Genomic DNA, 249,108 nt, shown 5'->3' on the forward strand with positions numbered 1-249,108 from the left:
ATCAGCAATTTATAATGGGGCTGTGGGACTATGGCAGACAATCTGACACTAACTGACACTGACTAATTGCCAATGACATCACCACTGACATTAATATGGTGATCAGTGATAATACTATACACTATCACTGTACTAATGACACTGGGAAGGGGTTAACATCTAGGGTGATTGGGGTTAAATGTGTGCCTAACTATGTATAATGTGTGTAAAGTATGCTGCTTTTACTAAGAGACCTATCAATTTCTCATCAAACTGACAGATCGCTTCCTGTGTACAGAGCTCTGTGTCAAATGTCAACATAGAGCTCTGGGCTGTGATCGCACATAGCCAATCAGCAGGTGCTGGCTGTGAATCTTTGGCTGGGACCTGCTGACAGACACCCGCTGTGTACAATCACAGCGGGTGCGGGTGGGTAAGGGGCATGCATATCCGAAATCCGGAAGTAGGCAGCGAAGTACCCGTCTGTCACTTTGCCTACTGTTGGCATTACAATGCAGGCGGATGGTTATAAAGTGGATATACTAATATACAGGATGCTAGACGGTGCTGAAGGGGATATACTCTATATACTCAATATAATAATATCTGGAGAATAAATTTTTCAACTTTTTATAACAATTGTAGTGTCTGAGTACCTCAAAAGTCTGTTATCCTTGTTTTTTTCCTATGTGATATTAATATGCAACTATGGTTAGATAAAAATACAAACTTGAGTATTACATATGTCAAGTGAAAGTCTACTTTTGTGTCCACTTTTTGTAATCATATACACAAAAAATATTTGACAACACATTCTAGGCCTGTAATAGGAAATGAATACTGTCTGAGACAACATTTTCCTTTTGTGGATTTTGGACATCATTGTATGTAACAAAACACACTTTGATCCAAAACTGGATCCTTCCCCATGCAGTGCCTTTACTTACAATACAGTCTTAGCTGCTGTGAGAGAGATTGAAATACTCTTTGCAGGTGCTACAGCTGACAAAAAAACCACATAAAGTGGCTTAGTAGTTCGCACTTCTGCCTTCAAAAACGATGTTTGGAAGTTCTTACTGTACTTATGTAGGTTTCCTCCACATTCCAAACACATACTTGAAGGTTAATTGTCCCCTGTCTACATGAACCCTAGTATATACAATATACCGGGAGTCAGCATCCAGTAGATTGTGATCTACTCGTAGATCTTGGCCAGGTGACTGTTAAATCTTGGTCTGGGCTTGCTGACCTGCCATCCCAGAGCATCAAACAGAGTGCACTGCTTGTAAAGTTGGAGCTGTAGTAGGACCCATTTAAGTGAAAGAGGCCGCTTTGTAATTGCCCTGCAACCTTGTGCAGTACAGCAAACAAGGGGTTAAATAGGCAGAGGTGTGTTGCCTTCTCATCACCTGCTTTAACCCCTTGCACCCCACAAAAGAATGCAGTTGCAGGGCACTTGCAGAGTGGCCCATTTACGTGAATGGGTCTCGGTTGACAGGAGGTAGCACCCACCAAAAGCAACAGCGGGTGTAATTCCTGCTGCGGCATGTGTGCACCTTTGGTTGCTCCCTCAGCAGCTAAAGGGAGTAGGGACTGGGGGCAGTAAAACTGATTCAACTGTAGGATTTTACCACCCCTCTTTACACGTGAACAAGCCCAATATGTTGCCTCCTCATCACCTGATTTAAACCCATGATTGTCGTGCAATGCATATGATTGTGACATGATAGTATGGCAGTTAGAGGTTTAAATCAGGAAGCAACATTGTGCCCAGTGATCTTTGGTTGTTCAGGTAGATCTACACCTCTTTAAGGTTGCCTGCCCCTGCAGTATACGTATGCATGTGACCAGGGGCGGACTGACAACTCATGGGGCCCCCGGGCAATAGGGGATCATGGGGCCCCTGTGTCCTTGCCCAAACTCAAAAAAGCCTATGAAAAAGGTACCAGGGGCATCTCATGGGGCCCCTTACTGGGCCCCGGGCCCTTGGGCAGTGCCCGAGTTTCCAAATGGTCAGTCCGCCCCTGCATGTGACATTGGACCTTAGATTGTAAGCTCTTGGAATGCAGGGATGATGTGAATGTACAATAGGTAAAAGTGCTGCATACATTGTTGACACTATATAAATTTCAGTAACAAATAATACCTGTAACAAATACAGTACATACATCCTAACTGAAATAAAAAAAATTGTAGGTACTAAAGAAAACGAATATTAATACCTGTAACAAACAAAATACATGCATCCTAACTGAAATATAGAACATTGTAGGTACTAAAGAAAATGTGCAAATTAAAGCAGCAATAAACCCAAAAGCAAACATTTATTACATTGCAGCTTACCAATTCTTAGATGTGGTGGCTACATTAATTTTCTTTAGGCTTTCCTTCCTTAGTTTTCACCTGCTGATCTGGCCAGTAAGTCTGTTGTGTTTCAAAGAGCAAGCTCTCCTACAAATATACTGGTTAAAAGGGTTGACATTTACCACTGGCTGGGATGCTTACAAAGATCAGAGTTTATTTATTGATGTAAAACCTTTATTCCAAAAGGAAATCTCTGTTGATGTAATTGCAGTGTGAGGGAGAGTTCGGCTTCAATCTGTTAGTGTATCAAAATCTGCTAGTACATCTAAAACTCCCCAGCCCCAGACTGACAATGCTGCTGTCTGCTGTGCCCCTTGTGCTCATTCTTACAATCAAGAGGTGTGTTACTGGCTAGATCACTGTGTGAAAACAGAGGGAAAAAGCCTAAAAAGAAAAGACACCTAATGCAGCCACCACATCTAATGATTGGTAAGCTGCACTACATTACATTTTTGGCTTTAATACCTCTTTAAGAGGTGCAAATACATTTGGAGATAAAGTGACACTAAACGATAGACTTATTCTCCAAAAAACAATCCATACACATCCAATACTTAAAGAAGTATAGCCAAAGCTATTTTGGCTATACTTTTGTCGGTCACAGGAGTGCAGTTAATTCGGCACTCCTGTGACCTTTTATCAGTTGACAGCCTGGACCGGCACCTGGCTCAGCCTTGCAGTGATCCGCTGAGAGCCGGAGCCAGCTCCTCCTGCCCCCTCCACAGCCCAGTGCTCCAGCAAGTGCTGGAGGGGCAGAGCAGAGTACTGGAAATTCACAGTCACGGCTCTCTGCTCAGAGCAGAGGGGGAGAACTGAGGGATCAGTGGTGTTGTTTGGTCATTCAGTTATCAGTGCTGAGCCAGCGGGGGACAGATGCAGCATCATCAATTATGGAGAATGAATGTAGCCAACCTAGAACAGGAAGTCTGAGAATAGTCGGAAAAAGCTTGCATTTGAGGGATGAAACAAGGGAAGAGAGAGAGGAGGTACAGTTGCAAGAAAAAGTATGTGAACCCCTTGGGATTATGTGGAGTTTTGCATGAATTGGGCATAAAATGTGCTCTGAACATCATCTAAGTCACAACAATAGAACACAGTCTGCTGAACATAATACTACACAAACATTAGATGTTGCCATGGTTTAATTGCACATAACATGTAAACATTCACAGTGCAGGGAGGAAATGTGTATGTGTATGTGAACCTTTGGACTTAACTGGTTGACCCTCCTTTGGCAGCAATAACCTCAACCAAACATTTCCTGTAGTTGCAGATCAGACCTGCACAACGATCTGGAGTAATTTTGGACCACTCCTCTTCACAAAACTGTTTCAGTGTAGCAATATTCTTGGGATGTCTGGTGTGAATCGCTCTCTTAAGGTCATGCCACAGCATTTCAATCGGTTTGAGGTCAGGACTCTGACTGGGCCACTCCAGAAGGCGTATTCTGTGCTGTTGCAGCCATTGTTTTGTTGAATTACTTGTATGCATTGGGTCATTGTCCTGTTGCATCACCCATCCTCTGCGGAGCTTCAGTTGGCGGACAGATGGTCGTACGTTTTCCTGCAAAATGTCTTGATAAACTCTGGAATTCATTTTCCCATCAATGACAACAATCCGTCCAGGCCCTGAGGCAGCAAAGCAGCCCCAAACCATGATGCTCCCTCCACCATGTTTTACAGTGGGGATGAGGTTTTGATGTTGGTGTGCTGTGCCTTTTTTTCTCCACACATAGTGTTGTGTGTTCTTCCCAAACAACTCAATCTTGGTTTCATCTGTCCACAGTATATTTTGCCAGTAGTGCTGTGGAACATCCAGGTGCTCTTTTGCAAACTTCAAACGTGCTGCAATATTCTTTTTGGACAGCAATGGCTTCCTCCGTGGTGTTCTCCCATGTACTCCATTCTTGTTTAATGTTTTCCTTATTGTAGATGTGTCAACAAAAATGATAGCATGTGCCAGAGATTTCTGTAGGTCTTTAGCTGACACTCTGGGATTCTTCTTTACCTCATGCAGCATTCTGCGCTGTGCTCTTGCAGTCATTTGTACAGGATGACCACGCCTAGGGAGAGTAGCAACAGTGCTAAACATTTTCCATTTGTAGACAGTCTGTCTTACCATGGACACATGAACATCAAGGCTTTTGGAGATACTTTTGTAACCCTTTCCAGCTTCATGCAAGTCAACAATTCTTGATCATAGGTCTTCTGAGAGCTCTTTTCTGCGAGGCATGGTTCACATCAGACAGTGCTTCTTGAAACCAGTAAACCCAAAACAGGTGTGTGTTTTTTTAGGGCAGGACAGCTGTCAGCAACACATCCAATATCATCACACTGATTGGAGTCAAGGTTGGCTCACTCCTGGCTCCAATTAGCTCTGGGAGAAGTCATTAAGCTAGGGCCTCACATACTTTTTCCTCCCTGCACTGTGAATGTTTACATGTTATATGCAATTAAACCATGGCAACATCTAATGTTTGTGTAGTATTATGTTCAGCAGACTGTGTTCTTCTATTGTTGTGACTTAGATGACGTTCAGAGCACATTTTATGCCCAATTCATGCAAAACTCCACGTAATCCCAAGGGGTTCACATACATTTTCTTGCAACTGTATATAAAGAGGCTGTAAAGGCAAAAGTTTTTTTTACCTTAATGCATTCTTTGCATTAAGGTAAAAAACCTTCTGTGATCAACCCCCCTAAATACTTACCTGAGCCCGATCTCTATCCAGCGCTGTGCCCAAGAGCAGCAGCTCTCTCTTCACTAAATATGGAGGCAGCAGAGAGCCATTGGCTCTTGCTGCTGTCAATCACAGCTTGTGAGGAGGAAGCAGAGGCAGAGCTATAGACGCACACATCCCAGCTCAGAATTGAGCCATCATGAATGTCCTCATAGTAAGTGGCTTGCTATGGGTGAAGAGATGGATGCTGCTCAACCGACCCCAGATGTCCAATATTGAGGAATAGCCTCAGCCGTCGTTCTGACCACGCCCTCTGACACATTTCACCCCACCCACCGGGGCTTGGTCATGACTTGCTATGGGGTCACTCAGAATGGAGAAGGAGCCAGGGACCTCAGAATAGGAGGTATGGGGCCATTCTGTGCAAAACCATTAATCAGAGCAAGTTAAAAAAAATTAAAGCTTTAGAATCACATTAGACATTTTGTATTTAATTTATAAAAAAAAAATTAGTTTTGCGTCACACTAAGAATACATACTTGAATAGAATAGAATTTTTAAACCAGTCTAGTGTCACTTTAAAGAACCCATTGTGTTTTCGGGGTCTAATTTGTATACCCTACATATCAGCTCTCTCTCAGGGGAATGTTTCTCCCACATGGAGGGAAACAGAAATATGAAAGGTCTGCTACCCTGATTGACAAGCTCTGCATTGCAGGCTGTTTTCTGCTATGTAGTTTACTTGCAGTGTCTTCCAAAGCTTTATTTGTTTATTTTTCATGCTAAAAGAATGCAAAGTCTGAACCTGCATTGAACAGGCCTACATATACATGATTCTAAATTGTTTATTTTAATGTTCGTTTTGTAACTTGAAAGTTTCATCTTGGTTAGCATTGCCAAAATGGTTCCAGATATCCAGACTACGTACGCATACACATTTCACTTTTTTTATTTTCATTCAATTGAATGAGCATTTTAAAATTTGTCAGGCACAAAGCCCAGAAATTCTTCATTGGCCAAGACTGGGAAAGTAAAATGAAAAAATGTGGGGTGTGGAAAACAAGCTGGGTCGAAAACAGGGCAGTTGGATTTATCAAAGGTTTTTTTTTAGTATTTACATCTAAACTGTTCACATAACTTGTACAACCTTTTCTGGGAATAAAGCTCTTAAAATTTATAGGGTCTCCATTCCTCATACAGGCAGTTACAAATTGAATATCTTAAAAATGTAGTAGCTTTGTATTTCAAATTTTACAACCTATGTGTGACAATCCTTTTCCTCATCAAGTCACAACTGATCAGAGGTATACCAGAAAATAAGCTCTGCTCATTATTCTATGTAGGTTTTGCAGCCGTTAAAATGTAAATTTCTTTAGAATATGATGAAGGCAGTTGCAACTTTTTATGTTACACAATATTTGTGCTACTGTTTATCAAATCTACTGTATATTTCCATTTTTAAAAAATCACTCAAATAATAGCAGTGCACATAAACAACAATACCCAACTTTTTGGTAAAATATGAAAAATGAGGTTGCGTTGAATAAATAGACACTCAAATATGTCAAGCATTAAAATTGACTCACCTGTGAAATAGTGAAAAACAACCGTAGTCCAAATTATCTATCGGCAATGCTTTCAAAGAACGAATCAAAGATCAATAGAGTGCAAAAAGTCCCAAAGTTGACAATATTGAACCGTGAAACAATCCAAATGATAAGTGCTCTCCAAGTCAGTGACACCAGTACTCACACACTCCTTACCAGATAGAGAGATCTCAATAAACAGATCAATTACACTTTGCTGTGACACTGCCACAATATCCCCGATGGCAATTCAGGTATGATATGGCTCCAGACAGATGGAAAGACTGAAACTCATAGAGATCCAATGTGCCTCGTGGTGACCCAGCCACAATATCTACAACAGCTACTCAGGCCTGCTATGGCTCCATTTATATGGGTCATATGCAAGCATATGGATTCACCAACTCTTTGGTGGACCCTCCCTGTGTTGCTGATATCTTATTTTGAAAGCTAAAGTGTATCAAAACCTCAAAGCAAAAATATAAATAAAAAAACCCTCAAAATATCTTATATACTGTATTGCAGCATACCAGTCAATAGATGTGATGGCTGCATTCACTTTCTTTTTTCAGGCTGTCCCCCTGTATTATCATCTGGCAATTCTGCCATGGTTGTCACATTGGCTGGACTTCAAACATGCCTGCCTATGTTTATCTCCATTACATAGGAGTTGATGGAATAAGCAGTTTATGGAAAAAAAAACTCCCAGTTCATGTCACAGAGAGTGACAAGGACACTGCATTTCTGGCAAGATTAGCAGGTATTTCTGTACTTCCTGAAAATGTTATTATCCTTGAAAATGAAAATGAATGCATCCACCACATTTAAGGACTGCTAATCTGCAATATATTACATTTTTTTAATTTAGTCATCCTTTAAGCACTGACATTGTAGTATCTAACCTACCCTGCCTCTACATTTACAGCAGAACTAAAGGCAAAACTGTTTTTCCATTTTGAAAAGAGTATGTGTATGACCTCTGTAAGGTTTATGTTTGCCATCTGTGTCCCACTGTGGATATTTCCCTTCACTTCCTGTCCTATAGCCATAAAAATAAGTGAGGAAGTGAGAGAAAATTCCTCTAAATTGATGGAATCCCTGGTATTCACCAGAACTAGTGTTTCCGTTGGAAGCTACCCCCACCTGTTCAGTTGTGCTTCTGCATTGTCATGCTGTCACATGTGTCCATGGTAGAGACTATAATCAGCTGTGCTGACACACATTGTGCATGTGTGATCCACCACTGGTACTATCAAGACGTCACTCCAGAGCAATGATGTGCAGCTGAAACTGGAGGCAGTGGTGTATTTTATTTTATTTTTATTTATTTCAGGTACTTATATAGCACCACCCATTTTTTCACAGTGCTTTATATGTATATTGTACAATCACATCAGTCCCTAACCCTCAAGGGGTGTACAATCTGAGGTCCCTAACTCACATTCATACACATACTAGGGCCAAAAATCAGTGTATTAGATCGCTGGAATTTTTTCTCACCCTCATAAGATTTGAACTACATAAAATAATGAATAATGAACCACGCTCTAATATTACTGTGCCGATATTATATATTTAAAAAATACCACTAATTAATATATACTGTGACAATATCAACTGCATTACAAGAATTAATCAAATTATATTACCCCAGTGTTTGGTAAAAAATAAAAATAAAAGATGTGTGATTAAATCCAATAGTGATAATTTTACAATATAAATATCTCATTAAAAATAAATAAATTCATAAAGTTCACTGTGCAAATGTTTAAAACAAAAAATTATAAAGATCTCATTAGAAATAAATAAATTCAAAAAGTCCAATGTGCAAATAGTGCAAAGCAGAAAATAAATTATATATATATATATATATATATATATATATATATATATATATATATATATATAAATAAAATAAATAAATAAAAAAAATGTAAAAAATATATATAAATTTATAAAGTTCCACAGCAAAAATGTGCAAAAAGGAAAATGTGCAAAAAAGTTTTTGAAGTTCAGCAGGGAGAAGATGCTGGTAATATACTCTCCTTTCAAGCTGCTTATGGTGGTGTGGATGGAAACTTACGGATTGTCTTCTGAGCCTATACAGGCATAAGGATTTCTCCCTCCTAGAGCCTCTCCTCACTCCAATGTTCAATGTATCCTCATATGACCATAGGAGAAAAGAATAAAAGATGGTGCCTTATCCAAGGTATATATAAACACTCTGTGCTCCCATATTGCACTCACATTGTTTCAACAATAAGCACGCATGTATTGAAATTTAAGCCGCAGAGTGCGGTAATGATGAGCCTCGCAGGAGTGTTGACACACTCCGTCAGTACTCGCTGTAATGATGATCCGATACGTGGTGACGTCACTGCCCCTCCCCATCCAATTAACCTACCAGCATGTCTTTGGAGTGTGGGAGGAAACTGGAGTACCCAGAGGAAACCCATGCAGGCACAGGGAGAGCATGCAAACTCCAGGCAGGAGGTGCTGTGGCTGGGATTCAAACCAACGACCCTAGTACTGCCAAGTGGAAGTGCTAACCATTTAGCCACTGTGGTGTACTTTGTTTTTGTGCTGCCCCAGGCAACACTAAAATCGGGCATCCCCTACCCCACAAAATCTAAAAAAGTAGAGCGAGAGAAGAGAGAGAGACGTTCTTCCAGCACTCACCACTGGAGACATAGTCATAAAAGCCCAGTGTTGTCCATGTGTGGGAACGACAGTAGGCCTCTACCTACACCCTCCAGCAGCCCACAGCTTCTCTCCGATCCCATGGCAGAGCTCAGTCAGTGCCTCATCTTGTCCCCATCCTCTGTCACCTGCCACATGTGTCCCTTCTTCCAGGGGGCAATGCTGCCCCCCTGAAAATGCTGACAAACGCTTTGCTTGCCTCACGGTAAATAGGCCCCTGGCTGGAGGGGAAAAATGTAAACATTAAGTGGAGGAACCCTAGTTGAGAAACCCTAGCATAGAGAGTTAGTATAGCTCAAAGGGTTTTAAGATCCTTACCAGGTGGTATCACTGCCCTCACTTATTGCATTCAAGTTTTCTTACTTTTTCCTGCGGGCTGGTACTGCCTATCTCACCCAGGTATGATGTCCCAATTCTGGTGGGATTGTCCACTGCTGTTGCACTTTTGGGGCATGGTCTTTAACACCTACTCTTGTGTGACCTCCATCACAGTCCCTGGATCCCCATAGATAGTCCTTCTTTACTGAGGATAAGGATCCAGGAATCATAGAAAGAAGGGCCCAGGGGCGGACTGACAACTCATGGGGCCCCGGGCAATAGGGGATCATGGGCCCGTGTCCTTGCCCAAACTCAAAAAAGCCTATGAAAAAGGTATCAGGGGCATCTAATGGGGCCCCCTATTGACCCTGGGCCCTCGGGCAGTGCCCGAGTTTCCAAATGGGTAGTCCGTGTCAGGGCAGGAGCCGAGGAACGGACAGGCAGGCCTAACAATGTAACGCACTGGCTGACGACAACCACCACCCACAGACCGAAGTCCCTCAGGGCGCGGAGTCTAAGTCCCAGGCTGCCCTTCACCAGGGCCCCTGATGGTGGGGATGAACTTGACGCAGCCAGGAACCAGGTCGCGGCCCCCGAGACACCTCAGCTGTGGTAATGGCCGCCGCCAATGGCGTGTAGCTGGTGGAAGAGACAAAAGAGTAGTCAGACAGGCCGGGGTCAACAACAACAGGACAAAACAGTACAGGACAGCAGACGAGAATCACAGGTCACGAGCCAGGTTCAGCAACAGAGGGTCAGATCAAAGGAGAATACAAAGAATAGTCAAGTCACAAGCCGAATCAGATACCAGGAGAGTCACGAGAGTCAGAACAGAGTAATAGTAACACAAAGACACAAGACACAAGTGCAAAGAGCATGTGCGGGCCACAGGCTTAAATGTCATCAGCCACGCCCCTCTGGGGGATGGACCACAGAGACCTGAAGGCATAAAAGGATTCCCACCATGCTCAGCAGAATCCAAGATGGACGCCAACACATGGAGTAACATAACCTCAGGGAAAAGGTAAGACCTTGACAGTCCGCCCCTGGAAGGGCCCCTATACTTTTCCCTCCAAACAGCAAGAGCTGTGATTCCCAGGCACTGAAAAACAATGGCCCTCTCAATTGTGACAGAATGGGTTGATGAGTTAAACCTATCAATGCACATAGAACAAGCGGCTCAATTATACACATTTATCACTGATTTTCAACCACTTGGATTCCATATGTTCTCTTTTTGTGACAGTCCCCAATTTTTGCACATAGCTGTCTTGATGATACTTGCAATGATTACCTTATGGATATTCATAAATATGTTTTGTGTTTTCCCAAGCCCAGAAAACAACTTTTCATTTGTTCCTCACCTCCACTCCCTCCTCCCCCACTTTCTTCCTACTTGTCTTTTTCCTTTTCACCTTTTTTCCTCTCACTTTAAAAATGTCAAGATCATGTTCTGACACGATCAGAATCTGTCCCCTCAAAACACCCAACAGCTTGGTATTACTATTAAATTACTGTGGTGCAACTAGTTTTGTATCTGTATATATATACGGTACTAATGTATGGAAGTAGCTTTGTGTCAGACATTGCATTTTTTACTGTCTTTTATATGTTCTGTATGTGCTTTCTACTGAAACTTTCATTTTAAAAACTCTAATGATTAAAAAAATGAAAAGGTGAATATTGTATTTTATTTATAAGAAAACGCAACTGTTTATCTACAAAGTTGGAAATTTGATAAAGCATGCACCAATACTGTTTTATTCATCTTTACATGCTGAGAACAGCCTCATTCATGCTATGGCCAGCCTACATGTGCAAATCGCCAGAACAGCATTTTGCCCACTCCTATGTTGGTCGCCATACCACAAGAACTTGCGGTAACTATGTGATTGCTTATTAAAGCTTTGGACCCATAACTGGAGATCATTGGTGCACTGGTGACGTCCTTCCCATACCACAAGAACCTGTCACAACCTTTATATCTGATTCAGGTGAGGCTCATAAGTGGAATGCATCATGAAGGACCTGTTCTATTTTGCGCAGAGAAAAAGGAATACATTTTTAAAGTTCAACAACATTTTAATATAGGTTATTTATGTACAGTAATGTGTACATTCATCAGCTCAAATTTTCTGCTGTTCAGTAAGTTATGCATTTATTTAAAAATAATTAAAGCCTCTTTCGCACCTTCACAGCCCACAATGTTTGTTCCCTGCAGCACACTCCCTAACAGAGCATCTACAGTATGTTCAAGCTTTCATTTTTGCTCTCCACTGTTAAAAGCTATGAGTTTCTCTGTCCTGGGTGCAATGTGGGTGCCACATGCTCCCTGTCATGGAGCCGCCATGTGATTTTCATTGCAGAATGCTCCCCTGATCTGAACTCTCTAAGCCCAACTCTGCAATGCAACGGGTGACTCTCAAAGCACCGAAGCCTGGGCGGAATTCCAACACAACTCCATATCTTCCCCTACATTTAAAAGGCCAAACATGGAATGTTCATGAAGAGTGAACTATTTCTTCATCCCTTACAGTTACAAGTATATTCTTTTACAGAATCAAAGTATCATTTGCTGGATTGTTCAGAGAATAAAATGGCCAAACAGTCATGGAGTCTTGCTGCCATCTGCTGGGAAGAAGAAGAAATTAAAAGTGTGAGGTCTACCTTGAAAAAAGTAAATATATTGAGCTCCTCTGTTTTCATGAAAATTAGCCACAGTAATCCCATCTTTATTTTACATGAACATTTGCTTAGTCCACAAGAGGACCTTCTTGTCAGCAATGCAAACAAGCATGAGTCATATTGTAGACAAAGAATCTGCTCATTGGCTGCAATATTCTGTTTGTAATATTATCTACTTATATTCTAGGACTATCGCCCTAACAAAGAGCTTATTTTGTTGCTACGCCACTGCTAGATTTTAGACTAAGGGCCACTTCAGACTTTTCTACTGCATTGCATTATCACTTGAGCATTTATATTCAATTTATATCAATATGCTTTGTGTTAGAATCAACATATACAGTGAGGAACAGAAGTATTTGAACACCCTGCGATTTTGCAAGTTCTCCCACTTAGAAATCATGGAGGGGTCTGAAATTCACATTGTAGGTGCATTCCCACTCTGAGAGACAGAATTTAAAAAAAAATTCAGGAAATCACATTGTATGATTTTTAAAGAATTTATTTGTCTTGCACTGCTGAACATAAGTATTTGAACACCTAAGAAACAGCAAGAATTCTGGCTCTCAAAGACCTGTTACTGTGCCTTTAAAAAGTCCACCTCTACTCCACTCATTAATCTAACTTAGTAGTACCTATCTGAGCTTTTTAAAGACACCTGTCCACCCCACAGTCAGTCAGACTCCAACTACTACCATGGGCAAGACCAAAGAGCTGTTAAAAGACACCAGAGACAAAATTGTGGACCTCCACAAGGCTGGAAAGGGCTTGTTGGCTGAGACAGCAAGCTGGAGCTGTTGGCTACCACTGCTGTCAATCACAGCCAGTCAGCCAATAAGGAGAGAGTAGGTGGGGTCAAAGCCACGGCTCCATCTGTGAATGGACACACGGAGCAGCGGGTGCCCCCATAGCAAGCTGGTTGTTATGGGGCACCTGACGGATAGGAGGAGCCAGGAGAGCCGAGAAGAGGAGGATCTGGGCTGCTCTGTGCAAAACCACAGCACAGAGCAGGTAAGTATAGACATATTTGTCATTTTACAAAAAAGGAAAAAAAAATAAACCTTTAGTATCGCTTTAAAATGAATAGGGCTTCACTTTATTCAAGTCTCCTAGTAGAGGACACATTTTAAAGTCACAGAGTCGCATATAATACATTTTCAAGTGTTGTTTCTTTTCAGTTTAAACTCTTGCTGCCCAGCCACAGAGCCCTTTTAATTGGGCCTTAAAGCGATTCTAAAGGATTCTATTTTTTGTAAAAAAACAAACATGTCTATACTTACCTACTGTGTGCAGTAGTTTTGCATAGAGAGCCTGCAGGCTCTCCTGGTCCCTCCTGTCTGTCAGGAGTCCCACAGTAAGCAGCTAATTGGCCCCGCCCCCTCTCTCCTCATTGGCTGACTGGCTGTGATTGACAGCAGCAGGAGCCCATGGCTCCCGCTTGCTGTCGTAGCCAATAAGGAGGCAGAAACCCAGGACAGCCAAGGCTGTCATTTACATCGCTGAATCGCTATGAGGTTTATGTAAGTATTGAGGGGGCTGGGGGAGCTGCTGCACACAGAAGATTTTTTAACTTCATGCATAGAATGCATGAAGGTAAAAGAAAAACCTTCAGCCTTTACAACCACATTAACTGCCTTATCAGGTGATCACTGTGACAGGCTCTGACAGTAGTCACATGATTGGGAGCCGATCCTGCCAGCTCCTGATCATTACGAGACACTGGGTGCTGTCACTGTACTAAGAGCTCCCAGTTTGAGCACTCTCAGCCCAGAAACCTCAGTCATCCATGGACACATTTGTGCAGTGTGTGGGCATTATAGCCCACCTCTTTGCCACTGCATTACGTGAACCCCAAGCATTCAGTAACTTGTATAGTTACCAAAAAGAGCTGCCATCACAGGTTCTCAGAATAAAGGTTCTACAGAATAAAGCTGTATAAATATTCTGGTTCAGTATACTGTATGCAGATATTTGGTAATCTATTAAACTTAACCTGTTAAAGTTCCACTTTTGAAATCAGATTTGGGAAAAGTCAACTCTATGTTTGTGTTATGGGTTCCCATTCACACAGCATACATAAAAGTACAAAAAAATGCCACTAGAATAGTGTAGAGTATTATAGGCAAAATCATTGTGTATGACTCATGGTAGTTGAGTCATGTGATTGAGGTTGGGTTGTTTCAGGTCAGCTGGATGACTCAACAGGTTGTGGCTCTATTGCCTCCTCCTGACTCTGAAGGACCATAGAACCTTCTGGAAGTCGGTAAGAAGAAAGGGGTGCCTAATCTGCATTTTCATGGGGTCCAGATAATCCAAGGTTTGGAGTCCCTGGTAGAGTGGTGGACTAGCCTATAAATATGGGAGAGTCAGGCTGACGGAGGAGTTGGGTGGAAGATGGAATGCTAAGCATACTGTATGTGTCTAGGAAGGGTTCCCTAGGTCTGGGGGGGGGGGGGGGGTGGCCTCTAGGCTGGCTCAGAAAGAAGATACATTCTGCAGACAGGTGTGGATGGGATCAAGGCCTGGAGCAGTAGGCAGCAAAGAAGACAGTGTGAGTACAGCAGCGCACTTTGAGATCTACAAGGGGAAAGACTGCCACACGTGGCAAGCTCTCTAAGGACAGCAATGGGCTCAATCCTTTATCCTTGTCCTCGGAGATCTTCCAAGAAGCCAGGAGGGCTGGTAGTGCTTGCAGGCTGTGCAGTTGGGAGCAGCTCTGTAGTGGGAGAGAAGACATCTCTGCATATAGCTATAGTAAAGTGATTTTTGAGGGGCTGCTAGATCCTCGCCCATAAAGGGCAGCTGCTACTGATCTGCAAGGACTGACGGCTTTAGGAAAAGAACAGTCCAGGATCTGCTTTTGTACCTAGGAAGGAATTGTCCTCCTTTCATTGTTTCAAGCCAAACTGGGCGTCCCATAATCCCTATTTCCCTATCCAAGTTGAATTCCCCAAATAAAACAACAGAACAAAGTTCATGGACTGGTCACTGTCTTTGGATGCAAGTCTGTGTGAAAAATATCTATTTCCTGGCTGTGCAGAGGGAAGTTTAGGGATACCCACAACACAGCAGCCCTCACAAAGGTAGCGCTACATTAGCTTGCAGGTGTTTTGTTGGAGAAGATTTATACATTGGATTGCAATCTATTCTATTTAGATACAAAAATTATCTAAAATATGATTTGATCACCTAGAACTAACAACTATGTTTGTATTTACAACATAATTTTTTTTCATTATACTAGTATAAATTGTGTTGTATTTGAGTATTTATATCTATAGAGTTGAAAGGTGTTCAGTTAGAGATTCTGTATATAGCATATATGCAGGTAAAAACCTTATAAACACTGCCATCTACTGGTTGATGTAGTTGTTGCACAAAATACATGAACAATGTATTCCAACACTCTCACTAAATAACTACTCCGAAGGAGCTGCTTGGTAATTTTGGATCCTCTGTACTGTGCCTTGACTCCAAGAGCAACCTCAGCTCCTCTGACACACCTGGTTGAATAAAATCACTGCGAGCACAAGTAAAAACACAAGTGTAAAATACCTTTTGCCTGACTGTGGGGTATTGCCAATAAATAAATACACACCAGTTTACACGCTTAATCTATTGATACGGATTAGCATAAATGGCAGTTCAAACAGAATTGGACAGACAGCAGGCAAGTTAGTGCACAGTCTGAAAACTATACTCCAACTCCAACTAAAAACACAAGGTGAAAGCTATACCCATATATATATATATATATATATATATATATATATATAAAAAATTCACTAACCAGAATTAATACATAAATTACCGAGTACGCAACAAACAATACAACAGAACTTTAAATGCATTTGGAATGATAGCAATATTATATTGGTTTTGATTGCACTCAAATGAATGGACAAGGGTATGGTACCACTGTAACTAGCAAATGGGCTAGGGCTTTGGGGCAGCCATGGCTAGGGGCAGTCTTTAATCTTGACTACAATCTAAATCGTTAGAGCTCATTGATGCTTGTTAAGCCAGGCAGTACTTTAGCTATGGGGTAACTGGTAGGTAGTCCCTAATGGCTCAGTTCCTAGCTACGGCATAATGGATAATGGCCAACAGGCCCTATCACGAGACCCAGAGATACAACAGCAGTAGTCTCTAAGATTGGATATCTGATCACTCTGGGTTGCCGGTGGCAACTCTGGCATGTAGCTTTGACCCTCAACACTTGGAGTCATACTCTGTAGTCTCTGAATGTCCCTCACACAGCTGTCGACATCACTAACACAAGTTATTACTCTCTCTAAGTGGTCTTCCTCAGTTCCTGTCCCCTTGTAAGGAAAATCCCCTTTGCCCTGGGAAGAAGTTCAGTTTCAATCACCTCTGTAACCATGTATTTAAAAGGTGCTCATGCGGTACTGGACGTGCAATGCTTTAACAAGCAAAAGATAAATGAGATTATTGCACAGTCCTAAATGTGTGTAATATACCACAATACATGTATACCAAAAATCAAACAGACCATGCATCAATATTAAGCAAATAATCATGTGCATATGTTTCAAACATTTAACATACAGCATAAATTGCCTTTAATAAAGTCCCAAATGGTGAAACAAGTGCAAGTGCTCAACTTAATTGGAGTGCTTAATTTCTTCAGTCAGATCAAAGTGCTCCACTGTGTCAACAAGGTGCCCCACATTGACTAAAACTCACCCTTAGCCAATGACCATCTATTTCTAGAGTGGTAGTGGTAGTAGTGGTCTCTAACAGCATAGACAACCACAGCCAATCCATGCCCATTTCTTCTTCCTCACTGTCCTCTTCATCTATTCTTGGTGGCAAGGATTACTGGACCTGATTACTGGACGTGATCTTTTATGGGTAATTTCAGTAGGCTGAGGAACTGGTTGCTGAGTCACACAAACTACTTCTGATAGGGTTATTAAGTGAGTTTGGTGCCAGGTCTTTAGTGGGCCCTGCTTCCTTCTGGGTGGATATGGTATACTAGTAGCCCTGGCAGCTGCTTACAAAAGATATAAAGCTGTGACTTCCATAACTTCTCTACCAGAATTTTGGTAACCATATATGATTGTCTTTGGTTGGGAATGCCTGGGCATACAGCATGAAGTGGTTGTTTACCACCAGGACATTTCTCTGTCCACTCGAGTCAGGTTCCATACACAGAAAGTCACTGCACACCAATTCCATTTTTCCCTGACTTTGAAGATGGCCCATTTGGGAAGCTCTGCTGGGTAAAGTCTTCCTCTGTATGCACCATATGCGAGAGTGGCAGTATCCTTCGACTTAAGTCCGCATGCAAGGCCAATGGTAGTGGCCTCTCACTAATTTGAACATTCTTTCAGGCCCATAATTGTCATGTATGGTAGTCAGCACAGCCTCGCTATGCTTTCTCTGCAAAATAACTGCCACTTATCTTTAGGATTATCTGAGGGGCCCCTTCAGTAGACCACCCGATTGTGTACCTGCAACCGATCCCATTCTTTGTGTACTAGGCATGCTTCTTTTGAAGAGTCTGTCAGCAGTAGGTCTGGGCATTGACCTTCCAGGGCCTTAAATATTAAACTGCAGAGGAAATCCTCCATATGGTCCTTTCTTAAGTCTTTGTTTGAAAACTTAAGTAAGCCTTCTTTCCTGAAGATCATAGTAGTATTTGGGAACACCTGCCACTGAGACTCCAATGGCTTCAGCCCCTGTTACACCACTGGCTCGATATTCAGCCTCCTGGCATAGGGCTTGTGTTCCTTCACACTCTTCACAGCAAGCCCCTGAGTTATAGGGTCTCCTTGACAGGGCATCAGCATTCTTGTTCCCAACCCCTGGGCAGTACTTTAAGCTGAAACGGAACCCTGAGTGCAGCCAACCACCTATGCGCAGTGGCATCCAGCTTGGCTGTGGTGAGGATATATGTAGGGGCTTTCTGTTCTTGAAATAGGAGCTGGCACACTAATCGCAACATGGGGTGTATACTTTTGGTCGGGGTGTCATATTTCAAAACAAGAGGAGTGAGTAGCCTCCTGATGAGTTCAGTGTTGGTCTGTACTATCATGGAACTCTTGTTGGCTCCTGATGGACAAGGGCATACAACAGCTAGTGTATCAAAGGTCTCTGACTGTCCAGCCACAGAGGGGTCAAAGGTCAATTTGATAAGTAGCCATTATATGTATATAATCAGTGTCTCTATTTACTTTCTGACAGCTCTAATTTACTCTCTCCTAACCAGCCCCTGTGGTACAACCCTATATTACCTCATTTTTACACATTATAAGATAGTCTGATGTGGGTAAGATGTGGTCTTACTTATCTACAACAATTATCTCACCAGGGTATGTTTGAAACCTTTCTGATCCTGTGCCAGAAACGAAACTGGAGATCCCTGCTCACTGGCACTTTAGATAATTACAATTGAGACATGCTGCGGAGACACAGTTCAGACTCCGAGAGGTGCGTCTTTCAAATTCTAAACTTGTAAAGACTCTACTCCACTTGACTAATACAGGTTTTATTTATACATATTATCTTCTAATGAGTAAACCTTCCCCTCATTTATCTAAACTACAAACTCGCTGGCTAGTAGATAATCCTGACATGTTTGACGAAACTTGGCAGGAACTGTTTAAATCATACCTTTCCACAGTGATCTCTGCCAGGGAGAAGCATATGCAATTGTGCTTTTTACATAGACTGTATTATACCCCTCAATGTTTACTTTATATATGTAAGAGGGACTCGCCTCTATGCCATAAATTCATTAAAGAAAATGGTGACTTTCTGCATATGGTGTGGTATTGTGATAGAGTTAGGCCCTTTTGGTAGAGTACTACAGGCTTTATAGCTGACACCTTGATTTCCCAGATATATGCCACCCTAAACGGTGTTTATTGGGTGTGTTTGAGGACCTAGACATCTCTGACATGTCCAAACAGTTCTTGAGGCTCATGTTAGGAAATTAATAGCTCTCCACTGGCTTTCCTCTGAACGTTTGCATATAAGCTTGTGGAAAAATTAATTACCCAAACCTCATCTCTGTACAAGCTGACATATGAGGCTAGAGGGAAGTTTGTGTATATAAACAGAACACTGCAGACTCTCTCCTTTTCTTCATAACCAATTCTACACCATAGTTCCATAACTTGTATATTGTCATGACGGCTGTATTTAATATTTGACCAACAACGCTGTGCTCATGGGCCAGGGGCGCACCCGCTGGCCCAGAAGTGCTGTAATTCCGTACAGCGCTAATCACTCACCAGATCCAGGCCAATGATGTTTGATGTGGACCTGCTGATCAGTTGTACTGAATCAGAGGTCTTTCTGTGCCTGTGTTACACAGACACCGGAAATGATGCAATCTTTTCTCCCTGAAGCACAATCCGTTCCAGAGAGAGAAGAAAGCAGATCTACATGAGTCAAAGCACCACACTGATATAATAAAAGCATAGCTAGGTCACATTTAACCCCCTGATTGCCCCCCAGTTAACCCTTACACTGCCGTCACCATTTTTTACTGATCACTGTATCAGTGTTACAGTCAATTTCAGATAGTGTTAGTGTGAGTTAGCATCCCTCCCAGACAGCATCAAATTGCTCGCCACTACATTACCATCACATTTAACCCTTTGATTGCCAGAAACACGCTCACATACACAATAACCCTCCATTGCTAGTATAGTGTCTGAACAGATCAATATCTTTGATCAGATCAGAACTATACCAGTATTCAGAATAGCATAGTGTCCCCAAAAACGCAGCATTAGCAGGATCAGCCCCAACACCTTTCAGCACCTGCATTTAGCCCCTCCCCTCCCCAGTAAGTGCAGTGTCAGTAGATCATTGTCACTTGATACATTGCACATAAAACTGCAGGGTTAGCAAGATCAGGCACTAGTTAACTATACATTTAGTGGCCAAAATGTCCAACGAAAGATACTCTTGTACTCTTGTACTCCCCCTTCCCCCCCTCCCCCAGCAAGTGCAGTGTCAGTAGATCACTGTCACTTGATACATTACACACAAAACTGCAGTGTTCGCAGAATCAGGCCTGATCTCTGTTAGCACTTGCTGGTAAATTTTTTTGTAGAGGTTCAAGCAGTCCCTGACAGCCAGGTGCTCCTTTTCCCGTAAGTTGCACTAGGTATCTATAAATTTAGTGGCCAAAATGTCAATGGAAAGGTACTCTAGTGAAGAGGCCTACAGGATTCTGAGCATGTCAGATGAGAGCGAGGCAAAAGCCTCACTGACAGAATCTGCCTCAGAATGTGAACCTGTAGAAAGCAGCAGCACCCTGACAGATAGCTCAGACAATGGTGTAGAGATCCCTGCTAAGATCAGGCGTACCCGACCCCATTCCCAGGTTGCTGAGGTGGTACAATTGCATGATGATTCTCATATGCAGCAGAGTGCCAGTACTAGTGCAGCCAGCATTTCCGCCAGCTGACCATAGAGCTGATTGGAGACTGGAATTGCTCCAATCATCTCTATAGTATAAGAAACCGGAAGCTACAAGCATTTCATCCTTTTGGTTTTGCCAAATATAAACAGCACCATTTTTAAATTGGGAAAGCATCTGATCATACTGATCTTGGTGTGATCAGATGATTTAAGGACAGAGGAGATATCTAGAGTCTAATAGACCCCTAATTTCTCAGAAAAGAATACCTGTCACTGCCTATTGCTTTCACAGGGGCTATTTACATTCCCTGTGATAACAATAAAAATGATAAAATATTACTAAAAAAAAGAAAAAAATGAAAGGGACAGTATAAAAAAATAAAAATTAAAGCACCCTTGTGCCCTCACGCTCATGCGCAATGGCATACGCAAGCGTCGGTATGTAAACTGCTGTTGCACCATGCAAGTGAGGTACCGCCACAAATGTCAGATCGAGGACAGTAATTTTAGGACTAGGCCTGTGTAAATCTAAAGTGGTAGCCTGTAAAAGCATATCATATTTGGCATCTATTTACTTGGTATAACATCATCACAATTGGTCAATATATTGTGTTTTTGTGCATTACAATTCAAAAAATGTGTATTTTTGAAAAAAAAATGCGTTTGAAAAATCGCTGTGCAAGTATTGCGTGACATAAAAAATTGCAACACCCACCATTTTATTCTGTAGGGCCTCCGCTTTAAAAAAATATATATAATTTTTAGTGGTTCAAAGTAATTTTCTAGCAAGAATACAGATTTTTTTTCATTGGTCTTCAAGTGGTTAGAAGAGTGAGTGATATATGGCATAAGCTTCTAATGCTGGGCATAAAATGCCAGGATAACAACCCCCTCCCCCCACAAATTACCCTTTTTTGGAAAGTAGACACCCAAAACTATTTTCTGAGAGACATGCTGAGAACAGAAGAATTCATTTTTTTTACCACAAGTTTTTGGAAAATGACAATGAAAAATTTTTTTTTTACACAAAGTTGTCATTTAAATGATATATTGCTCACACATTTCATACATTCTGCTACTTCTCCCGAGTATGGGGGTACTACATGTGAGATACTTTTTGACAGTCTAGCCAAGTACAGGTCCCCAAAATCCAATAAGCACCTTCAGGCTTTTAAAGGACTTTATTTCCTCATTACACTTCCTGACTACCTATCACAGTTTTGGAGGCCCTGAAATGCCAGAATAGCACAATCACCCCCCAATTGACCCCTTTTTGGAAAGTAGACACTTTACATACCGTAAAGAAGCTAAGAAGCATGGTGAGTATTTTGAAAATCTCGTTTGTTGCCACAAGTTTTTGGAAAATGAAGAAAGAAAACGAAAACATATTTTTTCCTTTCTTTTTTATATATTTAAACCCTTGTGACAAAAAATGAGGTCTGCAAAATACTCACCATGCCTCTTATTAAATTCCTTGGGGTGTCAACTTTCCAAAAAAAGGGGTCATTTGAGGTTGTGTTATCCTGGCATTTCAGGACCTCCGAAACTGTGATAGGTAGTAAGTAAGTGAAATGAGGAAATTACACACCTTTAGGCTTTCAAGGAGTCATTGGATTTCGAGCTCCTGTATGCCGTTAGGCTCCCTAAATGTTTTGCACAACCGGTATCCCCATACTACAGAGAAGTAGCAGAACTACACCCAAGTAATAGAAGGAAAGCATATATACACTGCTCAAAAATATTAAAGGAACACTTTTTAATCAGAGTATAGCATCAAGTCAATTAAACTCCTGGGATATTGATCTGGTCACTTAAGTAGCAGAGTTGGTTGTTAATCAGTTTCAGCTGCTTTGGTGTAATGAAATTAATAACAGGTGAACTAGATGGGCAACAATGAGATGACCCCCAAAACGGGAATGGTTTTACAGGTGGAGACCACTGACATTTTTTCCTCTGGGAAATGCAGTCCAATTCTAAGAAATATAGTGTCCTGATGCTTCTGACTCCCTTCCCAGTGTGCTTTGTGTCTCTAAATGTTCAGGAATGAAAGGTTAGCTTCTCTATCTCCATCTGGTGGCCAGAATGAGAAATTGCATAACTAATACTCTTACATTATAGTCTATGGATGTCCTGCATGGCTCAATGACAGCATGCATGTTATACCTGCTTTAACCCCTTCTTGCCTGCCCTGGCATTCCTTTAAAAAGTTCTGAATGCCTGGGGGGGGGGGGGGGGGGGCGGGAAGGATTGGTGAACATATGACCACATGATTGGCTGTCACAGTGGTCACGACTGGTCAGCTCGGTCTCTGTGCTGAGATTGTGCAGTAATTACAGAAACATTGCATATGTGCAGGGTGTAGGCGTTAAAGCCATATGTGTTATGGGTTAAATAAAACTGCGGTTGAACAATATCTTTCAGTACTTGAAGCATTTTTAAAAAGACATAACATGGACCCCCCTGCCTTCTGGAGAGTTCTAGATTGTAGTGGGCTGGGTGAGTCAAATAGGCAGCCTGAATATTTATGTGGTTCCAGCCAATCCCTGGGGGAGTGTGCCTAGTAGGTGGCTAGGAGAGTGCATAAATAGACTGAGACCTAGCGCAGATTGGTTCTTATCAAGGAGAAGACGTTCCCGCCTGAAGGGCTGCTGCCTTTCTGGGCAGTTCAGCTGTGCTTTTTCATTTGCTCATTGAGGTCCTAGCTGTGTTAAGGCTGGGAGGCCTATTCTACTGAACTTTGATGGAGCTGACAGAGCTTTATCTGAGGATTTGGTCTGGAGACCTCATGGGATACATGTCTGACTGATTATGGAAGGAGGCATCCAAATATCCAAGGACATTTGTGAGTACAGTAGGGTGTGTGAGATCCCAGTGACTGTGTGCTGCCACTACCTCTCTTGCATCAATATCAGCCTCTGCTTAACCTCCCTAGCGGTCTGATTATGTCAATATTTCTGTGCTCAAAGCAGTACATTTTTTTGCATGGAAATATGTCGGTTTTTTATTGTAGGCCTGTAATTTTTAGGAATAACTCACTGAAATCTGTCCGAACAAGAGTCTAGTAAACATCCCGGGTAGGATAAAATTTGAAACACAAAATCATAAATTATAATATAATAAATAATCATAAAAAATAATATAATAATAATAAATTTAATTCAATAATATAATCAAACCAAAAACACTGAAACTTGAAATAGAGCGCCAAGTTCACACAGCACTGATCTTAGTCGCAAAATCGTTTTCAGTGTCTGATGACGAATTTCCCCACGAATCATTATCACTCAATTCTGCAAGTAGTTCTGATTTACTATTGCTGTTCTTTAGCTGGTCTAAAACCGCTTTTGACCTAAAGGGACGCTTTTTGGACACCATGGACATTTCTCAGTTTCCGGGCAGAAAGAACAGTAAAAATGCAGGCAGGGCACAGGACAAAGCACTAGGGACAAATAGTATGTGAAATGGTTTGATACAGTAATGTTTTACTATGTGATTTTAGTGTGTTGAGTGAATGTCACTTTTAAAATTTTTAAATTTCCCGCCGGTTCCGCCCCCGTACGTCCCGACGCTCGCAGGGACCAGAACCCTGAAGACAGATGCCGGCATCGGCCGGAGGAGATGGCCAGGGATGCTGCAGGAGGGACATCGCGGGAGCGAAGGACAAGGTAAGTGAAACATGGATCCCGGAGCAACGCTGCAGGGTAATCCTGAGTGTAGCTCGGGCTTACCGCTTTTGGTACTGTGCTAGGAAGTTTTGAGAAAGACAAACGTGTCATCAAGTTACTACTTTAGATTACTGGCATATCTCACTGTTACCCTGCACCCCATCCACATTCAAGGTATAATAAAGCATCAAAAAAATTACACCCCTAGACCATTCATTGAGCTGCATATACAGTAGTTTGGGAAGGAAGCGGGACTACTCAGCGGGTCCTTTAGTGGATGAGCACTACATTCATTTAGTTTTTATGTAACGCTGACTGGTGTTACACAACCTAGTCAAAGTGTTTAACCGCTTGCCGACCACATCACCGGTTCTTCCAGGAAGGGGCATGCGCCAGCTGCCCTGACTGTGCTGTGATTAGACAAGCTGATTAATGGGTCCCAGCCAATAATACATGGTCGGGACCCGCTGATTGGTAAAACAGAGGACAGAGCCCTGTGTATGCAAACAACACAGAGCTCTGTCTTGACAACGGGGGTGAGCAGTTTTTTTTCCCCTGCAAAGCAGAAAGTAAAAACTGGCTTTTTCCTTAGTAGAAGAAACACATAGTAAACAGCCAAATCACTATTAGGCACATAGTTAACCCCTTGACTGCCCATAGATGTTAACCTCTTCCCAGTCATTTTCCTTAGAACAGTGTCAGTGTATATTATTGGCATTGATCACTGTATTAGTGTCACTGGTTCCTACAAAGTGTCAGTGTCAGCTTGACTACCGTACTACCACAGTCCCACTATAAGTTAGTGATTGTCACCATTACTAGTATAAAAATAAATAAATAAATAAAAATTCCAATATATATACCATAGTTTGTAGATGCTATAACTTTTGCGCAAACCAATCAATATACACTTATTGGGATTTTTTTTACCCAAAATATATAGCAGAATACATTTTGGCCTAAATGTATGCAGACATTTGATATTTTTTCATTTGTTATTGGATATGTTTTATAACAATGTAAAAAATATAGTTTTTTTAAAAATGTTCAGTCTTTTTTTCATTTCATAATAAAAAATAAAAAACCCAAAGAAAGCTCTATTTGTTTAAAAAAATTATATAAATTTAATTGGAGTATAGTGTTGCATGATTGTGCAATGATCAGTTAAAGTAACGCAGTTTCAAATAGCAACAAATGGCCTGGTCAGGAAGGGGGTAAAATCTTCTGGATGGCAAGTTTTCAAAGACTGTACATGTACTCACTACATAATTCTGGGGGTTTTTATAGTAAAACAAATACGCTCTAATCTTGATTTTCTTTTTTTTAAATGAAAAGCTAGCTGGCATGGGTCCTGTTGACAAAGTGGCCTTGTAATAGCATATAAAGACTGTGCATTCACTACAATGTTTTGGGAGCTACAGTAAGCTTGAGTCATGGCCAGCACCAGCATAAGGCAATTTAGGCAGCTGCCTTTGGGCACCGGGGTGGGGGGTGGTAAAATCCAAATCCCCAGCCACTTGTTGTCCTGTCCTATTTGGATTTTAATACCTGTCTTCCATTCTCCCCAGCAGGCAAACTAAAACGTCCAAGCTGCGCCTGGTAGCAGAGAGGGCGCAGCTTGGAAGTTTTAGTTTGCCTGCTGTTTACTAGGCTGCTGTCAGGAGACAATGGAGAGTGCAGTAGGTAGGCGGGGTGGTGTGCAAGTCCTGCTGTCAGAGCCGACTCACAAGTATACAGAGGAAGGCAGAGTGGTGGGCAGATCCCAGGTGTGTGCAGGGAGGGGTTGGGGCCGGCTGTCAGGCAGGTTCCGGTCAGGAATGGTGGTGTGCGCCTGGCTGTGCAAGGTCAGTCAGCCGAGGGGGTGCTGGTGGAGGGCCCCGGGAGGAGAAGGAGGAAGAGGAGGAGGCCAGGGTGGAGGAAACACCTGCTCTTTGTTGCAGCTGCCACTGGAGATCTAGGTGGAGATATTCTCCTGCCTGCCCATGACACAGCTACCCCTCCTGGCACCAGATCCTCTCCACTGACACCATCTGGAGGAGCCACTGCAAGACTGGTGAGATCTGGGAGGTCACTGCCCCCCTCCTGTGACACTGTCCCCTCCCTGTGACACTGCCCCCCTCTTGTCCCGCTGCCCCTCTCCTGTGACAAGCCCCCCTCCTATCCCGCTGCCTCCCTTCTGTCCCACTGCCCCCCTCCTGTCACGCTTCTCCTTCCTAACACATTGCTTCCCTCTTGTCACGCGGCCCCCCTCTTGTCTCACTCTCCCCTCCTGTCCCACTGCCCCCCTCTCGTCTCACTTTCATCTCCTGTGCCTCTGCCCCCTCTCCTGTCCCACTGCCCCCCTCTTGTCCCACCTCCCCCCTCCAATGACACTGCCCCCTCCCTGTGCCACTGCCCCACTCCTGTCCCACTTCCCCCCCTCCTGTCCCACTGACCCCCTCTTGTCACACTCTCCCCTCCTGTCCCATTGCCCCCTTCCTATCCCGTTGCCCCCCTTCTGTCCCACTGCCACCCTCTTGTCACACGGTCCCCTTCTGTCCCACTGCCCCCATCCTGTGACACTGCCTCCCTCATATCACTCTGCCCCTCACTTGTCTTACTGCCCCCCTCCTTTACCACTGCCCCTCTTGTCACTCTCACCCCTCCTGTCTAACTGCCCCCCCCCCACCTTGTGACACTCTCCTCCTGTCTCACTGCCCCACTCCTGTCCCACTGCCCCCATCCTGTCCCACTGGCCCCATCCTGTCCAACTGGCCCCCTCATCTCACTTCCCCTCCTGTGCCACTGCCCCCTCTCCTGTCCCACTGCCCCCATCTTGTCACACTTTCCCTTCCTGTCCCACTTCCCCCCTCTTGTCCTACTGCTCCCCTCTTGCCCCCCCCCCCCCAGTGACACTGTCCCCTCCCTGTGCCACTGCCCCCCTCCTGTCCCATTTTCACCTCTCCTGTAACACTGCCTCCCTCTTGTCACACTCTCCCCTCCTGTCCCACTGACCCCCTCGTCACATTCTCCCCTCCTGTCCCATTGCGCCCTTCCTTTCCCGATGCCCCCCTCCTGTCACACTGCCCCCTCCTCTCACACTGCCACCCTCTTGTCATGCACTCCCCTTCTGTCCCACTGCCCCCATCGTGTCACACTCCCCCCCCGTCCTGCCCCACTGCCCCCATCGTGTCACACTCCGCCCCCTCCTGCCCCACTGCTCCCCTCTTGTCCCACTCCCCCATCCTGTGACACTGCCTCCCTCATGTCCCACTGCCCCTCACTTGTCTTACTGCCCCCCCTCCTGTCCCACTGCCCCTCAGTTGTCTTACTGCCCCCCCTCCTGTCCCACTGCCCCTCACTTGTCTTACTGCCCCCCCTCCTGTCCCACTGCCCCTCCTCTTGTCACTCCCACCCCTCATGTCCAACTGCCCCTCCCCCCACCTTGTGACACTCTCTCCTCCTGTCCCACTGCCACCCTCCTGTGACACTGTCTTCCTCTTCTCTACCCTCTTATCTCACTGCCCCCCTCCTGTCCCACTGCCCCTTTCCTTTCCCGCTGTCCCCCTCCTGTCATGTTGCCCCCTCCTGCCACACTGCCACTCTGTCACACTGTCCCCCTCTTGTTCCACTTCCCCCTCTTGTCACACACTCCCCTCCTTTCTCACTGCCCCCTTCTCACTGCCCCCATCCTGTCCCACTGTCTTCCTCTTCTCACACTCTACCCTCCTGTCACACTTGCCCCCTCCTGTCACACTTGCCCCCCTCCTGTCACACTTGCCCCCCTTCTTTTCTCCTGTGTAGACAAAAATCCTTGCACCAACCCTTGCTCTAATATTGATTTACAGTTGCAAAATAAAATATGTGAACCCCTTGGGATTATGTGGAGTTTTGCATGAATTGGGCATAAAATGTGCTCTGAACATCATCTAAGTCACAAAAAAAGAACACAGTCTGCGGAACATAATACTACACAAACATTAGCTCTTGCCATGGTTTAATTGCACATAACATGTAAACATTCACAGTGCAGGGAGGAAAACGTATGTGAACCTTTGGTCTTAATAACTGGTTGACCCTCCTTTGGCAGCAATAACCTCAACCAAACGTTTCCTGTAGTTGCAGATCAGACCTGCACAACGATCTGGAGTAATTTTGGACTACTCCTCTTCACAAAACTGTTTCAGTGTAGCAATATTCTTGGGATGTCTGGTGTGAATCGCTATCTTAAGCTCACGCCACAGCATTTCAATAGGGTTGAGGTCAGGACTCTGACTGGGCCACTCCAGAAGGCGTATTCTGTGCTGTTGAAGCCATTGTTTTGTTGAATACTTTTTCTTGCAACTGTATTTTTTTTTTATTAAAAGCTGGCTGACATGGGACCTGTTGACAAAGAGGCCAAGTCAAATTTAAAATCTGTACACGTACTCACTATGATATTTGGGGGTCTTTTTCAACTATGTAAATAAATACACTCCGTTGCCGATTTCTTCATGAAAAAAGTGGATGCTGTGGGTCCCGTTCAAAATGCTGCCTAGTACAAATGTTTAAATACTATGCTGGTAGTCACAATGGGATAGATTTACTAAAGGCAAATAGACTGTGCACTCTGCAAGTGCACATGCACTCATTTTAGCCAGACCTTAGTAAATGTGGTGAAGCTCTGCTGATTTCCATCATCCAATCATGTGCAAGAAAAAATGCAATTTTTTTATTTTCAATGTACCTGACTGTGTATTCGTTACAAAGTAAAGATTCAGCACATTTACTAAGCTCTGAAAAAAATGAGTGCATCTGCACTTCCAAAGTGCACAGTCTTTTGCTTTTAGTAAATCCACCCCAATGTTTTGGTTTTCATTTTTTTGTACTGACTGTGCATGGAGTCAGTACAATATTTTGGACTTTTTCATGTGAAAAAAAACTCATTTTGATTTGATTGTGAAACTATGAGCTACAAAAGCACCTCACATAGTGGACTGGACAGGGTTTCTAGCTTTTTTCAGTCAAATAGTACATTCATTCTGATTTTTTTTAATAGAACCTGCTTGGCAGTGAGCTGGGAAAGAGCTGGAAGGAAGGTGTGAGGAGAAAGCTGAGCAGAATGCCGGGGGACTGGACCAGGCCACAAAGTGAGAGAGCAGAGAAAAAGGAAGGAATAGCCAACCACTGACAGAATTTGGAGAACTACACTGTCGGCTGGTGACCCGGAGTGCTACAGCAGCTAGTGAACTACGCAGGAGGAATTGCAGGACCGCTGAGGGCCCCCCATCTACAGCGGGACCACCAGTGACTGGGATAACACCACAGATTGGGTGAGAGAGTCCCAATCTCCAGCCAATTAAGTTGTCACTGACTTTTTACTGAATCAGCCATTCTCTAGTTACTGCCATTGTTCACAAGTAATACAAGTTGAGGCCTAGTTCATCCAGCCTATTAGCAAACACATCTCTAACATAATCCACTCATTAGGGCCTACTGCAGTAGGCACTCTCTGCAGGCCAAGCCACACCACTGTTCCCACTGCAATTGGGACACTTGTCAATGTTGCCATTTGCTACTGCAGCTAAAGCAAGCCATAGACGTTTTTTTTTAAAAGTCGTAAATCGGTTGTTCAGACAACCGACGTTGCCACTAATTAAAAAAAAAAGTTGGCGGGTTTTAGTCCTGTCTACGGCCGTCAATTAATATAATAGCGGTGTCCCTGCATAGAGACCCGCTATTATAATTGACAGAAGAAATAGATTATGCAGAAGAAGAAGAAGAAGAGAAACAACATTGTATCTATTTGTACTTGAATAGAAACATCTGTATCCGAAATGCATACAAATAGATACAATGTTGCAACTTTTCTCTTCTCCATCTTCTTCTGCAAAATCTATTTCATCTTCTCCTCTTTTCTTCTATTCTTCTTCTTGATATTCTATTTCTTCTTCTCCGTCAAAATCTATTTCTTCTATTTCTTCTTTTCTTTATAGTCAATTTATTGTCAAATCAGCCAGAAGAACAGCCGATTTGACCATAAATTACCACGAAAATCGGCCGATCTAACAAATCGTCCCAGGATTTTCCACCTTGGACGATTTTCAAAATCTCTTAAAATTAAGAAAAACGGCCATTTTTCCCCACTAACGGTACAAATAAAATGATAAAAAAAAAATCGGCCGATAATTCGGCAAGGAAATCTATGACACACACAGTGACACAGTGCAGCTCAGTCTTCCCCCCTCCCCCCCTTCTCTGCTCAGAATTTGATTGACAGCAGCAGGAGCCAATGGCTGAGCTTCTTGTAAGAGGAGAGAGAAAAGAAGCACTGCTGCAGATAGGCACAGCGCTGGATTGAGATCGGGCTCAGGTAAGTATTTAGAGAGGGGGGAGCTGATGTGGAAAGGTTTTTTATCCTAATGCAGAGCATACAAAAAACCTTTTACCTTTACAACCACTTTAATCACATACACATCTGGCAGCCTCTGTTTGCAGTATAGTCAGCCAATAGGGATATTAAAGTGTTATAAAACCCATAACAGTAAAATCAGTCTGTATACGCAGTAAAACATGCTTGCTATACTCACCGTGGAACCTAAGGGGTTAATCCTCTGCATTGTGTAAAAAGGCTGTTTGATCCTGAGTTATCTGATCCTCCCCTTCTTTCAGGGTCCCCCTCTTATCTCCTGATAAGACATATCATATGGAGACACTCTGCACATGCTCAGTTTGGTGTGTATTGCAAGAGAAGTTGTTTTTTTTCTTGGGAGAGAGCCTGTGATCAGCACAGGGCCAATCAGAGTGAGGTCAGAGGTTCTGCATCCTCCTAGAGCAAAATGAGAACTCCTCCTACAAGCTTTAACTAGTGCTCAGCTGGACACTGATTGAAGTCACAGGACTGCTATATGCTGCTGATGGTATTTAACTGTTTGTATTTACTAAAATAATTGCACTTCCATGTTGTGCGTACTGTGGGAGACCAGGTATAGTGAATGCAGGGTCATGGGTTTAGTAACAATTGAAGACCCATTCAAACCACTACACTGTAGTAATGTACTTTACATGGGTTTGTACTTTGTGCTACCATTCCTTGGAAACTTAAAACACCTCCACAATGCACATGTAGTGCATTGTGCAGTGTGCTGTGAAAAATGCAGCCTGCAATATTTTTTGGTGTGAATGGACTCTAATGCCGACCATAGACGGGTCGAAAATCGGCTGATTAGTGGGTTAATTGGTTGGTCGTTTTTTGGGGGTTTTTGCACATTTTTTTTATTGGGCATGTTGGAAAATTTGCGGCCGATTTTGACGATCGTCCGATTTTCCCGGCATGATCCGTGGCCTCAAAGAAGAAAAAAAGATAAAAGAAAAAGAAGAAGAAGAATTCCAGTCCCCTTTATATTTTATATGAATAAGTCTTGCGGTTGCAACAAATGTATCCATTTGTATCCAAATAAAAACATCTGTATCCAAATAATGTATTACAATGTTTTTATTTGGATACAAATGGATACATTTGTTGCAACCACAAGGCTTTTTCATATAAAATATAATAGCGGACCGGAATTCTTCTTCTTCTTGCTGTCACATTGTATGGTGTGCTCCCCTGTCTCTGCAAGGAACAGAAGTTATGGGGTCAATGCCGGCCATAGACGGCTTAATGCCGGCTGTAGACAGGACGAAAATCGACTGATTTTTTTTAACATTGGTGGTAACATCAGCCGATCGAACGACTGATTTTTTGGGGGTTTTTTTGTTTTCTTTTTTAAATCGGTCGATTTTCGATCCGTCTATGGACTGCATAAGAGGTAGCTTGAAAGTGTACACAAAACACAAAAACAAAAGCTGCAGGATGTTAAAACCAACACAAGATGGCACTGTCCTGCAAATTCAGTGACACATTCTGCAGAGCAGCCCCATGGATCTTGTATGCTGAATCGCAGGACTTTGCCTGGGAGCAATGTATCAGAGGATTACATTTCCCAGAAGTGCTGACATGTGGGCGGGGGCAGATATATACAGAAGCCCAGGAGACAGGGCAGGAAGTGAGAGAGCTGGAGAGAGGAAGCAGAGAGAGAGTTGTGCTGACTTCCGGAGATCCGGACCAGGCTGCAGAGTCAGAGAGAGGAGAGGGAAGGAGGAGCCGCTGACCTCTGACCTTGCCACCATGTTTAGCGAGACAGTCTGCCAGCAGGGTAACACAGAACACAGTGACTAGACAGAACGCTGCAGGTGAGGCCATAGAACCTGTTGGGGCCCCCATCTGCTGAGAGAGAGAGAGAGAGACACAGCCAAGACCTGCTGGAAGCCACTAATCGGGTGAGAGAGTCCCATACACCAGTTAAGCAAGAGAACACTGACATTCTCCTCATACCTGATATTTTACCTGCACACAGTTGTGGACATTACATTCAGTTAACACGTGTGGCGGCCTAGTTTCCATAGCCACTACTGCTGAACACATTTGCAGCACAGTCAAATCATCAGAGCTGATCGCAGTGCCTTAATGCTGAGTTCACATGACCGCAGTCCCGCCTGGTCTAAGGCATTAGTGAGCACATATACAAATAAGTCCCCCCACGTAAAGGACAATTTGGGTCCGCCACACTTCTGTGTGGTGCAGGAGATACATAAAACTTGGCTCAGACAGGCGATCCAATATAAAAACTCTGCTCAGAGGTGCAGGGGATCCAGTATAACACACTGCTCAGATGTACAGGGTATCCAGTATAACACACCGCTCAGAGGTAGAGGGGATCCAGTATAACACACCACTCAGAGGTACAGGGGATCCAGTATAACACATCACTCAGAGGTACAGGGGATCCAGTGTAACACACCGCTCAGAAGTACAGGGGATCCAGTGTAACACACCGCTCAGAGGTACAGGGGATCCAGTGTAACACACCGCTCAGAGGTACAGGGGATCCAGTGTAACACACCGCTCAGAGGTACAGGGGATCCAGTGTAACACACCGCTCAGAGGTACAGGGGATCCAGTGTAACACACCGCTCAGAGGTACAGGGGATCCAGTGTAACACACCGCTCAGAGGTACAGGGGATCCAGTGTAACACACCGCTCAGAGGTACAGGGGATCCAGTGTAACACACCGCTCAGAGGTACAGGGGATCCAGTGTAACACACCGCTCAGTGGTACAGGGGATCCAGTGTAACACACCGCTCAGAGGTACAGGGGATCCAGTGTAACACACCGCTCAGAGGTACAGGGGATCCAGTGTAACACACCGCTCAGAGGTACAGGGGATCCAGTGTAACACACCGCTCAGAGGTAAAGGGGATCCAGTGTAACACACCGCTCAGAGGTACAGGGGATCCAGTGTAACCCACCGCTCAGAGGTACAGGGGATCCAGTGTAACCCACCGCTCAGAGGTACAGGGGATCCAGTGTAACCCACCGCTCAGAGGTACAGGGGATCCAGTGTAACACACCGCTCAGAGTTACAGGGGATCCAGTGTAAAACACCGCTCAGAGGTACAGGGGATACAATATAGCACACCGCTCAGAGGTACAGGGGGTCCAGTGTAACACACTGCTCAGAGGTACAGGGGATCCAGTGTAACACACTGCTCAGAGGTACAGGGGATCCAGTGTAACACACTGCTCAGAGGTACAGGGGATCCAGTGTAACACACTGCTCAGAGGTACAGGGGATCCAGTGTAAAACACTGCTCAGAGGTACAGGGGATCCAGTGTAAAACACTGCTCAGAGGTACAGGGGATCCAGTGTAAAACACTGCTCAGAGGTACAGGGGATCCAGTGTAAAACACTGCTCAGAGGTACAGGGGATCCAGTGTAAAAACACTGCTCAGAGGTACAGGGGATCCAGTGTAAAAACACTGCTCAGAGGTACAGGGGATCCAGTGTAAAACACTGCTCAGAGGTACAAGGGATCCAGTGTAACACACTGCTCAGAGGTACAGGGGATCCAGTGTAACACACTGCTCAGAGGTACAGGGGATCCAGTGTAACACACTGCTCAAAGGTACAGGGGATCCAGTGTAACACACTGCTCAGATGTACTGGGGATCCAGTGTAACACACTGCTCAGACGTACTGGGGATCCAGTGTAACACACTGCTCAGATGTACAGGGCAGGAGTGGACTGAAAACTCATGGGGCCCCCGGGCAATAGGGGATCATGGGAACCCTGTGTCCTTGAGTGTCCAACACTCTAAAAAGCCTATAAAAAAGGTACCAGGGGCATTTCATGGGGCCCCCTACTGACCCCGGGCCCTCGGGCAGTGCCCGAGTGCTCGAATGGTCAGTCCGCCCCTGGTACAGGGGATCCAGTACTAAACACTGCTCAGATGTACAGGTGATCCAGTATAAAACACTGCTCAGATGTACAGGGGATCCAGTACAAAACACTGCTCAGATGTACAGGAGAACCAGTGTAAAACATTGCTCAGATGTACAGGGATCCAGTGTAACACACTGCTTAGATGTACAGGGGATCCATTGTAAAACACTGCTCAGAGGTACAGGGATCCAGTATAAAACACCGCTCAGAGATACAGGGGATCCAGTGTAAAACACGGCTCAGATGTACAGGGGATCCGGTATAAAACACTGCTCAGACGTACAGGGGATCCGGTATAAAACACTGCTCAGAGGTACAGGGGATCCGGTATAACACACTGCTCAGAGGTACAGGGGATCCAGTATAAAGCACTGCTCAGATGTATAGGGGACCCAGTGTAACACTGCTCAGATGTACAGGGGACCCAGTGTAACACACTGCTCAGATGTACAGGGGACCCAGTGTAACACTGCTCAGATGTACAGGGGACCCAGTGTAACACACTGCTCAGACGTACAGGGGACCCAGTGTAACACACTGCTCAGACGTACAGGGGACCCAGTATAAAACACTGCTCAGACGTACAGGGGACCCAGTATAACACACTGCTCAGACGTACAGGGGACCCAGTATAAAACACTGCTCAGACGTACAGGGGACCCAGTGTAACACACTGCTCAGACGTACAGGGGACCCAGTGTAAAACACTGCTCAGACGTACAGGGGACCCAGTGTAACACACTGCTCAGACGTACAGGGGACCCAGTATAAAACACTGCTCAGATGTACAGGGGACCCAGTGTAAAACACTGCTCAGATGTACTGGGGACCCAGTGTAACACACTGCTCAGATGTACAGGGGACCCAGTGTAACACACTGCTCAGATGTACAGGGGACCCAGTGTAACACTGCTCAGATGTACAGGGGACCCAGTGTAACACTGCTCAGACGTACAGGGGACCCAGTGTAACACTGCTCAGACGTACAGGGGACCCAGTGTAACACACTGCTCAGACGTACAGGGGACCCAGTGTAACACACTGCTCAGACGTACAGGGGACCCAGTGTAAAACACTGCTCAGATGTACAGGGGACCCAGTGTAACACTGCTCAGATGTACAGGGGACCCAGTGTAACACTGCTCAGATGTACAGGGGACCCAGTGTAACACTGCTCAGACGTACAGGGGACCCAGTGTAAAACACTGCTCAGATGTACAGGGGACCCAGTGTAACACACTGCTCAGACGTACAGGGGACCCAGTGTAACACACTGCTCAGACGTACAGGGGACCCAGTATAAAACACTGCTCAGATGTACAGGGGACCCAGTGTAAAACACTGCTCAGATGTACAGGGGACCCAGTGTAACACACTGCTCAGATGTACAGGGGACCCAGTGTAACACACTGCTCAGATGTACAGGGGACCCAGTGTAACACACTGCTCAGACGTACAGGGGACCCAGTGTAACACACTGCTCAGACGTACAGGGGACCCAGTGTAACACTGCTCAGATGTACAGGGGACCCAGTGTAACACTGCTCAGACGTACAGGGGACCCAGTGTAACACACTGCTCAGACGTACAGGGGACCCAGTATAAAACACTGCTCAGACGTACAGGGGACCCAGTATAACACACTGCCCAGACGTACAGGGGACCCAGTGTAACACACTGCTCAGACGTACAGGGGACCCAGTATAAAACACTGCTCAGACGTACAGGGGACCCAGTATAAAACACTGCTCAGACGTACAGGGGACCCAGTATAACACACTGCTCAGACGTACAGGGGACCCAGTATAAAACACTGCTCAGACGTACAGGGGACCCAGTGTAACACACTGCTCAGACGTACAGGGGACCTAGTGTAACACACTGCTCAGATGTACAGGGGACCCAGTGTAAAACACTGCTCAGATGTACAGGGGACCCAGTGTAACACACTGCTCAGATGTACAGGGGACCCAGTGTAACACTGCTCAGATGTACAGGGGACCCAGTGTAACACTGCTCAGACGTACAGGGGACCCAGTGTAACACACTGCTCAGACGTACAGGGGACCCAGTATAAAACACTGCTCAGACGTACAGGGGACCCAGTGTAACACACTGCTCAGACGTACAGGGGACCCAGTGTAAAACACTGCTCAGATGTACAGGGGACCCAGTGTAACACTGCTCAGATGTACAGGGGACCCAGTGTAACACACTGCTCAGACGTACAGGGGACCCAGTGTAAAACACTGCTCAGATGTACAGGGGACCCAGTGTAACACACTGCTCAGACGTACAGGGGACCCAGTGTAACACACTGCTCAGACGTACAGGGGACCCAGTATAAAACACTGCTCAGATGTACAGGGGACCCAGTGTAAAACACTGCTCAGATGTACAGGGGACCCAGTGTAACACACTGCTCAGATGTACAGGGGACCCAGTGTAACACACTGCTCAGACGTACAGGGGACCCAGTGTAACACTGCTCAGACGTACAGGGGACCCAGTATAAAACACTGCTCAGACGTACAGGGGACCCAGTATAACACACTGCTCAGACGTACAGGGGACCCAGTGTAACACTGCTCAGACGTACAGGGGACCCAGTGTAAAACACTGCTCAGACGTACAGGGGACCCAGTGTAACACACTGCTCAGACGTACAGGGGACCCAGTGTAAAACACTGCTCAGATGTACAGGGGACCCAGTGTAACACACTGCTCAGACGTACAGGGGACCCAGTATAAAACACTGCTCAGATGTACAGGGGACCCAGTGTAAAACACTGCTCAGATGTACAGGGGACCCAGTGTAACACACTGCTCAGATGTACAGGGGACCCAGTGTAACACTGCTCAGATGTACAGGGGACCCAGTGTAACACTGCTCAGACGTACAGGGGACCCAGTGTAACACTGCTCAGACGTACAGGGGACCCAGTGTAACACACTGCTCAGACGTACAGGGGACCCAGTATAAAACACTGCTCAGACGTACAGGGGACCCAGTATAACACACTGCTCAGACGTACAGGGGACCCAGTGTAACACACTGCTCAGACGTACAGGGGACCCAGTGTAACACACTGCTCAGACGTACAGGGGACCCAGTGTAACACACTGCTCAGACGTACAGGGGACCCAGTATAACACACTGCTCAGACGTACAGGGGACCCAGTATAAAACACTGCTCAGACGTACAGGGGACCCAGTATAACACACTGCTCAGACGTACAGGGGACCCAGTATAACACACTGCTCAGATGTACAGGAGATCCAGTGTTTGGTGTAATATTGTTATGCTGTGTGGTTCCAGCAGCACTTCTCTCCTTGACTTGTCCCTGTCACACAGCCCCTCCCTTCCCTGGCTCTCCTCCTTCCCAATTGTATATTGAGCCCACCCCCTCCCCCTTAACCCCACCTTGCTGGCCCCTACCCTGGTCTCTCCCCCCCCCCCCCCAAATCTCCCTTCTTGCAGTTCTGTGCGGAGGGTTTTATGTTCCCTGACATTTGTCTGTGCTTTTCTCGGCACTCCTCTCATCCTCACTCTCCTCCCTTCTTGCTTCCTTCACAGCTGCGGGCCCTATTCTGAGTAAGGTGAGAGACCCCCCTTTAAGATGATTAACTTATCTGGCGCATGAAATAGTCTGCGTTGGAAGCTGCGTGCTTGCTGGATACGATACACCTAAGAGGCGGTGAGGAGAGGGATGGGCTGTACAAGATTTTGGGTGTACTGCAGCAACAGCACAGGGATGTGATCTTGACTGTATTATTATGCTGGGATAGGAATTGGAGAATTGTCAGTTTTACCTACGTGACTATGAGTTGTAGTTTGTGATCATATCTTTTATATATTTTATATATATACAGGTATTCATATCTTTGATTGCCATAATGCATTGTATAATGCAAGCAGTCATAAAGCCTAATAAATCAAAGTAAGAATTGAACAGATTAGTAATTGTCGCAGAAAGCTTCCGCGGTGCTGGAAAAGTCCTGTAGTTATAAAAATCAAATAATTGCTAAACACAGAACAGACAACAGGCAGGTCAGGGAAATCATTTCGGAATTCATAGATTTTGATAAACGCTCAACTCTAGACAGACCTGTCATTAAAAGTGATGATGAGGTTTATATACTCCTTTTAGCTGTACTCATGTGCAACTAACATCATTTCTTTCTGATTCAGACGATGCGCAGATTCAGAATACACATGCGGTCTATCTCCTCCGTAGAAGACAAATAATCAGCAAACAGTTGTAAAGATCATTTCCAGCTCTGTGTATGGTAATGAGGAGGCTGTTCGGAAATGCTCAATACTAATCTGCTGTCAAGCCCTTTAACTTCTTGCCCCCCTTCCTGACCAGGCGATTTTTTGCGATACGACGATGCATTACTTTAGCTGACAATTGCGCAGTCATGCAACACTACAACCAAATGCAGTTTATGTACTTTTTTTTACCACAAATGGAGCTTTCTTTCGGTGGTATTTGATCGCCTGTGCTTTTTTTTCTTTTTTGCGCTATAAACAAAAAAAGGCCGACAATTTTGAGAAAACAATATTTTTGACTTTTTGCTATTAAACATGTCCAGTAAAAAATACATTTCACCATAAATTTAGGCCAAAATGTATTTTCCTACATGTCTTTGCTAAAAAGAAATCCCAATACGTGTAAATAAATTGGTTTATGTGAACGTTATAGCGTCTACAAATGGCGGGATATATACACTGGAATTTTTATTTAAAATTTTCTTTATACTATTAAAGGCGGCGATCAGCGACTTATAGCGGGACTGTGGCGGACATTCTGACACTGGGTAGGAATTGACTGTCACTGACATCCCCAGTGACACTAATACAGTGATCAGTGCTAATAAAAATCACTGACACTGTACTAATGACACTGGGCAGGAAGGGGTTAACATCTGAGGCGATCAGATTGCTGTTTTACTGTGTGCAGTGTGTGTGCTTTACACTGTAAGCACACTACTTTGTATGGCTCTGCTATGCAGAGCCATACAAAGCAGTTAGAGGAGCTGACAGTGGAGAGATCTGTATTGTTTACATACAGATCTCTCCCCCATCAGTGATGTTCGGCATTCGCCGGGTGCCGGCAGGGAATCACCGGAGAGGACCAGGTGATCGACAGCTGAGGCCACCAATGGCGGCACGGGTAGGTCACGCAGTGCGCGCGTGCCCCCTACCCGAATATGCGAACTCACGTATATATGCGTAATTTTGCGCAGCCCTGCGGCAGTATTTCTGCTATAGTGCAGCAGGAAAGCGGTTAATAGCTTGTTCACACAGGCAATAGCCCTTGCTGCCCCTCTCACAAGTAATCTGCAGTGGGTCACTTTTCGGAGAACAGTTCATGTAGCTAGGATGAGACTGGTTGCCTCCTTACCACCTGTTTGAACCCTAAAAAGCCTGCACCAGCTGTAAGAACCTGCATTGAACGGGGTTGTAGTGCAGCCCCACTCGCTTGAATGTGTTGCGTTTGGCTGCGGTAGTGCCCATCAGGCACCATAGGGGGTATAATTTGTGCCTCAGCCATGAAGCAAAGTAGCAGAGCTGCGGATTTGTGTACAACCCTGTGCCAGTGCCTTTGCAGCTTAAAGTGGTAGTGAACTCATTTTCATTTTTACCTACAGGTAAGCTTAAGGCTCCATTCACACTTGGGCGTTTTTCAGGTCAATGCTTGACACTCAGAAACAATCAACAAGCAAAATCCAATTAATTTCTATGGACCTTGTTAATATATTATTATTATTATTATACAGGACTTCTATAGCGCCGACAGTTTGCTCAGCGCTTTACATTATGGAGGGAGACAGTACAGTAACAATACAGTTCAATACAAAAGGGATTAGAGGGCCCTGCTCCTTGGAGCTTACAATCTAGGAGGGAGGGGATAGTGGTACAAGAGGTAATTAGCTGTGGGGGATGGAGTGGTTGGGGGAGTGGGGGATTCCAGTAGTTAGCCGGGGTCAGGGTAGGCTTCCCTGAAGAGATGAGTTTTCAGAGTGCGCCTAAAAGTGAGCAGAGTAGGCGATAGCCTGATAGGTTGGGGTAGGGAGTTCCAGAGGATGGGTGAAGCCCGTGAGAAATCCTGGAGACAAGCATGGGAGGAATAGACAAGGGAGCTAGAGAGTAGGAGGTCTTGCGAGGAGCGGAGAGTATGGTTTGGGTGGTCTTTAGAGACAAGATCGGTGATGTAATTTGGGGCAGAGTTATAAATGGCTTTATACGTTATTGTTAATGTTTTGAATTTTATCCGTTGGGCAATGGGAAGCCAGTGAGGGATTGGCAGAGAGGGGTGGCAGATACAGAGTGGTTAGTAAGGTGAATGAGTCTGGCAGCAGCATTCATGATGGACTGGAGTGGGGATAGCCTGTGAGGTAGGCCAGTGAGGAGGGAGTTACAGTAGTCAAGGCATGATATAATAAGGGAGTGAATGAGTTGCTTAGGGATTTCCGGGGTTAGGAATGGTCGTATCTTGGAGATGTTGCGGAGGTGAAGTCTACATGAGTTTGTCAGTGATTGGATTTGGGGGTGAAAGGACAGATTGGAGTCTAGGATGACACCTAGTACCCTGGCGTGAGGGGTGGGACTGATGATAATGTTGTTGATCTTGATGGAGAAGTCAGTGGAGGTGGCACGGGAAGAGGGGAATACTAGGAGCTCAGTTTTGGAAAGGTTGAGTTTGAGGAAGTGGAGTGACATCCAGTCTGATATGTCACTCAGTAGGCTGGTGATGCGATTGGAGACTGAAGGGGTGAGGTGAGGGGTAGAGAGATAGATTTGTGTGTCGTCGGCATAGAGATGGTAGTTGAAGCCATGGAAGTTTATCAAGTGACCAAGGGAGGAGGTGTAGATGGAGAAGAGGAAGGGTCCAAGGACAGAACCTTGAGGGACCCCTACAGAGAGAGGGAGTGAAGAGGAGGAGGCAGCGTTATAGGTAACACTGAAGGAGCGCTGCGATAGGTAGGAGGAGAACCAGGAGAGAGCAGAGTCTCGGAGGCCAAGAGAGTGTAGTTTTTTGAGGAGGAGGGGATGGTCAACAATGGCAAAAGCCGCAGAGAGGTCAAGTAGTAGGAGTATAGTATAGTGGCCATTGGTTTTGGCAGTTAGTAGGTCATTGGTGAGTTTGAGTAGGGCAGTTTCGGTGGAGTGTAGGGGGCGGAAGCCAGACTGTAAAGAAGGTTGTCGTTGGTGAGATGGGAGCTCAGGCGATTGTATACTAAGCGTTCTAGGAGTTTGATATCTAGGAGCATCATATGAGCATTTGTTGCTTACAGCAAAACACCTGTCGCTCAAAAAAAGTACTTGTGCTACATTTCAAGCAGATCTGAGCTTTTTGTCCCCATAAACTTGAATGGAAAATGCCTAAAGAGTGGGAATGAGCATTTTTTCAAGTGTTTTTTTCAGGCGTTTTCAGCTCAAACAGCAGCTATTTCTATTGGCTACAGCAAAACCACCAAAAATAAAAAAACGCCTGAAAAAACACATATTTGCCAATCTCCTCAAGAAAACACTCAGACACCTGAAAAAAACCGCTTGAAAAAACACATATTATTTGCTCAAAACAACACTCAAAGAACCCTGAAAAAAAAAATCTTGAAAAAAACGTGTGAAAAACGCACAGTGTGAATGGAGTCTCAATGAGAACTTACCTGCAGATTCATTAAATATCTCCTAAACCTGCACCATTTAGGAGATATTTGCTTGTTTGGCAGGCGGTGGCATCAGCGCATGCGCACTGAAGAAATGGCAGGGTTGACATCATTGCGGCCCAGCCATTCAAGCGACTACAGCCTCTGAACCCAGAAGGAAAACCAGCTGAAGATCTGCTGCGGTGACAGCGTGCCACTGCATACTAGCACATTATGCCTGTACCTTGCAGAGAGTTTTTTTTTTTTTAAGTTCAAAGTTTACTACCGCTTTAAAGGGGCAGTAAAACCTCAGCTCAGACATCTTTTATTTATTGTCCCCATGAGAACGAGCCCTTAAATGTTACTAAACCCACAACAGTAAAATCAGTCTATGTGCAGTATATGCAGTAAAGCATGCTTGTTATACTCACTATGGAACCTAAGGGGTTAATCTTCCGCATTGTGTAAAAAAGGCTGTTTGATCCTGTCTTCTCTGATCCTCCCCTTCTTCTACTGTCCCCAATCCATCTGCTGTAGGACAGAGCTCTAAGAGTCACTCTGCACATGCTCGGTTTAGTGTTCGTGTTAGAGAGGTTTATTTTTTTTATTTGGGAGGGTACATGTGATCAGCACAGGGTTAATCAGCACTGTCCAGACAGAGGATCAGGGGTTATGCACCCTCATAGGACAGTCAGAGCAGAATAAAAACTCCTCCTACAAGATTACCCAGTGCTCTGCTGGACACTGATAGAAGTCACAAGACTACTACTATATACTGCTGATGAGAAAAGGTATTTAGCAGTTTATATTTACTACAATAATTGCATTTCTATGTTCTGTGTACTGTGGGAGACCAGATATAGTGAATGCAGGGTCCTGGGTTTAGTAACACTTTAAACCCAATAATTGTAAATTTTGCTTAAATCAGTTAAGCCAGCCATAAATGGATCAAAATTCGGCCGGGCTAGCAGGCAACAGCTGAACTTCAATCCATCTATGGGCAGGCTCGTTGTACTAAAATCGATCAACTTCAGTACAACCAGCCTGTCAATTTTTTTCATGCAATCACTGCTGGAGGCTATAGCTGTCAGCAGTGATCATTGTATTCTGCTAGGTAAAAAAATGCTCCCCATGCTCCCTGCTAGCAGAACACAATAGTGCTGTGGGAGGGATTCCCCTATCAACAGGAACAATTTACAATAGGGATGCTGATTTTGGTGGCAATTAAGAGGATTTCACTTAGTTTGGAAGATTTCCTCTTGCTTCCTTTTGTATCTTCAGGGCGAAGGAGTGAAGAGAAATCTCACCAGCAGGAAACTGGCATAAAAAAGGGGGATAGGGTTTCACCCTCTCCTACTCAAAAAATAAAGTTAAGATAAAATGAAATAAAGTAAAAAAAAAATTTGTCTATGGATAGACTTTGGGCTGAACTTATAAAAATTAGCATAGTTGTTTGTCCATCAAAACTGTAAATACATGTCAGAAATCAATTGTCTCCAGGCTCTCTTTTCTGCAGATCAAATGTGTGAATATGGGAAAATACCACATTATGGCCACTAGGTAGAGCTGATGAGCATACTTATTTCATATGATAGTCAGTGCTTTCTGGGCATTAATGCAGTATATTCAGGCAGTCGCACATTCAATCTGCAGAGAAAAATATAGCCTAAGAACATGCAGTTTTGTCCCATTCGCACATAAGGAATTTACACGCTGCTTCAATGAAACAAACAGCTATGCAAATGTATTTTTTATAGCTACATCCCTTTAAGTCTATGTTACAGAATGGTTACTTTTGTATGGGTTGGCAGGGCAGCACATCAATAGTGTAATCATGCAACAATGTATGGAGAATTTATTGTGAGGGTTTTCAGGTTTTTCACTGCATTGTGTTAACCATATAGATGCTGGATTAAATGTATAGCTTGTAGTATTCAAAGGACAACCCAGTTGGATACACTGGTCCCGTCTGCCTATGTAGTAATAGAACTCTCTTGATTGTTGGTTTGTGGTTTCTGATGCCTTAGCAGCCACATTACAATACATCTATAGATTCTGTGCCGTTGGTAGTACATCATTGACAGCACTGAAAATTAGTCACATCAAATTTTTGGAATGCATTGAAAATATCTGGAACTTACACATTTACTGTCATTGTTTGATTTTCTGTCATGTTACATGCTGATTGGTGCATAAAAACTGTATTAGTGTAAAAGGGGCCTCAGAGTAACAAATTTACATTTCGTTTTTCATAAATTCTGTTTTCACTAAAGAGACCCTGTCTCATGCCTATTGAGTCCCCAGTCACACTGGATGCAAATTGACATGTGATTTGTATGCCATGCTGTCGAAAACGTGCGCCCCAGAGACTGACGCAGTCTGCCATTTTGTTAAGAGTAGCCATGTTATTCCCTCATTCTCCTTCCCCCTCCCTTCCTGAAAGGCACAGTGACAGAAATGTGTGTGTACTGTTTATGGGTCACTGGCCAGCCAAGGCATCCCTAGGTAGGTGCCGAGCTGTCTGTGAAAGCTGTATCCTTTCTCACCTAGGAAGAGATAGGACTAGCTTTCCCAAGAGAGCTGGAGTCTCCCTGGCCAAAGTACCTGTGTAATTTCACGCCTAATGAAGGGATAGCAGAGCCTTCCCAGGAGTTGAAACGGACTCTGAGCTAATAAACCTAGCTCAGCATAGGTGACAGAATTAGATGAACACTTCTCAAATCAATTTTTCTCCTATGTCTAATATCTTGCAATATGAGAGACTTACATAAAAACCGGACACCTCGTCAGATGGCCAATCAGCAGCAAACAGTTTGATGGGTCACTCACTTATCTCGGACCATCAGGGAAGCCGAAACATAGAACTCGTGAACCGTGCAATATATATTTTCATAATTCATATCTAAATAATCCTCAGACTTGTCTGCATAATAATATACCCGCATGTGGACTCTCGCTTGTGCAGATGGAAAGTTATGGACCAGAATATGAATTATGAAAGATGTGGGCTCCAGTTTAGGGTTCCGCCTGACGATCCCTCCCTAAACAGGAGATTGGTCTTTTACTTCAGAACCACCCCCTGCTGGGAAACTTTAAAGCAGGCTGTCAAGCCTAAGAGTAGTAAGTTTGAAGACATCTCCCATTATTTAACATACCACCTGGGGAGACCTGTGCCTTTCGCTCTGAAACGTGATCTGCTTACATCCAAGGCTTAATGGCAAGTAACTTAACCTTTTAACTTCTCCCTGTTATCTCTTTGCTGTGCTCTGTATATATATATATATATATATATATATATATATATATATATATATATATATCAGTTACATCTTCTCTGTAAATATTTTTATTGCACCTGTTTGACCCTTTTAGTAATAAATCTCTCTTTCTGAAAGTGTTGAACTGTTTCTATTGCTCTTAATTGCAATTTACGAATCCCTGCCTTTAAAGAGACGCTACTGTTTGTTTTAACCCTCTGATAACAGGCCTGTATTATGACCAGGTTATGCAGTCGATTATATCAACCATTTTAGTGGTATAGCTGAACGTCGAGTTTCCTCTCTCTGAATAAAAAGGAGGTGGTGGCAGTGTGAATGGTTAATTGCCTAATTAACCTGACCCAGTAACAATCGATCCAGGCTGCTGGCACATCGATCTGTATCCATTAGCTGGAAAATCGTTGTGCAAGGTGCAGCTGGGTGTGGCATTGTTACGCACGTCACATTGTGGTTTTATGTCGGCTAGCCCTTCGGTCAAGAGTTTTGGTGAGAAGGTCTGGGATCTGACACTGTGATTGTGACATAATAGACGTCATGATCGTGGGATCGTCACATGTGGTGGCGGCGATCTTGGGCTCCGTGACACATGCAACTTGCAAATCGCATGCCAAGTCGCACCACATTGTCCGCAATTACAGTGGTCATATCGGTGCGGTTCCAAATTGGTCGGAGCCACACCGATTTATAAAGTAGTGCATGCAATACTTTTGGAGTGATTTGCATCGACATCTGTGTCAGGTGTCTTGCAAATCAAACCTGAAATTTCATCCGATTTTGAAATCGTGCAATTTCACTATAAGTTGCACAGTTTCAAAGTCGGGTTTGGTGTGACCGGGGTGTAAAGGCAATATTTTGGAGTCCCTTAAGAGCCCACCTCTCCAACCCACTAATACTCACTTCTCCCCCCCGCTGTTTCATTTCTTTATTGACACCAGAAGTCCAACCCCATGTAAGCTCCATGTTTGATTGTGTCAGAGTTTACCCAGGGTCAGGGGCGGACTGACAACTCATGGGGCCCCCGAGCAATAGGGGATCATGGGGCCCCTGTGTCCTCGCCCACACTCAAACCACACCCAAAAAAGCCTATGAAAGGTACCAGGGGCATCTCATGGGGCCTACAAAAAAAGAGAGGTTGTGAAAAGAAATTCACAAAGAAAGCGGCTACATTATGAACAGAATGTGATACTCAGAAAAATTTCCAATATGCTTTATTACACATACAAATTTGACATATGGGCAATCGCCCTGGTTTACCACCACCTCAGTATGAGACAATACACACAGACCTAAAACCATGTAAAAAGACACCAGTACCGGTCTAAATACCTGTGCAAAAAGGACAATGACTACAAGAATCTAAAGTCCCTGTGGCACTGGCGCATAGGTGAACACTTCCCAAAGGAGGTGTATACAAAAAATTATACCATAGGTATACCATAACACGTGTTATAATATGTAGACTATGCTACTACCAGAGTGGTTATATCCCAAACAGGGAGTTTCAAAAAATTATACCATAGATATTAATATCACATGTATGCAGTACGGCAAGCACAGTATGCGTCAAAGAGAAGGCATGCCTCAAGGCCTATATGAAACAAAACATAAATGTCATGTAAATAATGCGGTACATTCCTATGCCGGCACAAGTGGTTGGGGCCCATTCATCTGTGATTATTACCAGCTGTTTCCTAGGGCTCTTGAAAAAATATGCCCCATTTTTACCAGGATGGAAGGGTAGATGCATAAAGCAGTGCACTGCTTGAAATGGTTTCTTCACCACTACATGTGGACTACATACCACTTTCTGTGAGAAAAACAAGACACATCCCAATAGATCTTCTGCCTGTTGAAATACATGTGGTATATCTTGTTTCCTATACAAAGCACCATGATGTCCCCATCCTGTAGTGAAACAGACAATATATGGAAAGTCACTGAAAGAGCTTACACTCTATAAAGGATATATAGGTCATATATGTCACATAGGACCATATATCTAGTGTCCCGCAACAGTCCACTCACCACCTGTGCAATGGATAATAGGAGAAGAAAGAATATCCTTCATAGGTACTGCCATACAAGGCCAAGTAGGCCAGGGAGCCACCGCTGACATCCGCCGATATACCGCGGGCTCCAGCCTTTTCTCGGCGCCTGTGCTGCCTAAGCTTGCCTCATGGCATGTGAAAAATGGCATCTCATGGGGCCCCCTACTGACCTCGGGCCCTCGGACAGTGCCTGAGTTCCCAAATGGTCAGTCCGCCCCTGCCCAGGGTTAACCTCTTATTCCTACTCCTCAGGCCTGAGGAGTTCACTCCCAGTGATTGCCCACTCAGGCCCAAGCACTGCATTCTAGGGAGTAGTCACGTTAAAATATAAAAACTCATGACATATTTGGGTAGCTGTAGGACTCGTTTACACTAGTGTTGTCCTCTGAAAAGCAATCTGTGGTGGGTCACTTTTCAGAGCAGGTCTAACAGGTGGCTAGCAGGTACATTGCTTCCTCACTGCCTGTTTGGTCCCTTAAACACTTCCTGTCTGGCCCATGTACATAAACGGCCGGAGGGGAGCAGCGCAGGGGCGGGTTGCCGTTCATAAATGGCACCCGAATTTACAGGCTGTGCACGCTCCCTGGGAGTGCGCGGCACCGCGATCCGGTGCCCGCTGTGTCCAGAGGAACACCGATCTCTGTATGGGACCTCTGTGTGAGGTCCTGATCATGTGATCACTGATTGGCCAATCAGTGATCACATGAATAGTAGTAAGCAAGATGTCACGTCTGACATCATTGCTTACTAGTAGTGAAATCTGTGAATGATCACAGAGGTCACATGGTGACTGCCTTGTGCCATGTGACAAGCTGTGACCAATCACAGCTCTCATAGTATTTCTTAATGGCTGCAAGAATGCAGCCAGAAAGAAGGAGAAATTATTGCTTTTATGGGTGTAAAAGCAATCTGTATAAAAAAAACAAACAAAACTTCATCACCCCCCACAAGTAGTATAGTGTCACTATGGTGACACTGTACTGCTAGGGTGACAGTATGCTAAAAAAAAAAAAAAAAATACATAATAATATAAATAAATTAAATAAAAGTGTAAAAAATTTAGAAAAATTATAATTTTTGGTTATAAACTAATTTTGGTTATTTTTTTTTTTTTACTAAAAATATAAATGAATACATTTTGGCCAAGATTTATGAAGAAAGATTATTATTTATTTGCAAAATGTTATCACAAAAACACTTTTTTTCAAAAGTTTTGGATTTTTTCATTTATATACCAAAAAAAATTAAAAATCCCAGTGGTGAATAACTACCACCAAAATAAAGTTTTATCTGTCTCAAAAAATGCTAAAAAATTCATATGGGTACAGTGTTGCATGACCGCGCAATTGTCATTCAATGTGTGATAGCACTGAAAGCTGAAAATTGGCCTGGACAGGAAGGGGGTGAAAGCGTCCGGACTTGAAGTGGTTAAGGTCCACACCACAACTGCACGCATCGCTGCTGCTGCATTTGTACACCCTTGTCCAGGTGTCTTTGCAACCTAAAGTGTTACTAAACCCACAACAGTAAAATCAGTCTGTATATGCAGTAAAGCATGCTTGTTATACTCACTGTCTAACCTAAGGTGTTAATCCTCTACACTGTGTAAAAATGCTGTTTGATCCTGACTTCTCTGATCCTCCCCTTCTTCCAGTGTCCCCCTCTTTTCTCCTGATGACATCTGTAGAGTCACTCTGCACATGCCCAGTTTTGTGTGTATTGTTAGAGAGGTTTATTTTTTTCTTGGGAGAGTGCATGTGATCACAGGGCCAATCAGCACTGTCCAGACAGAGTGTCAGGGGTTCTGCATCCTCCTAGAGCACGGGTCTCCAAACTTTCTAAACAAAGGGCCAGTTTACGGTCACTTTAGGGGGGCCAGACTGTAGCCAGCAAGATTAGAAATTGTTCTATAGTCAGTTGGAGTAAACAGTGCCCAATCTTTGATATTAGGAGGAAGAATAGTGTCCCATTTTGGTGTCAGTGGGAGGAACAGTGTCTTGTATCAGTGGGAGGAAGGATGTCCCAAGGGCTAGATAAAGGCAAGCAAAGGGCTACATCTGGCCCTTGAACCACGGTTTGGAGACCACTGTCTTAGAGCAAAATGAAAACTCCACCTACAAGCTTTAACCAGTGCTCTGCTGGACACTGATAGAAGTCACAAGACTGCTATATACTGCTGATGAGAAAAGGTATTTAGCAGTTTATATTTACTAAAATAATTGCACTTTAAGGAGGGTGATAAAAATGCATTTTTGGCTATGAAATTGATCATTTTTTAATTTATCAATCAGCTTGGCTTGTAGAGAAGCAGCACCCAAATCTTCTATATTTGAATCATCTCAGTTTTGGTTGGGGGGTGTTTTTTTGGTACTTTTAGCAGTAGCACATGTTTTCATAATCAAGTAGGCCTGCTTTGGTCTGGGGGGGGGGGGGGTAGAAATTGGCCAGCAGCTCACTGACCATGTTCTGTGATTGTACACCCCATTAACACTCATCATACCATAAGAAAATATAGTACCTAAATAATGAAGTAACACACAACAGGGATTGTGGAAAGATTTAGTCTGAGGCCCCTTTATTGGGTTTAAATCAATTTTAATTATGAAACAACCTTTGTCCTTTAGTACCAAACAGAACCGTTGTTACCCATTAACAGACCAACGTGTTTAATTACTAGCACTCAAGCAGCAATATCTTACACCAAACAACAGTTTACCAACCACCAACAAAGTGGGTGACATTGCCCCATAAAGATGGACCTTCGATACAAAAGAGAACCATTGTTAACCAATAACAGACCAACATGCTTAGCCACCAAAACTCAAGCAGCAATATGTTACTCCAACCAAATAACAGCGTACCAACCACTGTCTACCCACAAAGTGGGTGACATTGCTCCATAAAGATCGACCTTCGATACAAACGAGAACCATTGTTAACCAATAACAGACCAACATGCTTAGCCACCAAAACTCAAGCAGCAATATGTTACTCCAACCAAATAACAGCGTACCAACCACTGTCTACCCACAAAGTGGGTGACATTGCCCCATAAAGATGGACCTTCGATACAAAAGAGAACCATTGTTAACCAACAGACCAACATGCTTAGCCACCAAAACTCAAGCAGCAATATCTTACACCAACCAAATAACTGCATACCAACCACCATCTACCCACAAAGTGGGTGACATTACCCCACAAAAAGGTGGAGCGCGGCGAGGGAAAATAACAAAGGAGAGGGTGGGTGAGGGAGCAGGTCAAAAGATCCAAAAAGAAGGCTGAGGAGAATCCAGAGGTGAGTCCAACTGACAGACCTGAGGTAAATGCGTAACCGCCAAGTGACAGGAAAGGATATACAAGTGAATGGTTATACTCATTGGCTGGATGTTTCCCGCCCTAAGATTTGTCACCAATCCAGTGCTTAGCAGCTGAGGTAAATCTTCCTCAGGCAGCTTTTCATCTGTAACACAAAACAGAACCAGCAAAGCAGCCACAGAGAGACTTGTACTTAACCACTTGGCAACCGCGCTATAGCCGAATGATTACTACAGTGAGACTGTCCAGTCCTGGGAGGGCGTCATATGACGTCTTCCCAGAACGTGCCGTCCTGCATGCCCCCGGGGCGCGCACCTGGCGATCTCCATGATCGCTATATCCTACGAACACAGCTGATAACGTGATGTGGTAAAAGGCCAATCACAGCGGCCTTTACCCACGTGATCAGCTGTGTCCAATGACACAGCAGATCACCGGTAAATGCAGTTGCCAGTTATCGGCTGCACTTTCCTCACGCTGTCACAGTGCGAGGAAAGTACTGTCGATAACCGGCAATTGTCGGGACGGATCGGCACCGATCATCAGGGCATAGATGATCAGTGCCCAGAAGTGCCACCCACCTGTGCCCAGCAGTGCCACCCAACTCCTGTGACCATCAGTGTAATCATCATATCCCGCCATTAAAGCGGAGTTCCAATGAAAATAAAAAAAAAAAAAGTCAGCAGCTACAAAAACTGTAGATGCTGACTTATAAAAAATGCACACTTACTTGTCCCTCGATCCCACAGTATTCCCCCCCCCCCAGCCAATTTCACAGTGGGTACCTGTCAATTTCAATACCCCCCCACTCCCCAAAGGTGCCAATCCTTAACGGGGAGCGGGGGACCAGTCCTTAAAGCGGAACTTCCCCTTTTGGGTGGAGCTCCTCTTTAAGATTAAAATTTATTTAAAAACAAATGGGTGATAGGTGTGACAATCGCATGGGGCCCCTTCTCTATTTTTTTTGTCTTTCACAGCCCTGGCATTCTTCTTGATGCAAAACTGCTGCTGTTGGCCAATTTTATCACCACTGTATCATCTAAGGGCCTCTGTATTTGGACCTGTCCTGCCACTGGTTAATTTTATCACCACTATATCATCTAAGGGCCTCTGCATTTGGACCTGTCCTGCCACTGGTTAATTTTATCACCACTATATCATCTAAGGGCCTCTGCATTTGGACCTGTCCTGCCACTGGTTAATTTTATCACCACTATATCATCTAAGGGCCTCTGCATTTGGACCTGTCCTGCCACTGGTTAATTTTATCACCACTATATTATCTAAAGGTCTCTGAATTTGGACCTGTCCTGCCTCTGGGCAATTTTATCACCACTATATCTTCTAAGGGCCTCTGCATTTGGACCTGTCCGGCCAATTTTAACACCACTGTATCATCTAAGGGCCTCTGCATTTGGACCTGTTCTGCCACTGGCCAATTTTTTACATATCTGCATCTGAAAGTTTGATGGAAATTGGCAAGCAGCAGGAGGGTTTTAAGAAGAGAGAACAGACCCCAATTCAGGAACAGGAAAAAGTAAATTGTTTCCCTGTAAGAATCAATAGTAACAACCATCAGATTATACCGTTTTTGTAAACATTGGCAAGTGTCAGGATAATTTGGCATCACGTAGGACAGGCCTAACCAGTTTGTACCTAACTTTTATTTCTGAAATTGGGATAGGGGTATATGGTGAACATGATGATGCCAAGAACAGATGGCCATGAATGCTGCACTTTGTGTACCAAACATTAATTTAAAAATTGCTGTTTTCTATCTATATATATATATATATATATATACACACACACACACATATATACATACACTAGTAATGGCGGCGATCAGCGACTTATAGCGGGACTGTGGCGGGAATTCTGACACTGGGTTGGAACTGACTAACTGCCACTGACATCCTCAATGACACTAATACAGTGATCAGTGCTAATAAAAAGGTTAACTGCGTGCTGTTTTACTGTGTGGCCTGTGTGTGTTTTACTGCATAAGCATGCTACCTATGCAGAGCAATACAAAGCAGCATGCTGGTGCTGACTGGTGAGAGATCTCTACTGTTTACATACAGACCTCTCCCCTGTCAGTGCTCCTCAGCGGGTGCCGGCGGGGAATCTCCAGCTGGGACCCGGTGAACGACAGCTGTAGCCCCCTATGGTGGCGCATGCTCGCCCCCCCCCATGCGGAAATACAAAATCACATATATATATATGTAATTTTGCACAGCCCTGCTGCCCTGTAGCAGTAGTTCTGCTATAGGGTGGTTGGGAAGTGGTTAATAAAGATTTTCCCCTTTAAAAGCCAGCAGGCAACATTTCATGCAGCTTCTGACTTTCAATGCCAGCTATCACAGGCAGCAGTCACCACTGAGGATAGGGAGCCAATCAGAGTGGTTCTGAAGCATGTGATCACAATGTCAGCTATGATATAGTAATCACATGCAGGCTGGGGGCTTAAAGAATAAAAATGAAAAAAACCTTTATCCTGCAGATGAAGCCTATTTTATAATGGTAGTATGCACCTTATATGTCATCCACTCTGGATGACAAACAATCTTCTTTGACCGCTTGCCTGCCACCCTATAGCAGAAATACTGCTACAGGGCGGCAGGGCTGCACAAAATCACGTGTGTGTATATATATATATATATATATATATATATGAGACATTTTCATTTCCGGGTAGCTGCCATTGGCGGATAGGGATGTCAATCACTGGGTCCTCCACAGATGTAAACAACACAGGTCTCTGTCCTGTCATCGTGGACATGCTGTGTTGTATCTCTCTGCACAGCAGAGAGGTACTAAGCAGCATGTCTCCAAAGTAAAACACAGCACACAGTAAAACACACACAGCACACAGTTAACCCTTTGATTGCCCCATATGTTAACCCCTTCCTGCCCAGTGTCACAAGTGCAGTGTCAGTGCTTTTTATTAGCACTGATCACTGTATTAGTGTCACTGGGGATGTCAGTGGCAGTTAGTTCCCACCCAGTGTCAGAATGCCCGCCGCGGTCCCACTATAAGTCGCTGATTGCCGCCATTACTAGTATAAAATAAAATTCCAGTATATATACACCGCCATTTGTAGACGCTATAACGTTTACATAAACCAATTAATTTACATGTATTGGGATTTTTTTTTTAGCAAAGACATGTAGCAGAATACATTTTGGCCCAAATTTATGCCGAAATTTGATTTTTAACATTTTTTTATTGGATATGTTTTATAGCAAAAAGTCACAAATATTGTTATTTTTTCAAAATTGTCGGTCTTTTTTTCGCAAAAAATTTAAACGCAGAGATGTTCAAATAGCACCAAAAGAAAGCTCTATTTGTGGAAAAAAAAAGACATACGTTTTTATGTATGTACAGTGTTGCATGACCACGCAATTCTCAGTTAAAGTAACTCAGTGCTGTATCGTAAAAAATGGTCTAATCAGGAAGGGGGGTAAATCCTCAGGAGGGCAAGTGGTAAACTTTGTAAACAAAGGGCTGGTTTACTATCCTTTTGGCCTCTGGCAGGCCAGACTGTGGCCAGCATGAGTAGAAAATGACCTGGCATGATTGGGAGTAAACAATGCCCCATCATCGATTTCAACCAGAGAAATAGTGCCCCATTGTTGGTTTTAGTAGGAGGAATAGTGCCCCATGGTTGGTATCAATGGGAGGAATACTGCCTCATTGACGGTGTCAGTGGGAGGAATAGTTCCCCATCAGTGGTGTCATTGGGAGGAATGGTGCCTCATCATTGGTGTCAGTGGGAGGAATAATGCGCCATCAGTGGTGTCATTGGAAGGAATGGTGCCTCATCATTGGTGTCAGTGGGAGGAATAGTGCCCCATCAGTGGTGTCATTGGGAGGAATGGTGCCTCATCATTGGTGTCAGTGGAATGAATAGTGCCCCATGTTCTGTCTCCAATCTAAGCATTGATAGTGTGATCTCTGTAACTTACAGTTGTGATGAGATAGCGATAACTTCAACCTCAGTTGGATACCACAGTCAGTGACTCAATCGATAAGACATTTTGAAGATCTTGTGAAGTTTATTCCATAAACTAAGAGAATCTTACAACAATGAACATTTGATAGGTCAAAAGATCATAATGTTATCTACTTTATGACATGAGGCTAGAGCTGCAATGCATTCCTGGGAAACAGGGAGGGCTATCTTTACAGCATTAACTAAACCAAAGGAAAGAGAGGAGCAGAAACAAAATATAGAAACACTTAAAAGGCATATGACAGTCATGTGAAACATGACACCCCACCAGTGGTGTCATTGGGAGGAATGGTGCCTCATCATTGGTGTCAGTTGGAGGAATAGTGTCCCAAGGACTGGATAGAGGCAAACAAAAGGCCGCATCTTGCAGTTTGGAGACCCCTGCTCTGTAGTAATATGGGGAGGCCAGTGTAAATAGTAGCTTGGCTGAAAAACTGGTATTACTTTTGCGGTAGACCTCCGTTTGCTGTTCAGAGAGATCTGAAAATGTATTTTGGGTGTGAACCCAAATCTAAAACAGCAGACTGGAAAGGGAAACCAGTATTAGAGACATACTATATATAAATATATTGCATCATAAAGAAACATATAAGCCTCACACAGCATTGCAACATGTTTCCTTTGTACAATCCCAACAGTAAAATGTGATAATGTGAACAAAATGACTAATAAGAAATACTGACTGTATGATAGCACTGCAAGTGAAGATAAAGATTTGATGCAGACAGCCTAGAATGAATGCTTTATACATTGCTGTTGTATCACTTACTGCAATGCGATGGCTTTTTGGCTAACAAAGGAGGGTGTGAGTTCCCATCATATAATTGAAAGATCCAAGATCATACAGACTACTGAGTTTTGGCATTGTGCTTTGAATGGCTTATTCTTATGCATGTGAGATTTGTATCCATTGTTCACATGACCTTGAGAACAAAAACGTCTGTTTGAAGTTGCTCATCCTGATGATGGTGGTGTGTGGATTGTTTAATCTTTGGAATAAGGACAATTATTTAGATCCATACACCACCCACAATAAGTACATTCACTTATTTTACGGAACTCCAGTCTCAGTGAATCCCAACTTCTTTTTGACTTTGATTCAGAAACCTAAATCATTAAAGCAGAACCGTGGCCAGACTATAAACGTTCAGAGTTTACATGATCTAAAAAGAGGCGTAAAAAAACCTTCAAAACAAGTGACCATTGTAGCTGCAGCTACTGTGGAGTAATTAATCCATAAAGGGGTTGTCAAACCAGTAAAGTGGCTAGCCTTTGGTGACACACAGATATGGAATAAATCCTCCAACATAGGGTGTATCTGTTTATCTGCAGTTCTCTCTTTCACATTCCCCTAAAGAACACATTTTGCAGAGCATTTCTGAGCTTTGGGAAGCAGGGGGTGGGGATCTGATGTCACATACTGTACAGCATGGAGTTGAGTGTAATCTGAGACCTGAGTGGACACATTCCCTCTTCACAGTCTAATAGGGAAACATGGCTGTCAGCCACCTGCTGTGTGCTGCTTGGTGAAGAGGAGGCATCTCCCCAGATTGTTTGGTGCTGGCATAGACTGTCAGAAGTGATTAATGCAAATAGCAGAGGAATAACACAGCTGACAGAAATCACTAGATGCTTTAGGTTAGGGCATGTACACACTATAGAGGGACATGCTTTGTTCATTTTAATGACAAAGGTTTACAACACTTTAACCCTTTCTAAAAGGCCCTGCATGTCTCCTCTAGGCTCCACTCAATGTATTGAAGTGCAGACTGCATTGGTGTGATCAGATGATTTATTTGCAGAGGAGATATCTAGAATCTAACAGACCCCAGATTTCTCAGAAACAAATACCTGTCACTGCCTGTTGCTATGACAGGGGATATTTACATTCCCTGTGATAACAATAAAAGTGATTAAAATAAAGAAAAACAATTAAAGGAACAGTGTAAAAAAAAAAAAAAAATAAAAATAAAATGAAGGCACCCTCAAATCCCCCCCCCATGGAGTATTTATTTATTATTTATTTCAGGTACTTATATAGCGCTATCAATTTATGCAGCGCTTTACATATATATTGTACATTCACATCAGTCCCTAACCCTCAAGGGGTGTACAATCTAAGGTCCCTAACTCACATTCATATACAAGGGCCATTTTAGACAGGATCCAATTAACCTACCAGCATGTCTTTGGAGTGTGAGAGGAAATGGGAGTACCCAGAGGAAACCCACGCAGGCACAGGGAGAACATGCAAACTCCAGGCAGGAGGAGCCGTGGCTGGGATTCAAACCAATGACCCTAATACTGCCAGGCGGAAGTGCTAACCATTTAGCCACTGTGGAGTACGCAAGAGTTAGCCCCGTGTCGGCGTTGCACCATGCATGTGAGGTAGCGCCAGGAACATCAGATCGAGGGCTGTAATTCTATCTCTAGAATGCCTGTGTGAATCTAAAGTGGTAGCCTGTAAGGGCTTTTAATGTGTTGTTTATGGATATTAAAAAATAAAAAAATGTATAATGGTTTGGGGGTTCAAAGTAATGTTCTAGAAAAAAATAGTTTTTTTTCATGTGAACAAAAATTGCTAGAAAATGCTTGGTCTTCCAGTGGTTAGAAGAGTGGGTGATATGTGGCATAGGCTTCTAATGCTGGGCATAAAATGCTAGGATAACAACCCCCTCCCCCCACAAATTACCCCTTTTTGGAAAGTAGACACCCCAAACTATTTGCTGAGAGGCATGTTGCGTCAATAGAAGAATTTATTTTTTACCACACGTTTTTCAAAAATGAAAAAAAGAAATAAATACATTTTTACACAAAGTTGTTACTTAAATGATATATTGCTCACACATGCAATGGGTATATGTGGAATTGCTCCCCAAAATACATTCTGCTACTTCTGAGTATGAGGATACCACATGTGAGAAACATTTTGGCAGCCTAGCTGCATACAGGACCCCAAAATCCAATAAGCACCTCCAGGTTTTTAAAGGGCTTTATTTCCTCATTACACTTCCTAACTGCCTAATACAGTTAATGCCAGAAATGACAGAATAGTACAACCCCCCAAATGACCCCTTTTTGTAAAGTAGACACCCCAAAGTATTTGCTAATAGGCATGGTGAATATTTTGCAGATCTTGTTTGTTGTCGCAAGTTTTTGGAAAATGAAGAAAGAAAACTAATACAAATTCTTTTTTTCCCAAAACCTTGTGACAAAAAATTAGACCTGCAAAATGCCACTTATTAAATTCCTTGGGGTGTCTGCTTTTCAAAAAGATCATTTGGGGGGTGTTATCTTGGCATTTCAGGGCCTCTGAAACTGACAGCTAGCGAGAATGAAAATGAAATGGGGAAATAACGCACCTTCAGTCTTTCAAAGTGGTCATTGGAGTTCGGGTGCCTGTATGCGACTAGGCTCTCAAAGTCTCACACACATAGTATCCCCATACTCGAGAGAAGTAGCAGAATATATTTTGGGATGTAATTTCACATTTACCCATGGCTTATGTGATCATGCAATATATCATTTAAGTGACAACTTTGTGTAAAAATAAATAAAATACATTTTTTTTAAATTTTTCAAAAACTTGTGGTAAAATAAAGTATCCCATTGAGGCCTCTCAGCAAATAGTTTGTGGTGTTTACTTTCCAATAAGGGGTCATTTGGGGGTTTTGGTGCGATCCTGGAATTTCAAAACCTCTGAAACTGTGATAAGTAGTGAGGAAGTTTAATGAGGAAGTTACGCACCTTCAGGCTTTCAAAGGGGTCATTGGATTTCTGGCTCCTGTATGTGGCTAGGCTCCCAAACAGTCTCACACATGTGGTGTCCCCACACTTGGGAGAAATAGCAGAATATATTTTGAAGTGTAATATATACAATACACCCATGGCATGTGTGAGCAATATACAATTTAAATGACAACTTTATGTGAAATAAAAAAAAATTAGTCATTTTCCAAAAAGGTGTGGGAAAAAAAAAATATTCCATTAACTCAACATGCCTCTAAGCCAACAGTTTAGGGTGTCTGCTTTCTGAAAAGGGGTAATTTGAGGGTGTTTGTACTGCCCTGGCATTGTAGCACCTCATGTGATAGGCAGTCAGAAAGTAAAAGCTGCGTAAATTCCAGTATCTATACCATAGTTTATAGATGCTATAACTTTCACACAAACCAATTACTACACTTTTATTGGGATCTTTTTTTACCAAAGACATGTAGCATAATATATTTTGGCCTAAATTTATGATGAAATTTGAGTTTATTGGATATTTTTTATAAGGGAAAAATGTATTTTTCATCTTTTTTAGTTTATATTACAAATAAATGAAAAACCCAGTGGTGATCAAATACCTATTCTATTTGTGTGAAAAAGGACACAAATTTCATTTAGATACAGCGTTGCATGACCGCGCAATTTGCAAAAAATAGCCTGGCCAGGAAGGGGTATATCTTCCAGAGGGCAATTGGTTAAGCTGTAAACGGCATTATTAACTTCAGCTACTTTCTACTCAGTTTGACTGACACTGTTTCTCAAGTTATATGTGTTAAGGCCCAGTTTGTCCTCTACTAGTTATTACACTTCCAGCATATCCAATTACAAGATCCTACCACATTGTTCCACAGGTCAAGCTGTATTATTGCTTCCATCACAGTTGGCCCCGTTTGACAAAGAGCTCCATTGCTGCAGTTTGCCACTGTGATCCAAAGAGGAACGAATCACTACAGGAGCGTGTTTTGTCCATTCTTTAACCACTCCATGTCCGGACACTTTCACCCCTTTCCTGTCCAGGCTAATTTTCAGCTATCAGCGCTGTCGCACTTTGAATGACAATTGGGCGGTCATGCAACACTGTACCCATATGAATTTTTAGCATTTTTTTTGAGACAGATAAAACTTTATTGTGGTGGTATATATTCACCACTGGTATTTTTATTTTTTTCTATATAAATGAAAGTACAAAAATTTTAAAAAGTTTTTATTATAAAATTTTGCAAATAAATAATCTTTCTTCATGAATCTTGGCCAAACGTTATTCAGTTATCCTTTTAGTAAAAAAAAAAAAAAAAACCCAAATTAGTTTCTAACCAAAAATTATAATTTTTTTTTTACTTTTTTTAAAGTACTGTCACCCTAGCAGTACAGTGTCACCATAGTGACACTGTACTACTTGTGGGGGGTGATGAAGATTTTAAATTTTTTTTACACTGATTGCTTTTACACCCATAAAGGCTGTAAAAGCAATAATTTCTCCTATTCTCTGGCTGCATTCTTGCAGCCATTGAGAAATACTGTGTGAGCTGTGATTGGTCACAGCTTGTCACATGGTACAAGGCTGTTGTGCATAGCCTTGTACCATGTGATCTTTGTGACCATTCACAGATTTCACACATAGTAAGCAATGATGTCAGTAAGTGACATCTTGCTTACTACTATTCATGTGATCACTGATTGGCCAATCAGTGATCACATGATCGGGACCTCACACAGAGGTCCCGTACAGTGATCGGTGTTCCGCTGTGTCTGGAGCTCCCAGGGAGCACGCGCAGTCCAAAATGGCGGGCGCCGTTTATGAACGGCAACCTGCTCCTGCACTGCCGTTTTATATACAGTGAGGAACAGAAGTATTTGAACACCCTGCGATTTTGCAAGTTCTCCGACTTAGAAATCATGGAGGGGTCTGAAATTCACATTGTAGGTGCATTCCCTCTCTGAGAGACAGAATTAAAAAAAAAAAAGTTCAGGAAATCACATTGTATGATTTTTAAAGAATTTATTTGTCTTGCACTGCTGAACATAAGTATTTGAACACCTAAGAAACAGCAAGAATTCTGGCTCTCAAAGACCTGTTACTGTGCCTTTAAAAAGTCCATCTCTACTCCACTCATTAATCTAACTTTGTAGCACCTGTCTGAGCTCTTTAAAGACACCTGTCCACCCCACAGTCAGTCAGACGCCAACTACTACCATGGGCAAGACCAAAGAGCTGTCAAAAGACAGAGACAAAATTGTGGACCTCCACAAGGCTGGAAAGGGCTACGGGGCAATTGCCAAGCAGCTTGGTGAAAATAGATCAACTGTTGGAGCAATTGTTAGAAAATGGAAGAGGCTAAAGACGACTGTCAGTCTCCTGTGGACTGGGGCTCCATGCAAGATTCACCTCGTGGGGTATCACTGATAAGAAAGGTAAGGAATCAGCCCAGAACTACAAGGAAAGAGCTGGTAAATGACATGAAGAGAGCTGGGACCACAGTTTCAAAGGTCATTGTTGGTAGAACACTACGCCGTCATGGTTTCAATTCATGCATTCACGGAAGGTTCCCCTGCTCAAGTCATCACATGTCCAGGCCCGCAGATACCATACATTTACTTCCTTGAATTCTGTGATACATATTTACTATGTCTTGGGGGCTGCCATAAACATAATGTGCAGATGATAACAAGAAAAAGCAGTAAAATAGATTCCCTATCCCCCCCAAGCAGCAAAATACCACCCCAGCAGCAACAACCGATCACCCAGCAGCCAACATCAATGTAGTCTCCAGCAGCCAGCAACAATAGACCGCTCCCTCAACAGTAGATCTCTTCCAGCAACAATAGATCCCCATCAGCAAGAATATACCTTCCCAGCAACAATAGACCATCACGGAAAAATAGACCCCCTCCAAGGACAATAGATCCCCCAGCAGCCAGCATCAATAGACCTTCCAGCAAATCTCAGCACTCCTTGCCATTAATTATATTCAGTGCTGGAGGTCCCGGAAGTGAGTTCCCTCGCTTTCCCACTGAAAAAAGTCTTCATTACCTTCATACCCGCTTAGATATTTAAAGTGAGCACATACTTAATTTATTAACCAACATCCACTGCATCTACTCCTTCAATAAATCAATCCCATTGAGGGGTTGTTCACACAAGCGTTTTTGTATATTGAAGCATAAGTTTGTAGCCCATTCTTCTTGAATGGGTCATCAGCACACCTCAGCCAAATAAAAAAATAGATCCTGCACTTTTTTTTTATTGCAGCACAATACATAGAGCATATGCATCAGTGCGTTGTAATGCTCTATAACACATGCCATGACGCACATTATGATGTAAATGAGTGCTCAGTGTTTTGCAGAGCAAATCCCCTGGCAGTGTCATGTGCCTTTATAACATATTACCATACAGAGACTGTGCAGTGATGCCTTCTCACAGGCTGCATCATCTACAATAAAAAGCAGACCATTAGAATCAAGTAACTTGATTTTAGAAGATGATTTTATGGTACATTCATAATTTATTTTTATATGTGAAGTTTTATATTTCATGTATCGAGGCTTTATTTACTAATCTATGTTTTTATTCTAATGCCCTGACTTCTACTCAAATTTGTATATTTTTTTACTCTGATTTTTTTGCTTTGATTTTTTTTTGTGACATTTGTGTATAATATTAATTTTTTTAATTGATAATTTTTCGAGTGCAGGCACTTTAAATTGAAGGCCCCTTTCACACGAAGGGTCTATTCAGGTCCGTCTGTCAGTTTTTCAGGTGGACTTGATCAGATGATCGATGTATCCCTATGGACCAGCAGGTGTAAACAGGTTTGTTTCCCTTTATTCCCATCTACGTCTGATGCAGTCTGCTAAAAAAAATGAAAACAGGTTTGTCCCAGGGGCGGACTGACAACTCATGGGGTCCCCGGACAATAGGGGATCATGGAGCCCCTGTGTCATTGCCCACACTCAAAACACACCCAAAAAAGCTTATAAAAAAGGTACCAGGGGCATTTCATGGGGCCCCCTACTGACCCCGGGCCCTCGGGCAGCACCTGAGTGCTCGAATGCTCAGTCCGCCCCTGGTCTGTCCTCTTCCATTTAGGCAGACCTGAGGACAGTCGGGTGTAAACAGACAGTGGAGTCCTTTTGCCAAGAGAGAAGAGCAGGCTCTGTCTGTGCCCGCTCCGCATAAACAGAGCGGACACAGACCTGTCATCTGTACGCTCTGCTCTGATCAGCAGGAGGTTAGCAGACAGATCCCCTGCTGATCAAAGCGACCCATGTATTCTGAACAAGCAGTAAAACACTTTAAAACAAGCCTTCATTTACCTCTGTACCTGCTGGAATTGTAGATATTTTCTTCAAATGTCACAACAAAGGTCCTGAAGTCATAGCTCCTTCCTCTTTCTATGCTGCAGAGCAGAATATTGGCAGCCTTCCAGCTTGCAACATTGTATTTCACATGGTGACATGGGTGTCAAAGTCAATACATCAATGGAGTAACATAAGGAAATCTGTGACTTTTGTGGTAGGTAGTGTGGCTGTGGAATGCACTAACCAGATAGCGCATTGGAGTAAAATGACCTACTCCTGGTCACTGGATAGGGAACTCTGCCGGAGTGTTGGTAGTCTCTGCCACAGTCACCAGAAACATCTGTATCGATAAACGTTCATCCGATATGTTGTGGAATCCTTTCTGACAGCAACCTCCAGGGGGTGCAGTGCACGCTCATAAGACAGGAGTCACCTTGAAGGCTCAAAAATAAACCCAAAAAGAGAGGCCTCCGATAGTGTAGTAACTTTTATTAAGGGGTGTAAAAACAAATGAAGCACTTACATGATATATTCACAATTCCAGGTAGGTACAAGAATGGCCGCCCGTATCAAGGTGTGGACTATGTGGACAGTGGTAATAAGTCAAATAGCATCTCCCTAACGCGTTTTGTGGCAATGGCAAGTGGCAGTGGCAAGGGCAATGGCCCTTTGACAACGTGCCATTGCCACGAAACGCGTTAGAGAGATGCTATTTGACTTATTACCACTGTCCACATGGTCCACACCTTGATACGGGCGGCCATTCTTGTACCTACCTGGAATTGTGAATATATCATGTAAGTGCTTCATTTGTTTTTACACCCCTTAATAAAAGTTACTACACTATCGGAGGCCTCTCTTTTTGGGTTTATTTCCGAGCCTTCAAGGTGACTCCTGTCTTATGAGCGTGCACTGCACCCCTTGGAGGTTGCTGTCAGAAAGGATTCCACAACATATCGGATGAACGTTTATCGATACAGATGTTTCTGGTGACTGTGGCAGAGACTACCAACACTCCGGCAGAGTTCCCTATCCAGTGACCAGGAGTAGGTCATTTTACTCCAATGCGCTATCAAATGCGCTATCTGGTTAGTGCATTCCACAGCCACACTACCTACCACAAAAGTCACAGATTTCCTTATGTTACTCCATTGATGTATTGACTTTGACACCCATGTCACCATGTACACCTTAGTTTGATTAAGAGTGTGTTTCAGTATGGGTTGTAAATACTAGTACTTATATGCTAGCTGCGTTTATCTCTATTGAGTTTGTCATATTGCATTACGAGGTAATCTCAATATTCTAGCGCTGCATGCTTTTTCTCTTTGTGACTGTTATCTTATGAGGCGTTTTGAGGTTTGCCTTTCATGCGAGCTGCTTTATATTCTGTTCTAATATCATCCAGCGCTCGTTTTACCCCCTTTTGTTTATTTATTGTATTTCACATAGCAATGAAGTTTGTAGGCTTCGTGCACACTAGCATTTTTTATAAACTCAAAAAATGCTAGAAAAAACTCTGGATGAAAAACACTAATAGCGTTTTTGTACTGGCTTGTAGTAGTATTTTAGCAGTGTTTAGTAGCATTAGTGTTTTATTAGTATTTTTATAGTACATGAAGAAGAAAAATGCTCAAAAAAACTGTAAGGAACTCTTTAGTAGAGTTTAGGAGTGTTTCTGCTGGGAAAAGGCTCCTACAAACTCTACAAAATTTTTTTTTTCTGCTTCTAGAAGCTGAAGCTTGAAAAACGCTTAAAATTGTGTGAGTGACACATAAGATAGCACTATTAGCTTCTAGGAGCAGAAAACAAAATGCGCAAAATAGCTTTTAGCAGCTTAAAAAAACGCTAGTGTGCATGGAGCTATACACTGAATCCAAATCTTTCAACATCATTTTCAGTTTAACACACTTGTTGGAAAGAATTTAAAATAATGCTTTGCTTAGTGGTTAGCTCACTGAAAAAAATGACTTCATTGAAATTAAACTAATGGTTTACCTGTACAGCTGTATGTTTATATGCAATATTTGTTTACAAACATTTAATACCCGCTTCCTGACCACCCTATAGCAGACATACTGCTAAAGGGTGGCACAGGTGCGCAAAATCACGTGTATATATACGTGATTTTGCTTTCCTGGGTAGGGGGCACGCACGAGGTGCGCATGTGCCCTACCCGGACCGCCACCGCACAGCCATCCAAAGCAGTGTGATTACAGTGAAGCACTAACACACGGCCCCATAGTAAAACGCACACGGTTAACCCTTTTATCGCCGCTAATGTTAACCTCTTCCTGCCCAGTGCCATTAAGACAGTGTCAGTGACACCAAGTCAGTTCCTCCCCAGTGTCAGAATGCCCGCTGCAGTCCCACAGTCCCGCTATAAGTCGCTGATCGCCGCCATTACTAGTAAAAATATATATATAAAAAAAAAAGCCCAGTATATATACCACCATTTGTAAACGCTATAACCTGTACGTAAACCAATTAATTTACACATATTGGGATTTTTTTTTAGCCAAGACAAGTAGCAGAATACATTTTTGCACTAAATTTATTTTGGCATTTGATTTTTTAAATTTTTAATGTTTAATTGCAAAAAGTCAAAAATATTGTTTTTTTCTCAAAATTGTCAGTTTATTTTTTTTAATAGCGCAAAAAATAAAAACCGCAGAAGTGATCATACACCACCAAAAGAAAGCTCTATTTGTGGGAAAAAAAGGACGTAAATTTAATTTGGGTGCAGTGTTGCATGATAGCGCAATTGTCAGTTAAACTAATGGAAAAAATGGCCTGGCCAGAAAAGGGGGTAAATCCTTTGGAGGGCCAGTGGATACATGACAAAGGGTTTACAGAGCACAATGAGTTAGGTAAAGCAGCGGGAAAAAAACAGCTTGATTTACATCTTCAATTGTCTGATAGAATGTTCACACTCTGCCAGATAATATAAAATGCTGCCGTGATGACTTATTTGAGTTAAGCCTGGTACACAGGCAGTTTTTTCTTTCGTTCAACCCAGTTGGCTGACTGATAAAGAAAAATGAGGAGCTCGCTGTACTAACTATGTGATGTTAGTAGAGCGATCTCCCTACTGAGCTAGAACACACCGCTTAGCACTTGCAACCATTGGCTGTGAGCATTGATCAAATGCTGATCAGCTGCTGTTTTTCCAGCATGCCCGTTCAACAGAAGCCGGATGTTCTTCTGGGCCCTGTCGGACAGGCTGCTGAACACACAGGCCGGATATTGGCTGGTTTCTGTTGAACCAGCTGATATCCAGCCCGTGTACCAGGCTTTATTTTAACAATGGACTTCTTTCAGTACACCTGAAATGTAATCATGCTAATTATGTAAATAGGAGCACCACCTCCTGTTTGGATAAATGTTTTCTTAGTTTTGGATTGGGAAATGGTAAGAATCCCTGTTTTTGTAGTTTTTACGGTTATCTGCGGATTTGAGGATTTCCTCCTTGCTTTCTGTCCTGCTGACAATGTTTTACCAAAAAGGAAGTAAGGGGAACTCAACAGTACCAAAAATAGAAACCATTTCTTTAACAGTAGTGCAAGACTAGAACCCCACCCAGATTTTTATTAGTGTGTGCCTGTTGCAGATATTGACTCATTTTTTGTCTAGTAAGACTATTGTCACCAGGTAAGGTAGCATGGGTAAATCTATCTAACAAAGCTCCAAATAGCAGTAAAAGCCAGACAAAGGTTCTAATTCTTCCCTTTCTATTCAATACTAATAAAAGGATTTGGGCTTTACAGAAACGTTAAAAGATATGTTCACCTTCATTAACATGTTACACCTGTATTTAGGGTGTACTATGTTACTAAAGAGTACCTGTCCACACCTCCAATTCCCCCCCACCACTGTGATAGTGAGCGGGGGACCTTCTCCTTGCATCTGCTGTCACAATATAACCACCTCCCACCTGGCCTCTAGACAAATGATGGCTGGGCTAGCGCGCTGTCATCCTGTGTGGACGTCATATGATGTCTTCCAAGGATCGCGCCTTGAGCACGCCCCAATGGCAATCTGTCACTCGCTGTGTCCACCAGATACAGCGAATGACAGATCAGTGAACTGGGTTGCTGCCAATACCATGTGATCACTGTGACCAATCAAAGCAGATCACATGGCAACTGTACACACTGCATGGCTTCCATTCAAACCATTCTTTAGGTCCTATTGTGTTGATCTCTGTGATTGGTCACAGTAATCAAACGGTACAGACAGGACCAATTACAATAGTACACACTGAATGAATAGATTTCATTCATTAAAAAAATGGTTGCTTATAATAGTGATTATCACTGTTATAAGCAATCATAATGTAGCACCCTCCTAATTGCTAGATGAAGTAAATTTAGTTTGGCTCCACTGTAGGAAGAGGAGCAGGGGTTAATTTGTATTTTGACTGTGCAGTGCGCCAAGGTCTGTGGCTCTGCTACCTCACCCTGTTTTCTGGAACTCTGTGGATGGTTCTAGAATCCAGTGGGTGGAGGAGCAGACATTGCACCCTGAATATTTATGGTATTCTCACCATGAGGGGGCAAGGCTCAGAAGGTAGTGGAACAACCAGTAAATTCTGAGGACCCTGAGAATCAGGGAAGAAGAATCTAGGGTTCGGTTGCCTGGGAGGACCCCAATGCTGGGAAGAGAGTGAGCGAGAGGGAGAGAGCAGAAGGCAGAGGCTTCACACACTTTATCAGTCTTAGCTGAAGACATCCTGAAATCAAGTCTGTATAGCAGTGTGTCGATAGAGCAACCTCTTGGATTCCAAGAACCACTTAACCTTTTCACTGTCAGGCCCTGTGCTCCACTTTTAAACTCAGGTGGCCAGGCCATTTTTGCAATTTTTCCATTGCTTTTATTTTTCCCTTACAGCTTTCAGAGTTTAAAAAAGACTCCCAAACCATGCATTTTCTAAAATCATAGGACCAGTAGAATAGAAGGAAGGTGATACTGTTTTTTTTAGTCCCTGGGATATCTGCGCAAATGTTTATCAAAACAATATTTTTGCTAAAAGTACACTCAAACCCTTATTAATGGATACATAAATAGCAAAATTGTCAAAATTCCTGCTAAATTCCAACTAAATATAAAAGTTAAAACTGTATTGAGTTAATAAGTAACAAATATTTGTACATTTTAAATTGCACTTTTTTGCAAAATGGTGAAAACTGAAAGTAAAAACAATTTACTCTAAAACTTTGGAGGTTACCATTTTTCACTTGCAGCCTTCATAATTTGTATAAGGCAACCCCCCCAAACCATACATTTTCTGAAAGCACATGCCCTGTAGAATTAGAAAATGTGCTACTGATTTTTAAGCCCTGCAATAGTTCATCAAATCGCTATTTCCAGTAGAAATACACTCAAATATTATTAGTGCACACAGACACAACATAACTTTCAAAATTCCTGCTAAATTACTACTAAGGCTCGTTCAGAAGGAGCAAACTAAAATGTATGCCTCTGTAGGGCTGTGTTTACCCACACGGGGATATATAGGTGTTCCATGCATCCCTGTGCAGGCGGTCCCATTCATGACAATTGAGATGCAACATATGCACAGGCACAGCTGCTGCTCCCAGTCTAACATCCGTGTGATTGTGGATGCATGACCCCGATCACAGACAGTGTGAGCTCAGGGACATGCACCTAGACCCACATGGATGCCAAATTGGGTGCAACAGCTGTATTTGTGCAGTTGCTACAACCCAAATGACATCAATGAGACTGCATGCACAGGGATGCATGGAACACCCGTGCATCCCTGTGCAAGTAAACATGGCCTTGCAGTGGCGTATGCTGTAGTATGCCCTGTATGAGAAAGGCCTAACCATATTTTGTTTTTTTATTATAATTTATTTATTTTTACAATTTTACTTTTTAAATATTAACATTATTGTTATTTTTTTTTTTTTTGGCGGGGATGGGGGTATGGAAGTGGATGAGTTATCAGGGCTCTAAACAGACCCTTGATGTCTCTTTTGTGAGAGAGAGAAAAGGGACTAAAGTCAGTCCCTTTCTCTGCAGCATGAGCTGCACTGTGCATGAAGAAATCTGTATAGAGGCTCCCACTCATTCAAAAAATTGCAGTATAGTAAACACTCATCCGTGGCACGGCTCTCTCAATGGCTGCTGTCCATTGAGAGTACAGTGCCCATGCACCGGTGACATCACTGGCGCTTCTACAGTAAATATCTCCTAAACAGTGCACGTTTAGGAGATATTTACAGTACCTACAGGTAAGCCTTATTCAAGGCTTACCTGTAGGTAAAAGTTGCCAAAGTGGGTTTGCTTCCACTTTAATTGGACATTTTTTTACCTGCAAAAATATATGCATTTAATATTTTTTTTAGGTGAACTTGGCTTTTAATTATTTCTGATTTGCTCAGTAACTGACCTAGGGCAGCCTATAAAAGTCTAAAACTACACAGCGCCTGGCTCCTGTTCATACTATAAAAGTCTATGTAGCTGGCTAGAATTTGAGCAGTACTGCACTGAGTCAGCCAGGGAAAAGTATACAGGTGCATCGTAATAAATTAGAATCATCAAAAAGTTAATTTATTTACTACTCGATCCCCTCATGTTTTGCATTGTATTGGTATTGTTCTGCCACATGTTCTGTCCCCCTTTGTAATGTACAGCGCTGAGCGAACTATCGGCGCTTTATAAATACTGTATAATAATAATAATAATAATACTACTGCATGCCACACCGCATTAATGCAGTAATTCATGCACAAGGAGCCCCGACCAAGTATTGAGTGCATACTATACTGTACATGGACATACTTTTCAGTAAGCCAACATTTCTATATTAAAAATCCTTTTTTTTTTAATTGGTCTTATGTAATATTCTAATTTTCTGAGTTACTAAATTTTGAGTTTTCACTAGCTGTAAGCCATAATCATCAAAATTAAAAGAGAGAAATGCTTGAAATATATCATTCTGTGTGTAATGAATCTATATAATATATGAGTTTCACTTTTTTAATTGAATTACTGACATTTTTGATGATATTCTAATTTATTGAGTTGCACCTGTAGTCAGAACAGGTGGATTGTGTAGGTTTTGCGGTTGTTAACATGATCTGAAATCTTCTGTATTTTTTACTGGACATGTTGGGGTAGGTAGGTAGAGATATGGGGGTATTTTCAAAAATATATTTTTTATTACAGTATCAGTTTAAAGTGTTGAAAGTTTTTTACATATTGCATTCTCTGCATTAAGGTAAAAAACACCCAACCAACTACTCCCCTAACCCTAAGCACTTACTTGACACCTATCCAGTGCTGTCCTGTCTGCAGCCCCGCTCTCCTCTCTTCCTTGTCTCACAGGAGACACTGAGGGCAGCAGGAGCTCCTGCTGTTGTCAGCTGAGGAGAGAGCAGGGGCATGGCTTATCAGTGCTGTGTGTGTCTGTGGATGCACACAACCCGGGTTCAGGAGCGCACCTGCACAAGTGTGCTCTTAGCAGCTGGCTTGCTAATGGGCACTCAGAAGGAGCAAGCAGGAGACTGCCAAAGAGGAGTTAATGGACCAATCTGTGCAATATCATTGCACAGAGCAGGTAAGTATAACATCTGTTTTTTATTTTAGGAAAAAAAAATATAGCCTTTAGTATTACTTTAACAATTGGCCTCAGTCTGTTTCAGGTTCCCTATGACATTAGGTTTTACATTCATTAGTTAGCGGTGCTGCAGCAAAATATTGTTTTTGGTGATTGGTTCATTCCTTAGAGACATAACTGCAGTAATAGTTTTTTGATTGGGCCTCAGGAGGATAGGAACATTAAAACATGACATTTTATCTGGTGCAAAAACAGCATATTTCTCTTCTTTCTAATTAATTTAACTTAGAGATGTTATAGTTTCATTAAATCAGCAGAAAAATAAACAATGGGTTTCTGTCCTTGTACTTACTGTTGAATATATTTGTTCTTTGTACTTATCAGAAATTTAATAGCTCAGTGGATCTCTGAAGGCTTTTAATTATTCAAATCATTGTATACCTAGTAATGGTTCATCAAATTTTGCTGGACATGTTCTGTAATGTTAGACTTTTCACCACTTATCCAACTTAGAGCCTAACGCAGGGCAAAAAAGTTTCCCCATGCAGTGGAGCCATGCCTGTACTACAAGGGTCAATTGGTTTTGTCTAGGGCTGGGGTCTCCAAATTTTCTAAACAAAGGGCCAGTTTACTGTCCTTCAGTTTTTAGAGGGGTCAACTGGGGCCAATTGGGAGTAGAAAAGGTCCCAACGCCATTGGGAAAAAAATACCCCATCTTTGATGTCGGTGGAAGGAATAGTGCCCCATTGTTGGTGTCATTGGGAGGAATTGTGCCCCACCATTGGTTTCATTGGGCCCCGTAGTTGGTGTAATTGGGAGAAATTGTGCCCCTTCATTGGTGTCAGCATGGGGACTTTTGCCCCATTGTTGGTATCAGTGGATGAAATAGTACCCCAGGGGCTTGATAAAAGCAAGCAAAGGGCAGCATCTGGCCCCAGGGCTGCAGTTTGGAGACCACTGTTCTAGGGGCAGGAGAAAGGAGATATGCTTACCTGATCCTCCTATCATCTCCACAGGAAACCAGTCCCTGCGGTTTCTGCCCTCTGTGGTCTAGAGCAGTCCACTGTTATTTACATCACCAAGCCCATAGACCTGCTCTGGATGTGAGAACATCTGAAACAGCCCACCACTGGATCGTGGGGGAGTGTTATTTGCTGCTTGATTGGAGGATCAGGTGAATATAACATTTCTAGTCGCCCCTGGGCAAAACAAGCAGTTAACCCTTGCAGTGCAGTCACAGCCCCATTGCAGGAGAACTGAATGTCTTCTCTCTTGAGAAGAGCAGATTAAGGGGGGATATGATCAACATGTATAAATACATCAGTGGTTCATATAGTGAACTCTGTGTAGAGTTATTCACCCTGAGGTCATCACACAGGACAAGGGGGCACTCTTTACGTCTGAAGGAAAAGAGATTTCATCTCCAAATACGGAAAGATTTCTTCACAATAAGAGCTGTGAAAATGTGGAATAGACTCCCTCATGAGTTGGTTCTGGCCAGCTCAGTGGATTGCTTTAAAAAATACTGGATTCTTTCCTAGATACACAGAATATAGCTGGATACTAACATTTATAGGTAAAGTTGATCCAGGGAATATCTGATTGCCTTTCAGGGGAAGAAATTTGTTCCCCTGCAGGAGCAAATTGGATCATGCTTTGCTGTTTTTTTTTTTTGCCTTCCTCTGGATCAACTGTGGGTATAGAATTATAACTTTTTTTTGGTTGAACTGGATGGACTTCGGTCTTTTTTCAGCCAGACTAACTATGTAACTATCCTGTGTGCATGAGGCCTAAAACCGCCCATAGATGGATGGGACCTCACCCAGTTAGTAACTACCAGCCGAGACTTGATCCATCTATGGGCACACTGGTTGTATTGAAGTCAATCCATCAATCAACTTCAGTACAACCAGCCTGTCAGATTTTTTGCATGCGATCACTGCCGGTGGCATTATAGCAGCTGGCAGTGATCATTGTGTTCTTCCGGCAGGGAATGCTCCTCATCAGCAGAACACAATAGTGCTGTGGAAGGGATTCCCTCATCAACATTGACTGTGTTGACGGGGGAAATCAAACGATTTTCTTTCCTTCCACACGTAGTGGATAGAAAGAAAATTGTATAATCTATGGCCTGCTTAAATGTCCGTAAAACCACTGTTATGATTTTTGTAACTTTGTTCTTGTTCTTACTAAAAAACTGGAGTTTCCTCTCCACAGCCACCCATCTGCATCAGACTTGCCCTCAAAGATTTGGATCTGATTGATGTCAGTGGAGAAAGAATTCCAGTACGTAGTAAGGACACGTTAAGGTGTGTGATATCCTTTGGCCCAGGGAATAAGTATTCCCACCCAACAGAGGGGATGCTACCCTAAATTCACACATGAAGGTGACATTTGTTCACAAGGCACAACAATGTAAGGGTGAGGGTATTTACGTTAGTTCCAGAAATGATTGGATCCAGAGGTATTGTACATTCTTCATGTACCTATTATATTCTCCAGACCAGGTGCAGGTTTAATATTTCAGGATAGGATTTGCTCATACCAACACATAAACAGTGGATAATCTATGCAACATTTTGGTTTTTCGCTACAAATTTGGTATGTCTAGATTTTTATAGATATTGGCTATATGCGGGGTATACTATTTGTGAGTGAATTTATACCTGGAATGCAGTAGCTGATGGTAGCATAACACACATTGCTATACAAATTGTTAGGTGGATGAATAAATGCAGTCTAGAAGATGGCTGAAACACATCAAACACACTCCCCTGAATAACTTGCATATATCAGTAGTTAAAGAGAAAAGTTGGCAACCCTTCTGAGATCTGGCTTTGATGTGCAAACACAAGTGCAAACTCTAAGGTTCCCAGAGGACATCCCAAAATAGAACTGAGAGTTTGCTTAATGCATTGTGTATATACAAAGAGAGTCTTATCTCATCCAACTTTATAGAATGCATTAAACGATTATCAAGAAATAATAGCTGAGTAATGGTGGACAGATTAGTAATAGGTGTGTAATAAAGCATACCCTACCTGTCAATACCTGAGTGTTTATTTATTCCGTGAGGTCACCAGATTCCTGTAAAACGCATGTACCGTAAGTTTGTTTCTTTTTTAATTCTAGCCTCTTGTGGTTAATAAGCTACCGTATCTTTGCAATCTGTATCTTTGTCATTGGGACCAGCTAAGGGTGGCCATACATGGATCAAAATTCAGATGGTTCAACAGGGACTGAATTACTACATGTATGGTGTCACAAGTTAGCCTGCAGCCTCTTGTTTGTTTGTCTTCCCTCCTTGCTGTTCTTTCACATGTGTGTTTCTCTGTGCTCACCTATGGGCGTCGTCTGCTATTCTCTGGGTTTTATGTGCTTCCCTTTCATCACTTCCTGGCCCGCCTCCTAGCTGACCTGTCTATTTAAGACATGCTCAGTCTGTCTCACTTTGCCTGAACAAGGTTTGTTGTCTGAGCTCCCCTGTGGTCCTCTGAGAATCCGTTCTAGTATATCTGTATACTGACCCCGGCTTGTCCCTGACATTCCTCCTATATTGTCTATCCGTGTACCGACCTCGGCTTTGTTCCTGACATTGCCTGTCTTCCGCCTGTCCTGATCTCGGCTAGCCTACTGGATCTCCTGAGTCTACTCCCATCGTACTCTGCTCCTGCTAGTAGTCTCTTCTACCTCAGCTGGGTGTACCTGGGGGCCGCGACCTGGTCCCAGCCTGCTGCAAGTCCATCCCCACCATCAGGGGCTCAGACTCCGCGCCCTGGGGAACCCCAAGCTGTGGATTAAGTGCTCACTACCACAGGTGCTAACATATGGACAGGCTGGCTGTACACAAGTCAATCTATTGACACTGATGTGGTGCGAAATTTGCACTGGTTTCTGTGCGATTTCCGCACTGCATCATAATCACATCCCGTTCACATGAACCATTGTGGGTGTGTATTTTAAGATAACGAAACCCCCAAATCAGTTTGCTAAACACAGTGCGATGTGCAGAATCGGATTTCATGGGTGTTCACACCGATTGTAGTGCGGACCAAAAAAAGGGTCCTGTACCTTTTTGTTGTGTATGTGGTGCGATTTGAGCCGTATAGAATTTGCATGTGATTTGCACAGGAATGTGGTGTGGTTCTTGTGCGAATCACATGTGGTATGTTGCATCGCATCAGTGTGAACCTAGGATAATGCAGGCCATAGATGGGGAGAAAACCGGCTGATTTTTCTTTAAAAAAATGACAAATCGGTTTTTCAATCGGCCAATCGTTACCAGGAACGGTAAAAAAAATCGGCCAATTTTCATCCCGTCTACAGCCGGCAAAAAGTGTCTCTGCAGAGAGCTCCGCTATTTCTTTGACATTTATAGCGGCTGCAACATTGTATCTATTTGTATCCATTTCGGATACAGATGTTTTTATTCGGAAACAAATAGATACATTGTTGCAGCCGCTATAAATGTCAGAGAACTGTCAAAGAAATAGCGGAGCTCTCTGCAGGGACACTTTTTGCCAGACTGGAATTCTTCTTCTTCATCCTCTTCATCCTCTTCTTCTTCTTCATCTTCTTCTTCTTCATCCTTGTCTTCTTCTGCATCTTCTTCTTCTTCCTCTTCATCTTCTTCTTCATCCTCTTCTTCTTCATCCTCTTCTCCTTCCTCTTCTTCCTCTTCTTCTTTTTGTCTTCCTCTTGCAGGTCACTGCTCATGCGCAGATTTTTTATCTGTAAAAAGATCGTCCGATTTGCCCATCATTGCCGCCAAAATCGGCCGATCGGCAAAATCGGTTGATCTTTTTCAAATTTTACCGATAAAAAAAATCTGCCAAAATACCGAAAACCGGCCGACCTATTAACCCACTAACGATCCGAAAATCGGCCGATTTTATTTTCGGCCGAAAAATCGGCCAATTTTCTACCCATCTATGGCCTGCATTAGTCTGTGTGAAAGTTATAGAGTCTACAAGCTTTGGCACCAATCATTGAAAATTGATCACACCTGATCACACCTTAAGCACTGAGGGTCTTTTTCTTTTCTTGAAGCCCTAACATGCTAGGAAAGTACAAATAGCCCCCAAATGACCCCTTTTTAAAACTTTACAGTCCAAGGTATTTAGTAAAAGACGTGAGTTTTTTGAAGTTGTAATTTTTTCCCACAATTCTCTGGAAAATTACAAATTTTTTTTTTTTTCACGCATAATTGTCATACTTGCAATTGCACTCCAAAACACATTCTGCTACTCCTCCTGAGTATTGTAATGCCACATGTGTGAGACATTTCTACAACCTGGCCACATACAGAGACCCAACATCCAATTAGCACCTTCACACGTTCCAGGAGCATAAAAGGGGCATAATTTACACATCTAATTTCCTGACTACCTATCACAGTTTTGAAGGCCCTGGAGCACCAGGACAGCAGAAACACTCACAAAATGACCCCATTTTGGAAAGTAAACATCCCAAGGTATATTTAATCAGGCATAATGAGTCTTGTGAACCTGTTTTGTTTTTTTTTTCCAAAAGTTTTTAGAAAATGTGAAAAGAAAAATGAAAACTTTTTTTTTCACACAAAGTTGTCAATTTATAAGATATTTCTAACACACAGCATGTACATACCAAGAATGATGCCCCAAAATACATTCTGCTACTCCTTTTGAGTATGCTGATACCACATGTGTGAGACTTTTCCACAGCCTGGCCACATGCAGAGACCTAACATCCAAGTAGCATCTTCACGCATTCTAGGAGCATAAAAGGGGCATAAATTAAATATCTCATTTCCTGACTACCTATCACAGTTTTGAAGGCCCCGGGCACCAGGGCAATGGAAACACCCACAAAATGACCACATTTTGGAATGAAAACACTCCAAGGTATATTCTATGAGGCAGAATGAGTCTTTTGAAGATGTCATTTTTTTCCACAAGTTTTTGAAAAATATGGAAAGAATTTTTTCACACAAAGTTGTCAATTTATAGGATATTTCTTCTATACTCAAAAATACATTTTGCTACTCCTCTTGAACATGACAATACCAAATCTGAGACTTTTTCACAGCTTAGCTGAAGAAAGGATAAACAAAAGATTACATGTGCTTTTAGTAGAGCAGTTGTCTGCAGAGGAAAGCATTAGGCCAGGAAGCAGGCAACAGCCACAAGAATCTCCCAGGCAGCAGGCAGGAATATGATGGATAAACAAGCCAGGGTCAGAACAGGCAGCAGGCTGACATCCAGGCAGCAGGCAGAAACATTGTCCATAAAACATTGTCCATAATGGTGGAATGTCTTGGGTCAGTAAAGAGAGCAAGAAACATTGTCCATAAAACATTGTCCATAATGGTGGAATGTCTTGGGTCAGTAAAGAGAGCAAGAGGAGATATGGTCAGCACAGCCAAAGTATTGGTCCAGGCAACAAGCAGGAACATGGTCCATAAAAAGTCCTGGGTCAGTACAGGCAGCAGGCAGAAATATGGTCAGCACAGCCAAAGTATTGGTCCAGGCAGCAGGCAGGAACATGGTCCAAAAAAGTCTTGGGTCAGTACAGGCAGCAGGCAGAGATATGATCAGCACAGCCAAAGTATTGGTCCAGACAGCAGGCAGGAACATCAGGCTTAGGGCCTTGGTCAGGTAGGACTGGGGCATAGGGGTAGAGGCTTTGTCCCACCCAATCTCTTTGAAGCCTCTGGACAAACAGACCCTGTTGCGAGAATTGCAAACCCCGGAGAAAACCATAATTTGGTTTTCTCTCCTCTGAACCCTTTCACATATGTGAGACCCCTGTGTTATCTTGAATCCCACTGCTACAGTAGCAGGGCAAAAGATCAATCCAAGCGGCAGGCAAAAAACATTGTTGATTTAACAGGCTGAGGTCAGTTCAGGAAGAAGGCATAAACGTGGTTGATAATCCAGACAGCAGGCAGAAGCATAGTCGATAAACAGGCCAGGGTCAGTTCAGCTGGAAAGCAGAAATGTGGTGTAGAAACAATCCAGACGGCAGGCAGAGTCATTGTCTTTAAACAGGCCAGGGTCAGTTAAAATGGTAGGCAGAGGTATGGTCAATCAAGGCAGCAGGCAAAAGATCAGCACAGATAATAAAAATGGGGAAATTGCTGGCTGTTAAAAATATGGGGAACTAATATTTTACTAACGTGTGAAAATGTCGGAAGCAGCCTCCGATGCATAGGCCTGGTTGGAAGTGACATTGGGGACAATGAACACTGGTGTCTCTCCTAACTCTCCCTCTGCTGCATACCCTACATTTTTTTTTGGCATCTTCTTCCTGTTTCTAATGGTGGAATGTTCTCAGGGAAATGGCTTTAATGAAGTCTGCTGACACAATGGGAGCAAATGCTTTGTGGTAGAGATCCTTGCTGATAGATTAGGGCAGTGATTACATCTTCTATAAATTTGAGGAAGGTGGTAGGTCTTTCCATTGTCTTTTGATAGGTGATGTATGCATTAAAAATGTCCATGTGGAAAAAGTGTATTGCAACTTTTTTATACCAGAAGAGGGACTTCCTTGTTGATAAATAGGCCTGCAGCATCTGATCGTTTAAATCCACCCCCTCCATGAATCGATTGTAATTGTAGATACACTCTGGCTTTCAGATGGGACCTCGTCTTCTGTGAATTTCCACCATGGTGTCATTGTTGTTGGTGGACAGAGCGTAAACATCTCTCCTATCCTTCCACTTCACAGCCAATACTTCCTCGTTCCTCACAATTGCAGATTTCCCCCTTTGTAGCCTTGTGCTCACTAAATTGTGTGGGAAGCCCTTCCTGTTTGTTCGTGTGGTACCGCAGGCCATCGTTTTCTTAAGGTACAGGTTGCGGAAAAGGTGGCAGGCTTGTGTAATAATTGTCTAGGTAGATGTGATACCCCTTTAGGAAAAGCCAGGTCCCAGATAATTTAGGTTGGGCACCCAGGTGGTTGGAGCTTGGAGTCTTTGCCTTCATAGACGGAAGGCATGCACATATCCAGTGACACTTTCACAGAGCTTGTTGAGCTTCAGTCCATACCTGTCCCTTTTACTGAGAATGTGTTGCTTGATTCCCAGCCGGCCAGTAAAGTGGACAAGAAATTTATCCACACAGATATTTTGGTCAGGGACATAATATTTTAGAAATGTTGTTTGTCTTAGCCAGGCTGATATCGGGGAGGGCACTGGGAATTATCAGTGAAATGCAGGAAGTGCATTATCATGTCACAGCGTGACCTGGACATTACAGCTGAAAAGATGGGAACGTGTTGGATAGGGTGGGTAGACCAATATGAATGTAATTTGTTTTTTTTGTAAGCCTCATGTTGATCGTAAGGCCCAAAAACAATTTAAACTCCTCTACTGTTAGCCGCCTCCATTCATATGGATGGGCATAGCATAAATTGGCTGCGATATATTGTTGGGCAAACAGGTTAGTCTGATCCACAATAAACTGAAGGAAATTATCAGGTAAAAATAATTTTAAAAAATCGCATCGGGGAAACATTGTCTGTGTTGGGCTGCACGCCTGGTAGTGCGGTGAAAGGGGAGATTGTAGCTGATCCTGAGCTGGAAGGCAGCCATAAAGGGTTTGCCAGAGCGTCTGAGAGGTATGTTTGGGCCCTGACTCTTTGGGGTTTATTTACTAAAGCTGGAGAGTCCAAAATCAGACTCCCTTCTGCATAGAAACCAATCAGCTTCTAACCTCAGCTTGTTCAATGAAGCTTTGGCAATGAAACCTGGAAGCTGATTGGTTTCTATGCAGAAGGGAGTCTGATTTTGGACTCTCCAGCTTTAGTAAATAAACCCCTTTGGGTCTGTCGTGATATTTCAATGCTGGTACTGGGCCTTGCATCCTGGGGTCTAGCTCCGTTGGCGTTTGCCGATTGACCATTTGGGTGTAATGGCACTGGTACATTGGCGCTGCTCGTGGTTGCCTGCTCTTCTGCATTAGTTTTCTTTTTTTAGGCCTTTTTTACCTCTGTTTTCACCTGGTAATCTGGCCAGAAACACACCTCCTGTATTAGAGTGCCTACACTCTGGATGAAGGAGCAAAGGGGGGACATTTGGACAGCAGCATTGTCAGTCTGGATGAAGACGGTGTTCTTTGGACTAGCAGATTTACCGTATTTTTCGCTACATAAGACACACTTTTTCCCCCAAAAAAATGGGGGAAAATGTCTGTGTGTCTTATGGAGCGAATAAGGAGCTGCCGACCCGGAATTCCCACCGCCACCATGTTAGAATACTGGGCCGGCCACTCGGCTCTTCTGTGCTCCTCTGTCCTACCTGTTCCTTGGTCCAGCACTGTCTTCACAGTCTTCTCTCCCAGAGCCGGCATCTTTAGTGTGGGCACCCAGCTGTGACAGTTTGTGGCTTCACAGCTGGGTGCCCACTGCGCATGCGTGAGAAGTGCAGCGCTTTATGAATGGTCTGGCAATCTTCTGGGATCTGTCACGTGTCCCAGAAGATGGGGAGGAAGGAGAGCTCCGCGGAAGTGGGAGCAGGTACCTGTCAAATTCGGGTACCCGCTCCCACCCCCCTCCTCTGCTCCCAAAAGGTCTGCAGTCTCTGGTCATCCCCTGTACTATGTCCGCAGTCTCTGGTCATCCCCTGTACTATGTCCGCAGTCTCTGGTCATCCCCTGTACTATGTCCGCAGTCTCTGGTCATCCCCTGTACTATGTCCGCAGTCTCTGGTCATCCCCTGTACTATGTCCGCAGTCTCTGGTCATCTCCTGTACTATGTCCGCAGTCTCTGGTCATCTCCTGTACTATGTCCGCAGTCTCTGGTCATCTCCTGTACTATGTCCGCAGTCTCTGGTCATCTCCTGTACTATGTCCACAGTCTCTGGTCATCTCCTGTACTATGTCTGCAGTCTCTGGTCATCTCCTTTAGTATGTCTGCAGTAGACATACTACAGGAGATGGTCAGAGACTGCAGACAACCTACAGGAGTTGTCAAAGACTGCAGACCCACTACAGGAGTTATGTCTGCATTCTCTGGTCATCTCCTGTAGTGTGTCTGCAGTCTCTGGTCATCTCCTGTACTGTGTCTGCAGTCTCTGGTCATCCCCTGTACTGTGTCTGCATTCTCTGGTCATCTCCTGTTCTATGTCCGCAGTCTCTGGTCATCTCCTGTACTGTGTCTGCAGTCTCTGGTCATCTCCTGTATTATGTCCGCAGTCTCTGGTCATCTGCTGTACTATGTCCGCAGTCTCTGGTCATCTCCTGTATTATGTCCACAGTCTCTGGTCATTTGCTGTACTATGTCCACAGTCTCTGGTCATCTCCTGTACTGTGTCCGCAATCTCTGGTCATCTCCTGTATTATGCCCACAGTCTCTGGTCATTTGCTGTACTATGTCCACGGTCTCTGGTCATTTCCTGCACTATGTCCGCAGTCTTTGGTCATCTCCTGTACTGTGTCTGCAGTCTCTGGTCATTTCCTGTACTATATCTGCAGTCCATTGGTTCAAAATATTTGTTTTCTTGTTTTCCTCCTCTAAAACCTAGGTACATCTCATGGTCAGGTGTGTCTTATGAAGCGAAAAATATGGTACATACACTAAAAACGGAAGCCAAACCTAAGCCAGGGGTGTATTTACCACAAGGCAAACAAGGTATTTGCCTAGGGCAGCACATTTCAGGGGGGCAGCAGTGCCCCCTGAAAGAAGGGATACCTGCGGCATGGGGATCAGGTGAGAGTCGAGAGAGGCTGCGGACTGCTTGATGGTGTATGCAGAACCCAGCTCTCGTTCTCAGTGATGTCCAGAGCTGTGAAGGTGAGTGAATCTCTCTTCGGGGCGGTGGGGATGTGTGTTAGTGGAAGGCTCTCTCGGGTGGGGGGGGGGCAGGGGTGTTGTTGGTCAATGTTAGGCTCTCTCTGCGGGGGGGGGTCTGATTTTTGTGTTGCCTAGGGCAGCGCAAACCTAAATACATCACTGACCTAAGCTCATAATTTATAAGCAGTTACAGCAAACATTTTTATTTCTTTTGGGATAAAGGTTTTACATAAATAATACTAATCATTGTAAGCACCCCTGCCAGTGTTGAATGGTTTGTCTCATCTCTGTAACTGTTACATTTGCAAAAGAGCTTGTTCTTTTGAAAAACAATAGATGGATTACCAAGTGAAAATAGGAGAAAGAAAGCTTGAAAAAAAGAAAACTATCACAGCCATCACATCAAAGAATTGGTAAGCTGCAATGTAATAAATGTTTGCTTTTGGGTTTCATACCGCCTTAACATTGCTGCAAGTTGTGGAGCTGCAGCTAGGCATTGTGTGTTGAGGGGAGCACTTACTGCCTGTACCCCTGCTTACTATGAAAAGGTACCTGGCTCCACACGGGATATAAGTCAGCATGGTCCTATTCATTTGTTAAAAATATTTCTTTGCTGTTTAACTTTCAAACAACTTCAGCTCCCACATTGTATACACTTTATGGAGCAGAGAAACCTTTATATTCCTACTATGGGCCTAGTAATTTGACAATAACTTTGTTCCTTCTTAAGAAAACAAAATATTACATACATTGATTATTTTCTTGGCAGAAACAAGTCTTTTTTGGGGCAAAATTATTCTATTTTCTGTGCAATCTACAGACAAAAAAAAAAATGTACTTTTTTTAGTATGACCAGTAGACCAGTGTTAGTTTTAAGACAACTAGTGGTACTGTAAAAAGTGCCTTGTAATCCTTGTGTTATCACTTTTTTTCAGTGCCACACTCACCAAGCACATGACTTACAATAACTTGCCATCACCTGCAGTTTGTCAGCTGACTGGTTTGCTAGGCAATGATACACAAAGATACCTGTTTGGCAGATGTGCTAGCTTGCACACGTTGTCACTAATCTGCATGCAAGCAAGACACACAATGCAATTTCATACAAATCAACAACAAAGTTATACCAAACATGCAGACAATGGTAACACAATGCATCAGTCTCTCTAGGGATTGGTATAAATTCTTACCTTAGAACACAGACGCTGCTAATTTTATAGCAGGCAGTGCATAAAGATATGTACAAAGGTAGAATTATTAGCACATCTTCCTTATCACAGTACGTTAAAAACACTGCATAACTACTGCAAGCGGGACCCCTAGGGGGTTCTGTACAATCAGGAAATGGTATTTTATATCTGATGCTGTAATTTCTATCTCCCTGCCACAAATACTTTTAATGTTATTAGAGATGAAAAATAATCCCCACGATCTTTGGCAAATGGCAATTATTTTGCAGACAGTGTGGAGCCCAGCGTGTACAAATCTATCCTTCTCTGTTGCTTTTGGGGTTTTTTTCTGCTTTTTGAGGGCTTGGACGGTGATAATTCAATTAACTTTATCTACTGTACATACACAAGTATTATGGCCTTGTCAGAAACTCATTGACAGATACACTATATTGCCAAAAGTGTTGGGTCACCTGCCTTTACATGCACATGAACTTTAATGGCATCCCAGTTTTAGTTCATAGGGTTCAATATTGAGTTGGCGCACCCTTTGCAGCTGTAACAGCTTCAACTTTTCTGGGAAGGCTGTCCACAAGGTTTGGGAGTGTGTTTATGGGAATGTTTGATCATTTGTGAGGTCAGGCACTGATGTCGGACTGGAATGCCTGGCTCGCAGTCTCCACTCTAATTCATCCCAAAGGTGTTCTGTCAGGTTAAGGCAGTGTTTCTCAACTCCAGTCCTCATGGACCCCCAACAGGTCATGTTTTCAGGATTTCCCTCAGATGAAACAGCTGTGGTAATTACTATGGCAGTGAAACTGATCAAATCACCTGTGCAAAATAATGGAAATCCTGAAAACATGACCTGTTGGGGGTCCATGAGGACTGGAGTTGAGAAACACTGGGTTAAGGTCAGAACTCTGTGCAGGCCAGTCAAGTTCCTCCACCCCAAACTTGCTCATCCATGTCTTTATGGACCTTGCTTTGTGCACTGGTGCACAGTCATGTTGGAACAGGAAGGGGCTATCCCAAAACTGCTTCCACAAAGTTGGGAGCATGAAATTGTCCAAAATGTCTTGGTATGCTGACACCTTAAGAGTTCCCCTCACTAGAACTAAGAGGCCAAGCCCAACCCCTGAAAAACAACCCCACACCATAATCTCCCCTCCACCAAACTTTACACTTGGCACAATGCAGTCAGGCAAGTACCATTCTCCTGGCAATTGGCAAACCCAGACACAGCCATAGGATTGTTAGAGAACAGTGATTCATCACTCCAGAGAACACATCTCCACTGCTCTAAAGTCCCACAGCGGAGTGCTTCACACCACTACATCCAACACTTTGCATTGCACTTGGTGATGTAAGGCTTGTATGTACCTGCTCGGCCATGGAAACCCATTCTACTGTGTTATAATACCACTAACAGTTGACCATGGAATATTTAGCAGCAAGGAAATTTCACGGATGGACTTATTGCACAGGTGGAAACCTATCACAGTACCACGCTTGAATTCACTGAGCTCCTGGGAGTGACATATTCTTTCAAAAATGTTTGTAGAAACAGTCTGCATGCCTAGGTGCTTGATTTTATACACCTGTGGCCATGGAGATGATTGGAACTCCTGAATCCAATGATTTGGAGGGGTGTCCCAATACTTTTGTCAATATAGTGTAGATGTTATGTCAAGTCTATGGGCCTGCTCTACCCTTTCAAATTCAAATTTAAGAACATTTGCCAAAACCTGTTGGCCACCAGATTAATACATTATTTGCAAAACCACTTAATTAAAAATAGTCTGTTTACTACTAACTGCCAAAATTGTAAAAAGGCTGTGATATAAAATTGCATTTTAACACCAAAGAAATAAAAAAGAAATCATCAAATTAATAGCTAAGGGGAGAATGGAAGGAAGGAGTTAATTTGAACTGATTATAGTTACTAAAGTTTAATAATGGGTTTATGAGGAACGCAGTTTATTACCACTGTTTTACTTGGAAGGATGTTGTAACTGTCAGCATATGCAGATAAAATATCAAATTATGAGAAATGATGATAAATATTAAGGTTCTGTTCTAGTGTCTTGTTTGTGCGCTCTGTCTGTCCATTTGTCTGAGGACAGTATGCAGACGAAAAGCAGAACTTGATTTTTAATGCTGTCTCTATCCAGAATTTTGATGTGAATAGTACCCCTTGATCATGCATAACACTGGCAGCAATCTCATGATGTCTTGCCATGTCTTTTATAAATGCATGTGCTGTCTCTTTTGCTAAGGGAGTCCCTTTCTCCTTTTGGAAAGCAAAGTAAAAACAGAATGCATTCCAGCATACTCAAAGTTTACACCGATCCTCTGAAAGTGCTCAGGAGTAGGTACACAAGACTCCTGGAGTGGAAATACGTCAATAGATGCAGGTGCAGAATGAGTCAGTTATAAGTGAAGTTCTAATTACTGAAGTAGAGGATGCAGGAGGTCCTGTAATGATGGACTGAATGTGGTCTTCTGACTGGCATTACCTGTCTTGAAACTTCTTGATCACCTGGTCAAAGCAGAAATCTTCTGGCACATGTGTCCAGTGGGGAAGCACCTCTTTCAGCCTCAGATATGGTGCTGAGTGGCATTGTCATGTACCTGTTAATGGCCGAGTTGACTAAAGGGCTTCCCTTACACCTCCTGTCCAATAACCCCTGCAATTGGTAGCAGGGTGAGGAGTGGCACAAGCGCCTGAGGAGTGTCCCAATACAATGGATGATCCAAGAACAAGCTGGTTACCGTTGGAATGCTATGGATGTGCAGACCAGATCTGATGTAAAATGAAGGCACACAGGTGGAGCACAGGAACTGACAGATGTGAGGAGCAAGCCGTAGTGAAGAGAGCAGTAGGGTCAGAAGCCAGGCTGCGGTCAATATCACTAGAAGATAAGAAAAAGAAAAGGGTGCACAAGCCTTGCTCATTACCTCACACACAAATCTTTTATTTTGGAAGTAACAGATGTATATGTGGTCAATATCAAGCAGGCATTAAAGGTACAAAGGCAGAAGGCCTGCCCTGCCCTTCGAGCTTTCAGCATCTCCATGCACCTTTACACAGGTGTTAGTACAGTAGCCTCATTGCTCTGAGAGGGGTGTAAGGTTACACCAATACCTATACAATATGCTCTTTCTGATTGAGATGCAACAGGCTCTGGTTGAGCACAGGGACAATGTTATAACAATGCTAGAGATTTTAGTGACAAAATATTGGGAATGTTAACGACAACAATCCTCATGGTAAAGTGGGCACAATGACACACGCTCCCTGTCCAGCATTCATCTCTGTCTCAGTGGATGTCACTGAATTGACACCAGGGAATTGCATCACTGAGACCACCCATATCACCATAGAATAATGCCTCTGGTGGTGGACACATGAGGATAATTTATTTCAGTGTCACTCTTTCCTCCCCACCTCCATGGACCTTAGTTACAGCAGATGCCAGTATTGCAGGCTAGGGTACACTTCCAAAGCAAGGAGTCTGTCCATTTCAGGTGAAAATATGTTGTCCAACATGCTAGAATTAAAGCTGGCATTCTGCAGCTTGAAAGCTTTCAAACACATTATCTTCGGTCAGTCAGTTGCCAGTCAGGATGGCAGTGGTCTATATCATGAAGCAGGGAGGTACAAAGGGCACAGTTGTGCTGTGAGATGTGAAACCCATACTGATATGCTCGCAGGTTGCAAGGTTGCTGTAGAATACAACAGCGGTGTACATCAAGGCCAGTACTAAAAGGTGAATGATCTCTACACACAGAGGTCTTTCAATTGATTGTCCAAACTTGGTTCCTCTGAGAGATGGACGTATTTGCTGTTATGGTCTGGGTATCAGTAGAGGTTAACAAAATCCAAATATTCCAACCAAGTCTTTTAAGATGTTGATGAGTGCTAGAAAGCTCAGTCTAACAAAGTCTATGAGAAAATTTGGACAAGGTTTGTTCAGTTTGCCACTGAAGAGGGTATGAACCCGAAAAAACCTTAATTTCAAAACATTTTGGACTTCTTGCATTTTTGCCTGGACATAGGCCTAGTCTCACATCTCTAAAGTCCAGGTATCAGCATTATTATTATTGGTAAGGGAGCCTAAGGGGGCTTGGGGTACAGAACCCAACTCATATGTAAGCTGCCATGGAGATAGGTCAGAAAAGGAAAATTACGATCTGTATTTTACAACAATTTTCTGTTTTCAAGCCTTTCAACTGTATCTTCATAATGGCTTACCATAGCTACAAGGTCAGTTAGGCTAGGGAAAACACGGCCTTGCATGGTCAAATATTTATGTTATAGTCCCAGTTTTACAATCACTGCATGTTGGCTTGCACATGAAATATTCATGTAAGATGACCTTGTATGGATACATGGAGGTTATTTAAACAAAAAATTCATCTGCAAGGTATGTTAATGTGCAGAGCCAGACCTATTCATCAGTGCAATGACACTGATGGAAAGTTTCATCCAGAAAACAAGGACAATTGTTGCTTTTTAAACACAAACACTATAACAGGGAAGACAACTGGTATTAATGAGAAATCCTAAATATATAGTACTGTATAGGGATGAGGTCTGGGTGTTAACAGGGGTTCATGGTGGGTCCATAAATTTCCAAATTTGCAGCCCGAGTGAATTAATGTGAAAATTCTTTATAACCATAGTGAACTGTCTGGCCTATGTACGAAAGCCAACAATGGCAGCTTTATTATAAACCAGCCGCCTCGCTATGAAAGGGTGGGCTGTCCTCAACCATTTGTCAGAAGGTGTTGGAGTAGTTTAAGGAGAGCTGACAGTCTGTGTAGGGAGAAGACGTTGCCTTATTGTGCTATATTACTGTGGATTGCAGTGTGCTGGACTATATATTCCTGTGGGGGGTGGATACATTTTCTTTTGTTTCACAATTATCCATATTTTTTTACTTTCTGATGGGGTGAAAATGAAAATAAGAAGGCACACCAGCCTAGTGCATTACCATAAAAAAAACCTTTTATGGTAATGCACTATGTAGACGTATCATCAATTGAGTTCCTTGCACACTTCTTTCTTCAACCATATTGCATAGTCAGATCAGGACTGTTTTTCTGTAAGGTAAATTATAGATTTGCTGCAAATGAATATTTTCTGAGGGAGGCATCTCCAGGCTATGCAAAAAATATGAGGACAGGTGAATTCCCTTTTGGTCAAGAAAGTCCCCCATTCTATAAAGTCCCTTATTGACCCATCAGCTAAAATCTGTGGAGTTCTGTCCAGGGGAGAACAGAGGGTTGTTAAGAAGAGGGGCCGCCAGCATGTGTGGCGAATGCAAGGGCCATCATTTGCAATTCAAGTCCCACAGACTGAGGGAGTAAGAGAGGGTAAGACATAGAATAGCTTTATGGCGATGCAACGGAAACCATAGCACCAGATTCATGGGAAGCGGGGTGCAGTCTTGGGCCTCAATGGACACCCATTCAAGCCTATATCCCCAATGATGAAGTTGACATAACTGCGAAAGTTGTGCCGCAACATAGTATTTTCGAAAATCAGGGACTGCCCACCTCTTTTGGGAGTATATCATGGCTCGGGCCAGTCTGTTCCCCTTAGCGATCCAGATGTAATGGAAAATTATTGCTTGAAACTGCTGAATTATCGCCAATGGGACCAGGATGGGTAGTGTTCTAAAGTAATATAGCAGTCTGGGTAAAACCGTCATCTTGACGAAGGCGATCCTCCCCATGCATGACAATCTCACATCTGACCATGTTTCCACATCTACCAATAATTTTCTGAACAGGGCTGGGTATGGAGGAAATATTAGGAGTCAATCTCATACCTAAATAAGAAACTACTAACGAGCCAATAATGGGAAGTTGTGATACTGCCAGCATCCCTATACATAGTACATGTATCTATAATGTTGTATTTCTAAATACACTTGAATATACTGTATGCTGGCTTAATTAATTGGTGTGCCATATTGTATTTTACCTGTGTCCCATTGGCCATTTGACCATTTTTTGGAATTAATAATAAAGACTGATTACTTTTTTTTCTATATATATTTCATGTTTCATATCTACTGCCTCTAAAGTCCCCTGGGGAATCCTTTGACCTTTTGGTCGCCTTTCTTTTGTATTATACCTAAATAAGAGAGCGAGGTTTGCTGCCATTGAAAGGGATACTGTGCCAATACTTTGCGGTATCGAGTCAGCCAGGTTTATATTCATTACTCAAACTCTCCAACGACCTGCTAACCGCCAAAGCTAATGGCCACTGTTCAGTGCTCCTACTCCTTGACCTCTCTGCGGCCTTCGACACAGTCGACCACCCCCTCCTCCTCAAAAAACTACACTCCCTCGGCCTCAGAGATTCTGCTCTCTCCTGGCTCTCATCCTACCTGTCACAACGCTCTTTCAGCGTTACCTATAATGCTACCACCTCCCCCTCACTCCCCCTCTCTGTTGGGGTCCCTTTAGGCTCCATCCTCGGGCCCCTTCTCTTCTCCATCTACACCTCCTCCCTTGGCCAACTCATACACTCTCACGGCTTCAACTACCACCTCTATGCTGACGACACACAAATCTATCTCTCAACCCCCCACCTTACCCCCTCAGTCTCTGTCCGAATCACACACCTACTGAGCGACATATCAGACTGGATGTCGCTCCACTTCCTTAAACTGAACCTCTCCAAAACTGAGTTTCTTGTCTTCTCCCCAGCCCGGACACCACCCCCCATTGACTTCTCCGTCACATCCAACAACGCCACCATCAAACCCGCCCTGCAGGCCAGAGTACTTGGTGTCATTCTGGACTCCAACCTATCCTTCCAGCCCCAAGTCCAATCTTTAACAAACTTGTGCAGACTCCACCTCCGCAACATCGCCAAAATACGCACGTTCCTAACCCCAGAAACCACTAAACAGCTCATCCACTCCCTCATCATATCACGACTCGACTACTGCAACTCCTTCCTCACTGGCCTGCCTCGCCACTGGTTATCCCCGCTTCAGTCAATCCTGAATACGGCTGCCAGACTCCTTCACCTTTCCAACCGCTCCATCTCCGCCACCCTCCTCTGTCAATCCCTCCACTGGCTTCCGATTGCGCAACGGATCAAATTTAAAATCCTAACACTGACGTACAAAGCTGTCCACCATACTGCCCCGTACTACATCACTGACCTAATATCCAAGTACCGCCCAGCACACACACTCCGCTCCTCACAAGACCTCCTTCTCTCTAGTTCCCTGGTCTCCTCCTCCCATGCCCGCCTCCAGGACTTCTCCAGGGTGTCACCCATCCTCTGGAACTCCCTGCCCCAACCCATCAGATTATCACCTACTCTCCTCTCCTTTAGGCGCACCCTGAAAACCCATCTCTTCAGGGAAGCCTACCCCACCCCCTGCTAACCTGCCGACCTACTCCACTCTTCCTACCACTCCATCCCCCACAGCTATCTCCTCCTGTACACTATCCCCTCCCTCCTAGATTGTAAGCTCGAAAGAGCAGGGCCCTCGATCCCCTCATGTTTTGTATTGTATTGGTATTGTTCTGTCACATGTTCTGTCCCCCTTTGTAATGTACAGCACTGAGTGAACCATTGGCGCTTTATAAATACTGTATAATAATAATAATAATTACCTTAGACTTATCCCAATTGACCCCTAGACCCGAAATATTTCCAAAATGATCTAGAAGGGAAAGCAAATTCGACAAAGACGTGTGCAGGGAGGTGATAAATAACAAGAGGTCATTGGCAAATAACACACATTTTTGGTTTTGACCCCACTTTCTATCCCCAGAATATCACTGTCCTGGCAAATAGCGATTGCCAAGGTTTCTATTGCAATTATAAATAGGAGAGGTGACAGAATGGATAGGAAATTGTTCCGATCTATGGCCCCTCAAAGTTATTTGTGCCGTAGGTGAGAGAGCTAAAGAAGGCCAAAAAATTTGGGTCCAAAATTCCACCTTTCCAACACCTGAAAGAGGTAAGGCCAGGAGAGCGAGTCAAACGCCTTGTGCATATCAAGCAATAATAGCAGCCCTTGTCTAGAGCTACCCCCATCCCATGCGGACTGTAGTAGGGTGATTAGATCTTCTGCTCGTCTCACCTGATCTGCTGCCTGTCAATTGGGAAGATAGCCCACTTGGTCATGGTGGATGTAACATGCCAGGAATGTCAGTAATCTATTTGCCAATATTTTTTTTAAATCAGAGAAATTGGCTGGTAGTTAGCCATATCGCTGGGATCTCTAAGAGGCTTTGGAATGAGAGTTATTAACGCTCTATTGGCGTCTAAATCTATGGGGCCTCCACGCTGTTTGACGTTACGATATTGCTGTAGGGGCAGGGCTAAGAGGGAGGCAAACTTTTTATAATATAGGGATGTGAACCCGTCATGGCCCTATGCTTTTCCCAACAGGGCTTGTTTAATACCCAATAGCACCTCCTCAACTGTTATCTCTTTTTCTAGAAATTCCGTGTTCCTCCAATATAGTGGGAATAGGCAGGTGGGCAATAAAATGGTCGAAGTCCTGTTGGGTGGATACATTCCTAACGTCATACAACTGCTTATAAAAGGAATGGAATTCTTGTAACAATACGCTTTTTGGGTTTTGTGAGAAGGCACCGTCTGCCAGTCTAAGCTTAGGAATATGGGGCAGGGATGGCTAGGAGCCTGTTTACCCGTTTGAGAGTAAAATTTTGCCTGAGTCTTTAGTGTTGTAATTCTATCACCAGAATGTCTGTGTAGTATATCAGAACAGTGATTTCATCTGTTTGCAGAGAATAATATCTTTTATGTAGCAGGAAACTAAATGCCTGTCATGATTTACACCTTCTGTATGTAGCGGTATTCACGAGTGTGTCTCCGGGTTAATTTACAGTACCAAAAGCAGTAACTCCGAGTCACACTCGGGATTACTCTATAGTGCTTCTCCTGCGATCCCCCGATCTTTACGTTATCTTGCGATTCCGCGATGTCCTCCCGCTGTGTCCTTCGGCTGATGCTGGCATCCGTCTTCCGGGTTCCCTTCCCTGCGAGCGTTGGTAAAAAGGGGGGCGGAACCAGTGGGAGATTAAAAAAAGTAAAAATATAACATACATACAATACATTGTAATCTGTTAAAATTACATTACTGTATCAAACCATTTCACCTAAATTTTGTCCCTAGTGCTTTGTCCTGTGCCCTGCCTGCACTTTTACCGTTCTTTCTGCCTGGAAACTTGAGAACGTTCATGGTATCCAAAAAGCTTCCCTTTAGGTCAAAAGCGGTTTTAGACCAGCTAGAAAACAGCGATAGTGAATAATAATGATAATGATTTGTTGGGAAATTCGTCATCAGACACTGAAAACGATTCTGTGACTGAGCTCAGTGATGTGCGAACATGGCGCTATATTTCAGAGTTTTTGTTTTGATTATATTATTGAATTAAATTTATTATTATATTATTATTTTTTATAATTATTTATTATATTATAATGTATGATTTTGTGTTTCACACTTTATCCTACCCGGGATGTTTACTAGACTCCTGTTTGGACAGATTTAAGTGAGTTATTCCTAAGAATTACAGGCCTACAATATAAAACAACAAATTTCCATGCAAAACAATGTACCACTTTGACATTCAAAATATTGATTAGTTAGACCGCCAGGGAGGTAAAAGAACTTCAGGAATTGTAGCATTTTTAAAAATCTTAGCACTTATAAGGGGTTAAGTTCAAGGAGATGTATGTCACATTGTAGACATATTGCTTTTATTTACTGTATCTGCTATTGTTTCTGAACGCCTTGAGTACAGCTATCGCTATATTTCCAAAACTCTGCGACTGGACCTTAAGGTCTTCGATATAGCAGCTGCAGAGTTTTGCAGGGAGGGGTTTAGAGGTGGCAAACATGCCACTCTGCTACACAGCGTACAATGACAGGCACTCTGCCTGTCTCTGTGCACCAACTTAGAGCTTGTTTTAACTACCCCCAGTTTCATTATCTATGGAACTGGAGGTAATTACTTTTTATTTGGTGCATTAATTGTGCAACAAGAACCTGAATGTGTCATGTGTGGTACATGTTCAAAAACAGGATTTTGGTATGGAATATATGAATCTGGTGCATGCCGTTTTAAAGGGCCACAGCACCAGAAATGTGTCAGTAGGGATTTTTTTAGTTCCCCAAAAATATTCTGTTAATGGACACTTGGGGGGGGGGCAATCAGAGCACATTTCTCCTGTCAGAGTACCAGGAGCAGGATAGCTGCACTCCTGGTGCTTAGTAAAAATGTAAGTCCACAGGATGGCATATATCTCATTGGCATATATCTCATTGGATTTAACCCTTTATACACCAGCATATTTTTAATAGTGCTACAATTCTTGGAGTTCTGCTTTAATAATTCTCTCAACAATACTTCTTGCAGCCCTGTCTTTTCAAATGAAATAGGGCACTTTGCAGAGACATCCCCAGCTGTTTAATTTTTGCTCTTGGTCACAGTGCACTATGTCTGCATAAATGAAGGATTGGCCAAACTGAAGTCTGATTCTTCCCATCAATAGAGATCAAATGACCAAATGCGTTGACTTTTGCTTATGTGAGCAGCACTGTAGGGAGCCTGAAACACTGCTTTTCCAGAAAAGTTACTTTTTGTAATACTTCCATCCCAGTAAAAAATAGTTAATATAATTTTGCATATCTTTTCTCTAATATTTTTAAAACTAAAAAAAAATGTTTAAATATGTCTACATATTTGGGTAAATATGAAATATGAATTAATAATTCAGGCTTGCATTGATATCCAATAGGTGAAGTTTCAGGTTCCTTTCTATAATTAATGTGCAAATCATGAATGAGACTTGTGTTAATCTTGGGTAAAAACATTGGTATATAGATTCCCATGTACATTTGGACACCCCATGCTACCGTTGTGAGTGACTGAAAATGTCCCTTGATTTTACAAACAGGATAAATCATTTTGTTTCCCATATATTTTGTTCAAAGGGATAAGAACCACCATGTTACAGAAAATATATACCCAGTGTGGTCTTCTGCTGCTGTAGCCCATCTTTTTCAAGGTTCAATGTGTTGTGCATTCAGAGATGTTATTCTGCGTATCTTGGTTGTAACGAGTGGTTATTTGACTTACTGTTGCCTTTCTATCATTTCGAACCAGTGTACCCAATTTCCTCTGACCTCTGACATCAACAAGACATTTCCATCCACACAGCTGCCACTCACTGGATATTTTCTCTTTTTTGGACCATTCTCTGTAAACCTTAGAGATGGATATGCATGAAAATCCCAGTAGATCAGCAGTTTTTGAAATACTCAGACCAGACCGTCTGGCACCAACAACCATTCAAAGTCACTTAAATCCCCTCTCATCTACATGCCTATATGCATTGAGTTGCTGCCATGTGATTGGCAGATTAACAATTTGTGTTACCAAGTAACTGAACAGGTGTATCTAATAAAGTGGCTGGTGAGTGTAAAGGTTCTGCTAAAATTGCTCTATTAACCACTTGCCGTCCGGCCTATGGTCAAATGATGGCCAGGCGAATACTTCGTCCCTCCATGAGGGCATCATATGACGTCCTTCCCGGATCGCACTTTGCGCGCATCCGCAGGGCCGCGCTGTGGCGAGATCTGTCACCGGCCGTGTACCTTGGATACGGCCGATGACAGATATGTGTACCGGCCCCGTTGCCAGTACCATGCGACCTGCTGTGACCAATCACAGCAGGTCCATGACAGTTGTATACAGTGGATGGCTTCCTTTCATGACATCAATTGTATACAATTGTGTCTAGCTGTGAATGGTCATAGCGATCACATGCACAGGGTGGGCCAATCACAGCCCATCTGTGTCATGTGATTAGCCGTGGCCAAATCACAGCTAATCACAACAAAAAACACCTGAATGAATCAATTTCATTCATTTAATTGCTTGCTTATAGCAAAGAAATCATTTGCTATAGGAAATCAAATTGTGTAAAAATAAATAAATAAATACTGATCACTTCCTCAAAGTAGTACAATGTTATCATGGTAACATACTACTTTGGTCATAGTACAATATGAAAACAAAATCTTAAAAAAAGAGAAACAATGTAATAAAAAGTAGAATAAAAAAATGAAAATTTTTTTTTTTTGTACTGTCACCAGTCAGTGTCCCTGATCACCGCCACACCAGTTATATGCTGATGATGTACTGCACTGGTGACAGTATGTAAAAAAAATTTGGGAACATTTTTTAAATTTCTTCATTTTCCGAAAAATTATGACAAAAAAATTACAACTTAAAAAAAACTCGCCATGCCTCTTATGAAATACGTCAGATTGTCTACTTTGACAAAAAAGGGGTCATTTGCGGGATATCTGTACTGTTCTGACATTTTTAGTTCTCAAGAAATTAGATTGGCTGTCAGTACTGCAGGATTGATCAATTTTCAGATATATCCCATAGTTTGTGAACTCTATAACTTTCCTACAGACTAAATAATAAATACTGAATTGGGTTATTGTCACCAAAGAAATGGAGCAGAATACACCTTGGCCTAAATAAATGAAGAGCAATTATTTATTTGCAAACTTTTATAACAGAAACAAAGAAAAACGTGTTGTTCAAAATGTTCGGTCTTTTTTTGTTAATTTAGCAAAAAATAAAACTCGCAGTGGTGATTAAATACCACCAAAAGAAAGCTCTAGTTGTGTGAACAAAATGATAAAATCTTAGTTTGGGTACAATGTTGTATGACCGCGCAATTGTCATTCAAAGTGAGAGAGCGCTGAAACCTGAAAATTGGCCTGGGGAGGAAGGGGGTAAAAGTGCCCGGTATGGAAGCGGTTAATACTTTAAGATGGCGTTTCTGGTGATTTCTCTTTGGCTAGCTCAGCTGTACTTGCTCACTTAATTCATCTTTTTGTCTGCAGTTTCAACTTTTTTTTTTTTCTTTTAAAGCAGATCCATTTTTTTCTATAAACTGAACTTCACAGCCACAGGCTGAGAAAGTTACACACTGCAGAGCTACATAAAGAAGAACTCGGTTACTATTACTGGAACTAGATGGCTGCCTCAGTCTCAGACACAATATCACTGTCTCAGACAACTCTGCAGCTGTTATATTGCCACTTCTGAACAGTCAAGAATATTTGGCATGCGTTGTTGGGTCCTGAAAAGACTCATTTGCACATGTCCTGGTATCTGAATTTCTGCATTTCAATGGGTGCATCACAGGGTGGGAGAGTTGTTGAATTTACCACTGGAGAAACCAATAATTCAAGGAATTTTACACTCTTGTTCATGAACTTATTTTATATGCAACACCTGAGTAAGTTGGTTCACATATATGCATTTTGCATTTGATTCTTTCTCCAGTACTTTTTGCAGTTTGTTTTCTATTTTTCTACATGCGTTTACGTGTTTTGCGTTTTGTTCAGCTCTTTCTTTTTTTTTATTGTTAAAGTGGAATTTTTTTTGGTTACTGGGCAAAAAAAAAATAGAAATGTGGCAAAAATGCACTAGCATGCATTTCAGCAGCTTCTCCATTGAACTCAATTGTAGCAAAAATGTGATAATACAAATAATGATGTGGCGCTATTGTATTATTCACGTTTAGATCATTAGGTACATGATTGGATGTTGGCAGCTGTACCTCATATATTAATTTTATAGGGACTTAGTTAGGAGCGCAGGAGGTTCTTCACTCGTTAAAAAAGTTCCTGACCCTTTCCAAAAGCGCAGCGGTTCAAAAAAGTATAGATGTGAACATGTTCCATAGGAAACCACGTTAAATGGACTGTAGTGCATTTCTGCAAAAAACACTAAAAACGCGTTGGCGTGAATGGAGCCTAAGGATTGGTTCAAGGGTGAAAGAGAGTATGGGAATGTAGAGTGGGAATGGGTGGTTGGAGAAGATTTGGAATATTTAGATAGTTTTAGTAGGCAGATGGTGACAGAGGATGAGGGAGAAAGAAGTACATAAAAAAAATTGGAAGTGGGGTAAAAGATCCTTTTAACAACACAGCCACTACTACTTTGAGGGAGTGTAGGCTTAGGGAGAAGAGAGGTAGTCATGGAATTCCTGAGAGTTCCATGGGATAGACCAGGCTGCCCAAGTCCCGGCATAGCATATTATGAAGTGCTGGGACAAGTACTCGACCAGGCAACAGTGTACCCAAATTGTATATCTTTTTTTTTTTTTGCAATAGAGCTTTCTTTACGTAATGTTTAACCACTTGCCCTCCAAAGGATTTACCCCCCTTCCTGACCAGGCCATTTTTTTGCGTTATGGTGCTGCGTTACTTTAAGTGACAAGTGCGCAGTCATGCAACGCTGCACCCAAATAATATTAACGTCCTTTTTTCCCACAAATAGAGCTTTCTTTCGGTGGTATTTGATCGAATGTGCGTTTTTTATTTTTTGCACTATAAACAAAAAAAGACCGACAATTTTGAGAAAAAAACAATATTTTTGACTTTTTGCTATTACACATGTCAATAAAAAAAATTTAAAAATCAAATTTCATCATAAATGTAGAGAAATATGTATTCAGCTACATGTCTTTGCTAAGAAAAAATCCCATTCTGTGTAGATTAATAGGTTTACGTGAAAGTTATATCATTTACCAATGGCGGTATATATACTGGAATCTTTCTTTTTTTTACTAGTAATGACGGCGATCAGCGACTTATTGTGGGCATTCTGAAACTGGAGGGAACTGACTTGGTGTCACTGACATCCCCAGTGACACCAATACAGTGATCAGTGCTAATAAACAGCACTGACACTGTACTAATGTCACTGGGCAGGAAGGGGTTAACATCTGATCAAAGGGTTAACTGTGTGTTGTGTGCTGTTTCACATTATGTGCTGTGTGTGCTTTTCAACTGTAAGTACCTGCTTTGTGCATGAGCTGACAGGGGAGAGAAGTTCCTGCAGTGTGCAGGAGCTGACATGGGAGAGAACTGTATTACTTGCAGTGCTCTCCCCCATCGGTACTACTCAGTGTTCACTGGGTGCCAGCGAGTAATCACTGGCCGGGACCCAGTGATTGACAGCCGAGGCCACGAATGGTGGAGCGGGTAGGGCATGCATGCGCCCCCTACCTCGAACTGCAAAATCACGTATATCTACATGGTTTTGCGCACCCGTGCCTCCCTGTAGCAGTATTTCTGCTATAGGGCAGATGGGAATCGGTTAAAAACAACTGTTCTTCTTTTATTTTTTACTATATAAAGGGGAAAAAAAGACAAAAAAGTTTCTAAATTCCTGTTAAAATAAAAATGCCAGAACAGTCTGAGCACCCCAAAAATTACCTCTTTTTATTGCAAAGTAGACATGTCAAGGTGTTCTAATTTTTTACTATAATTTTTGGGAAATGGAACATACTGGTATTGAGGGGATTAGAACATTGAGTTTGATAATGGTGCACTAAATACAATACATACAGATTATACACAAAGAGACGGGGAGATGAAGGGGTTCATGCACTGATCACATACAGTGAAAGGGTGGAGATGCAGGGGTTAAAGGTTTTTTTTTTCCTTCTAAAATAACAAACATGTTATACAGTGCTTGCCTGCTGTTTCCATCTGTGTTGCTGTTGGAGAGTTACACCCCGATCACATCAAACCCTACTTTTAAAATTGTGCGACTTACAGTGAAGTCGCACAATTTTAAAAGTAGGATGACTTGGCGATTTGAGGTGCAATTTGCAAGACATCTGACATGTCTATGCAAATCGCACCAAAAGTAGTGCATATACTACTTTAGAAATCGGTGCTGCTCCGACCAAGTCGGAACCGCACTGATATGACCGCTCTAATTGTGGACAATAGGCTGCGATTTGGTATGCAATCGGTATGCCAATTCGCATCCAGTGTAACCGGGTCTTACCCTCGCTTCTTCTCTGATATAATGTTGTCAGCAGGACTCCTCAAATGAAATTGGAAATGCAGAACTTCTTGGGAGGACGGAGGACTGTCAGGCCCCATATCTCTGGCTATATTTGGCAGCACAACTGCAACAGTTTGGGGGATGGTACTTACCTCTACTAGATGATCCTAATCAAGCACTGAGATCATCCATCTTGCATGAGCAGGCTAACATCTTATCCCTGAAAGCTGGGGATTTCTTGAAATGTACATGCTTCCCCACTATCAACCGCTTCCCGACCACCCTATAGCAGAAGTACTGCTACAGGGCAGCAGGAATGTGCAAAATCACGTATATATACATGATTTTGTTTTTCCGGGTAGGGGGTGCACATGCGCACTCCCTGCGAGCAACTCTATTGGCTACTCAGCATGTCAATCACCGGGTCCCGGCTGCCGATTCTCGGCCAGGACTTGGTGATCGTCGGCAGAGCTGACAGAGGAGAGGTCTGTATGTAAACAACACAGATCTCTCCCCTGTCAGCACGAACAAGCTGCTTTGTAGTGCTCTGCACAGCAGAGCACTACAAAGCAGCGTGTCTCCCTAGTAAAACACACACAGCACACTGTTAACCCTTTGATCTCTCCAAGTGTTAACTCCTTCCTGCCCAGTATCATTTGTACAGTGTCAGTGCTTTTTATTAGTACTGATCACTGTATTAGGGCTCGTTCACACTTGACTAATTTTCCAACTCTTGCCAAACGCCCCTGTAGCATTTGAAAAGCATTGGCCCGGCGTTTGCGGAGCGTTTTTAACACTCCAAAAACGCCGCATGTGCGGTTTAGCGGTGGTTGCTAGCCATTTGCTAAGTGTTAAAAACGGCCCACAAACGCCTATAATGAAGTTTGAATGGTGTTAACGTTCCGCAAACGCCTTGCAACCGCGTCGCAACCACACCGCAAACGCCGGCCGGGTGTTTCCATAGCGGCACCATAGACTTGAATAGGAGGCTTCAACTCCTCCTGACTTGACCAGAAGCGTCCGTTTTGCCGTGACGCAACGCGACGCTAACGCTCCCGTTTGAACAGCACTATGTGCTGCAATGTGCAGAATTTTCCCAGGCGTTTGGGAAACGGTAAAAACGCTTCCCAAACGCCTGTCTGCTGCTTGCTATCAAGGCTAGTGTGAACGTAGCCTTAGTGTCACTGGGGAAGTCAGTGGCAGTTCCCCCCCCTTCCCCACTGTCAGAATGTCCACCGCAGTCCTGCAGTCCAGCAAGTCGCTGATCGCCGCCATTACTAGTAAAAGAAAAAAAAAATTCCAGTTTTTATACCACCATTTGTAGGTGCTATAGCTTTCACGTAAACCAATTAATTTACATGTATTGGGATTTTCTTTTAGCAAAGACATGTAGCGGAATACATTTTGGCCTAAATTTGTGACACACTTTTATTTTTAAAATTTTTTTTACTGGATATGTTTTATAGCAAAAAGTCAAAAATATTGTTTATTTTTTCAAAATTTTTTTTTTTGGTTTATAGCGCAAAAAGTTAAAAACACACAGAGCTTTCTTTCGGTGGTATTTGATCAACTATTTGTGGGGAAAAATGGACATCAATTTAATTTATGTACCACGTTGCATGACTGCGCAATTGTCAGTTAAAGTAACACAGCGCCGTATCACAGAAAATGGATTGGTCAGGAAGAAGGGTAAATCCTCAGGAGGGCAAGTGGTTAATTTGTACTATAAAATCTGGCAACACATGAAATCTATACTCAAACATCAGGGCATTAATAAATATACTCCACTGTGGGACAATAGATATCTTACTGATTTTACTAATCTGGAAGGCTCAGAACTATAGAAAAAAAAAACAGAAAGTGAGAGGAAATCCCTCCAAAGTGAGGGAATACTGGGGTGTCACCAAGCTTAGCTGAACTAGCTTCCCTATTGGACAATTTCCTCTGTATTACTGTTTTTCTTCTACTTTCACTTTTGATAATATCAGTGAAAAGGACAAATAGAGAGAGTGAATCCCCCGGGCTCACGGACAGCAATAACAGCCTGACAGGTGTTCTAATTCCTCTTTATCCAAAACTGAAAAAAAGTCTCACCTTCACATATACTTTAAAACCTTTCAACGACCACAGACTTGCTCTCAAAAACTGTTTTTTTAGATATATTAGAAACATAGGAAAGTGACAGCAGAAAAAAATCCAAGTGGTCCATCGAGTCTGCCCTTTGTTTTTGTTTTTTTTTTTTTTTTAAATTTATACAGGTTTTTGTATTTTTTTTTTACTTTTTTGTCTGAGTATACTGTAGATCTTGTTTGTCCCAAGTATGCGAGCCCCCCTCCTGAACCATACGAGCCACATCTCCATGCTGATGGGGAGAAGGGCCTCTTCCTCACAACTCTGGCTGGTGGTTGTGGAGGTCTGCGGGCGGGGGGCTTATTGGAATTTGGAAGCCCCCTTTAACAAGTTTGCCCCCAGATCTCGCCCCTTCCATGTGAATGAGTATGGGGTCACCAGGTGGCCCCCTCCTTAGTTATTTAAGAACTGTCAGGCAGTGGAGCTGTCAGATGGCAGGAACCTTCATCTTTTTGGGTTTTTTTGGGTCGGCGGTGGCTGCTGGTGGATCTATACTGGGGGACTTTTTAAATCAATGTTTTTAATAAAAAACTTGTCAAAAACTCCCTCCTGTTTTTTTTTTTTTTACACTACCCTGTTTTTGGTGAATGAGTACCCCATACTCATTCACATGTGGGGTCGGGATTTTAACAAGGGAGCTTCTGATAAGCCCCTGCTCTCAGATCCTCACTTTCTTGACCTGCCAGGCTGCATGCTTGGATAAGGGTTTGGTATGGGTATGATATGCCATTTTTTACAAAGTTATGGTGGGGGGGGTTCCCCTCAAGATCTATACCAGACCCAAGGGGTCTGGTATGGATTGGGGTAGGACCCCAAGCCATTTTTTTTTCTTAATTTTAAATTTCTGGCAATTCTTTTTTTTACATTCAAGGGTTCCCCGCGGACAGCTGATCGGTTGTTAAGGATGTGGCAGCCACCCACTCCTTAACAACCATGACAATTACTGGTTGTTAAGGACACCAATGACCGCCTTCTCCTTAACCACTTGCCCTCCAGAGGATTTACCCTCCTTCCTGACCAGGCCATTTTTTGGATACGGCGTGGCGTTACTTTAACTGATTATTGCGCGGTCATGCAATGCTGTACATAAATTAAATGTATGTCATTTGTTTCCCACAAATTGAGCTTTCTTTTGGTGGTATTTGATCATCTGTGTTTTTTATTTCTTGTGCTATAAACAAAAAAAGACCGTCAATTTTGAAAAAAAAACAATATTCTTCACTTTTTGCTATAAAACATCCAATAAAAATTTTAACATTTTTTAAATTTTTTTTACTTCATAAATTTAGGCCAAAATGTATTCTGCTACATGTCTTTGCTTAAAAAAATCCCAATACGTGTAAATTAATTGGTTTATGTGAAAGTTATAGTGAGTACATACCGCATGCTTCGACCACTACTTAATTACCGCATACATTTAAATATTTATTTCCGTCTGTGAATTGACTTTATTAACTTGTTATGCGGTATTTACCGTGCACTTTTTCTATTTGTGGTAAATACCGTATACTAGCAATAGTGAATTGATAATTTCAGTTTCGCATGTGTTATGTGGTCACATGACCGACATAACTCATGCGATAACCTTTAGTGAATTGTCCCCACAGTGAGGAGTAAGGCTGGCCATACATTATACCATTTTCTTGTACAATTTTCCTTTAGATTTACCAAAACCATATAATATGATGTCAAACCTAAACACTTTTAATTTCTTGTACTACATAGTTGAAGGTAAATCCAAAGGAAATTGAAAAAGAAAATTGTATAATGTATGTCCAGCTCAAGGCAGGGTAATTCAATAATGAGGAAAAGATAAGATGCAGGGAGCTTGCTGGCAATACTGGTGGCTAGTAATTTGCCCTTCCCTTGGCATTTGGGCACAGCTTCCACAATACAGGTCCTCTTTAAAATTGTCTTTTATATGCCCCCTCTGAACACTGCCATTTATAGATCTCTGTCATCCTGTGACAAAATGAAGAAAACGTTGCAGCCTACTGAAATATTAATAGATCTGAGAGACTGCTATTCTTCATATCTCATACAGTGACCTTTGATTGGGCTGCACCATTTGAGTTGTTCTTCATATCACAGAATTCTGGCTGCTGAGAGGCTGGGATTCCCACTGCCATATATATACAAAAAAACTCTACCTATTTAAAGACGGGCATTCTGTTCTGCTTGAATATCTTATCTTAGCTGCTTAGCTACATGAACTAGAGCCCATGATGAATTCAGTCATGTGAATGCACTTTTTATTTGCATCCCTGTGCCTGCTATGAAACTGCAAAGTATTTACTTTTTGCTGCCAATCAGATTTGTGTCTGTTATGGTTAATATAGTCTGGTTTTCTTTTTAGAAATTTTTGTTATAACAATGCGCTCCATTCACAAAGCAGTATTTTTTTTCTTTAAAAAGTTTTTTTGTCATTCATAAAAACGCTACTAAAATACTGCATGCAGTATTTATCTTATGATACTATGTGGTATTTTATCTCATGTGATATCCAGCGGAATGGATACAGTGAAGAAATATTAGAACCCCTGCCAGTTTTTATTGCTAATAAAGAGGTAAAATGGTTAAAACTCATTAAGTCAGTGCAGTCCCTGCAGTGTATGAATTAATAGAAAAGAAAAAAGGCAACTAGAATACCAGTCAAAGGGAAGCTTCTTTCACAGGGCGTGGTTTATCAAAAACAATAAGTTAAATTAAGTAAATACAAAAAATCTTTCTAAGGCCCCTCTCACACTGACGGTCCTATCGGGTCAGCCTGTTTTTCAGGCAGACCCGATCGGACCATCCATAGACCTCTATGGACCAGCGGGTGGCAGCGGAGAAGTGTCCGCTGACACCCACTGGCATCCGATCCTGTATGCCAAAAACAGACGGATGGGGATCTATTCCCTGTCCGTCTGGTGGATCGGATCAGATGGCAGTCGGATGGACACGGACATGCGGTCTGTTTCCATCAGACTACCCCATAGAAGACAGCAGGCAGTGTCTGTGTCTGCTCTGCAGCAGTGGAGCGGACACAGACCTGTCATCCGCCTGATCAGCGGAGAGATCCCCCGCTGAGCAGGCAGATCGCTGATGGGTCCACCTCGTCTGAAAGGGGCCTAAATGTCAAATATTAAATGAAAATCGTATCAAAATCACACACATATATAAATATCCTTCTTCTACAACGTTGTCTTTTTTCTTGGTGGAAGAAGGGTATTTATATACAGTATGTGCATAATTTTGATTCTATTTTTATTCAATATTTGACATTTAGAAATATATTTTGTATTTACTTAAAGTATAATTAAATGAACAAAAACTTTTTTGTAGTTTTGGATAGTGTGGAGAGGTGTAAGGCTTGGTTCACACTGCCGCGACTTGGGATCCGACTTGTGAGACCCCAGATCACATGACATGTGAAATCCCATGTTAGTCAATGAGCGCTGTCTTAATTAGCACTACTGAAGTCGCTCCGACTTTAGAAAAGGTTCCTGTACTACTTCAAGGCGACTTCTATCTGACTTGTGCCCATAGATTTTAATTGAAGTCCGACATTACAGGAAGATTCAGATCAAGCAGCCTTTCTCAACCTTTTCAACATAGAGGAACCATTGAAATAACTTTCCGGTCAAAGGGAACCCCTGCTAAAAATGACTACAGTGATATCTTGGTCCACTAATGCTTCTGTAAACGAACAACTCAGTTTGCAAACAGAAGAGTTTTCAAAAATTTGCTTCGGTTCGCGAACTCTTTTTGGTTGATCAGCACGAGCCGCGGCCATCTTCCCTGGTCTGACACATGGTCGTGACTTCCTGTAAGCGAGATCGCGGTCACAGACAGACACTGAAAGTGTACTGTGAGTTCTTGGGGTCGTCATGTCGCTCCTGTTTATGAACTATACCTACCTACCCTAGTACCATTCTTGTGACGCAACTAGGAAATAATTGCAACTTTCAGCCAGGGTGTGGATGACCCTTCTTTTACATTACTTTCTCTTTCCCTTTCTTTTTTCTTGTTCTTTTCTAATTTTTTTTTTGCTAACTCTTCTTTACTACAAAGTATTTAGTTATTTTGGCTTCTTTCTATTATATTGGCTTTAGGGTCCTATACAGTAAGCACAGTAACTCTGTGAGATGTTATTATTTTCTTGTACAGTAGGGCTTGTTGCCCTTAGGTTCTTTTTCAATTATCTTAAGCCGTTACTGGTTTTCATGCTTGAAGTTAAAAAAAATGTAAGAAAACCATTTTCACACTCGGTTCCAGTCCTTTGCAACCGTCACTTGTACAATGTCGCTTCTAATATATAGTCATGACTTGCTGCTGTACTTTGTACTACAATGTATACATTTTTCTGATGTTTTTGTTATTTGGCTCTGTATCTGTGTGTGCCATTTGTCAATAAAAACTTTTATTAAAGAAATTGTACTGTGAAGACACTTACAGTACTGAGAAACTTTTTGGTGTGCTTTTTAGCACATACTGTACTGTACATCCCTGTGCACACTTGCTGTAAAGCTTTTTCTTGTGTGCTTTTTAGCACATACTGTACCGGACATCCAGTATGGCTCCAAAGAAAATTCAGAGCAAGCATGGTGGTAAGAAAAAAGAGTGGAGTGGTAATGAAGGTGACAAGAATGTGCAGAGCAATAATGTTATTGAAAAGAAAGTACAGAGTGGTAATGAAGGTGACAAGAATGTGCAGAGCAGTAATGAAGGTGACAAGAATGTGCAGAGCAAGCATGGTGGTAAAAAGAAAGTGCAGAGCAGTAATGAAGGTGACAAAAACGTGCAGAGGGGTAATGAAGGGGACAAGAATGTGCAGAGCAAGCATGGTGGTAAAAAGAAAGTGCAGAGTGGTAATGAAGGTGACAAAAACGTGCAGAGCAGTAATGAAGGTGACAAGAATGTGCAGAGCAAGCATGGGGGTAAAAAGAAAATGCAGAGTGGTAATGAAGGTGACAAGAACGTGCAGAGCAAGCATGGTGGTAAAAAGATTGTGCAGAGTGGTAATGAAGGTGACAAGAACGTGTAGAGGTGTAATGAAGGTGACAAGAATGTGTAGAGCAAGCATGGTGGTAAAAAGGTGCAGAGCAAGAATGGTAAGAATAAGGTTGTGAAGAAAATAACCATTTCATTGAAGAAGGAAATTGTACAAAAGCATGACCGTGGTATTCGTGTGACTGATCTGGCCTAGTACAAGATAGCGAACTTGACAATCTCGACTATTTTGAAGAAGAAAGCTACCATCAAGGGAGCTGATATGGCAAAAAGAGTAACGATGTTAACCAAGCAGAGGACGTAAGTGCTGGAAGAGCTGGAAAAACTTTTGTTAGTGTTGTTGAATGAGAAACAGGTGATAGTGTTAGTGAAGCTATGATCTGTGAAAAATCCAGAAAATTGCATAGTGATTTACTGCAAAAAAAAAACCTCAGCAAGTGAAGAATTTAAAGCCAGTAGAGGGTGGTTTGAAAAATCCTGCAAGAGAAGTGATATCCACAGTGTGACAAGACATGGTGAGGCTTCCAGTTTCGACAAAGCCGCTGCAGAAGCCTGCAAGAAAGAATTTGCGGAATTGAAGGCAGAAGGATACGTCGCTCAACAAGTATTCAACTGTGATGAATCAGGGCTCTTATGGAAAGAGATGCTGATCACACAGGAGGAAAAGGCACTGCCGGGGCACAAGCCCATGAAGGACAGATTAACCCTTTTGCTGTGTGTGAACGCAAAAGAGCGATCTGAAGATTAAGTGCATTCAGGGAACAGAATGTGAACAAGGCTAGACTGCCTGTCACGATCTAACAGTGGCTCTATGGATCCACAGTCTGGGATTCCCCAGGGCGCGGAGTCTAAGCCCCAGTCTGCTTGTTCACCAGAGCCCCTGATGGTGGGGATGGACTTGGAGCAGGCTGAGACCAGGGCGCGGCCCCCCGATACACCCAAACTGTAGTAGAGAAGACCGCTAGTGGAATGTAGCTGGGTAAGAGCCTGACGTGAAGAGGCAGGGAAGACCTGAGCGGTAAACGGATAGATCCATGCAGAATGGATGGATGCGGACACACCGTGAAGCAAGTAGCGGAGTCAGACAGGCCGGGTCGGTAAATGTGGAGGCAGAACGGAATCAGAGCAGCAGACAAAAGGATAGTCGGGTCACAGGCCAAGTTCAGCAACAGGAGGTCAGACGATCAGGAGCAGGCAGAAGAGTGGTCCAGAGGCAAGCCAGGGGTCAGGGCAGGAGACCGTCAGCAGTAATCAGGAGCAGGCTGGGTTCGGCAACAAAGGTACACACACAGGATCAGGACACAAGCAGAGGATAAAGACCATACGGCAACTTGGACATTGCAATGGCCAGTTTAAATAGCCCGCCTGGGTCCTAGTGCCTGTCTGGCGCCATCATTGGTGACAGGCACGCCTGGGTCCTAGTGCCCGCCTGCCTGTATGCCTTGTCGGGATCCTACGCATGCGCAGATTTGTGCGCCACGGCGATCTTCTCGTTCCCTGACACTGCCTGTCATGTGGAGGGCCAATGTGGAAGCTTGGGTCACAAGGCAAAGGAAAATATGTTTCTGACAACCAACTGTCTGAAAGGTGCCTTCTTCTGATAGACAATGCCCCAGCACACCCTCCAGCCTTGGTAGATGATATGGACGCTGAGTATGACTTCATAAAGGTCAAGTTCCTCCCCTCAACACGACACCTCTTCTGCAGCCCATGGACCAGCAAGTGATCTGCAACTTCAAGAGGCTGTACATAAAGGCGCTCTTCACTAGGTGTTTTATTGTCACTGAAGAGACATCCTTGAGACTGAAAGAATTCTGGTAGAAACATTTCAATGTTCTTCACTTGTCAGGAATCAGAAATGTGTGGACTGACACAGGGACACGCAGGCTTCCGGTATAGTATAAACAATACAGTTTATTAAGGACTAACAATACATAAACGCAGTGCAAAACATAACACAGCGCAACAAACCAAACCTCCAACAAACAACCATACATACAACACTAAACGTAGTCAGGCAGGCCGGGTCGGTAGCAAACGGGCAAACAAGGTACCAGGCGCAGGCAGGAGAGTGGTCAGGACTAGCCGAGGTCAGTACAGGCAGAGTTCGTGCAGAATCAGGATAGAAGCAAGCAGGATCAGGATACTGGGGCCAAGTGAAACAGTACAACAAGGCACTGAGCTTCTGGTTGCTGAGAGCACCCACTGGCTAGCCCAGGTACTGCAGCCCACAAGGCAGGTGAGTCCCACCACCATTGGCGAGTCCATTCCTGACACCACTGCATCAACCTCATTGACAAAGCCTGGGAACATGTCATTTACCGGACCTTAAACTTAGCCTGGAGGAAACTGTGGCCAGAATTTGTCACTGAATGTGACTTTGAAGGGCCTGATGCAAGGGTAGTGGAGGAGATTGTGTCAATGGGCAAGACTATGGGTCTGGAGGTCAAAGGTGCAGACATAGAAGAGCTTGTTGAGGAACATAAGGAGGAGCTGACCACAGAAGAACTTTCTGAACTCCACAGTGAGCAGCAGAAGTTGCTTATTGAGGAGCATTCCACTGAGGAAGATGGGAAGGAGGTTATCAATGATGCCATAAAGTCCATTATGGAAAAATGGAATGAGTGCCATGATTTTTTTTGAGAAACACCACCCTAACATAACTGTAATGAACAGAGTGTTGAATCTGGTGAACGATAATGTGGTTTCTCATTTCCGGAGGGTTATGCAGCGCAAGTGACATTGGACAGATTTTTCACCAAAACTGAACAAAGAAGAGAGGAACCCCCTGAAGGAGATATCTCCAATGTCCTTTATGGAGGGGGACTCTTCCTCCGAACAATAACGACAGAAGTCGTTAGTGTTCTCTCTCTTCCTACTGTACTGTACTATACTTTATTTAATATTTTTATGGTTCAAAAACAAACAAAAAAAGTTCAGAACGAATTACCTTATTTACATTGAATCTTATGGGAAAAGTTAATTCGGTTGGTGACCAAATTCTGTTTGTGACCACGTTCGTAGGGGTCAGAACAGATTAACCTGATTTACGTTGAACCCTATGGGAAAATTTGCCTCGGTTCGCGATTAATTCAAGTTGGCGACCAGAGTCGTGGAACTAATTAAGTTCATGAACCGAGGTATCACTGTATATCTACAAGTCATGATATATTAGTGTAATGGTCAGTGGTGCTCCTAACACTTGTGGTCACTGGGAAGAATTGCCCCCAGGGGCGGACTGACAACTCATGGGGCCCCTGGGCAATAAGGGATCATGGAGCCCCTGTGTACTCGCCCACACCCAAAAAAGCCTATGAAAAAGCCAATGAAAGGTACCAGGGGCATCTCATAGGGCCCCCTACTGACCCACGGGCCCTCGGGCACTGCCCGAGTGCTCCAATGGTCAGTTCGCCTCTGATTACCCCTTTCAGATAGCTAAAAAAGATCAACAATGTCAGCGGGAAGATATCTCTAAAAATAATTGTGAAAAAGTGTCCCCACTACTTATGACATGTATTCTAACAAGGGATTAGACCATTGTGATCTGCATGTACATTGTGTAATGTTTGAAATGATTGGAAGATTTTTTGTAGCAAATGGTGTATATGTTTATTAAAAAAAAAAGGCTCCAAAAATTTGGCGAAATGACAGGAGAAAATAAATATATTTTACTACATGTAATGGGGTAGATTTACTAAAGGCACATAGAGTGCGCACTTTTGCAAGTGAAGTTACTCCAGAGCTTAGTAAATGAAGGGGAGCTCTGATGTTTTTTTTTCCTTGCATGTGATTGGGTATTCTTTGTAAAGTGAAGCTTTACCTCATGTACTATGCTCTGGAGCAACTTGCAAATTGAACAATCTATCTGCCTTAAAGTAGAACTACAGGCGGACCTTAGTTTAAGAATTTAATGCGTTCTGCAGGACTTTTCGTATTGCGAGAAATTCGTAAACCGAAATGCGGTTTCCCATAGGAATGCATTGAAAACCAATTAATCCGAAGGTCAGAAAAAAGTAAAAGAAAAAGTCTTTTATCTGTTCAAAGCTCTTTATAAAGTGCACTTTAAAGGCATAAATACTGTACAAGGACATGATTAAAAATTAATTCGTAAATGCATTGAAAACCAATTAATCTGTTCGTATTGCAGAAAAAATTCATAAACCGAGCCATTATTTTCAATGGATTTTCATTCGTAAACCAAAAATTACGTTAACCAAGGTGATCATAAACCGAGGTACACCTGTATAGGCAAAACATTGTTTTATAATTTTGGACAGACTAAGGGAGGCTTATAATCCCTGTCAATTTTATTTATTTATTTATTTATTTATTGTCATCTGCGTCCCCATTGGAAGATGTCCCCTCCATTACTTTTCTGGAGACAACCCAAAGCTTGTGATTTTCATTTGCTTTTACTTTCACATTCAATGATAATGGTTAATAGGATGAATGGAGAGGGTGAATCTTCCTAATGGGGACACAAACAGAAATAAAAACCTGGCAGGTATTCTAATCCCTCTTGACTCTATCCAAAACTAAAAAAAGTTTTTTTTTTTAGTAAATCAACCTTAATGATTTCCATGTTTCCATATTTAGGTTTCTATACATTACTGTTGAGAGAACTGATCCAAAAAAGACAGAATCTACTCAAAATCGCCTATTATATTTTTACATTTCTTAAATACTGCATGCCTGGACCACTGCCTCATTACCGCATGCATTACATTTTTATTTCCTTCTGTGAATTGAGTTTAACACCCTTTCATGTAATGTTTACAGAGTGTTTTTTAAAGCGGTTTGCTGAAAGTACCGCAAAACCGTATAGTGATTTGACAGTTTCAGGATCGCATGTGATACTTAGGTAAAATGTGAATGGAGCCCAGTTTGGAATCTGCATCCCAAAATTAGTAAAAATCAGCTAAAAATTCCCACTTTATGGTTTAAAAAACAAATGTGAAAGCCTGTGTTATCTGTCATATTTATTGTTACTCCTACTGCACAATAGCACTTCTACTCTCTGTGCAGGGTAATATTCTCAGTATCAGTTTTCATTTTGCAAGCGTGGACACTACATGGCGCAATCTTTCCTTCCAAATTAAGAACATGAGACAGCAGGATAGCTCAGTGAGGGAATGACATCCACCATAATGAAAAGTGAAATATTTGTGTGGCTACTTTGAACTAAACATTGAGCACAGCTTAAGACAGCCTTTCTCAACCTGTCCAACGTAGAGGAACCCTTGACATAACTTTCCTGTCTCAGGGAACCCCTGCTAAAATTACTTTATCTCCAACTCATGATACATTAGTGTGATAGTCAGAGGTAAGAATGCTCCTTACACTTGTGGTCAATGGGAAGACTTACCCCATTACAGATTGCTAAAAAGATCAATGGTGTCAGTGGGAACTTACCTGAGAGGCAAAAATTGCTCATTGCTCAAGGAACCCCTGGCAACCTCTGGAGGAACCCTGGTTGAGAAACCCTGGCTTAAGAGATCGATGACGCTAGTGCACATGCTCTTAGAGTAAAGTTGCCATTTGTCCCACTTCTCAGAGACAGTCCTCCTTTTGAATAGTCTATCCCCAGCAAACAAATGTCTCCAGCAGCAGTCATAAGTCCAGACTTGTATGCTTGCTTTTCTTTAATATCCCAAAGGATTGAGTATAAGACAGCCTGGCAATTTGCATTTTTAGAAGGAGGTCACAAGTGACAGACTCTCCTTCTGTAATTAAGGTTTATTTTAACAAGGAATACATTTTTGTAGGCTTACGCAGAGAAGAGTGGGAGAATAGTGGGGAGCTTTGCACCTCTGGCCTGCTGTTGATCTGCTTGCAACCGCTACTTTGGACACTAAGGATGCTTTCACACTGCTCTGTTGAAAAAAACGGTTAAAAACACACATGCGTTTTTAATGCGTTTCCAGTGTGTGTTCTGGGTGACATGCACCTGTGAAATATGGACATGTGACTCAAAAAACACACCAAAAACGCAATTGTGTGTGTTTTTGATGCATTTTTCCATCCATTTCACTGGGGAGCTGCATCTTTGGTGTGGTTTGGAAAAATGCACCAAAGATGCAGTATGCAGGACTTTCCAAAATGCAGCGCATTGGTGTGACGAATCCCATAGGATTTAAAGGGAAATGTTTTTCGTGCATTTTTAGCATGGTAAAAATGCAGCAAAAACCCATCAGTGTGAATGCACCCTAACTTTCTCACCCTGACCTGTACTTTGCCTGAGGACTCAAACTTTTTTTGATGCACTTATTCTCACTGATCTTCTTTCTCACTGACTTTTTGAAGCAGCCCCCTTTCACACGAGTGGACCGATTGGGTCCGCCTGAAAAACTGACCTTCCTTTCTCCTCTATTGAGTGGCGGGTGTAAACAGACATGTCTGTTTACACCTGCCTACATCCAATCTGATCTGATCCACTAAAAACAAACAGCTGGGGATCTGTTCCCCCTCCGTCTAGCAAACCAGATGGCAGTTGTGTGTAAACTGACAGGCGGGCCGTTAACCACTTCTCCACCCCCCTATAGCAGATACAGTATACTGCTACAGGGTGGCAGGGGTGCGAAAAATCAGGTGTGTATATATATATATATATATATATATATATGGGATTTTTCATTTCCAGGTAGAGGACATGCACGAGCCCAACCTGCGCCGCCATTTGCAGCTGTCAATCACCGGGTCCCAGCTGGTGATTCCCAGCCGGCACCCCATGATTACAGAGGATATCCAATGGGGAGGAGGGCTGCTTTGTTTACTAACAGTCTTCCTTCCTGTCGGCTCACACACACTGCTTTGGATGGCTGTGTACAGCACAGCCATTCATAGCAGTGTGCTTACAGTGAAGCACACTGACACGGCCCCCTAGTAAACCACTCCCAGCACACAGTTAACCCTTTGATCACCCCTTATGTTAACCCCTTCCTGCCCAGTGCCATTAATACAGTGTCAGTGATTTTTCTTAGCACTGATCACTATTGGTGTCACTGAGGATGTCAGTGACACCAAGTCAGTTCCCCCCAGTATCAGAATGCCTGCCGCAGTCCTGCTATGTCGCTGATCGCCGCCATTACTAGTGGAAAAAAATGCCAGTATATATATACTGCCATTTGTAAACGCTATAACTTTCACGTAAACCAATTAATTTACATGTATTGGGATTTTTTTTTTAGCAAAGACATGTAGCAGAATACATTTTGGCCTAAATTTATGATGAAATTTGATTTATTTTATTTTTTTTACTGGACATGTTTAATAGCAAGAAGTCAAAATATTGTTTTTTTTCTCAAAATTGTTGGTTTTTTTTTCTTTATAGCGCAAAAAATAAAAAATGCACATGTGATCAAATACCATTGAAAGAAAGCTCAATTCATAGGAGAAAAAGGATGTAAATTTAATTTGGGTGCAGTGTTGCATGACCGCACAACTGTCAGTTAAAATAACGCAGGGCCATAATGCAAAAAATGGCCTGATCAGGAAGGGGGGTAAATCCTCAGGAGGGCAAGTGGTTAACATCTGACCGCCCATAGAGGAGTGCTGGGTGTTTCTGTGTCTGCTCTGCATAAGGACAGATAAGTGGACAAATCCCCCACTAAGCAAGCGGACCCCTGGCGGAGTATGCCACATGTGGAAGGGGCCTTAATTGGATGTATGATATTTTTTTTTTCATTTTATAATTTTTGGTACATGACCAAATTTTGGAAAAGTTCTAGAATCCTGATCCTGAGTAAAGTTTTTTTTTTTGCCACTCTTCAATCGTACGTTCCAGCAAAGATATTAATGGTGCATTTTCATATAATCAAAAAAGGGATTATTCAGACCTGATCAAGTCTCTAGTTAATTTTTTGCTCTAGAATTGTATGTCTTACATAGTTCTGGCAAGTGATGTATGATAATGACAAATAGAGGTTAATTTACTAACAGAAATCAGGCTGTTAAATTTGCAAGGGAATTTGCCCCAGTGCTTAGTGAATGATGAGGTTTCATTTTGCAATAAATACAAAATGTAATGCAAAAGAAAATAAGAAAAAAAAAATTCTTGCTTGCACCTGATGGATGATCAAAGTCAATAAAGCTTCACTTCATTCACTAAACTCTGGGGCCAATTCCCTTGCAAACCGCAGCTTGCCATGAAAAGTGAACAGCCTATTCGCCTTTAATAAATCAACCTCAAATAGAGGCCAATTTACAAAAAGTCTTCTCTTAATAAATTGTGTGAATATTCACTACAATTTTCGAGTCATCTGAAAAGCAAACGGGTTAACAGGAATTTGCTTTTGACATGATTGAATATTGGAAGTGCAGTTTCATGCAATTTGTTGAGTGAAAATTGTCAACTCTTTTCTTATGTTGTTACATAAAAACTAACCATTTGCAGGATTTTATTTCTGTCTGATTTCTCTGTTGGCTACAGGATGGAAGCTCTTCTCAACCAATGGCTCTGGAGACAGGAATACTGGCTTCCCCCTGGAGTTACCTGGGAAGACATGAAGGAAACAGAAAATGTCCATTATCCTAGACCTTCTCATCTCTTTTTTGGTATTCCATGTGCACTCATCCTTACTGGTTTGAGATTTATATTTGAAAGGTAAGACCTGCCCAGAAGAATATGCTATCTGTATTTTTACATAGTGGTGATGTGAGATGCTAGAAATCATGGTAATATTTAAAGTATAAGTTCCCTTTTTTAGTTTTTTTTGTGAAAAGGTGAACTTACACTTTAAATAACACCCTACAACCTCCCAAATTCCATGTTCCCCCTTCTTTCCTTAGGGCTTCTGAGGTAGAACAGAGTTGGTCACATGCCAGTACATGACCAATCAGAATTGCTCTGATCAATCCTAGAAGCCCTAAACAAAAGGAGAAGAAGAACAGGGCTTTCAAATCCTCAGATCGATTCACCAGCTGGGTGGGTAGTGACAGCTAATTACCAGCAGAGGTAAGCACTGAGGGGGTGAGTAGGGTGTAGGTTGTCAGATCACCTTTTTATTTTTTGTGAAAAGGTGAATTTACACTTTTAAGGTCTTCTTAAATCTAAACAAATTCCTACAGTCATGGATTTGTGGGTTGAGTTGATAGTCAACAAATGACCATACTTTTTTCTCATGTTATGACCTCTAAACGTATCATACAACACAATCATGCTGGTTAGAGTAGAGTATTTAGTGTAAGCAATATGTAAGGAACCAGCCCAAATAATTATGCTTGCAAGGAATTTGTTCTTCACACTGCTTTACGCTCCATTATTTATCTTTAACTGTGTGAATATTTAACAAGGTCTCATGAGGTGAATTAATACTAACTAGTTAGATTAGAAATTGCCCTCATCCTCTGCTCTACAAGAAAATGTCTCCCAATTTTATTGCCAACACATTTGATTATAAACCACATAAGGAAACTGCTCTGGAAATTGTGGATTCCAGAAAAACATATTCAAAGCGGTGCTGGGAACTTTTAGGCTAGGTTCACACCACATGTGATGGAACTGCACTGGACGATTATTTCAGCGGAGTCCCATCATGTGTCTTCCTAGCTGCCCGGTTCACACCACTGCATTGCAGTGGTGTGCGGGCACTGTGTGCTGAAAAAAAATATGCAGTGCTTTTATTTCAGTGCAGCACAGTGCGAGGCAATCCACTGCTTCTCGCTGCGTGGATGGCAATCAAACTATGAGATGTCTGTGTGGCATCTCAAGGTTTGATAAAAAAAAAAAAAGGAAAGAGCACAATGCACTGACATTAGCACATCATTACTGCACTGAAATTGGCCCCACCACACCTCACACCAGCTTCTACATTGCAGAGGCTGGTGTGAATGAGCCCCGAGACTTGCAGGTCAGGTGAAGGAAAACTTCAAACAAGCTCAATAGCTCTGGCGAGGTGGCTTACATACAGCAAGGCTTTCCTTAATGGCCACCGAATAGTCGCTTAAACCATAGGTATCATGTATGGTAGCCAATCAGCTTCTAACTTTAGCTTGCTCAATTGGGCATTGTCAAAAAACCTGGAAGCTGGTTTCTGTGAAAGTTGCACCAGATTTTGCACTCTTCAGTTTCAGTAAGTAACCCCCATAGTTTTCTTGTTAAGAGGAACTTGACTGGTGTAGGAAACCTCCATGTGGTCAATATTTATAAATCATAGGAAAAGAAAATGTCTTACCCTGCTAATGAAGCACTTAACCATACTGATCATTTATTTTCTATGTTTTTGTTAACCTCTTCCAGGCCGCGCTATAGCCAAAAGACGGCTACAGTGCATCAACCTGTTCTGGGAGGGTGTATATAGTCCAGCGCACTCTGTGATCACTGTTTCCTGCTGATCACCGATCACAGTAAAGTTCCAATCTGTGCAGCCTATCAGTGCCCATCAGTGCAACCTCATCAATGCACATCAGTGAAAGAGAAAAATTACTTATTTGCAACATAACAGAAACAGAAATTGTTTTTTTTCAAAATTTTCTGTCTTTTTTTCGTTTGTTATAAAACCGAGTGGTGATTAAATACCACCAAAAGAAAGCTCTCTCTGTCTCCAAAAAGATAAAAACTTCATATGGGTACAGTGTTGCATGACCATGCAACTGTCATTCAAAGTGCGACAGAGCTGAAAGCTGCAAATTGGCCTGGCCAGGAAGGGGTGAAAGTGCTCAGTAGGCAAGTGGCTACTACATTCAGCATGAGAGCATTTGGTGCTTAATAAATATTGTGGATGATAAAGAAACATTGATGGTGCATTTGATGGTACGTTGATTAACATTTTTCAATCTCATTTCCTTTCACATCAATCCCAGTTCCCTGGAAGGCTCATAAAAAAAAAAAAGTTAAATCCTCTGACAGGCAGCACTCCCTCACGTGTCAGCAGTGGATTGTTCCTCAGCATCCTCACGTGCAGTGCAGAGCTATGGGCGCTACACTGCTCTTGATAACATAGAGCTAGACCTACCTTAGACTGCAGGGGAGTAGAAGCTGCCAGGATCAGTGTAATAGCACAGAGGAGCCTGCTGAAGCGAAGGATCAAGTAAGAAAAACTGCTTCTTCAAGTCCCCTAGACATAAACAAGCATTTATCCTTTGCAGTGCAGGTGCAACCCCACTGCAATGCAGCATTTTCACTTTACCTGGAGTTCAGCCCTAAAGCAGAGCTCCACCTAGAAGGGGAAGTTCCACTTTAAGGTTTCCCATTAAGGTTTGGCTCCTTTGGGGAGTGGGGGGGTACCCTATTTTGACAGGTACCTGCTCCCACTTCTGCTGCGATTGCCTAGCCGTTTTGAAGCGGTGATTGTCCTCCCTCTCTCCCCATAGTCTTCTGGAACATGTGACAGGTTCCAGACTGTGGGACCATTCACAATGTGCACTGCTGCTTGCGCATGCACAGTGGGCACCAAGCTGTGAAGCCGCAAGCTTTCACAGCAGGGTGCGCACACTGAAGATGCCGGCGCCAGGCACACAGGACAGCCGGTGAACCCGGCCGGTGTGAACACATCGCTGGATCGAGGGACAGGTGAATGTCTGTTTTTTTAAAAGTCAGCGGCAACAGTTTTTGTAGCTGCTAACTTTTATTTTTTTACATTTTGACTGGATCTCCACTTTAAGTGGTCGTAGAGTGTTGTACTATATTAGTTCTCGATTAATGCAGAAAAGTTGAACTTAACTTGAGTTACTAAAGATGCAAGCTTTTGCCATAACTCAAGTCCCTTCATCAAGGTTTATGCACTTCATATTATACATGTATGAGGGGATATGAGTTACCCCGAAAGCTTGCATCTTTAATAACTTAGCCAAGTTAGTCAATAACGGCTAATAATTAAAAATATTTAAACCCAACATTTCATATTCCTGATATGGGCCTGCTGTACCATGTACTTGTATGAGAAAGTATCCTGTTCTTACTATACTTAGATCTGCTATGGTACCACATCCTTAAATCTTACAAACTCCAAAACCAACAAAAAACTTGGACTTTACTGGTACATGAGTGGATATATATCAAAAGATTTACAAAAAGACAGCAATATCAATGTTTAGTAAATGTTTAGTAATTCTTTTACAATGGATTTTATGATTTTATTATAGAATAAAGAGCATCAGAGAAATGGTTATAAACAAGAGCACTGACCAACAGAGATAAAAGATACAAGTTTTGTTATGAATAGTACAATACATGCACTGAAATATAGACAAGGAAATTAAACTGAGTACACAAGCGCAGTACATGAAAAGATAGAAAAAAGCATAATGATTTGCAAAAATAGCAGACAATTTAGAGACCAAGAAATTAGTAAACAAAGATCAAAGGTTATCACAAAATCTGCATACAGAAGGCAAGAAAAATGAAACACAGAGCCTCATTAGATTGGCACACCATGCCCAAGACTCCCATGGACGTCTAACAGGTAGATATAATATTGCTGGTGCAGTACTCAAAAAAAAAAAGTTACAATCAGAGCAAATATCATGAAAACAAACAGAACAGAGAAGACTAAGGGAAGAATGAAGAAAGAAAAGACAAAAGACAAATAAAGGGCTCCAGGGGGTCACGACGGAAAAAAAACTTATATTGACAACAGGGTCTGGTCAAATCTGGACGGTTGGACTAACAGCATAGCCGTCAGTTTCTCATTAATCATTATAAAATTCATCCAATTTTTGACTGCTTCGACGCTGAGGAGAGGGGTCTTCCAGGCCTTCACAATCGTTAGTTTGGTGGCCATGAATAGGTGTGATGCCAGCTGCCGCTCAGGATGAAGTAGGCCCACTAATGGTTTAAATAATAGCACCTCTTACTGGTTGCGCTTAATGTCTGTATGAAACATAGTGCGAAGAAGGGCATAAACCCTGATCTACAGTCTGCAAAACTTAGGGCAAGTCCACCAAATATGGGCCATGGTGCCTACTTGTTGACAACCCCAAAAGCAAGTCGGGGAGTATGCAGGGATAAAACAAGCCAGATGGGAAGGCGTGTAATACCATCTATAGAGGACCTTATAGGCATTTTCTAAAATAAAATTCCTTGAACATTTAGACAAAGCCTGGGTCATGATCTGACAGTCTTGCTGATCCAGACTTCTCCCGAGTTCCGTCTGCCATTGCTGATGATAAGAACGAACCGGGGGTGTTCTATAAGAAATAATGGCGGAGTAGACAAGTGAGATCAAGCCCGGGGCATGGGGTCTATGTCTGCAAAGACTTTCAAAGGGGGTCAGCCTATAGGGTCCCAAATGCACATGTATTAATTTATTGATAAAGTCATGAAGTTGAAGGTAGCCATAGTGCTCCCGCAACGGAATATCATAAGAAGAACGCAGAGTCTCAAAGGTGAGTATCCGGGTTGGAGAGAGCAAAGAATGCACATTGTAGAAGCCATGGGCTAGCACCATGTCAACTGTCCAGGATTGTCAAGGCACGGGGGAAATAATGGGTTAAGGAGAAAACGCAGCAAAGGCAAATGGGCATAAATGAGACCAGCGGAATATGTAATAGAATCCCAAAGTCGAAGCGTGTGCATCAACGTTGGACTAAGAGGTGAAGGGCGATGAATAGGGGGAAGCCACGGTAAAGAAGAGAGTGGTATCAGATGGGAGTCCATCAGATCTACAGTAGCCCACAAGGGGATATTGTGAGACACGTGAAGATTGGCTAAGGGAGCAATATTAGCCGCTAAATAGTAAGCCTGAAGATTAGGGACGAACAACCCTCCCTCAATCTTACGGGCAAATAAAATCTGTTTGTTAATTCTAGGTTGGGTGGAGCCCCAGACAAAAGACGGAAGTCTCCACTGATGAATGCGCAATATATATGAAGGGACAGGGACTGGTAAAACTCGAAACACGTACAATAATTTAGGAAGATAAGTCATACGAATCACATTAATTCTACCAAACCATGAAAGCGGAAAATGAGTCCAGGAGGACAACATCTCTGTCAAGTCCTTAAAAACAGAGGGGAAGTTAGCTCGGAAAAGTCCCTCATAAAACGGGGTGAGCTTAATCCCCAAATAAGGCCAAAAGCCAATGAAAAGGGAACAAATGTTTCAGAGTCGCCAACAACGACAGTGAAATGTTTAGTAATTCTTTATACCATTCCAAAAAGTCGACACGTTTCACATTATTTGCTTCCTCAGGACCATGCTCTTAGAGGCAGAGAAAAACAACCTAACTGAAAAAACAAAGTAGATGAATATATTTATGCTAGTAGCACCATATCCAAAGTTGTGGGTCGCAATCCATGGCAATTTACAGATTGCCTCAAGGATTAGGAGCAGATGGTGGTGCCCACGATGAGCGTCAGCAAAAATGGGCAGTTTTGTTACAGTGGTTTGTTTAAATCACAAAGGTTACCATTAGGACAGAGTACTACAGGAAAATATATACTGTAGATAGTTATTTATGTTATATACATTTTTTTATTTCCCTGCAGTCTTTCGCTCTAATGGTAACCTTTATGATTTGAACAAACTATTGTAAGAAAACTGCCCATTTTTGCTGACACTCATCATGGGTACCGTCATCTGCTCCTAATCCTTTGTTGTTTTTCTCTGCTTCCAAGAACAAGGTCCTGAGGAAACAAATAATGTGAAACTCTTCGACCTCTTGGAATGCACTTGGCATAGAGAATTACTAAACATTTACTAAAAACTGATATTGCTGTCTTAGGGCCATATAGTCCTAATTACTTTTAATTTGTATTTTATGTACTTGAATAAACTTTTGTAAATCTTTTTATATACATGTGTCCGTCCTCTTGTGTAACAGTAAAGTCCAAACTTTTGTTGGTTTTGGAGTTTGAAAGTATCCTATTCTCTTTGCATTGCTTCCTTTGTGTGGAATCCCTGGTGTTCCTACCAGTCCCTCTGCTTTCCTATTAAAAACTTACCACACTAGTCATGATAGAACAGTGTGGTCAGTTCTCTAGCTGTGCTGGGAGCTAATCCAATGATCAAGCTTGGGCTGACACCCCTCCCGCACAACCATTCACTGGGAAGATCAATATGCTGCCATTTCTCCTCCCCCAGCTCTTATGCAGCTGAAAACAGAGAAAGTGATCACTTATTAAAAAAACGGTAACAAGGTATTTGTAATGTTTTCATATGTATACACAAATGCTTTACCCTGCATTTCAATTTTAAACTGAATTTGTTGTTTTACAAGGTGAGAGTTCACATTTACTTTACATTAAATTCCAAACTTCCTGCATTAATTTTATTGTTTAAAAATCCTCTTGCTATTGCCTCTATATGTCAAAGTGTCACCCTGCTACAGGAAAGTGTTAGTTCTCATGACCAAACACATACTATATAAGCATAAATTATAATATCATCAAATGTGTTACACTACTAAGTGCTTGTGGGAAGTTAACATGCACGGTTAGTTGACTGTGCTCTTTAATATAGCTCTGGGCAGCTTTGATGTGAATAATTTAAATGGTGCTGCCAGCAATTTTCATCTGATCTCAAGCTTAGTGCCACTCCTGGCCACAATTCATATTCTCACACAGATTTGTACTGAGGGGTCATGTTGGAAGACAAAGAGTCTCCTGACCCAGAATTTATAGGTGACCTATCACACCCTTCGAGAAATAATTAGATTTCAGCTTACCACTCATTTCACTGCAATCACTTATGAGCGCAAGACACATGATGAGCAGTCTTCTTTATGTAAAGAACTGTCTTTCCGCATTCAGTACAGAATTCAGTATTTAACAGAAGATGATTTATAGAATTCAAATCTGTATTGGCTTTTATAACAATGGTTACGCAGCATATATCTGAAAGACTTTATATCTTTATAACCTTTGGGCCCCACATCCAATCACTGGCTAAATCCTACCGCCTCAACCTCTGGAACATTTCCAAAATCCGCCCCTTTCTGACCAATGACACCACAAAACAACTTATCAACACCTTGGTCATATCCTGCCTTGATTACTACAACTCCCTCCTCACTGGCTTACTGTTACACAGGCTATCCCCCCTTAAGTCTACTATGAATGCTGCTGCTAGACTCATACACTTTAGCAACCGATCAATGACTGCTGCCCCTCTCTGCCAATCCCTTCACTGGCTTCCACTAACCCAACGTATAAAATTCAAAATACTAACCACAGCTTACAAAGCCATCCACAACACTGCCCCTAGCTACATCACCGACCTCATCCGCAGATACCGCCCACTCCGCTCCTCCCAAGATATCTTCCTCTCCAGCTCTCTCATCACCTCCTGCCACACTGGCCTCCAGGACTTCTCCAGAGCCTCTCCCATCCTCTGGAACTCCCTACCACAGTATGTCTGGTCATCCCCCCCCCCCCCCCCCCGTCTGCCTTTAGGCGATCTTTGAAAACTCACTTCCTCAGGGAAGCCTGCCCCACCTCTACCTAAGAACTGTACTTGAATCACCTCCACCAGATCATCCCCCGCAGCTATCACCTTTTGTATCACCTCCCCCTTCCTTTAAATTGTAAGCTCCATGAGCAGGGCCCCCTTATTCCTTCTGTACTGAAATGTATTGTAATGGTACTGTCTCCCTTATATTGTAAAGTGCTGCGCAAACTGTTGTCACTATATAAATCCTGTATAATAATAATTAATGGGTAATTCCTTTAGATTGTAAGCTCCATGAGCAGGGCCCTCCTATTCCTTCTGTACTGAAATGTATTGTAATGGTATTGTCTCCCTTATATTGTAAAGCGCTGCGCAAACTGTTGTCACTGTATAAATCCTGTATAATAATAATTAATGGATAATTCCTTTAGATTGTAAGCTCCATGAGCAGGGCCCTCCTATTCCTTCTGTACTGAAATGTATTGTAATGGTACTGTCTCCCTTATATTGTAAAGCGCTGTGCAAACTGTTGGCACTATATAAATCCTGTATAATAATAATCAATGGGTAATTCCTTTAGATTGTAAGCTCCATGAGCAGGGCCCTCCTATTCCTTCTGTACTGAAATGTATTGTAATGGTACTGTCTCCCTTATATTGTAAAGCGCTGCGCAAACTGTTGGCGCTATATAAACCCTGTATAATAATAATAATTATGACTTACAATAGAACTATAGGCAAAACCTTTTTTTTTCATTTTGGAAAGAGCAAGGGAGGGTTATAACCCCTGTCAGTTTTTTTCCCCATCTGTGTCCCATTGTGGAGATTTTCCTTCACTTCCTTTCCCATAGCCAAACAGGAAAATGAGAGGAAATCACTGCAAATTAAAGGAATTATTTGGGGACCACCAGGTCACCACAACCAGTGTCCCCATTGGAAGATTTCTCCTTTATTACTTTTCTGGGGACAACACAAAATGTGTGCTTTTCTTTTACTTTCACTTTCAATGATAATGGTAAACAGGACAAATAGAGAGGCTGAATCTTCTTAACACGGGCAGAAATAAAAAACTGGCAGGGGTTCTAATCCCTCTCCACTCTTTTCAAAACAAACAAAAAAAGTTTTGCATTAATTATACTTTAATGTGACTTATGGCAGGAAACAACATTATTGTGTTGTATGAAAAGTATGGAGGTGAAGTGTTACTAACCCCACAACAGTAAAATCAGTCTGTATATGCAGTAAAGCATGCTTGTTATACTCGCTGTGGAACCTAAAAGGTTAATCCTCTGCATTGTGTAAAAAGGATGTTTGATCCTGTCTTCTCTGATCCTCCCCTTCTTCCACTGTCCCCAATCCATCTGCTGATAGAACAGAGCCTTGGGAGCAAGCTGCGTATTCTCAGTTTGGTGTGTATTGGTAGAGAGTTTCTTTCTTTCTTGGGAGCATGCTTTACTACATCTACACTGATTTTACTGTTCTGGGTTTGGTAACACTTTAAACCCCCAAAACAGTATATATTTTCTGAAAGCAAAGACCCTGGAGAATTAAATAGTAGCAGCTATTTATCAAATACAAATTTTCAGTAAAAAACAAACTAAAGTTAATTTTAGTCCCCACAGGCACAATATATTGTCCACTTATTTGGTAAAATAGAGGAGGTTGCAATGAGTGAATAGATATCCAACATATCAAGCCTTAAATTGCACATTCCTGTGAAATGGTGACAAATTTTGGTACCCAAAATTGCCCATAGGCATCACTTTAAAAGTATTTAAGGGTTGTCAGTTTAGAGCTAAACATGAATGATGACTCTAGAATGATTGTTCTTCATTCACGGTGATATGTAACATGCCAAGTGCAATCATTGTTTTTCATACATAGGTGCACCCTTTGCATATGTTTATGTTCTTATGTTCATGTACATAGGAGTGGGGGACTTTAAAAATGCTGTTTTTCTACTTATAATATGTTACTTTGCTTTCCTTTTTTACTTTTTATTTCTGGCTTTACAATTAAGTTTATTGCTATTGTATGGGAGGGGGGCAATAGCCCCCTTTGTGATAGCATACTATCATACATCAGCTTCTCTTTACTGAGATGTCAGGGTCGCCTAGACTCCTGGTGTGTCCCTTGCCCTTCACTGAAGCCGGGAAAGTGACAGCCAAACCCAGAAGTGACCAAATACATATCGCTTCTGTTTAATTTACCAGAGGGCAGATCAGCAGAGTGTAATTCCAATTGCAGGCTGAATGAGAGAAATCTAATAACAAAGGAGTCGTTGCTGCCTGCCTGCATTACCCTCGACAGCTTGTATACTTAAACAGGGCTGCATCTCATAGGATACAGTCAATGTTCAGTTGACAGTTTTCCTACTGGAACCTTAGATTTTCCAATCAAAATTTGTGGTGTCAACTTTACAGTTACCCAAGATAGTGTAGACACTGCAGCTAATTTAAAGTACACTATATTGCCAAAAGTATTGGGACGCCCATCCAAATCATTGTATTCCGGTGTTCCGATCGACTCCATAGCCACAGGTGTATAAAATCAAGCACCTAGGCATGCAGACTGCTTCTACAAACATTTGTGAAAGAATGGGTCGCCCAGTAAATTCAAGCATCGTAAAATGATAGATTGCCATTTGTGCAACAAGTCCATCCGTGAAATTTTCCTGCTACTAAATATTCCACGGTCAACTGTTAGTGGTATTATAACAAAGTGGAAGCAACTGGGAACAACAACAACTCAGCTACGAAGTGGTAGGCCATGTAAAATGACAGAGCAGGGTCAGCGCATGCTGAAGGGCACAGTGCGCAGAATTAGCCAACTGTCTGCAGAGTCAATAGCTAAAGACCTCCAAACTTCATTTGGCCTTCAGATTAGCACAATAACAGTGCGTAGAGAGCTTCATGGAATTGGTTTCCATGGTCGAGCAGCTGCATACAAGCCTTACATTACCAAGTGCAACGCAAAGCATCGGATGCAGTGGTTTAAAGCACGCCGTCACTGAAGTGATGAATATTACTTCTCTGTCTGGCAATTCAATGGACGTGTCTGGGTTTGGCAGTTGCAAGGATAACAGTACTTGCCTGACTGCATTGTGCCAAGTGTAAAGTTTGGTGGAGGGGGGATTATGGTGTGGGGTTATTTTTCAGGGGTTGGGCTTTGCCCCATATTTCCAGTGAAGGGAACTCTTAAAGTGTCAGCATACCAAGACATTTTAGACAATTTCATGCTCTCAACTTTCTGCGAACAGTTTGGGGATGGCCCCTTCCTGTTCCACCATGACTGCGCACCAGTGCACAAAGCAAGGTCCATAATGACATGGATGAGGAAGTTTGGGGTGGAGGAACTTGACTGGTCTGCACAGAGTCCTGACCTCGACCCAATAGAACACCTTTTAGGATGAATTAGAGCAGAGACTGTGAGCCAGGCGCTTCTCGTCAGACTCTCCTGACCTCACAAATGCACTTCTGGAAGAATTGTCAAACATTCCCATAGACACACTCCTAAACCTTGTGGACAGCCTTCCCAGAAGAGGTGAAGCTGTTATATCTGCAAAGGGTGGGCCAACTCAATATTGAACTCTACGGACTAAGACTGGGATGCCATTAAAGTTTATGTGCATGTAAAGGCAGGTGTCCCAATACTTTTGGCAATATAGTGTATATCTAAAGCCAAAAGTTTTTTTTGTTTTTTTTTATAGAGTGGGAAGGGATTAAAATACCTGTCAGGTTTTAATTGCTGTGCCCCCATTAGTGATAATTAAATTTGTCATGTTTAGCATTATTACTCAAAATTAAAGTAAAAGAAAATCTCAAATTTTGTGTTATCCCCAGAAACAATTGAGTACTGTCCGTGATACTTTTTTTATTTGCACTAACATACAATTTTGAGAACAAGCTTTCGAGGTATGTCCCCTTCTTCAAAGTCCAAACAGTACCCAATATAACAGTGTTATCCCCAAAATAGTATAAAAGGGGAAATCAAATCTTCCAATGGGGACACTAGTTCCGGGGACCCTGGTGACAACCAGAGATTTCCTTGCTATGGAGGGATTTCCTCTCACTTCCTGTTTTGGCTGTGTGACAGAATGTGAAGGGAAATCTCCCCAAAGGGACACAATGGCAAAAGAAAAACCGGACAGGGGTTATACTCCTCCATTACGTTTTCCAAAACAAAATCAAAGTTTTACTTTAATAAAGGAGTTGAGAATCCTCACACAGTGAATTGCGTGGATATTTACTTTAATCATATATAAAGTAAATTCCTGTTTACTTATCTCTTCAACACATGATTGGAGTGAATGTTCACACAATTTATCTGCAATTAAAAACTTCCTTAGGAAATTAGTCCATCAGTCTTTGGTGTACAACTGTTGTTACAATCTGAATCTGTGAAATTTGTGCAATTGGATTTACTAACAACTATTTAATGGATGATGAATTTATATTGTCCGACGCCCAGGACATGTAGTTTCAGGCACCGGGCAGGTAGTGTTTTTTATCCTTCAGCCCCGCTGCAGGCAAGCAGCAGGGCTCACCTGTCAGATGGAAGCATTTGGGGGGCAGACTCACACAGATGATGTTACAAATCTGGATACTTGTATATTTTTTCATTATTGAATGTTTTTCTGATGTGTTCTCCCTTTTGCCAGGTTTGTGGCTTTACCTCTGAGCAAAAAAATGGGCTTACGGGAAAGGTACAAACGGAAACCTTCAATTAAACCAATTCTGGAAGACTTTTACTCAAAGAATGGAAATCATCCAACTGAGGTAGGTTACACTGTGATATAAACAGCTTTTAAATTAAAATTTCATTTAATTTTGTCGCACCCCTAAAAACAACTAAATTAGATTGTTGGCAATGAGCATTGCTACCACTTATGTGCAATTCAATGAAATACATTCTGGAGTTTGCAGGGAAAAAAATAGGTTAAATAGGTTAATCCTTTAAAAAATCTGAAATAACGTGCATAACCACCTGTATATTATGAAAGCTATATTGAAAAATTATATTCCAAATTTATATTTTATGTAATAGGAGAGTACATACAGCTCTCATACTGTACATAGCAGATAAAAAGGGGGTATTCCTACAGCACAACAAATGAGCTCTAAAAGCAAAGTTACAGTAGCTTAACTTAATTAGACAATTCCTCCACAAGTCCAATAACAAAATGAGTAAATAGAACTCAATCTGCTCTCACAGACATGCCTAAAAGACAATAATCACCCCAAAAGCAAAATAAATAAATACATTCACTTCTACTGTAATAATATATGCAGATAGTTGTTAAAACACAGAAACCATTGCAATAGTTATGAAAATATCCAGTAGTGCTGCACAGGAATAAATGTAATAAACACACTCTGCTCTTATACCAAGCTTAAAAAAATGTGTTGGTGGATATTTTTAAAAAGTGCTACATGTAAGTAAATAGGTATAACAGTAGCAATGCTTGATTTAAAGTGGAATTCCAGCCAAAACAATTTATGGATGATGAGGAGATACACTATATTGCCAAAATTATTGGGACACCCCTCCAAATCATTGGATTCAGGTGTTCCAATCACCTCCATGGCCACAGGTGTATAAAGTCAAGCACCTAGGCATGCAGACTGCTTCTACAAACATTTGTGAAAGAATGGGTCTCTTTCAGGAGCTCAGTGAATTCAAGCATGGTACCATGATAGACTGCCATCTATGCAATAAGTCCATCCATGAAATTTCCTTGCTACTAAATATTCCATGATCAACTGTTAGTGGTATTATAGCAACCGGAAACAACAGCAACTCAGACATGAAGTGTTAGGCCATCGTAAAATGACAAAGCGGGGTGAGTGCATGCTGAAGCGTGCAGTACGCAGAAGTTGCCAACTGAAGAGTCAATAGCTAAAGACCTCCAAACTTCCTGTGGCCTTCAGATTATCACAACAGTTCGTAGAGAGCATCATGGAATGGGTTTCCATGACAAAGCAGCTGCATTTAAGCCTTACATCACCAAGTGCAATGCAAAGCGCCTGATGCAGTGGTGTAAAGCACATCATCACTGGACTCTACAGCACTGGAGACATGTTCTCTGGAGTGACGAATCACTCCTCTCTGTCTGGCAATCCCATGGATGTGTCTGGGTTTAGCGGTTCCCAATAGAACGGTACTTGCCTGACTGCATTGTGCCAAGTGTAAAGTTTGGTGGAGGGGGGATGATGGTGTGGGGTTGTTTTTCAGGGGTTGGGCTTGGCCTCTTAGTTTCAGTGAAGGGAACTCTTAAGGCTTCAGCATACCAAGACATTTTGGACAATTTCATGCTCTTTACTTTGTGGGAACAGTTTGGGGATGGCCCCTTCCTGTTCCAACATGACTGTGCACCAGTGCACAAAGAAAGGTCCATAAAGACATGGAAGTGCACATTTTGGGTGGAGGAACTTGACTGGCCTACACAGAATCCTGACCTCAACCTGATAGAACACATTTGGGATGAATTAGAGCAGAGACTGCAAGCCAGTCCTTCTCATCCGACATCAGTGCCTGACCTCACAAATGCGCTTCCGGAAGAGTGGTCAAACATTCCCATAGACACACTCTTAAACCTTGTGGACAGCCTTCCCAGAAGGGTTGAAGCTGTTATAGCTGTAAAGGGTGGGCCAACTCAATATTGAACCCCCTAGACTAAGACTCGGATGCCATTAAAGATCATGTACGTGTAAAGGCAGGCATCCCAGTACTTTTGGCAATATAGTGTATATTAGAACCTCTGTCAAATGTTTATTGCTGGCATTGTCCCAAATGGCATTTCCAAAAAGGGGGTAAAGCTGCCCATACATAGATCCCTTTTGAACAGGCTTAATTTTGATCTATGTGTGGGCACTGAATTGAAATTCAGCTGAAGCAATAGCAGTCACTGTGTCTATCATGAAGAATGTCGACATGGTAGGCAGTACTGATGTAGCTCAGGTTCAGGTCAACCATGTATTCAAGGAGTACTAAGTGTGTTCAAGGTTTGGAGTCCCTGCAAACGAATGCAGTGATTTGGCCAGCTTAATTTTTTTACCGTAATGCACTGCAAGGGCCTTGGAACTTAGGTCATCCAGCTTAAAAGGGCCAATAATGGGGCTTTGTTATATTACATCGTCCTCAATATAAAAAGGGGCACAGAGCAGTCATAGTGTCATTGTATTGGAACTGCTGTAGGGAAAGGCTATGGAAAGCTGACCAACTACACAGGGAAAGATTAGAGTAGTCAGGCAATCAACCCCTTTGCTACTTTTATTTTGTTCTTGTTATTGGGCTTCTTGTCTTTAATTTTTTTGATAATTTAAGGCCAGCAGTCACTTTTAGCTCCTGTCCTGACCCTAGTCTTTTTTCTGCAAGACATTCCTTTATAAAAATGAGGAAATATCCTTATAAAAAAAAGTGTTTTTGTTTTGTGGGTGGCACATTGGGGTTTTATTTCTTGAGTTTAATTCTATAGGTTGATAGGCCATTTTATTAAGATTGGGGTGATCAAAGTGCAGCATCATTTTGTTTCCAATCTGTACTGGTACCAGCTTTTTGTTTGCAGCACACTGCTATATCTTTTGAAAGAAAAAAACCCCCACAAAACTAAGGACATACTCACTGTGCACCAAAGTCACCTGACCATATCAGGTCACATGCCCTTAACATTAACAGGGTACCTTGCTAGAAAGCTCCTCTGGCAAGGTACCATGCTCATGGGGACAAAGGCTTCATCCCCCTATTCCTGACCCGCTGGATATGGGAGACTTTAGGGTGGAGAACTAATTGAAATGTGAAAGCCCCCAGATATTTATCTCCTCTTCCCACATAAATGAGTAATGGATACTTAGTACCCCTTGTTTCGCATTCACAAAAAATTTACAATGTAAATATACACACAGACACTGTTGAGAAAGTATTTTATTAAAAGAATCCCACAATGTAAATCTTTTGTTAATAATGTCATCCTAGATCCATCATCAATCACGATAAACAGTGCCCTGCCAACCCACTTATACAAACACAGCTACCCGTGCCAATGATCCTCTCCTACTGGACTCCTGGCAAAAATAACAACAACCTGGTTGGCTGCCACATGTCAGCAAATTGGCCTGTGATGCTGGCTGACGTCATTGGTCAAATATGGTCATGACTATATGTGGCCAATGACGGTACTCGAGTTCCCCTAGTCACTTTCTATACAGACAGAAGCAGGCAATGAAGGGACTGTCATTTAGCAGTAATACTTTTTTTCTTCCTACGTATTATTTTTGCCACAATACATCCTACAGGTGTACCACTTCACATGCAGATTTAAGGCTTCCCCCAAACATGTTATTGTCAATCTGTAAATTAAAGTAGAACTATACGCAAAACTTTTTTTTTTCATTTTGGATAGAATAAGGATTATAACCCGTCAGTTTATTTTTTGATATATATGTCCTATTGGGAGGATTTATCTTCATCTCCTGTCCAATAGCCAAAACAGGAAGTGATCAAATCTCTTCAAATTACGAGAATTCCTTGGAGACCCCCAGGTCCCCTGAGCTAGCGCCCCGTTGGAAAGTTTCCCCTCTATTACTTTTCTAAGGAAAACCTAAAATTTGGGGTTTCTTTTACTTTTGATGATAATGGTATACAGGATACATAGAGAGGGTGAAGCTTCCTAATGGGGGCACAGACAGCAGTAAAAACAAATGTGTTCTAATCCATCCCCACTCTGTCCAAAACTTAAAGAATAATATTGGATTTAGTTGAACTTTAAGCATTTATGGGGTACTGTATGAAATGCTTTAGGGCAGGCATCTTTTGTATTAATTGTATGTATTATATTCCCAACACTCAGAAAATTTTCTGTATATTGTGAGAACTAGTATCAAACAGTAGGGCTTTAGGGTGCAGCCACTCACTTTTCTTCTTTTAAAGGGCTTCTCTTGCCTGATTTTATTAAAAGAAAGTTCAACAAAATCAATGATTTTCCCATACATGGGTTTTTTTAGCATTTCTCTCTTGCAAAAGAAATATGTATTCAGCCTCCTGGCTTACACATGCAGCACTTCTGGTCTGGCCCTACACTTTAGGCTCTTGTCTATATCAGACAGTCTTCACACATAAGCTTTGTCCATGGATCTAGCAGCCCCTTGTGGCTCTGGCTCCCAACCATCTCTTCTAGGTGGAGCCCTCCCGACTCCTGGACAGAGACCTCCTCTGTCTGCCAGGGTGGAGACCAGAACCTGGAGTCAGATCTCTACTAAAAGACCAGCATGAACCTAGCAAGTTAGTATGCAGTGGTGATTCCCTATACCAGCACCCTGGATTGGAGATTTTATCCTATCCAAGTCTCTACGAAATCGCCAGGCTCCAGGTCCCAAACAGGATTTTTTAACCACTGGAACCTAAAAAAAGCAGTTTCCTCTGAAGGACAGAAGCACTCTGGAGCCCTTCACCCTGCCTAGATGGGAATCCTTGGTGATAGAAAACCCTTTTCACATCATGACTGGGCATAGCACTGTCACAATATGCATATTTGTGTTCTGCTCTAGAATATACTGTATTTGCAGCACAAGCCAGTTTGGATAATTGTTGTTTTCTCTTTTTCCAATAATTCTTTTGCATTGGGTTTCATTAAAATGTATGTCTTTCATAAAAACATTCATTGTCTCTTTCTAGCATGTTAGTGTTATCTCTGTTCCAGCTTGAAGTTCTCAGTTTGTCAGCTAAATGTAACATGCAGATTCGGCAAGTTGAACATTGGTTCCGATATAGGAGAAACCAAGACAGATCAAGTACAACCAAAAAATTTTGTGAAGCCAGGTGCGTGGACAGCATCAAAAATTCCTTATCCTGCCACTTAGTCTTCAGAATTCTTTATTAAAGTGATATTAAAGGTGATTTTTAAAAAAATAACAAACATGTTATACTTACCTGCTCTGTGCTGTGGTTTTGCACAGAGCACCACCAATCCTCCTCTTCTCGGGTACCCTCCCCCCCAGCTCTCCTGGCCCCTCCCTGCTGGCGAGTGCCCCTAAAGCTATAGGGACACCCAAGTATGCTCGCTTCTGAACCACTGCTGTGTGTACAGTCACACACAGAGCCGAGGATTGCTGCATGGAGCTGCATGGTCGAGGTGCCAGAAAGAAGCCTTTACTGCATCAATGACACATAAAGGCCTGCTTAGGCATGTCAAGGTGTTGTCAGGCATATTGTAAGAGCTAATAAACTCATTGACTATTTATACACTGACACTAATTGCAATTTAAAAAGCCACAGATGTGGGACATTAACCTCTAATTGGCATTTTAACCCGTGTGTGTCACCTTGTGTGTCTGTACCAAGGCCAAACATTCCAGGGGATGTAAACTTTTGATCATGGCCATTTGGGTGATTTCTGTTATCATTATGATTTAAAAAGGAGCCAAACAACTATTTGATAATAAATGGCTTCATATGATCATCATCCTTCAATAAAAGAGAATTTTTTTGCATGATCAGTAATATTTTCAATATCAATGCCAAAATTTCACAAATTCTGCCAGGGTGTGCAAATTTTGAGCACAACTGTATTGATTATCCTTATACTGTGATTATAGTGATTTTACAGGCGTGGCTTTGCAGCTTCCATCATAAAAGTTCAATAGGGTTATTATTTATTTAAAGATAGCCTCGCAGGGGGATCTTACTTTATGGTATTAACTTGTACTGGTATCTGGAAAAAGTAAGCCAGTTATCACTTTTTTTTTTTTGTTTTCCAGCTGGAGATTTACAATCTACTTAATTTCATTCCTTATTGGTGTTGCTGTAATTATCGACGTGAGTATACTCTGTGTCTCAATCTGGCTGTTGACTGACAAGGAAAAGTAAAATTGAAAAAGAAAGTACTAAAAAGAATTATTTATTGCTTAGTTATAAGTCCCAAAGGATGGCCGTAAACAGTCTGGCCCCACCCAAATCCATAGGGCTCAGTACTTTACTGGTAGGGGGTACCTGTAGGAGGCAATTATATGCACTTCTAATATTAACAGTGTACAATATCACTCATGTCCAGCTTGTTAGAAAATCTCTGCATGACTCAGCTAATCCTTCCTCTTCTCAATAAGAAGAGGGAATGGAGATGTTAACTGTTCATGTGCTGCTTCAGTGGAACTGGTCTCATGATTAACCCAGGAAAACAACAGGCAGTTGTTTACCAGGGTCACGGCTACTTTTTTTTTTGATAGCCATTTTGTAGAATGCTAATCAGCTCAGTACTTTTCTTGGCTTGCACAAATGGATTTGTCTGCGGTAATTCATTTTTTTTAGTAAGTCCCATTATTTTGAAACTTCTGTAAAACTGCAAATTGAAAATTGGAACACTGCCACAGGCTACTGAAGACATTACATATTTCTTGCAATAAATCTTATACTGGATGTGAAAAATTTTGAATGACAAATTAAAGAGGAACTGCTGCTTAAAATATGTGTTCAGTCAGTTACGTTGGCCATTGTCTAGTGATAAAATGCATTATTTTCCTGTGCAGCTGGCTCATAGTTTTACATATGTGTATAATCACCTCCCCCCGAAACTCCTCAAAAAGTCACACTTTCTCCCCAGAAAGTAACACAATATTATCACCTTTTTGAAATTACATAAACATACTCATATTCAAATAAATGAATATAATAATAATAAAAACTCAAAAAATCAGAAAAAAGTCAAAAAAAGTCCAATACAAAGTGTCCCAATAAAAAATGTCCCAATCCAAACAAAAATAGTGTCCAAAATGTCCCAATGTTCAAACTTTATCATCCAATAGGAAGAAATTCCATTTCGTCCCGTGGTACCTCAAAAAAACAAATTTAAATAATCTAGTGCATTACCTTTATAGATAATATAATCACTCTGTGCAAAAACACAAAAACACAAAAAACTGTGCAAAAACTATATATATATATATATCTCTTCCGTGCACATATGAGTTAACTGTGACCACTCTGTGAACACTGCAACACTGTGTATCCACCAACACCAATAGTATTAAATACTATTACCCTCTGTATCCATATACCAGCATCCAATGAGATCTTCTAATTTGCTCCCAAGAAATTATTCCAAGGTCCTCAAAAGACAAGAAGGGTCTCAAGGCTCATATTCAGGGTATAATTAAGAAATCTTTAATAGCCACTTACATTAAAACTTCATTAATCCAGCTTCCAACATGGTTTTTGTGTGAGCTCTATCAAACAAATGCAAATGCCATGTGTTGACAACCCACAAAATGGCCGCGGCGACACTTCCGGTCTGCGTGCGTGCGTCACGACGTCACACCCTTAACGCGTTTCGTCACTTCCGGACTTCGTCTGAAGGGATCAAACTTCAGATGAAGTCCGGAAGTGCACGGAAGAGATATATATATATATATATATATAGTTTTTGCACAGTTTTTTGTGTTTTTGTGTTTTTGCACAGAGTGATTATATTATCTATAAAGGTAATGCACTAGATTATTTAAATTTGTTTTTTTGAGGTACCACGGGACGAAATGGAATTTCTTCCTATTGGATGATAAAGTTTGAACATTGGGACATTTTGGACACTATTTTTGTTTGGATTGGGACATTTTTTATTGGGACACTTTGTATTGGACTTTTTTTGACTTTTTTCTGATTTTTTGAGTTTTTATTATTATTATATTCATTTATTTGAATATGAGTATGTTTATGTAATTTCAAAAAGGTGATAATATTATGGCTCATAGTTTTGTCATTTTTTTGTGCAATATAATTTCTTTACCTCCAAATGCAACTCTATCTTTGCTGAGGAAGCAGTTATTTCTCGAACCACTTACTAGCAAAATTGTACAGGACAATTTTTTCTTTTAAATAAAGGTAATGTGATAAACCACCGTGCATCTAAACCACTATGACCTAAAACGTAGCTTTATTAAGCTACATTAAAATCTTATTAAAAGAAGAATAAGAAAAAAAAAGAAATTATATTAATGTGGCTAATTACCAAGCAGGGGAACTCTGTTCTCATGATAATGCAAACTTTTCTCCATATTTGATACAAAAATCAATTACACTTTCCCTGAACTAAATTTCAGGGATATTTAAAAGTATCATATCTCAAAAGTCCCCAGAACAGAAAAAGTTCCCCTGATAGATGACACATAAATGGTCAAAAATTCCCCACACTGACCCTCTACCTAAGATATTTCACTTTTAAATAAAGCTTCATCAATAAAATAACAAACATGAGTAATGCCACCTGGCAAATGGTGACCATCCCAGCATTTGCCACTATTTGTAATGGTTACAATCGCTGCTTTGTGATGTCACTACATCACTCACGCCTGTGTGTGTCATTATTATTATTATTAATATTATTATACAGTATTTATAAAGCGCCAATAGTTCGCTCAGCGCTGTACATTACAAAGGGAGACAGAACATGTGACAGAACAATACCAATACAATGCAAAACATGAGGGGATCAAGGGCCCTGCTCTTTCGAGCTTACAATCTAGGAGGGAGGGGGTGGTGGCACAGGAGGAGATAGCTGTGGGGGATGGAGTGGTAGGAAGAGTGGAGGAGGGAGGCAAGTTAGCAGGGGGTGGGGTAGGCTTCCCTGAAGAGATGGGTTTTCAGGGTGCGCCTAAAGGAGAGGAGAGTAGGTGATAATCTGATGGGTTGGGGCAGGGAGTTCCAGAGGATGGGTGACACCCTGGAGAAGTCCTGGAGGCGGGCATGGGAGGAGGAGACCAGGGAACTAGAGAGAAGGAGGTCTTGTGAGGAGCGGAGTGTGCGTGCTGGGCGGTACTTGGATATTAGGTCAGTGATGTAGTTCGGAGCAGTATGGTGGACAGCTTTGTACGTCAGCGTTAGGATTTTGAATTTGATCCGTTGCGCAATCGGAAGCCAGTGGAGGGATTGGCAGAGGGGGGTGGCGGAGACAGAGCGGTTGGAAAGGTGAATGAGTCTGGCAGCCGTGTTCAGGATGGACTGAAGAGGGGATAGCCAGCGGCGAGGCAGGCCAGTGAGGAGGGAGTTGCAGTAGTCGAGTCGTGATATGATGAGGGAGTGGATGAGCTGTTTAGTGGTTTCTGGGGTTAGGAACGTGCGGATTTTGGCGATGTTGCGGAGGTGGAGTCTGCACGAGTTTGTTAAAGATTGGACTTGGGGCTGGAAGGATAGGTTGGAGTCCAGAATGACACCCAGTACTCTGGCCTGCAGGGCGGGTTTGATGGTAGCGTTGTTGGATGTGACGGAGAAATCAATGGGGGGTGGTGTCCGGGCTGGGGGGAAGACAAGAAACTCGGTTTTGGAGAGGTTCAATTTAAGGAAGTGGAGCGACATCCAGTCTGATATGTCGCTCAGTAGGTGTGTGATTCGGGCTGAGACCAAGGGGGTGAGGTGGGGGGTTGAGAGATAGATTTGTGTGTCGTCGGCATAGAGGTGGTAGTTGAAGCCGTGAGAGTGTATGAGTTGGCCAAGGGAGGAGGTATAGATGGAGAAGAGAAGGGGCCCGAGGACAGAGCCTTGAGGGACCCCAACAGAGAGGGGGAGTGAGGGGGAGGTGGTAGCATTATAGGTAACGCTGAAAGAGCGTTGTGACAGGTAGGATGAGATCCAGGAGAGAGCAGAATCTCTGAGGCCGAGGGAGTGTAGTTTTTTAAGGAGGAGGGGGTGGTCGACTGTGTCGAAGGCCGCAGAGAGGTCAAGGAGTAGGAGCACTGAATAGTGTCCATTAGCTTTGGCGGTTAGCAGGTCGTTGGAGAGTTTGAGTAAGGCAGTTTCGGTGGAGTGTAGGGGACAGAAGCCGGACTGTAGGGGATCGAGGAGGTTGTTGTCGTTGAGGTGAGAGCATAGGCGGGTGTAGACTAGGCGCTCGAGGAGTTTAGATGTAAATGGGAGCAGGGAGATGGGTCTGAGGTTGTTCGGGTCATTGGGGTCCAGGGAGGGCTTTTTAAGTATGGGGGTGATGTGTGCATGTTTCAGAGGGGAGGGGAAAGTGCCTGAGGAGAGGGAGAGATTGAAGATGTGGGTGAGGGAGCGTAGGATGGAGGAGGAGGAAGGTCGTAGGAGTTGTGAGGGGATAGGGTCGAGGGGGCAGGTGGTGAGGCGGGCATCAGAGAGGGTCTTGGAGACTTCCTCGATGGTAGTAAGGTCAAAGGTGTGGAGTGTTGGGGGAGCTTCAGTATGAGGAATATAGGGTGGGGTGGAAGAGGAGGTCAGAGCAGTGGTGGGGCCGTGGGAGAGGGGTGATGAGGGGGTAGCTGAGTGAGGGTGAAGGGGGTTGGAGAGAGTTTGAGCAGCGACGAAGTCCCTGCGGGTTATGTCGAGGGGGAGGGGGGATAAGGGGGTAGCTGTGTGAGAGGGGACAGGTTGAGAGGGCGTGTGAGTTGCGGCAATGTCCTTGCGAATTGTGTCAATTTTGTTTTTGAAGTGATTGGCAATCTCAAGGGCAGTGAGTGAGGTGCTGGGTGGAGGTGGAGGTGGAGAGAGTAGAGAGTTGAAGGCAGAGAAGAGTCGGCGAGGATTGGAGGAGAGGGCCTTGATGAGGGTCAAGAAGTAGGCCTGTTTGGCAGCATGGAGGGAGGAGGTGTAGGTGCGGAAGGCAGATTTGTAGCGGGTGAAGGCTTGTTTGGATTTGGTTTTGCGCCATAGTCGCTCCAGGGCACGACTTTGTCGTTTGAGGGTTTTGGTGTGATCAGTCTGCCAGGGCTGGAGCGGTCGGGGTCTGGTGTTGCGTGTGGTTAAAGGCGCTAGTGAGTCAAGGGCTGTTGAGAGCGCATTGTTGTAGGCGGTCAAAGCCAAGTCGGGGCAGGACAGGGGGAGGATGCGGTCGTGGAGTTGATCAGCTGCAGAGTGGAGGGAGGCAGGGTTAAGGTTGCGGAGGTTACGGCTGGTAGTAGTGTGACATTTGGAGGGGTAGGCGTTGGAGGACGAGGAGATAGAGAAGGTGATCAGGTTGTGGTCAGAGAGAGGGAAGGGGGTGTTAGTGAGGTTGTGGGGAGCACATCGGTTGGAGAAGACAAGATCAAGGATATTTCCGTCGGAGTGGGTGGTGAAGGAGACGGGCTGTGTCCGGGTTGTCGAGGTTGACAGGGATGTTAAAATCCCCAAGAATTATGGTGGGTAGCTCAGAGGAGAGGAAGAAGGGTAGCCAGGAGGAGAAGTCATCCAGGAAGCGGGGTATGGATCCAGGAGGCCGGTATATCACAGCAATCTTCAGGGGGGTTGGGGAGAATAGTCGGACGCAGTGGGCCTCGAAGGAGGAGAAGGATAGGGAGGGGGGGTTTGGGAGGACTCGGAAGGTGCTCTGCGGTGACAGGAGCAGACCAACCCCACCACCTTTACGACCGTTATGCCTGGGTGAGTGGGTCCAGGTGAGACCTCCATAGGAGAGTGCAGCAGGGGAGGTAGAGTCAGTGGGCTGGATCCAGGTTTCCGTGATCGCCAGGAGGTTGAGGGAGCGGGAAACAAAGAGGTCGTGGATGGCGGTAAGCTTGTTGCACACCGAACGGGCGTTCAGGAGTGCACATGAAAACGGGGGAGAGATTTTAGGGAGCAGGGAGACAGATACTAAGTTGCGGGGGTTGCAGTAGGACGTGGAAGTGGGAGGGTGTTGAGCGGGTGAGGGAGGTGGAGGGCCAGGATTTGGGGAGATGTCCCCCGCGGCTAGGAGGAGGAGAAGGGTGAGAAAGGTGGCATGGGAGCGGGATGTGCAGGAGCGTGAGAAACTCCTAGTGGAGGTGTTGGGGTCAGTGGGAGAGTGGAGTAATAGGAGGAGGTGGTGGGTGCCATAGAGGGGTGAGGGAAGCAGTGAGGACACGATATACAAATGTTTGGGAGGGGCAGAGGGATATAGTGAATGGAATTTGGGAACGGAGGAGAGGAAAATGAGAAGGAGGAGTGGAAGAGACATTTTGGGGAGGTGAAGAGAGCAGTAGTAGGGAGATGATAGCAGTGAGGGGGAGATGTACAGGTTGTGGGGTGGAGCAGAGGGGTAGAGAAATGAGATTTGGGAACAGAGGGTAGTAATATGATGAGAAGAGGGGCGTATTATATAAAGGCACACAGAGTGGGTCTCAGGCATGTAAGAGGTTTCCCAGGGTGTTTGCTTGCAGTCTTCCAGCATGCAGTAGAGCTTCTAACTGTTGTTGTGTCTTCCTGCTGCTTGGGTTCTCCTACTTTAGTTCAACTGCTGCGTTTAACTGCTTCTTCTATGCACTCGTTCGAAGCCGCACTCAATCTGAAGCAGCACCCCATCAGAGACTGTGCCCCCCATCATGACATCACATGATCACGTCATCTTGCATGACGCATGCAGTGACGTCATCACGGAGCAACAGTAGGACAGAGAAGCAGAGGTTATGTGCATTATGTTGCAAGAGGCAGAGGTTCTTCATGCACAGGGGCGAGCAGGTTTTGCATCCACAGGGCAAAGCCGTGGTCAGGCCACTCCTGTGAGAGAGAGGACAAATCTGTTTCTTTCTAACAGCGGGTATGCTTTACAGCTAGCACACATCAAGGCTAACAAAGCATTCCTTTTCCTCCCACACAGAGCAATGCTTTTTTTCCCAGCACTTACAACTGTGCCCTATTTCTCATCCTCTACACGTAATCCAGCAATTGCCCTGCAAACTGACATGAAGGAGTCTGTTGAATTACTTTAACACAGCATGAATTACTTAATTCAGGAGGTTGCTCAAGAGTTATTGTTATTGGATTTTGAAAAAGAGAGTGCCAGGGGCATGGAAGGAGGGAATATAAGACATGGAGCAGCAATTGCCATTGATTTACCTGTAGCTGCAGCTTACTGCCAAATGGTCTCAAGCAATTAACAGAGTGGTGATGAAAAGGTTGCAGACTTTACCTGACTGCCAGAGATTGTAGAGGAGGAAAGTTTTGTCCAGGGGCAGCTTCCTATGCCACTGGATGGCAATGCAGCAGTGGCTTACCTGTGGGCCAGGGCAGATGTGGACAACCTTTGAGCCAGCTGGACCACTGTCCAGAGTTAGAATAGTATTCTATGGAGCTGTTGGCTTACCTTTTGGGTAATGTGCTGTCAGAGAGGGAATTTAATGCAGCGGGCAGATTTGTGACAGGAAGATGAATCCACCTGCCCCAACACAGTTGACTAGTTTACTTTTATGTAAATTACATTACTATCTACTGCTATGCTGGCTTTCTATCATTGTCAGCTCCTGCCACCATTACCAGCTCCTTCCACCCCTTCTGGCCTGCCACCTTTACCAACTCCTACTGCCACTGCTGTTGTGTCACAATTACCATCTCCTGCCACCATTACCAACTCCTACTGCCACTGCTGTTGTGTCACAATTACCATCTCCTGCCACCATTACCAACTCCTACTGCCACTGCTGTTGTGTCACAAATACCATCTCCTGCCACCATTACCATCTCCTACTGCCACTGCTGTTGTGTCACAGTTACCATCTCCTGCCACCATTACCAACTCCTACTGCCACTGCTGTTGTGTCACAGTTACCATCTCCTGCCACCATTACCAACTCCTACTGCTACTGCTGTTGTGTCACAATTACCATCTCCTGCCACCATTACCAACTCCTACTGCCACTGCTGTTGTGTCACAAATACCATCTCCTGCCACCATTACCATCTCCTACTGCCACTGCTGTTGTGTCACAGTTACCATCTCCTGCCACCATTACCAACTCCTACTGCCACTGCTGTTGTGTCACAGTTACCATCTCCTGCCACCTTTACCAACTCCTACTGCTACTGCTGTTGTGTCACAATTACCATCTCCTGCCACCATTACCAACTCCTACTGCCACTGCTGTTGTGCTACAATTACCATCTCCTGCCACCATTACCAACTCCTACTGCCACTGCTGTTGTGTCACAATTACCATCTCCTGCCACCATTACCAACTCCTACTGCCACTGCTGTTGTGTCACAATTACCATCTCCTGCCACCATTACCAACTCCTACTGCCACTGCTGTTGTGCTACAATTACCATCTCCTGCCACCATTACCAACTCCTACTGCCACTGCTGTTGTGCCACAATTACCATCTCCTGCCACATTTCCAACTGCTACTACTGCTGCTGGTCTGATACCAATATCATCTGCCACCATTTCTAGCTCCTTCCACTGTTGCTGGACTGTCACCATTACCATCTCCTGTCGCCTTCTGAAACAATGATAATTTGGCATTTTTTTGTGATATAAATACACTCTAATATTGAGTTTTGTATAAAAACTGAATATTGTCCCTGCTCTTCAAAATACAGCCTACCAAAGTGCTTAAATGCTATGTATGGAGTCTATGTATGAAATCTTAATCCTGTGTCATTTTCAAAATGCAGCCAACATTCAGGTGAAATCGACTTCATATATCTCTGGCTTGTTCACCCTAGTGGTTGGGGCCGGTAAAAATGAGCGGTTTAGCCGCACATTTAAAGGCCCTCAACCACTACCTCCTTTAGCTGCAGAGGCAGCGGTGGGAGGTGTATACATGTTGCAGACTGGGTAAAAGTCTGACTGTGAGAAGGTGATTCATCGCCTGTCAAATGCTACCTGAAGAGCAATCTGAATGCTGATTGCTCTTCAGAGACTAAAGCTAGTGTGAAAAAACCCTTCCACTGCATTGCAATCAAGCTGCTCACATGCTCTCTTCACACTGTACAAATGTGTGGTTATTATCTCTGAAAGGAATAGTGTTTTTCACAGGTCGCCCTCAAAGTTGCATAAAAAGAAGGATCTTCTCCCCATTGAACATGATTTTTTAAAACGTGTTATGCATTTGTACATGTCTCCATGGCAGTGTTATGCTCCTCTTGCCCTTTACTTGACAATTCCTTGCCTATTGGTCCTAAAAATGGCCAGAATAGATTTTCAGGTTTTGCCTTTTATCCCCCTCATAGACTTTAGTGCGGTTAGTATTAAAGTTCACAGTTTGTGAACTGAACTCAGGCAGATTTGCTCATTGCTTATTACTAATAGTTGTTTTTAGTTAGCATCATATCACTTTTTCAAGTGATTAGAGATTGCACTGTGTATAGCCCTCTCCATAAAGAGAAAAAAAAGAGTGTGTAGTCCTACAAAATATAAATAAAATATGTAGCCCTACGTGTCTACATGCAGAAACAGGCAGTGTCTGGGACTCACGGCAGTAGTATGCTTTCTTTCTCAGAACCCATATGAGAATAATGGCAGCCCTTAGTCAATATGCCAATTGGGAGTGAGATTCAAAGAATCAGAACTATATCTGAACAACAAAGCCTATTGAAAAATCTTTTTCAATTATGGAAATATTGGGGATGGGTCAGAAACTCTGACCTGTGCTGTTCTTATCCGGTCATACAGCCTGGCAGGCCAGGAAAAGGGGGAGGAGGGAACGAGTGAGCACCCCCTCTCCTGAACCATACAAGACCACATGCCCACAACATGGATGGAGTGCTTTGGGGCAGGGGGGCTCTGCCCCCCCACCCCAAAGCTCCCTATCCACATGTTGATGGGGACAAGGCCTCTTCCCCACAACCCTGGCCAGTGGTAGTGGGGGTCTGCAGGCAGGGGGCTTATCGGAGTCTGGAAGCCCCCTTTAACCCCCAGATCCCGGCTTCCCCCCTATGTGAATGAGTATGGGGTATATTGTACCCCTACTCATTCACCAAAAAAGTGTCAAAAAGAAATAAAAACTGATTTTTTTTTTTACAATTCCATTATTAAAATACAAAAAGATAAAAACAATGTCCCCCGGAGTAGATCCAGCATCAAGCACAATGAAGACTGGAAAAACAAACCCCAGGTCTGCACCCATCGCTTGCTCCCACTGTCTGTCAGGTCTTAAAGCAGAGTTCCACCCAAAAGGGGAAATTCCGTTTTAAGCCTTTGTCCCCAGCTCCCCGTTAAGGATTGGCACCTTTGGGGAGTGGGTACCCAAATGTGACAGGTACCCGCTCCCACTTACACTGCGACTGCCTAAGGCAATTGGAAGCGGAAGCTGTCCTCCCCCCTTCTCTCCCCATAGTCTTCTGGGACATGTGACAGGTCCCAGAAAACTACAGGACCACTCACAAAGTGCAGCACTACTCAGGCATGTGCAACGGGCACCCAGCTGTGAAGCCGCAAGCATGGTGAGGACACCGCTGGACCGAGGGATAGGTAAGTGTCTGTATTTTAAGTCAGCAGCTACAGTTTTTGAAGCTGCTGACTTTTATTTTATTCAACTGGATCTCCGCTTTAAATAGCTAAGGGGCAGGGCCACCCGATAACGTAACTGCATGACCCCGCCCCCTTGTGACATCATTGACCCAGCATGCATATATAATATATGCAATTTATACAGTTAATTTGTATCGCTTTAATTATTTTTCCCACTATGGGCGTGAATTGGGCCTCATGTCTAAGCTTTGCCCAAGACCTCACAAAGCCTACAGCAGCCTCTGGTCTGACATCTATCACATGGACAGTAAGTGAGGAGAAATCACCCCAGTGGAGACAAAGATAAAATCTCCACAGAGGTTCTAAACGTTCCCTACTCTAAAAAGTTTGCTTCACTATCTGTGTCCAATTGTGATTTCTGTCCACCTGTTTTGTTTGATGTCAATCAAATAGACAGAATGTGAGAAAAAATTTCCTAATCAGGGTCACAGACATCAATATAATGTTTACAGATGTTCTAACCCCAAAAAACAGAAAGTAGTAACAAAAGGAAGTAAGTTTGCTTTGTATTTAAAAAAAACAACTTCTTTCTCATGTGATAGAACTCAGAAGAGAGGAAGTGGTTATGTCTAATATACGTAGCTAGCTGATGTGTTTGCTAAATAAAAGGTTACAGGTTAAGAATAAGAGGATAAACTTTAAATATTAAATTTAGGCTAAAAACCTTACCTAAACTAAGTACGGTAAGCAGAACATTTACATTTTGCTTGAATATAGATTAACACTCCTGTTAATTAATAAAAGATTTCTAATGCCATTTTCCTTACATGATAATATTTCATTTAAATCATACTCTTTGATTTTCTTTCTAGAATTACAAAGATTCAGTGGACCAAGAAAATGTGTTCTTGTTGCACAGAAAAGCAGATATCAGTGTTAGCTGATTTATAGTACAGTATATTGAAAATTTCAATTTCGTCTCTGAAAGTTAAATCCAATCCATTAATTAATCGAAATTTCCAGTTTAAGCCCTAGTTCACAGTGATGCGGTGCGGAATTCGCAGCGTTTTCTGTGCGAATTCTGCACCGCATCAGAATTGGACTTGGTTCATGCAAACTGCTGCGGGTGTGTATGTAAAGTTAACAACACCCTGAGACCGGTCTGTAAAATGCGGTGCAATGTGCAGAATCGGATCACATAGGTTTGAATACCCATGCGATTTGATTCTAGTGCGGACCAAAAAAAGGGTCCTGAATGTTTTTGGTGCTGTACGAATAGAGCCATACAAAATGTATGGCTCCAATCGCACCGCACACAATTCACATGTGATTTGCACAGGAATGCGGTGCGGCTCCTGTGCGAATCACATGCAATATAACCCAGGCTCACTGTGGTGAAACCAATCCTTCTTTTTCTGAGAGCCAGTGTCCTGCATGGTCACGTAGTAGGTTCAAGAAAGACTGTAACATCTTGAAATACACACTCCTTGGAGCTTCTTACTAACCCAATACCTTCTCTATATCTTTATTCATGCCTTTTGAACCTGTCAGAACAATAGACTATGTACCATCTCCTGCACATAACTATTTTTGAATTACATTTTTTTAAATGTCTGAAAGAGTTTAGTTTCAATGCTGAAAATATTTATATATTTACTTGTCAATCACTTCAATATATCTTCTTTTTATTTTTATATTGCTTCAGAAACCGTGGTTTTGGGACCAAAGGGAATTCTGGACCGATTATCCCTATCAGGTGAGAGTTTTTAATGAGGATAGAGGTGACATGAAGGTCCTGTGCTCAAATTTGGCTTCTTTTAATCTTTTGTGCTCTCATCACTACCCGAAGTAGCATTCTGGCTCCCCACCAAGGCTCTTTTGCAATTGATTGAGTTTCAGAAGTGTTCTGGGTAGCAATGGAGAAACTTCAACTAGTGATAAATAGCCTGAAATGTATTGACTGTTACTGGTCTGTTTAACATGCCCCTACTCCCAAAGTATGTGAATACATTTCTTTAAACTTTTAGTGTTAACCAGGATGTTTCTTGTACCTAAAGTGATATTAAAGCTTGCTTTATTTTTATTTTTTTTATAACAAACATGTTACACTTACCTACTCTGTGCAGTGGTTTTGCACAAAGCAGCCCCAAGCCTCCTCTTTTCAGGTTCCACGTGGGCACTCTTGGCTCCTCCCCCTTGATCAGTGCCCCCAATAGCAAGCGCTTGCTATAGGGGCACTAGTGCATGCTTGCTCCTGAGCCCCACTTCATGCATCCATAAGACACATAGAGCCAGCCATTCGCTCTCTCCCTATTGGTTCACTGGCTGTGACTGCTCAGCCAATGAGAAGAGAGAGATGAGACAGCCGAGGCTCCCATGCACATCACTGGATCGAGAGGCGGCTCAGATGAGTAGGGAAGGGGGGGGGAGCAGCCCACAGAAGGTTGCTTTTTAACTAAAAAATAGAATGAATAAAGGTAAAAAACCTGCAGCCTTTACAACCACCTCACAACTGGGCTATAGCCGAATGACGGCTACAGCGCGGTTGTGCAGTTCTGGGAGGGTGTCATATGATGTCCTCTCAGAACGTGTCCTCACGTGCACCCCCAGCAGTGCATCTCACATGATCTCACAGCTGATCATGTGATATGGTAAAAGGCCAATCACAGTGGCCTTTTACCACGTGATCAGCTGTGTCCAATGACACAGCAGATCACCGCGTAAATGCAGTTGCCGGTTGTCAGCTGCACTTTCCTCACACTGTCACAGCATGAAGAAAGTACTGCCGATAACAGGCAATTGTCAGAAAACAAATTGGCACTGATCATCAGGGCACTGATCATCAGTGCCACCCACTAGTGCCACCCACCTGTGCCTAGCAGTGCAACCCACCTGTGCCCAGCAGTGCCACCCACAAGTGCCAAGCAGTGCCACCTACCTGTGCCCATCAGTGCCTAGCAGTGTCACCCACCTGTGCCCAGCAGTGCCACCCATTAGTGCCCAGCAGTGCCCCCCATCAGTGCTACCCATCAGTGCTGCTCAGCAGTGCCACCCATTAGTGCCCAGCAGTGCTGCCACTCAGTGCTCAGCAGTGCCGCAAGTCAGTGCTATCAGTCAGTGCCACTCATCAGTGCAGCTTATCAGTGCTGCCTATCAGTGCCGCCTATCAGTGTCCATCATTGCTGCATATCAGTGCAGCATCATCAGTGCTACCTATCTGTGCCCATAAGTGCTGCCTATCCGTTCCCATCAGTGCCGCCTATCAGTGCAGCCTCATCAACGCACATCAGCGAAGGAGAAAAGTTACCTGTTTGCAACATTTTATAATAGAAACAAAGAAAACCTTTTTTTTTTTAATTCTTTGCTCTTTTTTGTTTATAGCGCTGTGACGGGGGGTAGGCAGGACAGAACACACAAAGAAGATGGTAAACACACAAAGCTTTATTAAAGAACTGACAGTCACTCAATTGGGGAGTTAGAGTCTCTAGCAATTTGTAATCCAAGTAGTGAGCAGAGGGGGAACAGAGTTCAAGGACAGTCCAGGGGTAATAAACAGGGGTGCATACACTCACGGCTTCTGGTAGGGATTCCCGGGTTCTTTGCTCTTTTTTGTTTATAGCGCTGTGACGGGGGGTAGGCAGGACAGAACACACAAAGAAGATGGTAAACACACAAAGCTTTATTAAAGAACTGACAGTCACTCAATTGGGGAGTTAGAGTCTCTAGCAATTTGTAATCCAAGTAGTGAGCAGAGGGGGAACAGAGTTCAAGGACAGTCCAGGGGTAATAAACAGGGGTGCATACACTCACGGCTCTGGTAGGGATTCCCGGGTTCACAGCAGGCGACAGTCCAGGGGGCGACCCACCTCAGCACACAACAGAGGGTCCTAACAACAGGTACCAGTCCTGAGTACCAGCAGTGTACTCCGTGGGGAATAATCCTCCCAATCTTAGCATCAGCATCAGCAGTAATAATAATCCTCCCAAGTGTTGGGTATTGCTGCAGAGTCAGTAGTGGGAATAATGCCCTCGAACTCCACCCCAGGGCAGCAGTATTAATAATAATTCCCCCCAGCTCAGGGGTGGCAATAATAGCCCTTTGGGGTCTTTTGCAGAGGGCTACAGGAGTCCTGCCTCAGCACAGACTTTCCTGGCAGCTGCAAAGTGGTGAAGAAGAGCCAAGACTCTCCCCCCAGGCCTTCTTAAGGTCTGCATGGAGCGTCCTTGATTGCCCTAGCAACTGGGGGCGGCTTGCCTCTTTGCCCGGCAACGAGGCACGCCCCCTTGACACGGGCTGTGCCTCGGCCTTTGTCCTCTTAAATTATTGTACCTCCCTATTTTGGTAGTTTTTCGTACCATAATATTATACATTCACACTAAGGTAGATAGGCATTCCACTATTTTTTTTGCTTGCTCTCTATATTTGATACTGTGAGCAGCGTCTGATTCTACCTCTTGCGAGCAGCATTGCCCTGCAGTTAGCATTGCATGGTTTGCTTTTCTGTGTATAATACATTTTGAAAAGTTAGCCAATTGGAGCAGGCCTATTGATTTGAAAGAATCTGTCTTTGGCAAGAAAGCATTTGGAAGAACAGCCATTGTTCACTTTATGAAATGATCAGTAAGCACTTTGACATATCTATTGCCAAAGGCAATCTTTTGTACTTGCAGGTAGTTCATCATCGACAGCTCCCATGGAAACTTAGAATGTAGGGTAAGTACAGAGCTTTATCCTTCCTGCTATGAGTCACATTACAAATCCAAAATAGACCACACTTCTTCTACCGCAGCAGTATTAACATGCGTACATTTTGGTTTCCATAGCGCTGCAATCTTCCTTTCTCTCATACACCTTTATGTTTGCTTGGAATGCAGATTCTGGCAGCCTCACCTTCCATACAGTCTATATCTAATGGGACAAATGAACCTTTCTACATAATGCTGCGCCCAGGACCTGCAATCTATATAATCATACATCAACATTTTAATAGGCAAGCTGTCTCCAAGGCTTTGCTTTCTGCAAACATTTTACTGGCTGTTGTCCTGGCCTGCTCCTGAGGCAATTTCCAGTTCTTTCTTCTGTGCTCTTCAATACTACTATCCTGCTTTAGAACATCAGAAATGTGGCTGTCAGCCTGTACATGAGCTATTGCGGAAAAGTTGGCTGCTTCAGAAGCTTTTCAGTCATCTCCATCTTCCCCTATTAGTGATTAGTGATAGGGGACATCTAGTCAATACATCCATATTGTTGTTAGTTGACCCACATTGAGTGATACCTCACATGGAAGTTATACTTTACCAATCTAGCCAACCTATATTATTTTAGAGCTACAAGCATGCCAACAAGACAGACAAATGGGTTATTGTTAATGGCTTCAAAATAGATCCTTGACAGATACGCCTTGATTTTCCCAATGATGATCTAAACCTTTACCTAAAAATACAAACTTGACTTTAGCAAGCTCTGTGCGTGCTTTCACATACTCCTTTTGGTCCAGTATTCATGCTAAAACAGTACCTGGCCCTTTCAAGCTACCGCACCAGCGAAATCAGCAATTTTATTTGCCAGACTTTAATTATGAATTACTGGATGCCTTTAATCCCACAGAACACACTTCCTGATATCATATATCCGTGGGAGTGTCATCCCAGTAGTTACCCATTTTACAGGTGAACCCTCCGACATGGAAGAAGAATCTATATTTTTCTGATTTCACAAACTGCAATAATTTTCCTGTTGGTGATAACTTGGCTACATCGACATATTGCAATCATTGATGTCCAATGAAAAAGTGATGTGGAGCGGCCATCTGCCTTCAACAATGCACCCTCATCCCCCCTCACCCCCAAGTGTGCCTGTGACTGAAAGTTTATTACTGGGCTGGCCCACCAGTTACTCAGGCTTTTCTGATGTTTCCAGTCCATACCCATCTGAACCAATGCTACCTCAACAACCCCTTGAGTTTGCTGTTTAACTGTTTCCTTACACTTAATTTCTAAATGGTCAAGAATAAAGGCTGTCTCCTCTTGATGCCTTGGCTATTTCTGAGTTTATAAAGGAGAAATTTGAATTAAATTCCATCTACATACTGTACTTACTTTACATACTCAACTTACTGCCAGGTTCTTCCTTCACATAGACCTTTGGAGAGACAACAATCTTTAACTTTGCATTATACCTTAAGGCTCAGTTCACACTCGTGGAGCTGCAATTTGATGCAATTTTCAGTGTGATTATGTAGTGTGACTTGACTGTGTTTTTGCTGCATTTTTGCTGCGTTTTTTACACTACTGCCTTTTCACTCATCCTTGTTGTCAGCCAACAGGGATGAGTCATTGGCTGTTAAGGGGCTGGAACCCACAGACATCCTAACAACCAATGTTAGGTGAGAACAAGGGCCTCTTCCCCACAACCCTGGCCTGGTGACTGTGGGGGTATGAGGAGTGACTTATCAGAATCTGATCCCAGCCCCCCCATCATCAATCACGCCATCCAATAATGTAGGTCCATATCAATCACGATGAACAACGGCCGCTGACCCTCCCAAAAAAAAAAACCTCCTGCACTCAAACACACCCATTGAATGGCCAGCAGAAAGGTGAGACTTGCTGGTGCAGTTTAGTGGGAGTTATATACCACCTGGTAAGCAGCTTATATCTGCTTACCTATTATTTACATTAATAAACTTTTTGTGAGCAAAAAGGATACAATCTTTCTGAGCCTGCAAGAAAATTGTCTGTAGGCCCTCCTCCCAATCTCACAAGAATAGAGGGTTCACCTGTTTACCATCTCCAATCAGAGTAGAGTAAAGGATTGTTACAATGGAGACTGGGTTAGGCATGTTTTGTTCGCATGGGGTAGTTTCCCTAATTGATTTACATTCATTGGGTATAGATTGAAAATAAGCACTGAGTTAAAGTAGAACTATAGGCAAAACCTTTTTATTTTCATTTTGGATAACATTAGGGAGGGTTATACCCCTGGTAATTTTTTTTTGACCATCTATGTTCCATTGCAGAGATTTCCCTTTACTTCCTGTCCCATAGCCAAATTAAGGGAATTCATTGGGGACCCCCAGGTCACCAGAACTAGTGTCCTTATTGGAAAATTTCCCCTCCATTACTTTTCTGGAGAAAACCCAAAATTGGGGATTTTATTTTATTTTCACTTTCAAAGATAATGGTAAACAGGACAAATAGGGTGAACCTCCCTAACAGGGGCACAGGCAGCAATAAAAGCCTAATAGGTGTTCTACTCCCTCTACACTCTATCCAAAGCATAAAAAAAAGATTTGCCCAGGGGCGGACTGACAACTCATGGGGCCCCCGGGCAATAGGGGATCATGGGGCCCCTGTCTCCTTGCCCAAACTCAAAAAAGCCTATGAAAAAGGTACCAGGGGCATCTCATGGGGCCCCCTACTGACCCCGGGCCCTCGGGCAGTGCCCGAGTTTCCAAATGGTCAGTCCGCCCCTGGATTTGCCTTTTGTTATACTTTAAGAACACCTCAACAAATCTAAATCAGTAGTGAAAGCAGCTTCTAACCTCACCCCAACCATTGGTCTGTGGTGATCAGAGAAATGAGTTAGCCTAAAACTACCCTATTAAGCAGGTTTTGAAATTTGAGATTGGATAGACTGTGAAACCTAAGACTGGAGATATGGGGATTGGGGATGGTAAGTTGGAAGTCATCTGGAATAGGGATCTATTGATTTAGGTCCTTTTGCGTACATCAGTCAACTAACCTGGTTAGGAGAACAGTTTCATGGTAATTTACTGGATCCTGGAACTAGTTCCTCAATTGCTTTAAGGAGGGTAAAAATGGATCAAGGCCAGACATATCTAGACATATCTCAAGAAGTGTGCCTGCAAGTCTTGTAGATAACCCAGAGGGAGATTTATTTGGAGAAGGTACAATAAGTGTGACAAGAAATTAATTTTCACAATGTTTTTATGACCAAACCATGTAATCGTTTCTTCGTCTCAGCATTGCAGGCCCTCTTTGATAGTCCTGACTACATAACCAATGTTAAGCTTGAAAACCTGTTTGAAGATGGAAGGGAATATTGGTTCAAAGATATTTGAGTTAGGAAGAGGACCATTTTAAATTTGGTCCTGTAAAGTATCTGTGGTAGCATGCCTTCTGAGTGGCGAAGTATAAAAAGAAGATTAAATAGTCAGTATATATGGTGACCTTATGACAGCCTATATTTTTACTTAGCCCCTTGATGTCTCAGTGGGCTTCAGTGTTTCACAGGAACAGTTTGAGAGTGAGGATAGGGGACAATGGCATTGAGGGCAGCAATTCATTTTTGCATGTGTTTTCCCATGCATATGTGTCTCGCTGTGGCAGATATAAATTCACAGTTAACTGTGACACTGAAAAAAATAACAAAACAAATGGAATTTTTAAAAAATATATTGTTAATGGTAGAAAAAAAAATAGAAATAAAAAACTGAGCAAAGAAAAAAATAGGTATGGGGAGAAGAGGATGAAGGAGTTCTATGGGGATGATAAGGGATAATTATGGGTTAATAAGGCATTATACCCAATGCTTACTGCCCACTGAGCACAATAGGGACATAGTTTTTAATGCGGATATGAAGCCAGGGGAGGTTGGGGATGGTAAAATCATGGCTCAACCACAATTTTTTAACGCCCCCTCGCAACCACATTTAAGCCCTTATGGCAGTTAATGGTTACCCTCAGAGAAGTGCACTACCTGATACCTTTATTGTTTATGATCACATATGATTAGAAAAATAACTGGAATAGGGGATTTATTACTTCCATCTATTCATGGAACTCAATTTAAAAAAAATAAGGACTGAGATATTTACACATGTAAAGAGCACTTCATATGTATTTAGGAGATTTTGATTCTGCCTGCAAAGTTATGCAGGGTTGACTTTTGCATACATGCGTTCCATAGCAGTTTGTTGCCTGACTGACTATATTGCTTTGGGGTGATATCACTTTGGGCTCATGTGCACTGCAGCTGCTAAACTGACGTTCAGGAGCTGTTCAGCATTTTTTTTCAGCAGCCCCTGAACTCACCCTAATGTTTTCCTATGTGTCCATGTACACATCGTCTTTTACAGTCATTTACAGGCAGTTGAGTTTACAGTTGTTTTTTTGAACGCACCAAATTTACGTTCAGGAGTAGATTTTACAAGTGTTTCAAACGCCTGTAAACACGGTTAGCCGCGTTTATAAGCGATTGAGTTTATAAGCATTTTTTAACTGTTCCATATCCAGATGCTGTCCAGAGCCTTTTTTCATTATCAGAAATGCAAGCAAAGCATTTTCCATGTATTCAAATGGACCTAGTACACCAGTGCAGTCAGTTCCAGGTTTTGCATGAAGGAAAAAATGGTAGAACGTGCTGCATTATGTTCATGATGGGATCCATAGTGAATACATCCAGAAAAGACAGGTCATCTGAACACATACTGATCTCTCTGCTTCTGCTCTCTCTATTTCTCTCAAAATGTCTGAAATAGTTAATTATTTACTATTTTTCAGTGCATTCTGGGCATTTGGGAGGGTCTACTGAGGTTATTTTTTAATGCTTCTGAAGGCAAACGTGCATAAACGTGGCTAAACACGCATAAACGCAGTATACAAATGCAGCTAAACTGACTTTTTTTAACCTACGGTTTCCAGCAGTAAGTTTCCATCGTTCAGATGAGTTTTCCAAACACCCTGTGTACATGAGCCCTTAGTCAGTGTGCTATTGTGTATTCACATGTCTTGCCCAAATAGAGAAGTGTTCAAAGAATGTAATCTATAGTGAATACCTGAAAAAATTGCAATGCTTAGCAAGGTAACTGTATTGTGTTATCTCAGAATCTGTGACCTGGATGGTTGTAGGATCTGGTTCTAGCAATCAAGATTTTTTGCCAAGGATGACAGCCTTTCCTTAAAACATTAGAACATAATGCCATTGTACATATTTTCTGGTCTTCCTTGTGCATTCAGATCTGTTGGGAACATACATACTGTATAAAATAATTTTGTATATGTCTACTGTATATAGCTACAGTAAGTAGAAAGTTAATACATAAGTGAGTTTCGATACAAATGGCAGCAAGTGCTACTCTGCAATGATCCTTACTAAAGATCCTTTGAATGCGCAAGAGAGAAAGTAGAGTTGCTACACTGTTTTGTTTCTTTTACTTACAGGCACCAGTTTTGTACTTTTAAATAACTGGAGTGACAGATTATTGCATCCTTATTTCCTATTAAGAGCCATTAAAGGAACCATTATTTTGTTGCCTGATTCTGATCCCTCACACCTAAAGTAGAACTATAGGCAAAACTTTTGTTTTTATTTAGGATAGTACAAGGGAGGATTATAACCCGTCAGATTTTTTTCTCATCATCTGTGTCCAATTGTAGAGATTTCCCTTTGCTTTTTTCCAATAGCCAAACAGGAATCACTGCAAAGTAGGGAATTCCTTGGGAACTCCAAGGTCAACAAAACTATTGTCCCCATTGGAAGATTTTACCTCTATTACTTTTCTGGGGACAATCTAAAATTTGGGAATTTCTTTACGTTCACTTTCAAGTGGGGATGCACCGATATTGGTGCTCATACCGAGCATTTTCACGAGTACGAGTGAAAATACTCCTGATACCTGAAACCGATACTTTACAGTGCGATTTGCATCAATAGACACAAATTTCACTGCAAACAATAGCATACGATTTGAACAGTAATGCGGTACGATTCCTGTCCAAATCACATGCAGTTTCCCCACTGCTCCTGTGTGAATCCAGGATTATCATACAACACAAAAAAAAGTTCCTTTAGTTACACTTTAAACTGGAAGTGCACTAATAGATTTTCGCACACACCTCCATATAAAAATTCTCAACACGTTCAATGGCTTTGAAAATCAACCAAAAGTACTGCAAATATGTGTTTCCTTTTAACTTTTGTTCATTTGAGAAAAACTTTTCATCCCACCCCTTCGAATTTTCTTGCCATTGTGGTCGTAAACAAATGTCAATTTGACCCCAGTAACGATCAGAAAGTTGAACAAATGATCTTAAAAAAATGTTGAATTCTTATCCGTTGCTATACCCCTCTAAAAAATAGTGGCTAAATGGTTAGCGTTTCCACCTGGCGGTACTAGGGTCATTGGTTTGAATCCCAACCATGGCACCACCTGCCTGGAGTTTGCATGTTCTCCCTGTGCCTGTGTGGGTTTCCTCCAGGTACTCCAGTTTCCTCTCACACTCCAAAGACATGCTAGTTGGCTGAATTGGATACTATCTAAATTGTCCCTAGTATGTGTGTAACTTAGGGACCTTAGCTTGTAAGCCCCTTGAGGGTTAGGGACTGATGTGAATGTACAATATATATGTAAAGCACAGCATAAATTGACAACGCTATATAAGTACTTCTAATAAATAAATATAGCATAAATTTGGAAATTCATGGATGGTTTGCTGTACCCTTTCCCTCTATTATGACTGTGTAGGGCTAAGTATGGCCTATTCCTATTATTTGTTTGTCCATTCACATGGGTGGCCGGTCTTGTTTATTGTTTTTTGTCTGATAATTATTTTTGGCATTGTACCATGTCGTTCTCCGTATTTATGCTGTAATATAAGCTTGACTTTAATAAAGCACTCCTTTTTGTTAAAAAATAAAAATTGAATATAGGTTTATTAGTGTATGGCCAACTTAAAACTGATAAAGACAACATTCTCGACCCAGAATAATGCAGACTGTTGCTTTTACTAAACTGCATGCTTTAGATTTGACCTATGCGTGTATCCTTCTTGCTGCTCTCTTTCTCTCCCTATTTCTTACTTGCTTCTTTACCAGCCACTCATTTCACTCTATCTTTCCTTTAATCCCTTTCTTGGTTCGAATGTCCTATATTATTTACACTCTCCTGGTTATAAAATATCATCTCAATCCTTACTATACCGATCTCTGCTAGTATTGTGTATACTGAGCATAATAAGACTTAACCTACCTAAAATGGTTGGTGTTTTAAGGGAAAGATTTACCAGGTCTCTACCTGGTTAATGTTTTGTCCACCCCTTTCTGCACTAATCTCCTGCCTGTTGGCTCAGTTACAGTTGCAAGAAAAAGTATGTGAACCCCTTGGGATTACGTGGAGTTTTGCATGAATTGGGCATAAAATGTGCTCTGAACGTCATCTAGGTCACAACAATAGAAGAACACAGTCTGCTGCACATAATACTACGCAAACATTAGATGTTACCATGGTTTAATTGCACATAACATGTAAACATTCACAGTGCAGGAAGGAAAAAGTATGTGAACCTTTGGACTTAATAACTGGTTGACCTTCCTTTGGCAGCAATAACCTCAACCAAACAATTCCTGTAGTTGCAGATCAGACCTGCACAACGATCTGGAGTAATTTTGGACCACTCCTCTTCACAAAACTGTTTCAGTGTAGCAATATTCTTGGGATGTCTGGTGTGAATCGCTCTCTTAAGGTCATGCCACAGCATTTCAATCAGGTTGAGGTCAGGACTCTGACTGGGCCACTCCAGAAGGCGTATTCTGTGCTGTTGCAGCCATTGTTTTGTTGAATTACTTTTATGCTTTGGGTTATTGTCCTGTTGCATCACCCATCCTCTGCGGAGCTTCAGTTGGCGGACAGATGGTCGTACGTTTTCCTGCAAAATGTCTTGATAAACTCTGGAATTCATTTTCCCATCAATGACAACAATCCGTCCAGGCCCTGAGGCAGCAAAGCAGCCCCAAACCATGATGCTCCCTCCGCCATGTTTTACAGTGCGGATGAGGTTTTGATGTTGGTGTGCTGTGCCTTTTTTTCTCCACACATAGTGTTGTGTGTTCTTCCCAAACAACTCAATCTTGGTTTCATCTGTCCACAGTATAGTTTGCCAGTAGTGCTGTGGAACATCCAGGTGCTCTTTTGCAAACTTCAAACGTGCTGCAATATTCTTTTTGGACAGTAAAGGCTTCCTCCGTGGTGTTCTCCCATGTACTCCATTCTTGTTTAATGTTTTCCTTATTGCAGATGTGTCAACAAAAATGTTAGCATGTGCCAGAGATTTCTGTAGGTCTTTAGCTGACACTCTGGGATTCTTCTTTACCTCATGCAGCATTCTGCGCTGTGCTCTTGCAGTCATTTTTACAGGACGACCACGCCTAGGGAGAGTAGCAACAGTGCTAAACTTTCTCCATTTGTAGACAGTCTGTCTTACCGTGGACACATGAACATCAAGGCTTTTGGAGATACTTTTGTAACCCTTTCCAGCTTCATGCAAGTCAACAATTCTTGATCGTAGGTCTTCTGAGAGCTCTTTTCTGCGAGGCATGGTTCACATCAGACAATGCTTCTTGAAACCAGTAAACCCAAAACAGGTGTGTATTTTTTAAGGGCAGGACAGCTGTCAGCAACACATACAATATCATCACACTGATTGGAGTCAAGGTTGGCTCACTCCTGGCTCCAATTAGCTCTGGGAGAAGTCATTAAGCTAGGGCCTCACATACTTTTTCCTCCCTGCACTGTGAATGTTTACATGTTATGTGCAATTAAACCATGGCAACATCTAATGTTTGTGTAGTATTATGTTCAGCAGACTGTGTTCTTCTATTGTTGTGACTTAGATGACGTTCAGAGCACATTTTATGCCCAATTCATGCAAAACTCCACATAATCCCAAGGGGTTCACATACTTTTTCTTGCAACTGTATACTCAGTTACCAATAGGCTGTAAATAAAAAAAATCTGAAATCATTTACTTTTCGGTTGAAACCATCACAAAATAAAAAAGGTAAAAAAAAAAGCTAATGACCTCGCATGTATTTTTTACTGTTTTCATGTATACAACCTCTATTACACATTAATGTCTGTTAGTTTATTACCTTGTTTACCTTCTGTGGTGATATTTCCCCTGGGTACGTTTACTACATATACCTGTACGAGGTCTCGAGTGTTGCTGTCCTTATTTGTTGGCTCTCTGGTTCTGTATATGGTGTTTTGCTGACTAATGTCAATTATGATGTGATTTCAGTACCTTATTGTATACCTTATGATGGTCCCGTTTTTCTAATGTGCATTATTGTAAAAATGTATTTTTTGTAAATAAAACCAACAGGCACAATGCATGTACTGTATATAAGCATAACAATAGACAACAAATGAGAAACCAGCTGACCATCTTAAATCAAATTGCTCAGCCAAAAGCAGGGTACCATGAAGCCAGAACACGTATAACCTAAAATTAGGAAAATGCTGATCTATGGGGGAAAAAAATAAAGAAGAAAAAAAACTTATGACAGCTGTGACTCTCATACAGTGAACAGATCCTGTTGTCCCTGATCCTGATTGTTGATCCTGTTGTTCCAGATTCTGTTCGTCTCCCTTTTCCCTCCAGTTGTCCATTTACAAAACACCTAGGATTCTGTTCAGAAAATACAAAGCTTTCTGTGAATGGCAAAGGGGAAATTTTATAATTTACCTGCCCTTTCTCTCCCCTCCCCTTGTCCATTCATAGAACACCTTGTATGCTTTAAACTAAGTATAATACGTTTTGCGAATAGACATGGGGAAAGGGAGGGTAAGCAAAAGTAGCCCTTTACTGTATGAAGGCCAGAGTTCTCATACTCAGTGCTGACTGTACTTTCCAACATATTTGAAACTGGGATTTTTAACTTACACAGTAGTGACCCAGACCTAGGATAATCATCATTAGAGGTAATGTCTTTGTACACAGCATTGGTCAGAAAACAAGGTTCCTTTTTATGCAAAAAACCTCACACAAGTTTAATGCTAAGGCCTTGTGCACACAGCTGCTCCCAAAAGTGAGTTTAGGAGCTTTTGCCATTTTTTAGCTAAAGCCCTGAGCTCAACTCTATAAAAGCATATGAGCAAAGTTTAGGGCTTGTTGAACGTTTCAGGAGAGGAACGTTTTGGCCAAAAAAAAGCTAAACGTGGCAAAAACGCATGTAAACACATTTAGCGCTTGGGTGTTTATTCTGGCCATATTCTGGCCAATCAAATGAATAAATGTTCATGGGCTAAACGCTTTGAAACGCGGTAACGCATTTACACTCATTTTTGTCACCTTTACCGTTTTTCTGCTGCCAGGAGAGCTTAGCATCTAGGGGAGTTCATGTGTACATGAGGCCTTAGCTACATTGGTGGTCTCCTTGCTACTGAGAAATTCGACTAATTGTTGCCCATCATCACTATAGTAGTATGTTGCTATCAAGGTGTTGCAAATGACAACTCTGCCAACCAAGGCTCATCACTTCATCAATGGAACCTGTAGAAACAGCCTATAGTGTCCAAAGCAACATCCCGCTGCTGGCATCACCTCTTTACACAGAACATGTTTTGTTTTACTGCTCCTGACCTGATTGTGGCAATGTGTAATTATGCTGATAATTATATTTCCCTGATGAATAGAGAAAAATATTATTCTGACTCAGATTGTTGTGATAGCAATTTATCCCTTGTGAGACCTCTCTGCCTAGCCTGTATAAGCAGATATAATCACTGTGGGCAATCCTTATCAGATAGCTTGAACTCACCAATACTGTGTTCATCCAGAAGTTGCTTTATTCTGTACATGTGACAACAGGATACAGCAGAGTGAATGGTTTCCAGTATTATGCGGTCAAAAGATGATACTTTCTGTAGCGTACTATGCAGAATACATGTGTCCCTGTTACATGTGGTCTGTTAGCTGCCTCCATGACACAGGAAGTGCTGAACTCAAGAAGAAGGGAGGAGCTTCAAATACAAAGGAATTGTGTCATAGATCTCAGGGAGGCAACATGAAAAACAAATGCATTACCAAATAAGACCACTGGATGGCAGCATTACTAATTATAGAAATGTCCATAGGAAATGGTACAAAGAATAAACTATATGAACTCTCATGTACATTAACATGAATATTAACTGTGTAACAGCATAAATATACAAGCATGATAACTATCTAGGAAAACTGTTTCTTTGCCTCTGCTGTCCTTAGGCACATGCCTACTGTGCCTAATGGGAAATACAGCCCTGCTACCAACCAATAGTTAAAGCGGAGTTCTACTCATTTTTAAGAATTGCCAACATTGTAATGTGCATCCATAGTGATTTATTGTTTGGATATTTATATGGTGAAATTTCTAAAGAAGGTACCTTTTTTTTCAGTAGTCTTCCTTGCGACTTCTGGTCACAGCCACCTAGGCAACTACGTCATCAGTCTGGCCCGTTGACTTCTGGGATATCTATGTCTTAATAGCAATGAGATTTAATTGCCAGTAACCCCAGTATAAAATTGTTGCCGATTTTTGCTAATCTATTGTGGTTGGCTTGGCTAGATATTTGGCACAAGGGTCACAAATATACGTAAAACTGTTGGAGATCTGTTGTCAGAGGCAGCCTCATTTTAATATGTATTTCTTTAAGAAGTGATCTTATCCTACTCATTTTGGGATGGGCATTGGGCATTACATAAGGGACGATGCTTGGAATTGTAAAATATATAGATTTCAGAAATAATTTTTAATGTACATCCTAATAATCATATTTGTGGTTCACTTCTCTACAGCCACTGATATCCTCCTTGTACTGGTATTACATGTTGCAGCTGGGATTTTACTCATCGATGCTCATCACTTTAGCTTTTGATGTAAAACGAAAGGTATGTGTAGTTTGTGTCCTTTCTGCTAAAGTTTATGTTTCCACCATATTTTTGCTTTGTTACTGTACACTGTAGCATTTTTAAGATTCTATTTGCTGTGACAACATGTACACTAATTTACCTTCCTATGTAGATGCCTATCTGCATGTCCCAATCTCTGTGTTTTGCTGTGGACATGCACTTCTAATTCATTGCCTTTCCTTTCAGGCTGCCCACTGCTCCACGAGTTTTTACCAGGAGCAGGAATTTTTTCTTGTGCTTCATAGAAACAAAGTTGTCTTTGGTAGGCCTAGGGCCTCTTTTCTCCCTAAGGTGGTGTTTTCCTTCCATCCCTCTTTCCCATCTCTGGTACACCCCAAGAAGAGTTCCTTTCTATGTTTGTCTGTGAAACAAGCTGTTAGTGTCTATCTCTCTGCCATTTCTTCTTTTAGGATGACTGCCTGTTTGTAATTCCAGAGTGCCCCTGCACAGGTAAACCTGCTACTCAATGCACTATTTCTAGGTGGCTTAGGCATCTCATCATTGAAGCCTATTGACCTAAGGATAACGCTTCATCTTTTAATGCCAAGACACAATCATTATGTACCTCTTGGACTTTTCAGCATCAGGCATCTGTTTCCCTAGATTTTCAAGGGTGCCACTTGGTCCCGCATTTATACATTCAAAATGCAAAATTTGGGCAAAGGTTTTTTCAGGTAGCTTTTTGAGCCACAAGTATCTCCAAGTTTTATCCTCTTGTTTGTGGGCCTGTTAGTGGGTTGTTTGCTGTACTGCTTGTCACGATCGCGGTGTCAGACCCCAGACCTTCTCACCAAACTCGTGACTGAAGGACTAGCCGATCTAAAACCGCGATGTCATGTGCGTAACAATGCCACACCCAGCTGCACCCTGCACAACGATTTTCCAGCTACTTGGACCACAATTGATGTGCCAGCAGACTGAGCGATTGTTACTGGGTCAGGTTAATTATGCAATTAACCCTTCACACTGCCACCACCTCCTTTTTGTACAGAGAAAGAGGAAACTCGGCGATATCAGTTATAACACTATAATAGTTGAGGTAATCGTCTGTATAACATGGTTATACAGAGGGTTAAACAAACACAGTAGCGTTCTCTTTAGAGGCAGGAATTCATAAATTGCAATACAGAGCTATAGAAACAGTTCAACGCTTTCAGAAGGAAAGATTTATTACTAAAATGTCAAACGGGTGCAAGAAAAATATTTACAGAAAAAGATGCAACTAAGATACATATATAAATATACAAAGACAAACAGCACAGCAAAGAGATATCAGAGAGAGGTGAAAGGGTTAAGGTACTTGCCAAAGTTCTGGGTTAGCAGATCCAAGTTTCAGAGCGAAAAGGCACGGGTCTCCCCAGGTGGTACTGATGTTAAAATGGGAGACGTCTTCAACTTCTTAGGCCTGACAGCCTAATTTGTAGTTCCCCAACAGGGGTGTCTCTGAAGTCAAGGACCAATACCCCGTTTAGGACGTGGAGGTCTGGGCGTGAACCTAAACTAGAGCCAAAATCTTGTGTAGTTCATATTTTGGCTCATAACTTTTCCTATGCACAAGTTACATTCCACCCACGGGTAGATTATTATGCAGACACGTCTGAGGATTGATTAGATATGAATTATGAAATTATACACTGAACGGTTCACGAGATCTATTTTTCGGCTTTCCTATGTATTCGAGACCTATAAAATTGTTCGTCTTCTCTTAGCCAATCTGCCGATATGTCTGTTTTTTATGTAAGTCTCTCATATTCCAAGATATGAGACATAGGGGAAAAATGGATTTTTAAAAGTGTTAGCTGGTCCCACCTTCCTTGGAATGTCTTGAACTCAAGGGAAAGCTTGCCTTATCTTCTGACAGCTAAGCCCCAGCTCCCTTGGGGACTTTTTAGCTCCTAGCCCCCTGCTGGGCCCTGGCCTCCTGTGACACTCCTAACACACATACACACTGGCGAAATGTCGCTGTGACTCTCAGAGAGGGAGGGGGAGAATGAGGGGGAAATATGTTTGTCAGGATGGTTAACCCCTTTGCCAAGATGGAGGTTGAAGCCAAAATGGTTGAACCGCGTCCATCTCTGTGTGTATGCAGTTACACTGCTCACCCATCAGCTGAATTGTTTTGGGACATCCCAGAGTGTCAGAATGCCTTCTGCCCTGTGTTCCTCAAAGGGGAAGTACAGCCAAAGCTCTTTTGGCTGTACTTCTACTATGGATCACAGGAGTTCAGTTCGTTCTGCACTTCTGTGACTCGTTTTCAGCCGACAGCAGGCTGAAGCCCACTGTGGGCTGACATCACTCAGCCAGTCTAAGCTGGGGAAAGATCCCGACTTCAAAGTCGGGATCCACCCCAGAGTCTGGAGCGGTACTTGATTCAGCCTCTCAGCAAGCCGCTGAGAGCCTGAGTTAGCCACTTTCTCCCCCTCCACAGCCCAGCGCTCCAGTGAGCACTTGGGGGGCTTAGTTCTTACCATTAGAGCCAGCGAGCGACAGATGCAGCATTGGATTGATACTGCATTCACCTAGGTAAGTATAATGGGGGAAAAAAAATAAAAAGCCATACTTCCCTTTTAATGAACTACACTGCTCAAAAAAGTACAGGAACACTTTGAAAACTCATCAGATCTCAATGGGGAAAACTATCATGCTGGATATCTATACTGATATGGACTGGGCAATGTGTTGGGAACGTAAAGATGCCCCATTGTTTGATGGAAATGAAAATTATCTACCTACAGCGGACTGAATTCAAAATCACCCTGAAAATCAAAGTGAAAAAATGATGCAACAGGCTAGTCCATTTTTGCTGAAACGTCATTGCAGCAACTCAAAATGGTACTCAGTAGTATGGCCCCCACGTGCTTGTATGCATGCCTGACAACATCGTGGCATACTCCTAATGAGACGACAGATGGTGTCCTGGGGTATTTCCTCCCATATCTGGACCAGGGCATCACTGAGCTCCTGGACAGTCTGAGGTGCAACCTGGTGGTGTTGGATGGACTGAAACATGATATCCTAGAGGTGTTCTATTGGATTTAGCTCAGGAGAGTGTGGGGGCCATTCAATGGCATCAATTCCTTCATCCTCCAGGAACTGCCTGCATACCCTCGCCACATGAGGCCGGGCATTGTCGTGCACCAGAAGGAACCCAGGACCCATTGCACCGGCATGGGGTCTGACAGTGGATCCAAGGATTTCATCCCGATACCCAATGGCAGTCAGGGTGCCATTGTCTAGCCCGTAGATGTCTGTGCGTCCCTCCATTGATATGCCTCCCCAGACCATCACCGACCCACCACCAAAACGGTCATGCTGAATGGTGTTACAGGCAGCATAATGTTCTCTACGGCTTCTCCAGACCCTTTCACATCTGTTATACGTATGTGCTCAGGGTGAACCTGCTCTCTTCTGTGAAAAGCACAGGGTGCCAGTGGCAGACCTGCCAATTCTGGTGTTCAATTTCAAATGCCAATCAAGCTCTATAGTGCCAAGCAGTGAGCACAGGGCCCACTAGAGGTCGTCGGTTCCTGAGGCCACCCTCATGAAGTCTTTTTCTGATTGTTTGGTCAGAGACATTCACACCAGTGGCCTGCTGGAGGTCATTTTGTAGGGCTCTGGCAGTGCTCATCCTGTTCCTCCTTGCACAAAAGAGCAGATACCGGTCCTGCTGATGGGTTAAGGACCTTCTACGATCCTGTCCAGCTCTCCTAGAGTAACTGCCTATCTCCCAGAATCTCCTCCATGCTCTTAAGACTGTGCTGGGAGACACAGCAAACCTCCTGGCAATGGCAGGTACTAATGTGCCATCCTGAAGAAGTTGGACCCGTGCAACCTCTGTAGGGTCCAGGTATCGCCTTATGCTACCAGTAGTGACACTGACCCTAGCCAAATGCAAAACTAGTGAAAAACAGTCAGAAAAGATGAGTAGGGAAAAAATGTCAGTGGCCTCCACCTGTAAACCATTCCTGTTTTGGATGTCATCTCATTGTTGCCCATCTAGCACACCTGTTGTTAATTTCATTAACACCAAAGCAGCTGAAGCTGATTAACAATTGTTCCTTTAATTTATTAGAGCTGTGTATTAGAAAAGCAGGATTTTGACTTACGGTAAAATCCTCTTCTTGGAATTCATTAGGGAACACAAGTCCCAAACCTCTGTCTTGTGATCACTTCTACTAATGCTTTTGCACGAAACTATAGCATGATGGGACTGTTAGGGGTTATACTGCCTGTTCAACCATCGTTTTGTTGCCAGTGTACAATTTAGTTGGTGTCAGCTTAAACCAGCATCTCAGAGTTACTTCTGCCCTTAATGAACATCAAAAAAAGGATTTTGCGATAAATAAAAAATCCTGTTTTTGATTTTTAAAAAATGGTAGTTAGGGGTTATACTTAGCAACTATAGCAAAGAAAGTAATATTACATATTTAAGCTTAAGAAGCCTAAATGAACACAAAGATACAAGGGATCTTTGTGAAGACAACCATAACATACAATACAAATTTATACAAAAAATGGACATACATACAGTACATGCTGTTGATGATAAATTATTACAACTGACTTTTTTTGTACCATGTGTGCATGAACATAGATTGTTAACCTGTTACTAAAGGAAGATATCTATTATGTTTAACTACAATTGTCTTGATGCTTTGTTTACAGGACCTTAAGGAGCAGACAGTACATCACTTTGCCACTGTTTTCCTGATTACATTCTCCTATTGTGCTAACTACATGCGTGCTGGAACCTTGGTGATGCTGCTGCATGATGCAGCTGACCACTTCTTAGAGGTAAGCCAAGTTATAAGAACATAGGAAAACCATTTTTTAGAGTATAATAAAACCAGTGGATTTACCTGGAATATGGCAGATATAGCTAAAACTACTAGCACCATACAGATATCATGCACCTTTGATAATTCTCTTACTGATTTAAGTTTGCCCAGGGAGTGCCTGCATTCTAGGAATGCATTGTATACAGAGCTTTGACTTTTGCCTACTTTGGAGGAAAGTAATGTGTCTCCTGCAGCTTAACACCATCCTATGACTTAAGAGACCTGTGCCAGAGCCTCATTGGTCAGTACTGGTACCCAATTTGGACCTTTATATGGTGGGAGTAGGATGTAGCTTTAAAAAGGATTTGGCGTTTGGCTGTCAAGGCCTTCTGCTGAGGGATCTAGGAATTGGTTACAATAGGTACCATGCTACTATCACAAAGTTACCGCACCTTTGTAGCATTATTTGCTTTGACATTTTGATGTGGCTGACATATTCAATTTTATCTTTCAAGACTGTGGATAGTAATGTGACAAAGGTCAAGAAGTTGCTTATGATGATATATAGTTGTTTCTTTTCACTTAAAGCCTGTTTGGCTGTACTTCTATGGATCAGAGGAGTGCAGTTTGTTCTAAAGCCCGCTGTCATCTGATGTCACAGAACCGGTCTTGGCTGGGGAAGGATTGTGAACATATGGTCAGAATTCACCCAGAAACCTGGACCAACACCTGGCTCAGCCTCTCAGCAAGCCGCTGAGAGCCTGAACTAGCTGCCCCCTCCAGAGCCCAGTGCTCCAAGGAATGCTGGGGGAGGGGAGCAGATCAGTTAGCTGTGACTGACAGTAACTGCTCTCTGCTCAGAGCAGCAAAGAGAACTGAGTGGTTAGCGGTGTTTGATCGCTCAGTTCTCACCCTTAGAGTCGGTGGGGGACAGATACAGCATACAGCAAGATGGAATCAAGCACATCAATAGCCATCCAAATTCGGAAATTAGTGGTGTAACACCATGTATTCAAGTGTGGGTGCTTGCTGCTCTCTTGGTCACAGTCCCTGTAGCCAGCTGTGGATGGGCGGGTCCCAAACTGAGTCTTGGATCACTAGTGGAGTGCAACTTGAAAGCGGTATGACATCACCGAGTCTGCATGACACGTTTCCTGAGCATACGCACTGTAAATCCCTGGAAAACTTTACCCTCTACAAATCCACTCTTCTTAAATACAACTCCAGCCTCCACGCTGCTAAGGAAACCTACTATACCACTCTCATCAAGACCCTCTCATCCAATCCTCGTCAACTCTTCTCTACCCTTAATTCCTTACTCCACCCCCCACTGCCTCCACCCACCAACTTACTTACTGCACAGGAGATTGCCAGTCACTTCAAGAAGATCGACACAATTCGTGATAAGATCTCCAGTGTCAAGCTTCCTCCTCTAACCAACATACCAGGCCCAACACCAAACTCTACACTCTCCTCCTTCGACCCTGTTACCACCAAGGAAGTTACCAAACTCCTTTCCAAGGCCCACTTCACCACCTGTCCCCTGGATCCTGTCCTCTCACGACTGTTGCAGCCTCCTTCCTGCTCTATCCTAAACTCTCTAACCTACATCTTCAACTCTCCATGGGCACCTTTCCCTCCCCACTGAAACATGCACTGGTTACCGCCATCCTCAAAAAACCCTCGCTGGACCGCACCTGTTTGAATAACATAAGACCCATCTCCCTGCTCCCGTTTGCCTCCAAGCTTCTCGAGCGCCTTGTTCACAACCGTATGAACTGCTACCTCACCGACAACAACCTTCTTGATCCTCGACAGTCTGGCTTCTGCCCACAACATTCCACAGAAACTTCCCTACTAAAACTCACTAATGACCTACTAACTGCTAAAACCAACGGCCATTACTCCATACTCATACTCCTTGACCTTTCCGCTGCCTTTGACACAGTCAGCCACCCGCTCCTCCTCAGTAGACTCCACTCCATCGGCCCCTGTGACTCTGCTCTCTCCTGGTTCTCCTCTTACTGTCAGGACGTGGGTGTTCTGCAGCATCGCACCAGGCGGCGCATGCGCAGAACACCAGTCCTCACTAGCCAACGAGCGACGGGACCTGGGCGTGCACGGTGGCGGTGGTGTTCGCGCATGCGCACTCGCAATCGCGGACACCAATGACAGCGCAGGGCGGGCTATTTAAACGAGGAACTAAGGTATGTCAATTGCCGTTTGGTCTTACCTGCTCTGTTCCTGATATTGTGTTCCTGTGTATTCCGTTGCCGACCTCTGCTTGTACCTGACCCTGCTTATTCTCCTGATTAACCCCTGGTTTGCCTGATGATTCTTCTGCCTGATCCTTGGTACCGCACTGCCCGCAACCTGCTGAACCTGGCTTGTGACCCCGACCATTCTCTGCTCGCTCCTCTTGTAGCTCGCTGCCCGCACGATACCAACCCGGCCTGCCTAACTACGCTTACTTCACCCGACGATCCATCCATCCATCCTGCATGGATCACGCACTGTTAGTAAGTCTGCCTGCCTCTTCCCGCACTCCCCTGCCAGTGCCCTCTACCACCGCCGGACGCACTCAGGGGTCGCAACCTGGTTCCAGTATGCACCAAGTCCATCCCCACCATCAGGGGCCCTGGTAAATAGTAGGCTGGGACTTAGACCCCGCGCCCTGAGGAAATCCATGCTGTGGACTGCTAGAGACACTGCCAGGCGGCTCTTAACACTTACCTTTCTCAGCGCACTTTCAGTGTCACATACAACTCCTCCTCCGCTCCGCTCCGATTCCTCTTTCTGTTGGGGTACCCCAAGGTTCTGTTCTTGGGCCCCTCCTATTCTCTCTCTATACCTCCTCCCTGGGCCAACTGATAACCTCCCATGGCTTCCAATACCACCTCTATGCTGATGACACCCAGATCTATCTCTCAACTCCCCAGCTCACCCCCTCAATCTCCTCATGTATCACAAATCTACTAAACAACATATCAGCATGGATGTCACATCACTACCTTAAACTCAATCTTTCCAAAACTTAGCTTGTAATATTTCCTCCTCCCCGATCCCCCACTCACGACTTTACCATTAAGATCAACAGCACAACCATTGGTCCTTCCCCTCATGCCAGGGTGCTAGGCGTAATCCTAGACTCTGACCTCTCCTTTGGGCCCTACATCCACTCACTGGCTAAATCCTGCCGCCTCAACCCCCTGAACATTTCCAAAATCCGCCCCTTCCTGACCAATGACACAACAAAACAACTTATCCACGCCTTGGTTATATGCCGCCTCGATTACTGCAACTCCCTCCTCACTGGTCTACCGTTACACAGGCTATCCCCCCTTCAGTCTGTTATGAATGCTGCTGCTAGACTCATACACCATACCAACCGATCAGCGACTGCTGCCCCTCTCTGCCAATCCCTCCACTGGCTTCCACTAACCCAACGTATAAAATTCAAAATACTAGCCACAGCTTACAAAGCCATCCACAACACTGCCCCTAGCTACATCGCCGACCTCATCCACAGATACCGCCCATCTCGCCCACTCCGCTCCTCCCATAATATCCTCCTTTCTAGCTCCCTCATCACCTCCTCCCACGCTCGCCTCCAGGACTTCTCCAGAGCCTCTCCCATCCTCTGGAACTCCCTACCACAGCATGTCCGGTCAGCCCCCACCCTGTCTGCCTTTAGGCGATCTTTGAAAACTCACTTCTTCAGGGAAGCCTACCCCACCTCCACCTAAGAACTGTACTTGAATCACCTCCGCCAGATCATCCCCCGCAGCTATCACCTTTTGTATCACCTCCCCCTTCCTTTAGATTGTAAGCTCCACAAGCAGGGCCCTCCTATTCCTTCTGTACTGAAATGTATAGTAATTGTACTGTCTCCCTTATATTATAAGCGCTGCGCAAACTGTTGGCACTATATAAATCCTGTATAATAATAATAAGGGAAAATTATCATCTTTCAATCAAACTCCTTAGTATATCTCATACTTTCAGTGGCCATGTTATTAGGCAAACCTGCCCTGATTAAATCTGGTTGCCACAAGGCCTACTTACTGCTCCTGATGATTTGAGCATGCCTTCCAGGAACCTGGCAAGAGGTACGCAGGGCCCCCTTCTCAGAGTGGTGGTGGACGTGTCTCCATCTCTCTGAGTAAATATTATATACTTTCCTATCTATTTAATAAAGCTAGCAGCTTCAGGCTGAATTCACACTGGAATGGACAGCTGCCTGGTGCACTTCACCTCTCCAGCAGCTGTCCATTCCAAATTTGGAAGGGGGTGGTGTGGTGGGCGATTCAGTTTGTTTAGTTTGTGAAAACTTTATTTGAAGTGTAAAAAAGTGTACTTCTTTTACGTAGCTGTACGATTCACGTAGCGATGCGCTGCTGTACAGTGATATGTGATTCTGTACGGTGTGCTGCAATAAACATTGCTATATTGCTGTGTGCATAGGACACACAGAAAACAATTGTTTTCTGTGTGTCCTTGTGGTGACTGCTATTTTACAGTTTAGTGATAGTGTGGTCACCGCACATAGTGTATTTTAGCCCTAAGGATTAAACATAGTCGATGATTGAGAGAGTGAAGTTCTACTTTAATTTAGCAATCACACAATGTGAGATATAGATGGAAAAGTCCTAAGCTTTAAGCGCCACTTTTACCCTGATTTACTGAAGGAGTAGAGCATGGTCACTTTGCAAAGCAAAGTTATCCTTAAGGAATGAGGTGAAGCAAAGTGAAAATAATTTTGAAAAGAATACCCAAGTGTGTGTGTAGCGCACCCCCTGTGGGGGCCACTAGTTGATGCTTGTCCTTGGTTGTTACAAGCTCCTCAATCCTCTCCAAATTGGCTATAAAGAATATTGCCAAGTGGATAGGTTACATTAGCAATGTCTTTATACAGTGGGGCAAAAAAGTATTTAGTCAGCAACCAATTGTGCAAGTTCTCCCACTTAAAAAGATGAGAGGCCTGTAATTGGCATCATAGGTAGACCTCAACTATGAGAGACAAAATGAGAAAAAAAATCCAGACAATCACATTGGCTGATTTGGAAATAATTTATTTGCAAATTATGGTGGAAAATAAGTATTTGGTCACCTAGAAACAAGCAAGATTTCTGGCTCTCACAGACCTGTACCTTCTTCTTTAAGAGGTTCCTCTGTCCTGCACTCATTACCTGTATCAATGGCACCTGTTTGAACTTGTTATTAGTATAAAAGACACCTGTCCACACCCTTAAACAGTCAAACTCCACTATGGTGAAGACCAAAGAGCTGTCGAAGGACACCAGAAACAAAATTGTAGACCTGCACCAGGCTGGGAAGACTGAATCTGCAATAGGCAAGTGTCAAGGTCCTACCTTTCCTCAGGGCTGTGCTGCTCCATGTGCTGGAATCCATCTTAGGTGTCTGCAAAGCATTGTGGGATCCTTTATGCTTTCAGTCCTCTGCGGCTCCTCCCCCAGGAGGTGGCGGCTTATCATATAAGTCTCCTATTTGTAGCTGTCCATTCGTGTCCTGTCTCTTGCACAGCAACAAGCTCCTGTTTAGCTACTCTTTGCTTTCCCGGATACCGACTCGGCTTTGGCTAAGACTCCTCCTGGCTTCTGACCCCGGCTCTGGCGACCATTCTTCCTGGCTCCTGATCCCGGCTCTGGTGACGATTCTTCCTGGCTCCTGATCCCGGCTCTGGTGACGATTCTTCCCGGCTCAGCAAAAGATTAAATAAAGGTTTAGAAATGGTGGATGTAGAGGTTAAAACCAGAAAATCTAAGAAGTATAAGAGGGACCTCAATGATTATAAAAATGACCAAGCCTTCAAGTGGCAAATTACATCTAAAGATGTAGAAGTAAGCTTTACCAATAGCACTCCAATAAAGGAATACAGAACAGAGAGAAACAAAGATCCAATAGTGATACATATGGAACCCCCGAGGGCGCCATATCAGAACAAATATCAGAATCACTCCACACCCAAGTTTCGCACTCCACAGCAGAAATGGAAACCTGGTATGAAAGGGACACATAACTTTAGACCACAAGGAGGTAGGGGAAAAGGGAAACCCCCATATAAACCATATAACAACCACCAAATAGGTTGGAACCATCAAAATGGGGGAAATTTCCGTCCCTACCAAGGGAGAGGTGACCATTATCAATACCAGCGAAGCCCTAGACAAGAATATGAGAGATGGTATCCCCCTAGAGATGATAGGCGAAGTCCCATACCATTATCTAATAGATATGATCCCATTCGTGATGAGTATAACCAGAGAGATTTTTTAGAGAGAGGCCAAATGGAGAGGAGCCCGAGACCAGACAGAGGGAGAAGCCCAGGAAGAGGAGGGGATGCAGAGCAGGGTTCAAAACACAAAAGAAAAAGAGAGTATTAGGGGAAGGAATTTTTAACCTGAGTGAAAAGGTCCTAACTTCAGAAGAACTTCAAGTATTGGACAAAGGTTTAAAATTTGCCCCGCCTAAACCTGCTGATAAATTTAGTATTTTTATTGACATACAGAAGTTTATAAGAAAGCTAAATATTAAGAAATACTTTTTAGATCAAACGGGGATAAAAAAATTGAACACTAATACCATTGGTGGCCCTAGTATGCATACACAGCTAAGGAATAAATCACTATTCAACCCTCACATTAACAATAATAATCAGATTGAGGTGTTTAAGAGATTGGTCAATGCTGACCTAGAGAAACTACACTTACCTAAAACTCGGAATAATATGGGATTAAAAATAGGACTGAATAGATTGTCCAAGAGAGATGATATCATCATCAGACCAGCCGATAAGGGTGGAGGTATTGTCATCCTGTCAAAGGAGTATTATTTGGAAGAACTTGGTAAGCAGCTAGCTGACTCTACTACATATATGGTGTTGAGTAAAGATCCTACATTTCAATATAAAAGAGAGCTAGAAAAGATAGTGAAAAAGGGAGAAGAATTATGTATCCTTAATAAGAAAGAAGCGAAATACCTTATCCCGGAAACTTGTAGAATACCAATAATATACACACTGCCAAAAATCCATAAAGATATGGTAAATCCACCAGGAAGACCTATAGTGAGTGGAATACAGTCCATTATGGCAAGGATGGGTCAATACCTGGATATCCACTTACAACCACTGGTAAAGAATACGAAATCATATCTGCGTGACACCAAACATTTAATCCAAACATTGGATAAATTAGAACCAGGGCAGAATAGAATATTAGTAAGTGGAGACGTTTCATCTTTATATACAATTATTGACCATGAGGAGGCATTATCAGCAGTGAGCTGGGGCCTTAGGGAATATAGTCAATTGAAGTGGAAACAACGGAAATATATTCTAGAAGCCCTACAGTATTGTCTAACACACAATTACTTCTGGCATGGTGACAAGTTCTACAAACAAACTAAGGGTGTAGCCATGGGGGCGAGGTTTGCCCCTAGTGTGGCTAACCTGTTTATGGCCCAGTGGGAGGAAGAGAGTATATATGGACAAGTCCCTACACAATTGATAGTCTATAAAAGATATATAGACGATATCTTTATGATATGGGAAGGAAATGAATCTGATTTATTGGAATTTCTAGGTACACTCAACAACAATAATAAAAACATTAGTTTCACGTGGATCCATAATGTAGAAAACATCCAATATTTGGATTTGGAAATTTCTATTAAGGAATTAAATGTTTATACACGTAACTTTTATAAAGAAGTGGACCGTAATGGATACATACCTTTGGACAGTTGTCATTACCCACCCTGGCTTTTGAATATCCCTAAGGGTCAGTTTATTAGGTTGAGACGCAATTGCACACATGAAGAAGATTACCAACAACAGGTTAAAATCATGGAAAAAAGATTTACAGTGAAAGGGTATAAAGAGGAACGAATTAAAGCCCAAAGTAGGGAGGTGTCCAATATGGATAGGCAGATACTATTGGAGGATAGAGTTAAGGACCGGACCTTTACAGATGAACCTATGTTGATCTTGGATTTTAACAGCCAATATAGAAAGGTGGAGCAAATTTTTAGAAGGCATTGGCCTATTTTAAAAATGGATCATACATTGAATAAAATAATATCACAGCAACCAAGATTCATATATAGAAAGGCACCTAATGTAGGAGATAAAGTAGTGAAAAATATAGTAAATCCACCTGTCAAAAAGAAAAAGGTTACGTTTTTAGATACAAATGGATTTTTTCCTTGCAAAAAATGTTATGCATGTAAAGCTGTGAAAGGGCTGAATAAGAAAAGGTCCACTTTTAAATCAACGATCAGTGGAGAAGAATTCAAGATTAAAGACTTCATAACATGTAAAACGGAGGGGGTTGTATATGGGTTACAGTGTAAATGTGGATTTCAGTACATTGGACGCACCAAAAGACCTCTCTGGAAACGGATAAGGGAACATGTTCAGAACATAAGAAAGGGCTTCCCCAAACATAGCGTATCCAAACACTTTGCAATATGCCACAAGAAAGATCCAGCAGAACTACAATTTTGGGGTATAGAAAGATACAAAAAACACTGGCGTGGAAGCCATAAGATCCGCACACTGAGTAAAATGGAGTCAAAGTGGATATATGTCTTACAAACCCAAGCCCCCAAAGGGTTGAATGTGGAATTTGATCTGAACTGTTTCATTAGCGATTTTTAACTGTTTTTATCTTATATTTATATGTTTTGATAAGCACATCCCTCATGGGCATACTGTGTCAGTCTGGTAATTCGTTTTTTTTTCTCTGATTTTATCGCCGTGCGTTTTTACACGGTTTTAGTAACAAGACACAATTCTATTTTTTTATATTATATTAATAAAATTGTCATTTTATGCATTTTTTAATGATATTACAGACTTCCTAAATCAAACATTTATGACAGTTACATTTGGTTTATTATCAAGAAATAACAGCATCACATACCAAGGTAAAGAGCAGATTGAGTAAACCTATTATCAATAGAGATATTAGTATGGATATATATGATTATAATAAGGACCTTTCATCGGTTAGAATACGATTAATAACATCTTAATGGCTATTTCATTTAGCAGTCACATTGTGTTGCGGCAGTGAACTAAGTGATTATAGCATAGAAATGGGAAACTATAAAAAAAATGGCTGCGGTATAATGTCCCTTAATATCGCGACTTCGACAAAATGGCCGCGATGATTGACATAACTACCAACAAATGGACAACAAGATCCCGCTATAAATACCAGGGGAAATGACCATGACACTATCCTGACGAAGCTACGAGGGGCGTGGCGTAACGCGTAGATGTGACGTAGTGACGTGGTGACGCACTTCCGGGTTGGCGCCATTTTGCTACACCAGAGTGCCTCAGTACACCCATGAGAGGTGTCACAAGCGATTTTTCATCTGCTGAAATGTGAGTTGTGACTTGGCGGTTTTTAATGGAATAAACGTGATATACAGTTTTGCACTATGGAGGATCTTTTTGTTTTTGTTTCATGATTATCACCATCCCATGAGTTTTTGAATACATGTACAGCGGTACCTATTCAAGGGGAATAGCAGATGGTGAAGGAGAGAGTACTGGAGAGTGAAGAGTGTCTTGCACCTGGAGATAACGCATAGGGTCAAGGTGTGACCCGTAAGGCTATTTGGCCCCTGTGGGTCGCAGGGGGAAGGTGAGCGGGCATGCTAGCCATTTAAGGATTGTCACCTACCACTTTGCACCAACACAGAAGCATGTGTGTCCTCTAAGAACTTATTTATGCATTTATATGTACTGTGGACTGCATTTGTATCTACAAACAGCAATCATATGCTATAGAGGGAATTACTGTGTGCCGTGGTTGTGTGGGCTGTATAACACCGAATTCACTTTCTTCTCACGGTTGAAATCCACTCTATTGTTAATTTTATCAGCGCTGCATCAATATTGATTATTTGATTCTTCCCGGCTCCTTATCCCGGCTCTGGCGAAGATTCTTCCTGGCTCTTGATCCCGGCTTTGGCTACGATTTCTGCTGTTAGACTTGCATAGACTCTTGTCTTATTTTTATATTAATAAATCTACCTTTAATTGCACCTTCTTGTGTGTCTGGCTCCTCGCTCCCTGACACTACACGAATGCCATGAATCCTGACGGTGCAGGTACGCCCTCGCTCCCTATGTTGGTTGCCAGACTTGATCAGCAGTCTTTCGTGACTTGTTGCAGCAGTGCGTGGTGGTTTACTTGGACGACATCCTAGTTTACTCTGCGTCTATGGAGTCTCATATCCGGGATGTTAAGCGGGTGCTGCAACAGCTACGTGACAACGAGCTTTTCTGTAAACTCGAGAAGTGTGAATTTCACCGATCCCAGGTTGCCTTTTTGGGCAACTCATTTCCGCTGTGGGATTTTCCATGGACCCTCAGAAGGTTTCGGAAGTTCTGCAGTGGCCTCGTCCCAGTGATCTTTGGTCCATTCAGCGCTTTTTGGGATTCCATGGAATCTGTGGATAACCATCTTGCTGCCCTGCAATCCTTGTGGGGGCAGATCCAGAGGTCCTTGAGGGACTCAGCTCAGCACCAGAAGCTCCAGGCTGATCGTAGACGGTTGCCCGCTCCTTCATACCAGGTCGGAGATCGGGTGTGGTTGTCCACTCGTAACCTCAATCTTCGGGTGCCCGCACCGAAACTGGCTCCCCGTTTTGTTGGTCCTTTCCGCATCCTCCGCAGGGTGAACCCGGTTGCCTATGCCCTTGCTCTTCCTCCTGGGATGCGTTTCTCCAATATCTTCCACGTATCCCTGCTGAAGCCTCTGGTCTGTAATCACTTTACTGCCTCTCGGCCTCGGCCTCGTCCTATCTGGGTTGACGGTCATGAGGAGTATGAGGTGAGCTGAATCCTGGACTCTCGGTTGGTCTGCGGTCGGGTGCAGTTCCTGGTCCATTGGCGTGGTTATGGTCCCGAGGAGCGTTCCTGGGTTCCTTCCGCGGGTGTTCATTCTCCTGCCCTCCTCTGCGCTTTTCACGCCTGCTTTCCCCAGAAGCCTTATGTTGAGCCGCAGAGGGGGAGGGGTCCTTGAGGAGGAGGTATACTCAAGGTCCTACCTTTCCTCAGGGCTGTGCTGCTCCATGTGCTGGCATCCATCTTAGGTGTCTGCAAAGCATTGTGGGATCCTTTATGCTTTCAGTCCTCTTTGGCTCCTCCCCCAGGAGGTAGCGGCTTATCATATAAGTCTGCTGTTTGCAGCTGTCCATTGCATTCGTGTCCTGTCTCTTGAACAGCAACAAGCTCCTGTTTAGCTACTCTTTGCTTTCCTGGATACAGACTAGGCTTTGGCTAAGACTCCTCCTGGCTTCTGACCCCGGCTCTGGCGACCATTCTTCCTGGCTCCTGATCCCGGCTCTGGTGACGATTCTTCCTGGCTCCTGATCCTGGCTCTGGTGACGATTCTTCCTGGCTCCTGATCCTGGCTCTGGCGACGATTCTTCCTGACTCTTGATCCCGGCTTTGGCTACGATTTCCGCTGTTAGACTTGCATAGACTCTTGTCTTATTTTTATATTAATAAACCTACCTTTTAATTGCACCTCCTTGTGTGTCTGGCTCCTCGCTCCTTGACACTAAGCAGCTTGGTGTGAACAAATCAACTGTGGGAGCAATAATTAGAAAATGGAAGACATACAAGACCACTGATAATCTACCTCGATCTGGGGCTCCACTCAAGATCTCACCCCGTGGGGTCAAAATGATCACAAGAACGGTGAGCAAAAATCCCAGGACCACACAGGGGGACCTAGTGAATGACCTGCAAAGAGCTGGGACCAACGTAACAAAGGCTACCATCAGTAACACACTACGCCGCCAGGGACTCAGATCCTGCAGTGCCAGACGTGTCCCCCTGCTTAAGCCAGTACATATCCGGGCCCATCTGAAGTTTGCTAAAGAGCATTTGGATGATCCAGAAGAGGCTTGGGAGAATGTCATATGGTCAGATGAAACCAAAATAGAACTGTTTGGTAGAAACACAACTCGTCATGTTTGGAGAAGAGAGAATGCTGAGTTGCATCCAAAGAACACCATACCTACTGTGAAGCATGGGGGTGGCAACATCATGCTTTGGGGCTGTTTCTCCGCAAAGGGACCAGGACGACTGATCCATGTACAGCACAGAATGAATGGGGCCATGTATCATGAGATTTTGAGTGCAAACCTCCTTCCATCAGCAAGGGCATTGAAGATGAAACGTGGCTGGGTCTTCCAACATGACAATGATCCCAAACATACCGCCCGGGCAACGAAGGAGTGGCTTCATAAGAAGCATTTCAAGGTCCTGGAGTGGCGTAGCCAGTCTCCAGATCTCAACCCCATAGAAAACCTTTGGAGGGAGTTGAAAGTCCGTGTTGCCCAGCGACAGCCCCAAAACATCACTGCTCTAGAGGAGATCTGCATGGAGGAATGGGCCAACATACCAGCAACAGTGTGTGCCAACCTTGTGAAGACTTACAGGAAACGTTTGACCTCTGTCATTGCCAAAAAAGGATATATAACAAAGTATTGAGATTATATTTTGATATTGACCAAATACTTATTTTCCACCATAATTTGCAAATAAATTCTTTCCAAATCAGCCAATGTGATTGTCTGGATTTTTTTTCTCATTTTGTCTCTCATAGCTGAGGTCTACCTATGATGCCAATTACAAGCCTCTCTCATCTTTTTAAGTGGGAGAACTTGCACAATTGGTGGCTGACTAAATACTTTTTTGCCCCACTGTATGTACATACAGTATGCAGGTTAGATGTAATTAAAGATAACTGTCAAAGTACAACATTGGTTGAAAGAGGAGTAAAGTCAGTAAAATACCCCTTTTTTAATAAGGACATAAAAGGGTGGAGTACTTCTCTAAATGGATGAGGGGCTATTCATGACCTTTATAAGAAATAGTTCAAATTTGGGGGAAAATTGTCTTCTGCTAGCACATTGGGTCCCTTAGATGATGTTGGGTCTTTATAGGCCAATAATGTTAAGAAGATAAATAACTGAAATGATATTAGCAAGGGTTCCTTCATAGCTGAAATCTAAAGACGTCTGCATGCAGTGTTAAATGACAGATAGGGAGTTGGGTGTTTGCCCGCTCACCAATCCTGGTATGAATGCAGACTCCTCGGGAGCAGAATGCACCATGCAAGTTCTTGCATCTCAACTGAGGGGCGAGGGATGATCACACATCAGGTTGTCAGTGTGGTGAAAGCAGCAGCAGGAGCGCAGAGATGGGCTATGAATGGGCTGGACAACTGCAGCACCCAGCATAGTAATCTGCAACACAGCTACGCAGATCCACTGTCTGGAGCATCAATGAAACCAGCTAGGTTGCGAGGGTCCCCTGCGACTGTGTGCAGAACGACTGCCTCCGAATGTTCTGTCTGAAGTCCCAAGCCAAGAGAGCGAGCCTGCCAATCACAGTCAAATATATATATATATATATATATATATATATATGCTCTCCCACAATTCTCCTCTGGGATGTGTAGTTCACATGGTATTTGGAAATACAGTGCCAAACTACAGGTCCTAAGGTCCCCTGCTGTCACTCAGTAGATAACCTCTGCAGATAGAAAGTGATGTAATAGTCTGAATTCTGGGCACTAGAGGGCAAATGTGTAATCCAACGTTCCACAGGTCAGTGTCCCTAGGTTTCCATTATAACATAGCCGGTACCAGGCTACATTATTATTATTATTATTATACAGGACTTATATACCGCTGACAGTTTGCTCAGCGCTTTACATTATGGAGGAAGACAGTACAGTAACAATACAGTTCAATACAAGAGGGATTAGAGGGCCCTGCTCCTTGGAGCTTACAATCTAGGAGGGAGGGGATAGTGCTACAAGAGGTAATTAGCTGTGGGGGATGGAGTGGTAGGAAGAGTAGAGGATTCCAGTATTAGCTGGGGTCGGGGTAGGCTTCCCTGAAGAGATGGGTTTTTAGAGTGCGCCTAAAAGTGAGCAGAGTAGGCGATACCCTGATAGATTGGGGTAGGGAGTTCCAGAGGATGGGTGAAGCCCTTGAGAAATCCTGGAGACGGGCATGGGAGGAGGAGACAAGGGAGCTAGAGAGTAGGAGGTCTTGCGAGGAGAGTACAGTTTGGGTGGTATTTAGAGACAAGGTCGGTGATGTAATTAGGGGCAGTGTTATGAACGGCTTTGTACGACAGTGTTAGTGTTTTGAATTTTATCCGTTGGGCAATTGGGAGCCAGTGGAGGGATTGGCAGAGGGGGGTGGCAGATACAGAGCGGTTAGTAAGGTGAATGAGTCTGGCAGCAGCATTCATGATGGACTGGAGTGGGGATAGACTGCGATGAGGTAGACCAGTGAGGAGGGAGTTACAGTAGTCAAGGCGTGATATAACAAGGGATTGAATGGGTTGCTTAGTGGTTTCCGAGGTTAGGAATGGTCGTATCTTGGAGATGTTGCGGAAGTGAAGTCTACATGAGTTTGTCAGCGATTGGACCTCGTGCTACATGTGCAAGGAAAATTATTTTTGCTGGCGTACGAACAGCTTTACCCTTTTCGCCAATTTAAGTGAAAATGTACCTTGCAAGGAGGAAATTCACATAGCTTAGGGAATAAAATGAAGTTGGGCTGACTTAAATCATCTAATCAAGTGAGCGCAAAAATCCAGTAGCTAATAATCACTTAAACTATAGAGCATCAATGTCTTTTACTATATTGTGACAAACCGTCCCTTTGTGAAAACATTTTGCCCTTTCTGTTCTGGTTTTATCCCCTTGTTAAGTGGTCTTCCCATTCTCCCCTTGTTAAGTGGTCTTCCCATTCTCCCCTTGGTAAAGCTGTATATGTTTAGCAGCTGTTATGTAGACAGACATTCTACACTGTTTGTTTAGGGAAATGTGACCTTGTAGTCTTTCATTTCTGTAGAGTTCATACTGTATTGTTGGGTTGTAGGGTTTTGTTGTGGGTGGGGAAAACCCGGTGCCAGGCTGTCTGGTGGGGGTGAAGCTGTATATACTGAACTGTGTTCAATAAAGATTGATTCATTTCACCCTACACGAAGTTCCAACTCGTGGTTTGGGATAGCAGGGAACGATTGGTTTTGAGCTCTAATACCTGCTTTGGCAGAGCACTGGAAGACTTACAGGACAAGGGGACCATTGGCTGAGACGCATCGCTCCGCACAAGGAAGCCCAGGCGGAACAGTTCCGCCACATATATCATGTAGTGTGTTTATACATTAGAAGAGTTTTTTCTTCCATGCATTCTGTTTTTGTACTTTTTACATTGAAAATAAAGAATTAAATAAAAAAAGCCTTCAGCTCATTCAACAAGTAAATATTCACTTTTAAAGTTAACATGCTCTCCTCTTTTAGTAAATCAGCCATACTATTTACATACAGTATGTGTGTATCTGAGAAGGGCAGTTGTATGGAGGGATGGTTTTATTCAAAGCTTTCAATACAAAACAATGGCTGAGGGTTCATGTTAGGTAACATATGTAATTGTAATGTCAGGTAACATGATTTTTTAATGAGCACTAAAATGACAGTTCCAAGAACTATTGTAATACTTACAAAACGCACTTATGGAAAATATGTCACTATCTCTTTATCATTTAAATAAACAAGCGGCACTAGAAAAGTTAACAGGTGACGGGCCCAGTTAGACTGGCAATTCCCTTCCCTTCTAAATGCAATAAAAAAGCATCAAGGATTTCAATTCTGCACAATGGTTCTTGTTACAGGGAAATGTAGATTAGGCCCTTCCAGAAACAGTTTCTCAAACCATTCTCTGTCCTTCTCAGAAAGCCGTCCCTTGAGATGGAGCCCAGCCATGTGCTTACAGAACAAAGCTTCATTGTAACTTCCCCTCCACCCTCGTCTGGTGCTGGACTGAAGAGAGAACAGATGCTATACATGTTAACTTATTAATGGAGTGCCCCTTCCCCAGTTTCACCATAGTTATTAAAGATTAACCCAAATATAAACTACAGTTGTTTTTTTAACAATAACTGGCAGCAGCAAAATAGCATTTTCTTCAGAACGTTCCATAATAGCCCAGTAACAGCATAAAATTAAAAGATCTAGTGTTTTCTTCTTTAAATGTGTAGTCCATGTTTGAGTTTAAAGTGTGTCTATAAGAAAACATTTTTCATTTATCTTTAGACAGAGTGTGAAAGGGTTAGAACATCTCTTAGGTTTTGTATTGACCGTTAGGGTCTCTTCTGTCATAAGTATCCTCTCTGTTAGCTATTTTTTTTTTAAACAAAGTTTACTACCACTTTAAGTCACATAAGACTATATTTTATACTGCTGTTTTTTTTCACGATCGGTTGCAGGGAACAGATTTTGCTGCAGTAAAAACGTGCAATAACCATTGAGAATCAGCTGAAAAAGGCCTCATGTAAATGCTTGTGAAGGTCTGTAAGGTTTACCTGCTGCAAATGACAGTAGCAAGTAGAAATATTCTACTGTGAATTGACTAGGAAAAACAAAGTGATCAATGATGTCACAGGTTCCTACTAAATTATTATATAAAACATAATACAATTGCAGCACCCTCTTAGTTCAGCTAGGGGGAGCTAGATCTGAATGGTTAGACAGGAGCTGTTAGACAAGTGTAATAGCCAGAGGGGTCAAATTGTGGTCAGGGCTTAGAGGCTCTGCAGGTCAGCCCCTCTGGAATATCCCCCTACTCTGAGGCTTTTGGAGAAGGGCTTTGGAGGCAGTGGGTAGATCTGAGGAGTGGCTGGCTGCAGTCTTGAGGGACCTCAACCAATCCCCAACAGAAGGCTTGGCAAGGCGCTAGGACCCCCTTAAAAATGTAGGAGACTGCTCAGTAGCAGAAGTGTGGTGGGAGAAATGTAGCGAGTTGGAGGAAGAAGCAAGGCTGGAGGCTGCCAGAAGGTCTAGTGGGATGGGGTCTGCCTGCGAGCCTGGAGCTGGAAAGGAGGAAAACTTGAAGCTCACTGGCCTCCTGAGCGAGGACCACCTGTATGGCAGGGAAGGAGCAGCCCAGCTGATAGGATAGCAACCAACCTGCAAGGAGTTCAGGAAAGGATCTGAGTGAGTACACCTGAACCCCCTGGGTGGATAGGGGAAGAAGCACTCTGGTGGGAAAACAGATTAGCCCCCTACTAGTGACTGTTTACCCATATAAAGAAACAGGAGCCAGATCCCCTGCTCAGGAAAACCTCCAAATTGCTGGGTAAAGAGGAGAGTTTCATCTAGGGTCTGGGGTGGTACATACAGGAAACGATGGCTTGCTCTCCAACAGATACTGTTGTAGAAGAGAAGCTTGTGAATAGTTCCAGGATGTTTGTCCTCAGTTACTGGTTTCCTTGGGCATCCCATACCCCCCTTACCCTATCCCAGTTCTAAATCCCCCCAGTAAACAACAAAACAGAAGCTCAAGAACTGATTTCTGACTTTGAATGCAAGCTTGTGTGGTGAATGCAGATTGCCTGGCTGTGCAGGACTATAGGGGGACCCAAATCAACAGCAACCCCCAAGGGGGTAGTCCTACACAATCATACATAATCTAAATGATTTATATTACAGCTTGGTAGCAGTGCATAAAGAACCTTTAGGTAGAGGGATACAATGGTGCTACATTTTTAAAAGTGAGATGTTTAAAGACCACATTTGATCATTGCTTTGAGGTAACCGCTCTATGCCATAGGTGCACAAACCGATTACTGACTTTTATTTGCAAGCCTTTTAGTATCTGAGCACTAGCAGGTATAGGGGTAAAGATACAGTATGTCATGATTGTAAGGATTGTGCACAATAGGTACATGGAAGCTGTACACGACAGCCATCTTCTTAAGGTCTCAGCCATTTTGATTTCATGAGCAGTGACCTTCCTCCATCCTCTTGCAAACTGTTGAATTTGTAGCTGTAAGTTTTAACGAACTTCAGAAGAGCCTCTTATCTTAACTAAAACACAATAGAATTTATTCTGTCTTGAGAAGAGGAGATTAAGGGGGGATATGATCAACATGTATAAATACATCAGTGGTTCATATAGTGAACTCGGTATTCACCCTGAGGTCATCAGAGAGGACAAGGGGGCACTCTTTACGTCTGGAGAAAAAGAAATTTAATCTCCAAACACGGAAAGGTTTCTTCACAGTAAGAGCTGTGAAAATTTGGAATAGACTCCCTCAAGAGTTGGTTCTGACCAGCTCAGTAGATTGCTTTAAAAAAGGCCTGTGTTCTCTCTTGGATACACAGAATACATATATACACACACATATATATATATATATATATATATATATATATATATATATATATATATAGGATACTAACATTTATAGGTAAAGTTGATCCAGGGAATATCCGACTGCCTCTTGGGGGATCAGGAAGGAATCTTTTCCCCTGCAGGAGCAAAGTGGATCATGCTTTGCTGGGTTTTTTTGGCCTTCCTCTGGATCAACTGTGGGTGTAGGACTCTAACTTTTTATTTTTTAATGGTTGAACTGGATGGACTTTTGTCTTTTTTCAGCCAGACTAACTATGTACAGGAGAGCAGTGTGGAGGGTATGGTGATAGACAGCATGTGCAGGAGAGCAGTGTGGAGGGTATGGTGGTAGGCAGTATGTGTAGTAGAGCAGTGTGGAGGGTATGATAGGAGAGCAGTGTGGAGGGTATGGTGGTAGGCAGTATATGTAGGAGAGCAGTGTGGAGGGTATGGGGGTAGACAGTATATGTAGGAGAACAGTATGGAGGGTATGGTGGTAGGTAGTATGTGTAGGAGAGCAGTGTGGAGGGTATGGTGATAGAAAGTGTGTGCATGAGATCAGTGTGGAGGGTATGGCGGTATTATTATTATTATTATGCAGGATTTATATAGCGCCAACAGTTTGCTGAGCGCTTTACAATATAACGGGAGACAATACAGCAACAATACAGTTCAATACAAGAGGGATAAGAGGGCCCTGCTCCTTGGAGCTTACAATCTAGGAGGGAGGGGATAGTGGTACAAAATGGAGTAAGTGTGGGGGATGGACTGGCTGGAAGAGTAAAAGATTCCATTATTAGCTGAGGGCAGAATAGGCTTCCCTGAAGAGATAGGTTTTCAGAGATCGCCAAAAAGTGAGCAGAGTAGTCTGATAAATTGGGGTAGAGAGTTCCAGAGGATGGGGGAAGCTTTGGAGAAGTCCTGGAGATGAGCATGGGAGGAGGAGACAAATGAGCTAGAGAGTAGGAGGTCTTGCGAGGAGCGGAGAGTACAGTTTGGGTGATATTTCGAGACAAGATCGGTGATGTAATTTGGGGCAGAGTTATAAATGACTTTATACGTTATTGTTAATGTTTTGAATTTTATCCGTTGGGCAACGGGAAGCCAGTGGAGGGATTGGCAGAGTGGGGCGGCAGATACAGAACGGTTAGTAAGGTGGATGAGTCTGGCAGCAGCATTCATGATAGACTGAAGAGGGGATAGCCTGCGATTAGGTAGGCCAATGAGGAGAGCGTTACAATAGTCAAGGCAAGATATAACAAGGGAGTGAATAAGTTGCTTAGTGGTTTCCGAGGTTAGGAACGGGCGTATCTTGGAGATGTTGCGGAGGTGAAGCCTACAAGATTTGGACAGTGATTGGATTTGGGGCTGAAAGGACAGATGGGAGTCTAGGATTACACCTAGTACCCTGGCATGAGGGGAAGGATTGATGATTGTGTTATTGATCTTGATGTAGAAGTCAGAGGAGGGGGCACGGGCTGGAGGGAATACTAAGAGCTCAGTTTTGGAAAGACTGAGTGTGACATAAATGTACAGATTTGAGTAGCTGAAATGTGACCTGTAGCAATATGTAATCGTAAATGTAGTTTCATTCCTTGTCATTAAAGAAATATTCAGTCACAGGTATTCAGAGACAGATGGTCATCCATTAGCATCTGAAAAGAGACAGAGCTTCATCAGGCTGGAAGTGACACCTGGGTGCTAATAAGATTTGTCACCTTCTGGGAAACCTGGAAGGAAAGGGCTGGAGACAGGTTGGCTTCATGACACAGTGGGAGACCAGAGCTTTGAAGTATATCAGGAGATCAAAGGAATAGGTTTCATCTCTCATAAAAGCTAAAATACTAGTTGCAGAGAGATGAAAATACTTCCTTCTGATTGGGTACTCTGTGGGCTACATCGGCATGTAAAAACTGTATTTGTGACCTATGTAGAATGCCAGAAAAAATGCAGGAAATGGTTATGTGGCGCTGGATCGCAATAGCTGAACGGTGATTGGTACTGTCGCGATCGGATTGATGCACTGGTGTCGGAAATTCAATCCCTGACTTGGTGATTCAAGCCGTTCTTGGTCCAATTGACTTTGGGCAGTTTAGCACCCAGAACATCCTGTGGGCGGGTACAGGAACACCCCCCAGAATCAATTGGCCAAGAACTCATGTCCAGCCCACGTCCATATTCCCATAAATTGAGGACCCTGAAATATGGACATTGTGTTTCGTATGGAGCTGGTTCGATCGACTAACCGATTACGGACATTTTCTGACTTGCTCCAGTCGCAGGGTAAACCTTGGTAAAAGTTTTATGTCTGTTTTTTATTCCCTTTTATTTTATAGTGAAGTGAAGAGTCTATAGTCTATAGTGAAGAGTCTATGTGTCTCTTCGTGTATTTTTTTTATTTTCTGTAACTTTTTATACTTTGTACATATTTTATGCACTGCCCATTTTCGGGATATTAAATCTTAAAATTAATAAGTGACTTCTGGGTATTTAAGCACGGGCTCATATCTCCGGAGAGTTTAGATTGTATTGTATGTTAGTGTCTTTATATGCTCGGCCAATCTGTATGCACTGCGTGTTGGCAGATTGCGTGCAGATTGTAAAGGTAACAGATCTGCCAGACGGAGATCTTTGTGTTTGTGTGTGATGTTCCAACAGACCGTTCTGCGGATAAACTGTTGAGTGGTGGCAAGCTACCGTTTGGGGTGTGTCTGGTGTGGGGGGGTGTGGACAGTGGAAGAGTGATTGACACCGGGGTTCTAGCCGTAGGATAGCTGGGGGAACCCTAGAAGGGTGTGCTAAGCTGCTCTTCAACCCCTAGTGTGCACCAGATTGTATATAAGTATCGTGTGTGTGGTCAGCTAGCTGGATTGGAGTGGAGTCTATATTCGGTGGTGGACAGAGGTAGCGCAGGCTGTGAAAGTGTATCACGGCCGGTCTTATATACGTATATATAGTCAAAGTTAAGTCCCCCTTATTCCCTCTTACCCCAAGTCACAGCCGCACGTGCGCGCCTCAGTTAGCTAGTCGCTGTGGGCGTGTGCATGTGGGTTGGACCGTGACAGATTGGTGGCAGGTCATATTTCAGCTACTCAAATCTGTACATTTATGTCACATTGAGTTTGAGGAAGTGGAGTGACATCCATGCCGATATATCACTTAGTGGGTTAGTAATGCGAGAGGAGACTGAAGGGTTGAGGGGAGGGGTAGAAAGATAGATTTGTGTGTCATCAGCATAGAGATGGTACCTAAAGCCATGGGAGTTTATAAGTGACCAAGGAAGGAGGTGTAGATGGAGAAGAGAAGGGGTCCAAGGACAGAACCTTGAGGGACCCCTACAGAAAGAGGGAGTGAAGAGGAGGAGGCAGCGTTATAGGTAACGCTGAAGGAGTGCTGCGATAGGTAGGAGGAGAACCAGGAGAGAGCAGAGTCTCGTAGGCCAACAGAGTGGAGTTTTTTGACGAGGAGGGGATGGTCAACCATATCAAAAGCCGCAGAGAGGTCAAGTAGTAAGAGTATGGAGTAGTGGCCATTGGTTTTAGCAGTTATTAGATCATTAGTGAGTTTTAGTAGGGCAGTTTCAGTGGAGTGTAGTGAGCAAAAGCCAGACTGTAAAAGATCAAGAAGGTTGTTGTCGGTGAGGTGGGAGTTCAGGCGATTGTAGACTAAGCGTTCTAGGAGTTTAGAGGTAAATGGCAGCAGGGAGTTGGGTCTTAAGTTATTCAGTTTGGTGGGGTCCAGGGAGGGCTTTTTAAGTATGGGAGTGATGTGCGCATGCTTTAGAGGGGAGGGGAAGGCATCAGTAGAGAGGGAAAGATTGAAGATGTGAGTGAGAGAGCATAGGATGGAAGAAAAGGGTGACCATAGTAGTTGTGAGGGGACAGGATCCAGAGGGCAGGTAGTGAGACGGGCTTCTGAGAAAACCTTAACCCCTTCACGCCTAAGGGTAAAACAAATCTAAATGCCTAAGCACAATTCTGCAACGTTGACATGTTAGTAAAACCGTACATATCGTCACAACTACTTTGTACATCCAGGTGGATTATACCTTGTTTTTTTCAGGACAAATTGGGCTTTCATTTGGTGGTAAATGGTCATGGATAGCTCCTAATTTTTTTTTATTATTAAAGGAAAACTGGGCCAAAATAGTAAAAAAAATCATTTTTTTATATTTAACTGTGTGTTTCTTGTTACGACCATAACCTACCACCAAAGAACAAACCAAAATACATTCTCCAGTTCTTGACGATTGCAGCGATACCATATATGTGTATGTTATTTGTTGTTTGTACCCGTAGTACAGCCCAGAAACAACAGTGCGCATTTTGTTTTTGTCTTTTTTTTTTTATTTTTTTTTTTACATAAAACACACTGTCACTGACATTGGCATTAACACTAACTGACACTGATACCAATTTTTTTTTAAAATCCTGACCTTTGACCCTGATCTTTGCCCTTGACCCTGACCTTTGACCCTGACCTTGACCCAAACACTAACCCTGGTACTGAACTAGATTAAACCTTGATCTAGGTATTTTTCTTTATTTTTTAATATTTATTTATCTTTTTTTTTTTTTTTTACAAACTTTTTTTTTCTCTCTCTATGTCAGGAGTTCGAGAGATACAATGTATCTCTCTTCTCCATTCATAGAGAGAGAGAAAACAAGGGGGCCGGGCTGCACAGTGATTGATCACTGTGATAGCCAATCAGAGGCTATCACAGCGATCACGTGACCCGGAATCGGGAGTCCCGGGTCCCGATCGTTAGAACGGGACCCGGGGCTCTCAGTGACACCGCGGTCTTGGTGCTGGGAGTGCGCCGAGCGGCGCGCTCCCAGCACAAAGACAGGTACGCAAATATGCGGCCCCACGGAAAAAAGCCCAGGTCCGTGAGGCCGCATATTTGTGTTACGTCGGCGTCAAGGGGTTAATGACCTCTTTGGTAGTAGCAAGGTCAAAAGAGGAAAGTGTTGAGGGAGGTTTAGTATAAGGTATGATAAGTGGGATGGATGTCTGTGCACTGGCAATGCCCCTACGAATTGTGCCAGTCTTGTTTTTGAAATGAGTTTCAATCTTGTGAGCAGTGAGTGAGGTACTGAGTGGAGGTGGAGAAAGTAGAGAGTTAAAAGTAGAGAAGAGACGACGAGGACTGGATGACAAGGTATTAATAAGAGTGACAAAGTAGGCTTGTTTGGCAGCATGAAGGGAGGAATTGTATATTAAGAAAGCAGATTTATATATGGTGAAAGCTTGTTAAGATTTGGTTTTACGCCACAATCGCTCCAGCGCATGACTGTGTCGTTTAAGATTTCTGGTGTCGTCAGTCTGCCAAGGTTGTAATGGTCGGGACCTGATGCTTCGTGTTGTTAGAGGAGCAAGTGAGTCTAATGTGGATGAAAGTGAACTGTTGAAGACAGCAGTGGCCAGTCAGGGCAGGACAGGGGAGAAATTCTGTCATAGAGTTGGTCAGTTGCAGAGTGGAAAGGAGCAGGGTTCAAGTTGTGAAGGTTTCTGCGGGTAATTGTTTGCTACTTGGAGGGATAGGTGTTTGAAGATGGGAACACTGTGAAGGTGATGAGATTGTGATCAGAGAGAGGAAAGGGAGTGTTTGTGAGGTTGTAGGGAGTGCAAATATGGAAGAAAACAAGGTCTAATGTATTCCCATCAGAGTGAGTGGATGACTGTATACATTGTGCTAATGCAAAAGATGAGGCTAGGTTGAAGAGTTGGGATGTAGCCGGGTTGTTGACATTAATAGGGATGTTAAAATCTCTGAGAATGATAGTGGGTAGTTCAGAGGAGAGAAAGTAGGGTAGCCAGGCGAAGAAATCATCAAGAAAGTGGGACACTAGTACAGAAGGCTGATAGATCATTGCAATCCTCAGCGAAATGGGAGAAAACAGCTGAATGCAGTGAGTTTCAAAAGAAGAGAAGGATAGAGAGGGAGCGTTAGGGAGGACTTGAAAGGTGCTCAGTGGTGATAAAAGCAAACCAACTCCACCACCTTTCCGACCACTGGGTCTGAGTGAGTGGGTCCAGAGGAGGCCTCCATAGGAAAGTGCTGAGGGAGAAGAAGAATCTGCTGCTTGAAGCCAGGTTTCTGTAATTGCTAGTAGGTTAAGGGAGCGGGAGACAAAAAGGTCATGGACAGAGGTGAGCATATTACAGACAGAGCGGGCATTCCAGAGCGCACATGAAAAAGGGAGGGTGGTGTTTGGGAGCACGGGGACTGATACTAAATTGAGGGGATTGCGGCTATTCCCAGGAAGAAAGAGGATGCCTGGTGTGAGATACTGGAGGACCAGGGTTTGGGGAGATATCCCCAGAGGTTAGGAGAAGAAGGGTGAGGAAAGTAAGATGGGAGCGGGATGTACACAAGTGTACATGCCTTCCAGTCCTGGTGTTTGGGTCAGCAGGAGAGTGAAGTATCAGCAGGAGGTGATGAGAGCAGTAGTAGGGAGATGGTAGCAGTGAGGGTGAGATGTACAAGTTTTGGGGTGGAGCAGAGGGGTAAAGAAGTGAGATTTTGGGAACGCAGGATAGTAATATGAAAAGGAGGAGTGGAGGGGACATATTAAAAGGTACACAGAGTGTGACTCAGACTTGTAAGAGATGTTTCCTAGGGTGTTTGCTTGCAGTCTGCCCAGCGTGCAGTAGAGTTTTTTGCTGTTGTTGTGTCTTCCTGCTGCTTGAGTTATCCTGCTTTAGTTCAACTGCTGTGTTCAGCTGTGTCTTAGCACTCCAACAAAAACAGCACTCACGCACAAACCAGCACCCCATCTGTGACTATGCCACCCGATCTGTGACCACCCACATGAGCTGATCTAAATTAATAGGGAGATGGTCAAATGAGCACTCTTCTCCGCCCCAATTAGGAAATGATAGGGATCACATGAATTGGGGTGGATGTTTCTCAAACACAGACCACAGTCATAAAAAGAGTGCAAATAGAGGTGAGAACTAATCAACATAGACAAAAATATATATACACTATTTGTTCTGAAATTAACAGGAGTCCATGCGTTGTTGCAGTTTAAAGTGGAGAGAGCAGATAGCAGCATTTACCCAGAGATAACAGGAGTCTATGCGTTGTTGCAGTTTAGAGTGGAGAGAGCAGATAGCAGCAATTACCCAGAGATAGCAGGTAGGCAGAATGTGTTGGACAGCCGTGTGGAGGGTATGGTGATACAGTATGTGTAGGAGAGCAGTGTGGAGGGTATGGTGGTAGGCAGTATGTTCAGGAGAGCAGTGTGGAGGGTATGGTGATATAGTATGTGTAGGAGAGCAGTGTGGAGGGTATGGTGGTAGGTAGTATGTTTAGGAGAGCAGTGTGGAGGATATGGTGGTAGGCAGTAAATGGAGGAATGCAGTGTGGAGGGTATGATGATGCAGTATGTGTAGGAGAGCAGTGTGGAGGGTATGGTGGTAGGCAGTATATGGAGGAATGCAGTGTGGAGGGTATGGTGATGAAGTATGTGTAGGAGAGCAGTGTGGAGGGTATGGTGGTAGGCAGTATATGGAGGAATGCAGTGTGGAGGGTATGGTGATGCAGTATGTGTAGGAGAGCAGTGTGGAGGGTATGGTGGTAGGCAGTATATGGAGGAATGCAGTGTGGAGGGTATGGTGATGCAGTATGTGTAGGAGAGCAGTGTGGAGGGTATGGTGGTAGGCAGTATATGGAGGAATGCAGTGTGGAGGGTATGGTGATGCAGTATGTGTAGGAGAGCAGTGTGGAGGGTATGGTGGTAGGCAGTATATGGAGGAATGCAGTGTGGAGGGTAGGGTGATGCAGTATGTGTAGGAGAGCAGTGTGGAGGGTATGGTGGTAGTCAGTATATGGAGGAATGCAGTGTGGAGGGTATGGTGATGCAGTATGTGTAGGAGAGCAGTGTGGAGGGTATGGTGGTAGGCAGTATATGGAGGACTGCAGTGTGGCGGGTATGGTGATGCAGTATGTGTAGGAGAGCAGTGTTGAGGGTATGGTGGTAGGCAGTATAAGGAGGAATGCAGTGTGGAAGGTATGGTGGTAGGCAGAATATGTAGGAATGCAGTGTGGAGGGTATGGTGATACAGTATGTGTAGGAGAGCAGTGTGGAGGATATGGTGGTAGGCAGTATATGTAGGAATGCAGTGTGGAGGGTATGGTGATACAGTATGTGTAGGAGAGCAGTGTGGAGGATATGGTGGTAGGCAGTATATGTAGGAATGCAGTGTGGAGGGTATGGTGATACAGTATGTGTAGGAGAGCAGTGTGGAGGATATGGTGGTAGGCAGAATATGGAGGAATGCAGTGTGGAGGATAGTCAGTATGTGCAGGAGAGCAGTGTGACGAGTACGAACATTTTGCTGTAAAATGCAGTTTGCTGATATTGTGGGCTTCTCCCTATTGGTAATGTGAAAACTTTTGGAGTGCAGACAGTAATGACTGTGGACAGGTGACAGCAGCACAGGTTTGTACCTACATGAATCAATGAATGCAGGAAGGTTAGGTGGCAGGCAAGGCCGCAGTGTCTGGAGCTTTTGTATGTTTGCTCCCTCTGCCCTGCCTTTGCCCCATCTGCAGTTGCCGAAGGCTTGGGTGTATCTGCCTCTGCCTCTACTCAGTCTACAAACCCATACAAATGGGATGAAGATTTTGAGGTGATATGCAGTGTTGTGTTTCTTCTCTATAACATAGAGTTCATTTACTGCAAGGTTCAACTTTTCTTCCATCTTTTCATAGACCAATAGCATTGTGAAATCCCCAAGTGGTCTTTAGTAAACTAGAGCAGTGGTATCATTGGAGCACAATGGTTTGTTCTGTGATAACCTACCATGAGCAACACTCAGGGGTTGATTTACTAAAGGTAAGTTGCACTGTGCAAGAGCAGTTGCTTTAGATCTTAGTAAATGAGCCGAAGCTCTGCTGACTTCTATCATCCAGTCATGTGCAAGCAAAAATGCTGTTTTTTATTTTTCTTACACCTGATTGGGTAATCTTTACAAAGAGAAGCTTTACCTCATTTACTAAGCTCTGAAGCAATTGCACTTGCAGAGTGCAACTGCACTTTGCAAATTGCAGTTGCACTCTGCAAGTGCAATTGCTTCAGAGTTCAGTAAATGAGGTAAAGCTGTTTGCCTTTAGTAAATCAACCCCTCAATGATTAATTTATTTTCTTTCCATATAATCAATGTTACCTAATTCAAGAGATGCCTACAGATTCTTATTGTCACCCTTGGGTTCTTTTGTTCATGTTGTTTGTGAATTTGAAGCTTCCTTGAATTGATATTTATATCACTCCTACAGAGAAATGCAACACTGCTAAACGTCATTCTTGTGATCACCACGTGAAAAAAAATTATTTTACAAAATTCATCAGAATAAATTTCTTCGATCATCCACCGCTTGAATAATTGTGTAAAAAACAAGATATAAATCTGTGTGGTGCTCCCCTCTCAGGTTGCACTCACCAAACTTAATTGCCTCCCACTCTCATGGTTGGCATGCTGAGCTTAGGATCATATTTCTCCAGGGACTAGATCTCCCTTCAATCAGTAGTTTTGGACCTCTCTAGTAATCGTTCCCGATCTCCAGGATTAAATGAAATTTCCTTCCAATACTCCACACGTATAGCACATAGAAGATAGAAAATGTAAACCCCACATGGTGCAGTACTTCTTAAAATGCTTTATTTTCCACTAAAGAGTACTACTTACAAGAAGTTAAAAAAAAGAAACAACCCCAAAGATGTTTAAATCTCTAATAATCCATAGAGAAAATACTGAACAGTGCTCTCACCACCGCCAGTCCATGTTTCAGGTGTGACACCTTGGTAATGACACACCTTTTTATAGGCTATCAATTGAGACTCAACCAGCTGATATTAATTTGCTCTGACAAAGGGCAGGATTGCTTTCTACTTACTAATAGATTTCAGCTGGTGTCTTGGCTTTCCATGCCTTTTTGCACCCCCTTTTCTTCATGTGTTCAATACTTTTTCCCTGTGGTATTCCATTTTATCACACATAACTTAACCACTTGCTGTCCAGAGGATTTACCCCCCTTCCTGACCAGGCCATTTTTTGCGATACGGCACTGCGTTACTTTAACTGACAATTGCGCTGTCATGCAACGCTGGACCCAAATGAAATTTATGTCCTTTTTTCCCACAAATAGAGCTTTCTTTCAGTGGCATTTGATTGCCTGTGCGTTTTTTTTATTTTTTGCGCTATAAACAAAAAAAGACCAACAATTGAGGAAAAATATAAATTTTTGACTTTTTGCTATTAAACGTCCAGTAAAAAATTGTAAAAGATCAAATTTCATCATAAATTTAGGCCAAAATGTATTCTGCTACATCTTTGCTAAAATAAATCCCAATACGTGTAAATTATGCAGAGCCATACAAAGCAGTGTGCAGGAGCTGACAGGGGAGAGAACTGTATTGCTTACATCTGAAATCCTCGGAGATCGCCGGGTGCCGGCAGGGAATCACCGTCCGAGACCTGTTAATTGACAGCCGAGGCCATGAATGGCGGAACTGCAAAATCACGTATATATACACGTGATTTTGCACATCAGTGCTGCCCTGTAGCAGTATTTCTGCTATAGGGCAGTGCTGAAGCTGTTAATTTCTGAACTTATTTGTTTTGGTTTCTTGATTGCATGGGTTGTTAGCGGCATGTGCTGAAAATTTCATGTCAATAGCACCTTTAGAAATATATTTTATGAGAAAAATGGTGACGTGTGAAATACATGTTTTATTTATTTATATATATATATATATATATATATATATATATATATATATATAATATTTCTATATATACTGTGTGTGTGTGTGTATGTATGTATATGTATATATATATATGTATATGTGTATATATATATATTTATATACACTGTATATAAATTCAAACAATACACCGTAGCTAGTTGAAACACAAACAATCCAACTTATTAATCATGCCGGAATATCTATAGTATTGAAAGATACCTACAATTTGGGTGTTTCTATTATAAAGAATTGACAAATAAGGTGAGAGAATGAATAACGAGAATTTCAGCATCTCAGTCTTACAGATCATCCACCAACCATGGGTGCATACCCGTTGGGATCTGTTCTTCGCTACAATAGCCACACACAAACACTTTTGCTATTTTTTGCTATTTTGCACTTTTGCTATTTTTTACTTGATATCTAACAAGCAGGTAGTGGAAACTCACATATTCAGACTGTGGCACATCATTTCTTGCCAGACTCCCTCCTTTGATGTGTTTCTCCTCAGTTGGGGGTTAGTCTTGAAGGTCTTCTCTCGGCAGTGTCATATGACCCATGAGAGACAGGGAGAAGCTGAAGACTTGGTTTAACATCTGAGAAGTGGCAGACAGGTATGAGAGCTGATGGTTGGCACAGTAGGGTCATAATTTGTGTGATATATTTTCCTTTTGAACACTATTGAAGTATTCTGTATTAAATTTTTTTAACGTAATTTAGAGGAAACCTCTACTGAAAGAAAGATGTATACTGCCATTGCTGATCTCCTTCTGAAAATGCTAGTTGCCTAGTTGTCTTATTTCTTTCAGTTACTAAACAAGCAAATGGCAAGAAATATAAAAGGAAAGCCTTTGCATCACCTTAACAGCTAAATAAACAGCAGTGGTATTTTTTCAGCACAGGTTCCCTTTCCCCACCTTCTGTCCAGCTGTTGTAATTACACAAACGGTTGGTGCCCTTACTAGGGTGGGTGGACATACCCATACATCCTTGTGTTTATGTTGTGTTATGTGCAGGCTCCTCATCTCGACAAAAGTTCATTGTTTAATTGAATTCTATTGAAGGGACATTTTGTAAAATGTTCTTGTTGATCAGCAGCTGCTGATCAGTGTATTTTGATGACAGCGGATGATGGTTTATGTGGATGGAGGAACCTGTTTATTTTTTTTGGCCCACTGACTGAACAAAAAAGGATAACCGTTAAAGGCCAGGTTTGTTTTTTACTTTTTTTTCTTTATATAGTAAGGAAAAAAACAGTAAATATTATCCCTTTCCTGCCATGCGTAGGCAAATATATGGCTCCACTGAACTGTGCTTTTATCCGTGTGGGCTGCAGATTTGCATGTCTATCTTTGTGCTGGAAATGTGCCACATGGCACGCTCCCAGCACAGAGACCAGGGTCTCACTGACAGCCCTGGGTCCCGTACTAATGATTGGGACCTGGAACTCCCGATTCCGGGTCACCTGATTGCTGTGGTAGCCTCTCATTGGCTATCCCAGTGATCAGTCACTGTGAAGCCCGCCCCGTGTTTTCTCTCTTTTTTAAAAAAAAATAAAATAAATTATAATAATTAAAAAAAAATTAAGGGAAAGAAAACTAGATCAAGGTTTAATCTAGGTCAGTGCCAGGGTTAATGTTTGGGTCAGGGTCAAAGGTCGGGGTCAGTATTTTTTTTGGACAGGATTTTTTATTTTTTTTTTAATTCAGTATCAGGGTCAGTTAGTGTCAGTGTGTTTTAGGTTATTATTAATAATATACAGGATTTATATAGCACCAACAGTTTGCTCAGCGCTTTATAATATAACGGGAGACAATACAGCAACAGTACAATTCAATACAAGAGGGATAGGAGGGAGCTATCCTCGGAGCTTACAATCTAGGAGGGAGGGGCTAGTAGTACAAAAGGTAGTAACTGGGGGATGGACTGGCTGGAAGAGTAGAAGATCCCATTGTTAGCTGAGGGCAGGATAGGCTTCCCTGAAGAGATAGGTTTTCAGAGATCGCCTAAAAGTGAGCAGATAGTCTAATAAATTGGGGTAGAGAGTTCCAGAGGATGAGAGAAGCTCTGGAGAAGTCCTGGAGACGAGCATGGGAGGAGGAGACAAGGGAGCTAGATAGCAGGAGGTCCTGTGAGGAGCGAAGAGTACGGTTTGGGTGATATTTAGAGACAAGATCGGTGATGTAATTTGGGGCAGAGTTATAAATGGCTTTATATGTTAATGTTAATGTTTTGAATTTTATCCGTTGGGCAACGGGAAGCCAGTGGAGGGATTGGCAGAGAGGGGTGGCGGATACAGAACGGTTAGTAAGGTGGATGAGTCTGGCAGCAGCATTCATGATAGACTGAATAGGGGATAGCCTGCGATTAGGTAGGCCAATGAGGAGGGAGTTACAATAGTCAAGGCAAGAGATAACAAGGGAGTGAATAAGTTGCTTAGTGGTTTCAGAGGTTAGGAACGGGCGTATCTTGGAGATGTTGCAGAGGTGAAGTCTACAAGATTTGGACAGTGATTGGATTTGGGGCTGAAAGGACAGATGGGAGTCTAGGATTACACCTAGTACCCTGGCATGAGGGGAGGAACTGATGATTGTGTTATTGATCTTGATGGAGAAGTCAGGGGAAGGGGCACGAGCTGGGTGGAATACTAAAAGCTCAGTTGTGGAAAGATTGAGTTTGAGGAAGTGGAGTGACATCCATGCCGATATGTCACTTAGTAGGTTAGTAATGCGAGAGGAGGCTGAAGGGGTGAGGTGAGGAGTAGAAAGATAGATTTGTGTGTCACCAGCATAGAGATGGTACTTAAAGCTGTGGGAGTTTATCAAGTGACCAAGGGAGGAGGTGTAGATGGAGAAGAGAAGGGGTCCAAGGACAGAACCTTGAGGGACCCCTACAGAAAGAGGGAGTGAAGAGGAGGAGGTAACGCTGAAGGAGTGCTGCGATAGGTAGGAGGAGAACCAGGAGAGAGCAGAGTCTCTGAGGCCAAGAGAGTGGAGTTTTTTGAGGAGGAGGGGATGGTCAACAGTATCAGTAAGGTATGATAAAAACAAGCAAAATGCGCACTATTGATTCTGAGCTGTACAATGGGTTCAAACACCAACTAACATACACATATGTGGTATCATTGTGATCATCAGAATCAGGAAAATTTATTTTGGGTTGTTCTTTGGTGGTAAGTTATGGTAGTAGTGAAAAATATACAACTAAATGAAAAAAATGGGTTTTTTTTTACTATTTTGGGCCAGTTTTCCTTTGATAATAAAAAAAATCAGGAGATATTCATTACCATTTACCACCAAATGAAGGACCAATTTTCCTGACATAAACAAGGTAAAATCCATCTGGCTGCACAAAGTAGTTGTGATGGTATGTGTGGTTTTACGAACACATGTCAAAGTTGCAAAATTGTGCTTAGGCATTAACGTGTTTTACCCTTACGCGCAAAGGGGTTAAATACCACCAACTTTCCAATTTTACACTTTAATTAGGGGAATAACAATGTATGTTAGTGTATAGCAACCAATCAGAAAACAAATTTTGGTATTTTGAATGTGAAAAATTATAGAATCTAAAGGTGGTTGCTAAGTCTAGGTTCACACCTATGCAGGTTGCATTTCTGCACTGCGTTTTGCATATTTGCACTTGCGTTTTTTATGCGTTTTACGGTTTGTTTTTTAATTTTTCTAATTTCTCTTGTTGCTAGGCAGATTTTAAACGCAAAACACATAAAGAACACAGCAAAAATGCATAAAAAAGCAGCAAAAACACAATAAATGTTTTTCTGCAGCATTCCCATTGAAGTCTATAGAACCAGAAACGCAACGTTTTGAGTTAAAAAAATTCCTGACCCTTTCCAAAAAACGCATTGGGTGAAAACACAGAGATGTGAACCTGTCCCATAGGAAACCATGTTAAACATGTTAAATGGACTGCTGCAAAATGCTGCGGAAAACGCTTAGGTGTGAACCTAGGTAAGGGTTACTATGTGTAATGTTCAGTGCACTAACCTAATACTCCCCTAAGACTTGTATGAAATTAAGTTATACTGGATATCTTTTCTTCATTTTTTCCTTAGCTAGCAAAGATGTGCAATTATAGCAAGTGGAAGAGGACATGTAATGTCTTGTTTGTAATCTTTGCTTTGGTATTCATTGTCACTCGTCTGTATCTGCTTCCTACAAGGTGAGTCCTGATTTGTAATTTGTGACCTTTTTCAGATTAGAAGTGTTTTACTAAGAGCTGTTTCCACATAGTAAAACTGTTTACTGCAAAAATTCCTTGAAAACATGTGCTCACCTATAGACATACAATGGTAGTTCATGTTTATGGAAGGTTGTCAATCCCAATGTCCACAGGAATGCTCAATCATGCAGTTTATTAAACCTGCCTCGATCACTACTGTACCCTGTGTGATAAACTCCCCATCTTATTGTCAAAAAATAATAAGAGTAAATTAGAAACTCAATTTGGTCTTTTATGAAAGTGTATGGAATATTTGGTGCCCATAACAATTTATCAGATTTATTATGGCTGGATGGGCCAATATGGAAAGGACTAGGTCAACAAGTAGCCCGTGAAGACACATGCGTTATCTACTGCAAAGAACATTAGTGAATGACATTTTAAATTCTTGAAACATGATTGTACAAACTGTATTTTTTTTGTTTTTGTTTTGACCAATTTTCTTATTAGAAAGTTTTCAGTTATACAAAATACAAAAACATATCAGCAATTACTTTCGTGTAAGAAATCAGACATGAATAAGCCTTTCAGCAGGCACATTTTGGATGTACACAGCAAAGCATCCAATTAGAACCCATAGAGCAGACTCAGTAACAAGTCTAATTCAGCAGCATCAGGTATGTACATGAGAGACGTTTAGCAGAGAACCTTCATATGTAGTATATAGTCATTCCATTGACCATAAAAAAAAAACATAAGAAAACATAAAAAAAAACATGTGTCTGTTTACACCCAAAAGCCAGCAAGGAAGGATCTCTAACTCTCACTACTGTGCAAGAGCTTGGACATTTTGGGCCGAAATAATAATAGGCCAACCCTGTTCCATTGCATGACCGCTATAACAAGCAGGGTTAACATTCTAACAACCGAAGTGAAACCAGGGAGAGAGGGGCAAACCATGACTTCCATTGTTTAGAAAATGTATTAGGAGGTATATTGATATTGTTTTACAAGATATAGAGTGGAGTTGGGGTTGTATTTTTTTTTACCAAAAATTGTGTATTATATGGTGTTTGAATGCATAAAAATTCATTTTAGTGTGTTTTTTTCCTGAAAATAGAGATTGATAAACATTTGTGGAAATATTGTGAAAGAAAAAGTTTGCACTTGTCACCATTTTATTCTACGGGGCCTCTGCTTTCAGAAATTATATAATTTTTTGGAAGTTTTAAGTAATTTTCTGGCAAAGAAATATCGTTTTTAGCATGTGCGAAAAGTTTTAAAATTGCCTAAGACGCGAAGTAGTTGAAGTTTACAAATAAAACAGATGTAAAGAAGAATGTATCCCCTTGTGCAGGCAGCTGGATCCTGGAAAAATCTTCACTGCAAGGAGGACTGTCCTCTCCCTGTCTCCCAACTTGCCACTGCAATGGTTAACAGATTTGGGTCTTTTAGGCAGAACAGCAATAAAGATTACCCAACAGTGACATGCCCCCTCCTTGCTCTTCCTTCAATGAAATAATTTCTTTCATTGACTATACTGCTTGTAACATGATCAGTGAATAAGGGAAAGTCTGATCAATTACAGGATTCTTTCCCCCGTTCACACATCATGTTACATACTGTGCAATCAATGAAATATGAAAAAAAGGAAAAAACAGCGCAAACATAGACCTTTACATGAAATCAATATTACAAAGTGCAAACATAAGTGAATTGAGAACGCCCGATGGGAGGGGCGAAACGCGTTGACGCATTTCCGGTTTGTACTCCGTACGTCTGACGTCACTTCCGGTGAGTGGAGCGCACGCTGAGCGGTGCGTTCCAGCGGCCATCTTTTGGGATCTGTATATGCGGTGTCTCTGTAGAGCTTCTGCTGAAACCTGGAGCTGTGATGTGAGATTCCGTGGGAGGTTGCCTTGCATCTACTGTTTATCTGGAAGAAGCTGATCCTAATAAATATGCCTTTTTAAATTGAATTGAATGTGAGTGACCTTAATCCTTGATTTCACTTATGAATGGTGTCTTACAATATTACACTATCTGAGATTTTTTTCTCCCTGGTCGGATGGTGGAGCCTATGGTGGAGAGGAGGATTCCTATAGAGTGGATACGAAAGAGGGTGTAGGATCCCATAAAATTCCTAAGAGGCGTTTTTTTCACCTTTATCTGGTGAGTGCATTTGATATTGGTTTTCACGGGTGGAAGGTGGAAGTTCCTCTATATTAGAAGAAGAATTTGAAAATATTTTTTCTTTTTTTCTTTTTCTTTTTTGCACTAATATTTTTTGAACTTTGGTTTATTTTGATGGACTTTACCACTGATTAATTTTTCACTTATGTTTGCACTTTGTAATATTGATTTCATGTAAAGGTCTATGTTTGCGCTGTTTTTTCCTTTTTTTCATTGTTTGTGTTGATCACAGTGCACAGCAGCAGGATAGAACCTGTATTAGAGTGTTTTACTAGGCGCAGGAAGAATTTTTAGTAATCAATGAAATATATTTTTTCAGTGGAGGATCAGAAAGGAGGGTGTGTCCCCATCAGACCATCTATACTGCTTTTCTACAAGAAGCCCTGAAGCTCTTAACCATTGCAGTGCCAGACGTTTAGGGACAGGAAGAGGACAGGCATCCCTGCAGTGAAAATTTCTCCAAGATCCAGCTGCCTGAACAAATGGGACAGCTTACATTACAGGAAAGTGATACGACCAAAGCTATAGGCATTTTTTTAGCTGGACTTTAGCTTAAAGCTGGGTTCCAGCCATTTTTGTGTTTATTAAAAGTCAGCAGCTACAAAATCCAGGTTAAGATGTACACATTTCTATTTTCCAGGATCATTTATAGCACGTATTACTACTCCATGTTACGCTTTCAACCTTTTTTTGGATATTATTTTTTTAATGCCCTACTAATGATTCTCCAAATACTTCATATGTTTTGGGCATATATGATATTGCGGATGTTATATAGGTTCACATTCACTGGAAAGGTATGTATGATTTTTTTGTTTAATTATTTGGTTACAGACTGTGATTTAAATGATATCTGTATGTACCTAATATAATATAATAAATGCTCTTCATATAGGCTCCATTCATATCTGAGCATTCCATGAAAAGCACGCGGTTTCACACACACATTAATAGAATGCGTGAACAGCAAGCACCTTGCTTGTGATGCTATTCATTGCTAATGGCACCCCAAGTGTGAAACGCAGACGCGAGTGAAAACATGCACATTCACAAGACACTAAGTATGGACATAGGCTTAATGTTTATGGGGCAGCACAGTGGCTAAATGGTTAGCACTTCCACCTGGCAGTACTAGGGTTGTTGGTTCGAATCCCAACCATGGCACCACCTGCCTGGAGTTTGCATGTTCTCCCTGTGCCTGCGTGGGTTTCCTCCAGGTACTCTGGTTTCCTCCCACACTCCAAAGACATGCTGGTAGGTTAATTGGATCCTGTCTAAATTGGCCCTAGTATGTGTGTGGATGTAAGTTAGGGACCTTAGACTGTATGCCCCATAAGGGTTAGGGACTGATGTGAATGTACAATATATATGTAAAGTGCTGTGTAAATTGACAGCGCTATATACTGTAAGTAACTGAAATAAATAAATGTTTATTATTATACTGACTCTTATGAAGGCCAAGCTAAACTATGAGGAGTACTTTCCCACTCCCTGACGCTCATCATTAAGGGACCTAATAGGACATGTTGTAGTTAGCATATTATATAATAATTAAAGTGTATCTAAAACCAGAATAGTTTTTTTTAATAGAATAGAGAAGAGTCAGTACCACTGTTTGGTACTTTGGTCATTTTGGTTTCTATTCACTCCTACTATTTGCCTTGGTGACCGTTATCACTGGGCCCGAACGTGAGGAGAAATCCAAAAGTTTGAGCTGTCACCAAAAGAGGTGCACAGTGTCTTGGCCCATGTCCAGCCAAGATTGTCCCTCATTTTCCAGCTGGGGAGTGAATAGGCATAAAATTGCACTGAAACCGGTATTAAAAGTCTATATTATGTTTTAAACCTTAACAGTTAAAATATATACAGGTGTACCTCAGTTTACCAATTTAATTCGTTCTGCGGCACTTTTCATATTGCGAAAAATTCGTAAACCGAAATGCGGTTTCCCATAGGAATGCACTGAAAAACAATTAATCCATTCCGGAGCTCAGAAAAAAAAGTCTTTTATCTGTTCAAAACTCTTTTATAAAGTGCACTTTAAAGGCATAAATACTGTACAGGGACATGATTAGAAATTAATTTGTAAATGCATTGAGAACCAATTAATCCATTCCGGGAGGTCAGAAAAAAGTCAAAAAAAGTTTTATATGTTCAAAACTCTTTATAAAGTGAACTTTAAAGGCATAGTACTGTACTGTACATGATTAAAAAAAAATTGTAAATGCATTGAAAACCAACTAATCTGTTCCGGAGGTCAAGAAAAAGTCAAAATAAATGTTTATCTGTTCAAAACTCTTTATAAAGTGCACTATAAAGGCATAAATACTGTACAGGGACATGATTAAATGATTAAAAAAAAATTTGTAAATGCATTGAAAACCAATTAATGTGTTTGTATTGTAAAATTAGTAAACCGAGCCATTATTTTCAATGGCTTTTCATTCATAAATTGATGGGGGGCACAGTCTCTGATGGGGGTGCTGCTTCAGATTGAGTGCGGCTTAGAACGAGTGCGAAGCAGTTAAACGCAGCAGTTGAACTAAAGCAGGAGAACTTAAGCAGCAGGAAGACACATCAACAGCAAGAAGCTCTACTGCACGCTGGACAGACTGCAAGCAAACAGCCTGGGAAACATCTCTTATATGCCTGAGACCCACTCCGTGTACCTTTATATAATACACCCCTCTTCTCCTTATCACATTACTATCCTCTATTCCCAAATCTCATTTCTTTACCCCTGTGCTCCACCCCAAAACTTTTACATCTCCCCCTCATTGCTATCATCTCCCTACTATTGCTCTCATCACCTCCCAAAAATGCTTCTTCCACTCCTCCTTCTCATTTTCCTCTCCTCCGTTCCCAAAATCCATTCACTATATCCCTCTGCTCCTCCCAAACAATTGTATATTGTCTCCTCACTGCTTCCTTCGCCCCTCTACGGCACCCACCACCTCCTCCTATTACTCCACTCTCCCACTGACCCCAACACCTCCACTAGTAGTTTTTCACGCTCATGCACATCCCGCTCCCATGCCACCTTTCTCACCCTTCTCCTCCTCATAACCGCGGGGGACATCTCCCCGAATCCTGGCCCTCCACCAGCTCCCTCACTCGCACAACACCCTCCCGCCTCCACGTCCCGCCGCAACCCCCGCAACTTAGTATCTGTCCCCCTGCTCCCTAAAATCTCCCCCCCGTTTTCATGTGCACTCCTGAACGCCCGATCGGTGTGCAACAAGCTTACCGCCATCCACGACCTCTTTGTTTCTGACTCCCTCAACCTCCTAGCGATCACAGAAACCTGGATCCAGCCCACTGACTCTATCTCCCCTGCTGCACTCTCCTATGGAGGTCTCACCTGGACCCACTCACCCAGGCATAACGGTCGTAAAGGTGGTGGGGTTGGTCTGCTCCTGTCACCGCAGAGCACCTTCAGAGTCCTCCCAAACCCCCCCTCCCTATCCTTCTCCTCCTTCGAGGCCCACTGCGTCCGACTATTCTCCCCAACCCCCCTGAAGATTGCTGTGATATACCAGCCTCCTGGATCCATACCCCGCTTCCTGGATGACTTCTCCTCCTGGCTACCCTTCTTCCTCTCCTCTGAGCTACCCACCATCATCCTTGGGGATTTCAACATCCCTGTCAACCTCGACAACCCAGACACAGCCCGTCTCCTCCACTTAACCTCCTCCTTTACACTTGCACAGTGCATACAATCCACCACCCACTCCAACGGTAATATCCTTGATCTTGTCTTCTCCAACCACTGCGCTCCCCACAACCTCACTAACACCCCCTTCCCTCTCTCTGACCACAACCTGATTACCTTCTCTATCTCCTCGTCCTCCAACGCCTACCCCTCCAAATGTCACACTACTACCAGCCGTAACCTCCGCAACCTTAACCCTGCCCCCCTCCACTCTGCAGCTGATCATCTCTATGACAGCATCCTCCCCCTGTCCTGCCCCTACTTGGCTATGACCGCCTACAACAACACGCTCTCAACAGCCCTTGACTCACTAGCGCCTTTAACCACACGCAACATCAGACCCCGACCGCTCCAGCCTTGGCAGACTGATCACACCAAAACCCTCAAACGACACAGTCGTGCCCCTGAGCGACTATGGCGCAAAACCAAATCCCAACAAGCCTTCACCCGCTACAAATCTGCCTTCCACACCTACACCTCCTCCCTCCATGCTGCCAAACAGGCCTACTTCTTGACCCTCATCAAGGCCCTCTCCTCCAATCCTCGCCGACTCTTCTCCGCCTTCAACACTCTACTCTCTCCACCCCCACCTCCACCCAGCACCTCACTCACTGCCCTTGAGATTCACTTCAAAAACAAGATTGACACAATTCGCAAGGACATTGCCACAACTCACACGCCCTCTCAACCCGTCCCCTCTCACACAGCTACTCCCTTATCCCCCCTTCCCCTTGACATAACCCGCAGGGACTTCGTCGCTGCTCAAACTCTCTCCAACCCCCTTCACCCTCACTCAGCTACCCCCTCCTCACCCCTCTCCCACGGCCCCACCACTGCTCTGACCTCCTCTTCCACCCCACCCTACATTCCTCATACTGAAGCTCCCCCAACACTCCGCACCTTTGACCTTACTACCATCAAGGAAGTCTCCAAGATCCTCTCTGATGCCTGCCTCACCACCTGCCCCCTCGACCCTATCCCCTCACAACTCCTACGACCTCCTTCCCCCTCCATCCTACGCTCCCTCACCCACATCTTCAATCTCTCCCTCTCCTCCGGCACTTTCCCCTCCCCTCTGAAACATGCACACATCACCCCCATACTTAAAAAGCCCTCCCTGGACCCTAATGACCCGAACAACCTCAGACCCATCTCCCTGCTCCCATTTACATCTAAACTCCTCGAGCGCCTAGTCTACACCCGCCTATGCTCTCACCTCAACGACAACAACCTCCTCGATCCCCTACAGTCCGGCTTCCGTCCCCTACACTCCACCGAAACTGCCTTACTCAAACTCTCCAACGACCTGCTAACCGCCAAAGCTAATGGCCACTATTCAGTGCTCCTACTCCTTGACCTCTCTGCGGCCTTCGACACAGTCGACCACCCCCTCCTCCTCAAAAAACTACACTCCCTCGGCCTCAGAGATTCTGCTCTCTCCTGGCTCTCATCCTACCTGTCACAACGCTCCTTCAGCGTTACCTATAATGCTACCACCTCCCCCTCACTCCCCCTCTCTGTTGGGGTCCCTCAAGGCTCTGTCCTTGGGCCCCTTCTCTTCTCCATCTATACCTCCTCCCTTGGCCAACTCATACACTCTCACGGCTTCAACTACCACCTCTATGCCGACGACACACAAATCTATCTCTCAACCCCCCACCTCACCCCCTTGGTCTCAGCCCGAATCACACACCTACTGAGCGACATATCAGACTGGATGTCACTCCACTTCCTTAAATTGAACCTCTCCAAAACCGAGTTTCTTGTCTTCCCCCCAGCCCGGACACCACCCCCCATTGACTTCTCCGTCACATCCAACAACGCTACCATCAAACCCGCCCTGCAGGCCCGAGTACTTGGTGTCATTCTGGACTCAAACCTATCCTTTCAACCCCAAGTCCAATCTTTAACAAAGTCGTGCAGACTCCACCTCCGCAACATCGCCAAAATCCGCACGTTCCTAACCCCAGAAACCACTAAACAGCTCATCCACTCCCTCCTCATATCACGACTCGACTACTGCAACTCCCTCCTCACTGGCCTGCCTCGCCGCTGGCTATCCCCGCTTCAGTCGATCCTGAATACGGCTGCCAGACTCATTCACCTTTCCAACCGCTCTGTATCCGCCACCCCCCTCTGCCAATCCCTCCACTGGCTTCCGATTGCGCAACGGATCAAATTCAAAATCCTAATGCTAACGTACAAAGCTGTCCACCATACTGCCCCGAACTACATCACTGACCTAATATCCAAGTACCGCCCAGCACGCACACTCCGCTCCTCACAAGACCTCCTTCTCTCTAGTTCCCTGGTCTCCTCCTCCCATGCCCACCTCCAGGACTTCTCCAGGGTGTCACCCATCCTCTGGAACTCCCTGCCCCAACCCATCAGATTATCACCTACTCTCCTCTCCTTTAGGCGCACCCTGAATACCCATCTCTTCAGGGAAGCCTACCCCACCCCCTGCTAACTTGCCGACCTCCTCCACTCTTTCTACCACTCCATCCCCCACAGCTATCTCCTCCTGTGCCACCATCCCCTCCCTCCTAGATTGTAAGCTCGAAAGAGCAGGGCCCTTGATCCCCTCGTGTTTTGCATTGTATTGGTATTGTTCTGTCACATGTTCTGTCCCCCTTTGTAATGTACAGCGCTGAGCGAACTATTGGCGCTTTATAAATACTGTATAATAATAATAATAATAATAATAATAATAAACCGAAAATTACATTAACTGAGGCGTTCGTAAACTGTGGTGTGCCTGTAGATTTAAAAATTCATAACAAAAGCTGCCTTCTTAAAAGGAAGGGAAGAAATTTTGAACCATCATGAACATCTCTAAGATCATTTAATGTTTGCAAAACCACTGTTATTTATTGAAATCTAATATAAGAATTTTTTTTTTTTAATTTTCATCTTAACATCTGCTTCTTTAATATTCTGGTCAGGGATTGGTAACTCTGCCTGGATTATTTTTTCTGTTAATAATAAAGCTTGGCTTGCTAAATTTTTACTTAGCTGGGCTAGCACAGAGCACCCTGACCACCATTATTAAAGTGGAAGTTTAATCAGAAAATTAAGTCCTGATAGATCACTTCATTCTGGCCCCATTTGCAGGTATAGCTATGTAAAACATTAAAAGTAAGTGCCAATACTGTGTACAATCCAGTAATACATTATCTCATCCTGCTCTGCACAGTTTCTCTTTTTTTTGGTACTGTGCCAAAAATCAGAGCCACTAGAGGCAGATCTACTGACAGCCTAAAGATTTACTGCTGCTCAGGGGCTCTGGGCTTCAGCAAAATGGCAGCCTCCAGGAAGAAGAAAGTTGTTAAGTGTAAAGTTACACTTTAATTTTTCCTGCTCTATGTAGTGCACACAGGCATTTTGGGTTGTTTAAACTTTTGGTTATGTGACAGTCACCATCACACAGCCCATCACACAGCCCTTTCTTATCCTGGCCACTGTCACACACACTGCAGTACTTCAAACTACAAGGAAAATGTAATTAGTTATGTTGCCAGTGGGAGTTACTAGTAGCAGAGTATTGTCCACATACAGTGACTGGTATCTTTCTCAACTTGGCTTATAACGTTTGTGGATGTGAAACTTGGCATTACTATATTCACACAAATCACAGCCTCACCCCTTTCACAGCATGAGTCACTAGGTACACTATGACATGCGGCTTCTATGCAAGTGTGTGCTTCACTGAGATGAGGGTGTTGATCTCTTCTGTTCCCAACCTTTGCTGGGATGGATGGGAGGGTAAGGAAGAGAAATAAACTGGTCATGTGACCACAATTTTAGCGTGGGAAAAAAAAGGTACTTATCAGTAAATATTGCAGTTGCAGCAAAAGTACATTTTAAAATGGCCAGTATCTGTTGTTAAAAAAAGGTTTTACAAGTGTAAAAAATGTAAAGTTATTAAAAAGGGATACTTCTGGTAACAACTGGCAAAGAAGAAGTTATAAATAGCACAGAGTTCAGAATCTGAAATAAATAAATGTACTGCATGTTGATAAATATTAGATTAAGGCTTCAGGGCACACTAGCGTTTTTTTTTTTAACTTAAAAAATGCTGGAAAAAAAACGCTGAATAAAAAATGTTTTTGGTAGCATTTTAGTGGCGTTTTAGTAGAATTTAGAAGTGTTTAGGAGCTTTAGCATTTTATTAGTGTTTTTACAGTACATGTTGAAAAAAAAAAAGAAATAGCTAGAAAAAAGCTGTCAGTAGTGTTTTAGAAGCATTAAAAACTTTTTTTTTGCTTAAAAATAATTTTTTTGCTGCTATTAGAAGCTGAAGCCTAAAAAATACTAATAGCCTACAGTAGTGTGCATGGACACATAGGATAACACTAATTAGCTTTGGGGACCAGAAAGGAACATGCTATTAACAGCTTCTAGGAGCTTAAAAAAACGCCTCATGTACACTGCAGCTGATAAACCCACGTTTAGGAGCTGTTCAGCGTTTTTTCAGCAGCCCCTGACTCGCCCTAATGTTTTCCTATGTGTCCATGTACGCATCTTCGTTTACAGGCAGTTGAGTTTACAGTCGTTTTTTTGAACGCAGAAAACTTGTGTTCAGCAGTCGATTTTATCAGCGTTCCAAAAGCAAAACACTTGTAAACGCGGCAAATCACATTTTTAAGCGTTTGCATTTTCCTTTTTTTTAACTCTTCCAGTTCCTGATGCAGTCCAGAGCCTTTTTTCATCATGAAAAATGCACGCAAAGCGTTTTCAAGGTACTCAGATGGACAAAACACCGAAAACAGGATGTTCCTACCAAGCTTGTCACACATTGTAATGACCAATTCACACCTCAGACCTCTCCCACCCTTGGAAACAAAAGATATGTTAATGCACATTCACACCTCAAATTCCTCATGAAGACCCCCTGCCAGTGGGCCTCAATGACTCACTCCAGCAGACATCTGTCCCACCCTTGGAACCAAAAGAAATGTTAATGAGCAACTCACACCTAGCTAATGTCAACACATACTGTTGTCTCTGCTTCTACTCTCTGTATTTCTCTAAAATAGTTAATAATTTACCACATTTCAGTGCTTTCTGGGCATTTGGGAGGTTCTCCTGTGCTTATCTGTAAAAAACGCTTCTAAACGCAAACGCACATAAACGCATTATGCAAACGTGGCTAAATAGATGTTTTTTAACCTTTGTTTTCCAGCAGTCAGTTTCCATCGTTCAGAAGTGTCTCGTGTACATGGGGCCTAAGCCTTTACATGTATTGTACACTGTAACCATTTGAGAAAATGTTTTCATACCAGCGTTTAGTATGGTATACTGTAATTGTTTCTAGCATATATCATTTGTCCTAGATGTTAGTTAGTATTGCTAGTAATCGATATAGAATTGAAATAAATGAAAGTAGCATAAATTTCATCTTATGCTACATAAATACATACTTTAAATATTGCAGCTGTAATGGGTAATGTGAAAAACAGTAGTATAAGGTCCAGCTTTATATACTATGAAACTTTGCAAGTAGTACATATGCAGTATAATGTAGATAAGCTTACTTGCTGAAGTTGCACTTCATCATTCATCATTCTCCCACCTCTGGGTATAAATGGTCCTGCTTTGAATTGTAACCTGTTGACAGAATCATGTTTAGCTGTGCTTACCTATTTAGTACAATGGACAAACACATGATACATATAAAGTTAGATCCATATATATATTTGGACACAGGCACAATTTTCATACATTTGGCTCTGTATGCCACCAGAATAAATTAAAACGAAACAGTCCAAATGATATGTTATGTTCAACCCCTTGAATTAAAGCTGAAAGTCTGCACTTCAAATTCAAGTACAAATTTTAGGAACTGCAACCATTTTTATACACAGTCCTTCCATTTTCAGGGGCTCAAATGTAATTGGAAAAATTAATATAATCATAAATAAAATGTTCATTTTTAATAATTTGTTGAGAATCCTTTACTTGCAATGACTGCCTGAAGGTAGGAACCCATGGACATTACCAAAGACTGGGTTTGCTCCTTTCTGATGCTTTGCCAGGCTCTAACTGCAGCTGGTTTCAAAAGCTCCTGGGTTGCTTCCAATCAACTTTGCTGCATTTGGCTGAATCTGGGCTGACAGTATATCTCTAAACACTGCAGAATTCATCGGGCTGCTTCTGTCTTCTGTCACATCGTGAATAAACACCAATGACCCAGTGCCGCTGGAAGCCATGCATGCCCATGCCATCACACTGCCTCCTCCATGTTTTACAGATGACGTTGTGTGCTTTGGATCATGAGCTGTTCCAAGCCTTCTCCACACTTTTTTCTTCCCGTCATTCTGGTACAAATTAATTTTAGTTTCATCCTTTCAAAGAATGCTTCTCCAGAACTGGTCTGGCTTTGTTAGATGTTTTTTGGCAAAATCTAGTCTGGCCTTTCTATTCTTCAGGCTTATGAATAGTTTGCACCTTGTAGTAAACCCTCTGTATTTGCTCTCGTGAAGTCTTCGCTTGATTGTAGACTTTGACAATGATACACCCATCTCTTGGAAAGTGTCCTTCACTTGTGTGGATGTTGTGAATGGGTTTTTATTTACCATAAAGAGGATCCTGCGATCGTCCACCACTGTTGTCTTCCGTGGACGTCCATGCCTTTTTATGTTGCTGAACTCACCAGTGCGTTCTTCTTTCCTCAGAATGTACCAGACTGTTGATTTGGCCACTCATAATGTTGCTGCTATCTCTCTGATGGATTTGTTTCATTTTTGAAGCCTTACAATGGCCTGTTTCACTTTCATGGACAGTTCCGTTGAACGCATGATATAAGTTAAATAGATTCCAAATGCAAATACCACACATAGAATCAACTCCAGACCTTTTACCTGCTTAATTGATGAAGAAATACCAAAGGTGTAGCCCACACCTGGCTATGAAACAGCTTTTGATTCAAGTGTCCAATTACTTGGTCTCTTGAAAAAGGGGGGATGGCTACTCTTAAGAGCTATGATTCCTAAACCCTTCCTTCAATTTGAATGCACATACCCTCAAATAAAACCTGAGAGTGTGCACTTTCAGCCCATATCTATTATATAACTAGCTTGAATATGTTTTGGTAAATATCTGAAAAAAGCTAAAATTGTGCTTGTTTCCAAATATATATGGACCTAACTGTACATACATCTCTGATTTATACATATTCATAGCACAACTACTTGCAGATGTATGCTCACAATACCCCATACCACCAACTTTTATCCATGTTGCTGCTCCTTTTCTCTCATTTAGGTTTTTTCAACCACGAACTAATTTTATTCTTTGTTAGAGATAAGCTTTGATGATCAATATTAATTTGGTAATATGATAACTGAGATGGAGGTTCGATAGATAGCAGTATGCCAAGTTTACCTGCGCATGCAGTTGACATGCCATTTATGACATTTTCTTCAATATATACAACTTTAGCAGGGTTGCAGTATAGATCTTACACATAGATTGAACAAACTGGGTTTTATTTGCCATGTCTCTTTAAAGTAAACCTATCTTTTAGGCATGACCAGAAGCTGCCATTGTCAGCTTCTTTTAGAAATGTAATTCTCAGGTTGACCATCTAGTTGCATATGTGTTTTGGGCCATAGGCTCACTAAATAGTCAAGGATCATCATATCAGCCATAGAACCAGCAAATTCTAAAAAATGATTAATGGTCCTGTTTGTATTTCCACAGTTTCCCTTTTTTGATTAGGCCTGGCTGTCCTTGGGCAGCTTCATTTTTATATTTAGGAAAGAGGAAGTTTAAGTTGGCTGTTGCAGGTACCCAAGTTCAAAATTATTTATTTTTTTAATTATAGTTGCTTTTCCTTACAAAACAAGGCTTCCTCCAGCATTTGTTCTCCGTTCTCAGCAAAGTTCTCGGTTTTACTCAAATCTGAGAATTAACCTATATGAATTTAAAATGCATTTTTTCTTATGTCTTGTTTAATTGATCACTTTTTTTGTTGAATCTCTGCTTTTATGTGTGCAAAGTAAATCTGAACATTACTCCAATAAAATCTTTTGTACCATGCAGCTAGGCAACGATGTTCGAAGTGATGTGGAGGAGAGTGACGACAGTGGACGAGAGTTCAAAAAGTCTTCAATAGTGGAGAAAAAGAGGGGACATCGGGGCAGAAACAACAACAACTGTGTGTCCCGAAAAGCTACAGAAAATGGAGTGTTCAGTAATAGTCATTGAAAGACCAGTTACAGCTACTTATGGACTGTGCCACGTGAAGCTCTCTTGTGATCTTTGCTATTTTAGTTGTGTTGAATCTAGTGGTCATGCACTCTGGCTTAGCTACAATTCAGATATTCTAAACATTGCAGAGCAATGTGTTATACACCTGTTGATATGATACCTAAATCCTTATGATGTCACAATGCTGTGCAGATATGAATTTGAGTTCTTAACCTGCAAAGCTTACAATCAGATTTTATTGAAATTGATGGAATTGCGCTCTTTGTCATACTACAGCTAGTTTCCAACATACAATACATGCTGTAAACTTTACTAATTTAAAATATCTGATTGTAGGGCTCCATCAAACTTTAGTAGCTCTAAAATCTTTACTAACATTAGGTGGTGAACAATTTGAGTTCATATTGCTGTCTGGCTATTGGTCTTCAGCAGAAGTGGGATAAAGACTTTATTGTAAACATTCAGTCCACCCAAATCTCAGCCTGCTGGGTAGATGTCTGAGCGATTAATTACCCATTAGCTGCTATGTTTAACATGGGCTCCAGAGAAAAATTGTGTTAGCTTGTGTCTCAGCTCTCCTTTGTTCACAGGAACATCCAATCACCATGGTCATGGCAATAGTTCATGAGCCTTTTGGAAAAGGGAGATCAGAACCTGGAACTCCAGATGATATTTTTCCATTTATAGGAAGGTAGCGAATGTGTAGGCAACTAGCATCAACCAAAATATTAAAATTAAACTGAAATATGAGTGGATGGACTGACCCTTAGGTAGTTACCTTTTCTTGATGATGCCTTATTGATTTATCTTAAAGGATAGAATTTTTTTTTATAAGCAGATTCAGCAAACAAGTTTCAAAATAAATAATTTATGGTCAGTTATACAGTATGCAAAGTCCATTAACTTTTTGAACTGTTTTAACTGAGAATACACATACACATTTTTTTAATGTTGATGGTAGAAATATAACATTATTGAACTAAATAAGTAATAAATTCTAAATGTTAAAGTTGATTTATGAATGTTGATAATTATTTCATGTTATCAATACAAAAACCTCTCCAGAAAACTCCAAAATCCTGATGATGGTTGAGTCAAAAGGAGGCTGAAAGAGAATGGAAAAATTAGAGAAATGCTTTTAACTTAATGGCCTAAAATATTTGAAGAATTCCAGAATTAACTTGCTACTTTACTAATTGACTCACTTTATAAAATAAGAAAATACTAACTACATTTCTAAACACCTTTGGGCCCTTTATGAACACAGTTGAACAGTTACTAACTAAGGCCTGTAGGCTCACCTGCCAACCTGATTAAATTACCTGTGGAGTCCTGTCTTTGACAAACGTATTTGCCCATGGTGGTTCAAGCCAGACGATTGGTCAATGTAGTTGACAAAGTCAAAATCAGTGCTGGTTTTATTCGCACAAATAGATACATATTACAACTACATGACAGTTTACATACGGTAGACTTTGTCAGGCCAGTTTACTATACCAAAAAAAAAATAAGGCCAAACTTTAGTATGTAGCATACTTCTTTGTCACAGGTTAAAGCACCTACCTAACTTTTCATGCGCCAGTGTTCCCCATCTAAGATTTGTCTTGGATGCTAAGGAGGTCTTTGGTGTGTCACTAACTGATCCATACAGTGTGCTCCTGAAGCATGGCTATTGCTTTTGAAAAGTACTACAACTCCATGTAAACTGTAAGGGTGACTCATTAGGCCTTTTATATTTGGAATTCAGATGAATTTGTAATGCTTCAGTCAAGTTTTACTTTTGTAAACCAATTTCTCTTTCTATGCTTACAAAGTGGAACTAAATACAAAAACAAACTTTTACATTACTTCTGAGTTTAACTTCCTTGTATTATATGTTAGATATGGGAATCTAATAGTAGATATTCCATCCTAATGTTAATGCAACATGTTACTGAATTAATACAAGGAGCCTGTGTTGAAGAGGGTCTCCAAATGGTACAGTAAGATGTAAGCTTTTCCAAAGGTTAAAGTAATACTAAAGGTTCTGATTAAAAAAAAAACCAAACAAGTCATGCTTACCTGCTCTGTGCAGTGGTTTTGCACAGAGCAGCCCCGATCCTTCTGTTCTCGGGTCCAACCTCTGATGCTCTTGGCTCCTCCCCCCTGTTGATTGCCCTAAGAGCAAGCAATCAGATTCTAATCTTGTCTTGCGTGTCTGCTCTGCTCCTGTACCTTCCTCTATTTAACCCCTTGACGCTAATCACATGCAAATATGCTGCCTCTCGGCATCTGGGCCTTGACGCCGAGCGGCCGCATATTTGCGTGCAATTAGAAAGTACATATGTGCTGAGAGCGCGCTCCCTGCGCACTCCCAGCACATATGTCCGTGACTCCCGGAAAGGTCCCGATCTACCCTTTCGATTGCAACCTTTTCTGATCATGTGACCGCCGTGACAGCGAATCGCGGCGGTCACATAACCCTAAAACCCCACCCTGCCTCCCGGCTTCTGAAACTCTAAAAGGGCCAGGAGACGCCGGTGCGAAGAGGTTCAGATCACTTTTTTTCTGCAGCCTTTTCTTACGTTTAATGATTTTTTATTTTTTTATTTTTTATACCACCTTGATTTTTCTCCATTTTTCCTCTTTCTCTCCCCATCAAATCTGCCATTTAAACTTCCATCCCATGTTTTAGTGCAGATAGAAACCGATTGGGGCTTATTATCTTCAAAGCTGTCCATTTTACCACTCACTTAATAAACTTTTGATCTGAAGATCTCTTGCTACAATTTATTCATGGGTATCCTCTGCAGTGCTAAAAAATTTGTGATAAAATAGATGAAAATTAAGTCCTTTGTTATAATAAGAAGCACAATAAATTGCGTGCAACTACAAAAGTCAATAAACAGAAAAAGGTTCTCAGGCACACCCCTTTTGATAACGTGCGTTCGCACGAAACACGTCAAGGAGGAGCAATACGCCGTGATGTCACGCCGCAGGAACCTCACAAAGGTCCAGTGGCCATCTTAGAAAGTGGCTGGTCAGTGTTATGCTTTGCAGCTCTGCTATTTTATTGATTTTCTCCATGTGGATGACAAATATGTTTTTACCAGAATAAATATTTAATTACTACAGTATGGGCACCCTCTTTCTTGGCTCTGCATTGAGCTATATAACTTTCAGGATCCTATCCGGAGAATGGCTGCAGGGCAGCCCCAGGTCCAGAGGAGGCAGTCCATGCTGCACACTTGGTCCATCTTAAAGGGGGCTTCTGGCAGATGTTACAACCATCATATAATTCTACTAATTGTGCATTTATTATGCGCATCTGGTGAGTGCAAATTTTTTACCATTTCCCCTGCACGATCTTAATGGAGTATTATCACATGAAATTCTTCTGATATCACTTGGGCAACGGGATCTTCACGCAGCACCATTTTCTGACCGGTGTCAGATTTTCACCATTATATGAACTTTTTTCTGTTTATTGACCTTTGTAGTTGCATGCAATTTATTGTGCTTCTTATCATAACGAAGGACTTCATTTTTTGTATTTATTTATTTACTTCATCACGTTTATCACTAATTTTTTAGCACTGCACTTATTGATTTTTTATGTTATTTAAGGTCTTTGGGTTCCTTTACAGTGCATGTGCTGCTGACTCCATTGGAATCTTGAATGCTCTTTATTTTCTTCATCATATAAATCATTCCAACTAGGCAGAACAAAAAACTTAAAACTATTTAAGGATAGATGTTATATTCTGCCTAGTTGGAGTGCTGGAAAATGTTTGAAATGTTCACTGCTACAGTTTTTCCACAACATAACTAGATGGTAAAAAAGGTGGAAATCACAGCACTGGAATGCATGTGTATCAACATCAGGTCTTTGTCACAGCATGTGCACTGTATAAACAACATTGGATTCACACATCTAATATTATATTTCAATACATTACATATTCAGATATTAAGAGAGGATTTGATATTTGTCTCTGGCCAAGGATTACCAAATCTGTTGCAGCAGAGGGAAATACTGAGAAAAAACTTTGGGGCACTTAAGGAGCAGCTGAAACTAATTTACCTATAGTTTGCATCTGCTTCTACTGCAAAAATGGGGTTTCATTCTTTTTATACATACAGGGGCTAAACAAACATAAATTGTGCATTGAAATCATACACTTCTTTCTTTTGTCACTACATTGGTGACTAGTCTATAATGTTTGTGTAATACGTCTCTCCTGTGTACCTTTACATAAGAACAGTCACTAACTTTCACCATTGGTGCTGTGTATTGAGTGTGATATGGTTACAGCTCAGCAGGTAGAAATTTCTGCTGCAAAGCTTGAAGCCCATAAATGCCCAGCTGGACCTACTGCTATATTTCACAATGCATCCTGTCTTAAATAAACACCTTAGTATTATTTTTATGATTCAAAGGGAAACTAGAACAATTTTTATTTACATTTGTGTTTTAGGCTATAAGTTTTATTTACCTTACAAATACAGTAAGGCTAGGTTCACACTTGTGCGGGTGGTTGCCACTGTGGGACCAAACGTCTTCCCGCAGCAGCAACCACCCACACAGAAAAACGCGGTGCGGCTCAGGAGATGCAGTTTCCTTGCACTGGGAACTGCACAGCACAATGCTGTTTCCCTGTGGCTACATTTTCTGAAAAGCTGCAAGGACCTTTTCCTTGTGATTTCAGTGGATATAGCAGCCCATTCAAAACAATGGGCTGCTGTGCATGAGCAATGTAGCTGCATGTACACCGCATATATGTGATCCAGGGCTAAGCATTTAACATATCTTACAACTAGGACATAGAATTTGCAGAGCACTATGGGTTTTCTAACAGAACAGAAGCTGTTTGCCTTTATGTTGCTTATTTCTAATTGAACCTTTGCAGGGATCTGTCTGTACACAGTAGGCGGGAGATGAATCACTGTTCTTACTCATTCAGTCATGCATAAATTAAGGCTTAAGCCATTCATATCTTAAATATGAAGCTATTCTTTAAACAAAAAGAAACACAGTACTTACAATAAAATATGCATTAACCCTAGGAAAATTTCCAATTTACCTGACTAGAAACAAAAAAAAAAAAAAGAAAAGTACTGGTATTTAATTTTTTTTAGTTTCAACTATAATAAAGAAAGGAACTGTATGTAAAGCCAGTATATTTCCTGATAAAAACAGAGAGTCTTTGATTTATTACATCTATTTTTGTACACATACATATTAGGAGTGAGATGGGTGATGGATTGTACTGAGTGTGATATCTCAAAAGCCCAGTACATCTATCAATTGTTACTCTGTATATAACATTATTACAATGTATTTTAAACATTTAAAATTATTGTTATTAGAAAAAACATTTCATAGTTATATATTCCAGCAACAGGCCAGGTTTCAAAACAATATTTAGCTATCTATTGGACTGTTGATCTTCAAGGCCAAACATCATAGCGTCTCATGGTCACACAGCCCCTGATAGGAAGAGGGCAGGGAAGATTGGTATCGACCACCTGACAGAAGTCCAAATAAGGGTCAAACAAGACAAAGTTGGGAATATCACTAGTTATACTTGCTCTTCTTTGTCCCAGGAAATACATTCTTCCATTGGCGGAGCAGCATCCCATGTAGAACTTGCGGTCAAGACACTCTTCCTCAATAACTGACCACTTCTCAGTACGAAGGTCAAACCTCAGAGCCTTGCCCCCAATGGTATATAGGACTCCATTAAGCACCGTAGCACAGAGATCATACCTAAAATATTGTCATGTTTAGTTAGGTTGCAACTCCAAGCAATAATCAAAATCGTTTAGTGAATTAAATATACTAAAGTTAAAAAGTTATCCTTAATGCACGCTAAACATAATGTTCCTATTGTTAAAAAGGTATGGTTGTAGTCAGTTACTATCTAATGCACAATCTCATTCTTGAAAACTTTCTCAACTCAATTTCCTTGAGTGTGATGCCTCCTGTAGACTACTGAGGGCTGTACCAGAGGTATAAATAATTTATTTCTGTATAATCAGGATGTACAAGATTAGACAGTAATGTAAAGATTTGGGAAAACCTGGACCGCAGATTTGTAGGCTTGGGATTAGGTGTTTCTGCCAATTGGTGAATTTTATGCAGCAGAGAGGCCAGGGCGGGCTGAACAAAAGAAAAGAATAGGTTGCAGTAATAACAATGCAATTTTAGTACAGCAATCTCCCCGCTAAGCTATTGTTTTCTGACAGGGAGATCGCCCTCCGCCAGAACACTCCGGTCAGAGCTCTCAGCCATTGCTAATCGGCTGATGGTTTTCCAGCAATCCTGTTCAACAGAAGCTGGCCGTGAGATCGGCTTCTGTTAAAGAAGGACCAGTGCACATGGGCAAAATTTCGACCGGAATCTACTGGACCTGCTGAATTCAGCCAATATTCAACCCATGTGTATGGTGCTTTATACAGTATAAGCCAACATACAGTGGATATAAAAAGTCTACACACCCCTGTTAAAATGTCAGGTTTCTGTGATGTAAAAAAATGAGACAAAGATAAATAATTTCAGAACTTTTTTCACTTTTAATGTAACCTATAAACTGTACAATTCAGTTGAACAACAAACTGAAATCTTTTAGGTGGAGGAAAGTAAAAATAAAAAAAACAAAATACATTTTAACAGGGGTGTGTAGACTTTTTATATCCACTGTAAGACAAAAAAAAGTATTGACAAAGTGATACCTTTTAGTTGCCAAATAAAATATTTAAAAATACAAGACAGAAATGAAACGAGCGCTGGACAAAGTACAGAAAGCGACACGCATGAAAGGCAAACACCAAAAGCCTCCAAAATATAAATATGAACAGAACATGCAGCGCTATTGGAAATCAGTAATACATGTAAAAATAATACATAATAAAAAGAGTGATAAGGCGACCACTGCTAAGTGATGGCCCATCTAAACATTCACAAATTGGAATGGCATAAATATCTCCAACGAGAGTGTTCTTGTGGTACACAGTTCACAATTTCAAAATGAAGTGGTGAAAAAATTGGTGACTTCCGTGACCATATTCCTCCCACCGACACCCTGTGACGCACACCGCACGGCCCCTGTGGACAGCCGGCGGCCATTGCCTTTTTGGATGATTCTTGGAATTCCCTGTATACAGCTGTTTACCATATTATGTGAGTAGCACACTTATTGTCTTGTTCTTTTACTCCTGTGGCTAATTAAAGTACTACACTATTGGATCTTCTTGTTGCTCTGGCTCGTTTTTTGCGAGCCCCCCCTCTTTTAAGGCTTGTTTGGGGACCATCTGGTGGCCACACTGGGAACGGTTAATCTCCCCCTGCTGGTGAGACAAGTGCACACCCGCTGACATCTGGAGATCCTGTGGTTAGGATACTTTGCCCAGCTGATGCTAGCCTGATGACCCTCCCAGGGATCCAGCTTTAGTAGACGGATGACCAGGAGTTGGTTAATACTCAAATGCGCATTATCATTGTGCTTTCTGGTTAGTGCAATCTACACTCATTTCGGTGGGAGGAATATGGTCACGGAAGTCACCAATTTTTTCAGCACTTCATTTTGAAATTGTGCACTGTGTACCACAAGAACACTCTCGTTGGAGATATTTATGCCATTCCAATTTGTGAACGTTTAGATGGGCCATCACTTAGCGGTGGTCGCCTTATCACTCTTTTTATTATGTATTATTTTTACATGTATTACTGATTTCCAATACCGCTGCATGTTCTGTTCATATTTAAAAATACAAGCTTTTTGAACATTAGGTTCTTTCTTCTGGCATAGTGACAGATAAAATGTCCTTTACACTTGCCACATCCAGTAAGTTTGAGTCTACTTCTTTAATATAGATAGTGTCAAATAATTCCAGACAGTATCAAAGGAAGAATTAATCTCATTTCATAAAAAACTTTTAACCGTACCATAAGTGTATCTTGACTATTCAGCTTCACACATTATTTTCCTAGATACCATGATTTACATTCAAAATAGAGCAATGCAGCCAGGCCACCCATCTTACCTCATATGTACCCACTTTCACCCAAAAAAATTAAATTATCTATTGTGTACAACAAAGATTCAAGCTATATCCATATAAGTTTAACCCCCAAGAACAAACAAATTTATTTTATCAATGTTGCCATCCACAAACAGTCAATGATGCCACATCACAGACAAAAACTGAAAAACTCATAACATAAAACAACAGAATCCCATTTGTGATTCTGAAATGAAAATTGTGTCATCATCTGCCTGTCGCTCAACCTCGACCAATCAGAGGAAGCCTTGTAATCAATAATAAAAATGCAAGGCTTCTCCTGAATGGTGGAGAGGTATTCAGCCCAACTCAATTTAGATCTGGCAACAGGTGGGAAATCACCCATACTGTGTCCAGAACACAGCACTGCATGTTACTATATATATATATATATATATATATATATATATTACAACACACAGTGGCCGCAAAGTCATGTAATGGAAATAGCTTGTTTAGGCCAGCTTGACCCAAACAGACAATTTAAAGCAAAACTAAACCTGGAATTCGGCTAGTTTTAATCTGTTAATAAGGTTGAAGAAGGAACCTGGTGTCCGGTAAGTTCACATTGAGCCACTTAATCATTTTTGCTGCACATATGACAAATTATGTAACAAATGTCATAATAAGCTAGGAATGATTTTCATGATGGCAGATCTCATCCAAACACAAGCTTTGTTCCATTATATCTAGCCTTCCAGTATTTCAGTGTACTGAATGCAGGACCATGGGGAAGTATCCTATGAATGCAAATACAATGTAGAGCCTAGGGTTTTCCAATATTTTACCCTGAAGCACTGCATGGTGTACCTCCTGCTTGTTTGATATTTGACACTGTGTTTGTCATCATTGCTACTTTCATATGTAGTTATCTACCCTATAGGTAATTTAAAAGGACACATGAACATGAGCGTATTGTGTATAGCAGGATCTTGCTAGCTATACGCATGTGTGCTTGTGTTTTCATGTGTGCATCAAACATGGGCCATATATATATATATATATATATACATATACAAACACAGTGCATTCTTAAAGTATTCAGATCCCCTTAATTTTTTTTCAATTTTGTTATGTTGCAGCCTGATACTACAGTTGTTGAAATTCTTTTTTTCTCATTATACTACACTCTATACCCCATAATAGCAAAGCGAGAACAGAATTTTAGAAATGTTTGTTAATTTATTAAAAGTCAAAACTGAAAATCACATATACTTAAATATTCAGACCCTTTACTCAGTACTTTGTTGAAGCCCCTTTGGCAGTAATTACAGCCTTGTGTCGTTTTGGGTATGACATGACAAGTTTTGAATGGGGACCGTTGGTGGACAGCCATTTTCTGTTCTCTACAGAGATTTCAATAGGGTTCAAGTCACGGCTCTGGCTAGGCCCCCTCTAGGACATTCAAATAGTTGTCCATAAGCCAGTTCTGTGTTCTCTTGACTGTGTGCTTAGAATCATTGTCATGTGGAAAGGTGAACCTTTGGCCCAGTTTGAGGTCCTGAGTACTGTGGAACAGGTTTTCATGAGGATATCTCTGTACCTTGCTCCATTCAGCTTTCCCTAAACCTGACCGGTCTACCAATCTCTGCTGTTGAAAAACACCCCAACAGCATTATGCTGCCACTGCTGGGATGGTATTGGGCAGGTGATGAGCAGTGCTTGGTTTCCTCCAGCCATTACATTTAGAATTGAGGCTAAACAGTTCAATCCTGGTTTCATCAGACCAGAGAATCTTGTTCCTTACAGCCCCAAGCAGGCTTTCATGTGTTTTGCACTGAGGAAAGTCTTCCATCTAGCCACTCTGCCATACAGCCCAGATTGGTTGAAAGCCGCAGCGATGGTTGTCCTTTTGGGAACTTTGTCCCATCCCCACACTAAATGTCTGGAGCTCAGTCAGAGTGACTATTGGGTTCTTGGCCACCTTTCCTAATAAGGCCCTTGCTCAGTTTGGCCAGGCAAACAGCTCTTGGAAGAGTCCTGAATGTGCCAAATGTCTTCCATTTGAGAATTATGGAGGCCACTGTGCTCTTGGTAACACAATAAAGTCTTGGTAAGTTTTTGTAGCCTTCCCCAGATCTGTACCTTGCAATAATCCTGTTTCTGAACTTTGCAGGCAGTTCCTTTGACCTCGTGGCTTTTGCTCAGAAATAGTATGCATTGTCAGCTGTGAGGCCTTTTATAGAAAAGAGTGTGCCTTTCCAAATAATGCCCAATCAATTTAATTTACCACAGGTGGACTCCAATCAAGGTGTAGAAACATCTCAGCAGCGATCAAGAGAAACCAGAGGCACCTGAGCTAAATTTCAAATGTTGTTTCAATGGGTCTGAAAACTTATGCCAATGTGCCAATTTCAGTTATTCCTTTTTCATACATTTGCAAACTTTTCTAAAATTCTGTTTTCACTTTGACATTATGGGGTACTGAGTGTAGATTCATGAGAAAAAAAATGAATTTAAACAACTGTAGTATCAGGCTGCAACACAACAAAATTGAAAAAAGTGAAGGGGGTCTGAATATTTTATGAAAGTTGATCCAGGGAATATCTGATTGCCTCTCGGGGGATCAGGAAGGAATGTTTTTCCCTGCAGGAGAAAATTGGATCTTTCTTTGCTGGGTTTTTTTTGCCTTCCTTTGGATCAACTGTGGGTATAGGAGTATAATGGTTTTTTTTTCTAATAGTTGAACTGGATGGACTTTTGTCTTTTTTCAGCCAGACTAACTATGTAACTATGAATACAATATATATATATACAGTTGCAAGAAAAAGTATGTGAACCTCTTTGGGATTACGTGGAGTTTTGCATGAATTGGGCATAAAATGTGCTCTGAACGTCATCTAAGTCACAACAATAGAAGAACACAGTCTGCTAAACATAATACTACACAAACATTAGATGTTGCCATGGTTTAATTGCACATAACATGTAAACATTCACAGTGCAGGGAGGAAAAACTATGTGAGGCCCTAGCTTAATGACTTCTCCCAGAGCTAATTGGAGCCAGGAGTGAGACAACCTTGACTCCAATCAGTGTGATGATATTGGATGTGTTGCTGACAGCTGTCCTGCCCTTAATAAACACACACCTGTTTTGGGTTTACTGCTTTCAAGAAGCACTGTCTGATGTGAACCATGCCTCGCAGAAAAGAGCTCTCAGAAGACCTACGATCAAGAATTGTTGACTTGCATGAAGCTGGAAAGGGTTACAAAAGTATCTCCAAAAGCCTTGATGTTCATGTGTCCACGGTAAGACAGACTGTCTACAAATGGAGAAAGTTTAGCACTGTTGCTACTCTCCCTAGGCGTGGTCGTCCTGTAAAAATGACTGCAAGAGCACAGCACAGAATGCTGCATGAGGTAAAGAAGAATCCCAGAGTGTCAGCTAAAGACCTACAGAAATCTCTGGCACATGCTAACATTTTTGTTGACACATCTACAATAAGGAAAACATTAAACAAGAATGGAGTACATGGGAGGACACCACGGAGGAAGCCATTGCTGTCCAAAAAGAATATTGCAGCACGTTTGAAGTTTGCAAAAGAGCACCTGGATGTTCCACAGCACTACTGGCAAAATATACTGTGGACAGATGAAACCAAGATTGAGTTGTTTGGGAAGAACACACAACACTATGTGTGAAGAAAAAAAGGCACAGCACACCAACATCAAAACCTCATCCCCACTGTAAAACATGGCGGAGGGAGCATCATGGTTTGGGGCTGCTTTGCTGCCTCAGGGCCTGGACGGATTGTTGTCATTGATGGGAAAATGAATTCCAGAGTTTATCAAGACATTTTGTAGGAAAATGTACGACCATCTGTCCGCCAACTGAAGCTCCGCAAAGGATGGGTGATGCAACAGGACAATTACCCAATGCATACAAGTAATTCAACAAAACAATGGCTGCAACAGCACAGAATACGCCTTCTGGAGTGGCCCAGTCAGAGTCCTGACCTCAACCCGATTGAAATGCTGTGGCATGACCTTAAGAGAGCGATTCACACCAGACATCCCAAGAATATTGCTACACTGAAACAGTTTTGTGAAGAGGAGTGGTCCAAAATGACTCCAGATCGTTGTGCAGGTCTGATCTGTAACTACAGGAAACGTTTGGTTGAGGTTATTGCTGCCAAAGGAGGGTCAACCAGTTATTAAGTCCAAAGGTTCACATACTTTTTCCTCCCTGCACTGTGAATGTTTACATGTTATGTGCAATGAAACCATGGCAACATCTAATGTTTGTGTAGTATTATGTTCAGCAGACTGTGTTCTTCTATTGTTGTGACTTAGATGACGTTCAGAGCACATTTTATGCCCAATTCATGCAAAACTCCACGTAATCCCAAGGGGTTCACATACTTTTTCTTGCAACTGTATATATATATATATATATATATATATATATATATATATCTCAAGATATATCAACAATGGGTAACCAGCATTGCCTCTGCCACTGATTACACACTGGTTGTGTTTAACTGTTTCCCCTAAATGAGTGATCAATGTAGTGGTGGTGCATGCCCAGGATGACTTTTGACTCTGAATCTTGAGGATAAAGTTCATTCTGCCGCTGTGCAGCCGCTTCATAAATGACACATTCAACAATAGTTAGCATACTTAATGACAGTGCACCGCTATCTGCACGTTAAAATGTACATTTCAGCGCCGAGCAGCAGCAATGGGCTATTGGGTCTACATATTCTGTTTACTTTCACTGAAACATTTACATGTATACTCCATAAAATATGGTCCAGATGAAAGACATGAACACAGATTTTTTGAGTTTTGGTTTAGGCACCTAAACTCTGTGGACTAAATGGAGCAGTATATATGGAGCATAGCTTACAATGCAGCTGCAATGAAATCGGTATACAATACAGATCTGTATGCAGCAAATTGGAAGCCTATGTGCATAAGCCCTTACCCAGCTAAATGCTGCAAAGCAAAATGGAGCAGTGTGTATGGGGCCATAGCATATAGTACTGCTGCTTTCATATCTGTATAAATTATGGATTTGTACTTAGCAAATTGTTTGCCCATGGGCATTAACCCTAAAGGAGGAGATAGTTATCCAGTTTCTTTGTTAAGATAAATTGATTTGTTCCAGTTGAAGCAGAACTCCAGGCAAACAGCTAAATACACAGTTTACAAGTATATGTACAGGATTTATAATTCTATGCGGCCAATATTGTGAGTCACATATCTCTGTCAAACTGCATAACCAAGGAGCGGACATAATTATTTCCTTTATCACCACTTTGCCTCTGGTCTGTTCAATGAATGAATCAGTATTTGATGGTATGAGAATGTGCTGCGATTTACCCATACCATGGATGCAGTGAACTGTACCTGCGGCTTTGCTGCGCTTAGCCGTAGACTTCTATTATATCCTGAGGGTTTGTGGTCCTCAATGCAAGAGTTTTGGTGCGCTTTCAGAAAGTGCACCACTCCTGCAGGATATAATAGAAGTCTATGGCTAAAGGCAGCTAACCCAGGAAAGTTGCTGATGCACTGCACTGCACACGCAGTGCAGGTAAACTGCAGCACATCTGTGTGAAGCAGCGTCATAGGGGGCTCAGAACAGTTAGGGTTCATTTACATTTGCAGTTTGGTGGTGGTAAAACCCCATCGTTAAGGTGTGTTTTTACCACCCCTGTCTCAACCACACCCCCTTTAGCTGCAGTGACCACTGGTGTACACATGTCTTAGCCGCAGAAGGAGTTATACGCCCTGTCATGGTTGGTGGGTGTAGCACCCGCCAAGTGTGACCCAATCAAGTGAATGAAGTCGCTCTGCAAGAGCCCTGCAACCTTGTGCAGTACAGCAAACAAGGGGTTAAAGCAGACAGCATTATGTTGCTTTCTCACCACCCGCTTCAACCCCTTGGAACCCGCAGAAGCATGCCCTATTTACTTGAATGGGGCACAACTGGCAGGCAGTAGCACCCACCAAAAGCAACAAGGGGTTTCATTCCTGCTGTGGTATGTGTACACCTTTGGCTGCTGCATCAGCAGCTAAATGGAGTAGGGATTGGGGCAGTAAAAACACAACTCAACCTCAAGGTTTTACAACTCTCCCAATTGTACATGTGAACAAGGCCTGTGGGTGCTGCTGCCAAATGCAACTAATGGCTCATTCACAAGTGCAGCCGGCACTGCTGCTCCTCTGAAAAGTAATCCCAGTGTGTTTGACAGGTGGTGAGGAGGCGATATATATATTTAAGCCCATGGTTGCTGTACAGTGCACACAATTGTGACGCAGTAGTAGAGCAATTAGAGGTTTAAATCCGGTGTGAGGAGGCGACACTGCGCCCGGTGATCTTTGACTTCTCCCATGTTGTTCAGGTAGATCTCCACCTCTTTAAGGTCGCTAACCCATGATGTAACCCTTCCCAGGTCTAAAACTATAAATAAGGTTCAGAATGTATAAAAAGCAGATAGCAGGTGTATTAAAACTGGTAAGAGACATTAGTTTGTTTCATCAGCATACCTTGGCATAGGAGAGTATGTAATTATATCCCACACACCAGTCTCTGTGTTTAGCCTCTGCACTCCGCTGTACACATCACCATTCTCATCACGGCCACAGATTACATACAGCTTATCATCCACACTGGCAGCTGCAGCTCTTTCAACAGGTCTGATAAGAGGGCTATGAGCTTCCCAAGTCATTTCTGCCAGGTCCAGCTTCTCGACATCTGCAGTAACACCCTCATCTGTGCTTCCTCCTATAACATAAAGGTAGTGTCCAACCCCTACAGCACTATGGCAGTTCCTGGACATCTTCATAGGTGGTCCTTCTTTCCAGCAGTTGTTGGAAGAGTCATATATGAGAACCCAGTCTATGCTATACCATACAAAATCTCCACGAAAGTATCCACCAGTCACTGTTAGTAAATTACCTGAAATGATAAACAGGTAATTAAAAAAAAATAAAGTGATGCTAATCACACACTGCTTATTTTACATTTCTGTATACGGATGATGGCACTGGAATTATTTTATTTTAAAAAATCTTAGTACCGTTTTTGCTAATGAATATACAGCTGTCACATGACCCAGCTCTTACTCAGCTTGTCTGCAGGTAAACAGTGGCAGGAGGAGCTTCTAGTCCTCTGCTGGTGGTCACATGTTCAAAATAAAAAAAGCTGCGTTTGGGATACAGTGTAAAAATAAATAATTAATACTGATAAACGTTTTTCAATTGTAATACAAATATATATTTGAAATACAATCTTTATTATTTTTTTGGCAATAACACAATGTGGGTGGATTTCTGACAGTCACAGACTGTGTCACGCCCCTCTAGCTTGTGCCTTAGAATAATAGGGGGTGAAGCCTCCATCAGTCAATATGCAATATCCCTCTCCCCATTGAATTTACCTAGAAGGCATGGAGGAGGAGGGAGTGAGCTATAATTTACCACCAGGGGCGGTACTGCCCGAGGGCCCGGGGTGAGTAGGGCACCAATGAAATGCCTCTGGTACCTTTTATAGGCTTTTTTGGGTGTATTTTGAGTGTGGGCAGGGACACAGGGGCCCCATGATCCCCTATTGTCCAGGGGCCCCATGAGTTGTCAGTCCACACCTGTTTACCACTGTATATAAACCCTGATGTGTGACTCTATAGTCACATGGAATGCTCAGATGTGATCAGGGAGTGAATGTTCAGGGTAGAAATACTCTGAAAACTGAGCATGTGCACTAGCTGCCAGCACTGTTCTGCAAAACTGAAGTGGGGATATGGACAGAAGGGGGAGACAAAAAAACAGCAGGATCAATCAGGTTATTTGCAAAAAACAGAAAATGAATACCATAGTAACTGAGTAAGTATGAACAGCATATAATACATCATTAATTGATAGTTTTCATGTTGTGGGTTTAGTGATACTTTAAGTATTGAAAAACGTTTATTCATATTTTTTAACAATTCGGTTTTACAGAATATTTACTATATGACACAGCAAAGATCTCAGCATCCTGCATTGTGAAAGGAAATGGCTTTTTATTAATGTCTGTATCCTCACTAAAATGTTTTCCCCTCACTTTCTGTCCATGTGACACCAAGGCCATGAACCCAATTTTCTTCTGCATTTTTTAGAAATCAAATCTTATAGATCTGTGAGGGAACATGGAACAGCCATTTTATATATCAAACATTTAGTTTTCATTAAGAGGATATATATTGAATGTATATTTTGTTGTTAGAAGTCTTACTGTGTAACAGCTGTATTTCTTGTGTTAGAATGCTATCTACACCTCCAGCTGCTATCTAAAGGAGCTATGGGAAGTAACATATTTGTGTGAATGTCCATTTACATTTCAAAGAACTCCACCAGAAACCAGAATAAAACTTCAAAGAATGATTTAGATAGCTAGGTTCCCACCCATCTTAGAACATATAAATTGTATTAGCTTTCCAAGACAGTTAGAGCATTACTTTGAATCCAACACTGTATTGTTCTGCTCTCCCTGCATGGACGTCTACCTACATGTTTGTATAATAAACACATCTACTTTTCAATCTGGCTTCAGCAGTCAAAATGTTACTGAAACCCATGAGTTTTGGGTTTCCCCGTCATCATGTACAGCAATGTTCCACTAGGAACATATAACAGTGTCACAGGCTCCTTAGGGATTTTACAAAGAAAGGTATTGTGAATGCACTCCAGAGGGGAGAAAGTTTAGTTTATAATTAATTCACTTGATGTCATTAGAACTAACTCTACCCCCCAGTGAGCATTCATATCTAGACAGGGGACCTAACCTTGCCTTAATCTATTCAAAATTGTCTGCATAAAGTTCCACCTTAAAATCCACACTGAGCAAGAGATACATCATCTGTTTAGAATTACCAGTATTACAGGGCAAAAGTGGACAAATTATTTCCTTGCTTCCTATCAAAAGCTTACCTAAGGAATGAAAATGCTGTGAATTATTTCTAGATTTTAAAGGTCAACAGGGGAGATTTTATCAGCTGAGAATTTTGGGTATACGGCGCATGCCCTAAAAAATGAATGCTGAGAAGTGTCATTGAGAAATAGGATGTAACAAGATTATTTATGCTTACTCTGTCTCGTTCATGTCCAGATCAATAGATTAATCTGCATATAATGTCATTTAAAACAGTACTACAAATTAAAAAAAACTTTTTTTTAAACAATGTGTATTTAAAACATAATAAAGTTATAGTTAAGTGTAATCAGTGATTGTTTTTAATTATTGATGAATGTCATGGTGTGCCGTCACCCTCCCCCCTCCTCCCCCCTTGCCGCGTCCTCATCCTATATAGTCTCAGAAGCCAGGCTGTGCAGGATGGGGGGAGGGGACCCCCCGCCAGGAGACCCCAGCGGCAGGCCTCCAAGGCGTCTCCACACACCCCGGCGGGCACAGCGCGGACACGAGACAAAGGCCGCGCGGCCCGAGTTGAGGGGGCGTGACTCATTGCCCCGGCATCCGGGGAGCTTTAAAAGGCTGGCGTGAGAGCAGGCCAGCCTCTTCCTCCCGCTGCTGTCCCTGGGGCCACTGCTGTAGTGGGAGGTCCGGGTGGGGACCGGGCCTCCGCAGGCATCCCCGCTGCGTGCTCTGCATGAGCCCCCTCACCCAAGGTCAGACTCCACGGCCATGACTCCCGCTGCTGTCCCTTGCCGCTGGGCAGTCACGGAGGGAGCCCAGCTGAGGAGGGACCCTCATGGCCAGGCTCTGGTGAGGACACCCCAAGCGTAGGGGGGAGATGGCCTGCCCTACCTGAGACCCCCAAGCTAAGGGGAGGCTGCCTGCCAGCCACCTGACACCCCCAAGCGGAGGGGGATCGCCTGCCTGTTGCCTGAAACCCCAGTTCAGGGGTAGATTGCCCGCCTGTTGCCCGAGACCCCAGTCCAGGGGTAGGTTGCCCGCCTGTTGCCCGAGACCCCAGTCCAGGGGTAGATTGCCTGCCTGTTGCCCGAGACCCCAGTTTGCTCTGCAGTCACGGAGGGAGCCCAGCTGAGGCGGGACCCTCGTGACCAGCCTCTGCCTGGGACCCCCCAAGCCTAGGGGAGAGATCACCTGCCTGTTGCCCGAGACCCCAGTTCAGGGATAGGTTGCCTGCCTATTGCCCGAGACCCCAGTCCAGGGGTAGATTGCCTGCCTGTTGCCCGAGACCCCAGTCCAGGGGTAGGTTGCCTGCCTGTTGCCCGAGACCCCAGTCCAGAGGTAGATCGCCCGCCTGTTACCTGAGACCCCAGGGGTAGAGGGGTAGATTGCTGGCCTGTTGTCTGAGATCCCAGTCCACTGTGCAGTCACGGAGAGAGCCCAGCTGAGGCGGGACCCTCGTGATCATGCTCTGCCTGGGACCCCCCAAGCCTAGGGGGGGAGATCGCCTGTCTGTTGCCCGAGACCCCAGTTCAGGGGTAGATTGCCTGCCTGTTGCCTGAGACCCCAATGAGGGGGTAGATCGCCTGCCTGTTGCCCGAGACCCCAGTCCAGGGGTGGATTGCCTGCCTGTCGCCGGAGACCCCAGCCTAGGGGGGAGATGGTTCGCCTGCTGCCGAAGACCCCAGTCCAAAGGAGAGAGACCACACAAGCCAGGATGCCTGAGACCCCTCGCCTGTCTCGGACCTCCAACAGGTATCTGTGTCTTACTTTCTTATCCCTGGGGGACCAGACACCCTGTTGGATCCGTGGGCACATGATTTCCGCTGTTTTACCTGAACTGCTTCTGGGACGATCCCGTTTTACCCGAACTGTTCCTGTGATGACCCCTGCCCCCTTGTGGGATTACAATCTACCACAGAGACTCTTCCTCTGCCCTTCATGCTGGACTACAAGTATTTTAGCCCCCTCCAAGCTGTCACCCCCCTATTGGCGAGACCAGGAACCGTCCCTAGTGTGCGCACAGATCACCCTTCCTGCCATTTCCCCATTGAGTGACTGTCATTTTGTTGTCTCTGTAAAGCTTTGTGTGTTCCCCATCTTCTTTGTGTTTTCTGTCCTGCCTACGCTTCCATCACAATGAACTTTTTTTTTTTCTTTTGCTCATAAATTTTTTAGTGTTGTTTAAGAAAAATGAACAAAATTAAACAAAAATGTTTTGTTTGCAAATAAATTTGCAATCCTTTGTACCAGAATTGTAATTTTTTTTTAATAGGTGTAAACCGGAATTGTAATTTAGTGTCATTTCAAATGTGATAAATTATTTTTAGTTTTGTTATGCCTAAAGACTGCATAAAACATAAAAATATTTTTGCACAAAAAAAATAAATAAGAACATATGCTGTATGTATTCGTAGACCCATATCAGAATTGCAAAAATTGTTCTTGTTCATAAAGAATATGCAGGTTCGAGAGTTGTCATTGGGTAAATAAACAATAAATAAAAATAATAATACAGCAATGCAGCTTCTGCCACAATACTCATTTTTTTGCCATGTGTGGTCCCACACAGGCGCTATGCTTTTACACTAAATAGAAAAAAGAGAGGGATCGGTGCAGCGCTTGAATTTATGAGAGCATAAAGTGAGTACTCGATGTAAATGCCCTAAGCATATAGCAAAGGCAGCGAAAAAGAGAAAGCAATAAAAAAATATATAAAATGCAATCCGCTGTTCAGTTAGTAAAGCACACAATAGTCCAGATTCCCATGTCAATTGCTGTAAGGGGTGTGTTGTAGTTCAGAGGCAAAGGTCCTTAAAATAAATAAATAGATTGCGCACTCACCAGAAGTGCGTATAAAATACGCATGTAGAGAGATATATAAATCTTCAAAACCTCTCGGTCAATAGGGTTCTGGTCAGGTCACACTCTACTCCATCCTCCGTCTCACCGTGATCAGCAATTACCAGGGTTCAGTATGGGCGACAGGATTCCCCTTGGTCCAACCAGGCACTGTGGAAGGTGGTGCTCTCAAAGAGAGCCCAATAAGGGACGCCACATAGTGTAATGTTGTATGAACAAATTTATTCTCAAGGTAGAGTAAAATAAAGGATGCTACTGACCATAAATAAGTTGGCCACATGTAGTGGCTAGATGTCCATGTGCTGTAGCCCCCTGACGTGTTTCGTGCGATGCGCGTTCTCAAAGGGTCCAGGGCATCGCACGAAACACGTCAGGGGGGCTACAGCACATGGACATCTAGCCACTACATGTGGCCAACTTATTTATGGTCAGTAGCATCCTTTATTTTACTCTACCTTGAGAATAAATTTGTTCATACAACATTACACTATGTGGCGTCCCTTATTGGGCTCTCTTTGAGAGCACCACCTTCCACAGTGCCTGGTTGGACCAAGGGGAATCCTGTCGCCCATACTGAACCCCGGTAATTGCTGATCACGGTGAGACGGAGGATGGAGTAGAGTGTGACCTGACCAGAACCCTATTGACAGAGAGGTTTTGAAGATTTATATATCTCTCTACATGCGTATTTTATACGCACTTCTGGTGAGTGCGCAACCTATTTATTTATTTTAAGGACCTTTGCCTCTGAACTACAACACACCCCTTATAGCAATTGATATGGGAATCTGGACTATTGTGTGCTTTACTAACTGAACAGCGGATTGCATTTTATATATTTTTTTATTGCTTTCTCTTTTTCGCTGCCTTTGCTATATGCTTAGGGCATTTACATCGAGTACTCACTTTATGCTCTCATAAATTCAAGCGCTGCACCGATCCCTCTCTTTTTTCTATTTTGTTTACTGAAAGGTTGGTTGGTTACCTTTTACTGGTGTTCTAGCGACTTATATAGACACATTTCTGTAGCGCTCGCTTTTCCATTTTTTCACCTTATGTTTTACACTGTACATAGGTTTTATTTGTAAGCAAATCTACTGCATTAGGTGACGTTCATATGCAGATCCTTTCTAACATTCTAACCACTATATAATGGCAGATAGATCTAACACATGTGGCAATGAATGGAAGGGGCAGACTAAAATTACCAAAGATATAGAATCAGTGAATGGAGGGGTAAACTAAAATTACCAATGAAACAGGATCTATGAATGAAGGGGGTCAGACTAAAATTACCATTGAAACAGGATCTATGAATGGAGGGGGTAGACTAATATTACCAATGAAACAGGATCAATGAATGGAGGGGGTAGACTAATATTACCAATGAAACAGGATCAATGAATGGAGGGGGTAGACTAATATTACCAATGAAACAGGATCAATAAATGGAGGGGGTAGACTAATATTACCAATGAAAAAGGATCAAGGAATGGAGGTGGTAGACTAAAATTGCCAATGAAACAGGATCTATGAATGGAGTAGGTAGACTAATATTACCAATGAAACAGGATCTATGAATGGAGGGGGTGGATGTTTCTGTCATCTTCCCATACTCTATTCATAGATTATGTTTCATTTATAGAAGCTGTAGTATGGGTGCTATGAATGGGCAGCTGGAAGGAAAGGGACTGCATAGTAGGGCACTCTTGATGAGAGCCTGTGACAGTGCCCACGATTCCTCCCCCTCTTAACCCCCTCTGCAATGGAAGATTACATCAGCAGGGGTAGGGCATCGATGGAGGAGGATCATCAGATATCAGCACAATGGACACATCCTACTGATTGTAAGTTATGTCCCTTGTGCTGATATTTATGGTTTTTTTATTTTGTCTGCACTTAGGCTTTAAATATGTTTTAAATGAAACAAGAGTAATTATCTGAAACCATTTTGATTTTAGTCTCCTATTATCCTGTGTATAGAAGCACTCAAACTGGGAGAGAGTGGAGCAGCACTAGGAGCCAATCAGACTCTACTGTAGAGCACAAGTGCCGAGAGTGAACAGGCAGAGGCTGCAGAGCAGAGTGAAGAGATGGACGGGTTTATCAGTGGTTTCCTACTGCTGCTTTCATTGTTCCATTGGCAATTGGGGTCAAGGACCCATCTGTGCTTTCTGATAAGAGTGTCTGGATCACAAAGTTGGTTGAACAAAGTTACAAATCATTGTCCAGGTAAATTCCTACTTCAAATACATAAGTGAACTGCACGTTATGTTTGTATTCTAGCAGTGTATTTAGTTGCTGGACTGCATATCAGCTTTAGAACTGGCAAAAATGAAACAAAAACTATATAAAAGTATTCATATAAATGTACATACCACATAGGCTTTACCATCATATTTTTTATAACATCATAGAAATATTGATCAAATTTAGGTTGTAAGAGAGGTGTTACCTACTGTGGCGACTGCATACTGTGTGAGATTTCTGCGCTGTAAGGGTGAGCAGGGTTTCCACGTGGCGGTCTTTGGCAGGTAGACATACAGTTCTTGCTGTTCTTTTTCATGTTTGCCACCGAGCACATATAAGGTCTCAAAGGTTCTGCTTGTAGACATAATCTCATTCATGATACTCCATGCCTTGGGAGGTTTAGTGTCCAATATATGTAAAAGTGTTGCATAGACATCACGTTCTTTTGATCTCTGACTGCGCTTTACAAGAACATCAAGAAAGGTGAGACTAAGAAAAGCAGGTCTAACCAGACTGATTAATTCTTCAAAATCCTTCTCTCTTACAGATTCTGCCATGACCCACTTCATCACAGCATCGAAAACAAGGTCTTCATTAGGGACATACAGTTCATCAGTTTGCAGCAAATCTTCGAGGGTATTCTTGTCCAGTTGAATAAATTCATCTTCAGAATCCTGCATAAGCTCCGACAGATGAGTGACTGCAACATGGAAAGCTGAATCAAAAAGCTCAGTACAGCCATATTGCTGAGAGTAGGCCATCATACCCAAACAGTTAGTCACTTTTAATTCTTGTACTAGGTATCCAATGCAAAGCTGCTTGGCTTGTCTTAGATCTAAGAAATCAGCTGTTTCCAGGAGATCTGTAACATTTCCTTGGTTCAGCTCAATGTTACCAGTTTTTACAAAATCCAGAAGAACCTGAAAACAGGCCTCACTTATACCATAAAGGTGGATTTGGCGCAGAGAGCTTTCTTTGAATCCACCATAAAACATTGTTTGAAAATAGCTACTTTCTGCTGCCAGGGCAGATTTGTCCACTTGAAAGCATTTCTTTTCTACCTCAAGGATTATTTCATCCACCTGCTCCATTTTAGAAGGATCTCACATGCATCATTTACAAACTAGCATCACATAATCTCTAGTAATCCATGGAACTTTAGAATTGTAAATGTCCTTAATTAACATGGATACGTATTTGAATAGCCTGTGTGTATGCTTAAAACATAAATGCATGTGACTGAAGATCTCTTTAACTATACAGAAATAATTAAAATAACACAAGATGGCATTTAAATGCAAAAGGAATATGAAGTTTAGACTGTATATATTGTCTAAAGTCCATATGGCACTCACTGCTTAACCTGACAGCAATACATCCAGCAAGGCGAGGTTCTGTACTGCATGGCCTGTTCTTTAAGAAGGAAGGTAGATTCTGTATCCGAACTGCAGACACGGTGTGTTGGCTGTCATACTTTGAATGTTGACTGCTCAGCTGTTCCAGGAATAGCTTGCTGTTTTTTTTTAAACACTGCGTATGTTCTTCATTTAGCAAAGGCATTCACCCATTAAATTATGGGAGAGTCCACTTCAGCACAGCACTTAAAAAATGATAAAATTTTAAAGAAATATGAGAGGAATGACAGTAACATACTCTAAATAAACAGTGGAACATGGTAAACGTCTCTGCTTTTCTGTATCAAAACATTGGAACACCAAGACTAGCAGCATTAAATTTCTCAAGTGTTAAGGAAGGGCGTACTCTTTGTATTTTTCATATTTGTGACCAGCTAAATAATTTCTACTCTAAACCCGTTTTGATATCATGTCAGTACAAATTTTTAATTTTACAGATATGTTTTTTGCTTGTAAAGCAGAAAGTCAAATTCGTACAATCTCTTTCCAAAGATACTTTATTGTGTGATTCGGGTCATTTACAAAAGTCCTCCATGTTTTCATATAGAATGTCAGGGTGCAATACTACTCACACCTAGAAAGAAGTACTCAAACAAAACTATTGGGTTTTGGTCAAATTTATATCTTTTATTTTTTTAAATGTACTGTATAAAATGCTAATTACTGTGAATGTTTTAAATCAATGGGGTTGATTTACAGAGCTGCGCAATGAAGCAGCAATTATGAAGCTCTAGGTGCTTGACGCAAATTGAACCAAGCAGTTAGGTGTAGGAGTGCCAGATCCATGATGGCAGTTGAGAACGGGCCTGTGGCTTCCAAAGATTTGCCAGCTAGGTAGCGGTGATGTGCTTTTCGAAACGTTTTATTCAGATTGGTTGCTTTTGAATCAGAACTTTGTTAGTTATTTAATTTCCAAGGTGATATACACGATATTGGCAAACGTATTGGGACGCCTGCCTTTACACGCACATGAACTTTAATGGCATCCCAGTCTTAGTCCGTAGGGTTCAATATTGAGTTGGCCCACCCTTTGCAGCTATAATAGTTTCAACTCCTCTGGGAAGGTTTAGGAGTGTGTCTATGGGAATGTTTGATCATTCTTCCAGAAGTGCATTTGTCAGGCACTGATGTCAGACAAGAAGGCCTGGCTCACAGTCTCCGCTCTAATTCATCCCAAAGGTGTTCTATTGGGCTGAGGTCAGGACTCTGTACATGCCAGTCAAGCTCCTCCACCCCAAACATCCATGTCTTTTTGGACCTGCTTTGTGCACTGGTGCACAGTCATGCAGGAACAGGAAGGGGCCTTCCCCAAACTGTTCTTACAAAGTTGGGAGCATGAAATTGTCCAACATATTTTGGTATGCTGACGCCTTAAGAGTTCCTTTCACTGGAACCAAGGGGCCAAGCCCAACCCCTGAAAAACAACCCCACACCATAATCCCCCCTCCACCAAATGTTACACTTGACACAATGCAATCAGGCAAGTACCGTTCTCCTGGCAACTGCCAAACCCAGACACATTCACAGGATTGCCAGACAGAGAAGAGTTATTCGTCACTCTAGAGAACACATCTACACTGCTCTAGAGTCCAGTGGCGGCATGGTTTACACCACTGCATCCGATGCTTTGCAGTGCACTTGCTGATGTAAGGCTTGGATGCTGTTGCTTGCCCATGGAAACCCATTCCATGTAGCTCTCTATGCATTGTTGCTGTGTTAGTCTGAACACCACCCGAAGTTTGGAGGTCTTTAGCTATTGTTGGTGACATTTATGCACTGTGCGCTTCAGCATGCACTGACCTTGCCCTGTCATTTTACGTGGCAGAGCCACAAGTTGCTGTTGTACCTAGTTGCTTTCACTTTGTTATAATACCACTAACAGTTGACTGTGGAATATTTAGTAGCAAGGAAATTTCATAGATGGACTTATTGCACAGGTGGCAACCTATCTCAATACCACACTTGAATTCACTGAGCTCCTGAGAGTGACCCATTCTTTCACAAATGTTTGTAGAATCAGTCTGCATGCCTAGGTGCTTGATTTTATAGACATGTGGCCATGGAGGTGATTGGAACACCTGAATCCAATGATTTGGAGGGATGTCCTAATACTTTTGGCAATATAGTGTATATTTTTTAATTACAAAGTACAGGACTTTTCAGCCTAAAAACATGATAGACTGACCTTAACCCAAAGACCAAAAGCAAGATAGAATAGTGGCCAGGAGCATGTGTGGTAGTGAGGCAGCGATCTTATGTTAGCTTTTGGCTCACTTATGCACTGGTTTATTTGTTAAATGTACGTCTGTCTGCAACTGTGAAAGATTGACGCTTTGGTGCATGGACAGTTGTTTCAGGTTATTGCTTAAAGCGCACACAAGATACATTTGCCAGAAGTGCCCTGAGGAATTAAAAGAGATTGACATTACCGTATGCCATTTGTAGCAGCTTTACCCCTGGCTGTTTTTCTGATGTTTTAAAGCGGGGTTCCAGCCCCCCCCCTCAAAAAAAATAAAATAAATATATAAAAGTCAGCAGCTATTGTAGCTGCTGACTTTTAATATTAGGCCACTTACCTGTCCACGGATCCAGTGGTGTCCTCACCCTGATCCAATTCTTCAATTGGCTGTCGGGTGCTGGCACGTCTTGACTAAGGGAAACCGGCAGTGAAGGTTTGCGGCTTCACAGCTGGTTTCCTACTGCACATGCGCAAAGGCCGCAGTCCTCTGTGATCTGCAAAATGTCCCAGAGGGCTGTGTGTGTGTGTGGGGGGCTCCAAACATCCAGCTCAGAGCAGCCAAAACCAGGTACCAACCCCCCTCCCCAAAAAGGTGCCAAATGTGGCAGCAGATGGGGGGAGGAGGTAGATAAGTGGACCTTCCACTTTTGGGTGGAACTCCACTTTAAAATTTATGCTGTATATTTGAAGATCAGTAACAAATATAGAACTTAGGGAGACAAACACTGGTAGTGCCCATATTTCTCTCACACCAGAATCACTTAGGTCAGTCTGAGCTATCATAGTACAATTATGAGGTTTTGCTTATAGTTTTTTTTTTTATTTATAAGCAATCCCAGACAAGTGAAATATCACATATACACTCATTGGCCACTTTATTACGTACACCAGTTTATTTGCTTTTTAACACAAATTGATAATTAGCCAATCACATGGCAGCATTGATGTGGTGAAGACGACTTGCTAAAGTGGACGATCCGGGGGTGGGGCCTGAACATGACGCTGACTAGGAGCATGTTGTAGGAGTTCTGTGCTCTTACCGAGAATTAAGGAAGAGGAGTGTTAAGGACATACCTAGCTGCTTACCTAGCTGCATCAGTCAGCGTGGCTCCCAGTTTGGAGTGTATGCCTCGGGGCTCCGCAGTTCGGCCGGTAGTGGGGTGTTGACCCCGTGAGTAGTGCAGAGCGACACGGAGCAGAGAAGGGGGCTGGCGGATGCACAGTGGAGGTGGACAGGGAAGCGGTGAGACGACCGCAAAGCCCCCTGAGAAACGTGGTCCTCCGCGAAGAGGAGTGAAGGAGCAGTGTGAAAGCAAGCCTATGGGTAGACACCCCTGAAACCCCCCCACCAAAAAAGGAGGAACTGCAATATATAGGAAATATAGAGGCACAGTGGATATTGAGCAGGTGGAGAAAGCTGCTGGATACTAAGAGGAGGAGAGCAGTGAGTGCTCAAAATGTAATTTTCTCGATACTGTATGTGCTGATTGGAGAAGCAGGTGACTGATAAACAAGTAATGGAAAATAACAGCAGAGATCAATCTAGCTTGTCAATGGAAACAACGGATTTGAGTCAAGGTAAAGAAATCCTAAATATGGACTCTGAGGTGGATATAAGGAGTATGGAAGAACAAGTAGCAGGCACTCAGATACCAACAAAAATGGAAATGACAGATATGTTCACAAAATTAAAACAGTCTTTAACCACTTGCCTACCGGGCACTTATACCCTGTTCTTTACCAGGCCAATTTTCAGCTTTCAGCGCTGTCGCACTTTGATTGACAATTGCGCGGTCATGCAACATTGCACCCATATGAAATTTTTATAATATTTTTCTCACAAACAGAGCTTTCTTTTGGTGGTATTTAATCGCCGCTGGGCACTTTACTTTTTACGCTATAAACAAAAAAACTGCAAAAATTTTGAAAAAAAAAAAGTTTCTTTGTTTCTATTATAAAATTTTTCAAACAGGTCATTTTTCTCCTTCACTGATGTGCGTTGATGAGGCAGCACTGATGGTCACTAATAGGTGGCACTGATGGACACTGATAGGCAACACTGATGGGCACTGATAGGCAGCGCTGATAGGCAGCGCTGATAGGAAGCACTGATAGGTGGCACTGATAGACAGCACTGATAGGTGGCATTGACTGGCATCACTGCTGGGCACTGACTGGCGCAACTGCTGGGCACTGACTTGCACAACCGCTGGGCACTGACTGGCACAACCGCTGGGCACTGACTGGTGGCACTGACTGGCAGCACTGCTGGGCTGCACTGAGGATAAAGCAAGAATATGGGAGAAGATGAGAGGGATACCTTCAATAACATACAGAGGGACAAATTTGCAAATCTATACAGATATAGCATCTGAAACACTAGCAAGAAGATCCCTGAGACCATTGTTGGAGCAAATGTGTACAAAAAACATTCAATACAATTGGGGATTCCCAGCATGCCTGGTTGGATGGAAAGAGGGACGCTCAGCTAGACTGAGATTCCCAGAAGATCTTCAGGATTTTTGTGAGAGATTAGGATTACAAGTACCTGATATCCCAAATTGGACAGAAGGGAAGAAGGAGGAAATTGAACTGGGAAAGGAGAGGTGGCAACTAATCCCAAGAAAGAGACTGCAACAGAAATGAGATTATGTGGGAAGGAGAGAGGAGAAAACAGGGAGAAGAGGAAAAAGGAAAAGAAGAAAATAGTTCCTTAGAGATAATATGAATAAGAGTAAATTAACAGATGGGGCAGAATAGGAAGTTTTTTTTTGAGCTGACATGATGCTACTCTCCCCCCCCCCCTTTTTTTTTCTTTCTCCTCCACTTTTTTCTCCTTTACTCTCTCTCTCTCTCCCTTGTTTTTTTTTCTCTCCAACCCCTCCTTTCAGGTTTTTTCTTACGTAAGATAATTTAAAAATGGGTAATGGGAGAAGTCAAATAAGTGAAGAGAGGGAATGATTGAGCCCAGAGGAATTGTATGGGGGGTAGGAGTGGGAGAGGGTACAGGAGTTGGTGTAGTAGAGGTATGGAAAGAATGGTTAAATAAGGGTGGAACACAGGGAGCCCCAACATTCTCTAGAACCCACACCCTAAAAGCAGTAGTAAGGGGTGGTGGGAGGCGTACATGGACATCATTCAACCCCGATAAGAGGGATCAAGGGTAGAAGTAGAACCACAACAGATCCAAGGGCTAGAGATGAGCCATATGGGTTTAATAGGTAGAGAGGGGGGGTGGCTTGGGGAGGGAAGGAGGAGGGGGATGGGGGTAGGAATGTGAGTGGGCGGGGAGAAAAGGGTACACTGAATCTATTCTATGGCTCCAAATTCACTATATAGATACCTGTTTGTTAATTGAACCTAACAGCTTACCGCATGTTTTTTTTGTTGTATTTACCAACACATTATTAATTTTGCGTTAAATACCGCAGAATCTTTATTTTTTTTGTCTGTTGGACATTTTGTCCACCGCATGCGCTAATTTATGCAAATGAGTCACATGACCATGTTATCGCATGTGGTAACCTTTAGTGAATTCACCCCACAGTGTTTATGGTTGTGACCATAAAGTTGTTTTGGTCTCGTCACTCCAGATTACAGTGTGCCAGAAGCTGTGACACGGTTCAAGGTACTGTAGAGCATATTGTAACCAGGCTTTTTTGTGGCACTGGCACAGTAAAGGCTGTAAACTCGACCATTCAGCTCATGTTTGTTCACGTATTGTTGTATTGTGCTCCTTGAAACAACTGAAAGTAGGTAGGTGGTCTTTTTCCTTTTCCTTGGGGGCCCCCTCAAGATACCAACGGTCACACCTGGACACAGCTACGAGATCTCGGAAAGTGAATGCACTCAAGTCACCTCAGTTGCGATTGCAAACACTTCAGTTTTATTGGCATAACATCAGGGTTATTATACTGTAGTCTTTAGGCAAACACACCCTCATACCATCCAATTAAATACATGTACATTGTTTTACCTTAACTCAACAATTATTTGTATGAGGTTTGCATTTTCACTCTTCAGCTTTATCTATCATACCATATCTCCTCTAAAGCCCAGACCATGGCTATAATCTGACCTAACACCCAAGTTGTGGTTAAAACTTTTCAGAAGTGAGAGTAAACCTTATCTGCTTTTTTGTAAGGTTTGCAAAAACACTCATTTCTACATGAAGCTGACATAGACAGTTTTGTTAGTGTGCACATATCTCATATATGTATGTTAAACTAGCATCTTGTATTAGTGTATACAAAATGGATTCAGTTATATTCCATTTAATCCTTTCAACAACCATGCCATTTTTTTCCAGAGCAGCCTGTATTCCTCCTGAGGTTACTTGTGGGTTTTTCTTTGTATCCTGAACAAATTTTCCGGCAGCTGTGGCTGCTATCTTTCTTAGTCTACCTCAACTTGGCTTGGTATCAAAAGATCCCTGAATTTTCCACTTCTTAATAAGTGATTGAACAGTGCTGACTGGCATATTCAAGGCATTGGATATCTTTTTATATCATTTTCCATCTTTTTAAAGTTCCATTACCTTGTTATGCAGGTCTTTTGACAGTTCTTTACTTCACCTAATGGCTCAGTCTAGCCTGCTCAGTGCATCCACGTGAGAGCTAACACATTCATTGACTATTTATACACAGACACTAATTGCAATTTAAAAAGCCACAGACATGGGAAATGAGGCTTTAATTGCCATTTTATCATGTCTGTGTCACCTTGTGTGTCCGTACCATTATGATTTATAAAGGAGTCAAACAACTATGTGATAGTAAACAACTATGTGATAGGCTTCATATGATCACTGTTCTTAAATAAAAGACAGTTTTTTGGCATGATCAGTCATATTCCTAAATATAAGACAGTTTTTGGCATGATCAGTCATATTCTTAAATATAAGACAGTTTTTTGGCATGATCAGTCATATTCTTAAATATAAGACAGTTTTTTGGCATGATCAGTCATATTCTTAAATATAAGACAGTTTTTTGGCATGATCAGTCATATTCTTAAATATAAGACAGTTTTTTGGCATGATCAGTCATATTCCTAAATATAAGACAGTTTTTGGCATGATCAGTCATATTCTTAAATATAAGACAGTTTTTTGGCATGATCAGTCATATTCCTAAATATAAGACAGTTTTTGGCATGATCAGTCATATTTTCAATATCAATGCCAAAATTTCATGAATTCTACCAGGGTATGAAAACCTTTGAGCACAACTGTATAGCTCCAAGTCAGATCAGGACAGGAAGTCACACAGACAGGAGCAGGTACTCCATAGCAAAATAACTATTTAACCACCGGCCTACAAACCACCTTGTTAGACCCTCACATCATCCATGATGTGTCTGCCTTTCATAGGGAAGCATAGAGACCTACAAGAAGATTTACCTTCTATTCCTTATCTAGTGGTAATTGTTGGATTTCCTCTTCTGGTAGCAGTGAAAAATAATAGGGTAGGCTTTTTATTGTTGTCTATTTCCTTGTTAAAGAGTTTCCCTCATTTCCTGTTTTGTAAAAGAACAGAAAGTGATGGGAAATCTCTGTGATGGAGCCCTGGATAGCATGAACACCTGACAGGGGAACTGGTAAGTTCAATATAATAAATGTTTATTAAATGTTTGGTTTTGAGTTTAATAATGCTTTAAGGAAATTGTGACCTTTGGTCGAGCTGGTGCAGATTGCTCAGAGGCATGATATGTGCATACCACATCAATTAGAAATTGTATTCTTGAGCTTGGGAGACATATCAACGGATTGGGCCTCCTCCTGTACTGAATCTCCAAAACCAGATTAGGAACCCTTCCTCCACTTCATGAAACACAGAAGCTTAAGTGGAAGGTCAGAGATATACTGTACTTTGGAGGAGAGGCCAAGGAAGCCTAAGTGGTGTAGGGTCTCTAAAAGGACTCGAAGCCTATCTATAAATTCTCTGGATATAGAAAAGGGAGGGGGTGCACCAGAAAGACCAAAAAAGACATCTTAGGGCCTTTTTGGGAGCTGCTTTGGGTCCACTCTGAGCCATTAGCTGAGTGTGAGCTGGTAAAGCTGGCCGACACATTCTGCTTGCACCTATGATCCACCATGTGTAGTGAGGGATTTCCCACACGGTCATTCACAACCTGTACTGCAGAACAGAAAGGGTTAAGCCTTCAGTGACCAGTCACTGTAGGCAACAGGAGCACAGAAACATCCAAGGATTGCTGTGCTGTTTCAGAAGAGAGGCAGGGAGCAAAGGAACAGTCAGCCACATGTGAATGGAAACAAAACGGTGCATGTATGCGCTATGAGTCTCCATGAGAAGGCCACCCAGGCACCATGACTGTTCCAGCCCACGAGGGAGAATAGACTACCCTGAAAAAATTACGCCAAATTTAACCACTTCAATACCGAGCACTTTTACCCCCTTCTGGCTCAGAGCAATTTTCAGCTTTCAGTGCTGTCGCACTTTGAATGTCGCAGTCTACTGTACCCAAACTAAATTTGTTTCATTTTTGTTCACACAAATAGAGCTTTCTTTTGGTGGTATTTAATCACGACTAGGGTTTTTATTTTTGCTAAACAAATGAAAAAAAGACCAAAAATTTTGGAAAAAAAAGTTTTTCTTTGTTTCTGTTATAACATGTTGCAAATAAATAACTGTTCTTCATAGATTTAGTCCAAAATGTATTCTGCTACATTTCTTTGGTGAAAATAACACAAATCAGTGTAAATTATTTAGTCTGTTGGAAAGGTTTAGAGTCCATAAACTCGGGTACAGTTGTGCTCAAAAGTTTGCATACCCTTGCAGAAATTGTGAAATGTTGGCATTGATATTGAAAATGTGACTGATGAAAAATGTATTTTATTTAACCACTTGCCTACAGGGCACTTATACCCCCTTCCTGCCCTGGACAATTTTCAGTTTTCAGCGCTGTCACAATTTGAATGACAATTGCGCGGTCGTGCAACACTGTACCCATATGAAATTTTTATCATTTTTTTGAGACAGATAGAGCTTTCTTTTGGTTGTATTTAATCACCTCTGGGTTTTTTATTCTTTGCTAAACAAACCAAAAACCACTGAAAATTTTGAGAAAAAAGTTATTTTTTAGTTTTTGTTATAAAATTTTGTAAATAAGTGATTTTTCTCCTTCACTGATGTGCGCTAATGAGGCTGCAGTGATGGGCACCGAAGGACACTGATAGGTGGCACTGGTGAGGAGGCACTGATAGGCATCACTGATGGGCACTGAAAGGCAGCACTCATATATGGCACTGATAGGCTGCACTTACTGGCACTGATAGGCAGTACTGACTGGCACTGATAGGTGGCACTGATGCGCATGGATAGGCGGCACTGACTGGCACTGATAAGTGGCACTGGCTGGCACTGATAGCTCAGATGGGCACTGATATGTGGCATTGATGTGGCACTGAGCACTGGCAGGTGGCATGGATGAGCACTGACAGGTGGCACTGCTGGGGCTACACTGATCATCAGGACACACTGATCATCAGTACCCTGATGATCAGTGCACATGTCCCCTCTGAGGGATGCCGATTACTGGCTCTCCCTTCCTCTCAAGCTGTCAGCGTGACAGCTTGTGAGGAGAAAAATGCTGATAACCAGTATTTCCCTATTTACATGCGATCAGCTGTGATTGGACACAGCTGATCACATGATCGAGCCGACATCTTCGGCTCTTTCCATTGAACGGTGATCTGCTGTGTCTGAGGGACACAGCGCTCTACTAATCGCCACGCTGCGCGCTCCCAGAGCCGCACATGCGTGGTTAGAATGGGAGGACGTCATGTGACGTCCTCCCAGAACGAGAGAACCGCTTTGCGCCGTCATTACCTTATATGGCGGGCGGGAGGCGGTTAAGGATAGTGATCATATGTGTCCTCCCACTCTAACCGTGCGTGCGTGCCGAATGGTGGTGCGCTGTGTCCCTCGGACACAGCGGATCACTGATTAACGGAAAGAGCTGAAGATGTCAGCTCTGTCATGTGAACAGCTGTGTCCATTCACAGCTGATCGCTTGTAAATATGAAAATGCCCGTTAACGTCATTCCTCTCCTCTAAAGCTGTCACGCTGACAGGTCGTTAGGAGAGGAGAGTCAGTAATCGGCATTACTCAGAGGGGACATTTACACTGATCATCAGGGCACTGATGATCAGTGTGCCCTGATGATCAGTGTAGCCCCATCAGTGCCACCTGTCAGTGTACATCAATGCCACCTGTCAGTGCCACATCAATGCCACATATCAGTGCCTACCAGTGCACATCAAAGCCACATATCAGTGCCCATCTGAGCTGCCTTTCAGTGCCACCTATCAGTGCCAGCCAGTGCCACCTATCAGTGCCAGTGCCGCCTACCAGTGCCCATCAGTGCAGCCTTATTAGTGCAATCAATGAAAAAATGTTATAACAGACTAAGAAAAAACTTTTTTTTTCTCAAAATGTTTTGGATTGTTTAGAAAATAAAACCCCAGAGGTGATTAAATACCAGCAAAAGAAATCTGTCTCAAAAAAAAAAAATTGATAATTTCATATGGTTACAGTGTTGCATGACTGCACAATTGTCAAAGTGTGATAGCACTGAAAGCTAAAAATTGGCCTGGGCAGGAAGGGGGTAGAAGTGCCCTGTAGGCAAGTGGTTAAATTGCAATTAGTATCTCTGTATAAATAGCTCTACTCTCCTCATACGCTGTCAGCGTGAGGACTCCCGATAATTGGCATTTCCTATTTCCATGCGATCAGCTGATCACGATAGATACGATGTCATCAGCTCCTTACTGCAATCAGTGATCCGCTGTGTCCCAGGGGCACAGCGCACCACCATTCACCATGCAGAACGCCCCCCGGGGGTGCAAATGCACAGCTAGAGCAGGAGGACGTCATATGACGTCTTCCCAGAACAAGAGAACCGCCGCCCTCCGTCATTTCCTTATATGGCAGGCAGGAGGTGGTTAAAATAACCATCAAGTTATACTCACCTGCTCTGTTCAGTGGTATTGTACAGAGCGGCCCCAATCCTCCTCTTCTCAGGTCCTTTGGCAGTGATCTTGGCTCCTTCTCATCTTTATGTGTCCCCATAGCAAGCCGTTTGCTATGTGGGCACACAATGTCTGCTTGCTCCTGAGCTGTGTGTCTATGGAGCCTCACTCCATAGACACACACACAGTGGGACTTAGCCCTGCTCCCCACTTCCCCCTCACTGCATTTGATTGAACCAACGGCTCCTTGAAACAGGTGGGCTACAGCAGCAGACCACACCGGGTGACACTCGTCATAAAGAACAGGAAACGGAGGCTACAATTCACATTATTGGACAATAGAAGGTTGGAAAAAACGTTGCCTGGTCTGATGAGTCTTAATTTCAGCTGTGTCATTCAGATGGTATGGTCAGAATTCAGCATAAACAACATGAAAGCATGGATCCATCCTGCCTTGTATCAACGGTTCAGGCTGGTTCTGCTGGTGTAATGGTGTGGGGGATATTTTCTTGGCACACTTTGGGCCCCTTAGTACCAACTGAGCATTGTTTATATGCCACGGCCTACCTGAGTATTGTTGCTGACCATGTCCATCCCTTTTTGACCACAGTGTACCCATCTTCTGATGGCTACTTGCAGCAGAATAATGCACCATGTCACAAAGCTCAAATCATCTCAAACTGGTTTCTTGAACATAACAATGAGTTCACTGTACTCCAATGGCCTCCACAGTCACAGATCTCAAGTCAATAGAGCACCTTTGGGATGTGGTGGAACAGGAGATTCACATCATGGAGGTGCAGCTGACAAATCTGCAGCAACTGCGTGATGCTATCATGTCAATATGGACCAAAATCTGAGGAATGTTTCCAACACTATCTATCTATCTATATATATATATATATATAGATAATTGAATGAAAAAAAAAATTATATATTTTAATTCAATTATTTTTAGTGTGTGAATGGGAAACACAAACATAACAATTTTTCCAACATCACTAACCTGATCAATTACTGTTTTGGTATAAATTCTATTTCTACATGGCAAATAATTTACTAGTAGGTGTAGTAGAGAAATAGAAAACCAACAGACCCAACAGTCATGACATGCATGCTGCGGAGTCTGTGTAATTGAATAATTAATTGAAAGGGGTATGTTCAAAATAATAGCAGTGTGGAGTTCTATTAGTGAGGTCATTCAATCTGAAAAAACAGGTGTCAAACAGGTGGCCCTTATTTAAGGACGGAGTCAGCAAATGTACATGCTCGGTATAGTGCATTTCTCTCAGAAAATCTAAGCAAAATGATTTGTTCCAAACACTGTTCAGAAGAACAGTGTACTTTGATTAAAAATCTAACAGGAGAGGGGAAAACGTATAAAGAAGTGCAGAAACTGATAGGCTGCTCAGCTAAAATGATCGCAAATGCTTTAAAATGGCAACCAGAAAGACATGGAAGGAAATAAAAAACAACCATTCGAATGTATAGCCAAAATGGCAAAGACTCAGCCAATGATCAGCTCCACGGTGATCAAAGAAGGTCTAAAGTTACCTGTGAGTACTGTAACAATTAGAAGACGCCTATGTGAAGCCAAGCTATCTGCAAGAATCAACATGTGCTGAAAAGGTTACAATTTTCCAAAGAACACATTGACTGGCCTAAAGAGAAATGGCGCAACATTTTGTGGACTGATGAAAGCAAGATTATTCTTTTTCGGTCTGGGGCCACAGTTTGTCAGACGACCCCCAAACACTGAATTCAAGCCACAGTACACTGTGAAGACAGTGAAGCATGGTGGCGCCAGCATCATGATATGGGGATGTTTCTCATACTATGGTGTTGGGCCTATTTATCATATACCAGGGATCGTGGATCAGTTTGAATACCTTGAAGAGGTTATGCTGCCATATGCCGAAGAGGAAATGCCCTTGAAATGGGTGTTCCAACAAGACAATGACCCCAAACACACCAGTAAACGTGCAACATCTTGGTTACAGACCAACAAGATTAACATTATGGCGTGGCCAGCCCAATCTCCGAACCATAATACAATAGAAAACTTGTAGGATGACTTAAAAAAATCTTTCGGAGGTAAAACCAAGAAATGCAGAGAAATTGTGGAATGTAGGGCAATTGCCCTGTGCTGAAATACCTGATCACAGGTGCCAGAAGTTGGGTGACTCCATGCAACACAGATGTGAAGCAGTTCTCAGAAACAGTGCTTATACAATTAAATATTGGTTCAGTGATTTATAGGAAAGCTAAATATTTAAACATTTTTCAGTTTACACAGTAAATGTTTGAATTGGTAAAGAAAAATGCAGACACTGCTATTTGTTTTATTTTTTTTTTTTGAACAGCCTTATACTCCTTTTTCTTCTCTTTCTGTAAAGTAATGACAAGTTTGAAACATTTTTCTATATGTTTTGATTTGGAATAGACTGTGCAGTGCTCCCAATGCATTTGTGTGTCTGGACATAAACGCGCCCGGCACTGTCTGATCACAGTGTCCTTTGGACACAGCTGATCACATGACATGGTAAAAGGCCAATCACAGCAGCCTTTTACCACGTGGTCAGCTGTGTCCAATCACAGCTGAA

At 42.6% G+C, this 249,108-nt stretch overlaps 2 protein-coding genes across 4 annotated transcripts; one reads left to right on the plus strand and one right to left on the minus strand.

The window, feature by feature from the left end:
• Positions 1-38,110: 38,110 nt before the first annotated feature.
• LOC149473603 (ceramide synthase 2-like) lies at positions 38,111-212,860 on the plus strand. Of its 3 annotated transcripts, XM_089675632.1 has the most exons (11): positions 38,111-38,267; positions 114,038-114,211; positions 126,593-126,710; positions 131,630-131,748; positions 132,687-132,744; positions 144,779-144,829; positions 159,652-159,744; positions 164,431-164,559; positions 197,621-197,727; positions 200,561-200,717; positions 211,679-212,860. In XM_089675632.1, the coding sequence occupies exons 2-11, from the start codon at positions 114,039-114,041 to the stop codon at positions 211,841-211,843; spliced, it is 1,170 nt and encodes a 389-aa protein (XP_089531758.1). In that variant the 5' UTR covers positions 38,111-38,267; position 114,038; the 3' UTR covers positions 211,844-212,860. The 3 variants fall into 3 exon arrangements, with proteins under 3 accessions (XP_089531758.1, XP_089531776.1, XP_089531767.1); XM_089675650.1 differs by lacking the exon at positions 200,561-200,717 and having other exon boundaries at positions 211,679-211,817; XM_089675641.1 differs by lacking the exons at positions 131,630-131,748; positions 132,687-132,744.
• A 386-nt stretch (positions 212,861-213,246) lies between these two features.
• Positions 213,247-235,207, minus strand: LOC149473604 (kelch-like protein 23). The gene is made up of 3 exons (XM_089675616.1): positions 234,064-235,207; positions 226,385-226,796; positions 213,247-217,595 (listed from the first exon to the last, which is right to left on the minus strand). Exons 1-3 carry the CDS (start codon positions 234,947-234,949, stop codon positions 217,277-217,279), a joined length of 1,617 nt encoding a protein of 538 aa, XP_089531742.1. The 5' UTR covers positions 234,950-235,207; the 3' UTR covers positions 213,247-217,276.
• Between the last annotated feature and the right edge of the window lie 13,901 nt (positions 235,208-249,108).

Source organism: Staurois parvus, unplaced genomic scaffold (genome assembly GCF_062004578.1).
Source record: "Staurois parvus isolate SC_StPar_1 unplaced genomic scaffold, SC_StPar_1.0 ptg000013l, whole genome shotgun sequence".
Lineage (NCBI taxonomy): Eukaryota > Metazoa > Chordata > Amphibia > Anura > Ranidae > Staurois > Staurois parvus.

Bases quoted from the DNA above. Each gene is read 5' to 3' on its own strand.
- LOC149473604 (XM_089675616.1), bottom strand. From the start codon at position 234,949: ATGGAGCAGGTGGATGAAATAATCCTTGAGGTAGAAAAGAAATGCTTT. The intron at 226,797-234,063 runs GTAACACCTCTC...TTATCATTTCAG, and splicing joins GTATGCAGTCGCCACAGTAG to GTAATTTACTAACAGTGACT. The intron at 217,596-226,384 runs GTATGCTGATGA...ACAATATTTTAG, and splicing joins ACATACTCTCCTATGCCAAG to GTATGATCTCTGTGCTACGG.
- LOC149473603 (XM_089675632.1), top strand. From the start codon at position 114,039: ATGGAAGCTCTTCTCAACCAATGGCTCTGGAGACAGGAATACTGGCTT. The intron at 159,745-164,430 runs GTATGTGTAGTT...CTTTGTTTACAG, and splicing joins CTTTTGATGTAAAACGAAAG to GACCTTAAGGAGCAGACAGT. The intron at 164,560-197,620 runs GTAAGCCAAGTT...TTTTTTCCTTAG, and splicing joins CAGCTGACCACTTCTTAGAG to CTAGCAAAGATGTGCAATTA.